Source organism: Molossus molossus, unplaced genomic scaffold (assembly GCF_014108415.1).
Source record: "Molossus molossus isolate mMolMol1 unplaced genomic scaffold, mMolMol1.p scaffold_m16_p_16, whole genome shotgun sequence".
NCBI classification, from domain to species: Eukaryota; Metazoa; Chordata; class Mammalia; order Chiroptera; family Molossidae; genus Molossus; species Molossus molossus.
The window spans coordinates 11,527,774-11,775,171 of record NW_023425351.1 but is presented as its reverse complement, the minus strand read 5'-3'; the positions used below and the strand labels follow the sequence as shown (position 1 = coordinate 11,775,171).

Below are 247,398 nucleotides of genomic sequence, written 5' to 3'. Positions count from 1 at the left end.
TTGTAGACACCATATATATGGGACATATTTTCTTATCCAGTCAGTTCCCTATGTCATTTGATTGGAGCATTTAAGCCACTTACATTTAAGATTATTACTGATTGGTACTTATTTGTTGCCATTTTTATTCTTTATGCCTGTGTCCCTCCACCCCCCTCTCTGTTATTCTTACAGCAGTCCCATTAGCATGTCTTGCAGTGCTGGTTTGGTGGTAGGAAATTTCTTTAGGCTTTTTTGTCTGTGAAGCTCTTTATTTCACCTTGAATTTTGAATGATAGCCTTGCTTGATAGAGTAGTTTTGGAATCAGACCCTTGCTCTTCATTACGCTGTATACTTTATGTCATTCCCTTCTGGCCTGCAGTGTTTCTATTGATAAATCAGTTGACAGTCTAATGAAATCTCCCTTGCAGGCAACTTTCTGTCTCTCTCTTGCTGTCTTGAAGCTTCTTTCTTTGTTTTTAATGTTTGCCATTTTAATTATGATATATCTAGGTGTGGGTCTTTTGGGGTTCATTTTGCTTGGGACTCTCTATGTGTCCTGGACTTGTGTGACTTTTTCCTTCACAAAGTGAAGGAAGTATTCTGTCAATATTTCATCAAACATGTTCTCTATTCCTTTCTCTGATTCTTCTCCTTCTGGTAACCCCTATGATATGAATGTTACTACATTTTGTGTTATCCCAAAACTTCCTTAAACTTTCTTCTTGGTTTTTAATATGTTTTTTCTGCCAGTCTGGTGTGTCTCAGTAGTGGAGCATCGTCCCATGAACCAAGAGGTTGCCGGTTTGATTCCTGGACAGGGCACATGCACAGGTTGTGGGCCCAATACCCAGTGAGGGGAATGCAGGAGGTGGCCAATTGATATTCTCTTTCATCGATGTTTCTATCTCTGCCATCCTCTTTCTCTCTCTAACATCAATAAAGAAAAAAATTAAGATCTTTAAGGGAAAAAAAAAAGCCCAGCTGGTGTGGCTCAGTGCATTGAGCCCTTACTTGGCTCTTTAGTCTTTCAGCACAGCTGGCTTTTTCTGGGCAGGGCATCTGAATTGCCAGTGCCACCAGGCTCTGTCTCTAGGGTGCCGATTTCAAGCCCAGAGCTGTTTCACAGGTGGGGGAAGAGGCACCTCCTCTTTGCTCAAGTTGGGGAAGACTGCACCTCTTTCCCCAGATATTCTGGTTAGCCCCCATCACAGTTCTTTCAGTGAATACTCAACCCCTCACATTCACTGCTGTGTAATTTGCCAGGCACCTCCACATTGTTGCCAACACTTGTCATTACATGTTTTTTATTTATTTATTTTTATTTTTGAGGGTGTTACAGATGTCTCCATTATTCTCCCCTTCTCCCCCTCCTCCCTGCTCCTTTCATACCCCAGGCCTTCACTGCACTATTGTCTGTGTTCATGGGCTATGCATATAAGTTTTTTGGTTAATCTCTTCCTGACCCCACTTTCCTGTGAATGTGTCAGTCTGTTGTATGCTTCCATGTCTCTGCACCTATTTGTCAGTTTATTTTGTTCATTAGATTCCCACATATAAGTGATATCATGTGGTGTTTGTATTTCTTGACTGGCTTATTTTGCTTAGAATAATAATATCCAGAACAATTCATGCTATCTCAAAGGATAAGAGATCCTTAATTTTTACAGTTGCATAATATTCCATTGTGTAACTGTACCACAGCTTTATTATCCAGTCATCCACTGATGGGCACTTGGGTTGTTTCCAGATCTTAGCTATTGTAAATAACACTGCTATGAACATAGAGGTGCATATGTGCTTTCTGATTGGTATTTCGAGATTCTTAGGATATATTTCCAGAATGGAATCATTGGTTTATAAGGCAATTCTATTTTCAATTTTTTGAGGTTACCCAATTCTGCTTTCTATAGTAGCCTAACCAGTCTGTATTCCCACCAACACTGCACAAGCATTTCCTTTTCCCCACATCATCGCCACCACTAGTTATTTGTTGACTTACTGACATAGGCATTCTGACAGGTGTGAGGTGATTATCTCATTGTAGTTTTAATTTGCATTTCTCTGATGAATAGCTATGTTGAGTATTTTTTTCATATGTCTATTAACCATCTGTATAACCTCTTTAGAGGTGTTTATTTAGTCCTTTGCCCATTTCTTTCATTGGATTGTTTGTCTTCCTTTTGTTGAGTTGTATGAGTTCTTTATATATTTTGGAAATTAACCCCTTTTCAGATGTATCAATGGCAAATATTCTCTCATATTCAGTGGTTTGTCTTTTCATTTTGTTGATGGTTTCCTTTGCTGTGCAAAACCTTTTCAGTTCAATGTAGTTCCATTGGTTTATTTTTCTTTTGTTTCCCATGCCTGAGGAGATATAGCAGAAAAAATATTGCTATGAGAAATGAGATGTTACTGCCTATGTTTTGTTACAGGATTTTTAGGGGTTTGTGATATATATTTAATTCTTACTTACTTTGAGTTTATACTTGTATATTCTTGTATATCAAGGTGCTCTAATTTTCTCATATTTCTTACATACATCTATCCAATATTTCCAACACCATTTATTGAAAAGACTATCTTTGCCCCATTGTACGGTTTTGTCTCCTTTGTCAAATATTCATTGACTATAAAGGCATAGGTTTATTTCTAGGTTCTCTATTCTCTTCCATTGATTTATATGTCTGTTTTTATACCAGAACTATGCTGTTTTGATTACTATGGTTTGTAGTATGGTTTGATATCAGGTAGCATGATTCCTCCAACTTTTTTCTTTTTCAAAATGGCTGTGCTTGCTTTGGCAGCACATATACTAAAATTGGAACGATACAGAGAAGATTAGCATGGCTGCTGCATAAGGATGACATGCAAATTCATGAAATATTCCATATTTTTAGACTATCTAACCTCACAACTTAAAAAACTAGAAAGCAAACAAAAAGAAAACCCCAGAGCAAGTAGAAGGAAGGAAATAGTAAAGATCAGAGCAGAAATAAATGACATGGTGACCAAAAAAAAAATAATTCAAATGAAATAAAGAGCTGGTTCTTTGAAAAGATAAACAAGATTGATGGACCCTTAGCTAGACTTACCAAGAAACAAAGAGAGAGAACCCAAATACATAAAATCAGAAATGAGAGGAAAAATAATAACTGACACCACAGAAATACAAAGGATTGTTAATAAATATTATGAACAATTATACGGCAACAAATTCGACAATCTAAGTGAAATGGACAAATTCCTAGAAACACACAGTCTCTCAAAACTGAACCAAGAAGAGATAGAAAACTTGAACAGACCAATAACAACAAAAGAAATTGAAGATGTAATCAAGACACTACCTGCAAACAAAAGCCCAGTCCCAGACAGCTTGATGGGGGAATTTTACTGGACATTCAAAGAAGAACTAATACCCATTCTCCTCAAACTATTTCAAAAAATTCAAGAAGAAGGAAGACTTCCAAACTCGTTTTATGAGGCCAGAATAATTCTAATTCCAAACCAGAAAAAGATACTACAAAGAAAGAAAACTACAGGCCAATATTCCCAATGAACATAGATGCCAAAATTCTGAACAAAATACTAGCAAATCGAACCCAGGAATACATCAAGAAAATTATTCACCACGACCAAGCGGGATTCATCCCAGGGATGCAAGGCTGATACAATATTTGCAAATCAATAAATGTGATACACCACGTAAACAAAATGAAAGATAAAAATCATACAATCAGCCCTGGCCAGTTTGTCTCAGCGGTTAGAGCGTCGGCCTGCGGTCCAGAGAGACCCGGGTTCGGTTCCCGCTAAGGGCACGTACTTCGGTTGCAGTTTGTCCCCGGCCCTGGTTGGTTGTGCGGGTGGCAGCCACTCGATGTGTCCCTTCACGTCGATGTTTCTCTCTCTCTCCCTTCCTCTCTCTCCCTCCCACTCTATCTGTACAAAAAATGGAAAAATATCCTTGGGTGAGGATTAAAAAAAAAAAAAATCATACAATCATATCAATAGATGCTGAAAAAAGCATTTGACAAAATCCAGCACCCATTTCTGATAAAAATGCTTAGCAATCTGAGAATAGAGGGATCATATCTCGACATAATAAAGGCCTATATGAAAGACCTACAGCCAACATCATACTCAATGGGCAAAAATTAAAAGCATTTCCCTTAAGAATAGGAACAAGACAAGGATGCCCACTTTTTCTCCACTCTTATTTAACATGGTACTGGAAGTCTTAGTTACAGCAATCAGATAGGAAGAAAAAATAAAAGGGATCCAAACTGGAAAGGAGGAAGTGAAATTGTCATTATTTGCAGATGACATGATACTATACATAGAAAACTCCAAACACTCCATCAAAAATTTACTAGACTTAATAAATGAATTTGGCAAAGTAGCAGGATACAAAATTAACGTCAAGAAATCGATGGCATTCTTATACACCAATGATGAACTCACAGAAAAAGAAACTAAAAAAATAATCCCATTTACCATCACAGCAAAAAAATTAAGATACCTATGAATAAACTTAACTAAAGAAATAAAGGACCTATTCGCAGAAAACTACAGGTCATTGAAAAAAGAAATAGAGGAAGATATAAAAAAGTGGAAGCACATACCCTGTTCATGGATTGAAAGAATTAACATCATTAAAATGTCCATACTACTCAAAGCAATCTATAGATTCAATGCAATCCCCATCAACATACCAAAGACATACTTCACAGAACTAGAACAAATACTTCAAAAGTTCAGATGGAACCAAGAAAGACCTCGAATAGCCACAGCAATCTTGAAAAAGAAGAACAAAGTAGGAGGGACCACATTACCAGATTTCAGGTTATACTACAAAGCTGCTATAATCAAAACAGCCTGGTACTGGCACAAGAACAGGCATATAGACCAGTGGAAATGAACAGAGAACCCAGAAATGGACCCAAGGCAATATGCTCAATTAATATTTGACAAAGGTGGCAAGAGCATACAGTGGAGTAACGACAGCCTCTTTAATAAATGCTGTTGGGAAAATTGGACAGCTACATACAAAAAAATGAAACTAGACCATCAACTCACACCATACACAAGAATAAACTCAAAATGGATAAAAGACTTAAATGTGACTCATGAATCCATAAAAATCCTAGAAGAGACTGTAGGCAACAAAACCTCAGACATCATAAGCAGCAGAATTTTTACTGACACATCACCTAAGGGAACAGAAACAAAGGAGAAAATGAGCACATGGGACTACATCAAACTCAAAAGCTTGTGCACAGCAAAAGATACAACCATCAAAATGGAAAGGCAACCCAGTGTGTGGAAGAGCATCATTGCCAATGATATATCAAATAAGGGGTTAATTTCCAATATATAGAGTGCTTATACAACTCAACAAAAGGAAGACAAAGAATCCAATAAAAAAAAAATGGGCAGAGGAACTAAATAGACACCTCTCCAAACAGGACATACAAATGGCCAAGAGACCTATAGGAAGAAATGCTCAACATCACTAATCATCAGAGAGATGCAAATTAAAACAACAATGGGGTATCACCTCATACTTTTCAGAATGGCCGCCATCAACAAATCATCAAACAAGTGTTGGCGAGGGTGTGGAGAAAAGGGGACTCTAGTACACTGCTGGTGGGAATGCAGACTGGTGCAGCCACTATGGAAAACCATACGGTGTTACCTCAAAAATTTAAAACTTGAACTTCCATTTGACCCAGTGATCCAACTTCTAGGAATATATCCTAAGAGGCCTGAAACACCAATCAGAAAGAATATATGCACTCCATGTTTGTAGCAGCACTATTTCTAACAGCTAAGATCTGGAAACAGCCCAAATGTCCATCAGTAGTAGAAAAATGGATAAAAAAGCTGTAGTAGACAGATTTTTTAAAAAGCTGTCATTGTAGACAATGGAGTACTATGCAGCTGTAAGAAAGAAAGATCTCTTATCCTTTGAGATGATATGAAGAGTATTATCCTAAGCAAAACTAGGCAAGTGGAGAAAGGCACATATCACATGATCTCACTTATTTGGGGAATATAATGAACATAACAGTCTGACGAATGGCGACGTGGAATGTAGTCCCAGAGACGTGGAAGTGGGGTACAGACTGACAATCCACAGATGAGGGGGTTGGGGGAGAGGTAAACCACAGAACTTATATGCATGTATGCATGAACAATGGACATGGACAACAAATGTGGGGACAGGGTGGGGAGGGCGTGGAGGAGGGTATCAGTGGGGGAAAAAGGAGAAACAACTGTAACAAAAATTAATTAAAAAATAAAAACAATTGCTGTGGCTCTTCTGGGTCTTTTTTAGGGGGTGGGAGTTCCATGTACATTTTTGGAATATTAGTTCTAGTTTTGCAAAATATCTCATTGGTATCTTGATAGGAATTGCAATCTATAGATTGCTTTGCATAGTATGAACATTGTAATGATGTTAATTCTTCCTATACATGAACACAATATATCCTACAACTTATTTGTGGGTTCTTCAATTTATTTTTCTTCAGTGTCTTATAATTTTATGAATACAGGTATTTTACATCCTTTATTAAATTTATTCCTAGGTATTTTATTCTCTTTGAAGCAACTGTGAATGGGATTGTTTTCTTAGCTTCCGTTTCTAATAATTTCTTACGGTGTATAAAAATGCAACTGAGTTTTGGGTATTTATTTTGTATCCAGCTGCTTTAGTAAATTAATTTATCAGTTCTAGTAGTTTTTTAGTAGAATATTTAGGGCTGTCTATATATAGTAACATGTCATCTGCAAATAATGACAGTGTTACTTCTTCCTTTCAAATTTCGATGTCTTTTATTTCTTCTTGTCTGACTGCTGTGACTAGAACTTCCAGTACTATGTTGACTAAGGGGAATGCTTGTAATTTTTGTCCGAGTATGATGTTGACTGTGGATTTGTCATATATGGCCTTTATTACATCAAGGTATATTCCCTCTATTCCCACTTTGCTGAGAGTTTTTTTTATCATAAGTGGGTTATGGTTTTTATCAGATGCCTTTTTTCCATTTGACATAATTATGAGGTTTTTATCCTTTATTTAGTTTATGTGGTATATCATATTTATTAATTTGCAGATATTATACCAATTTAGCATCTCTGGAATAAATCCCACTTGAAAATGGTGTATGATCTTTGCAACGTATTGCTAGATCCAGGTCACTAATATATGTTGAGGGTTTTAGCATTTATGTTTATCAGGGATATTGGCTTATAAGTTTCTTTCTTTGCACTGTCTTAGCCTGGTTTTGGAACTAGGATAATGCTGACCTTGTAATATAAGCTCTGAAGTCTTCCCTCTTGAATTTTTTGGAATAGTTTGACGATAGGTATTAGCTCTTCTTTGAATATTTGGTAAAATTCATCTGTGAAGCCAGGACTTTTGTTTGTTGGGAGTTTTTAAAAATTTTTTATTACTGCTTCAATTTCATTAGTTGTAATTTGTATATTCAGAGTCTCTGATTCTTCCTGATTCATTTATGGAAGACTGAATGTTCTAGGTACAGTTTCTTCCAGATTGTCCAATTTGTTAGCATATGGTTGTTCATAATATCATTTTACAATCCTTCATATTTCTTTGAGGTTAGTTGTTACTTCTCTTTCATTTCTGATTTTATTTATTTGGGTACTCTATTTTCTTGATGAGTGTGGTTAAAGGTTTGTTAATCTTGTTTATCTTTTAAAACCAGCTCTTGGTTTCATTGATTTTTTTTTTTTTTACTCTCATTTATTTCTGCTCTGATCTTTATTATTTCTGTTCTATTACTCACTTTGGGCTTAGTTTGCTGTTATTCTACATGTTCCTTCAAGTGTAACGTTGGATTGTTTATTTGAGCTTTGTCTTGTTTCTCAAGATAGGTCCATAATGCTATAATTTATGTCTTAGGTATGCTTTCACTGTGTCCCATAGATTATGGGTTGTTGTCTCTCATTTAAATTTGTTTCATGGTATCTTTTGATTTCTCCTTCATCTTTTAAAAAAATTAATTTATTTTTGTTGCAGATGTTTCTCCTTTTATTCCCCCAAGACACCCTCCTCCTGATCCTTTCTTCCTTCATCTTATTGTTAACACATTTATTGTTTAGTAACATGTTATTTATCCTCCATATCTTTGTGTGTTATTAACTTTTCTTCATGTGATTGGTTTCTAGTTTCTTACCATTAAGGCCAGAGAACTTGCTTGATATGAATTCAATCTTCTTAAATTCACTGAGACATTCTGTGTACTAACATGTGGTCTATTCTAGAACTTGTTCCCTGTGCCCTTAAAAAGAACGTATATTCTGCTGCTTTGAGTAAATGCTCTAAGGATATCAATTAAATCCATTTGGTCTAATGTGTCATTTCAGATTGTTGTTTTCTATCTGGGAGCTCTATCCACTGATGTCATTGGGGTATTAAAATCCCCTAATATGACTGTATTACTGTCAATCTCTCCCTTGACGTCCATTAAGATTTGCTTTACAGCTCTGACCAGTTTTGCTCAGTGGTTAGAGTGGCGACCTGTGGACCAGAGTTGTAGGTTCAATTCTGGTCAGGGGCCCGTACCTTGGTTGTGGTTTGTCCTCAGCCCTGGTCAGGGTCATGTAGGAAGCAACCAATTCATCTGTCTCTCTCCCATGGATGTTTCTCTCTCTCTCCCTCTCTCTACCTCCCTCCTACTCTGTCTGAAGATAAATAGAAAAATATCCACATTGAGCCTGACCAGTGTGGCTCAGTGGTTGAGTGATGACCTATGCATGCACGAAGAGGTTGCCGATTTGATTCTCGGTCAGGGCACGTGCCCAGGTTGTGGGACAAATCCCCAGTGAGGGTATGCAGGAGGTGGCCAATCAATGCCTCCTGCATGCCCCCCACTGAGGATCAGGCCCACAACCTGGGCATGTGCCCTGACTGGGAATCGAACTGGTGACCTCTTGGTTCACAGGTCAACAATCAACCACTGAACCACACCAGCTGGGCATGTTGCCTTCATTTTTAAATGATAGCCTTGTTGCTTAAAGTAATCTTGCTTCTAGGTCCTGGTTTTTCATGAATTTGAATATTTCAAACCAATCCCTTCTGGCTGAAATGTTTCTGTTGAGCTTACAGTCTTATGGGAGCTCCCATGTAGGTAACTAACTTCATCTTGCTGCTTTTAAGATTCTCTCATCTTTAAACTTTGCATTTTAAATATGATGTCTTTTGGGGTGGGCTTCTTTGGGTTTATCTTGTCTGGGAGTCTGCACTTCCTGGATTTGTGTGTCTTTTCACCAAGTTATGGCGTATTTTTAGTTATAATTTTTTTTCTTTTTTTTCCTGTCAATTTAATGTAAGACTGAAATAGACTGCTACAACAATATTTGAGATTCCAGAGAATTGCATGCTTTTGCTATTGAAGACCTTTATTGAAGCATTTGAATTTTACCTCTAAAGAAATGAATAAGGATATTTCAAGAATTTTTATTAGCATGCAGTCATGCACAACAACCTTCTAGATACTTATTTTTTTCTACCTTTGCCTAAAAATGGTAATATTCACCAGAACCAGAACCACCAAAGGATTCAAAGCTCCTGAGCTCAAAGTATTCAAAACCCACAGGTTAGTATAATTAGTAGTTCCAAGTTTGGTTTAAATGTCTGAAGAACAGCAAACACTAAATACTAAATACCAAATACATTATTGTTTCTATGAAGTTATGGCTCAGGAACAGAAACCACATTGAAATTAGCCTTCATTCTTAATGCTTTTCATGATATGACAGGTTTTAGAAATTAAATAATACATTTTCAGCATTCTACAGTAATCATCACTTTCAAAAATTATAATAAATATCTGCATGTTAGACTAACACAATTTTCTACATACATAAGTATTTAGTCATATTATCAAGTCTTAGTTTCATTAAATGATGAAATACAAAAAGCTATACAAAACAAACCACCACAGGTTGTTTTTTTTTTACTATTCCCTTTCCCCAGTTGTTAGCTGGTAGTACTTTTTTTAAAAGAGAAAGTAATGAAAAATCAGAAATTTTGCATCCAATGTTGACTTCAACTTTTTACTTTCTTATTATCTTCTGGTACCACCATACCCTGATGCTGTTCTGGAATAGCTGCCTAAACCTCCAAGAAGCGGAGAGTAAGCACAACTAGTCCCTTTGCTATAATATGAAGGATAAGATGGGTGGTACCATGAGTCTGAAAAGGGTGTTGCTGCTCCATTGCTCTCAAACAAATATTCTAATATTCCTCCAGTTCCCAAGCCAGTCCAGAAACCTGGTCCTGAATTTTCGTATCCTTGTCCTGTAAAAGCACTGCCAAAACCAGACGTTGCACCATGCACTACTGTGAATCCTGGCTTAAAGCCTGAGAGAGGGGGTCCTGTTGAGCTGGTGAATCCCTAATAATGGTGAGAATATTGAGGATACTCAGAATATGGTGGAGGAGAATCTTGACCACCACTAAGGCACAGCCTATAAACTCCAAAGGCAATAGCAAGAAACACCATGATGGTAATCAGTCCACTGATGCTACCAGAATTATTTTTATAATTTTCCAGACTCTCTCAATTTCTCCAGGCCAATTTCTGTGTAATCTAAGTTATACTCCAAGCCACAGGAACCTATTAGTACATACTGGTCTTCAGAGGGTTCATGGCCTTCACAGCTCACCACAGTTTTTCCAAATTAAAAAAAAAATTTTTTTCTTTATTGCTTTTTAGAGAGAGAGGAATGAAGAGCAAGAGATAGAAACATCCATGAGAGAGAACATGATTGGCCACCTCCTGCATGTCCCCCACTGGAGATTTGGCCCACAACCTGGGCATGTGTGCCCTGACTGGGAATTGAACTGGTGACCTCTCAATGCATGGGTCGATGCTCAGCCACTGAGGCATACCAGCCAGGCTGTAATTGAATCTTGATTACCACTGGCCTTTTCATACATTGGGTCGAACCTCAGGCTGGCTGATCATGATGATCAACCTGAACCACAACTGCTGTGCAGGTGCTGACCACTAGAAGCAGAATTTTCCTCAGTAGGGTCTGGTGCCTGCTGAGATCTCCCTTTAGATATGCATCTCGTAAGGCTAATTGGATCCTGCTCTGATGTTGTCTGAAGGTAGCTTCTAGGTGTGTTGGTTCTGAGCCTCCTGGGATGGACTCTGGTGCAGGCCAATGTCAGACACTGCCTGTGAGTGTCCCTGGGTATTCTGTTTGGCGCTACAAAGTGATCCACAGTTTTTGGCTGCCTCTCCTGGTCCTGGTGTACACAGGAAAGATCACGCTGTGCACCAAGGCTGGCTTTTACCAGCAACAGTTCTAGGAACAGGTCAGCAAAAGTCCCAAGTCACCCCGAGATTTGCCTCCACCTGCTAGGTGCCTTTTAGGCTTAGACACTGAAAGAGTCTCTGATGGTACTTGAGTTGTATAAGGTAGGTCCTCAGTGAGTCACCATGTAGGGACAAGTGGTGTTCACCAGATCAATACAGTTTTTAAACTCAGTGCCAGTGGCGGGTCTGAGGACACTTGGCAAATGTCCCAGGGAATATCAACTCTAGCTGCCACCCACAGGGTGAGGCCAGTAGAGTTTATCAGGCCCAAACAAATCAAGATTTGGCCATGTGCCGGGAGGGCTCTGCACTTGTTCAGTGTGTGAGGGAAAATGTCCCACATCTTAGAACCACACAGCTCAGTTTATCCCAGGTTCTTCCCAGAGCTCTATGAGCAGGGTAGTACCACTAGGAGTCAGGAGGGTGGAGCTAGTGGCTCTCCTGTGAGGGGAAAGGGGAGGTCTGGCTTGGAAGAAGGTGGAGGGAGTGGCCCTGTCTTCCGAGCCAAACAACTCAGTGTGTCCCCAATTCTACCCAGAACTCAGTGGACTGGAGACAACAGGAGTTGGGAGAGTGGGGCTGCTGGGGGCCTGTAGCATGGGGCTAGCTGGTCTCCTGTGATGGGGAGGCACCAGTCAGGTTCACTGGATAGTGGGAGGAATGGACCCCACCCCAAAGCCACACAACTCAGTCACTGACACCCTCAGTAGGGTGCAAGCTCCACAGGTGGGACTATTTGGAGTCCAGAGTGTGGGGCTATTGCATTCCCCCAGGCTGATGCCATATTGAGGGGAGTGCCCTACCCAAGAAAGATGGTGTCTGTAGTGTGGCAGAAGAATGTAGCTCAGGGATCCTGGAGACTGTCCCCTCAGCTCTCTCCCCAGAGCCACAAACCCCAGTCTCTCCTTACACAACTGTAGTCTGCTTTGCCCTCCATCCACTAGAGCCCAAGGTGAGTGGCAGCGAATCAGACTTTGTGCATTGACCATTTAGGAGGGTGCCTGTGTCTTTGGTAGACCTCGTCTCTCCCTGGCTGACAGAGTCCCTGCTGATTTTTACACCCAGATGTTATGTGGGCTCCTCTTGCCAGCTCTGATGCTCTGGGCTGAGAAGCCCATCTTGAGGTTGAGACCCCACACTTCTCAGGGGGAACCTATGTAGCTGTGATATCTCTCCTACCAGTTTCGATGTGGCTTCTTCTGTAAATCCTTGGATATGAGACTTCTCTTCAGTTAGCCTTTAGTTGGTTATTCAGGTTAAATGTCCTATATTTTAGTTGTGATTCCATTTCGGTCCTGGGAGGAGATGAGTATAACATCCACCTATTCCACCACCATCATAGCAGTATTATTCACAAGAGAGAAAATGTGGAAGAGTGAAAGGTAAATGGAAACAATCCACATGCCATCAATTGATGAACATATAAAGAAATTGTGGTATATCCATACAATGCAATATTATTCAGCCATAAAATGGAATGAAATATTGACATACTATAACACATAAACTTTGAAAGCATTATGTTCATTGAAAAAAGACACAAAAGGTCACATATTGTATAATTCCATTTATATGAAATGATCAAAATATTCAAGTTCATAGAAATAGAAAGCAGATTTGTGGGGGCAGGAGTTATTGCTTAAAGGTACAGGGTTTTCGAGGTGATGAAATTTTTTGAAAATCTGTCTGGAATGTTAACCCAAAAATAAAAGGCCTTTCAAAGTGAGAGGCAACAAGCATTTGAGATAAAAAGGAATAGCTAATTTGGAATCATGATTCAGGCAGAAATCCAAATAGTAATCTGGTTAAGAGACAAAGGCAGGGTTATTTATGAGAATGTGGTGGGGAATAATTACATCAATAGAAGGAAGGCACTTTTATTGGTGAAGCTAAGCTAATATGGAATGCTAATTTTAAACAATGTTTTCAATTTTCAATATGGTAGTCATCAGTCTTGTAATCATATCTTCTTTCCTGTTGACTTTGCAAACAGTTCTTTAGGGAATAAGGTTGCTTTAGGCCTAGTCCAAAGGCTACTTTAACATTCCAAAGGTTTAGGGCATAAGAAGTGAAAGGCAGCTCCTCTGGGATAGCAGCCTCAGCTCTATCTTAAAGTGACTCTTCTCATTGTCTTTTTTTTACAGGAACTAGATAGTAGTGATGGTTGTACAACATTGTGACTGTACTAGGTGCTACTTAACTGTACATTTTAAAATGATAAATTTTATGTCAATAGAGTTAATTTGTATGCCAGAGCCCACAAATTGGAGATCACTCCAGTGGTCCAACCCATCACAAATATAAACCCAACAGCCTGCGCGAATGGGAAAAACACCCGTTAAGAAACCTAACCTGCATGAATAACAATTCTTCAATTCAGCTTTAGCTAGCTCACCCTAGAAAACATGACCTGCTAGTCTTAAAATAAAACCCTTAGTCTCTGAGCCAATTCTACCCTCTTCTAGATTGCCTCTTCTAACCTCTATAAGACTTGTTCTTGCCCAAAATCCCTCAGAAGAGTGCTCTCCTACTTGTGAGGCACTGGACCTCACGATCCGTGGATTGTTTTCCTTTGGGTAAAGGACATTAAACTCATTACTTAATTGTTTTAGGTTTGTCATGTGACATGTATTTTACCACATAAGTATAATAAATTGATTCTTTGGATAAAACAAAAATGACAGTTATTAGCGTAAATGTATGTGGACATAAGACATGTCCAAACCTGTAGAGAATTTATTTATTTTTTATCCTCACCCGAGGGCACTTTTTGATATTTTGTTCAGATAGAGTGGGAGGGGGAGAGAGAGAGAGAGAAACATCGACGTGAAAGGGACACATCGAGTGGCTGCCACCCACATGACCCAACCAGGGCCAGGGACAAACTGCAACCGAGGTACGTGCCCTTAGCGGGAACCAAACCCAGGTCCCTCCAGACCGCAGGCCGACGCTCTAACTGCTGAGCCAAACCGGCCAGGGCGAGAATTTATTTTTTAATCCTTACCCGAGGACATGCTTTTTTATTAATCTTAGAAAGGGAGAGGGAGAGATAGAGAAACATCAATATGAGAGCAAAACATTGACTGGTTGCCTCCCGCACATGCCACAACCAGGGATTGAACCCACTATGTGCTCTGACCAAAAATCAAACCCGTATCAGGAATCGAACTTGTGACCTTTTCAGTGAACCAGACAACACTCCAACCAATTGAGCCACTCTGGCCAGGGCTGTAGAGAATTTTTATGAGTTTATTTGAGCCAAACTGAAAACATGCCTGGGAGCAAGATCTCAAATGCTGCAGAGAATAAGTTTTGCAATATCTTTATACATTGGAAATAAAAAGGGAATGTAAGGAAGAATTACAGGAAGGTGGGAGAAAAGCAGGGTGGGGATTACAGGACAGTTAACTAGATTATGTGCTCTTTTGAGGGTTGTTACTCCTCCCAGGGGTCTGAAAAGAGAACTACTGGGGCATTTCAAAGGTCTGTTAACCTAGATACACAGGAGCAATGAATGGATAAGGCTTGCATAAGGCAGAGGTAAACCTATTAAAGAAGTTATAGGCCCAGGGCATAACTACCCATCATGACCTGCCTACTTAGGAATTTAGGATCAGCTCACCAGGTGAGTTTACTTTGCATGGAACCTCTTTGTTACCCATAATTAGGTGCTGCATTTTGACTAATGATGGTTAAATTTGGTGTGGGAATATGTCTGCAAATAGCATGAGATGGTAGTAAAAGACTGGGCTACTGAAGGAGCCTCTCCAGTATTCATAATACAGATATTTCAGTTTTGTGCCTTAGCTTTGTTTTTTCAGTCATAACTCTTAAGGATGTCAACTCCCTCACTGATCTTCACAAACAGGAGAGATGCTTTATTTCTTTGATGAGAACGTTTTTGTCAACTATTATTCAACTATATTCCAAGTACTATGTCCAACATTCTGAGTCAGGAAACATACTATTGGGTCTCAGTCCTTTAAGGAGCTTACAAACAGTTTGCATTTTAAAAAGGAAAAGCTTGAAGGGATCAAATCCACATTACCAAAGGCTATTTAGGGAAACGGGGGAGGGGTGTTTTTCAAGGTAGCTGTCTAACAACGAGAAAATGCTTTCAAAACCGCAACGTTCCATTCTGTAAACCCACCTCGGTTCTGAGCCCCGAGGGCCTCTACAGGTTCCGACCTTCGGGCGGTCCCAGGGGACCCCGCAGCTGCACTCCGTGGCCGCGGGCCGGGGGCGAACGCGCGCCCAAAGTGGGCCCGCAGCCTGTAGGCTTTCACGACGGCCTGGCGGGAAACCCTGCGGCTGGGCCCGCCCGCTGCCCGGCTGACGGCGCCCGGGCTCGCCGCGGCCCCACGATCCTCTGTTGATTGGTAGCGCCTGCACCGAGCGCGCGGAGCTTGATTGGCGCTGCCTGCGAGGGCGGAGCCGCCGCCGCCGCCGCCGGGTTTGTGAGGAAGGGCCTAGGCCGGGGCCTGCCGCGTAGGGCTCTCCGCGCTATTGAGCTCGCGTCCGGCCGTGGTCTCTGCTCCAGGCCCCCCCCGCTTCCCGTCCAAGACGGGCTGGGCACGGGGAAGACCCGCCGGAGCCATGGAGGACGAGGTGGTCCGCATTGCCAAAAAGATGGACAAGATGGTGCAGAAGAAGAACGCGGTGAGCGCGGCGGGCGGCGCGGGCCGGGCGGGAGGCCGGCGGGAGGCCGGGCGGCGAGCGGAGGTCGCAGGGACGGGACGCAGCGGGTCCCCCGCCGGCCCGAGCAGGCCCCGGGCCCGCCTGCGACAGCCGGCCCCGTGGGAAGCCGGCGTGGACGGCGCCCGGTCCAGCCGCAGGCGTCCTGGGGGAGGTGCTGCGGTCCCGCGGCCGCAGGCGTTGGGACCGGCTCTGGGTACTTGGAGTTGTTACTGCCGCGTAATAAACCTCACCGAGGCGTTCTCGCCTTCTATTTTGAACTTTCGTGGTAGTAAGTCCTCGGTAACTTAGCTTAAGACTTGAAGAGTATAGAAAGCCCTCACTGTTGAAAAGAATTCGTTCTCTTTTCCGAGATCGGTGGCTAACAACTCAAGTAACATCAGAGTCAGAGGTTCGGGATCTGCTTTCGACATCAAGCTGATAAAGTGTAAAATTCCTGGATCTTATTGTTGACAAAGGATACACATTCACCTAATTATCTCGGGTACATACACAGTTGTTTAGCCATTAAAAAGGCCAAATATGCCAGTGTACTTGGCAAGTGGCTAAACGTTTTTTTAAAAAGTGGATCTTGGTGGTGGTGTGTGCAGAAGAGCTGCGAGGAAAGTGCACACGGTAACTACGGCGTATCGTCATTGCTAGGTATTGACTAAGTGGTTCACAGTTAACACCAGTGGCATTATCTTGTTATTTGCTACGGATAATGTGTTTATGTGATGAACATGTTCTCGTGTTCGTTTGAAGTTTGTCATCCAGTTTCTGTATTTTTGTCTACCTGTATGTGCCACTTTCAGTCCCTTGCTTCAGTCTCCTGTTTTCAGCCAGACTTCCACAGTTGTCTTTACCTGAATTTTTTCTGCCATGCTCAGCCCATTTTCAGTATCAATAAGCCTGAAATAACTTATTCTCGACTATGAAATAAATTCCATGTCAAATTTATGTGAAGGAGAGAAGAGACAGATGTACAGCGCTTTCGAGTTACCAACCAGATGTGCAAAATTCTTCTGAGACTCACAACACAACTGTGATGTATTCTTTTTACAGAATAAGAAACTGAGTCAGATATAAGTAGGTCACCTACTTAAATTAAGTACTGTGCAGTTTGGATTAAGCCAGGATCCTGGCTTTCTGCTGGACGGCATGCCAGAGAAGGAAGTAGTATTTAACATTGAATTCTTAAGACTTCATAATCTGTTCCTCTTTTCCTTTAACAGGTGCATTGCCCAGTATTTAATTTTGTACTCTGTTAATCTGTATTTGCAAATTGGCCCTTTACAGTATTTCCTGTTTGTTTTCTATTCCAGATATAACTTCTGCCATTTATTTTTCTTATTGATTTCCCTTTTATTCCCTGCTGCCAGTTGTGAGTTCTGGTTATTTGATAGGTTGAACATTTCTGTTATTTTGTTTAAACTGGAAAAATTTTCCCTTTTCTTGGAGATCATCAGGCTTCCACAGTAGAGGATCCCAGGGAAAAAGGCAGTTTGTTAGGTGATTTTTTGTCTAACTCAGGCTGTAGTGTGTAACCTTGAATCATCTAATTCATTAGGGTTTAAAAAGAGTGGAAAGAGGGAGGAAAGAAGAAGGGAGGGAAGGAGAGAAACGGAGAGAAAGAGAAGAGAAAGAAAACGAAAACAGAAACATCTATCGGTTGTTCCACTTATCCAATCTTTCACTGGTTGATTCCCATATGATTCTCTCCCTCCCCCATAGAACCCACAATCTTGGAATATCAGGACACACTCTAACCAACGGAGCTACACAGCCAGGGCTCATTATTAGGTTTTTGCTGCTGTTTGTTACCTTTACTTGTAATAGGTGTCTCCTAAAAAGGAGGAATTCCTTAGTGGGAAAGTATGGAGAAGATCAGTTTGTATTTACCTTCGGTTCTCAAGTTTTAAATGCATTTTCAGATCTTTGATAATGAGTCTGGGAGAGAATGAGGATAAACTATAGATAATTCTAAAATCTCGTTTTTCTAATAGTTCAAAACTTTACTAGTATGAAGTCTTGCCCCCCCCCAAAGGTTAAATTGACTGGCTCTTTTACATTTTTTTCTCTAATCCCTACTTTATATTTTACAGAAATCAAATAGGCAAATGAAATTAAGAGAAAGGGAAATGGTGTGAATGACCACTGCCCTTCCCTCCCAAAGCCAGTGTACAACAATTTGACAAATTGTTCTGGAGGTTGTTGGATTGTTGTGGTTATTTGTTTCTTTTCTTGTGTTTGCAGCTTTTCTCTGTGAGCTATTTTTATAAGAAAAAGTAAATTGTGCTTGAAAAATAATAGTTGTCCTCTGAACTGACAAGTGTAAGTGCTGTTACTAGATATTGTTTTAATAAAGCTATAGGTATCTCACTTAAGTAATAATGAAAACAGCTATCATATATTGAGCTATTACTCTGAGCTAGGCATTCTACTAAATAGTTATCTCTTATTTCATTTATTCCTCAGACATTTTTGCAAGATAAGTATTATCCTCATTCTAACAATGAGGAAATTAGCCCTGATAACTAGCTCAGTTGGTTAGAGCATTACCCTGATATATCATGGTTGCAGGTTCGATCCCCCATCAGGACACACAGTAATTAACCAATGAAGGCATAAATAAGTGGAACAACAAATTGATGATTTTCTCTCTCTCAATAAATAAAAACTAAAAAGAAAATAAAGACTGTTAACTAAAAAATAAAATAATAAAAATGAGGAAACTAAATATTTAGAGAGTTAAGATAGTGGCCAAATGAAGATGTGGATTTAAATCTGTTTTGCTCCAAAGCTAGTACTACTCTGTTAAGCTTCAGTGCCTCTCTAGAAGACCCTTTCATCTCTTTTTGAACCTTGCATGGTGTCAGCAAAAGGTTGATGCCACCAATTCAGTGCCAACAGAATCCGTAATTTGAGGTGCTGTGAAGGTAGAAAATTTATTCAAATGAAGCAGCTCAGTTGACACAGTTTGCAAAGCCTCGAAATGCAGTCTTCAGTAGAAATTGAAAATTCACTCCTGGGAGACAGGGGGGGCTGTCTTATATAGAGAAAAGTGCCCATTCCTTGCTCCAGATTGGTCTAATTTTATACCGCTGAAGACTCCAAAATGTCCCTGTTCTGATAGGTAATTATGGAGCTGCTCTGATTGGTTGGTGAATATGCAAACAAGGATATAGCTGTGAGCAGCTCTGATTGGATGGGGAAAGTCTCAGTCCTTTGGTTTAAATACAATACCAGGAGCTGCTTTATAAGGGTCTGCTCAGATGGCAGGAACACAGTGCAGGAGGCTTGACATGTCAGTCTATGGCTTTCCTCTGAGATGTAGCCATCATGAGAGGCCTCTCTAAACAATGGCTGCTAGACTCTCTATTAATTTGGGCCCAATTAATTACATGGAGTCCTCTGGTTTGACATTGGGTATAATTAAGTGAATATAAGACCAGGAAGTAAGGGTATTTACTCTTCTGGAGCAGACAGGTTTCCCTAAATACCTAATCAATATCCTGACTTCATACTACCCAGAATGTTGCCCCATGGGTATACTTGATCTTAAACAGTATTAGCAGTTTTACAAGTGTCCACTCCCGAGGCCATGATGAACCATATAAGTTACTGATATTTTCACAAATTAGCTGTTTTTTACTTGCTTATTTCATATCATTCTGACTTGATGCCATTAAGGAAGTCTAACTCATAATATTGGTTCAAATTCTGGCTCTTCTGAATTTTAGCTGTGTGATCTAGGTAAATTCCTTAACATCTCTAAAATGTTTTTCTTGGTGGTAATTTAGTAAAGATTGGATGAATATAAAATTCTTACCAGTGCCTAAGATACAGTAATGGCTAAAAAAACCAGATTGTCTTTGTAAGGGATTTATGACACTACACTGTAGAAGGAGGAGTGAGGTAAGAAAGAATTTTCAAGATCATTGAGAGATTTGGTGAATTGCATTGAGGTGAATTTTTAAATTTAAGCTCAAGGCTGAGTGGAATTAAATTGTAGGGAGGGAAACTGAAATTAGATGTTAGAATTTCATAGGAGTCGGGATACCTGAAATGTGTAGATTTCTAAGCCTTATCATATCTAGGTTGAAAAAAAGCTTTGATTTCCATATTGGGGTTAGATTGATTAGCATAAATCAAAATTTAGAATGACTACATGATTTTTTAAAAATCTTATTGAGACATAAAATAAAATTTACCCTTTCAGTGGATTTTAGTATATTCACAGATTTGTGCAACTGTTACCGCTATCTAATTTTAGAACATTTTTATTGCTCCAAAAAAGAAACCAATATCCATAAAGTAACCCATTAAGAAGTCACCATATCCCCCCTCTCCTCCCAGCCACTAATCTACTTCTGTCTCCATGGATACCTATTTTGGACTGGCTTCCTTCCCTTAGTGTTTTTAAGGTTCATTCATGTTAATAGTATATATCAGTACTTAATTCCTTTGTATTGTTGAATAGTACGCCAGTGTACTGGTGGTTTTACCACATTTTAGGCTCTTCATTTTGGCTATTATGAATAATGCTGTTAAGAACATTCTTGTACAAGTTTTTGTGTGGACATAAGTTTTCATTTCTGTTCCGTATATAACCCAGGAGTAGAATTGTTGGGTCATGTAACTATGTTTAACCTTTTGAGAAACTGCTAGACTATTTTCTGTAGTTGCCTGTACCATTTTACATTCTCACCAGCAGTGTATTGAGGGTTCCAATTTCACCACATCTTCAACACATGTATTATCTGTCTTTTTTGTTATAACCATTGTAGTGTCTATAAAGTGGTATCTCACTGTGGTTTTGATTTTTATTTCTCTGATCCCTGATGATGAACATTTTTTTATTGCTTGCTGGCCATCTTTGGAGAAATGTCTGTTCCTTTGCCCATCTTTTAACTGAGTATTTGTGTTACTGAGTTGTAAGAATTCTTCATGTTCTGAATATTAGACCCTTATCACAGATGGGATTTGCATATATAGTCTCCCATTCTGTGGATTTTTTCATTCTCTTGATAGCATCTTTTGAAGTTGCCTTAATTTTGAAGGCAAATTTATATATTTTTTCTTCTGTCACTTGGACTTTTGGTGTGGAGTAATTACAAATTTGAGATCACGTAGTAAAATCATAATTTCTAGTTTATAGTGATGTTGAGCTGTAAGTCAAATATTTATAATCGAGTTTTCTTTTAAAAAAATAAAGAACATCTTAATTGAAAAATTTTTGAAATCTCATAATTCTTACTAAGAAGTGTTTGAATTAATTAAGCTTAAACAATGCTCACTTAAAATGCTGGCTTAAGGCTCTTTGAGAATTATTATCATAGAAATAGATAATTGGTTCTATAATTTTGTATTCCTTATGATCCATCTCCTGTGTGTCAGGCACTCTATTTTGATACTTCATTTGTGTTACACTACTTCATATGACCATTTTAATTATTCTGTGTCAGTGTATTGTGCTCATCTACATATAAAGAAACTGAAACCTGAAAAGGACAAATAACATTCCCAAGATCTTATAATTAAAAAATGCATGCATTTGAATCTAGATCTGTCTTACATATAGCTCATGTTCTTAACTGTATAGTCTACTTGCTCCTTCTTACATCGCCCTGAGAAGGATGTTTGTATCCTATATAGTCTTGTATATACTAGATGCTCAGTACAAGTTTGAATACCATATTTTGTAAACGTACTTATTTTTATTAACAGATAGGAGTACCAATGGTGTAATAAAGTACTGTAAGAGCTGCTGTTTATTTTTCAGCCAGTACCGTGAACTAAATTTGACTCTGTAAGTTAGGGTAGAATCTTTCTTTCTCTTGCATCATTATCTCTAGACTAGGAGATGCAGCAATCTAATAGACTTGACCTTTAGAGGCAGGTGATGATTAAGAAAAGCTGTAGTGTCTTGTTTGGTAATACTATTCACCTCAAGTTCACAGGGCAGAACTACCACCGGTGGACCTATGAAATGGGAAAGAACAGTGGTATAAAGGTCGGGAGACATTCATTCTTGTCCTTTTGTATTGTCCATCAGTATGACCTTGGGCAAGTCACTTTCTTTTCTTGAGTTGTTTCTGTGTATAATTAAGGGTTTGAAGAAGATGCTCAAAGATTTGTTTGTTTTTAAATTTCCTGAAGTCATAAAGGGTTTCTGTCTTGCTCATTGTTGTATCTTCAACACAGAGCAGATCTTGGCATATTGCTAATGAGTATTTGTTGAGAGTGTAATTTGACAGAACTACATAATTTCACTTTTCCTTGTTAGTAATCATGTGACTTTATGTAAATGTCTTAATTTATCTGGGCTCAATTTCCTTATCTGAAAAATGGGGATAATAAAATTACCTACTTCTGTAGGGTTTATTGTGAAGATTAAATAGTATATGTAAAACATATATATTTTTAACTTATTGTTGAGAGTATTACATATGTGCCTCCCACCCTTTTTTTCCCCATTGCCCCCCTCCACCCTCCACCCTGCTCGTGCCCTGCCCCAGGCCTTCACCACCCTATTGTCTGTGTCCATGGGCAATGCATATATACATCTAAGTTCTCTGGTTAATTTAACACAATACTTGGCACATAGTAATGCGCAAAGAAATATTTATCACTGAATTAATATGTGATCATCTGTTTTTGTCCTTTGCTTTCATTTTGACCATACTTTCTTTTTTTTTTTAAATATGTTTTTATTGATTTTTTTTTTTTTAGAGGGAGAGAGAGAGAGAGAGAGAAGCCTCAGTGTGAGAGAGATACATCGATCAGCTGCCTTCTGCACAAACCCTACTGGGAATTGAGCCCGCAACCTGGGCATGTGCCCTGACTGGGAATCGAACTTGGACCTCTCAGTCCATGGGACAATGCTCAGTTCACTGAGCCACACCGGCTGGGCAGTCATAGTTTATTTCTTAAAAAAGCTTAATTGAAATATTCATCTTATTTTTTTAGAAACTGTGTATTTATGATAAAGATCATAGTTGTATCCCGCAAGTATTATTTAGCTTTTTCTTCCTTCCATAGCCTGTATCACTAATGCCATTATCACCAAAGAGATCTGAGCAAAAAGGGAGAGTGTGATGAAATTAATGCAAATCTAGTACTTCTACATGGAAACAGCTTAAATCGTATGCCACATTGCTGCTGTTTTGGAAGAATCAACTTTGTATGTGACAGACAGCATTTTGGAAGTCTAAGGAGGAAGATCCTGCTTTTTAAGAGATTCCTAGAAGTGTGATTTTTAAATTCTTCCTAATTGAACCTAGGTCAGAACTGGATCATAAAGTCCATGGACACATGAGTAGAAGAAAAATGTCCATGGTAAATATAGGATACAGGTCCACAATTTCTTAAAACCTTTAGAGTGTGATATATTTGAGAATTCCAAATTTTTCAGATTTTATAAAGCTAATTTGGTATATATATCATATTATTACATAATATCCTCATTGAGGTCTGGGCATTTTCAGTAATCAGACATTAGCATTTCTATAATGAAATGCAATTTAAGTGTGGTAAGTAGAACATAAACAGCTTTATATAATTGGCATTACATGTTGCTGTCAAATGAGTTTATTGAAAACTTATGAGAAATATTTTGGATTTTAAAGATTTTTGATTTGAGCATTTGCAGATATGGGATTGAAGACCCTTTCAACTAAAAAATGTCATGCCTATAGAAATGCTTGCCTGATAAATATAAATTTAAAGTCAGTGTTTACTTTCTTTAACAAATATACAGCTTCTCTCTTTAGTTGCTTCTAAATAAAAAGAATTTATGGAATTTTAAAATCAGAAGTGAATCATTAAAATTCTTAATAATAATCTATATATAGTTTCTTAAGTGATTTATGAGGTACTAGGTTGAATTAAAATGATGTTATTTGTTGATAGAAAAAGAATTAATACTGTTTCTATTCTCCACAGCTAAGTTCAATATCTGTCAGCTTTAAATGGAAAAATTATGTGACTGGAAGCCTTCATTGATTTTATATTTAAGAAATATAATGATATCATGAGATTCCATGCTTGTTTCTTTCCAGTGGGGTGCATAATGAGGGACATGCTCTGGGACTTTCTGTTTTCTTGAAGTATCTGTGTTTCATTGATCCATAGGGTACCTAGTTTTCATATTTTAACATTACAGAAAGCAAAATGAGTTACATATATCTTTGGCCAGATGGTTAGGATATACTATCACAGGTAGAACATCAAATCCAGAGTCAGCATTTGCATAATGGTGTCATCAGCTTGGAATAAAATCTGAGAGACATTAGTGGAGTGCCCTTTGAACTTCAAGGAATCAAATGGTTAAACAGCAGTGGGGTGAAAACAGCTAGGTCCTATACACTACAAAGCCAGCGAAGATCTAATAGCTTTTGATTTTTTTTATGGATTCTTTTATAAAAACTGTATTATTGGTATTATTGATACAACTTTCTGTGGGGTAAAAACATTAAATCTGATTACCATAGAGCAGAATTTATTCCCCACACCCTCCATCCCCTTGCCTTCCCCTCTCCTATTCTCCCACCCTCATGGTATAGATACTTGCTTTTCATTTGATTTTTTAATTTTTATTTTTTAAACTTATCTTTATTGTCGAATGTATTACAGATGTTCTTCCTTTTTCCCCTATTGAATCCCTCCTCCAACCCCCCTAACCCCCTTCCCTTCGAGGTTTGTCAGTCTAACAACCAATTTGTACTTCTTAATCTCTTCACCTTTTTCACCCATCCCCCCAAGCCCCCTCCCATCTGACAACCAACAAAATGTTCTGTGTAGCTATGAGAATGTTTCTGTTATGCTTGTTCATTTTGTTTGTAGATTCAATAGTTGATAGATATGTATTTATTGCTATTTTGTTTGTTCATATTTTTGATCTTCTTTTTCTTCAAGAAGACCCTTCAACATTTCATATAATAATGGTTTGGTGGTGGTGAACTCCTTTAGCATTTTCTTGTCTGGGAAACTCTTTATATGGCCATCGATCTAAATGATAGCTTTGCAGGATACAGTAATCTTGGTTGTAGGTTCTTGCTTTTCATCACTCTGAATATTTCTTGCCACTCCCTTCTGGCCTGCAAAGTTTCTTTTGAGAAATCAGCTGACAGTCTTATGGGAGCTCCCTTAGAGGTAACTAACTGCTTTTCTCTTGCTGCTTTTAAGATTCTCTCTTTGTCTTGAACCTTTTGCATTTTGATGATGATGTGTCTCGGTGTGAGCCTCTTGGGGTTCATCTTGTTTGGGACTCTCGGTGCTTCCTGGACTTGTATGTCTATTTCCTTCACCAAGTTAGGGAAGTTTTCTGTCATTATTTTTTCAAATAGGTTTTCAATTGCTAGTTCACTCTCTTCTCCTTCTGGCACCCCCATGATGCGAATGTTGGTATGCCTTAACTTGTCCCAGAGGCTCCTTACACTATTCTCATTTTTTTGGGATTCTTTTTTCTTTTTGCTGTTCTGGTTGGGTGTTTTTCGCTTCCTTATATTCCAAATTGATGGTTTGCTTCTTGGCTTTACCTACTCTACTGTTGAATCTGTGTAAATTATTCTTTATTTCAGTTAGTGCATCCTTCATTTCTGACTGTGCACCCTTCATTTCTGACTGCTCCTTTTTAGGCTCTTGAGGCCCTAAGTTCATTTAAGTTCTCACTAAGTTCATTGAGCATCCTTATAAGTAGTGTTTTCAACTCTGCATCTGTTAGATTGCTTATGTCCATTTTGTTTAGTTCTTTTCTTGGAGTTTTGTTCTGTTCTTTCATTTGGGACGTGTTTCTTTGTCTCCTCATTTTTGCTGCCTCCCTCTTTTTGTTTCTGTGTATTAGATAGAGTTGTTATGTCTCCCAGGCTTCTTAGGGTGGCCTATTGTAGTAGGTGTCCTGTAGAGTTCAGTGGCGCAGCCTCCCTGGTCTCCTAGCTGTGCCCTCGAGGTGTACCCCTTGTGTGGACTTTACACCCTTCTGTTGTAATTGAGTCTTGATTGCTGTTGGCATATCACTGAAAGGGTTTTACTCAGGTTGAACAGCTGCAAGGACTGGCTGTGCCCACTATCCACTGACCTCTGACTACCTTGGATGATCAACTGTACAAAGGCCACCACACAGAGCAAGACTTACTTCAGCAGGGCTCTGGTACCCACTGAGTCCATTTCTTGAGTGTGTCACTTGTGGAGGTGGTTGGGTGCAGGTGCTTTGCACTGTTCTGAAGCTGTCCACTGGGTGTGCTGGCTCTGGGGCAAGGTCAGCCACTGCCTTTGTTCTATCTGGGGCCACCAGCATAAGCTACAAAGTGATCTGCAGATAGTTGCTTCTTGTGCTGGGCTTGGAGGTGCCCAGGCAAAGCTAAGTTGAGAACCGAGGCTGGCTGCTTCTAGTGCCAGGTCTGCAGCCACTTAAGGAGGGAGATGGGGCTTGTTGAGACCAGATGCTGCTTGTTTGAGGGATTTAGGAAAACCTGAAGCAAGATCCAAGACAGGCCATTCCTGTGGTAAAGCAACTGGGAACAGCTTGGGTGGGCCTGAAAGTTGGGTGGGACAGGGCCTCAGGGAATCACCAGGGCGGGGCCAACAGTGTGAGCCAAGTTGCTGGAGTCCCCGATATGGTGACTGTCTGCCTCCCCAGGGAAGGGCTCACCAACGGAACAAAGGCCTCTGACAGTAAGTCTGTCCAGGAGAAAGCTGGTTCTCCAGCTCTTGCCCCAATGCCAAACAACTCAGTTCTTCCCTATATGTCTCTGGCGGCCCTCAAGCTGTCTTCCCTCCTATCTTAGAGGGAGCAAGTCTGAGTAAGTCTATGCGGGGACTCTTTAAGAGGAGCTATCTGGGACTCCAGCAGCCTCAGCCTCCCTGAGCCTCAGTTCCCACTGGTTTTACAGCCAGAAGTTATGGGGACTTCTCTTCCTGGCACTGGAACCCTGAGCTGGGCGCCTGGTATGGAATGGGCACCCCTCCTCAGGGAGGACCTTCCGAGCCTAGGTGTCCCTCCTGATTGTTATCCACCACATGTGGGTGTGGGACCAGCTGGTCTGCCTCCCGCCTCCTACCAGTCTCTGTGGCTTTTTAAATTTCGTAGTAGGACTTCCATTCAGTTTGATTTCAGGTGGTTTTGAATGATGGTTGTTCTGTAATTTAGTTGTGATTTTGATGTGGTTGTGGGAGGGGGCGATACCGCGTTTACCTACACCACCATCTTCACTGGAAGTTCAGATGCTTGTTTTTTAAAAGTCATGTTAATAAAAACATAAAAGCAAAAAAATATATTAAAATCTGAGTCAAGTGATTCATAAACATTGGACTCTGAATGCAAAGTAGTTTTAGAAACACCTAAGGCAATATGTTTTGTTTTTCTTTTTATATATGTGAAAGGTAATATATGATGAAAATTCCAAGTCTAAAATAATTCTTTTAATAAACAAAAGTAGGAAGTGGTAAGGCCCTGGCCGGTTTGGCTCAGCGGTTGGAGCGTCGGCCTGCGGACCAGAGAGTCCCAAGTTCGGTTCCCCCTAAGGGCATGTACCAAAAAAAAAAAAAAAAAGTGGTAAGAAAACACTGTCATAGTTTAAGTTTTTCCTTATTTGTATATAGAATATTGATGTGTCCAATTATAGTACATTAAGTGAATAGTATACCAAATATAATATGATTAAGTGAATGTATTAGAATAGATGAAATATGGTAGATTAAATATATCAAATTAGAATATTTGGCTACAAGCTGTTACTTCTCATCTAATTCCATTCCTCTTTTATTTTTAAAATTTTTTACTGCATTTATTGGGGTGATATTGGCTAATACCATTATTCTTTAACTTTCGGTAGTTTGGCAGTATTCTTGTAACACATCAGTGAGATACAGAAACATCATGAGAATTCTAGTAAAGAGATGCCCTTTCCCACTCTCCCTGTGTGTGAGGGATTGCAAAGGTGCTTAGCATCTTCTAACCCCCATTCCCATTTTCTCAGGGTTGGCTCCTTTATCAGGCAGGTGTTCTCCATGGAAATTTGGAGGGGTGTTATAGTACCACAGTAAATATATTTTTTATCTCTACTTGGAACACACATAAACAAATACTATTGAATATAAACTTTCACAAAATAATATTTAACAAGTGCTGGTCATAATTCATTAAGTGGATTATGTGATCCTCCACTGAGTTTCAGCCCATATTTGGACAACTCTCTTTTTATCTCATATATATGTGTGTATATATGTGAATTTACCTTTCTCATATGAATAAGTGAGTGATAATGAGTTGTGGAGAGGAAACCATACATTTAAATCTCTAGTTTTTGCTTTACTGTCTGGGAAATTCAATATGAAATTATTTTACTTTATAGGTTGGAGCATTGGATTTGCTGAAGGAGCTTAAGAATATTCCCATGACCCTGGAATTATTACAGGTATGTACTACTATGTGTCATAATTTTTCAATAGGTAATTGTCATAAAATATTGAAATGTCTGAATACTAGTGTAAGTTTTTTGTACTGTCTTGTTATATTGTAAGCCATTATTAATTTGTTTTTTCAACACAGTCACATAAATCAATCTACTTAGTTGTCATTTTAGAAAAATGTTATCTTCCTCAAGAATAAATCCCAAGTCTCCAAGGTTGGCAGTGGGAGTGAAATCTCACTGAAAGGAGGATGGACTCTTGGCCCTGATGTGATCTCCCAAGATTTTACTTTCTTGGTTTGTCTTTGATAGTTTCTGTGAGCATGAAACTAGCTAGCCCCAGATGAGGATGGCAAGGTGTCATTCTTCTCCCTTTTTGTACTGGCCAACAGTATACAATCATATGTCTGGTCTACAGTGCATAGATTCATTACTAAAATCTTATTCTAATGTTCTATGAAGACTAAAACATAAAAATAAGACATTAACAAAAGTCAATTAAAAAAGGAAAGTAGATAGTAACGTGAATCTGGCAATTTTCTTTCTTTCTTTTTTAATCCTCGCCCAAGGATATGTTTACTATTTTTAGAGGGGGGGGGGGGGGGTGGAGAGAAACGTTGATTAGTTGCCTCTTGTATGTGCTTGACAGGGAAATGAACCTGCACTTCGGTGCATGGGATGATGTTCCAACTAACCGAGCCACATTGGCCAGGGTAAATCTGGCTATTTTCTACTACATATTTCTTATTATGCACAAGTGCCACCAGTGATATTTCTATAAGAAAAAATTACGTGTTTATTTTTATTAACACATCACTGAAATTGAACATTTCTTTCACTTATGAAGGCAGTAACTCATATTTGTAGGAGTAGTACTAATGACTGTAACTGAAAGAAGTCACAGATATTTTAACTTCATGTTATAGTTGTTGTAGATGTATTGATATCCATTTTGCTCATTATTATGGTAGCTGTTATATCTTATACTATATCTTATTTCATGTTGTAAATTAAGGAGCACATATATACTATATTACACTTAAAGTATTCTGTAACTGTATAGTACATAATTGGTTTTATATATGTAATCCTATGTATTTTATTTAAAGCATTTTAAAAACATTCTGAGAAGGCAACCATAAACTTTTGATTGTCAAAGGGATCAATGGTAAATAAAGGTTAAGAACTCCTCCTCTAAATGTAGACCCAAGAAAGAGAAAGGAAACAAGTCATTAAGTCTTGTCTTCTCAGTTTAGTTATCCTACACAAGGATCAACAGCTTCTCTGGTAGATGAACAGAAAATAACCTTGCCTTTGAAATTGTATCTTACCATTTAGGTGTGGCCTTATCCTAGCAGGCCTATGTGGGGACAACCACATTGAAAAAAAACATATTAATCCCAATATTTATTTAAGAGACATGTAGCATTATAGAGGGTGTGGAGATTGAGTAGAGCTATCATTTATAACATACCTTTGATCATTTTTTTATATGCTTCATTCCTGGGAAAATGTATATATTTATATAATAAACATTTGTGTTTTTGTTAGGGTTAGGAATTGTGTTGGGATAATGAATAAGATACGGCCTTTCCCCCTCATTCTGCTTAATTAAATTCTCATAGTTGCTCAGATAGATGTTTGTATAGGATTCATTTGTCAAAGGTAGGGTAGGAAGAAGCACAATGTTTACTTTTTTTTTTTTTAATGTTTTTATTGTTTTTTCTTAGAGAGGAAGGGGGAGAGAGATAGAAACTTTGATGTGAGAGAGAAACAGCGATTGGCTGCCTCCTGCCTGTCCCCTCCTAGGGGTGGAGCCCATAACCCAGGCATGTGCTCTGACCGGGAATTGAACCGGGACCTCTCAGTTCATGGGATGATGCTCAATCCACTGAGCCACACCGGCCAGGTTTACTTCTTAATCAGATGACTTAATCTGGGAGGCTCAGAAAATCCTTCATGTCAATGATAAAGTGGAAAATGAGTTTCAAAATATGAGTAGTTTTTCCTAAGTAGATAGGACTGGGAGTATTCCAGCAGATAAAATAGAATGTGGAAATAGTGTGGCATATTAAGTTAAGATAAAGTTAGGGCAAGTCAGATACAGAATTGAATTTATAGGCCGTTGGCATATAGGGCTGCATATGCAATCCTGAGAGGAGTCCTGCAGAAAAGCCATGGTGCAGGGGAGTACATGATTAGATTTACATGGTGGAGGAAACAGGAGACTGGAAACAGGAAGACCAGTTGACTAATGCAGTTACTCCAGAGCACTGATGAGGTCTTGAACTAAGGTAGGAGCAATAGAAATTGAGAGGAGGGGAACTTGTTAATGATGAACAACCTATAAGAACTCAAAGCTGACTGGATGGGGGTGAAGGAGAAGGAGGACTTTAGGATGGCTGAAATTTTTGCTGTGGTAACTGGGTAGGTATTGAAATTTAACAGTATAGAAAAATTAAAGAAAGGTTTTGTGGTGGGATTCGGAGAAGAAAATAAATATGAGGATGATGAGGTAAAGTATAAGTTTGGATTCATTGGGTTTGAGATTCCTATGAAACAAGGATATGTAGATATCTGATAGGAGTTGAGTATATCTTCTAGAACTTTCTGGAGTGATGGAAGTGTTCTATATCTGTGTTGTCTAATATGGTAGCTGCTAACTCCATGAGGCTATTGAGCAAATAAAATGTGACTGAAGAATTGAATTTTAAATTTTATTCAGTTTTAATGAATTTTAACTTAAATTAGAATTTGATTTAAAAGTGGTGTTTAAAGGCTACAGAATATAGGAGAAAAGATACTTTTAGAAAATATTTGGGAGCTAAAAGCAAAGGGATGGTTTAGACTTCCAAGAGGATGGGAAAACAGTGTTAGGATGTAACAGACTTGTTAGATAAAATGAGAACTGAAGAGTTCATTTGCATTTACAATTAGATTATAGGAAACTTTCAGCAGAATGGTAGAGTGGAAGGCTAATTGGTATGGAATGAAAGTGAGGATGTAAACAAGAAGACAAGTACTATAATAGACTGGGCTAGTTTAAGTTTTTTGTTTGTTTGTTTGTTTGTTTGTTTGTTTTATCCTCATCCAAGGACATTTTTTGTTCAGATAGAGTGGGAGGGAGAGAGAGAGAAACATTGATGTGAAAGAGACACATCGAGTGGCTGCCACCCACACAACCCAACCAGGGCCGGGGACAGACTGCAACCGAGGTATGTGCCCTTAGTGGAAACCGAACCCAGGTCTCTCTGGACCGCAGGCGGAAGCTCTAACCGCTGAACCAAACCGGCCAGGGCTAGTTTAAGTTTTTATATACAACAAAACTGCGATACAACGGACTAATTCAGGTGACGAGGTTGCTGTTAAAGCTGAAAGTTGGTTATATAATGAAGTTAGGTTAACTATGAAAAGCTTAATTTCACAGAAAAGTTTGCTATATGTATTACTGTGATTTTATACTGAATAGGCTTAGATAATGCGTGCATTCACCAGTTGCTGCAAGTAAACAAATGCACACAGCTTAGGGCATGTCATGACATTGGAACATCATCATGCATTAAAACTATTGCAGAAAGTCATGCCATGCGACAACAGACCCAGTTACTGTGCTTGATAACAGTGTAATCATGTGCTAATCATTCCCTAAACATTCTTTATGAGTGGTGATTCTTGGATTTAAATATGTAGACTATAGTTGTAGATGTGTGATATTTATTTATGTTGGCGTAATTAGTGTTTTTTCCAACAAACGGCCTATTCACTAAAATTTGTTAAAAATAATAGTTTATTAATAATAAAAAAATAACCTGTTAATTTAATTATAACCAAATCTTGGTTTAAAGCATTTTAAAATTAACAGGGTGTTAATTTTCATATATGACATACAGAATGGAAATTTTGTCTGTTAAATCGAGGTCCATAAATATCAAGGGTTTACTGTATAGTAAAATCATTCAGTAAATTTGTAAGTGCTTGCTGTGTGCTATGTGTTATTCTACATGCTGAATGTAGCAGTGAATAAGACATGGTCCCTTCCCTCATGGAACTTAGTGAAAGGATAGTAAACATAGCTATGTATATCTTCTCTAACAGCTTTATTAAGATACAGTTCAGATATCATACAATTCACTCAAAGTTTTCAATTCACTAATTTTTAGTATAAAGAATTACACTACTATTACCACAGTCAATTCTAGAACATTTTCATCACCTCAAAAAGAAACTCCTTACCGCCCTGGCCGATGTGGCTCACTTATTGGGTGTCATCCCGTGTACCCAAAGGTTGTCGGTTTGATTCCCAGTCATGGTACATAGCTGGGTTGTGGGCTCAATTCCCTGTCGGGGCATGCAGGAGACAGCCGATTAATCTTTTGCTTTCACATTGATGTTTCTCTCTTTTCCTCTCCCTTAAAAATATTTTTTTACCTTTTAGCAGTCATTCCCCACTTCTTCACAAATTGCCCCCCTTCGTTCTGCCCAAGGCAGCCACTAATCAATCTACTTTTTGTCTCTATAGATTTTCCTGTACTGGAGATTTCAAGTATATTAAATCATGTAATATGTGACCTTTTGTGTCTCCCTCTTTTACCTAGAATAATCTTTTCAGTGTTCATCCATGTTGTAGAATGTATCAATACTTCATTTCTTTTTATGGCTCAATAATAAATATTCCATTGTATGGATATGTCACATACCACATTTTGTCAGTTGATGGACATTTGGGTTGTTTCCACTTTTTTGGCTCTTATTACTCATGCTGCTATGCACATTCATGAACAAGTTTGTGTGTGAACATGTTTTTGTTTATCTTGGGTAGATACTTAAAAGAATTGAAATGCTGAGTTATGTGGTAACGTTACCTTGAACATTTTGAAGATCTGCCAGGCTGTTTTCCCAAGTGGCTGTAACATTCCCAACAGCAAGTAAAGGAGGATTCCAGTTTATCTACATTCTTTTCAACACTTGTTATTATCTGTCTTTGAATATAGTCATCTTAGTGGGTGTGAAGTAATATCATTTTGGTGTTGATTTCCATTTGCCTAATGACTAATGATCTTGAATATCCTTTCAAGTGCTTGCTGGCCATTTGTATATCTTCTTTAGAGATATCTTTGTTGGGATACTTTGCCTATTTTTTAAGTTTGGTAATTTGTCTTTTTATTATTGAGCTGTAGTTCATAATATATTCTAGACACAAGTCCATTATCAGATACAGGATTTGCAAATATTATCTCTTATTCACTGGGTTATCTTTACTTTTTTAGTGGTGTTCTTTGAAGCACAAAAGTTAAAAAATTGTTTTTTCTTTCAAATTTTTATTACTTTATTTTTGTTATAGATGTTTCTTCTCCCCCCCCCAGACACCCTCTTTCCATCCCGCCCACCAACCCCCTAGCATTGTTGTCTATGTGCATTGTTTATGCATACATGCATATAAGTTCTTTGGTTCATCTCATCTATCGCCCCCGCCCTTTTACTCTGAGGTTTGTCGGTCTGAACCATATTCCTTTCTATGTCTCTGGGTCTATTTTGTTTATCAGCCCACCTTGTTCATTATATTCCACAAATAAGTGAGATTGTGTGATATTTGTCTTTCTCTGGTTGGCTTATTTCGCTTAGCATAATACTCTCAAGGTCCTTCCATGTCGTTTCAAGGGATAAGAGATCTTTCTTTCTTACAGCTGCATAGTATTCCATTGTGTATATGTACCACAGTTTTTTTATCCATTTGTCTATTGATGGGCACTTGGGCTGTTTCCAGATCTTAGCTATTGTAAATAGTGCTGCTACGAACATAGGGGTACATATATTCTTTCTGATTGTTGTTTCAGGCTTCTTAGGGTATATTCCTAGAAGTGGGATCACTGGGTCAAATGGCAGTTCAATTTTTAATTTTTTGAGGAAACTCCATACTGTTTTCCATAGTGGCTGCACCAGTATGCATTCCCATAAGCAGTGTACTAGAGTCCCCTTTTCTCCACTTTTCGTCAGCACTTGTTGTTTGCTGATTTTGTTGATGGCAACCATTCTGGAAGGTGTGAGGTGATACCTCATAGTTGTTTTAATTTGCATCTCTCTGATGGTTAGTGACATTGAGCATTTCTTCATATGTCTCTTGGCCATTAGTATGTCCTATTTGGAGAGGTGTCTATTCAGATCCTCTGCCCATTTTTTCATTGGGTTCTTTGTCTTCCTTTTGTTAAGTTGTATGTGCACTCTATATATTTTGGAAATGAACCTCTTATCTGATGTATCATGGGCAATTATGCTCTCCCATAGAGTGGGTTCCCTTTCCATTTTGATGGTTGTTTCTTTTGCTGTGTAGAAGCTTTTGAGTTTGACGTAGTCCCATGTGTTCATTTTTTCCTTTGTTTTTGTTGCCTTAGGTTATGTATCAGTGAAAATTCTGCTGTTTGTGATGTCTGAAATTTTGTTGCCTACACTTTCTTTTAGGATTTTTATGGATTCAGGAGTCACATTTAAGTCTTTTATCCATTTTGAGTTTATTCTTGTGTATGGTGTAAGTTGATGGTCTAGTTTCATGTTTTTGCATGTAGCTATTCAGTTTTCCCAACACCATGTTTTAAAGAAGCTGTCTTTACTCCATTGTATGCTCTTGTCACCTTTGCAAATATTAATTGAGCAAAATGTCTTGGGTCAATTTCTGGGTTCTCTATTCTGTTCCATTGATCTATCTGCCTGTTCTTGTGCCAGTACCAGGCTGTTTTGATTACAGTAGCTTTGTAGTATAACCTAATATCTGGTATTGTGATTCCACCACCTAATTTGTTCTTCTTTTTCAAGAGTGCTGTGGCTATTCAGGGTCTTTTTTTGGTTCCATATGAACTTTTGAAGTATTTGTTCTAGTTCTGTGAAATATGTCATTGGTATTTTAATGGGGATTGAATATATAAATTGCTTTGGATAGTATGGACATTTTAATGATGTTAATTCTTCCAGTCATGAACAAGGCACATGTTTCCACTTTTGTATATCTTCCTCTATTTCTTTTTTCAATATCCTGTAGTTTTCTTTAAATAGGTCCTTTACTTCTTTGGTTAAGTTTATTCCTAGATATCTTACCTTTTTTTTGCCACAATGGTAAATGGGATTGTTTTTTTAGTTCTCTTTCTGTGAGTTCATTGTTGGTGTATAAGAATGCCATTGGTTTCTTGACATTAATTTTGTATCCTGCTACCTTACCAAATTTGTTTATTAAATCGAGCAGATTTTTGATGGCGTATTTCGAGTTTTCTGTGTACAATATTATGTCATCTGCGAATGACAGTTTCACTTCCTCCTTTCCAATTTGGATCCCTTTTATTTTTTCTTCCTGTCTGATTGCTGTGGCTAAGACTTCCAGTACTATGTTAAATAAGATTGGTGAAACTGGGCATCCTTGTCTTGTTCCTGTTCTTAAGGGAAATGCTTTTAGTTTTAACCTCTTGAGTATGATGTTGGCTGTAGGTTTTTCATAGATGGCCTATATTATGTCAAGATATGATCCTTCTATTCTCAGATTGCTGAGGATTTTTATCAGAAATAGGTGTGGGATTTTGTCGAATGCTTTTTCAGCGTCTATTGATATGATCATATGGTTTTATCTTTCATTTTGTTTATGTGGTATATCACATTTATTGATTTGCGAATATTGTACCAGCCTTGCATCCCTTGCATGAATCCCACTTGGTCATGGTGAATAATTTTTTTGATGTATTGCTGGATCCGATTTGCTAGTATTTTGTTCAGGATTTTGGCATCTATATTCATCAGGGATATTGGCCTGTAGTTTTCTTTCTTTGTAGTGTCTTTGTCTGGTTTTGGAAGTAGAACTATGCTGGCCTCCTAAAATGAGTTTGGAAGTCTTCCTTACAGGTTTTTGGAATAGTTTGAGGAGAATGGGTATTAGTTCTTCTTTAATGTTTGGTAAAACTCCCCATGAAGCCGTCGGGTCTGGGCTTTTGTTTGCTGGGAGAGTCTTAATTATATCTTCAATTTCCTTATTTGTTATTGGTCTGTTCAAGTTTTCTATCTCTTCCTGGTTCAGTTTTGGGAGACTGTATTTCTAGAAATTTGTTCATTTTGCTCAGATTGTCCAATTTGTTGCTGTATAATTGTTCATAATAATTGTTAACGATGCTTAGTATTTCAATAGTGTCAGTTGTTACTTCTCCTCTTTCATTTCTGATTTTGTGTATTTGGGTTCTCTTTGTTTCTCGGTGAGTCTAGCTAAAGGTTCATCAATCTTGTTTATAGTTTTGAAGAACCAGATCTTTGTTTTATTTATCTTTTGAATTGCTTTTTTGGTCTCTATGTCTTTTATTTCTGCTCGGATCTTTACTATTTTTTTCCTACTTGCTCTGTCGTTTTCTTTTTGTTTGCTTTCTAGTTCTTTACGTTGTAAGGTTAGATAGTCAATTAGAAATATTTCTTGTTTCTTGAGATAGGCCTGTAGTGCTGTGTACTTTTTTCTCAAAACTGCTTTCACTGTATCCCATAGATTTTGTCTTGTTGTGTGTTCATTTTCATTGGAATCCAGGTAGTTTTCAATTTCTCCCTTGATCTCCCTGGTAACCCATTTGTTATTTAATAACATACCATTTAGCCTCCATGTGTTCAAATGTCTTTGCATGTTCTTGTTGCAGTTGATTTCTAGTTTATGCCATTGTCTCTGAGAAGATGCTTGATATGATTTCAGTCTTCTTGAACTTGTAGAGACTTAGTTTGTGTCCTAACATCTTTTGTCTTTGAGAAAGTCCCTTGTGCACTTGAGAAGAATATGAATTCTGTAGTTTGGGGTTGTAATTCTCTGTAGATATCCATTAAATCCATTTGATCTTGTGTATCATTTAGAGGCTCTGTGTTCTCGTTAATTTTTTGTCTAGAGGATCTATCCAGTGATGTCAGCGGGGTGTTGAAGTCCCCTGCTATGATTGTATTGCTATCGATTTCTCCTTTGAAGTCCTCCAGAAGATTTTAAATATATGTTAGTGCTCCTATATTGGGTGCATATATGTTTACCAAGGTTATACTTTATGTTGGATAGATCATTTCAATATTATGTAGTGGCCTTCTTTGTCTCTAAATATGGCCTTCATTTTGAAATTTATTTTATCAGATATAAGTATTGCTACCCCAGGTTTTTTTTCTTTTCCATTTGCTTGGAAGATTTTTTTCCATCCCTTCACTTTCAACCTATGTGTGTCTTTTGTTGTGAGGTGAGTCTCCTAAATAACATGTATATTAGTCAGTCTTTTTTTTCCAGTCAGCTACTCTGTGACTTTTGATTGGGGTGTTCAAGCCATTTATATTTAAGGTGATTTTTGATATGTACTTATTTATTGCCATTTTGGTTTATTGTGGTTTATTTTTTTTCCCTATTTCTTCTAATTACAGCAGTCCTCTTAACATTTGTTGCAGTGCTGGTTTGGTGCTAATATAGTTCTTTAGCCTTTTTTTTTTTTTTTTTTGTCCAACAGTTCACTTAAGCTGTCTTCCTGTTTTTTTAAATTGTTTTTTCCTTATGGTGTTTTGATTGGTTGATTTTTTTTCTACCCTGTCTTCTAATTCACTGATCTGGTCCTCAGCTTCCTCTGCTTTGCTGTTTATTCCTTACAATGTGTTCTTTATTTCTGCTATATAATTCTTCATTTCTTCTTTGTGGTTTTTCATATCCAGTTTGTTGATTTTCAGTGTTTCTGTATCTTTACTCATGGTGTTGATGTTCTTAATCATGCTGTTGAGCTTCCTTAAGAAGCTTTGAACTCTACCTCTGATAACTTGTTTAACTGCATTTCATTTTTCTTATCTTCAGTAGAGTTCTCTTGTTCTTTCATTTGGGATTTGTTTCTTTGTTTCACCATTTTGGCTATCTCAGTTGGTTTTGGAGCCTGCCAAATTTTTCTCTGGGTGTTGGTGTTCTCCTGTTTGTTGCTTCCTCTACTGGGTTTGTATTAGTGTGGGAGGACCCATGTTAAACACCACTGTCAAGTCTTACATTCCTGGGTATATTTGCAAAGTCCAGGAAAGGTTCATTTCTCCTCAAGCACCCTCCAAATCCTGATTTTCCTGACAGAGTTCCAGTGCAGTTCACCCTCCTTCTGCCAGAGCCCAGTGTGAGGGGCTGTAGCTAATTTAGTGCTCTGTCCTGATTCTCTGCACCGTGGAGCCGGCTTTTGATTTTAACCTCGAAGGAGCTGCTCACCGCTAAAGTAGTTGCTGTCCGTGTGTTCCCAGCCCACCCTCTTGCGCCTCCACAGACCTACCAGGCTTGATTCATTCTTTTTTTTTCATCCCTGGTTATATGGGTCCTTTCCAGCTGCTTTTCTGTTGGTTTTTCCTGATGATTTGTCTTTATCTTAGTTTGTAATTCCAGTTTGGTCCTGAGAGATGATCTGTGTAGCTTCTATTCACTCTGCTGCCATTTTGGAATCTCCCCTAAAATTTTATAGTCTCATTTATCTGTTTTGTCATTTTTGCTTATGTTTTAAGTGTCATATCTAAGAAACAATTTCCTAAATCAAAGTTATGAATTCATTCCTATGTTTTCTAAGAGTCTTAGAGTTTTAGGTCTTACACCCAGGTCTGTGATTCATTTAGAGTTCATTTTTAAATGTGGTGTAAAGAAGAGTCCCAACTTTATTCTTTTACATATGGGTTTCTAATTGTTTCATCTTTTAATGATTTGTCTTGATCCTTGTTGAAAAATCAGTTCTGAAAGACCACATATCTTTATTACTTGAGCTTTGTAGTAAGTTTTGAAATTGAGAACTGTGATTCTTTCAACTTCATTCTTTTTTTTTTTTTTTTTAAAGACAAGTAGGAGGGTGACTTAATTCAGAGACTGTTCAAAAACAGCCCGTAGAGAACAAGTATTTGTATTGACAAACTTGTTGCACCTTCTACCAGCCCCTTTCTTCTTCCTTGATTGTCCTGGAGCAATGTTGCCAGGACGCAAACTACCTCCACTCACCTCACTCCACTGAATTCCACTCTACCCACCCACCAGCCAGAAGCAAGAACCTTATGATGAGGTTTCAAGGAAAACATCCTGTTTCCTGTCCTTGTTTTCTCCATTTCAATAGGCTCTCCAAACATGCACTTGTCCTGGGACCCAGGCTTAGTAGAAACCTAGCCTGTGTTCTGTCAGGCCACTGGTCATTCTTTTATGGGAGGTGTTTGGTATTCTCATGCAGGTTAGCCAAGGTGCAGGAAAGTGGCTGATCTTTGACTTTGGAAACCTCTTGGACTGTATGCAAACCCAGGTCCATGTGGACATACTGGCAAAGGCTTTTAGGAACCTGTCAGGGCAAGAAGTAAGGGCATCAGTTTCCACAGTGATTCTCTCCAGTGGGATCTATCTCAGTTTTGGGGTTCTCGGTGGAGGAATAAGGCAGGACTGCTGTGATGACCACGGACATGTTGGGAAAGTGCTTCAACAGGCTGGACGATCAGGTGGCTGTCTATGGTTCTTGTAGTCTGAGGGCACAAGTATTTTTTATGATGCTCAGTAGATCATCAGCTTCTCAGCAGTGGATCACCAAGGGCTTCTTTAGAGACATGGCCAGCTGCAGCTGTCTCTCATATATCTTGTGCAGTTCTGGGACAGGCTTGATGCACTTATAAGATTAATCCAAGCCTGTTTCCTCAAATGCCAGTCTTTGGGTGCCTTAAGGCTTACAGAAGATTTCTTTCTCTTTTTTTAAATCTTCACCTGAGGATATTTATTCCATTGATTTTTAGAGAGTGGAAGAGAAGGAGGGAGAGGGGATGGGGGAGAGAGAGAGAGGAATACAGATGTGAGAGAGACGTATCAATTGGTTGCATCCCGCACATACCCTGACAAGGGCTGGGGAATTGAACCTGCAACCCAGGTGCATGCCCTTGACTGGGAATCAAATGTGCAACCCTGTGGTCTGCAAGCTAACACTGTACAACACTGGCTAGGACAGAAGATTTCCTTCTTGAATCTCACTGTAGTAACATGCAAAATGAGGGTGTCAAGTAAATTTCACCCTGCTCTCTTTCAACAGCTCCTCCCATAGGCAATCTTTCAGTATCCTGGGATCACAGAATTCAGTGATATAGCCCTGAAATTCCTTAGGGAAGGAACTACTATAAATTTCTGATCGTGCTAAAAGGTTCCTTTGAAAGAACTTGGTATACCACCAGCACAAGTGACAGTGGCTGTCAGTGCAGTCCTCTAAGCTTGACTCCAAGTGGCTCCTTGGCAGGAGCTAGATGTGTGTCCTTCACAATAACTGGTTGGTTGTCTCCTCCTGGAATGTTCTTCTTTTTTTTCTAAGCTGGAGAAATGAAATGAGCAATAATTCTGGGATCTGCCTTTCTCCATATCTCTGGAGGTGTTTGTGTTTGGAGTTCACTGTAGAGTTGGGGGGATAATCACTCAGGAGGCCCTGGCTGCTCCTCCCAGCTTGCAGTGTATTTTTGCTGCTGCTCCTCGTAGAAGGAGGGGTAGTTAGAGGATTGGAACTCCTGATCCAATAGCTGGCATAGTCATACCAAGGACTACTGTATAAATGAGCTGGGTACATGACATAATGGGGAAGACAGGAGGACTGGATACTGCTAAGAGTTTCAGTGAGATGGGCTCCTCCTGAGAGTCTGACTGTGGAAACCTCATCCACATTGTCCCAGTCACTTCCTGATTCCCTTTAGGCTTTTGGCTTTCTAAATGAGAGTCAGCATCATTCATCCAAAAACTCTGGGGGTGGGGAGTGCTTGTAACTGTTCTTTGGTTACCCTTGCCAAGGTTTCTCCTGAGGGTCTATCACCAGTCTCCTTTCACAGAGCTACTCATCTCCCGCACAGCCTTTTCATCGTCTACTCTGACCTCTGGGTCTGACCCTTTCTCTTTCTGAGGAGCAGACACAGTGACATTCCTGGCTGGTCCTTTCTGCGATTGGTATGCTCTTCTGTGTTCAGTTTTGCCCTAGTGGCAGTCTCTCCCTTCCTTTTTGGCATCAACTTGCCCAGAATGCCCTGCATAGCCACCAGGTAGATCATTGTGGAGCCTATCCTTCTTCCTTTTCTGAACCTCGTTTGATTCCTCAGTTGTATCATTTTGACCCACAGCTTTAGCTGCAAACTCAGAGTTTGTGAAATTATGAGAACTATCATTGGGATTAATCTTAAGGTTACTGGTTTCCTCTTCTAGAGAAGCCATTTATTCTAGAGAGGATTTGGCAGTGTGCAGAGGGGATCGCCCTGAAGAAAAGAATCCCCATGTGCTCTGATTCAGGCAGCCCCAGTCCACACCTGAGTCAGAATGGGAGGAGGAGGAGAAATTTCTGCTGCAGGATGAGTCCCAGGACAACTTCTGTGTGCAGACCACATCATCCTCCATATGGGCTTTCAGGCACTTGTGGCCGCTGGCACCCCTCAAAATACCATGCAGAGCTATAAGCTGGCCGTCTAGAAGGGTACATCACTGGGCTCACAGAGGCAGCTGCACTTGTGAGAACACCGTTCTGAAATGCTGCTCCAGTGTTACTTGCTGCTCCCATGCTGTGGGCACCTTAACCCTTCTTTCTCCACTGCCTGTCACAGTTCTCTAGGTTTGAGGGATTCCAAAGCACCGTAAGCTTTACTCAAGGCTTCATTTTGGTTTCCAAGCCCACAACGTGCTTCCACAATGATGAGTTGGGACAGTGCTACTTTGGAGTTGTCAGTTTCCTTTTGGGACTACAAGGCACTTCAGAGTGCAATACAAAGCCCTTCAGAAATGTCAAAGTGTTTCAGAAGACTACCAGTGCTTTAAGGTCTATACATGGTGCCCCACCCCCACTTCAGTTTTTGCACCTTCATCCCTGCTCAGACATTGGCCCTACCTGCCCCCAGGGCTAGGAATTCCTGCTGGCCGCACCCATCTCACCACCCACCGAAGTCCTGTCTGTTCTTTTTCAAGATTGTTTTGGCTTTTTTGGGACTCCTGTATTTCCATCTGAACTTTAAGATAAACTTCTCAATTTCTGTTCAAAGAAAGCTTGTATTCTGATAGGGATTGCTTTGAATAATATGTTCGCTTTGATTAGTATTGAAATTTTAACATTCAAGTCTCCCAGTCTGTTAATATGAGATACCTTTCTGCTTCTTTCACTGTTTTCAACAATATTTTATAGTAGCTGTGTTTTTTTACCTTAAGGTTTAATGACTATCTTCAGGTTATTTTGGCAAAAACTCATGAGTGATTATAAAGGTTTTTTTTTTTTTTATCTTAGTGCACAGCGACCTATTTATTCCCTATTATGTTGACAGCATCTCTTGATCTCACTACTCATTTCTTTCTGCTTTACCACCAGTGTGCAGCTGACACTCTTAAGTCTGCTTAATGCATTCTCCATCTTTCTGTCTGTCTGGCAGTGGTGTTCTATAGAAATCAAATGGCCATCAATGGCAAAGGTACACATTTTCTCCATCTACAATTTCATGATGTATAGTTTGTACCTAAAACTTTTATTAGTTTTGTAGTCAAGAAGCCTTTTTTTTTTTTTATCCTCACCCAAGGACTTTTTTGCATTCATCTTCAGATAGAGTGGGAGGGAGAAAGGGAGGAAGAGAGAGAGAAACATCAGTGTGAGAGAGACACATCAATTGGTTGCCACCCACATGACCCCAATTGGGGCTGGGGACAAACTGCAACTGAGGTACGTGCCCTTAGCAGGAACCGGACCTCGGTCTCTCTGGTCTGTGGGCCAACGCTCTAACTGCTGAACCAAACTGGCCAGGGCTCAAGAAGCCTTTTTAACTCAATTCCTAATGTTACTTGAACAAAATACTTCTTTATAGCCCACTTATTACATCCTGTAAATCATAGTCTACTATTTTTTAGAAAAAATCCAGTCTAGGGAATTCTTAGGCAAATCTAGACATGGCTATCCAAGTAAAATAGCTTTATAATCATTTCCTCTGTCTACTTTCTTCTAGTCTTCCCAATATACCTCTTAAAGGAGGAAAAAACACCTACCTCAAATCTTGGTTTTTCACCTGCCTCAGCAGCCTCTTTCTTACTATGCTTGACTGGACAATCTCTTCTTTAAATAAGCATGTTTATTACAGATGCTGCCTGTATTATCCATGTGGGTTTTCTTAGGTTCTAAGCAGGAAATCATTGACTCTGCAGTGATCAAAACATCCTGTGATAATTAAAAGAACAATCAACTTATAGCACATAGTTTGTTCATATTCTTATACCTTAGTTCACCTCTGACCACTTCCTAAAATTCAATTTTCTTTGCTAATCCTTCTCAATCCCAAGTTTTAGGACAATATTAGTAAGTCCAGTTTCTTCTTCTACTCATTTAAAAAGTAGATTTTCTTCTAGGCAGTGTGTGTGTGTGTATTGTTTGGGGGGAGGGGCCATGTATGAGGAAGAGCCATGAATGGGTGCTGAAGAAGAAGGAGCACTATGGTCATTGTGATACCGTTCTAATTAGCTAGTTATTAATAATAGGAAAGGAGCAAAGGGAAGGCCAGACATTATTGATATGTCATTTGGGCAGCTTCACCAGGAAGCTGCAATTTCCCATTCCCCAGGGAACCCCTAGCCTATTTCCTGCAGATCACTGGGGGAAAGGGTCTAAAAAGGGAAGATAGACACGTGCACAGTGAGTTGGGGTGACATTGGGAAGGTGCTTGTTGTTAGTCAAACCTGGGCACAGAGATCGTTGACTTGAGAATAGGTGGGACCACAAAAGCCCGTGAAAATTTGGGCATACATAATCCTGTAAACAAAGGAATTCCCTCGTTGCTCTGGTGGCTCTTGGCTGTCTTGCATTTGATCTAGTGGCCCACGGCCATGTGGACCCCACACGCAATGGACTAATGGACTGCAGCTGGGAACACAAATTAAGCTAGCCTTATGTTGGGTTGGACGATGCCCTAACATTGAGTGGAGGCTCTGGACACTGACTCAGTCTAGCCATATTGAAGCCACAGCTACACTATTTTCTTGGTGGGACTGAGGGAAATTGGATTTTTGAAACTCAAGGATTTAATTCCACACAAATAAAACTTATTCTCCTGTGCAAGTCTCAGGTAATTCTTTTTCTCGAGATATTGCAAGAAATCCACTCCCATGAGGAACAGGTGGGGATCTTAGACTCAGTGCACCAGCTGCAAGTTCCAGCCCTTCTTCTAAGCAGTTTGCTGCTGCATCCAGTGGGACAGTTTTGGGTTCATACAGTAGTGAGTTGTGCCATCCAGCCCAGGCACTTGCCTCTGGAAAGTTTTCTATATGGAAGTGCCTACTTCATCAGTTAACAAAAAATTTAAAAATAGTGTTTTAGAAAAGTTATAAAACATTCTAAAGTTCTAAAAGTATTTTCACTAAAAAAAGTTCTGAGAGCATCTTAATTTTGAAAAGTAATAAACCACACTTTCTGTAGATTAAACAAAAACCACCCTTCAAAACATTAATCCTAAATCATTTTAGGGCTTTCGATATTGGGAGCCCCTATTATCTTTTTGTTAACAGAAATTTTATTTGCTATGTTTGGTTTTCCAAGAGATATAATAACATAGGACCCTCTAAATACATATTCTAAATTCTCGAACGAAACTTTCGCCCTAAATCTTTTTGTTGAGTGAATTAAATAATTTAGAAGGAAGCCCCAAGTACCCATTTATTTCTCTGCCTTAAAGTGTATAGGAGAGGTTTCTTTTTTTCACCACTGAGAATTCTTTTTGTTATTCTTTTCTTCCATAGACCATATGTTTTGAAAGACTGTCTACTAAAAACCTGAACTTACTAAATAATTTACCATTTTTAATTGATCGTCCACAGTAGGCCTGTCAACATTGTGCTCTTTGAGTACAGTTTGAAAACCATTGATGTGCTGGAAATGTCATAGACTTTGCAGGGGATGGTGGACAGACCTGTATTAAAAGCTCATCTTTGCTGATTATTAATGGTGTAACACTGTCCAAGTTATTTATTGGTGCTTCCAATCCCTTCATCTTAAAAATAGGGATAATGAGCTTAACCTTGAAGGGTGGTCGGGAAGATTAATGAATATGAATGCTCCCAGCATAATCCTGGGCACAATAATGACATGTTAAATTATCTATATTCTATGAAGTCCATTTTAATACCTGTGATTATTTTCTGGTTTCGGGCTGAAAAAATGCTTTTAAACCTTTGTAGATAGTAGTATTTGGGTATCCTCATTATAAGTTGCATTAGGTGGTCTAGGAAGTAATCTATGTAGAGGAATATATAGAAACAAAAACTAATACCTTGGAAGGTATTAGTCATGATCATTTCAGCCTGTGTTACATATAAACACAAACATTTTATATTTTATTCTTGTTTCTATATATTATTTTCTGGTTAACCAGCCTTATTACAGTAGCAAGTTATATGATTGCAGATCTCTGTGATAAGAACCTCAAGTCCAATTTTTAATCTGAAGATGTACATATCTTAAGTCTGTAGTGTACTGTTATATTTGAAATGTTTTCCTACTCTCAAATGGAAACCAGAATCTGGGAAAGAAGAAATTGAAATACTAAATTATCTGAAATAAAATTGCTTGTACAAATTTTTTGTCTGCCTTGCAGTCCACAAGAATTGGAATGGCAGTAAATGCTATTTGCAAGCAGAGTACAGATGAAGAAGTTACATCTTTAGCAAAGTCTCCCATCAAATCCTGGAAAAAGTTATTAGGTATAATTAATCTTCTCTTATATATTTATGATCTGATTTATTCAAATATTGGTTATTGTATTTTTCTTTATGACTATACATGTACTGAAATCAGTGCCTTTATAATAAGGATAAGTGGGGTGTTTGACCTGAAAGTTTTTGCTTTTTAAGCTAGTCAAATTTAGTTTTCTTGTCTTTCAATATTTATAACTAGATTGGCTTAAAAAATTTTTTTTCCCTTTATTGATTTTAAAGAGAGAGAGAAACATTGATGAGAGAGAGCATCGATTGGCCACCTCCTGCATGCCTCCCCACTGGGGATTTGGCCCACAACAAGGGCATGTGCCCTGACTGGGAATTGAACCGGCGACCTCTTGGTGCACATGTTGATACTCAACCACTGAGCCATACTGCTGGCTGGGCTAGATTGGCTTTTTAAGTAAGAAGACAATTTCCCCCCAAGGGGAAGATTATAATGCTTAAAAAATATTTGCTGTATTTGTTTTGTCATATTCTCTTTTTCTCTCTCTCGGTATGTACAGTTGGCCCTCATTTATTGCAGTTAATCAATTCCAGATCTACCACGATACAGTACTTTCGCAGCTTCACTCTATCGTGGTTTTTTTCAAATATAGTCTAGTATTCGAAAACACCACGATAGGGTGAAGCCCTGAAAGTCAAAGCGTGAAGTGGCGAGGGACGACTGTACTCACACACAAATGATTTTCTCTGAACCATTGATGACTATGTTGCATCTGTCATGCTTTTACCCTTTAATACTTATATGTCTGTTTCCTTGGCAAGAAGTTAATTTTCTTATGTAATAATAATACAGGAAATTTAATGAGGGAATATTCCATTTTTGCCAGTTGTCCCAGCAATGTCCTTTGTGGCTTTTTGTTCCTCCTTCAGAACAAGATCAAGTCTAGGATCACATATCTAGTTTTCTAATCTGGAATAGTTCCTGAGACTTTTTAACAATAACATTGACATTATGAAGAATGCAAGGATCCTGCACCCCTTGTTTTTAATGCATGTTCCTTATTTGGGCTTTATCACCTATTTCTCATGATTAGATCAGACTGTGCATCCACAGTTAGAATACTACATAAGTGTGTTGTGTCCTTCTTGGGGTTTCAGATCCAGAAGCATTGATGATGTTAATCTTGATAACCCAGTCAAGGTGTACACTGTATCACTTATTATTTTTCCTCTTGTATCTAATAGGCATTCTGTGGGAGGTACTTTAAGATCTTGAAACTTGTTGCTCTTCATCAGACCTCCCTACCCTTCTAACCCTTCTCCCCAAACCACTTTTTACAGTAACAGTTGCAAAATACTGATTTTCTAACTCTATTACTTTAATATTTACATATCATTATTCTTCTATAAGAAAGAATCTTCCTTTTATTTCCCAGTTATCTATTATTAGTGTGGACACATGCATTCCTATACAATGGATTATAATTCATGTTTTGTATTTATTTTGATATTTACATTGTCCCAGATTAGACCAGTGTGCAGCTCTGCAAACTGGCTCCTTTGTCCCTTTGGCAAGCCCCCTTCAATTTTCAGTTTTTTTTTCTTTCTTCTCACATGCTGGTGCCACAAAATGTATTGGTCTCATCCATCTTCCTTGCCCCAGCCAACTCTGGAATTAGTCATTTCTCTAATCAGTTATTGACCTTATATGGAAGAGAAAATAGAAAAAGTGAATCTTTTAAAATTCCAAAGGCAACAATAGTAATAACAAAAAACCTATTATAAGAAATTGGTAACTAGGAACTAAAAATCATAAATCCTATAAAATTTAATTGTCTAGTCTTAAGATAACTAAATGTAGTATGTGATCCCCTATTGGATTCTGGACCAGAAAAAGACATTGCTGTAAAGATCATTATTGGAATAATTGGTAGAATTTGTATAGAGTCTGTAGGTAAATAAACAAACAATTTTTATCATTGTTAAATTTACTTATTTACTGTGGTTATATAAATGGATTTCTTTATTCTTAGGGAACATAAAGTGAAATATTTGGGAATAAAGTAGCATGATGTCTGCTACTTATTTTCAAATGGTTCAAAAGAAATATGTGTACACACCAGGGTGTGTGTGGGTCCATACAACACACACATCTGTATATATAAGGGGGATGAATAAATGAATGAAAGAGGAAGCAGGTATGCTAAAACATTAGCAATTGGGGAATAAAGTTTTTTGTACTGTTCTTACAACATTTTTGCAAATTTCAAGTTATTTAAAAATAAAAATATATTTTTTAAAGTCATCTTTAAAGACAAACTAAAACTATAGTTAATTTAAATTTTAAATCAAATTCTATATTCTAAGGTAATTAAAATTAGTTATAGAAAGTTAATTGAGAACCATATACATGCATTTATATTTCTAGAAAGATGGTTTACATTGTGAGGGAGAAGAGAATAGACATTATAGTTAGGCTCATTTAATCTTAAAGTTTCACTCTTTTATATTAATTGAAGGTATTAATTTTAGTACAAGTTCTCCTTTAAAAACTTTTAAATTTATGCCTGGCTGGTGTGGGTCAGTGGACTGAGCATTGTCCCATGGACTGAGAGGTCCCAGTTTAATTCTCATCAGGGCATATGCCTCAGTTGCGGGCTCGATCCCCACTAGAGGGTGTGCAGGAGGCAGCTGATCGATGTTTCTCTCTCACATCGATGTTTCTATCTCTTCCTCTATTTCTTAAAAAAAAAAAAAAAATCAATAAAAAACATAAAATAACTTAAATTTCTGTTAAAATATTTACTAGTTCATTAAATAAAATTTGGGGAGTTGGAGGAGGAAAAATATTATTCTAAGTTTATCTCTGAATATAAGCAGCAGTTAATACCTTGTTGCATTTCTTGTTATTTTTTTCCCTGGTGCATGGATTTTGCTTCAACTATAATTTTATTTATGCTATATATACACATTATATATTATGTATGTTTATGTTGTCTTTTTTAGTCTTCACCTGAGGACAGTTTTCCATTTATCTTCAGATAGAGTGGGAGGGAGGGGGGGAGAGAGAGAGAGAGAGAGAGAGAGAGAGAGACATCAATTGGTTGCCTCCCATACGACCCGACCCCAACCAGGGCCAGGGCCCTGAGCCTGGGCCCAAAGCGCAACTGAGGTATGTGCCCTTGACTGGAATCAAACCCACGACTCTTTGATCTGCGGGCCGAGGCTCTAACTGCTGAGCCAAACTGACCAGGGCAAAAAATTGTATTTTTTATCATAACTCATTTTTATTGTTTTCAGAATAATCAATTCATTGAGTGACCATACAACAGTTTATTCACTTTTTTACCTGTTAGATTTGTTATTTTTAACTTCATTATAAATAATGTCTTAATCAATATCTTTCTGAATAAAACTTTTCTTTTAGAATGTTGCTAGATTTCTAGAAGTTTTACTACTGCTGCTGCTTAACTAGGTAGCACAGTTTTCAATACTGATGATGTGCCAAGCATTGACCTTTATTAGTGCCTTTAATCTTCCCGACAATCTAGTGTGCTAGGTAGGTGCTGTTATAATTCCCATTTTATGTTGAGGAAATTGAGGCACAAAGATTAAGCACTTTATGCACAGTTGGATATATGGTCCAGCAGCCAGGTTGGAATCTATTCACAGAAAGTCTGAGTCCAGAGCTGGAGCAGTTCCCCGAGGATGGATGGATGGATGAATATGAATATATATATATATATATATATATATATATATATATATTTTAAATTGATTTTAGAGAGACAGGAAGAAGAAAAGAGAGATAGAAACATCGATGAGAGAGAACATTGATTGGCCGCCTCCTGCATTCCCCCCACTGGGGATCTGGCCCACACCTGGGCATGTGCCCTGACCGAGAATAGAACTGGTGACTTCTTGGTACATGGGTCGATGCTCAACCACTGAGCAACACCGGCTGGGCAGATAGTAGCATTGTTTTTAAGGCTGTTCATACTTCTTATTGCTCTGCTTTCTGAAGGGATTGTACTAATGTATACTTTGCCGGAGCAGTGTGTAGGATCAGTTTTATTGCTCTTCTGAGAGCTTTGGAATCTTGTTAGATAGTATTGCATTGCTATATTGCCTTTCAAATGCTTTCTACCCTATTACTTTAAAAATATTTCTTAGTCCTTATTATATCCTTTAATGTCATTATTGATCTGTGTTTTCTTCTTTACAGTACCGTAGCATCTTTATGTTTGGGTTTTTCCAGGTGCATTATAGAGAATAACAGGGCAGTAAAATTAGTATGTGAAAACTAAAGCACATGCTTAGCATAGGGTATTAGAATTATACTTCAGGTTTGGCAACCCTAACCATTACGAGATATGTATTAAGATTGTGATTTGGACAAAACTCTTTCAGTTACTCATCCAGATTAGCTATTAGATTCATCTGAGGAACTTAAAGTTTTGATGCTCATGCTTCACTGCCAGAGATTTGAGTTGAATGGCTTGTGATGGGAGCTTCAGCATGATGAAGATATGCTTAAAAGTTGCCTAGGTGGTCCTAATATACAGTGGAAATGTGGAGAATTGAATTATTTGTGTAGCTTTTATTATTTAGGTAGGGATAAAAATTTATGCAAACTTTTTCTGAACCCAACTTTAAGGCTGTTTGGTTGATTTAAACATGACTGTTTATTTTCGGTGCTTAAATATTGCATTGGCTCAATCTGTTTTACATACTTTATTTCCCAATATTTAATTGTTCATCTCCTTAAGTCTTAAAGCTTAAGCACTCTGTATTACTATATTTATTACTTAAGATTTGAGGAGGTGCTGCAGGCTTTACTAATCCTGAAGTACTTTCTATGAAAATGTTCTTTGTTACTACCCCTGAAACATTTATTTATATTTTGAGTACCACCTTAAATTTTTTGACTTCATGATAAATAGCCTGATGACATGCAGTAGTTTTTGTTTGTTTGTTTAACAAATGCTAACAACTTAGGAATTTCATAAATTTTTAGATGGACCATCAACTGATAAAGACCCTGAAGAAAAGAAAAAAGATACTGCAATTACATCACAGAATAGCCCTGAAGCAAGAGAAGAAAGGTATTTTTGCTCTATGGGAACTCATTTATGTTTAAAGTTGTAGTTTTACTTGGCCATCACCTCCTCCTTGGTCTTATGACCCCATTTCTGTACTCTTCTGTTTTCTAATCATTTTGAATTAGCCAAATATTCTGAGGTTTCTTAGAAAATTTCTTGGAAATTTAAGAGAGAGTTAGAAGACACTGCATAATAAGAAATGATTTACATTGTACTCAAGTTTAATTGAATGTAATTTCTGGGGTAGTACTACTAGATTTGACAGTGAAGGTACTGATTAGGGATTCAAATAGTTTCATCCTGTACCACATTTCTGTTTCAGATATTTTTATTTTTTGGCTTTAGATCTAATTTTCCTTAAAGAAAAAAATTTTTTATATTGATTTTAAGGAGAGAGGAAGGGAGAGAAAGACAGCGATAGAAACATCGATGAGAGAGAACATCAACTGGCTGCCTCCTGCATGCCCCCTACTGGAGATCAGGTCCACAACCTGAGCATGTGCCCTGACCAGAAATTGAACTGGCAACTTCTTGGTGCATCACTCAACCACTGAGCCACACCAGCTGGGCATTACTGTTTAATTTTTAAAGGGAGAATCAAGATCAAATGTTTGGTGGGTTTAAAAAAAAAAGACATGAAACATTATCTTTACTAAAATTTTAACTTTTTAATGGATACACAAATAAAATTTTTTTTTTTTATCCTCACTCAAGGACATTTTTGCATGTGTCTTCAGAGAGAGCGGGAGGGAGAGAGGGAGGAAGAGATAGAGAGAAACATCGATGTGAGAGAGACACATTGACCCACACGACCCCAACTGGGGCGGGGGAAAAACTGCAACTGAGGTATGTGCCCTGAGCGGGAACTGAACCTGGGACTCTTCGATCTGCGGGCCAACCCTCCTAACCACTGAGCCAAACCAACCAGGGCCACAAGTAATTTTTTTTAATGTTAAGAGTCACCATCGTATTTATTTAGGTCAAACAAACAATTTTGTTTCTAGAGAGTGATAGTAATGATGTTACTTTGAGTTTTCCCTGATATATATATATATTTGGTGTGTGTGTGTGTGTGTGTGTGTATTTTAGTAGCTCCAGTGGCAGTGTAAGCAGCAGAAAGGATGAAACAAATGCTCGAGATACCTACGTGTCATCTTTTCCTCGGGCACCAAACACTTCTGATTCTGTACGGTTAAAGTGTAGGGAGATGCTTGCTGCAGCTCTTCGAACTGGAGGTAAGTATCTGTATGTTATTTCAGTGCTCAGTGCCTTTGATCATCACCACTGCCAGTGCACCTCCATATTTTTGTTTTACCATCGGCATCCCACTGATAGCTGACCACCACTGCTTAGCTCAGGGAAGAGTTGTTAGTAGGAGTTACTAAAGGCAGAAAGATATAGGCATACTGAGGCCTCTGCTTATTATTTTATAGTTTCAAGAAATGGATTTCTTCTAATATATGGATGTTTCCTGATTCATAATAGTTTAAACTTTTTTTCACGAATCTTTTTTCCTCCCACATTAAGTCTGGAAAGACTTACCACCCCCACCCCAGACAGTTAATGATAGTGTATTTTGGTGCCATTGTTAAATGTTACTATGACATTTGGTTTTAAAATGTCATATACAAGAATATTTACTGACTTCTGGTCAAGATGGCGGTGTAGGTAAATGCAGTATTGCATCCTCCCACAACCACATCATAGTTACAACGAAACTACAGACCAACCATCATTCAAAACTGCCTGAAATCAAGCTGAACGGAAGTCCTACAACTACGGAATTAAAGAACCAGTCACACTGAGACTGGTAGGAGGGGCGGAGGCGTGGACTGGCTGACCCCACATTCACGTGTGACGGATAACAATCAGGAGGATACCTTGGCTGGGAAGGTTCTCCCTGAGGAGTGAGGGGTCCCCGTCCCACACCAAGCACCCTGCTCAGGGTTCCAGTGCCAGGAAGAGAATCCCCCTCACTTCTGGCTGTAAAACCAGCGGGAGCTGAGACTCAGGGAGGCTGAGGCTGCTGGAGCCCCCAGGCAGCTCCTCTTAAAGGGCCCATTCACAGACTAACTTGGACTCGCTCTCTCCAGGCTCCAGCGTGGGGGAAGCAGTTTGAAAGGCACCAGAGACATATGGGGAAGAACTGAGTTGTTTGGTATTGGAGCAAGGGCTGGAGAAGCAGTTTCTCCTGGACATATTTGCTGTCAGAGGCCTTTGTTCCTCTGGTGAGCCCTTCCCTAGGGTGGCAGGTGGCTCCCATACCTGGGACTCCAGCAACCTGGCTCACACTATTGGCCCCACCCTGGTGATTCCCTGAGGCCCTGCCCCACCCAACTTTCAAGCCCACCCAAGCTATTGCCAGTTGCTTTATCATAGGATTGACTTGTCTTGGATCCTGCTTCAGGTTTTCCTAAGTTCTTTTAAACAAGCAGCATCTTGTCTCAGCTAGCTCCATAACTGTCGTTAAGTAATACATAAAAACAAACACAGGGAGACAGCCAAAATGAGGAGACAAAAAAAAAAGGTTTCAAATGAAAGAACAGAACAAAACCCTAGGAAAAGAACTAACGAAATGGAGATAAGCAACCTAACAGATGCTGAGTTGAAACAGCTGCTTATAAGGATGCTCAATAAATTTAGTGAAATCATCAGTGAACTTAGTGAGGGCCTCAAGAGCATAAAAAAGGACCAGTCAGAAATGAAAGATGCACAGTGAGAAATGAAGGAGGCACTAACTGAAATAAAGAATAATTTACACAGCTTCAATAGTACAGTACGTAAAGCCAAGAAGTAAACCATCGATTTGGAATATAAGGAAGCAAAAAACACCCAACCAGAACAGCAAAAAGAAAAAAGAATAAAAAAAAATGAGGGTAGTGTAAGGAGCCTCTGGGACAACTTCAAGCATACCAACATTTGCAACTTGGGGGTGCCAGAAGGAGAAGAGAGAGAACAAGAAATCGAAAACCTATTTGAAAAAATAATGACAGAAAACTTCTCTAACTTCTTGAAGGAAACAGACATACAAGTCCAGGAAGGACTGAGAGTCCCAAACAAGATGGACCCCAAGAGGCCCACACCAAGACTCATCATCATCAAAATGCAAAAGGTTCAAAACAAAGAATCTTAAAAGCAGCAAGAGAAAAACAGTTAGTTACCTCCAAGGGAGCCCCCATAAGACTGTCAGCTGATTTCTCAAAAGAAACTTTGCAGGCCAGAAGGGAGTGGCAAGAAATATTCAGAGTGATGAAAAGCAAGAACGTACAACCAAGATTACTGTATCCTGCAAAGCTGTCATTTAGAATCGATGGCCATATAAAGACTTTCTCAGACAAGAAAAAGCTAAAGGAGTTCACCACCACCAAACCATTATATGAAATGTTGAAGGGTCTTCTTGAAGAAAAAGATAAAATATATGAACGAACAAAATGGCAATGAATACATATCTATCGACAATTGAATCTACAAATAAAGAGAATATTTTGTTGGTTGCCAGATGGGAGGGGGGTTGGGAAAATGGGTGGAAAAGGTGAAGGGAGTAAGAAGGAAAAATTGGTTGTTAGACTGACAAACCTCAAAGGGAAGGGGGTGGGGAGGTGGGAAGAAATTAACCAGAGAACTTATATGCATATATGCATAACCAACGGATATAGACAACAGTGTGGGGAAAGGCAGGAGCAGGGTAGAAATGGAGAGGAGAGAGTCGATACGGGAAATATATATTCAACAATAAAGATACGTTAAAAAAAATTTACTAATGTTAAAGAAAGTCATTTTTTTTTCTATTATTCTGAACTATAGTTAGTAGGACCTATTTTTCTCCTTACTCTGCCCTTTCTACTTTGATTCTCTTACTATCTTTTTATATAGTTTTTTCTTTTCACTTCTTCCTATTTTTTTTTATCGTCACCCGAGGACATTTTTTTCAATACTTTGTTTAGATAGAGTGAGAGCGAGGAAGAGAGAGAGAAACATGGACATGAAAGGGACACATCGAATGGTTGCAACCCACTCGACCCAACCAGGACCTGGGACAAACTGCAACTGAGGTACATGCCCTTAGTGGGAACAGAACCCAGGTCTCTCCGGACCGCAGGCCGATGCTCTAACCACTGAGCAAAACCGGCTAGGGCTTCCTATTCTTTTTAATATTTGCATAGGACTCTTCTGAGTGTGTTCATCTGCTTGGCAGATGAAATGAATGGTTTCTTTGCATTGAAACCTGAATCACAAGACACAAGACAGTTATTGCTATAACTTTTTCTACTCTCTGCTGGAACCAGCCAGACTGTATGGAGTTCTGAAATGGGGAATTACCTTCTAGATGACTTACTTCCCCACTCCGGAGGGATAAGGAGCACTGTGTACGTTAGGTGAATCCAGAGGATGTCTAATAGGTAGTAAAGAGACCAGATTCTAATGAAACCCAAATAAAAGGATTCTTCGTAGAAGGCAAATGAGGTTGAAGAAGTAGGAATGCAGCTTAATTTACTCTGTATGATTTTTTTTTAATGTGTTACAGTGATTTATTCTTGATAATTATTTTGTCTGTGTTTAGATGACTACATCGCTATTGGAGCTGACGAGGAAGAATTAGGATCTCAAATTGAGGAAGATATCCTTTGTGTCTATATGCATAATTGTTTTAAGTAATTTGCTTGATTAATTATAAATTTTATTTCTGTATAATATTTTTTATTTTCTTTTATTTGTATTTTTTAGTTTCCATCTTGGTTGTATTGTTTTGATGGCAAAGGAGAGGGCCATCTATGTTCTTTTTATTCTTTTTGTTTTCCTGTTATTCAAAAGTAAAGTACATAGTATTGATAGCATTTTCATTTTTCTGCCGTGTAAATGAGAATGTAGCATCTCAATTGAAGTTGAGCAAAAGGGCATGGAAAACACCTAGTAATTATGAAGTTGGATTTCACATTTGGGGACAACTCAATAAAGCAGACACAAACAATCTCCTGAGCTCATTAACCTGGTGGGGATTACCATGGAAAGGTCTCTGGGAGAGGGGCTTTACATGTAGGTACAGGGAACAGGGAACAGTGTGATAGTGGGATTTTCCTGGCTGAGGAAATACCTTATTAGAAAGGGACATCCTCTGCGGTGGCTTATGCTTTTTAAACTTTTTTTTTTCTTTATTGATTTTACAGAGAGAGGAAGGGAGAGAGAGATAGAAACATCAGTGAGAGTGAACATTGATTGGCCACTTCCTCATGCCCCCCACTGGGAATTTGGCCCATAATCTGGGCATGTGTCCTGACTGGGAATTGAACTGGTGACTTCTTGGTGCATAGATTGAGCCACACCACTGAGCCACACCATCCCGGGATGGCCTTGTTCTTTTGAGAAGAATCTGCTAACCTAGCTGTTTGCTGAGCTGGGGGAAGAAATGAACCTTCATGACCACCATGAATGGTCTTATATGGTTTGCAAGAGAACTGTAGTGCTTGCGACTTATAGGATCCTTGGTAGAATTCGGGTTTGGGCAAGTTAAAGCTTGTAAAAGTTCAGACTGTTTTTCAAAGTTTCTAATGAAGATTGAGTACCTGAGTGTCTTTTTGAAACCCTTTTAATGTGTGCACTTCTGGCATTAAACATTAAGAAGAAAGCATTGCTCACTCATAGCCTAAGAGTATAATCACTGTTATTTGCCAGTTACAAATCAAAGAATTGGGTAGAAAAACAGAGCCTTGTTGTTAATTTAATATAAATTTGAAAAAAAAAATTTTGTGAATTGCTTAGAAATTTCAGAAATTATTAATTTTTTGGGGGGGAGTCAGAATAGGAAAAATTAATTTTACCTTTTAATTTAACCTTTTTTCCTTAATGGTCTATACCTATATATCAAGAAATAAGGAATACAGACATGAAATACAGAAATAGAGTATGAAGTAGAATATCAAATCTTAAGGATGCAAAGAATCCAAGTTTAAGGAAGAAAATGTACTGTGTGGGAATATTCCTCCTGACTTATTTGCTAGAATGACAGCAGAGGTGAGTGTATCTGAATATATAACATTTCCATGATGTGATTCCATATGTCATGTGTAAAGTCTGTTTAAATCATAAAGTGATATATGAATATTACACATATAAATCATTATTAGCTATTTGGATGTATTTGTTTATACAATATATTAGATGAATATTTAAGAACATTGAATCTCTTGGCATTTAATACTTTGTCCCTTCCACAACTGTACCATGATTTTGCCTTAAATCATTGAAGACAAAGTGTTTTAACTTATGGATTCATGTAGAATTGAAGAGTTGAATTTTCAGTTGCAAACAAACTTTGAAACTTCTAAGCTCTTTCTATGATTAAACCCTACAAAATTGGTCATATCTTACTGACCTTTCCTTAAATTTATACAGAGAATAATGGGAAAAATGAAATTCATAGCTGGCTATTTATAGACATAGCTGTTCATAGATAATAGCTATAGTGTGTCAACTGGCAATTTTCTTAAGCATCTAAGATAGTGAATTCTTTTTGTATAGCTAATAAAAATTGCTATATTTTTAAATTATTTTTTTTAAAAACCTCATTAAAAGTTATTTTAAACTTTCACAAAATGGAGAATATAGTGTAATGAAATCCCATATATCGGTCACGCAGGCTTCAGGTATTCTCAAGAATTTGTACCCTTTTCATCTGTTCCTTTTTTCTTTTTTCCTCCTTTTCTCCTGAATTGTTTTCAAGCAAATCTCTGACATTATGTTCTTTTACCTCTACAGACTTGAGAGGTATCTTTAAAAATATGATATTTTTCTTACATAATGTCATCACCACTTCCAGCACAGCTATCAGTAATTCTTTGGTATTATCTCATATCTAGTTCATAGCCTTTTTTTTCTGGTTGTACATTTATTTTGTATCAGGATCCAAAATCTATACATTACCTTTAATTTATAATTGTGTGTGTGTGCCCCTACTTTTTTCTCCATGACATTGACCTGTTGAAGAAGCTAGTTTATTTTTTCTGTGTCTTACAATATAAATTGTTTGTGAATTGTCTGTTTTTCTTTATGAGGTTATTTGACTTTACCAGTTCCATTTTCTGTTAACCTGGAAGCTAGTTCTATAGGCTTAACTACATACGAGTTGAACTTTTTTTCCTGCATAAATGCTTCATAAGTGGTGCTTTTTACTTCATATTGTATCGTATCAGGAGACACATAATTTCTTGTTGCTCTACTCTTAACTTTCTGAGATTCATCAGTGAGTTTGGGTACTGACAGTCTGGTCCCTTTGTTGTCAAGTTCTCCTTTTCCTTTTGCTCTAATGTGTTATTCATCCACTGATGATCCTTGTCTGAATTGGTTGTTTTATTAGGAACTGCAAAATAGTGATTTCTAAAATTCTGTCCTTCCTTTTACATTTACTACCTAGATTTTTTTGATGAAGAAGCACTTTCCCTTATATACTCTGTTGGTTTGGGTAGCAAAGGCATGGTAAATGTGTAATATTTTCCCCTTTAGTTGACAGTTATCAGAATGAGGAGTTAGTGTTCTAGTATCTGCCAGTGGGGGCTTTTGTTGCTGTTCTTGAATGTGTTTGTGTGCTCTCATTTTTTAAATATCACAATGGACTTGTGACTATATCCATTGGGCATTGGTTCTTTATAGTAATTTATTTTGATGGCTGAAGAAATTGTCCTATCTTTGGCCAATGGGAACTCCTTCATTTTGGCTCCTTTGTCCGTTTGACTTGAAAGTCTTAAGTAGCTTCTGTGCTTTCCGGCACAAGAAGATGATCCGGCTTATCTTGTGCATTTCTTGACTCAAAACTGGAACCAGACATTTCTCCAAAGGCTCTTGTTTCCTGTTGTGGGAAGGAAATGGCGCATCCCAGTCTGGACACTAGAGGTGCTTATTATAACTACAGGATTACATTGTTTATAAGCCTTTAAGCAATAATTAAATGAAAAATTCACATTTGAAGAAATTTTAGAAGAAAACAAACTCTAATGAGTTCTTTAAGGAAAAATATAATTTTTTTCACTTTTAAGACTTTAAAAGTTTATTTGGTTCTATTATTATTAAACTAATTGAGCATTTAAAAAAAACAAAACATTCAAGATCAATTAGAAGACACCTGTAACAGAGTTATTCTACCTTCCTAATAGGAAATGGCTAGTGATGAACTCAAAGAGATGCGGAAAAATTTGACCAAAGAAGCCATCAGAGAGCATCAGATGGCCAAGACAGGAGGAACCCAGACCGACTTATTCACATGTGGCAAATGTAAAAAGAAGAATTGTACTTACACACAGGTTTGTGCTTGTTTATAGATTCTTATTTTTATATTAAGAATGCTTGTAATTTCTGTTTCAAAACAAGTAGTAATGATAATTATCAGTATACTTTGATATTTTTCAAGAGGAAATATGATCTTATAAGAATGCTTTCTTGATACTAAAAGGTTCCAATTAATTTGAAATAAGTTGATTTGTTTATTCTTTCATGGAAGTTGTTACGGTGAAAGCTGTATTAAGCAAAATTTATAAAATACAGAATTTAGTAAAATGACCATGTTCTTTAAGGTTAATAAGCAGTTGATTATTGGTTAGTATGTAAACAGGTTATCATTCTATTTATTTGGCAGACTCTTATCATTGAAAGAAAGTTCTTTGTTCTCTCTCACATAGAGTGTGGGTACTTTTAGCTTAATTGGTTTCTAGGTTTTTATTCCCTTTGTGCAACATATTGATGACTTTTATATTTATATACGATGTGATTAACCTTTTTGTTTTTGAACAGCTGAAAGAGCTGTGTTAAAGTTATTTTAGTTACATGTGCATATGTGATAATGGTGTTTTATCACTGCCATTAATTTCATTTGTCAAATAGGTTTTTGTCCTGTATCTATACTCTGCTAAATCAGAATTTTCTTCCGAAGGAATAACTTACTGTTGTGTTTCAGGTTAATAGAAATATTTAGGGAATTAAATTTTCTGCTTGACAGAACATTAAGCACTTAAAAAATAACATTACTAAACTCTGTTGTAGGAAAGAACCTTTATTTTTTTTTATATATAAAAGTACTATATTTGAAATGTTAAAAATCCAAAAATTATAAAAGATTAATCATTAGTGGCAAGTTCCAACAAGGATGACTAGTTTGTTACGTGGCTTTCTACATTTTTATGTATATTCTTGCAAAGATAAATATATATTTTGTGTGTTTCTCTAAACACATTGGTAGCATATTCTCCAAGATTCTGCCTCTTAATTTTTAAAGGTGTATAATAATTTATTTCCAGATATATTTTATTTAATCAATATAAGGTCCTTTGCCTTCTTTAAGTGTTTCATTTAGTCATCGTTATGTATCTGATATTTCAGTATTTTATTTTTTAGAAGTTTTACTACTGTTACCAAAATATATCATCATATGAAAGTGATCTCAGAAAATTATGAGTTGAAATTGCTTTATTTTCTTTTAATCAGTAGAAAAATCTCAGCAATAAAAATTCTATCCTAAAAATGCCACATAGTAGAATTAAATATAAATAGAAAGGTATTTTAAACTTAAACCTTCTTTTCAATGTAAAAACAGCTATCATAAAAAACATTGTTTCTTTTAACGGAAACAACCTAGTTTAGAGATGAAGTCTGTATGATTTTCTTAGAACAAAAAATTCTGTCGTTGGATAGAAAATTTCCAAATTTGTTAGCAAAATGACAGATTTTTATAAAAGAGTTAAGTGTGACTCTTAGTTAATGAGTCCCCACCAGGAGATCAGAGTTTTTCCCAGAGAGAAAAAGCTCCTTCATATTTGCTTTTAAGGCCCTGGGGAGCAATATTAAATATATGTAAAGTATTTCAGAAGGATTTTTTTTCTTTATTGATTTTTTAGAGAGAGAGGAAGGGAGAGGGAGAGAGACATAGAAACATCAATGAAAGAGAACATGAATTGGCCACCTCCTGCATGCCGCCCCACTGGAGATTTGGCCCATAACCTGGGCATGTGCCCTGACCAGGAATTGAACGTGTGACCTCTTGGTGCTTGCGTCGACACTCAACCACTGAGCCACACTGGCTGGGTCAGGAGGATTTTTTAAACTATTTTTATCTGAAGGCCTTGAATAGGGAGAATCCTGTTGGTTTGAGATGGCTCTTTATCTTTGAGCTTTTGAGTTAAGAGTCATGTTTATAGTTTATGGCTATCATGGAGCTTCTGATCTTTGAAGTGGTGATATATTGAGATTTTATCATCTCATTAAAATTAAATATACCTTATTCAAAATGCAGTATTGTTAGTATTTAGGTTCTTGCCTTCACCCATCTTCCCCATTACTTAATTAAACTAAAGAATAACTTTTACCTTTAATAACATTTTGTCAAATTCATTCAGGAGTGTATACTTTTAATAAATAACTAGTTTGGTCTTGAAACCTTTGGTTCCAGTAACATCAGGAGTCTATAACCTTGTGTAGATAAAATCCTTGAAAAATCATACTAGCTTATTTATTTTTGTTGAGTTCTTCATAATTTACATTTTTAATTGTAAAATATACATAATATTTACCACCTTTATCATTTTTAAGTACACATTTTAATAGTACCTTTATGATGTTGTGACAATCTCCAGAACTCTTCCTCTTGCAAAACCGAACCTCTAGACCCATTAAACAATAACAACCCCCCCCCCCCATTCTTCCTTCTCCCCAGCTTCTGGCAAACACAAGTTTTTGAATTTAACTATTTTAGGTAGTCAAATGGATAAATGGAGTTACACAGTATTTGTATTTTTCTGACTGGCTTATTTCACTTAGCATAATGTTCATAAAGGTTCATCTATATTGTGGCATGTGCCAGAATTTTCTTCCTTTTTAAGGCTGAATAATAATTTATTGTATGTATATTGTAAGGAATTGGGGGTGCCGCCGAAAAACAGAGAGGAGACTAGAGAGCCAATCAGCCGAATAAACAGGGATCAGGCTTTATTGGGTACACTCCGGGCAGGTTCACAGACTCCGGGGGTCGAGTCCTAGAAGCCGCACCCGATGCTGGGGTTTGGGCTTTTTTATATCTGCCCGTTGCAGCTGAGATTTGTCTGTTAGGGTTTGACCTTGCGGGGGCTATGCATGGGAGCCTCTGGAATGTGAGTCGATAAGAGCAGGATGGGAGTTAGTCTACAAGCTCGGGGCAGGCCGGTCCCGGAACAGGGTGGGAGGCAAGGCTGAGCAAGCGAAACAATGGTCGAGCAGTTTGCCTGGCCCCAGTTCCCAGGCTATCGGACATATATTATATTTTATGTATACATTCATCTATTTTTAGACATTAGGTTCTTCCGACTTTTGAATTATTGTGAATAACGCTATGAATTTGAGGGTACAAATCACCTCTTTGAGTTATTGCTTTCAATTCTTTTGGATATATATTCAGAAGTGGGATTGCTGAATCATGAGATCATAGCAGGCATTATGACCTATCACAAACAGGTCATCCTTCTCGACCATCCAATGCCCTCAATGGTCCACGTAGGTGACATTGGTCAGATAGATGTTCATGAAGGCATCAGTGTTGAATGTGCATCCATGGGCCATGCTCAACCCACGGGTCCATGACTGGTTACCTGGCCCAGGAGGACTACAGCAGAATGATCAGACTGTTCTCAAAGGTGGCTCACTCTTTCACTGAGTAGCTCGCCTACTTTCTTCTGTACCACCTGAATTGTTTCCAGTTTTTTTGTCATGGGCATTTAATGAAATCATAGATGGAACTAAGATGTTTCATTAGTAAATATGAATATATTCCTTCCATTAAATGTGTTAATTTGTAGTAAAACAAAAATAGAAACAATGTTTGAAAGATGAAATCCAGTTATTCTAAGATTTGGCTTTTCAGACATTTTTTTTTTTTTTTTATCCTCACCCGAGGACATTTTTCCATTTTTTTGTTCAGGTAGAGTGGGAGGGAGAGAGAGGAACAGAGGGAGAGAGAAACTTCGACGTGAAAGGGACACATCGAGTGGCTGCCACCCACACAACCGACCAGGGCCGGGGACAAACTGCAACCGAGGTATGCGCCCTTAGCGGGAACCGAACCCGGGCCTCTCCAGACCACAGGCCGACGCTCTAACCGCTGAGCCAAACCGGCCAGGGCTTCAGACATATTTTGAGCCATGTTTTCTACTCTCTGGTACAACCCTCATACATGAAATTTATATCATTTATAAAATCTACAAACATTTCCTACTTTGGAAACTATTATCACTTAATGATATTGGTATTTTATTTTAATTCATTGAATATGCTTCTTATGTAAATATTATTGCTTTAATTTCTTTAATTATGTAACTATTGATTATTTCTTATTTTCAAAATTATATTGTCTTGCTTATTGTTCAGTGCATTTATGTGAAAAACATTTCAAATTTTCTTTAAAAGAGAAACTTAAATTGTAGAATAATTGAGACTTTCAATTTTTATATTGAGCATGATTTTATCATGCTTTTCATTCTTTAGATTCTGAGAATATTTACCAAACCCTCACATATGATGTAAATTTTCCTTTCCTTTTTGCTATACTATCTCTATTGCATTATGTTTCTCTATTCTTTCAGTCTTTTATTTCACTTGAATGTTAATGTTACCACATTCCCTAAGTAAACAGATAGCAATCAGTATTTTTTAAAAAACATAAAGCAGACTTCCGGTCAAGATGGCGGGTAGGTAAACGCAGTATCGTGTCCTCCCACAACCACATCCAAGTTACAACAAAACTACAGAACAACTACCATTCAAAATCGCCTGAAATCAAGCTGAATGGAAGTCCTACAACTACGGAATTAAAGAAGCTGCATCGAGACTGGTAGGAGGGGCGGCACGACGGGCTGGTCCCACACCCACGTGTGGCGGATAAAAATCAGGAGGACACCTCGGCTGGGAAGGTCCTTCCTGAGGACTGAGGGGTCCCCGTCCCACACCAGGTGCCCTGCTCAGGGTTCCAGTGCCAGGAAGAGAAGTCCCCATAAATTCTGGCTGGAAAAACCAGCAGGAACTGAGTGAGGCTCAGGGAGGCTGACGCGGCTGGAGCCCCAGGCAACTCCTTAAAGGGCCCGCGCACGGACTTATCGGACTCTCCCTCTAAGCTTGGAGGGGAGGCAGCTCGAGGGGAACCAGAGACATACAGGGAAGAGCCGTTTGGCACTGGAGCGAGGGCTGGAGAGGGGGCTTTCTCTGGGAAAAACGTGCTGTCAGAGGCCTTTGTTCCTTTGGGGAGCCCTTCCCTGGGGGCAGCAGACAGCCGCCATATCTGGGACTCCAGCAACCTGGCTCACACTGGTAGCCCCGCCCTGCTGACTCCCTGAGGCCCCGCCCCGCCCCACCCAACTTTCAGGCCCACCCAAGCTGTTGGCACTTGCTTAACCATAGAATTGGCCTGACTTGGATCCTGCTTCAGGTTTTCCTAAATTTTTTCAAACGAGCAGCATCTGGTCTCAGCTAGCCCCATACCACTCATTAAGTAATACACAGAAACAAACACAGGGAGGCAGCCAAAATGAGGAGACAAAGAAACAGGTCCCAAATGAAAGAACAGAACAAAGCCCTAGGAAAAGAACTAACGAAATGGAGATAAGCAACCTAACAGATGCTGAATTCAAAATACTGCTTATAAGGATGCTCAATGAACTCAGTGAGGGCCTCAAGAGCATAAAAAAGTACCAGTCAGAAATGATCGATGCACAGTTAGAAACGAAGGAGGCTTTAACTGAAATAAAGAATAATTTACACAGCTTCAATAATAGAGTATGTAAATCCAAGGGGCAAACCATCGATTTGGAATATAAGGAAGCAAAAAACGCCCAATCAGAACAACCAAAAGAAAAAAGAATCCAAAAAAATGAGGACAGTGTAAGGAGCCTCTGGGACAACCTCAAGCGTGCCAACATTCGCATCTTGGGGGTGCCGGAAGGAGAAGAGAGAGAACAAGAAATCGAAAACCTGTTTGAAACAATAATGGCAGAAAACTTTCCTAACTTGATGAAGGAAACAGACATACAAGTCCAGGAAGCACAGAGAGTCCCAAACAAGATGAACCCCAGGAAGCCCACACCGAGACACATCATCATCAAAATGCAAAAGGTTCAAGACAAAGAGAGAATCTTAAAAGCAGCAAGAGAAAGGCAGCTAGTTACCTACAAGGGAGTTCCCATAAAGCTGTCAGCTGATTCCTCAAAAGAAACTTTGCAGGCCAGAAGGGAGTGGCAAGAAATATTCAGAGTGATGGAAAGCAAGAACCTACAACCAAGATTACTCTATCCTGCAAAGCTGTCATTTAGAATTGATGGCCATATAAAGACTTTCCCAGACAAGAAAAAGTTAAAGGAGTTCACCACCACCAAACCGTTATTATATGAAATGATGAAGGGTCTTTTTGAAGAAAAAGATAAAATATATGAACAAACAAAATGGCAATGAATACATATCTATCAACAATGGAATCTACAAACAAAATGAACAGATAGAACAGAAACATTCTCATAGATACAGAGAACATTTTGTTGGTTGCCAGATGGGAGGGGGTTTGGGGGAATGGGTGAAAAAGGTGAAGGGATTAAGAAGTACAAATTGGTTGCTAAACTGACAAACCTCAAAGGGAAAGGGGCTGGGGGGGTGGGAAGAAATAAACCAAAGAACTTATATGAATAACCAATAGACACAGACAATAGTGTGGGAAAAGGCGGGAGGGGGGCGGGAGTGGGGAGGAGGGAGTCAATGGGGGGAAAAATGTGGAACATCTGTAATACATTCTACATTCAACATTAAAGATTTAAAAAAAAACAAAAACATAAAGCACTAGAAAGTACCTACTTTTGGACAATATGGAAAATACAGAAAAATCTGAATAAGAAATTTAAAATTACCCATCACTTTGCCATCCAGAAAGAAGAATGATCAATATTTTGGTGCCTGCAGTATTTTGTGGTTTTTTATATAGCTAAAAACTATTAACTATTTTATATATTTCACTTAGCTACTGTAATATAAGCATTTTCTTCTTAATTTTTTTTTCTTTTAAATTTCATGGGTTTTTTTTAGCTATACTTTTTAAATTTTATTTTTGCAAGAAATCTTGTTTTTTTCATCACCATTTATCCCCTCTATGCCCTCTTCTACCTCCACCCAACCCCGCCCCCCAATACCCAACCACCACCACCAGAGCTGTCTGCCTGCTCTCTGTCTATGAGTCTGTCTCTATTTTGCTTGATAGTTCAGTTTGTTCATTAAATTCCACATATGAGTAAAATCATGTGGTAATTATCTTTCTGTGACTGGCATATTTCACTTAGTATAATGTTCTCAAAGTCCATTCATGCTCTCACAAAGGGTAAAATTTTGTTCCTTTCTACAGCCAGGTAGTATTCCATTTTGTAAATGTACCACAGCTTTTTAATCCACTCATTTATTGTGGACACTTGGGCAGCTTCCAGATCTTGGCTATTGTAAATAAAAGTTGCAATGGTCGTAAGGGCTCACATGTTCTTTCGAATTAGTGTTTCAGTTTTCTTCTGATAAATTCCCAGAAGTGGAATCTCTGGGTCATAAGGCAGTTTCATGTTAAATTTTTGAGCTAACTCCATACCGATTTCCACAGTGGTTGCACCAATCTGCATTCCCAACAGTACATTCCTCTTGCTCCACATCCTCACCAGCACTTGTTTGTTGATTTATTGATGAAAGCCATTCTGACATGTGTGACATGATATCTCATTGTGGTTTTAATTTGCATTTCTCTGATGATTAGAGACATTAAACATCTTTTCATACATCTATTGGCCATCTGTATGTCCTCTTTGGAGAAGTGTCTATTCAGGTCTTTTGCCTATATTTTAATTGGATTGGGTTTTTTTGTTTTGTTTTGTTTTTTTTAGTGTTGAATTTTATAAGTTCTTTACAAATTTTGGATAGTAACTTCTTATTAGATGTATCATTGGTGACTACGTTCTCCCATGCAGTGGATTGTCTTTTTATTTTGTTGATGGTCTCCTTTGCTTTGCAAAAACTCTTTAGTTTGATATAGTTCCAATTGTTTATTTTTCCTTTTTTGTCCCTTGCCCGAGGATATATAGCAGAGAAAATAATGCTCTGAGATACATCTGACATTTTACTGCCTATGTGTTCTTCTAGGATTTTTATGGTCACGTGTCTAACATTTAAGTTTTTAATCCATTTCGAGTTTATTCTTGTGTACGGTGTAAGGTGGTTTAGTTTCATTTTTTTGCACATATCTATCCAAATTTTCCCAACACCATTTATTGAACAGACTATTTTTAGTTCATTGTATATTTTGCCTTCTGTGTCAAATATTAATTGACTATAAAGGCGTGGTTTATTTCTGGACTCTATTCTGCTCCATTGATCTATATGTCTGTTTTTATGCCAGTACCATGCTGCTTCATAACTCTGTCCTTGTAGTATAGTTTGATGTCAGGTAGCATGATTTCTCCAACTTTGTTCTTCTTTCTCAAGATTGCTGTTGCTATTTGGGATCTTTTGTGGTTTCATATAAATTTTTTAAACATTTGTTCTAGTTCTTGAAGGACTCCATTGGTATCTTGAAAGGAATTGCATTGACTGTAGATTGCTTTGGATCATATGGACATTCAATGATACTACTTTTTCCTATCCATGAACACAATATATATTTTCATCTTCCTCAATTTCTTTCTTTTTTTTTTTTTTTTAATTTTTTTTATCCTCACCCGAGGACATTTCTTGTTCAGGTAGAGTGGGAGGGAGAGACAGGGAGAGAGAGAGAGAGAGAAACATTGATGTGAAAGGGACACATCGAGTGGCTGCCACCGCACGACCGACCAGGGCCGGGGACAAACTGCAACCAAGGTACATGCCCTTAGCAGGAACCGAACCCGGGTCTCTCAGGACCGCAGGCTGATGCTCTAACCGCTGAGCCAAACCGGCCAGGGCCTCAATTTCTTTCTTCAGTGTCTTATAATTTTCCTAGTATCAGTCTTTCGTATTTTTGGTTAAATTTATTCCTAGATATTTTATTCCTTTTGAAGCAGTTGTGAATGGGATTGTTTTTGTTTTCCTTTCTGATAGCTATTTATTGGTATATAAAAATGTAACTGATTTCTGGATATTTTGTATCCTGCTACTTTATTGAATTCATTTATCAGTTCTAATAGTTTTTTTGGTGGAATCTTTAGGGTTTTCTATATACAATATCATGTCATCTGCAAATAATAGGTTTTACTTCCTCCTTTCCAATTCAGATGCTTTTTATTTCTTCTTCTTGTCTGATTGCCGTGGCCAGGACTTCCAGTACTGTGTTGAATAAGAGTGGTGAAAGTGGGCATTCCTGTCTTGTTCCTCATCTTAAGGGGAACGCTTGTAGTTTTTGCCCATTGAGAATGATGTTGTCTGTGGGTTTTGTCATATATAGCCTTTATTACGTTGAGGTATGTTATCTATATTCCCACTTTGTTGAGAGTTTTTATCATAAGTGGGTGCTAGCTTTTATCAAATCCTTTTTCTGCATCTATTGATATGATTATGTGGTTTTTATCCTTTATTTATGTGGTGTATCATGTTTATCGTTTTGCGTATATTATACCAACCTTACATCCCCAGAGTAAATCCCATTTGATCATGGTGCATGATCTTTTTAATGTATTGCTGGATTCGGTTTGCTAATATTTTGTTCTGGATTTTAGCATCTATGTTCATCAAGGATATTGGCCTATACTTGTCTTTCTTAGTAGTGTTGTTATCTGGTTTTGAAAGTAGGATAATGCTGGCCTCAAAATGAGCTTGGGAGTCTTCCATCTTCTTGTATTTTTTGGAATAGTTTGAGAAGGATAGGTGTTAGCTTTTCTTTAAATGTTTGGTAAAATCACCTGTAAAGTCATCCAGTCCACGGTTTGGTTTGCTGGGAGTCTTTTGATGGCTGCTTCTATTTCACTGGTTTTAATATGTCTGTACAGATTGTATGATTCTTCCTGATTTAGTTTTGGAAGGTTGTAGTTTCTAGGAATTTATCCATTTCTTCCAGATTGTCCAGTTTGTTGGCATATAGTCGTTCATAATATATATATTTTTACAATTCTTTATGTTTCTTTAGTGTCAATTGTTACTTCTCTTTTATTTTATTTATTTGGTCCTCTCTCTTTTTTGCTTGATGAATCTGGTTAAAGGTTTGTAAATCTTGTTATCTTTTCAAATAACCAGCTCTTGGTTTCATTGATCTCTTTTGTACTTTTTTCTTTTATTCCATTTTATTTATTACTGTTCTGATCTTTATTATTATTTTTCCTCCTACTCACTCTGGGCTTTGTTTGTTGTTCTTGTTCCATTAAGTGTAAAATTAGATTGTTTATTTGAGCTTTTTATTATTTCTTGATAGGCCTGTAATACTGTGATTTTCCCTCTTAAGACTGTTTTCCCTGTGTCCCACAGATTTGGGGTTGTACTCTCATTTTCATTTGTTTCCAGATATCTTTTGATTTCTTCTTTGATCACTGTTTAGTAACATGTTATTCAGTGTACATGTCTTTGTGTGTTTCTCAGTTATCTTTTTGTGATTGATTTGAAGTTTCAAAGCATGATATGATTTCAGTCTTCTTGAATTTATTGAGACTTGTTTTGTGTCCTAACATGTGTTCTATCCTAGATATGTAGTTACTTCTTCCTTTCTAATGTTTACTTGAAAAGAATGTATATTATGCTTCTTTGGGGTGGACTGCTCTGAAGATATCAATTAAGTCCATTTGATCTAATGTGTCATTTAAGATGACTGGTTCCTTGCTGATTTTGTCTGGAAGATCTATCCATTGATGTCAGTATGGCTGTATTATTGTCAGTCTCTCCCTTTATGTCCGTCAAATTTTGCTTTACATATTTAGGTGCTCCTATGTTGGGTGCATACATTTTTTCAAGGGTTATATTCTCTTATTGGATTGCTTCCTTCATCATTATGTAGTCTTCTTTCTTGTCTCCTATTATAGCCTTGTTTTTAAGTCCATTTTGTCAGACATAGGTGTTGCCTTTTTCCCTTTTCTGTTGCATGAACTATCTTTTTCCATCCCTTTACTTTTAGTCTCTGTGTATCTTTTGTTCTATGATGACCTATTGAAGACAGCATATACATGTGTCTTGTTTTCTTATCTATTCAGCTACCTTTTCTCTCTTTGTTGGAGCATTTAAGCCATTTACATTTAAAGTGATTATTGATAGGTACGTATTTATTGCTATTTTATTTTAACTATGTTCTTTTTCTCTTCTTCCTCTTCCGCTTCTTAAAGCAAGCCCTTTATATCTTATAATACTGGTTTGGTGGTAACAAACTCTTTTAGCTTTTTCCTGTCTGGGAAACTATTTATTTCTCCTTCAATTTTAAATGATAGCCTTGCTGGGTAAAGGAGCCTTGGTTATAGATCCATATTTTCCCATCACTCTGGGTATTTCTTGCCAGTCTCTTCTGGCCTGAAATGTCTCCACTGAGAAATCACCCGGCAGTGTCATGGGAGTTCCCTTGTAGGTAACTGACAGCCTTTCTCTTATGACTTTTGAGATTCTCTCTTTGTCTTTAACTTTTGACATTTTAATTATGATGTGTCTTGGTGTGGGCCTCTTTGGATCCATCTTATTAGGAACTCTGCACTTCCCGGACTTGTATGTCTTTTCCTTTACCAAGTTAGGGAAATTTTCCGACATTATTTCGTCAGATAAGTTCTCTATCCCCTGCTTTCTCTCTTCTTCTGGTACCATTATGACACAGATGTTGGTACACTTCATTTTGTCCTCATTTTTTAAGGTTGTTTGTTTTTTTCTGGCTACTCTGATAGGGTGATTTTTCTACCTTGTCTTCCAAATCCCTGTTTTGATCCTCTGCTTCATTGAGCCTACTGTTTATTCCTTCCAGTATATTCTTTATTTTCTGATATGGGATTCTTCATTTCTGACTGTTGTTCTCTTTATGGTTTTTATTTTTATTTTTTCATGCTGTTGAGCATCCTTATAATTTTTACTTTGAACTCTATATCTGATAAATTGCTCACCTCCACTTCATTAATTCTGGAGAATTATCTTGTTCCTTCATTTGGGGCCTGTTTCTTTGTCTCCCCATTTTGGCTGCCTGTTGGTGTTTGTTTCTATGTATTAGGTAGATCTGATATGACTGCCAGTCTTGGTAGGGTAGCCTTATGTAGTGGGTGCCGTGTGGTACTCAGTCACTCAGTGGTCCAATCACTAGAACTTGGTGTTCTAAGAATGTTCCTTGTGTACTTTGTGTGGGCCCCTCTGTTATAATTTAATCTTGATTGCCATTGGCCCATTTGTGCATGGGCTTGACCCTCAAGCCGGCTCAATCACCAACACAGTGTGCAGGCTGCTGTTCAGGTACTGATCACACGAAGCCAAATTTGTTCCAGCAGTGGTTTGTGGCTGCCAATATCTTCCTGTGGATATACTGTTTGTGAAACTTATTAGATTCTGCTCTGTTGTTGTCTGAAACTGGCTGCTGGGTGTATTGGTTCTGGGCCTCTTTGGAGGTTCTCTGGTACAGGTCAGTGTCAGATGCTGTCTGTGATTCGCCCTGAGCAACCTTTGTGGAGCTATCAGAAGCTCCCTCTGCTGAGGCTGGGTACATGTGGAAAGGACCAAGCTATGCACCAAGGTGTCTTTTACTAGCCCTGGGCCCAGGAGCAAGTCAGGCAAATACTCAAAGCACCCAGAGATCTGCCTCTGCCTGCTGGCTGTTAGTCTCAGTTACTTAATGAGCCTCCGGCTATCATCCTCAGCAGGGCATAAGCTCCAGGGGGGGGGGGGGGGGGGGGCTGAGAGGGATTCCAATAGGTGGTGCTATTGCTTTCCCCCAGGCTAATGCTGCATTGGTGGGGGAATGCATATGTTGCCTGAGAACTATGGCTTCTGCAGTAAGGGGGAATGACTCAGCAGAGGGATCCCGGTGGCTGTCCTCTCACCTCTTTCGCCACAGCTACCAACTCTAGAGTCTCCTTACACAGCTCTATTCCACTCTGCCTGTACCCTCCCACCAGAGTCCAAGGTGATTGGCTGCAACTGATATCTAGTGTGTAGGCCCTTTAAGAGGATGCCTGCATTTCTAGATGTCTCCCTGGCAGACAGAAATACTGCTGCTTTTCAAAGCCAGATGTTAAGTGGGCACCTTTTCTGGTTCTGTTGCTCTAGGCTGGGGAGCCTAGCTTGTGGTTTAGACCCCAGACTTCTCAGGGGGAACTCACACACCTGAGCTATCCCTCCAGCACTTCAGCTGCTGCCTGTGGGAGCCTGGCTAGCCCGCACTGAGACTGCACTTCCTACCAGTATCAATGTGGGCTTCTCTTTAAGTCCTTAGTTTTAGTTTGGTACTGGGAGAAGGTTAGTGTAGCTTCCACTTAATCTGCCACCATCTTGGAATCTCCCCTAATTGTTTGTTTTTGTTCTTTTAAATTTTTGTAAACATCTTAACTATAATATTTCATCAAGTGAATGTACTCTTCATTTTTTTTAAGTGCTTGCTTCTGTAACTAAGGAGCAACTTTCTCTTATTATTATTTATTAATTTTTAGAGGGAGAGGGACAGACATATAAATACCAGTGAGAGAGAACATTGGCTGCCTCCTGCATGCCCCCCACTGTGGACCAGGCCCACAGCCTGGGCATGTACCCTGACTAGAAATCAAACTGGGGACCACTCAACCACTGAGCCACACTGGCTGGGCTTATTTCATTATTTTCTTGTTTGTTAAGTTGATTACACTGTTTGTGCCATTACAAAATCATACTCTTCAAGCATTCTTGTATGCAGATTTTTTATCCCAAATTTTATTGAGGAAAAATTAACAAATACAATTTTATATATTTAAAGTATGCAGTGTGATAATTAGATATACATTGTGGAATGATTCCAAAGATCAAGATAACTAACACATCAATTGCCTCATGTAGTTAATTTGTGTGTATATGTGTATGTTGAGACTATTTAAGATCTACTTTAACTATAGTCATGCTGTACATTAGATCCTCAGAACTTACTCTTATAACTAAAGTTTGTTCCCATTGATTTACATCTCCCCATTCCCTCCATCCGCCATCCTCCGGCAATTCTCTATTCTCTGTTTATATTAAATCAGCCCCCCCCCCCTTTTTTTTTAGATTCCTCATAAAAGTATCTGTTTGTATTTGTTTGGTGTATGTCACTTAGCATAATGCCTCCAGATTCATCCATATTGTCTCAGTTGGCAGGATTTCTTTCTTTTTTTATGGCTGATTAAAATTCCATTGTGTCATATACTACTTTTCTTGATTTATTCGTTGAAGAACATTTAGATTGTTTTCATATCCTGGCTATTATGAATAGTGCTGCAATGAATATGGGCATGCAGATATCTTTTTGATATAGTGATTTCATTTTCTTTAGATAAATACCCAGAAGTGCGATTGCTGGATCATATAGTTTAATTAAAAAACATTTTTTACACCCAAGTAGTATTCCATTGTGTAAATGAACCACAGGTTTTTTTTTTTTGGTTTTTTTTTTTATTGATTTCAGAGAGAGGAAGGGAGAGGGAGAGAGAGAAACATTGATGATGGGGGAAACATCAAGGCCACCTCCTGCACAACCCCTACTGAGGATCGAGCCCACAGCCTGGGCATGTGTCCTGACTGGGATTTGAACCGGGACCTCCTACAGCCACACCCCAGACAAAATAGCTTTTTAAAAAAATTTTTTGAGGACCATCCATACTGTTTGTCATAATGGCTTTACCAATTTACATTCTCACCAACTGTGTACAAGGGTTCCCTTTTCTTCACATTAACATTTGTTATTGCTTGTCTTTAATAACAGCCATTCTGACAGTTGTGAGGTGATATTTCATTGCGGTTTTGATTTTCCTGATTATTAGTGATGTTGAGCTGTACAAACATCTTTGTATTTCTAATTACCATCTTAGAGTAGATCAGATATTAAGTTTCTAGATCATAGAGAATATATATTTATTTGTCAGAATGAAATATGCTTAACTAATCTTTTAATGACCATTTCTTAGTGCTTCTTAATGATGATGAAATGTTTCATGTTAGTCATTTATAGAAAGTATAATGTATGATGACATTAGATGATTTCCCACTTATCTGGGATAATTTAAACATAAGGAAGGACTTAGAAAAATGAAGTTTGGAAATGCGTGTTCTTCTGACATTAGTTTATTAGAACTTGTTTCAGGCTGTTATATTTGTGGTACCATTGTGGTTATTATCAATTTTCATGTAGAATGTTCTTGTTTAGGCTGGATTTTTATAGTATTGTATAAAGCCGTATTTTTCACTTGATTTTGCTGCAGGTACAAACTCGTAGTGCTGATGAACCAATGACAACATTTGTTGTCTGCAATGAATGTGGAAATCGATGGAAGGTATGACAACTTCTTGCATTCATATTTTTCTCATTTATAATAGAATGATTTCTTCGTGTCTTTCATAAGCCTATTTAGATATTTAAATATATACATGTGTTCATGCTGTTCATTGTAACGGGAGTCTATAATGAACCGTTTGTAATGGAATACACTACTTTGTAGTCTGTTAGAAATAAACAGTGTTAACTTTTCTACCTTCCTTGTTTTGGTTGTAGGAATAACAGGATTGAATCTTATATGCTTGATTACTGTATCATAGTCCTGTATATACTATACTTGTCCAATTGCTTTGACTCTTGTACTTCCAGAAAATCTGTTCTTATTTATTACTTCTCTCCATAGATTTTGTTTCTGGAAAAATTACTTAGTTGAAATCTAGTCTAATGGCTTTAGTGTTATTTAGGAATTACCGACGGACACTGTCATTGTTTGGTGGGCTTTTTACTAAGCCTTCATATTGCCTGAGTACTCTTGAATTAGCCCTGCACAGACAAGTTTATGTTACTTAAATGATTCGTGCTTGAGTGTTTTTTATGAGCCACAGTAATATAATTTAAAATTAGGAGAATTCCATATTCATCCTAAGGTTATTTTTATTGTTATAGATATGGGGATGTTAGGGTGTGGGATTGGGGAAGCTCACATAGTAGGAATATAGTCTTTGGAGCCAAATAGGTTTTTTTACTCCTTTGCCACTTACCCCTACTGAACTGTAATTTTATCATGTATTAAATTTAAATAATACCTACATTACAGGTTGTGGTGAGGAGTAGAGGTAATATATTTAAAGTGCCTGAAATTGTTGGTGTTCCATAAGGGCTGATTTTTTTTTTTATTAGTTTTTGTGAAGTTGGTACAAGATATTTTTTTAAATATACTTACATAAATGTTTATTTTGAATTATTCACATAGGTTAAAGCATTTTCTGAAAATCAGAAGTGAATTTAAAGCCAGACAATGGGGGAATATTCTCCCCATATATGGTATGGGACTTTGACTCTAGACACTATTTTAGGGGTTAAGACCAATAAGTACCCATTTTATTATATACAAAGATTTAATTCTGAGCTGGGAAAGGTACTGGTATTGAGAGTGTCTCCATGGTTTGAAATAGTCTCCTATCCTGAGTTGACAGAAGATTTTACATTGATATAAGAGGGATGTTCACACACCCCTCCCCCATCCTGTTGAGCAAATCTGGCTTTTCCACATAGCTCTCTTAGATTTGTTTTGCATGATAGATTAGTAGTAGTAGTAGTAGTAGTAGTAGTAGTAGGTATATAACAGTTTGTTTTGAATACAGTCAGTTTGCAGCAAAAGTTCTAGCATAGTGCCTACTGGATTTAAGAAAGTTCATTTTAATGTAGAAATCTGATGCCTAGGGTGGCTTACACTAGAAGGCCAGATTAGAGAGGTTCACTCTTTCAAAAATTAAATTTATTGGTGTAACATTGGTTAGTAATACTATGTTTCAGTTTGTACAATTCTATATATACAATACATCATCTGTATATTGCATTCTGTGCTCACCACCCAAAGTCTAGGTCTCCTCTGTCATTATATATTTGACCCACTATACCCTCTTCGTTCTCCTCCAAACCCCGTTCTTCTCTGGTACCACCATACTATTTTCTGTGTCTAAAAGAGAGGTTCTTGATTTTTAAAAATTTATTAAAAATGTCTTTAGCTATATATTTCTACTAATTCTAAGTTGGAGAAGGCAAACACTTAAGGTAGGTGATTATTTATTTCTGAAATATATAGAGTCTTTTTAAAAAATGCCTCTTAGCAGTATAAAGTGTGTGTTGTGTTCTGTTGTGTTAAATGGGGGAGAGGATACACCCTATTGTCTGTATTTAAAGGTCTCACAAAATATTTCTCCTTTTTTGACAGTTCTGTTGAGCTGGAAGAATTGGCAAAGTGTCTGGACCATTGAGAAAATGGATTTTGTAACTAGCTTTAAAACTAGGCCAAGGAACTAGTTTTTCTGCAAATCAGATTTTTAAAACACGCATCCCTTGGGTTAGTCTTTGTTTTTGACATAGCATCCTTTCTTAAATGCCTTCTGTAGTTTCAGATCAGTAGAGAAACTACAATATAATTGTATGGTAACTGTTTCAATTTTTTTTATAAGTAATTAGTATTAAACTTTTATCAATTAAAGTTTAGATAATTTATTTTTACCTTTTTTTCTTCTTAAAGAAAAATTACCTTAACTTTTTTATAGTCTGAAACAAACACAATAGAAATGTTACTCTTTTCAGTTAATAAGTGAAAATTACATTTATTTTCCTTATTGGCATGTACCTGAAAATATTAAAGAAGGAGAGAGGTAATATAATATAAGTTTATTAAATGTGGTATTTGACCAGCTTATCTAAATTGTACATAATATTTGAACTAGCATATGAAATTGTTTTTAACTATTATATTCACAAGTCTGGGATAATTAGATATTATTTTGCATTTGTAACCATGATCATCATTTCTTGTAATTTCTTGTACATGTTTATTGTTCTTAATAGATTTTGCTTTTGGAAACATGACTTGGCTTTGTTGGAATCAGTTTGGTTTTGTTGTTTATTCACCTGTTTGACTTTCTAGTACTTTAGTTGCAGAACACTGTTTAGTTTAGTAGGCTTTTCATCAATCCCAGCAAAGGCAAAGAATGAAAGTGTGTAATTATTTTTCCCTCACAGGAAGACATACAGGGAAGGAAATGTTAGCATTTTAGGAAAGTGTAGTTAAGTAGTACATGACTTGAGTTTGATTGGGAAATCTGTACTGGCAAAGGATTAAGTTGAAGGACTATATAAATCTTTCCATATTGAAGTTGATAGAAAATATTTTTGTCCTGAGTCTAAGAAGCTGACTTTTTCTGTTACACAATTAATTAGGTAGTTGAACAAAGTGAATATATGGGCTGTAATGCAACCCATTTTATAGTACAGATGTTACAACTAAGTTTTACTTTTTGTTTAAGTGTACCATTTTTTCTGTTAGGAATAAGAAAATTTAATTTTCATATAGTTCCTTAGGATATGCTTGCTCTAGCACAGTTTAAAGGCTGCTGTTACAAAGTTCACAACTTATCGTGCTAAATCTGAATTCTGTCAAACTCCTACAGAAAGACCTCAGTACATGGTTTCTCTCCCCTTTGCTCCCATTTTCTCATTTCTTACTGGACGTCAATTTGATGTAATACAGAAGATAACATTTTTTAAAGTCCTTGTTAAGACCCCATATATAAGATTTGGCCCCTGATATCATTCCATCTTTACTTTGTCAGTTCACAGATTAACCTTTTGTTTTATCATTTGAAAAATAAAAGTACATTATTGAAAAAATGAGTTTTAAGAAGAATAAAATTAAAATAGTTCCATTTTTAAATTAAGTGATGCATTTTAAAATTTGTAATTCAATAAAGTTTCTTGTTATTAATTTTGTATCATATTTTGTCATTTTATTTAACATTGAAGCTTGTTCTTCCTTTTGTTTAAGAAGTTCTCTTCTCCCAACTAGTAAAGCGTTCTTAAAGTCCAGTTTTAACTAAGTGATGCGTGCTGGTTTTAAGTAAAAGCTAGTGTTGAATAGTAGTATAGGGGACGTTTCTCTTCTCTTTTTTTGTATTCCTGGTGAGGAATGCAGGGGTGGTTCAGAGCAGAGCATGTGAGCACGTTCCATGTGTGCCCTTAATGTAGTATGAGAGACCAAATAGTGAGCCTTACTATTGGAAAATACTAGCTGTTATAAAGTAATATTTGATACTTATTTCCAGGGCAAAATAACTGTTAAATAAACCTGCAGAGGAATTAAGCAAGGCAAATCTGGCAGTTAATGAAAACAGGAAATAAGCACCTTGGTTTTCTTTTAAACCCATTTTTTTTAAATCCTCACCTGAGGACATTTTTTCATTTGTCATCAGAGTGAGAGGGAGGGAGAGAGAGACACATCTACTGGTTACCACCTGAACGACCTGACCAGGGTTGGGGAAAAACCTCAACCCAGGTTCATGCCCTTGACTGTAATTGAGCCCATTTGGTCTGCAGGCCAGTGCTCTAATCGTTGGGCCAAACTGGCCAGGGCACCACCTTGGTTTTTTTACTCACCTGAAGCAGTGATGAGGATTGGTTTATAAGTTTTGTTAAATTATGGCAAAATCATGGCCAAACATTGAAATATGTATACAGTCGTCCCTCACCACTTCACACTTCAACTTTTGCAGGTTCACTCTATGCAGTTTTTTCAAATATATTCATAAAAAAATTGATTGAGACAGTGAAAATGATAGTGTGCACTCACTCGGTTGTCTGAGTCGATTATACACCCCTGTATTACAATTAAAATTACTGTATGTGTGGACTGTAGGCCTATGTATTCGAGTACCCCAGGAATCCAACACCAGGTGCAACTGCTAGAGTCTGGAACTAATTAACTGCGATAAACAAGGGATGGCTGTATATTTTACAAATTGAAGAACATTTTAAAATATTAACAAGATAGCCCTGCCGGTTTGGCTCAGCGGTTGGAGCGTCGGCCTGCGGACCAGAGAGTCCTGGGTTCGGTTCCCACTAGGGCACGTACAAAAAAAAACCCACCAAAAAAAAAATATATTAACAAGATATAAGAAATAACAGGCTGAACGTTGAATTTGTATAGGTGAACAATGATCCTTACAGGCCAAAGTGAAATTTGGGGATTTGGATTGAATTTCTTGAAATAAAAACTATAGTTATGATTTGTGATATAAAGAGTTTTAATCACTTATCTCCTCCATCCTCTGCAACACACATTTAACTGTAGCACATGAGCTATTCAAGAAGAATGTACCACTGGGAAATGTAATGTGAATAATCACTGACATAAAATCCAGGAATTTCTGTCAATTTCAAAATTAAGCAAAGTAACAGCATTGAAGATACTATTTCACAGTAAATAGAGTTACAAGTTCCAAGGTGGTAATGGAAGAATTATGTTGAAGGAAAGCTTGAGTAAATTGAAGGCAGCCAAAAGTAATAGAGAATTACCCAGAAAGAGAAACTAAAGAAACAATCCTATTTACCATTGTAGCAAAAAAATTAAGATACCTAGGAATAAACTTAACTAAAGAAATAAAGGACCTATTTGCAGAAAACTACAGGTCATTGAAAAAAGAAGTAGAGGAAGATATAAAAAAGTGGAAGCACATACCTTGTTCATGGATTGGAAGAATTAACATCATTAAAATGTCCATACTACCCAAAGCAATCTATAGATTCAGGGCAATCCCCATCAAAATACCAATGACATACATCACAGAACTAGAACAAATACTTCAAAACTTCATATGGAACCAAAAAAGACCCTGAATAGCCACAGCAATCTTGAAAAAGGAGAACAAAGTTGGAGGGATCACATTACCAGATTTAAGGTTATACTACAAAGCCACTGTAATCAAAACAGCCTGGTACTGGCCCACAAACAGGCAGATAGATCAATGGAACAGAACAGAGAACCCAGAAAGGACCCAAGACAATATGCTCGATTAATATTTGACAAAGGTGGCAAGAGCATACAGTGGAGTAAAGACAGCCTCTTTAATAAATGGTATTGGGAAAATTGGACAGTTACATGTGAAACAATGAAACTAGACCATCAACTTACACCATACACAATAAACTCAAAATGGATAAAAGACTTAAATGAGAGTCATGAATCCATAAAAATCCTAGAAGAAAATGTAGGCAACAAAATTTTAGACATACAGAGCAGAATTTTCACTGATACATCACCTAAGAACAGAAACTAAATAGACACCTCTCCAAACAGGACATACAAATGACCAAGAGACATATGAAGAAATGCTCAGCATCACTAATCATCAGAGAGATGCAAATTAAAACAACAATGAGGTATCACCTCACACCTGTCAGAATGGCCACCATCAACAAATCATCCAGCAAGTGTTGGCGAGGGTGTGGAGAAAAGGGGACTCTAGTACACTGTTGGTGGGAATCCAGACTGGTGCAGCCACTATGGAAAACACTATGGTGTTACCTAAAAAAATTAAAAATTGAACTTCCATTAGACCCAGTGATCCCACTTCTAGGAATATACCCTAAGAAGCCTGAAACACCTATCAGAAAGAATATATGTACCCCCATGTTTGTAGCAGCACTATTTACAATAGCTAAGATCTGGAAACAGCCCAAATGTCCATCAGTAGACAAATGGATAAAAAAGCAGTGGTACATCTACACAATGGAGTACTATCCAACTGTAAGAAAGAAAGATCTCTTCTCCTTCGAGACAACATGGAGGGACCTGGAAAGTATTATCCTAAGTGAAACAAGCCAAACAGAAAAAGACAAGTATCATATAATCTCACTTATTTGTGGAATATAACGAACATCACAGTCTGATAATGGGGTAGTCCCAGAGATGTGGAAGTGGGGTACAGACTGACAATCCCCAGAAAAGGGGGTGGGGGAAGAGGTAAACTACAGAACTTATATGCATGTATGCATGAACAATGGATATGGACAACAAAGGCTGGGGACAGGGTGGGGAGGGGAGAGGAGGAGGGAATCAGTGGGGAAGAAGGAGAACCATCTGTAACAAAAATAAATTAATTAAAAAAAAGAAAAGAAACTTGTAAGAATAAAAAATAAAATAAAAAGTAATAGAGAATTATATTTGAAAAATCTCATCTCATGGCTATGTTAGATAACCATAGCTGTAATTTAGTAAAGATGGAGTTGGTAAGTTTTTATAGGGAAGTTGTTCACTGTTGTATCTTTAGCATGCTTGTTACATGGTAGGCACTCATGAAACAGTTTTCCTTGGTCATGTTTCTATCAATGTATTACGTTTTTTCCTGACTTATTGGAGCTGAGATGTGAAGACAATTCTGTAGGCAGATGACCTGTGCAGGAAGGCTGGATAACTCCTGGTTGACAATATATAGACTCTAACTTTAAAGGAGGAAATGTAATGAGCTAGAGTCTTGGGGCATCTCTTGGTACCTGAAGTGATACAACAGTTTTATTATTAATTGAAAAGGTTTTTTTTCTTTTCAAATCGACTGGTATACTCTTGTACTTATTTATCCAACTGGTGGATGGAAAATGAAAGCATAGGTGACTATCTCAAATGACTTACCTTGTTCTGGTTCCTCTCCCTGGGTGCTATACAAAATTGTTATTTTGTCTTTATAGCCAAGATTGCAAAGATAAACAGCATTTCATATGTGATATGCCATACAGTCCAGTTCAATTTGCCCAAGTGTTTTCATAATGGGGTTACTGAGCTGATTTGAAATAAAGGGCTTTTTCTTTTAACCCTTAAATGTGGTTTACAATGTATAGCCAAGATATTTTTTGTAATTCATTTGAAAGTATAGCTTATACTACTTTTTAAAAAAGAAAAAACCAAAACACAGGAGCACTGGATTAGAATGGCATCTTTTTTTTTTTTTATCCTCACCCGAGGACATTTTTTGATATTTTGTTCAGATAGAGTGGGAGGGAGAGAGAGAGAAAAACATCGACGTGAAAGGGACACATCGAGTGGTTGCCACCCACATGACCCAACCAGGGCCGGGGACAAACTGCAACCAAGGTAAGTGCCCGTAGTGGGAACCAAACCCCGTCTCTCCAGACTGCAGGCCGACGCTCTAACCGCTGAGCCAAACTGTCCAGAGCTAGAATGGCACCTTTTGTCTTGGTTCCCAAACATGCTTTCTGGTTCATTTACATCATATCTTTTCACCTCCACATGTTTCTAGTGGATGTCATTCACAGTATCCCACTTCACTCTGTATTCCTTTCCTGGATTTACTATGTGAAATATGGAAGAAACTATTTTTACTGGAAAAGCTAAGCCAGCAGGAGCTGCATCGGGCTCCCTGTACTATTTTGCCTACAATATGCAGAGACGCTCTGTGTGCATGGAAGCCAATGGAAGTTGAGGTGAAGAGGGACTGATAACATTGAATGACAGGATCCAGCCGTGCAGAAGCTAGAACTACCCTGGATTTACTGGCAATGAAAGCCAGCCATTTTCTTTTGTGTTTAAGCTAGTTTGAGGTAGATTTCTATAATAGGCAACTGAAAACAATTTTTAATCCTAAATAGTTTTGGATGAATATATGAGTTAAATGTATAATGATTTTAAATAAAAATGCTGATGCCAGAACACTGAAACCCGAACGAGCAACACTAAGATTTCCAGTTAATTGCAGACGCATAGGTGATTTGGAAGGACCATTAACGTCACCGGCTGATTTATCTCAGGATTATTCCACTGATCTGTCCATCTTCCCCCAACCCTTAATTGCAATCCTAATCCTCTTTTTAAATTCATCAAAACATGTTCATAGACCAAATGCTTGTTAATCATCTTCCCATTATAAACTCTTAAAATTGATATGTAATGGACATAACATTTTATTAGAGGTACAAGATTATGATTTGATATACGTGTATATCGTGAAACGATTGCCTCAATACGTTTAGTTAACATCCATCACCACACTTTCAAATTTATAGTGCAGTATTACTATAGTCATCTTACTGTACATTTTAAAACTTTCTATATTTAAATATACAATTATTTTTTTATTTAGACTTCTCTTTCTTAGCTAGTACAATTTTAACTCCTAGTTTTCCTTTAATTAATATTTTGATTATTATTCTTTCCAGAAAGATTATAATGTCAAGACCACAACTTCACCCTCCATGAGATTAAGTTGGTATTACTCAAAAACCTGCTTGGTGACTGCTGTGCTTGAGATGATTCAAAACAGAAATTTTTGATTATGTACATGTCAGGAAAGAAAGCTGAGATGATTTACCTCCAAATCCAATAACAGGAAAAAAAATCCCCTCACTGTTTGACTTGTGTAAGACAATAGTATCTTTATACATATCTGAAGACCAATTTTATATAAATGTTTATTTTGTGGTGGTATAGTCACCTTCACAAGTTCAGAGAGCAGGGAGGATTGGTTGAAGGCTATTCTTAACAAACATTGTGAAACTGGTTTTATTGCCTTTGTCTTTTAGGTCAAAATCATGAACTAGAGAAAAGGATCTTCCTGGCTCTGTAATTTTCTCTATTTTCCATCATTGTACTTGTGTGTACATGCTCATACTGAGCAATCTAGTCCTCTAGGAAATTAGCATTGCATAGTGGTTAGGAGCATGCATGGGCTTTTGATCTGCTCAAATTCAAGTCTTTCACCACTTAGACTAGCTGTGGGACTTTGACCAAGGTACTTTGCATCTCTGCCTCATCTGTAAAGAGGAACCTATCCAACCTCTTAGGTTATGGGTAAAGACTAAACAGTAATTTGTAAAGAACTCCGTATACTACCCAACTCAGTCAGTGAGATTTTTTAAATTTGAGTGATCATTATTAACATTACAAATGGGCACATATATATATGCTACAACTTGCTGTTTTAATTTAAGTTTACCTTAGAACACTGCCTGCCAGTGAATGATTTTCATCATAGAGCATTCTGTGGGTATATAACATTCTCTTTTAAAATATTCTCTGTGGGGCCCGGCTGGTGTGGCTCAGTGGTTGAGTGTCGACCTGTGCACCAAGAGGTTACTGGTTTGATTCCCAGTCAGGACACATGCCCAGGTTGTGCCAAATCCCCAGTAGGTTGTGTGCAGGAGGCAGCTGATCAATGTTTCTCTCTCTTTGATGTTTCTGTCTATCTCTCCATCTCCCTTCCTTTCTTTAAAAATCAATAAAAACCTTTTCAAAAATGAAATATTCACTGTGGGTAGTTTTGTAGGAGAGGGTCTTAGAAGTTTAACTGCTCAGCTAGTGGATATACACATTCAGAATGATAGCTATTACCAGATTGCTTTCCAAAAAGTAATACTACTTTGTTTACCCACCAGTCAGCAGGGTAAGAATGCCCATTTCCTGACACCTTTGCTAATATTGGATATTATCAATCCTTTTGATTTTTGCAAATCTAGGGGGAAATAGTAACCACTGTCATGTCATTGTTTTAATTTGTGTTCATATATTTATCTTTCTGTCTATATTATGCTTATCTTAATTTTTAACCAGTTCTTTTTTTTTCTCTAGGGTTATTTGTCTTATTAATTTGTAGGTACTCCTAATGAATTCTGCATAGTAATCTTTAGTCTTTTATAGTCTGATATTCTATTTTTAATTATTTTTATGTTGTCTTTTTGTACAGAATTAAAATTTTTATTTTATTTTTTAAGTTATTTTAGACTGATTATTGTTAAGAAACAGAAGACACAGAAGAAGCACTGAAAACTGAGTAGAAGTTATCCTTTTTAATTTATTACTTATTTATTTTGGTGGTATGTGCCCCTAGCGGGAACCGAACCTAGGACTCTCTGGTCCACAGGCCGACGCTCAACCGCTGAGCCAAACTGGTCAGGGCCAGAATTAAAATTTTTAAACAATATAATCTAATCTATCAGTATTTTAAAGATTTTATGTTTTATTTAGGAAGATCTTTTAATCTGAGGTTATAAAAATATTGCCTAAATTTTCTTCCAATATTCTTATAATATTCTTTTTAAAAAAGGCTTTTATATCTTTAACCATTTGGCATTTATATTTATTTATATATACATTTTTCCAAATGGAGAGCTATCCATCCTAGCAAAATCAGCTTGTCAAATTTTATTTTTAAATTTTACCAAAAAAATTTGGAATTGCATTGAATTTGTAGGATACTTTGGGAGTGACCTTAGGATTTATTCATATACATAGATGGCACTACAGGTTTATCCACTGAACTGGTCCATAGTAACATTGAGTTCTGTAGTCACGTGGGCTATGATATCTTTCTAAGATGTGACACATTGTAAAACAAATTTGAAATGGAATTTTTATTTTATAGCTATAGGAAGTGCAGTTTTCATATGAAAACTCAGTTTAGTTCTACATTTATTGAATACTACTCTAAGCTAGATATAGTCATGTGGCACATAACAGCATTTCAGTCAACAAGGGATCATAATTACGATGGTTGGCCCCATGCGATTGTAGTGGGATTGAAGACTTCTTCCTGCATAGTCATGTTGTGGCCACCTTGGCACAGTGCATCGCTCACAGGCTTGTGGCTGCGCTGGCCTGAACCTGCCGTGCTGCCAGGGGTGCAAAGGCATAGCACACAGTTATGTCCGGTACCTAGAACGTGCCAGTGATAATAAGCAAATGTTATTGGTTTATGTATTCAGTATACTATACTTTTTATTTTGTATTAATTTTAGAGAGATAAACATTGATTTGTTGTTCTACTTACTTATGCATTCGTTGCTTGATTCTTGCATGTGCCCTGATCAGGGATCAAACCTGCAACCTTGGCATATTGGAACGATGCTCTAACCAACTGAGCTACCCAGTCAGGGCCTTACTGTCATTTTAGTGGGGTTTTTTTTTGTACTTATTAAAAACAACTGCCGTGAAACAGTATTCCACGTTACACCAGCAGAGCCTCGTGCATCTTGTGTTTACCGCATCTTGATTGCATCCTGTGCTTGACTCAGTCATGTGTTGTTCTAGAAATTCAGTGTAGTCTAAGTGCACAGTGTTTACAGTCTGCAGTAGTGCACAGCACTGTCCAGGCCTTCACATCCACTCCCCACTCACTTCCTGACTCATCCAGAGCACCTTCCAGTCCTGCAAGTTTCATTCACAGTACGTGCTCTAGGCAAGCAGGGCACCATTTTTTAATTTTTTGTGTTTGTTTGTTTGTTTAAATAGAGTGGGAGGAAGAGAGAGAAACATCGACGTGAAAGGAACACATCGAGTGGTTGCCACCTGCACAGCCCAACCAGGGCTGGAAACACATTGCAACCGAGATACATGCCCCTAGCGGGAACCGAACCCGGGTCTCTCTGGACTGCAGGCCGACGCTCTAACCACTGAGCCAAACCGGCCAGGGCCATTTTTTAATCTTTTATATCATATTTTTACTGTAACTTTTCTGTGTTTAGGTACACCGATACTTACCATTGTATTATAATTGTCTACAGTATTCAGCACAGTAACATGCTGTGCAGGTTTATAGCCCAGGAGCAATAGGCTAGACAACACAGCCTGGATGTACAGTCGGCTATACTCTCTGGGTCTGTGTAAGTGCACTCTGGTGATCACACAATGAAGAAATTGCCTAATGACGCATTTCTCAGAATATATTCCCATTGTTAAGTGACAAATGACTGTAATGTATATAAACTAATCAATAAGGTATATTTTCAATGCCCCTGGATCTTACAGTCTAATGGAAAAGGCATATATATAAACATATATATAATTTGTAATAACTCATTCCTGGAACGCTAAAGAATGGCATCCAACACGACGGAAATGACTTAGGAAATCAGGTGAGACTTCTTGGAGTAGGTAGTATGTGAGGTAAATTTTATTTATTTATTTTTTCTTTATTGATTTTTTTTTTTTTTTTAGAGAGGGAGAGAGAGAGAGAGTGAAGCATCGATGAGTGAGAACATTGATTGGCTGCCTCCTGCATGCCCCCACTGGGGATTTGGCCCGTAACTTGGGCATGTGCCCTGACCAGGAATCGAACCAGCGACCTCTTGGTGGATGGGTCGATGTTCAACCACTGAGCCACACCAGCCAGGCTATGTAAGGTAAATTTTAAAGGAGTGACAGAAGCTAGCTGAGGGAAGGGTGGGAGTTTAGAGCAGGGGTAAGGGATAGAGAAAGTGTGACCCAAGTTCTCATGAGCATTTACGAGTATGAAGTTGTATATGTACCTTTTTTATAAGTATTTGTTCTGGAGTACTCCAGGCAATTGGGAACTACTAAAGATTTTAAGGAGTGGAGGGATGTGACACGTGGATTTGTATGTGAGAATGATCACCTTTTGGCATTTTGAAAAATGGATTTGAATGGCTGAGATAGGTGCAGGAAGACCAGTGAGGAGGCTCTTTGGCAATGATGCTGGCAGGTGAGAGAGAATGGGGGTCAGAGAGGGAAGTAGAAGAGACACATAAGAGATATGTAGGGTATAAAGTAAGCAGGGCTTGGTGATTGTTTGGGAGGAAAAAGAGCAGGAAGAGTCAAATTTAACACCCAGATAAGAGGTTAGGTGCCTGGCTGGGTGATGGGGGCTATAGGCAGGGGCTGAGCTAGGATGGGGGTGAGACAGTTGAGTGATAAATCAAAATCAAGACATTGCCCTGGCCAGTTTGGCTTAGCGGTTGGAGCATCGGCCTGCGGTACAGAGAGACCCGGGTTCGGTTCCCGCTAAGGGCACGTACCTCGGTTGCAGTTTGTCCCCGGCCCTGGTTGGTCGTGTGGGTGGCAGTCACTTGATGTGTCCCTTCACATCGATGTTTCTCTCTCTCTCTCTCTCTCTCTCTCTCTCTCTCTCTTTCCCTCCCTCTCTCTCTCTCTTCCTCTCTCTCCCTCCCGCTCTATCTGAACAAAAAATGGAAAAAAAAAATCAAGACATGAATGTCACACATTCTTGGGATATACAAGGGGAGATGTCCAACCAGCAGCTGATTCTGGAGTTCAGGAGAAAGGCTAGACCTGATCCTATTTGGTAGCCATGAGTATATTGGTAGTTATTTAAACAACAAAAAGGGGATTTGACACCAAGGGAGAACATGTAGATTAGCCAGAAAAGTAAGACAAAGCCCCAGCCTCAGGGGCCATGACATTCAGTGGTAACGTAATAATCGCAGTAACTTCCATGTAGTAAATGCTTACTATATTTTACATGGATTACTTCTAATCCTCACAGCAATGCTAAGGATATGATACCATTATGGTCCCCATTGTTACAGGAGAGGAAACAGAGCCAGAAAGCTCCATACCCACCAGCACACAGTGAGTGGAGGAGTTAGGAGGTCTGGCTTCACAGCCCAGACCTTTAGCTGCTGTGCCTAACCGCCTGCAGATAAACGCGAGAGAATATGGGGAACGAGAGCACCTCAGAACAGGAAGTGGTGTTCCCAGTAAGGCACTGTCAGTGATGTCAGCAGCCTGGGCAGTCCACTGAGAAAACCAGGAAAACAGTGTTCGACTTGGCAGAGCGACCTCCCTGGAGCGGTACAGTGCACTGCAGTAGTTCGGGGAGTGAATGAGGAGATGAGGGTGGAGACAGCGGGAGTGGACTGCTGTGAAAGTATGGTGAGAAAGAAGAGTCAGCAGTCATGCACGTCGGGTTTGTTTTTAATTGGGGAATCCAAGGATGCTTATGGTATGGGAAAGGTCGAGGTGAAGTTGATGTTGAGTGGGGGGAGAAAGCTCTAGGTAAAAGCATGTGCTTTCCCACTGTGTGCCACTGTCTCCTTGAAGCACTCCCATTCATTTCTGCCGTACCTCCACATGTCCTGGCTTTCTTTTCTTCTGCTTTGAGAAGGTAAATCCTCCTAAATTTCCTTTGGGAATTCTTGTTTCTCCATCCATCCTTGCAAGGATTCACGCTCAGCTCTCTCTGTACTATAACTGTCCAGGCAATCTCATTTGTCTGTATTGAAAAATCCCGAATCAATACCCCAGCCGAAAATCTTAACCATGCAACTCTCTCAATCTAATTTAATCTCCCAACATTTTTTTTATTTTTTATTCCTTACCCGAGGACATTTTTCCATTGATTTTTTTTGTAGACAGAGTAGGAGGGAGGGGGGGGGGAGAGAGAGAGAGAGAGAGAAACATTGATGTGAGAGAGACACATTAATTGGCTGCCTCCCACACAATCCTGACTGGAGCTGGGGATCAAACCTGGAGCCCAAGTACGAGCCCTTGACTGGGAATCGAACCCATGGCTCTTTGGTCCATGAGCTGACGCTCTAACCACTGAGCCAAACTTGCCAGGGATTCCCAACATCTTTCATATGGTTTTCAGTTGCCTCATTCATACCCAGTGTTTAATTTGAGATTGATTTGGGATTGCTTCAATTATGAATACTTTCCCTACACCTCCGCCCCAACACACCCACACTCGTTTTGTCCTAGTGGTTTTGGCTTTGATGTCATCTCTGCTAAAACCTTTCCGCAGCTCTTCGAGACTCCCATAGCTCAGCTGTTCCCTGTCAGAGCACTCACTCCAGTTCACTGTAGCTGCCATGGCCACATTCGTCATCCTTCCCTGAGCGCAAACCCTGGAGGGCAGGGTTCATACCGTAATCACAATGGTGTCCTCTTCCTTTAATGAGAAAAGGAGACTCCTGGATATAGAGTCAAAAGCACATGTAAGGGGTTGATGCCTTGAAAAGGAGAAAAGTACACATTATTCTCTGAACAGGACTGAAAGAGGCAGGAATAGATGCTGATCTATACATAGTTATAGGTTACACGGGCAGTTGAAGAGGGTTAGGGACACAATTGTCATATTAGAGTAGAAGGTAAGATAGTGTACTAAAACTAAAGATGAGGGGCTTAGGTTTGGGATTTGAACAGTCATTCAGAAATCACTAGGCTGAAGAGCCAGGGGAGGGAGATGACCAAGAAGAGAGCATCCCATTTAGGGCTGAAGTACACTGTGGGCTCTTGCTAATTAATTTCTAACCCACTCTCAAACCACTCCAGATTGGGGTGTCTTTAACAGACACCTCATTTTAGATGTCTTTATCATTCACTGCAGTGATGTGCTTCTTCAGGATGTTTAGGTCTAAAAACCGGTGTTTTTACCAGTAAGTTACTTCATTGGCCTGTCATAAAAATAGTGGAATATAAAAACAAAATCCTCATGTGGGAACTAAAAGATATGTTGCATGTATCCCTACTTACTTAATTTTATGTTTCCCAAATCTATACATGTGAAAAAAGTATAACGCTTGTGCTTTATTTTCTTAGAGTGAAAATGCCCATACTTATTTCAATAACAAAATGGAAATATGCTTATTTGAAAGTTTGGTTATGAGCATGGCCAAGTTGTGAACTTAAAAATTCATTTCGTACGTTGGCAGATTCTGATAAAATAATGGTAAATTTTCAACATAAGAATTTTCTAAGCACTACTTTTACCAAACATTTTTTTTTTTTTTAGATGTATGCACTCAGAGCACAGTGCTTTACATCAACCATGGGGAGATGAGATACACATGCACATTTGGTTATCACATACATATATCTACGAATAAGTGGGACCCCATTTTTTTTTATAAGAGGTGGTCACATCTTTGTGAAATGGGAATTTGGGTCTGTAATGGCACTAGTAGGTAAAATATCCAAAACTGAGCTGATAGAATGAAAGAGTAGTTGAGAAACACCTGCATGTCTTTTCTTTGGGAAGAGTCATCAGGTACTAAACTCAGGTGGAACAAAAGTAGTCCTGAGTGTTCCAGTGGATGGACAAGATCCAGGCAGTTGGAGTTGTCTAGTGTATCCTTTCCCATTCAGAACATGCTCCTGTTACTGTAAATGCACTACCTTTATAAGACAGCCACACACATTTTTTCAAAGGTTATCACTAAAGATGGCTGCAATTTATATTGTGAATATATAGCCTTCTCTGGAAAGAAGCATCTGTTATTAAAACAGCCAATTATTGCCCAGCCAGTACAGCTCAGTGGATTGAGCTTTGACCCATGGACAGAGAGGTCCTGGTTCAATTCCCGGTCAGGGCATATGCCCGGGTTGCAGATTCGATCCCCAGTAGGGAATCTTTCCCTTCCTCTCTCTCTAAAAAATTAATAAAAACATATTTAAAAAAAAAAATAGCCCAGTATTACTCCAGCAGAAGACACTGACTGCTACCTCTAAATTCCTTGTACTAGACGTAGTCCATGAGTTATTTTATTAATAATAAATATAGTTTATAACATCCTATGCTTCAGCTGATTTCTCAGATAAGGACTGGAGCAAATCTTTATAGACAGCAGAATTCATGAATCGGGGATATGAGTCTCTGTGCATTAAGGTGTAAATCTGAAGTTGTGCGTCATCGAATATGTGTTGGGATGGCTCCACCATGTTCCTGTTGATGACTTCTCTTACTCGGGAGTCTAAGCTGACCTGTCAATAGAAACAAATTTAAGAGTTGTATTAGACATGTTTCTCTTTGAAAATCCATTTCAAACTCCCAGAGTTTGTTCTGGTTTTCAATAATCCCAAACCAACCAAGGTCATCCAAAAATCTAACCTGCCGAAAGAGAAACTGAATGCATAATGAACAGGGGTTCTCAAACTTCAGTGGCATAGAAGCTTCTAGAAAACTCCTTGAGCAGATTCCGGATACCACTGGAAGAGTATGTCTGGGGTAGGGCTTGATAACATATCTCTCAGATTCCAGGTCACACTGGTGGGGATCACACTGCTTTAGAAAACCACAACACTGTTTTGCTTATTTAAAATGAATGTTCTATAGGACATTCTCAAAAATAGACCACATATTAGGGCACAAACTAAGTCTTTACAACTTGAAGAAGATTGAAATCATATCAAACATCTCAGATCACAATGGCATGAAACTAGAAATCAATTGCAACGAGAACATGCAAAGACACTTGAAAACATGGAGGCTAAATAGTATGTTATTGAACAATAAATGGGTTACCATGCAGATAGAGGAAGAAATTAAAAACTTCCTGGAAACCAATGAAAATGAAGACACAACAACACAAAATCTATGGGATGCAGTGAAAGCAGTTCTGAGAAGGAAGTTCATAGCACTACAGGCCTACCTCAAGAAGCAAGAAAAATTTCTAATAGACTATCTAACCTCACAACTTAAAGAACTAGAAAGCAAACAAAAAGAAAACCCCAGAGCAAGCAGAAGGAAGGAAATAATAAAGATCAGAGCAGAAATAAATGACATGGAGTCAAAAAAAGAAAAGAAAAAACAATTCAAAGGATCAATGAAACAAAGAGCTGGTTCTTTGAAAAGATAAACAAGATTGATGGACCCTTAGCTAGACTCACCAAGAAACAAAGAGAGAGAACCCAAATACACAAAATCAGAAATGAAAGAGGAGAAGTAACAACCGACACCACAGAAATACAAAAGATCGTTAACAGCTACTATGAACAATTACACAGCAACAAATTTGACAATCTAAGCAAAATGGACCAATTCCTAAAAACACATAGTCTCCAAAAACTGGACCGGGAAGAGACAGAAAACTTGAACAGACCAATAACAACAAAAGAAATTGAAGACGTAATCAAGACTCTCCCAGCAAACAGAAGCCCTGGCCCAGACGACTTCACAAGACAATTTTACCGAACATTCAAAGAAGAACTAATACCCATTCGTCTCAAACTACTTCAAAAAATTCAAGAAGAAGGAAGACTTCCAAACTTGTTTTATGAGGCCAGAATAATTCCAATTCCAAAACCAGAAAAAGACACTACAAAGAAAGAAAACGACAGGTCAATATCCCTGGTGAACACAGACGCCAAAATTCTGAACAAAATACTAGCAAATCGAATCCAGCAATACATCAAGAAAATTATTCACCATGACTAAGTGGGATTCATCCCAGGGATGCAGGGCTGGTACAATATTCACAAATCAATAAATGTGATACACCACATAAACAAAATGAAAGATAAAAATCATACGATCATATCAATAGATGTTGAAAAAGCATTCGACAAAATCCATTTCTGATGAAAATGCTCAGCAATCTGGGAAGAGAAGGATCATATCTCAACATAATAAAGGCCACATATAAAAGACCTACAGCCAACATCATACTCAATGCGTAAAAATTAAAAGCATTTCCCTTAAGAACAAGAACAAAAAAAGGATGCCCACTTTCGCCACTCTTATTTAACAGTACTGGAAGTTTTAGCCACAGCAATCAGACAGGAAGAAAAAATGAAAGGGATCCAAATTGGAAAGGAGGAAGTGAAACTGTCATTATTCGCAGATTACATGATACTATACATAGAAAACCCCAAACACTCCATCAAAAATTTACAAGACTTAATAAATGAATTTGGAAAAGTAGCAGGATACAAAATTAATGTCAAGAAATCAAGGGCATTCTTATACACCAATGATGAACTCACAGAAAGAGAAACTAAAAAAAAACAATCCAATTTACCATCGCAGCAAAAAATTAAGATACCTAGGAATAAAGTTAACCAAAGAAATAAAGGACCTATTTGCAGAAAACGACAAGACATTGAAAAAAGAAATAGAGGAAGATATAAAAAAGTGGAACCACATATCTTGTTCATAAGTTGGAAGTATTAACATTATTAAAATGTCCATACTACCCAAAGCAATCTATATATTCAACACAATCCCCGTCAAAATAACAAAGACATACTTTTACAGAACTAGAACAAATACTTCAAAAGTTCATATGGAACCAAAAAAAGACCCCGAATAGCCACAGCAATCTTGAAAAAGAAGAACAAAGTTGGAGGGATCACATGACCAGATTTAAGGTTATACTACAAAGCCACTATAATCAAAACAGCCTGGTACTGGCACATGAACAGGCAGATGGATCAATGGAACAGAATAGAGAACCCGGGAATGGACCCAAGACAAAATGCTCAATTAATATTTGACAAAGGTGGCAAGAGCATACAGTGGAGTAAAGACAGCCTCTTTAATAAGTGGTGTTGGGAAAATTAGACAGCTACATGCAAAAAAAAAAAAAAAAAAAAAAAAATGAAACTAGACCATCAACTTACACCATACACAAGAATAAACTCAAAATGGGTATAAGACTTAAATGTGACTCATGAATCCATTAAAATCCTAGAAGAAAATGTAGGCAACAAAATTTCAGACATATGGAGCAGAATTTTCACTGAATCATCACTCAAGGCCACAGAAACAAAGGAGAACACATGGGATTACATCAAACTTAAAAGCTTCTGCACAGCAAAAGATACAACCACCAAAATGGAAAGGGAACCCACTCTATGGGAGAGCATAATTGCCAATGATACATCAGATGAGGGGTTAATTTCCGATATATATAGAGTGCTCATATAGCTCAACAAAAGGAAGACAAAGAACCCAATTAAAAAATAGGCAGAGGAACTAAATAGACACCTCTCCAAATAGGACATACAAATGGCTAAGAGACATATGAAGAAATGCTCAACATCACTAATCGTCAGAGAGATGAAATTAAAACAACAATGAGGTATCACCTCACACCTGTCAGAATGGCCACCATCAACAAAGCATCAAACAAGTGTTGACGAGGGTGTGGAGAAAAGGGGACTCTAGTACACTGCTGGTGGGAATGCAGACTGGTGCAGCCACTATGGAAAACACTATGGTGTTACCTAAAAAAATTAAAACTTGAACTGCCCGTTGATCCAGTGATCCCACTTCTAGGAATATACCCTAAGAAGCCTAAAACACCAATCAGAAAGAATATATGTACCCCCATGTTTATAGCAGCACTATTTACAATAGCTAAGATTTGGAAACAGCCCAAATGTCCATCAGTAGACAAATGGATAAAAAAAGCAGTGGTACATATACACAGTAGAGTACTATGCAGCTGTAAGAAAGAAAGATCTCTTATCCTTTGAGACAACATGGAGGGACCTAGAGAGTATTATCCTAAGCAAAACAAGCCAAGCAGAGAAAGACAAATGTTACATGATGTCACTTATTTGTGGAATATAATGAACATAACAGTGTGAGGAATGGGGTAGTCCCAGGGCCGTGGAAGTGGGGTACAGACTGACAATCCCCACAAGAGGGGGAGGGAAGATAAACCACAGAACTTATATGCATGTATGCATGAACAATGGTCATGGACAACAAAGCTGGGGACAGGGTCAAGAGGGAGGGTTATCAGTGGGGTAAAAGGAGAAACATCTGTAACAAAAATAAATTAATTAATCAAATAGAATACTAAAATAATAATAATAATAATAAAATAAAATGAATGTACTATGTCCACTAAAGAAAAAAGGTAGCATGTATAGCCTTACCACTTGCTAATTTCCTAATGGCATTAGGGCTAAAACCTGGAGGTCCCAGGCTGTAGCCACCAGAGCACAACTGCAGATTTCTGGGAACTGGTATCAGGCTGGTTGGTGAAGTGGAGGCCCACTCAGTAGCACCACAAAGGGTTAAAATAGGCAGAGGAACTAAATAGACACCTCTTCTATTATTATTTTAGTCATGGGGACTGTGTTTAAATCTCAGCACTGTCATGCTAGTTGTGAGGCCTTGTTGAAGTAAACTGTACCCTAATGAACTCCATAAACTGGGGATGATGGTGATGCTAGTTGGTGAGGATATAAGGAGAATTTATTTGAAATGCTTGGAATTCAGTCAGTCCACAGGGGATGTTGGCTCTTCTTGTGCCGATGCTGGCTCATCCTAGACAAGGCTGATGAGCTTCTGGGCTCAGACTTTCCCACAGGGCACCAGACAAACAAGAGTACAGGCCAAAGCAGCAATTATGAGCTCAAAGCCCTTCTCTTCTATGTGAAGAACCTTAGCAGATCATCTCTGCACCAGAGGGCCCTGGTGGTTCTAGTGCTATACAATGCACATTTGTTTAATATAAAACTAAAAATATGATTTGCTAAATCATTAAATATTGACTTCAGTGACCTATCTTTTCAGACGTATATATTCACCCTCCTCCTGGAAAGCCTCTTTTGCCTAGCCACAGGTAACTCACACCAGATTCAAAACAGATTCCGGCATCTCCAGATCTTGTTCTTGTGGAGCCTATGAAGGAATGAAACTATTTGTTCCCACCCAATCCTGAGTCCTGCTCACCCTTCATTTTCTTTCTGGCTCTACATTCAGTAGCAAAGTCTGGTGACCCTACCCCTTTAACAATTGAATCTGCCCACCTCCCCCTCCTCTCTGCCATGCCCCTTGTGGAGGTTCACCTGTCATTTACTGCTGGATTTTTTGTCCAGCCTCCTAACTGGCCTCCTACGATCACTCTAGTGCCTCTCCAAACCACTCCATGGTTTGGGCAGAGGGATCTTTCCAACATGCAAAGACGTTTCTGGCTTGCTGTGCTCTCAGAATCAAGTCCAAAGCTTACAAATTCCAAGGTGAAACTTATGAGCCCTTTTATAATCTGCTTTCACTAATTTCCCAGTTCACGCTTTCTCACAAGAATTTAACGAACTTGGAATTCATTTGGAATTTAAAGGAAGAAGGAGCTAGGACTAGTCTGTCTTTGTTGCTTCTGTTTAGAACACATGCACCCTTCCCCTCTTCTGCCTCGCTGAGTGTGCTTCTTACATCTCGGTTTAGATGTTGCTCCCCATCCGGGGAAGCCTTCCCAACCACCTGAACTTATCCGGACGGCAGCACACACCACTAGGCCATCTTCTCCTAGATGCTGCTTGAGTATAAGGGCCCAGTTCTTAGGAGCACAGCTCCCTCCAAGGGGGCACTCGGTACATATTGTCGGCTGAAAGGAGGAAATCTCCTGCTCTTGTCAGAGCATTAGACTGAATTCCTGCAGAAAACATGAAAGACTATTCTAGTTCACACACAGTTAATGCACAAATGGAACTGTTTTGTTCTTTGCAACCTCCGTATGATATCCCAGCGAGTGCTTGGTGGGAACAGTGTCTGGTCAGGACGTGAATGACAGAGGGTTACTGAGAGCGGCTGTCTGGGGTGTGCCCACTCTGCCAGGGGTCCCGATCCTCCCACATGGATGAGCAGTGGTGATGTCCTTTCATACATATGAGGAGACCAAGGTACAGAGGTTCAGAAATACATCCAAAGTTATGTTGCTATTAAATGAGAGAACCTAGGGTTCAAACCCAAGTAAATCTGACCCCAAAGTCTATGCTTTAAAATTATTTAAGCATTTACATTTCAAGTAATAGTTACATTTCAAGTAACCTTATATTTGGGAGGACAGGGTCATCATTTTTGCTTCATAGGGTTGCTAAGGAATTTGTACAATGTTAAGTTTTATTTGTATAATGCTTTTAAATCTTGCTTTAAAATAAAAAGGGAAATCATGACAAAGTGAAAATATGCAGAAGCCATAAATTAAAGGACAAAAAATCTCATTTTTTTATTAACCCAAAATGGAAAAACTTTTTAAACACCATATTCATACATCTGCCAACTGAGTGTCTCCAGCTTCACAGGGAAACAAACAAGTAGGCAGAATGGAGCATGATGGCCTTTTCCCCAAGCACACCCCCATCCTGTCTGCCCAGGTCCAGCGAACCTCCCCACCATATGCTCTGCCCAAACCATAGATAGAGGGGTCATTCAAGACTCCGGAATTCCCCTCAAATCAAACCCTTCCTCTCTAGTTTCTCTTCAGCTGGCCCAGTCAGACTCTCATCACATCCGTTTGGACTACTCAGTTGGTCCTCTGTCCCCTCTTCTGGTCTTCTAATATATTCTGCAGCCATATTGGTTTTGCAAAACTCCAAACTTGATGATATTACCAGTCTAAAACCCAAGGGTTTCCCACACAGAAAGCATGGCTCCCAATTCCTCGATGCTCTCAGATCACCCACTTTTCTTACTCTCCATCAGCTGTTGGCAAACAGCCCTAAACGTTTGGGAAACAAGCTACACTTCAGCCACACCAAACTATGGACAATTTCACTGTGATATGACTGAATACATTTATCCTTGCCCATCCAGTCCTATCCTCTGGGATGTCTTCATCTGTTGTGTGTCTCATAATTTCCTTTTCATTATCCGTGGTCCGTCTAAGGCCTCTCCCAGTGCCCTGTCCTACCTACCCCACTGGGGCTCACTGCCCCAGCCCCTTAGGGCCCTGAAGAGTTGGCTGGGGCTCCATGTCACTCTGCGCCCTAGTGAGTGAGTTTCCTGACAGGAGAGGCCCTGTTTTATTAACTTTATATTCTTAGCACATAGTAAGAAATAATGATTTTATAACTAGAACTACAAGGCACTGAGTTTTGAGATCAACCTAATCTCTTAGATTTTGGAATCGAAAGAACAAAAACTCAGGGATGAAAACCAGCTTGATTTCTCTCATAACTTCTCTGACATTAAAAAAGGACACCCTGGGGAAAACCTGTGAAGCATCGGTATCATGGCAGTGATGCTATCACATAAAATAAAGATACCTATAAACAGATTCTGCGCAGAATAAAAGAATGATTTCATTTAAAGGAATGCTTGTAGGGTATACTACTTTTAAACAGTATTACTAGAAAAATGCATAGACTTCCCCTGTGGAGAATCTGACGAAAGTTACGGATACTTTTTTCCAGAATAATGCACATAATCTTTCACAGATTTCAGAGTGTACTTGGAGCCCATTTGTGGGCCCATGGTCAAAGGAATTTGAATACAGTTGACTCTTGAACAACACGAGGGTTAGGGGCCTTGACCCCATATAGTCAAGAATCCACGTATAACTGTTGACTCCCCAAAACTTGATTAATAGCTTCCTGTTAACTGGAAGCTTTGCTGATAACATAAATAGTTGATTAAAATATATTTTATATGTTGTGCATTATATATTATATTCTTATAATAATGTAAGCCTGGGAAAATAAAATGTTATTAAATAACAAGGAAAATAAAATATATTTCATACTCTAATGTATTTATTGCGGGAAATATGCACAGTTAAAACAAGGGTTGTTCAAAGGTAACTGTACTATGAATAGTAGGTGAGTCATTCTGCATTTTGAAGAAACTCTGTGTCAGGTGACCAAATGCTGAAGAATTACTTTTAACCTTTGCCTCCTGGGACAAAACCTTTTGATAGGTACATACCTCTTTAGGAGAAAGAATAGAAATGTAGTCTTCATATATTATCCTTGCCTTTTCCTCAATAATGCTTTTATTGGCTTCTTTTTTCAGTTCCTCACATGCCATCCAGAAAAGCATATTTTCTTCACTGAATTCCGTTCGGAGGAATTCCCGGAAAGCATTCCTTCCCGCTGGAGTGAGCATTAATTTGTCGAAGGACTGTGCCCAGGTGCTGACCTCTTCCAGAGTAGGAGTTGGGCTTAACAGAAACCAGAAGAAAGGGAAAAAGGGAGCTATGTTAGTGGCAGTTAATTTGCATTTCATCACTAGAAACCTGTCTTTTCCCTCTCTGAGAATGAAAATGTGTACTTATGTCCTTTGAGGAAGGGCAAGAGCTGCTTGTTTCCTTAAGCCTTTCGCAAAAACATGCATTTGATACGTGCAAATTGTTTAGCTGGATTGCATGGCTACTGCCCAAATGCTTGCAAGCCAAATTCTAGAATAACTGCTGAGCCCATACTTGTTTACATCTAGGCACATCCTGGAAAAGTTTTTAAATTACAGAAGTAAAGAAGAATCCTATAATCATCTCTGTAAAAACTCCCCAGTCACATGACAGACTAAGTCAGCCCTGACCACACTGACTTCCAGAATAGCAATGGGGCCGTGTCTATTTAGGGTTTTTTTTTTTTCTTTTTTAATCCTCACCCAAGGACATTTTCACATTTATGTTCAGATAGAGCGGGAGGGAAAAAGAGAGGGAGAGAGAGAGAAACATCAATGTGAGACAGACACATCAAGTGGTTGCCACCCACATGACCCCAACTGGGGCCGGGGACAAACCGCTACGGAGATACATGCGCCTAGGGGGAAACAAACACAGGACTCTCCGGTCCGCGGGCCGATGCTCTAACCACTGGGCAAAACTGGCCAGGGCTAGTATTTTTTAAAACTCAAAAGAGAATTTTAAAGTGGAGAAAAGAATGTAAGTTATACAACTGTAGGTTATGAAGGGTGACAACAAAAACGGGTATTTATGAAATCATCATTTACCTTACGAACCAGGCCGTCATCAGCAGCTGTGTTCGTCTTGGTGCTGTACTCACACACTGCTCTCTGACCCCAGCCCTGAGGGAACCACTCTTCTGGATTTTGGGTTTTCCCTGTTCTAGCTGACTTTTCACTTACATTCCATTATATTGAGGTCCGAAAACACAGACAGATCAGTGTCTGTTTAACAATGATCTTTATTTTTTTTTTTGCCTTACCCTTTTCCCCTTAGTTTCTATGTATGTATGTATTCCTGAACAATATATTATTTTAATTCTTTTTCCTTTTTATTGATTTTAGAGAGAGACGAAGGGAGAGGGAGAGAGATAGAAACATTGATGAGAGAGAACAACGATTGGCCGCCTCCTGCGTGCCCCCCACTGGGGATTTGGCCCACAACCCTGGCATGTGTCCTGAATGGGAATTGAACCAGTAACCTCTTGGTGCATGGGTCGATACTCGACCACTGGGCCACACCGGGCGGACTTATTTGAATTGTTTTAAAAACTTTATAAAAATAGCTTCTGAAACTTGCTTTTTTCACCGTACACTGTGTCTAAGATTCACCCATGCTGCGCTATGTCTCCAGAACAGAGTTCCTGGCCAGGATTCATCTCTAATTTTCCATTCTTGTACTGTCCTTGGATTTTGGTATCACTGTTACACTGGCCTCTTAGACACTGGGGTAGTCATACAAGACTTGTTTAACCTTAGAATGATCAATTCCTGAAATGTTTTATGTAATTAATCTGTAAAACCAACTAGATCTAGTGTTATTTTGTAGGAAGGTATTATTGGGTTGAATTGTGTATCATAAAAAAGACATGCTGAAGTCCTAGCCCTCAATATTTCAGGATATGACCTTATTTGAAAATAGATCTTTATAGACTTAATCAAGGTAAAATGAGGCAACTGGAGTGAGCCCTAATCCAATATGAGCGGTTTTCTTACAAACAGACAGGCACACAGCAAGGGAAGACAATGTAAAGATACACAGGGAAAAGACAGTCATATAACTGGCAAGAAATATCTACAAGATGAGTAATGCCAAGGATTGCTGGCATCTTCCAGAGAAGCCAGTAGAAGCAACGAAGGATTCTCCTCTAGAGCCATCAGATAGTATGGCCCTGCCGACACCTTGATTTTGGACTTCTGGACTCAAGAAATGTGTGCACTTCTGGCCTCAAAAAATTAAGAAAAAAATAAAACAGAGAGATCCCATGTACCATTTGCTGCCCCATTCCCCCCATCACAGTAGCTTACAAAACCATAGTACAACTTCATAGTCCTCCCAAGTGATGCTGACAGTTGAAATCTGCTTACTTGTTTTTGTGATTCCATCTTTAATTGGTTAAAGGTTTCTGAGACAATTATTTTATATTTTATTATTAACACATAACATCTTTAGTCCTTTGGGCTCTAAATCCAAGTATTGTCTCTACTTACTGTAATTTGTGGTGAGTTGTTTCCTTTCAGTTTAATGATTATTGGTTGGTCTTAATCTTTGGCAAAGTGAGAGTTGAAACTGAGGATGTTGATAAAGACACGACAAAGAAAGAAAACTACAGGCCAATATCCCTGATGAACACAAATGCCAAAATCCTTAACAAAATAGTAGCAAATTGGATCCAGCAATACATCAAAAAAATTATTCAACATGACCAAGTGGGATTCATCCCAGGGATACAAAACTGGTACAATATTTGCAAATCAATAAATGTGATACACCACATAAACAAAATGAAAGATAAAAACCATATGATAATATTAATAGATGCTGAAAAAGCATTTGACAAAATCTAGCACCCATTTCTCATATAAACGCTCAGTAATGTGGGAATAGAGGGATCATATCTCAACATAATAAAGGCCATATATGAAAAACCTACAGCTAACATCATAATCAATGGGCAAAAACTAAAAGCATTCCCGTTAAGAACAGGAGCAAGACAGGGATGCCCACTTTCACCACTCTTATTCAACATAGTACTGGAAGTCTTAGCCACATCAATCAGACAGGAAGAAAAAATAAAAGGGATCCAAATTGGAAAGGAGGAAGTGAAATTGTCATTATTTGCAGATGACATGATATTGTACATAGAAAACCCTAAAGACTCCATAAAAAATCTACTAGTTAATAAATGAATTTGGCAAAGTAGCAGGATATAAAATTAACCAATGGCATTCTTGTACACCAATGATGATGAACTCACAGAAAGAGAAACTAAAAAAGCAATTCCAGTTACCTTTGCAGCAAAAAAATTAAGATACCTAGGAATAAACAAAGAAGTAAAGGACTTCTTCACAGAAAACTACAGTCATTGAAAAAAGAAATAGAGGAAGATATAAAAAAGTGGAAGCATATACCTTGTTCATGGATTAGAAGAGTTAACATCATTAAAATGTCCATATTACCCAAAGTAATCTTTAAATTCAATGCAATCTCCATCAAATTACCAATGAGATATTTCACAGAACTAGAACAAACACTTCAAAATATCATATGGAACCAAAAAAGACCCCAAATAGCCACAGGAATCTTGAAAAAAAAAAAAAGAACAAAGTAGGAGGGATCACATTACCAGATTTCAGATTATACTACAAAGCCTCTGTAATCAAAACAGCCTGGGCCCTGGCTGGTTTGACTCAGTGGTTAGAGCGTTGGCCTGCAGTCCGGAGAGATCCGGTGTTCACTTCCCACTAAGGGCACGTACCTCGGTTGCAGTTTGTCCCCAGCTCTGGTTGGTCGTGCGGGGTGGGCAGCCACTCAATGTGTCCCTTTCACATCGATGTTTCTCGCTCTCTCTCTTCCTCTCTCTCCCTCCCACTCTATCTGAACAAAAAAAAAAGGAAAAATGTTCTCAGATGAGGATAAAACAAAACAAAACAAAACAAAAATAAACAACCTGGTACTGGCACAAGAACAGGCAGACAGATCAATGGAACAGAACAGAGAACCCAGAAATTGGCCCAAGACAATATGCCCAATTAATATTTGACAAAGGTGGCAAGAGCATACAGTGAAGTAAAGGCAGCCTCTTTAATAAATGGTGTTGGGAAAATTGGACAGCTACATGTAAAAAAATGAAACTAGAACATCAACTTACACCATACAGAAGAATAAACTCAAAATGGGTAATAAACTTAAATGTAACTCCTGAATCCAAAAAATTAAAAAAAAAAAAAAAGTTAGACAACAAAATTTTAGACATCATATGTAGCAGAATTTTCACTGATACCACACCTAAGGCAACAGAAACAAAGGAAAAAATTAACTCATGGGACTACATCAAACTCAAAAGCTTCTGCGCAGCAAAAGAAACAATCATCAAAATGGAAAGGGAACCCACCATATGGGAGACCATAATTGCCAATGATAAATAAGAAATTAATTTCCAAAATATATAGAGTACTCATACAACTCAACAAAAGGAAGACAAAGAACCCAATTAAAAAATAGGTAGAGAACCTAAATAGACACCTCTCCAAACAGGACATACAAATGGCCAAGAGACATAGAAAAAAATGCTCAATGTCACTAATCATTGGAGAGATACAAATTAAAACAACTATGAGGTACCACTTCACACCTGTCAGAATGGCTGCCATCAACAAATCATCAAACAACAAGTGTTGGCGAGGGTGTGGATAAAATGGGACTCTAGTACAATGCTGGTGGGAATGCAGATTGGTGCAGCCACTATGAAAAACAATATGGGCCCTAGCCGGTTTGGCTCAGTGGTTAGAGCATCGGCCTGTGGTCCTGAGAGACCCGGGTTCGGTTCCCGCTAAGGGCATGTACCTCGGTTGCAGTTTGTCCCCGGCCCTGGTTGGGTTGTGCGGGTGGCAGCCACTTGATGTGTTCCTTTCACATCGATGTTTCTCTCTCTCTCTGTCTCTCTCTCTCCCTCCCACTCTACCTGAACAAAAAATGGAAAAATGTCCTCGGGTGAGGATAAAAAAAAAAAGAAAAAAGAAAAACAATATGGTATTACCTCAAAAAGTTAAAACTTGAACTGCCATTTGACCCAGTGATCCCACTTCTAGGAATATACCCTAAGAAGCCTGAAACACCAATCAGAAAGAATATGTGTACCCCCATGTTCATAGCAGCACTATTTACAATAGCTGAGATCTGCAAACAACCCAAGTGTCCATCAGAAGATGAGTGGATAAAAAACCTATGGTACATGTACACAATGGAATACTATGCAGCTGTAAGAAAGAAAGATCTCTTATCATTTCAGATGACCTGAAGGGACCTGGATAATATTATGCTAAGCAAAACAAGCCAAGCAGAGAAAGACAAATATCACATGATCTCACCTTTTGTGGAATATAATGAACTAAACAAATTGATGAACAAAACTGACCCAGAGACATAGAGGTAGGGTAGAGACTACAAACCCCAGAAGAAGGGTCTTGGGGGGGAAGAGATAAACCATAGAATTTATATGCATGTATGCATGACCAATGGATATAGACAACAAAGCTGGGGAAGGGGGGGGTGTCAATGGAGGAAAAAGAGAAATATATGTAACAAAAACAAATTAATAAAAATAATTTTTAAAAAAAGAAAGAAACTGAGGATGTTTTATTTTCTTCAAAGATGTGTGTTTGCTTCTTCTGAGATCTAGAATGAGCTACTGACACGTGACCATTTCAGACTCTTTCAGATGAGATCAAGGCTTCACCCGGACTCTGTTTCAACACTGCCCTCGCCCCACTCCCCACCTGCCCTCAGACAGAACCTTTCTTTCCTGTGTTTAGCAGTCGTGACTCAAAGTTTTGCTTTTTATTTGGTTTGGTGTTTCAGGTACTCTGTTATTTTTCTTACTTTCTGTGAGCCCAGCAATGTAAAAACTTTTAGATTTATGCAAAATCTGTTGTTCTGTATTGGGAAGTTCCTCAGATTATCTACTCTGACACAAGGCAAAAAGCTCTCTAGTTTTGAGGGCTAAAAGTTATATATCCAAGAATTTGCTGTGTAGGTGTTAGGGCCTGGGAACCCAGCTTGTTAACAGAGGCTGTGGTTCAGGACATGATCCCGGAGCTGGCTGCACAGGCGCAGACCACGTTACCATTATATAAGCATGACACAGCAAAAGCTTAGGAGGCATGTGCCACACGGTGCCTCAAGCACTGCCCTGTGCTGAGGATCCCACCACACAAGTTTATAAAAGCTGCCAGCTGTATTGAATAAGGCTGTTGCTGCCATTTTTTGACCACTCCTGATGTCGACTCTGCATGCGTTCTTTACTTTGGGTATCTCACAACCAAAACCCCCTGGAAACCCACGGTCTCTGACACTTGGTGTAGTCACCAGGATGAGAACTAGAACCTGGGACACACAGCCTTCAGGAAGCCCTGGCGGGCTGGGGGTGGGCTATCAACGAGGACAAAGTCCAAGGGCCTGGATACTCTGTCAAGTTCTTGTGTGTTGTCTGGTTGGGTAAGACGAAGGTCATGCCAGAGCCAATTACAGATAAGATACAGGCCTATCCCCGACCAGACACAGTGAAACGGTTGCAGACATGCTTGGGATTGCTAGGGTTCTGGTGAACCTTTATGCCCCATTTAGCCATGCTGATGAAAGCCCTCCACTGCATGGCCCAGAAGGGGGAGGCCCGGGACTGGTCTCCTGCGGTGGAGCAAGTGTTTCTGGCCACGAAATGGGCAGTGGTCCAGGCCCAGACACTGCGAGTGGTGGATCTGGCTTTGCTGTTCCTCCTGATGTACAGGTGGGTGACTCGGGTTTGGGGGTTTGGTTGGGGACTTTGGCAGAAACAAGAAGCTTGACAGAGTCCTACTGGGTTTTGGTCCCAATTGTGGAAGGGAGCTGAGAGTCATCACTCCCTCACTGAGAAGCAGTTGGCGGCCGTGTGCGCAGCCCTGTTAGGACAGCCTTGTCCTGTCACAGTGCAAACCACGTACTGGTAGAGGGGTGGTTACGGTCTTGGGCTACTCGACCACGCACAGGGGAGGGGGGGGCAGACTCCCACTTTGACAAAGGGGAGCTTACTTGGAACAGAGGGCTCGGTCCTCTATCATCCCCTTGACACAGGAGCTGCACTCCTTGCTGGGACCTAGACAGTTTAGGGCAGAACGGGGGGAGCCCTCTGCGGAGGTGGAGGAAAGCCGCAGCCCTTTGAGGAGGGAAAGCCTCCCCCTCCAGCAGATGCTTGGTAAACTGATGGTTCTTGCCGAGGCCAACCGCCAACGAGGGAGGTGGTGGCCCTGCAACTGGCAACAGATACCTTTTGCTATGATACAGGAGCCCGATGTTCGAGCCAGTGGGCCGAACTGAGAGCTATGTGGATAGTGTTAATAAGAGTCTGGCTGTGTGCATGTGTGCACCGATAGCTGGGCGGTGTACAGAGGCCTAACTCTATGGCCGCCTCGCTGGGCAGCCCAAGAATGGCTTGTAGTCCATCGACGCCTGTGGGAAAAGGATATGTGGCAGGACCTGTGCGAACGGGGCCTGAAAGGAGGAGAGGTAATTTACCTTGTCAGGGCATAGCGCTTGCAGGCCCCTGGAAATGATGCAGCAGACACACTGATGTGTGTGTGAGCCCTTCTCGGCTCTCCAGAACCAGCTGCAGTGGCTGCCTGGCTCCATAAGAAATTGGGTCACATTGGTGCCCGAACCATGGGCTTGGTGGCCCAACGCTGGGGCTTGCCTGTAACTAGAGCTAAGCCCATGCGTGAGTATCCATGGTGGGATACTCGAAGCGAAGATGGTTACTGCTGAAACTGGCGCAAATTCCCCGAGGAGCCCAACCCTTACAAAATTGGCAGGTCGATTCCATTGGACCACTGCCTCAGGACCGAGGGGCACGGTGTATTAACTGCCAGTGACACCACTACAGGCCTTGGATTTGCCTTCCTTGTGGCCAAGGCAGAACAGCCTCACACCCTCCAAGCTCTGGAGTGATTGGCAGCTGCCTATGGGAGGCCCCTGGTTATAGCCAGTGATAGAGGAACTCATTTTACAGGCCACTTGGTCCAAGCCTGGGCAAGGGACAATGACATCGAGTGGCAGTTACTTGTTCCTTATAGATCCAGGCCACAGGTATGATAGAAATATTCAATGGGCTCTTAAAGGAAAAGTTACTAGCCCTAACACCACATTGGAGGCGCTGAAAAAGACACCTGCCCATAGCAGCGAGGCTATTGAATGAACAGGCTTGGAAAACAGGTAAAGTCCCCCTGGACAGAGTTACCAAGGGTACGACCTGCATACTATGGGTGTCACTAACTTAAAGCCCTCCCTGAGTGGAGGTGCCATTATTTTAGCTGCTTCCACAGTGGTGGCTCCCAGATGCGCAGAACAACGGATGTGGCCTTGGCAAGTGAAAACCTGTGAGCCCTTTGGATAGCTCTGATACAACCCTGGGGTCAAGGTTTGGAAAAAGGGCTCTCACTCACAGCCTGGTTAGGATGCTAGCCTCTGACAGTATGGGCCACATTGCCTCCTGGAGGGAAAGATTCCCTCTTGCATGGTGTGCCAGCCATTCACCTATGGCCCATACCTTTATATTTAGTAAACATAGTAGAGGAACCCATGCCCCCTTCGCAAGGACTACAGGTGTGGTATCACCGGCTGGGAGGGGCCCCTATACAAGCTACCATCTTATCAGAGGATGAGCAGGTAGCATGCATCTTGCCAGAGGGTTGTGACTTGCCAATGATGATTTCATTATCTGCTTTGTCTTACTGCCCAGGCTGACCACTGGGAACAGTTTGCTGTCCTGGGTGCCTACCTTTGCCAAGGTGCACAATGTGTCACATTGCTGGGTCTGTATTGAGCTCCCATCTGACACTTTAGGCGGCCTTCCCTGGTGAGTAGCTCCAGCTACGCTCAAGAATTGGACGACCCTCTGCAATTGGAAAGCGCACAGGTGCTGAATGGAATGCCCGTTGCCAGGCTATTGAGACTCTTTTGCACCAGACTTAGCACAATGAACCCCCCTTACTTGGGGAAGCTGTATACAATGGTTGGGGGTGGATGATGGAGACCCATATGGAATTATTGCAAATATCTCCTTCCTGTATAGAGCAAGTAAATTACACTGTCCCTAACTGTAGAGTAGACTGTATCCACAAGGAATTGTGTCAGAATATCTCCCATAGAGAGAATACCAACTAGTGGTGGGATGAAAGGAAATTAGTGGGTACTAAGTCTACTGACTTTTTGCCAGGTGATGCTCTTTGGATCTGTGGACGCTATGGATGGCCCTACCTTCCCGCCTACTGGATGGGATGGTGTACATAGAGGTGTCCCTTTATACAGGGCTGCCTCACACCCACCTTAACCCAGAGACCCACTAACTGGGACCCCGTTTATCAAAGATGGCACCAAGATAAAAGAGCTGCCTGGTGGTTCTATCCCCTGGCTTTGTTTATACTTGGGGGTGGGACAATAGCTGTAGAATTGCAAGTAGAAGCTTTGGCCCAACATAGAGCCCAAGCCATGACTGTTACTCGTACATCCCTAGCTTTGCTGACAGATGAAACTACATGTATGTGTAAAGCAGTGTTACAGAACAGGATGGCCGTAGATCTCCTGACTGTGGCACAGGGAGGAGCTTGTGCCCTTTTGCATGTTGAATGCTGTGTTTATATCCCAGACCATCAGCAGCAGATACAGGAAGCCTGAAAGAAATGGATGCTGAAGTTTCAGTGATGCAGGTTCTCCACGAAGACCCTCTGACACAATGGTGGACCAAGCTGGGGAATTCCTGGAGATGGACCCTACTGCGTCTGGCAGGCCTTGCTGGAGGTCTCATAGTTCTATGCTGCAGCCTGTATTGCTCTTGTGGGCTCTGGGTACAGGGAAATGCTTTATGGGTCAAGCCCCAACACCTCAGCCTGTAGAGGGTGGAGTGTTCGAGCTCAGGAACCTGGCTTGTTAATAGAGGCCATGGTTCAGGACATGACCCTGGAACTGGCTGCGCAGGTACAGACCACATTACCATTATATACGCAGGATACAGCAAAAGCTTAGGACGCATGCACCATGACTGTCTCCTGCTGAGTGTCCTGCCACAGAGTCTATAAAAGCCCCTAGTGTATAGAATAAGGCTGCTGCCGTTTGTTGACCCCTCCTGATGTTGGCTGTTGGCTCCGTGTGCTTTTTTTTTATCCCCACCCAAGGACATTTTCCCACTTTTTGTTCAGATAGAGTGGGATGGGGAGAGAGAGAGAGAAACATCGACGTGAAAGGGACACATCGAGTGGCTGCCATCCTCACAACCCAACCAGGGCCAGGGACAAACTGCAACCAATGTACATGCCCTTAGTGGGAACTGAACCCAGGTCTCTCTGGACCGCAGGCCAATGCTCCAACCACTGAGCCAAACCGGCCAGGGCTTCGTGTACTTTCTTTACCTTGGGTATCTCACCACTGAAACCCCCCTTGAAACTCCCAGTGTTTAACAGTAGGTGACTTGTCCTATTACATGAAGGTCATAGAAAAAGCACACACATATACAAAGATTCACAAGAATATAGAATATAGAAGTAAATTCTATGTTCTTTTCTTGAAATTACATCTTGAAGAGGAATTACAACTGACCCAGTACTGCAGCATAAATACAAAGCTCAAGACCAGAGAAAGTAGTTCATAGAAAGAGCAGTCAGCAGAGAAAGTTATCATAGGTATCCAAACAATAGTTTCAAGTTTGGTTTCAAAGATAGATTCAGTTTGTAAGATGGATCCCATTTCAGCACAACTGTGAGAAAATATAGAAAAAATTCCTTTGAGGATATATAAAAACTGTTGATGGCAGTTAGTGTATCTGGAGTTTGGGATGAGTAAGGTCTGAAATAAGGAGATTTAAGTTTTTAATGTAAAATTTTGTATTATTTGATTTTTTATTTTATGGTGTGTATTTAAGTTTTCTTTTTTTTTTTTTTTTTTTTTTTATCCTCACCCGAGGACATTTTTTTTTTGTTCAGATAGAGCGGGAGGGAGAGAGAGGAAGAGAGAGAGAGAGAAACATCGATGTGAAGGGACACATCGAGTGGCTGCCACCCGCACGACCAACCAGGGCCGGGGACAAACTGCAACCGAGGTACGTGCCCTTAGCGGGAACCGAACCCGGGTCTCTCTGTACCGCAGGCCGACACTCTAACCACTGAGCCAAACTGGCCAGGGCCTATTTAAGTTTTCTTTATGAAGAAAGTATTTTGTATAAAAACATAAAATACAACATTAGACCCTGGCTGGAAGACTCAGTTGGTTGGAGCATTGTCCCATATTCCAAAAAGGTTGCAGGTTTGATTCCAGGTCAGTGCACATACCTAGGTTGAGAGTTCAATCCCCAGTTGGGGCACATACAGAAGACAACCAATCGATGTTTCTTTTTTTCTCTAACAATCAATTAAAAAAATCATCTGGTGAGGATTTAAAAAATACAGAAAATTAGTTTTCAAAGAAAACGTTTTAAAATATATTTTAAAAATAATTTAAAATATTAACTTAGCCCTGGCCGGTTTGGCTCAGCGGTTAGAGCGTTGGCCTGCAGTTCGGAGAGACCCGGGTTCGGTTCCCGCTAAGGGCACGTACCTTGGTTGCAGTTTGTCCCCGGCCCTGGTTGGGTCGTGTGGGTGGCAACCACTCGATGTGTCGCTTTCACGTCGATGTTTCTCTCTCTCTCTCTCTCCCTCTCACTCTATCTGAACAAAATATCGAAAAATGTCCTCGGGTGAGGATAAAAAAAAAAATATATATATATATATTAACTTAAAATAATCTATATAAAAATCCTAAATTCTCTTTTAAAAGGGTAATTAAATTGGTGAGACTAAAATGGTACAGTCATCCCTCGCTTCGACTTTCGCGGTTTCACTCTATTGCAGTTTTCTCAAATATTACTATACTATACTATACTATACTAGACTATACTAGACTAGACTATACTATACTATACTATACTATACTATACTATACTATATTATACTATACTATTCTATACTATAGTAGACTTGAAAAAAGTGCGACAGAGTGAAGCCACGAAAGTCGAAGCACGAAGTGGCGAGGACAACTGTGTAAATGAAGAATCCTACTTTGGAGATTCCAGACTGGTGGCAGAGTGAATGGAAGCTACACAGACCATCTCCCAGGATCAAACTGAAATTACAACAAAAATAAAGACAAATCGTAAGGAAAAAGCAACAGAAAAGCAGTTTGGAGGACCACATAACCAGGGACACTGACTCAATCCTGGTAGGCTTGCCAAGATGCGAGAGCGGGGCTGGGAACCCACAGTCAGCAGCGGCCTTAGCTATGAGCAGCGCCCTTGGGTTAAAGGCCCAAGCAGCTCAACAGCACAGAGCTGGGACAGACACTAAAATAGCCACAGCCACTCACCTTGGGCTCCAGCAGAGGGAGGGCAGATTGGACTGGAACTGTGTGGGGACACTCGGGATTTGCAGGGCACTTTTGCTGAGTTTCGGCCACGCAGGACTGAGGTCACCTTACTCCTTCCTAGGGCTCTGGGGAGAGGCAGCAGCCCCTCCCTCAAAGATTCAACCCCACCCAGGTGGCCACTGAAATGCAAATTGAGGCCCATTGACAACCAGCATCTGCCCCACCCTCAGGAAATCCCCTTATGCTGAGCACCTGAGGGAATTTTTCATAAAACTGAGAAGCTAAGGCTCTTCAGGTAACTGCAACTGATAGCCTCCAGGCAAAAAGCTAAAGGATAACTGTACCATCCCTGGACTAGCAACTCTAATCAGGAAGTAAGACTTGACAGTGATGTTTAACACGGGTCCTCCCTGTCTCATCAAAACCCAGGAGAGGGAGCCACAAAGAGCAGAATACAAACACCTACAGGAAAAATTTGGCAGGCTCCAAAGCCCACTGTGATAGCCCAAAATGATAAAACACAGAAACAAAAGCCAAATGAAAGAACAAGAGGCCTCTACCGAAGATGAGATAAATGAGGTGAAGTTAAGCAAGTTAACAGAACTAGAATTCAGAGCCATAATCTTGAGGAAACTCAACAGCATGTATAAGGACATGAGCACCATGAGTAAAGACATAGAAATGTTGAAAATCAACCAACTGGAACTTTAAAACCACCAAGAAGAAATGAAGAATGACATATCAGATCTAAGAAACACATTGGAAGGTCTAAATACCAGAGTAGAGGAAGATGAGGACTGGATGAGTGAATTAGAAGATAGGGTAGAAAACAATCAACCAGAAAACCAAAAGGAAAAAACAATTAAAAAAACAGGAAGACAGCTCAAGCGAACTGTGGGACAACTGGAAATGTAATAACATTCGCATCATAGGGGTCCCCGAAGAAGAAAATGAACAAGGGTTAGAGAACATATTTGTAGAAATAGTGACAGAAAACTTCCCTAATTTGGTGAGGTAAGAAGGCATTCAAGTTCAAGAAGCACAGAGAGGCCCAAGTAAAAAGAACCCAAACAGCCCACACAAAGACACATAGTCATTAAAATGCCAAAAATTAAAGACAAAGATGTGGGAGACTATTTGCATGGCAACCATTTTGTTATAATCTGCTCTGCCATCTCCTGCCCCAAGGCAGGATACCTCTGTATACAATGTTTCTGCATTCCTTTAAGTAACCATTTACTCAGCCAGTTATGCTCTGTTTATCTTTTGTTCCACCCGGGATATTTACTTGATATTTACCTGAAATTGCTTCGGGGTGGTTACTACAAACTTATCGCTTGGCAACAAATGTTCTTGTTTTTCTGCTTCTTGCCCTATATATAGTGTGGATCTCCCCAGAATAAAAGAGACTTGATCAGAGCCCTGTCTTGTCTCCATTTCTTGTGTCTCTTGTCCCTCCTCATCCTCAATCCCCCTCTAGAGTCCTCGTTGCTCGACCTGCAGGACGGGTCACAAAGAGAGAATCCTAAAAGCATCAAGAGATAAGCAACAGGTTAACTACAAAGGAAACCCCATAAGGCTCTCAGCTGACTTCTCAACAGAAACACTACAGGCCAGAAGGGAATGGCATGAGGTAATCAAGGTCATGAAAAACAAGAATGTGAATCCAAGACTACTCTACCCAGCAAGGCTATTATTCAAAATAGAAGGTTAAATAAAGAACTTCCCAGACAAAAAGTGGCTAAGGGAATACATTAGCACCAAACCAGCACTAAAAAGAATATTAAAAGGACTGCTGCAATTAGCAGGGGAAATAGGAAGAAAAATAGAACTACATTAAACAAAAATGGCAATGAATAAATATCAAAAATTACCTTAAAAGTAAATGGATTGAATGCTTTGATACAAAGACACAGAGTAGCTGAATGGATAAGAAAGCATGACCCATCTATATGTTGTTTACAAGAGTCCCACTTCACAACAAAAAACTCACATAGGTTGAAAGTGAAGGGATGGAAAAAAACCTTTCAAGCAAATGGAAAGGGAAAAAAAGCTGGGGTAGCAAAACTCATATCTGATAAAATAGATTTCAAAATGAAGACCATAACTAGAGACAAAGAAGGCCACTACATAATATTGAAAGGATCTATCCAACAGGAAGATATAATCTTGATAAACATATATGCACCCAACATAGGAGCACCAAAATATATTAAAAATCTTCTGGAGGAATAGCAAGGAGGATCAACAGCAATACAATCATAGCAGGGGACTTCAACACCTCGTTGACACCTCTGGATAGATCCTCTAGACAAAAAATTAGCAAGAAAACAGAGACTCTAAATGAAGCACTAGACCAAATGGATTTCATAGATATCTACAGAGAATCACATCCCCAAAACTACAGAATACACATTCTTCTCAAGTGCACATGGGACATTCTCAAAGAGAGACATCATGATAAGACACAAACTAAATCTCTACAACTTCAAGAAGATTGAAATCATATCAAGCATCTTCTCAGATCACAATAGCATGAAACTAGAAATCAAGTGCAACAACAACATGTAAAGACATTTCAACACATAGAGGCTAAATAGCATGTTATTAAACAATGAATGGGTTACCGAGGAGATCAAGGAAGAAATTAAAAACTTCCTGGAAAACAATGAAAATGAACACACAACAACACAAAATCTATGGGATGCAGCGAAAGCAGTTCTGAGAGGGAAGTTCATAGCACTACCGGCCTACCTCAAGAAACAAGAAAAATTTCTAATTGACTGTCTGACACAACTTAAAGAATTAGAGAGCAGACAAAAGAAAATCCCAGAGCAAGTAGAAGGAAGGAAATAGTAAAGATCAGAGCAGAAATAAATGACATAGAGACCAAAAAAACAATTCAAAGGATCAATGAAACAAAGAGCTGGTTTTTCAAAAAGATAAACAAGATTGATGGACCCTTAGCTAGTAAACTCATCAAGAAACAAAGAGAGAGAACCCAAATACACAAAATCAGAAATGAAAGAGGAGAAGTAACAACCGACACCACAGAAATACAAAAGATCGTTAACAGCTACTATGAACAATTATATGGCAACAAATTCGACAATCTAAGCAAAATGGACAAATTTCTAGAAACACACAGTCTCCCAAAACTGGACTGGGAAGAGATAGACAACTTTAACAGACCAATAACAACTAAGAAAATTGAAGATGTAATCAAGACTCTCCCAGCAAACAAAAGCGAGGCCCAGATGGCTTCACGGGGGAGTTTTACCGAACATTCAAAAAAGAACTATCACCCATTCTCCACAAGCTATTTCAAAAAATGTAAGAAGAAGGAAGACTTCCAAACATGTTCTATGAGGCCAGAATAATTCTAATTCCAAAACCAGAAAAAGACACTACAAAGAAAGAAAACTCCAGGCCAATATCCCTGATGAACATAGACGCCAAAATCCTGAACAAAATACTAGCAAATCGAATCCAGCAATACATCAAAAAAATTATTCACCATGACCAAGTGGGATTCATCCCAGGGATGCAAGGCTGGTACAATATTTGCAAATCAATAAATGTGATACAACACATAAACAAAATGAAGAATAAAAACCACATGATCATATCAATAGATGCTGAAAAAGCTTTCGACAAAATCCAGCATCCATTTCTGATAAAAACGCTCAGCAATGTGGGAATAGAAGGATCATATCTTGACATAATAAAGGCCATATATGAAAGACATACAGCCAACATCATACTCAATGGGCAAAAACTAAAAGCATTTCACTTAAGAACAGGAACAAGACAAGGATGCCCACTTTCGGTACTCTTATTTAACATAGTACTGGAAGGCTTAGCCACCTAAATCAGACAAGAAGAAAAAATAAAAAGGATCCAAATTGGAAAGGAGAAAGTGAAACTGTCATTATTCACAGATGACATGATACTATACATAGAAAACCCCAAAGACTCCATTAAATATCTACTAGACTTAATAAATGAATTTGGAAAAGTAGCAGGATACAAAATTAACGTCAAGAAATCGATGGCATTCTTATACACCAATTATGAACTCACAGAAAGAGAAACTAAGAAAACAACCCCATTTACCATTGCAGCAAAAAAATTAAGATACCTAGGAATAAACTTAACCAAAGAAATAAAGGACCTATTTGCAGAAAACTATAGGTCATTGAAAAAAGAAATAGAGGAAGATAAGAAAAAAGTGGAAGCACATACCTTGTTCATGGATTGGAAGAATTAACATCATTAAAATATCCATACTAACCAAAGCAATCTATAGATTCAATGCAATTCCCATCAAAATACCAATGACATATTTCACAGAACTAGAACAAATACTTCAAAAGTTTATATAGAACCAAAAAAGACCCTGAATAGCCACAGCAATCTTGAAAAAGAAGAACAAAGTTGGAGGGATCACATTACCAGATTATAGGTTACAGTACAAAGCCACTGTAATCAAAACAGCCTGGTACTGGCACAAGAACAGGCATATAGACCAGTAGAACAGAACAGAAAACCCAGAAATGGACCCAAGACAATATGCTCAATTAATATTTGACAAAGGTGGCAAGAGCATACAGTGGAGTAAAAACAGCCTCTTTAATAAATGGTATTGGGAAAATTGGACAGCTACATGCAAAAAAATGAAACTAGACCATCAACTTACACCATACACAAGAATAAATTCAAAAGGGATAAAAGACTTAAATGTGACTCATGAAACCATAAAAATCCTAGAAGAAACTGTAGGCAACAAAATTTCAGACATCATTTGCAGCCGAATTTTCACTGATACATCTCCTAAGGCAACAGAAATAAAGGAGAAAATGAACACATGGGACTACATCAAACTCAAAAGCTTCTGCACTGCAAAAGATACAATTATCAAAATGGAAAGGCAACCCACTGTATGGGAGAGGGATGCAAATTAAAACAACAGTGAGGTATCACTTCACACCTGTCAGAATAGCCGTCATCAACAAATCATCAAACAACAAGTGTTGGCAAGGTTGTGGAGAAAAGGGGACTCTAGTACACTGCTGGTGGGAATGCAGACTGGTGCAGCCACTATGAAAATAATATGGCGTTACCTCAATAAATTAAAAATTGAACTTCCATTTGACCCAGTGATCCCACTTCTAGGAATATACCCTAAGAAGCATGAAACACCAATCAGAAAAAAATATATGTACCCCCATGTTCGTAGCAGCACTATTTACAATAGCTAAGATCTGGAAACAGCCCAAATGTCCATCAGTACACGAATGGATATAAAAGCTGTGGTACATATACACAATGGAGTACTATGCAGCTGTAAGAAAGAAAGATCTCTTATCCTTTGAGATGACATGGATGGACCTGGAAAGTATCATCCTAAGTGAAACAAGCCAAACAGAGAAAGACAAGTTTCATATGATCTCACTTATTTGTGGAATATAATGAACATAATAGTCTGAGGAATGGGGTAGTCCCAGAGACGTGGAAGTGGGTACAAACTGACAATCCCCAGAAGAGGGGGTGGCGGGAGAGATAAACCACAGAACTTACATACATGTATGCATGAACAATGGACATGGACAACAAAGCTGGGGACAGGGCGGGGAGGGAGAAAAAGGGGGGAACTAATGGGGGGAAAAAGGAGAAACATCTGTAACAAAAATAAATTAATTAATTAAAAAAAAAGAATCCCACTTTGCGGAAATTGATTGATCACGGTACAGTTTGGAACTGATTAACTGCGATAAACGAGGGCTGACTGTATGCTGTGTTCCTGCAATATGAAAATTCAAAAGCTATCTATTTACTCCTATCAATTTAAGAAATATATATTAAAGAATGATTTTGAAAATCTTAAAAGTTTTCAAAAGTGGTAGCATATAATTTCCATAGTACTTAAGAACCTATAAGCAAAGAAAGTACAGTTCACATAGCAAAAAATAAAAAAATTTAAAAAATATAAAAAAATAAAAAAGAATTAAGTAGATAATTAGGTATTACAAGCAGTTTCAGAGAATATGTAAATATCAAAATAACCGACTTAACATAATTGGATTATAATTCTCTATTTATATTTTTGGAAACATACAAAATATTACCAAAAATTAAAAACAAATACACAGGCAAATATATAGGAGGCTCATGTAAATGAGAATAATATTAATAACTGAGTAGAAATGGAAGCAAAAGGAACTAAACTGGATAAAAAGTTGTTTTAGGGCTGAACTCAAGATGGCCGGTAGGTAAACGTGGTCTCACCTCCTCCCATAACCACATCAAAATTACAACTAAACTGCAACACAACCATCCTTCAGAACCACCTGACATTGAGCTGAATGGAAGTCCCACAACTACAAAATTAAAGAAGCCACATAGAGACTGGCAGGAGGGTGGAGGCGGACAGGCTGGTCCCACACCCATGTGTGGTGGATAAAAATCAGGACACCTCAGCTGGGAAGGTCCTCCCTGAGGAGTGAGGAGTCCCCATCCCACACCAGGTGCCCAGATCAGTGTTCCAGTGCCAGGAAGAGAAGTCCCTATAACTTCTGGCTATTTAACCAGCAGTAACTGAAGCCGAGGAAGGCTGAGGCTGCTGAGGACCCAGGCAGCTCCTCTTAAAGGGTCTGAGATTGAATATAGTCTGACTGGCTCCCTCCAGGCTCTACTGCAGGAGAGGCAGCTTGAAAGGCATGAGAGACACACAAGGATAAACTCGATGTTTGGCCATCGGGGTGAGAGCTGGAGAGGCAGCTTTCTCCCGGACGGACATCCTGGTGGAGGCTGTTGTTCCTTGGGTGAGCCCTACTGTAGGGCGGCAGATGGGCACCATATCTGGGACTCCAGCAACCTGGCTTCAACTGTTTGCCCTGCTTTGGTGATTCCCTGAGGCCCTGCTCCACCAAATTTTCAGGCTCACCCAACCTGTTTCCAGTGGCTTTACCACAGGAAAGGCCTGTTTGGGCTCATGCTTCTGATTTTCCTAAAATCTCTCAAACAAGCAGCATCTGGTGTTAGTGAGCCCCATACCTCTCGCTAAGTGTCCCCAGGCCTAGCACTGACAGGAGCTGGCTGTCGTTCACTGTTTGGCCTTGCCTGGGCACCTCCAAGCCCAGCACAAGAAGCAGCCCTCTGCGTATAGCTTTGTAGCTTATGCCTGTCCCCTGGGTAGAACACAGGCTGTGACTGACCTTGGCCTGCACCTGCCAGAAGGTCCCAGAGGTGGCATAGCCAGTGGACACCTTCAGACCACGTCAAAGCCCCACCTCCACAAGTGACACACTTAAGAGGTGAACTCAGTCTGTACCAGAGCCCTGCTGAAGTAAGCCTTGCTCTGTGTGGTGGGCCTCTGCACAGCTGGTCCTCCAAGGTGGTCACAGGTTGGTGGTTAGTGGGCACAGCTAATCCTTGGAGCTGATCAGTCTGACTAAATCCCTCCCATTGACAGCCAATAGCAATCAGGACTCAGTTACAATAGAAGAGTGTACAGTCCACATAGGGATGCACCTTGAGTGCTCAGCTTGGGTGATCAGGAAGGCTTTGCCACTGGACCCTAAGGTAGGCTGTCCTAATAAGTCCAGGAGATGTAGCAGCTCTACCTAATACATAGAAACGAACACAGGGAGGCTGCAAAAAAATGAGGAGACAAAGAAATATACCAACTAAAAGGACAGAACAAAACTCCAGGAAAAGAATGAAAATAAATAGAGATAAGCAATCTAACAGATGCAGAGTTCAAAATACTGGTTATAAGGATGCTCAGTGAGCTTAGCAAGGGCCTCAAGAACAGAAAAAAGGACCAGTCAGAAATGAAGGAAGCACAGCCAGAAGTAGAGGAAGCACTAACTGAAGTAAAGAATAATTTATAGGTAATCAATAGTAGAGGCAGTGAAGCAGAGAAGCAAACCATTGATTTGGAAAAAATAAAAATGAGGATAGTGTAAGGAGCCTCTGGGACAGTTTTAAGCATACCAACATTCACATCATGTGGGTGCTGAAAGGAGAAGAGAGAGAGCAAGAAATTGAAAACCTATTTGAAAACAAAAAGACAGAAAAATTTACTAACTTGGTGAAGAAAACAGACATACAAGTCCAGGAAGCACAGACAGTCCCAAACAAGATGAACCCAAAGAGGTCCACACTAAGACACATCATAATTAAAATGCAAAAGGTTAAAGACAATCTTAAAAGCAGCAAGAGAAAGGCAGTCAGTTACCTACAAGGGAGTTCCCGTAAGACTGTCAGCTGATTTCTCAAGAGAAACTTTGAAGGTCAGAAGGGAGTGGCAAGAAATATTCAGAGTGATGAAAAGCAAGGACCTACAACCAAGATTATTCTATTTTGCAAAGCTATCATGTAGAATCGAAGGACATATAAAGAGCTTCCCAGACAAGAAAAAGCTAAAGGAGTTCATCACCACCAAACCAGTATTATATAAAATGTTGAAGCATTTTCTTGAAGAAGATCAAAAAAATGAAAAATAAAATGGCAATAAATACATATCTATCAACAATTGAATCTACAAACAAAATTAACAAGCAGAACAGAAACAGAGATGTAGTTACAGAGAACTTTATGTTGGTTGCCAGATGGGAGAGGGGTTTCGGGGGATGGATGAAAAAGATGAAGGCATTAAGAAGTACAAATTAATTGTTAGACTGAAGAACCACAGAGGGGGGTGGGGTGGGAAGAGATGAAGCAAAAAAGTTATATGTATATATGCATAACCAACGAACACAATAGTGTGAGGAAGCAGGAGCAGGGTGGGAGTGGGAAGGATGAGGTCAAATGGGGAAAAAAAGAGGGGATATCTGTAATAATTTCAACAGTAAGGATAAATTTTTTAAAAGGGTCATTTTATATTATTGGATAGGATTGAGAACTAATAATTGCCAACATGGATTAAATGCTTGCCTTATGCCAGGTTCTGTTCTCTGTACTTTACTGGTCCTATTTAACACTCACAACAGCCCTTCTTTGGTTTAGCAACAACCAACTATTACCATCCCCATTTTATATATAAGGAAACTGAGGCATGATATGGCTGCTAAGTAAAGTGCCCAAGGTTCTAAGGTCCTACTGGCAGGATGGGTACAGCCAGAACTAGATTTAGGCATTGTGGTTTCAGATGTAACAACCTCAAAGCTTTGGTATAAAATACATTATACTGGAATATATAAGATGAAAGGCTGCTTTTGAGAAACTCATAAGTTGTGGAAGATTTTAATGTGCTTCCCAGACTTTGAAAAATCTGGGTAAGAATAAATAAGATAAAGAATAAAGAAAAATATTTAATCAACATTTTAGGCTACTGCCTTTTCTTCTCTCAAAAATAAACAACTTCATACAAGACCAATTTGAACAGTGCTTTTAGGATATTTGTTTTGTATTTGCAATTATATAGCCATAATACCAAGAAAAGGTATAAGAATATAAAGGTGAAAGTAAATCATTGATAATACAGGTGAGAAAAGAGACAATTTTAAAATTTGGCATTACGGAAAGTAATGTATGTGCATTTACTTAAATTTAAAAAATAGTACATTAATGGAAGTATAAGTTAATATGTAAGAAGTAAAAGGACTTTTAAAACTTTCCTAAAAACCAAATGTGTATGTTTCATTATAGTCTTTTATTTTAAAAGTATATTACATAAAAATAAAATAATACTATGTTTTGTCAAAAAGCATCAATTTATATTTGAGATTAGCAGGCATTAGATTAATGATGAAACTGATTTTTCTTCTTGTCACACAATAAATTAAAAGAAATTCTGCAGTGAAAATGTGATACTGCATTATAATTTGATATTACTAAATTGCAGTTACAGAAACTATGTTTTCACTGAAACATATAGTGCAAAAAAATTAATAAATAAGGTAGGCATTTCTGTTAACTTAGTGAGCTAAACAAATGAGATTTTACCTTTCCTCACAGGTTGGAAGGTCATCTCTTCTGAGTTCATGGGAAGCCCTCCTGGGTCTCTGTTCTTGGTTTCTAACCGTGAGACTGCACAAAACAAGACATTAACATGTCAGTTGAGATCATTCTGTATCAAAGAAAGATTTTTAACAAATATTCTAAAGAGAACTCCAGATTACTAAGCAGAACTTCCTTTTCTTCAAAAAAAGTAACCCCAACTGGTTTTCTTAAGAAAACCGAAAGTATGACAACAAAGTATTAACAAAATAAATTATATTTATAATACTGTGGTCTGCACTAATTAAGGGAGAGTTTACATTTAGAATAATATTCATTTGCATAAAGACATGTGCATTAGAAAGCAGAAAAAAACTAAGGTCATCAGGAATGTTTTGTGTTTTCACTTTATTTTTCAAATATTTTTATTTATTTCATTTCTTGCACCTTGAAAACAAGTACATATTCTCCAGACTTTGCAGTCAAAATGGAGGTTTTATGTATTTATAGGCACACATACAAAAGTATCAGAAAGAACCAGGAAAGTGTGCAATCAAAATCTGTTGTATGGTTCAAGAGACTTTGTTTCCTTATATACATTTTGTACATTGTAAATTTATTCCAGGTATTTTTGTTGTTATTATGATATTTTTACTTCCATCTTATCTAACTAGTTACTATTTGTACATATGAAGGCTATTATTTTATTAATAGCTTTATTGAACTATCATTTATATATCATAAAGTTACAGGTTTAAAGTATGCAATTACACTGTTTTTAGCATAATCAACTATCACTAATATCTAATCTCAGAACATTTCCATCACTCTAAAATGAAGCCCAGCCAGCCCTGGCTGGTGTGGCTCAGTGGGTTGGAGCAATATCTCAGGCACTGAAGAGTCGAGAGTTTGATTCCTGGTGAAGGCACATACCCAAGTTGTGGGTTCAATCCCCATTGGGGGAGTGTACCAGTGGCCAATTGATGTTTCTCTCTCACATTAATGTTTCTCTCTCTTTTTCTTCCTCCTTCTCTCTCTCAAATCAATAAAAACATATCTTTGAGTGAAGATTAAAAAACAAAAACAAGCCCTGGCCGGTTTGGCTCAGCGGTTGGAGTGTCCGCCTGAGGTCCGGAGAGACCCGGGTTCAGTTCCCACTAGGGGCATGTACTTCGGTTGCAGTTTGTCCCTGGACCTGGTTGGTCGTGCGGGTGGCAGCCACTCGATGTGTCCCTTTCACATGGATGTTCCCCTCTCTCTCTCTCTTCCTCTCTCTCCCTCCCACTCTATCTGTAGGAAAAACGGAAAAATGTCCTCGGGTGAGGATAAAACAAACAAACAAAAAACAAACAAGAAAACAAAAACAAAAACAAAAGAAGCCCAGGTCTGTTTGCAGTCATCCCTCAATACCACTTATATCCCCCTTCACCAGCCCTAGGCAAATTTACTTTCTGTCTCTACAAATTTTCCCATTCTGAATTCTGATCTTTTGTGGCTGGATTCTTTTACTTGGCATGATGTTTTCTAGGCTCGCTCATGTTGTGGCATGTGTCCGTACTCTATTCCTTTTTACTGGTTAATATGACACTATACGGATACACCTCATTTTGTTATCCATTCATCAGTTGATGCACATTTAGGTTGTTAGCATTTTTGGCTATTTATAATAAAATAATTTGTCTATGGACAGTAATGTACAAGTTTTTGTGTGGATGTCTGATTTTTTCCCTTACTTTTTATTGAACTTATTGAGGTGACATTGGTTAATAAAATTATATAGGTTTCAGGTAAACAATTCTATAACACATTATTGCATATTGTATTGTGTGTTCACCACCCCCAGTCAAGTCTCCTTTGATTACCATTTATCTCCCCTTTACCCTCTTCTACCACTCCCAACCCTCTTACCTCTGGTAATCAATGTGCGGTTACCTATCTAGGAGGGTTTTTTTTTCTTCTTAATCCTTTCACCTTCACTCATCCTGGTAACCCCCACCCCTCTGATAGCAGTCTATTCTCTATCTAAGAGTCTGTTTCCACTTTGTTAGTTTATTTTGTTCCCCAGATCCCACATATGAGTGAAATCATATTGTATTTATTTTTCTCTGACTTGCTTATTTCACTTAGCATAATGCTCTCCAGGTCCAACCAGACTGTCCCAAAGGGTAAGATTACCATCTTTTTTTTAATGTCTGAGTAGTATTCCATTATGTTAATGTACCACAGCTTTTTTATCCTGTCAACCACTGATAAACACTTGGGCTGCTGCCAAATCTTGGCTATTGTAAATAATGCAGCAATGTGTTTTGGGTTTCTTTGGAAAAATATGCAGAAGTGATATTGCTAGGACATAAGGCAGTTCCATTTTAAATTAAAAAATGTTTTTATTGTTGAGAGTATTACACATGTCTCCCCCTTTTTCCCTTCCTTAACCCCCTCCACTTGACTCTATCTTTGTTCTTCTTTCTCAAAATTGCTGTGGCTATTTGGGATCTTTTTTGTTCATATCAAATTTTGGAGTATTTGTTCTAGATCTGTGATAAATGCTGTTGGCATTTTAATAGGATTGCATTGAATCTGTAGATTTCTTTGGGTATCACAAACATTCTAATAATGCTGATTTTTCCAATCCATGAACATGGTATATGCTTCCACTTTTTTATATCTTCCTTTATTTCTTTTTTCAATGTTCCTGTATTCTGTGTCCCTGTTTTTTGCATCCTTGGTTAAGTTTATTCCTAGGTAAGTTTATTCCTAGGTATCTTACCTTTTTTTGTTGCAATGATAAATGAGATTTTTTTTTAGTTTCTCTTTCTGAGAGTTAATTATCATTTTAAATTTTTTGAGGTAACTCCATACTGATTTCCACCGTGACTGCACAAATCTGCATTTTTGCACCAACAATGCACAAGGGTTCCCTGTTCTCAACACCCTCACCAACACTTGTTGATTCTTTGAAGATAGCTATTCTGACAGCTGTGACGTGACATCTCATTGTGGTTTTCATTTGCATTTCTCTGATGATTAGTGATGTTGAGCATCTTTTTATAGTCTATTGGTCATCTGTATGCCCTCTTTGGAGAAGTGTCTGTTCAGGTGTTATGTCCTCTTTTAAATTAGATTTTTTTTTTTTTTTTGGTGTTGAGTTTCATAAGTTCTTTATAAATTTTGGATATTATCCCCTTATCTTATGAATGATTGGTGAATTTGTTCTTCCATTCAGTGGATTTTCTTTGAATTTTGTTGATGGTTTCCTTTGCTGTGTAAAATCTTTTTAGTTTGATGTGGTCCCAATAGTTTATTTTTTCTTTTCCCTTGCCCAAGGCAATATATCATAAAAAATACTGCTAAGAGAAATATCTGAGATTTTACTGCCTATGTTGTCTTCTAGGATTATTATGGCTTTGCATCTAATTTACATATTTAATCCATTTTGAGTTTATTCTTGTGTATGGTGTAAGAAGGTGGTCTACTCTCATTTTTTTGCATGTGTTTGTCTAATTTTCCAAAGCCATTTATTGAATAGACTATCTTTACCCCATTGTACATTTTTGCCTCCTTTATCAAATATTAATTGGCCCAAAAAGCCTGGTTTTTTTTTTTTTTCCTGAGCTCTCTTTTCTGTTCCATTGATATTTTGTCTGTTTTTATGCCAGTATCATGCTGTTTTGATATTAGGTAACATCATTCCTCCAACATGTTCTTCAATCTCAAGATTCCTGTAGTTATTGGGGTCTTTTGTGGTTTAACACATTTGTGGAATATTTGTCCCAGTTCTGTGAAATACTCAGTTGGTATCTTGATAGGAATTGTATTGGATCTATAAATTTCTTTGTGTAGTATGGACATTTTAATTATATTAATTCTTCCTGTCCATGAACACAGTGTGTACTTTCACTTATTTTAATCTTCTTCAATTTCTTTCTTTAGTGTCTTATAATTTTCCAAGTACTATTCTTTTACATTCTTGGTTCAATTGGTTCCTAGGCATTTTACTTTTTTTGAAGTGATTGTATTATAATTGCTGTTGTAGTTTTTATTTCTGATAGTTGATTTTTAGTGTATAAAAATGCAACTGATATTTGGATATTTATTTTGTACTTTCCAGCATTAATTTATCAGTTCTAGTAGTTTTTTTGGTGGAATCTTTAGTGTTCTCTGTATACAGTGTTATGCCATCTATAAATAATGACAGTTTTATTTCTTCCTTTTCTATTTGAATACCTTTGATTTCTTCTTGTATGATTGCTGTGGCTAGGACTTCCAGTACTATGTTGAATAAGAGTGGTGAAGATGAACATTCCTGTCTTGTTCCCAAAATTAAGAAAAATGCTTGTAGTTTTTGCCCATTGAGTATGATGTTGGCTATAGGTTTGTTTTATATAGGCTTAATTATACTGAGTTATGTATGTCTTTTCCCACTTTGTTGAGAGTTTTTATCATAAATAGATGCTGGATTTTATCAAATGTTCATCTATTGATATGATTATGTGGTTTTTATCCTTAATTTTCTTTATGTGGTGTATCACATTTATTGATTTGTAGATATAGTATCAAACATGTACCCCTGGAATAAATCCCACTTGATCCTGGTGTTGATCTTTCTAATGTATTGCTGGATCTGGTTTGCTAATATTTTGTTGAATATTTTAGCATCTGTGTTCATTAGGGATACTGGCCTATAATTTTCTTTCTTTGAAGTGTCTTTATCTAATTTTGGTATTAGGACAATGATGGCCTTGTAAAATGAGCTTGGGAGTCTCCCCTTTGCTTGAATTTTTTGGAATAGTTTGAGGACAGGCATTAGTTCTTTGAATATTTGGTAATATTCATTTGTGAAGCAATTAGGTCCAGGACTTGTGTTTGCTGGTAGTTTTTTTCACTTTTTTTATTACTACTTTAATTTCACTAGTTGTAATTGGTCTATTCAGATTCTCTGATTCTTTCTGATTTGGTTTAAAAAGATTGTATCTCTTTAGGAATTTATGCATTTCATCCAGATTGTTCAATTTGTTGCTGCATAGTTGCTCATAATATTTTCTTTTTTAAATCCTCACCGAAGAATATTTTTCCATTCATTTTTAGACAGAGAGGGAGGGAGGGAGGGAGGGAGGGAGGGAGGGAGAGAGGGAGAGAGGGAGAGAGAGAGAGAGAGAGAGAGAGAGAGAGAGACATCGATGTGAGAGAGACACATCGATTGGTTACCTCCCACATGACCCCAACCAGGGCTGGGAAATGAACTGCAACAGAGGTACGTATCCTTGACTGGAATTGAACCCGCGACTCTTTGGTCTACGGGCTGATGCTCTAACCATTGTGCCAAATAGGCCTGAACGTGTTCATAATATTTTACAATTTTTGGTATTTCTTTGGTGTCAGTTGCTACTTCTTTCTTTTCGAATTTTATTTAGTTGGGTCCTCTCTTTTTTCTTTGATGAGTCTCATTAAAATTTTTCAGTCTTGTTTATCTTTTCCAAGAACCAAGTCTTAATTTATTTCTGCTCTGATCTTCATTATTTCCTTTCTTCTACACATTCTGGGCATTGTTTGCTGTTCTCTTTCAAGTTCCCTTAAGTATAAGGTTAAATTGTTTATTTGAGCTTTTTCTTGTTTCTTTTTTTTTTTTTTTTATCCTCACCCGAGGACATTTTTGCATTTTTTTGGAGGGAGAGAGAGGAAGAGAGAGAGAGAGAAACATCGATGTGAAGGGACACATCGAGTGGCTGCCACCCGCACGACCAACCAGGGCCGGGGACAAACTGCAACCAAGGTACGTGCCCTTAGCGGGAACCGAACCCGGGTCTCTCTGGACCGCAGGCCGACGCTCTAACCGCTGAGCCAAACTGACCAGGGCTTTTTCTTGTTTCTTAAAATAGGCCTGTAATGCTTTAAGTTTTCTTCTTAGGACTGCTTTCACTGCATCCCATAGATTTTGGGTTGTTGCGTGTCGCTTTTCATTTGTTTCAAGGTATCTTTCGGTTTCTTCCTTGATCTCATTAACTCATTCATTGTTTAGTAACATGTTATTTAGCCTCCATATCTTTGTGTGTCTTTAAATCTATGTCATGTGATTGGTTTCTAGTTTCATAGCTTTATTGTCAGAGAAGATGCTTGATATTATTTCAATCTCTTAAATTTATTGAGACTTATTTTGTGTCCTAACATGTGGTCTATCCTAGAAAATGTTCCACGTGCCCTTAAAAAGAATGTATATTCTGTTGCATTAGTGTAAAATGCTCTAAGGATATCCATTAAATCCACCTGATCTAGAGTATCATTTAAGGCAATTGTTTCCTTCTTGATTTTCTGTCTGGAATATTTATCCACTGATGTCAAGGGGGTATTAAAATATCCTACTATGACTGTATTACTATCAGTCCCTCCCTTTATGTCCATCAAAATTTTCTTTATACATTTAGGTGCCCCTATGTCAGGTGCATAAATGTTTACAAAGGTTATATATATCCTCTTGTTGGATTGCTTCTTTTATTATTATGTAGTATCCTTCTTTGTTTCTTATTATAGTCTGTGTTTTAGAAATCCATTTTGTCAAATATAAATATTTCCACCCCAACTTTTTCCTTTTCTTTTGCATGAAATATTTTTTTTACATTTCTTTACTTTTAGCCTGTGTATATCTTTGTTCTGAGGTGGGTCTCGTGTAGATAATATATATAATTATTTTCTTTTTATAAAATTTGTTTTTAACCCTAAAGACCCCATCAAAAATCTACTAGAGTTAATAAATAAATTTGACAAAGTATCAGGATACAAAATTAACATCAAGAAATCAATGGCATTCTTATACACCAATGATGAACTCACAAAAAGAGAAACTAAAAAAAATAATCCCATCTACCACAATGGCAAAAAAACTAAGATACCTAGGAATAAACTTAACCAAAAAAGTAAAGAACCTCTTCACAGAAAACTACAATCATTGAAAAAAGAAACAGAGGAAGATGTTTAAAAAATAGAAGCACATACCTTGTTCATAAATTGGAAGATTTAACATCATGAAAATGTCTATACTACCCAAAGCAATCTATAGATTCAATGCAATCCCCATCAAATTACCAATGAGATATTTCACAGAACTAGAACAAACACTCCAAAAGTTTATACAGAACCAAAAAAGACCCCAAATAGCCACAACAATCTTGAGGGAAAAAAAGAACAAAGTAGGAGGGATCATATTACCAGATATCAGGTTATACTACAAAGTCTCTGTAATCAAAACAGCCTGGTAATGGCACAGGAACAAACAGATAAATCAGTGGAACAGAACAGAGAAACCAGAAATTGGCCCAAGACAATATGCTCAATTAATATTTTACAAGGTGGCAAGAGCATTCAGTGGAATCAAGATAGTCTCTTCAATAAATGGTGTTGGGAAAATTGGACAGCTACTTGCAAAAAAAAAATGAAGCTAGACCACAAACTTACACCATACACAAGAATAAACTCAAAATGGATAAAAGACTTAAATGTAACTCGTGAATCCATAAAAATTATAAAAGAAAATGTAGGCAACAAATTTAAGACATCATACACAGCAGAATTTTCACTGATACATCACCTAAGGCAACAGAAACAAAAGACAAAATGAACACATGGGACTACATCAAACTCAAAAGCTTCTGCACAGCAAAAGATACAATCATCAAAATGGAAAGTGTATGGGAGAGCATAATTGCCAATGATGCAGCAGATAAGGAATTAATTTCCAAAATATATAAAGTACTCATACAACTCAACAAAAGGAAGACAAAGAACCCAATTAAATTAAAAATGGGTAGAGGACCTAAATAGACACTTCTCCAAACAGGACATACAAATGGCCAAGAGACATATGAAGAAATGTTCAACATCACTAATCATCACAAAGATGCAAATTAAAACAACTATGAGGTATCACTTCACACCTGGCAGAATGGCCGCCATCAACAAATCATCAAACAACAAGTGTTGGCGAGGGTGTGGAGAAAAGGGAACTTTAGTACACTTCTGGTGGGAATGCAGACTGATGCAGCCACTATGAAAAACACTATGGTGTTACCTCAAAAAGTAAAAAATTGAACTGCCATTTGACCCAGTCATCCCACTTCTAGGAATACACCCTAAGAAGCTTGAAACATCAATCAGAAGGAATATATGTACCCCCATGTTCATAGCAGCACTATTTACAATAGCTAAGATCTGGAAACAGCCCAAGTGTCCATCAGTAGATGCGTGGATAAAAAAGCAGTGGTACATGTACACATGTAGGAAAGAAAGATCTCTTATCATTTCAGATGACATGAAGGGACCTGGAGAGTATTAAGCTGAACAAAACAAGCCAAGCAGAGAATGACAAATAACACATGATCTCACTTATTTGCGGAATATAATGAACTAAACAAACTGATGAACAAAATTGACCCAGAGACACAGTGGTACAGTACAGACTGACAAACCCCAGAAGAGAGGCTGTTGGGGGATAAGAGATTAACCACAGAATTTATATGCATGTATGCATGAACAATGGACATGGGCAACAAAGCTGGAGATGGGGAGGAGGGTGTCAATGGGGGGAAAAAGGAGAAATATCTGTGACAAAAACAAGTTAATAAAAATAATTTTAAAAATAAATAAATAGGTCTATATACTAAATATATATATATGTTTTTATTGATTTTTTTTAGAGAGAGAGGAAGGGAGAAGAGATAGAAATATAGGTGTGAGAGAGAAACATCGATCAACTGCCTCCTGCTTGCCCCCACAGGGGATCAAGCTAGCAACCCAGGCATGTGCCCTGACCAGAAATCAAACCAGTACCTTTCAGTCCATGGGACAATGCTCAATCCACTGAGCCACACCAGCTGGGCAGGGTCTTATTTTCTTATCCATTGGGTAAACCTATGTGTCTTGATTGGAGCATTCAAGCAATTTGCATTTAAAGTGATTATTGATAGATTAAGTGGGTGTGGTTCAGTGGTTAGAACATCAGCCTGTGCACCAAAGTGTCATGGGTTCAACTCCTGGTCAAGGGCCTGAACCTGAGTAGTAGGTTCAATCCACAGCCCTAGTTGGAGCATGTGTCAGAGGCAATAAGTTGATGTGTCTGTCTCTCTCTCATAAATTTCTCTCTCTCTCTCTCTCTCTCTTTCCTTCCCTCCTTCCCTTCCACTCTCTCTAAAAGTCAATGGAAAAAATATCTATAGGTGAGGATTAACAACAACAAAATTAAAAAAGTGATCATTGACAGGTATATATTTATTGCCATTTAATTGTTGTAACTATGTTCCTCTGTTCTTCTCTTCCTTCTTCTGAGAAAGCCCTTTTACATTTATTGTAATACTGATTTGGTGGTAACAAACTCTTAGTTTTTTTCTTGTATGGGAAGTTCTTTATTTCTCCTTCAATTTTAAATAATAACTTTACTGGGTAAAAGTAGTCTTGGTTATATGTAGGTCATTGGTTTTCATCACTTTAAATATTTCATGCCAATCCCTTCCGGCCTGAAATGTCTTTTGTTTTTAATTAATTTATTTTTGTTACAGATATTTCTTCTTTTCCCCCCATTGACACTCTCCTCCTTATGCTGCCCCCCCCCCCCCACCACAAGCATTGTTGTCTACGTCCATTGGTTATGCATACATGCATATAAGTTCTTTGGTTTAGCTCATCCCTCCCTCCTCTGAACTCTCCCTCTGATATCTTGCTCAATTCCCTTTCATTTATTTCATCTTCTGTTGAATTATCTTGTTCTGTCATTTGGGATTTGTTTCTTTGTTTTACCATTTTGACTGTCTCTGGGTTTTGGAGCCTGCCAAATTTTCCCTGTGGCTGTTGGTGTTCCGCTGTTTGTGGCTCCCTCTACTGGGTTTGGTTGAGTGTGAGAGGACCCACGTTAAACATCACTGTCAATTGCTACTTTCCTGGATAAATTTGCAAGCCCAGAAAAGGTTCAGTTATCCTCTTGCTTTTTGCCTGGAAGCTATAAATCTCAGTTACTTGATGAGCCTTGGGTTGTAGCACTCAACTGAGTGGAAAAATTCCTCAGATGTTCAGGGTAAGAGGATTTCCAGAAGGTTGGGAAGATGCTTGCTGGCTGTTAATGAGCCTCAATTTGCATTTCTCTGGCCTGGCCTGGTGGTGTTAAGTTCCTGAGAGAGGGGCTGTTGCTTCTCCGAGGGACTCTGGGAAGAAACTCTTTGAGTAAGATGTCTACTGTCCTGTGAGGGAGTGATTTAGCACAAAACTCTCATTGCTGTCCCCGCTCTCCAAACTCCCAAGTCTCTCCATGTAGTTCCAGTACAGTCTGTCCTCCCTCTGCTGGAGCCCAAGGTGAGTGGCTGTAGCTAATTTAGTGCTCTATCCCAGCCCTCTGTGCCGTGGAGCTACCTTAGTGTTTAACCCTGAGGGAACTGCTCAAACTAAAACAATTGCTGTTCGTGGGTTCTCAGCCCACCCTTTCACACCTCCGCAGTTCTACCTGACTTGATTTAATGTCCTCTTTTTGACCACGGTTATTCGGGTCCTCTCCAGCTGCTTTTCTGTGTGTTTTTTTTTTCCCAACAATTTGTCTTTATTTCAGTTGTAATTCCAGTTTCGTCCTGGGAGATGGTCTGTGTAGCTTCCATTCACTCCGCTGCCATTTTGGAATCTGTCCTGAAATGCTTTGTTGTGAAATCAGCTAACAGTCTTTTGGGAGCTCCCTTTTAGATAATTAACTGGATTTCTCTTGTTGCTTGTAGATTCTATCTTTATCTTTAACCTTTGCCATTTTAATTATGATGTGCCTTGGTGTAGGTCTCTTTGGGTTCATTTTGTTGGGGACTCTCAGCACTTCCTGGAATTGTGTGCTTGTTTTTTTTTTCTTTACCAGGTTAGGGAAGTTCTGGTCATTATTTCTTCAAATTGGTTCTTAATCCCTTGATCTCTCTCTTTTGGTACCCCTATGATGCAGATGTTGTTATGCTTCATGTTGTACCAAAGGTCCCTTATACTGTCCTCATTTTTTAAAATTCTTTTTTTCTCTTTGCTGCTCTGATTGGGTGTGTTTTTCTACCATATCTTCCCAAATGGCTGATTTGATTCTCTGCTTCATCCAAACTACTGTTTATTTCTTTTAGTGAATTCTTCATTTCAGACATTGTATTATTTAGTTCTGATTGGTTCATTTTTATGGTTTTTATGCATTTTTTCATGGTGTTGTAGTTCTCAGCAAGTACCTTGTTGTTCTTATTAAGTTCCTTGACCATCTTTGTAACTATTTTTTGAACTCTATATCTGATAATTTGCTTGTCTCCATTTTTTTTTTTTTTTTTTGGAATATAATTTTTTTATAAGAAATTTATTTTTTGTTACAGATGTTTCTCCTTTTCCCCCCACCGATTCTCCCCTCCCCCTCCTTCCCCACCCTGTCCCCACCTTTGTTGTCCATGTCCATTGTTCGTGCATACATGCATATAAGTTCTGTGGTTTATCTTTCCCCCACCACTCCCTCTTCTGGGGATTGTCAGTCTGAACTCCATTTCCACGTCTCTGGGACTACCCCATTCCTCAGACTGTTATGTTCATTATATTCCACAAATAAGTGAGATCGTGTGGTATTTCTTTTTCTGCTTGGCTTGTTTTACTTAGGATAATACTTTCCAGGTTCCTCCATGTCATCTCAAAGGATAAGAGATCTTTCTTTCTTATAGCTGCATAGTACTCCATTGTGTATATGTACCACAGCTTTTTTTATCCATTTGTCTACTGATGGACACTTGGGCTGTTTCCAGATCTTAGCTATTATAAATAGTGCTGCTATGAACATGGGGGTACATATATTTTTTCTGATTGGTGTTTTAGGCTTCTTAGGGTATATTCCTAGAAGTGGGATTACTGGGTTGCTTGCCTCCATTTTATTTAGCTTTTTTTTCTTGGAAATTTCTGCTGTTCTTTCCTTTGGGGTATGTTTCCTTTTCTCCCCATTTTGGCTGCCTCTTTGTATTTGTTTCTACGTATTAGGTAGATCTGCTATGACTGCCAGTCTTGTTAGAGTGGCCTTATGTAGTAGGTGTCCTGTGGGGTCCAGTGGCACATTCTCCTTGATCACCTGAGCTGGGTGGTTCAGGAATTTTCCTTCTGTGGGTTATGTGGACCCTCCTGTTGCAACTGAATCATTGCTATTTTCCCATTTATGCATGGGGTTGACCTTCAGCCTGGCTGACTGTGAGGCTCCACCCTTTCCAAAGCACATGATCTGCTGCACAGGTGCTCACCACAAAATTTGCCTCAGCAGGGTTTGGGGTCTGATCAGATGTCCCTTTGGATATGCCACTTGTAAAGCTCACTTGTGAAGTTCACTTGATCCTCCTCTTATATTGTCTGAAGCTGGCCATGGGGTGTGTTGGTTCTGGGCCTCTAGGAGGGACTCTGGTGTGAACCAATGTCATATACTGCCTGTGACTGGCCCTGGGCAACCTCTTTGGATCTACAATGTGAGCCACAGTTTGTGGCTGCCTCTGTTGGGTCTGAGTGTGTGCAAGAAGAACCAAGTTGTGCACCAAGGGCAGCTACTACCAGTACTGGACCTGACACAGGTCAGCAAAAGTCCCACCCTGAGATCCACCTTCACCTGTCAGCTGCCTATTAGACTCAGTCACTGAAAGAGCATCTGGTGGTATTCAAGTTGCATGAAGTAGGTTTTCAGTTGAGTCACCAGGTAGGGGCCAGTGGTGTTCACCAGAATGATACAAGTTTAAATTCAGTGCCAGTGCCAGGTCTGAGGTCACTCAGCAAAAGTTTCTGGGTATACCATGTCTAGCTACCACAAGCCCAGTGCTTGCATACTTTTGTGTTCTGGTGGGGGTCTCAGGGAGTAATCAGAGTGACATTTGCAGATTTTTTCAGGCTCAAACAGACCAAGATTTGGTCATAGGAAAGGAAAGCTCTGCATTTCTTGAGTGTGTGAGAGAAAAATGGCCTCTGTCCTAGAGAAACACAACTTAGTCTGTCCTGATTCTGCTGGGAAGAGCATGAGCTTAGCAGGGTGGGACCTCTGGAAATCAGGAGGATGGGGCTCGTTGCTCCTCCATGAGGGGGTAGGTATTGGTCAGGCTTTGAGGAAGGTGAGGGGGCATGGTCCCTACCCCAAAGCCACACAACTCAGTCTACCCTGAATTTTGCTAATCCCTTGGCAGGGTGAAACCACCAGGAGTCAATGTGGTGGTGCCACTAGGAGGCCAAGGCATGGGTCCACTGGGATCAGGCTAGTGGATCCCCTAATAGGGGGAAACACCAGTCAGGTTCATGGGAAAGTGGGGTGAATGGCCCCTCCCCAAAAGCAACACAAGTCAGTTACTGACACCTTGAGTCTGCCCAGACCTCTACAGCCTGGCCAAGGCAGCTTACTCCTCAGCAGGGCATAAACTCCACAGGATGAGCAAGAGGGAGTCCAAAGAGTGGAGCTATTGCATTCCCCGAGGCTGACAGGCATGGAGGGGAATGCTCCACCCAAGAAAGATGGTGTCTGCAGTGTGGGAGGGTGACTCAGCACAGGAATCCTGGAGACTGTCCCTTCAGCTCTCTCCTCAGAGCCACAAACCCCAGACTCTCCTCATGAAACTCTAGTCCAATCACCCCCACTCCATCGGATCCCAGGGTTAGTAGCTGCAAATGAAATTTTGCATTGGTCTTCTAAGAGGGAGCCTGTGTCTCTAGCACACTCTTATCTCTCCCTGACAGACAGAAACCCCACTGATTTTCACTGCCAGATTGTATGTGGGTACCTCTTTCCAGCTCTCATGCTCTGGGCTGGGGAGCCCAGCTTGGGGTTAAGACCCTGTGCTTCTCAGGGGGAACCTTGGCAGCTGAGATATCCCTCTGGAATCTCAGCTGCTGCCCGTGGATACAGGATCAGCCCTTTGTGTGTTTCCACCATTCCTACCAGTCTTGATGTTGCTTCTTCTGTAAACCCTTGATTATAAGACTTCTCTTCAGTTAGTTTTCACTACTAGTCTTCACTAATTGTCTCCATTTGGTTACTCAGGATGATTGTTCTATAATTTAGTTGTAACTTCAGTTTCGTCCTGGGTGGGGGTATGTCTGGATGTCTGTTTTTATTTCTTTTGGGTAAATACCTAAGAGTGGAAATGCCTTCATATGGTAACTTTATTTTTAACATTTTGAGGAAATCCCAACTATTTTCCATTTTTGAGGGATTCAATCTCCACATCCCCACTGACACTGGTTATTGCCTTTATTTATTTGTTATTGTTCTAAAAATATGTTTTTATTGATTTTTTAGATAGAAAGAAAGAGAGGTAAAAACATTGATGTGAGAGAAATATATCAATTGGCTGCCTCCTGCATGCACCCCACTGGGGATCGAGCCTGGCAATCTGGGAATATGCCCTGCCTAAGAATTGAACTGGGACCTCTAAGTCCATGGGATGATGCTCAATCCACTGAGTCACACTGGCTGGGTACATTGCTTTTTATCTTTTATTTTAGTCTTTTAAGTGGATATGAAGTCGTATCTCGTGATTTTGATTGGCATTTTACTGATGACTAATGACAGTGGACATTTTTTTCATGTATTTATTACTATTTGTACATCTTTGGAGATATGTCTAATCAGATCCTTTGCCCATTTAAAAATTGGTTTGTCTTTTTATTTTTAAATTGTAAGAGTTTTTTTTACATCCTGAGGGCTATTGTTTTATGCTAATTTTATCTTTCTTATTGAATTCTTTTTCTTTAAGGTTTTTAAAATTGGTTTTTACAGAGAGGGAAAGGGAGAAGGAGAAAGAAACATTGATGTGAGATTGAAATATCAATCAGCTACCTTCTGCATGCCCCCTACCAGGGATTGAGCCTGGAACTCGAGTATGAGCCCTGATCAGGAATGGGGGAAGTGGGAGCAAGTGCTAATGTGTACAAAGTTTCTTTCTGGAGTGATGCAATACTCTAAAATCAGTGATAGTTATACAACTATATAAATATACTAAAAACCATTGGCATTTACCATTAATTCTGAGTTGTGTGGATTATATCTCTATAAAGCTGTTTTTAAATGTGTTTAACAAAAGATATCAGAAATAAAATGAAGACAAAACATACTAGGAGAAGATGGTTATAATGCATTGAACAAAGAATGCAAATGACAAACTTCAGGAGATACATAAGAAAATAATGACTAAAACAAAAATTAGCAAATGAAAAAACTATAAACTACTTATGTTCTACTAACAAGAATCAGATATATGAAAGTTAAATATATACCCTCCTAGCCTTGGCTGGTGTGGCTCAGTTGGTTAGAGCATCGTCCTATCCACTGAAGGGTCATGGGTACAATTCTAGGTCAAGGCATATAACCAGGTTGCTGGTTTTACCCCCAGCCAGGGCAAGTACAGGTGGTGACCGATGAATGTTTCTCTCTCTCTCTCTCTCTCTCTCTCTCTCTCTCTCTCTCAAGGCAAGTACAGGTGGTGACCGATGAATGTTTCTCTCTCTCTCTCTCTCTCTCTCTCTCTCTCTCTCTCTCTCACACACACACACACACACACACACACACACACACACACACACCACTCTTCTTTTCTCTCTAGAATCATTGAAAAACAAATCCTGGGTGAGGATTAAAAAACAACAACAAAACCCTTCTAAATATAAAACACTACCCGAGAAAAAACCCTCATGCACATGTAAAAGGAGACGAGTATGAAAAGAGTCATTGCAGCATTCATCTGATTGAGAAAAATTGAAAATGTCTCTAAAGTTTATGAACAGGAGAATACACTGTGGTATAGTTATACAACACAATACCACACAGCATTTAAATTCACATGCTGGGAAGCAAATTGTAAAGCAGTGCATAAAGACAGTTTTACAAGGTTGAAAATATCTTTGTGTATTTATGTTTATATTTATATATTTATACATGTGTATAGAGAGAGACTAACATGACTATGTATAGTAATGATAAACAACAAATCAAGGATGGCATTTATTTCTGGGTTGGAACAAGGAGAAATGGGGTTTAAAAAGTACATAGCCAGAGATCTATCCATGTTGATAATACACAGTAAAGCCAATTTTTAAGAAAAGTAAACGGCAATATGTTCTCTAAGCCTTTGTATTATCTTTCTCAAAATTCTGCTTTACAACCCTCTGGCATCTCATTTTATAAATCTCTTGCTGATTGATCTCTTGACAATAAATTTATTTTCTCCTTTCTAGAAGGTTGAAGTTTTTTTTTTTTCCTTTTTATAACTCAAAATTTTACCAAAATGTATCTAACCATGGGTCTTCTTCTACTGAATGGTGAGAAACTACTTTGGCTTCCATTAACGTTTTCATGTTTTACTGTAACAATAACAATTTAACTCAAGTTTAAAAAATTATATCCTTCACTTTTTAAAGAATACATTGTCTCCTTAAATATTTCTTCTTTTAAAATAATGAGACATGAAAAAAATGTCAAAGCTAACATAAATATTGCTTTTAGTTTACAATATAACTTCCAGTTCCTTTAGGAATATTGTATCAAATTCATCGTTCTTTTTCTCTTTGCTTTTTCATACCTACTGGGTAGTAATGTTTTCTGCTTACAAAAGAAGCCTAGGAAGTCAAGCAGTATTAATGCTGCTGTAGAGAGAACACCGCCCAGATGCCTCTCAAGTTTGTCTTTGTTTTAAGAAACCATTATTTAGTGACAGTTTCAGCCCTGGCATCATGAAGGCAACAATGCAGAAGAGTTGCTGCATTTTTAATGACTTTGCATTTAAGGAAAAATAGAGCTACACACAATACAATCACTGAAAATTCATAAACAAATGTGCTAAAAATAGACGGAAAGATACAAGATGGTTTAAAGAAATTTAAAGGAAAATATAATAAAAGGAATAGAAAAGATAGTACAGTAGTGATAGAGAGATAAAGCAAACTCAAATAATCAATGATAAAAATTCATTTTGACATTAATAGGAAACAAAAAGCATTCCTGCTAAAACAAAAAACAAGGATGTCCATGATACTTCTACTCAACATTATATTATAGTCAGTGAAATTAGATAAGAGAAAATGACTTGAGGCCTAAAAATTGGAAAATAAATAGTAACTCTCCTTTTGCAGATAATATGAAAGTATTTCCAGAAACCCCAAGAGAATTATGGCTAAACTGATGCAAACACAAAATAATTTAATAAAGCCCTGGCCGCTGTGATTCTTGGTTGGGCATTGTCCCATGCACCAAAGGGTTGCCAGTTCCATTCCCAATCAGGGCTCATGCTTGAGTTCCAGGCTCATAATTGAGTTCCAGGCTCAATCCCTGGTAGGGGGCATGCATAAGGCAGTTGATTGATATTTCACTCTCACATTAATGTTTCTCTCTCCTTCTCCCCTTCTCTCTCTCTAAAAATCAATTTTAAAAATCTTAAAAAAAAAAGAATTCAGTATGATAAAGTTAGCATAAAACAATAGCTTTTAGCATGTATAAAAACCTCTTAGAATTTAAAAATAAAAAGACAAACCAATTTTTTAAAATTATATTTTATTTATTTATTTTTCAATTTTATTTTTTAGTTTTTAGTTTTATTTTTGTTACAGATGTTTCTCCTTTTTTTACCCAATGACACTCTCCTCCCCACCCCACCCCTACACCCTGTCCCCGGCTTTGTTGTCTATGTCCATTGGTCATGCATACATGCATATACATTCTGTGGTTTAACTCTTCCCACCCCCCAACCGCCCCCTCTTCTGAGGGTTGTCAGTTTGTATCCTGCTTCCATGTTTCTGGGTCTACCCTATTCCTCAGACTGTTATATTCATTATATTCCATATATAAGTGAGATCATGTGGTATTTGTCTTTTTAAGACAAACCAGTTTTTAAATGGGCAAAAGATCTGATTAGACATTTCTCCAAAGAAGATGTACAAATAGCTAATAAATACATGAAAAAAATGTCCAGTGTCATTAGTCATTAGCAAAATTACCTGTTCTGGGCATTTCATATAAATAAACTAATAAACTATGAGGTCTTTTGTTTCTTTCACTTAGTACAGTGTTTTCAAGGTTCATCAGTGTTTTTGAAGTTTCAATACTTTATGCCCTTTAAGGCTAACAAACATTCCATTTATTGATATACCATCTTTTGTTTCTCCATTCATCAGTTGATGGACATTTGGGTTGTTGCCACTTTTTTGGCTAGTATGAATCATGCTGCTCTGACTACTCATATACAAGTCTCTGTGTGGAATTTGTTTATACCTCTCATTAAATACATTTTAATATTTCAATGTAGCCAACTTTATGATTCTTTTTTTTCCAGATTTTGCTGTAATTCTTCTGAACATCAAGATCATAAAGATATTACCCTGCATTTTATTCTTGGCTGTTCATAGTCTTTGAGTTATCTGGAATTGATCTTGTTTTCTTGGTGGGGGTGGGGTGGAGATTTAGTTTTGTATATGATACAGTATTGAAATGTAAATCTATTTTTATGGATTTGATTACCAGGCAGGGTGACTAACCTTCCTGGTTTGCCTGGTACTCACAGATTTTCTGTGACACTGGACTTTTCAATGCTAAAACCGAGACAATCCCAGGCCAGCTGGGATGAGCTGGTCACCCTAATACCACGTATCTTGCTATTTATAGAGTAGTTCATTACCTCTTTTACTAACGCCACTTTTGTTACATGCTGACCAAATTTTCTTTATTTATTTTATTGTTTTCCATTGATGTGGAAACTATATTATATTTCTGACTAATCCTGAATATCATTAATTTTGAAAGAAAATATTCTTATAATTTTTTCTAAGAAAATCTTAAGTTATTGTTTGTCTACTATTAACATGAGATTACGTATTTGTTTACAGGTTTGAATTTACACTTTATAATACAAAATTAAATACCACATTTTATAACTATATTTGATCCCTCGTGTGTCCATCATTGTTACTTGTTTCCCATGACAACTCTCTGGGTTCACTTATTTTTCCTGAAGTATATATATATCCTTTCTTAATTATTTTAGGGAGAATCTAAAAGTAGTTAACTCTCTTGGTCTTTGTATGTCTGAAAATGTCTAATTTTATCCATACTCTTGAATTATAGTTTGACTCAGTTGTCAGTTACTTTTCTCCAGGACTTTGAAGATGTTCATGTATATTCATACACACACATATAACACATGGTATATAATGTTGGCTATGATGATGATGATGATGTCTAGGTACAAATTTATATTTTATTCACCTTAGTTGGTACAAGTAGAAAAAGCCTGTTCTGAGACCTGCCACCACCTGCTACCCTTATACCATCAGTCCCATACGCTGTACAGGGAAAGATCTCAGCCTCAGTGCCCTCCCAGGGCAGTTGAGAGGGAGGGAGGATGGGGTAAATGCCAGCTGGGAGTCTCACCTGCACCCAGATATTTTTGTACATCTCTCAGGTAATCTTGAATCATCTCAGTGAGACTGATAAGCAGAGTGAGAGTGAAAAGGAAGTCTAAACACAGTCCTTCACCACTGGTGGGTATCTTCCCCGCCTCAGGGGGCCCTAGACAGCGACGTGTGTAGGGTGTGCCAACAGGCGTCATTCCTCTGATTTCCTGCCTGTCCTCTAGACTCCTACTTGACGATGAAGTCTTGCCTTGGATGACAGACAGCTTAGCTCTTATCAGCCCTGTCTCCCCATATTCCCACTGGCTGTCTGGACTGTCCCGAATGAACACAGCACCCAGCATCATGATTCCATCAGTCCTTGGAGTGTCATTTGCTGGACCTCATCCACCAGATTAGACGTTCTTGTAAATTAACACTAGTCCAAGTCAAGCAGAGCAGACCAAACTTTCCTGGACACTTCATTTTCAATCCCCCCACCTCCCACCCCCCAATTCTGTCACAGTTCTTTTTTTTAATCCTCACTCGAGGACATTTTTCCATTTTTTGTTCAGATAGGGTGGGTGGAGAGAGAAACATCCATGTGAAAGGGACACATAGAGTGGCTGCCACCCGCAGGACCAACCAGGGCCCAGGACAAACTGCAACCCAGGTACGCGCCCTTAGCGGGAACCGAACCTGGGTCTCTTTGGACCGCAGGCCGGCGCTCTAACCGCTGAGCCAAACCGACCAGGTCCTATCACAATTCTTGATCAGTCCCTATATTATTTTCTCTTCTTCACTGGATAGTGAGGTCTTGGTTCAACTTGTACTCAAGCCTATATAAATTTACAATAATTGAATTGCCTAAATTCAACATTTGGTTGGCACTAAGCACATTTTATATCCAATATTTCAGAAATGCAATCTAATGTTCCTATGATTTTTAGGTATAAATCATATACATTTCTCTTGACTTTTAACTGTGTGACTCAAATGGTCAAAGGTGTTGTATATTCAAATTTTATATCTCTTTTTAAGCAATGATTGTGTTTCTTCTTCTATTAGTAAGTTAACTTATATTTTTAGTTTTTTTTCTCTTCCTGCTAAGCATATGTTTTGACATTTTTCTTTATTAAAAAACAAAAAAGATTAGTAAGGGAGAAGCAACAGAGGATAAAACCCAGGCTCTTTGTACTTAATAGCCCTGAAGACCCCCCGTAAGTTCTAACTCCTCCACAACGCCTTTAAAACCAAGTAGAGTTCCTTGAGTTCACTCCTTTCTAATCATCTAGGCATCGTTTCTGCCCAAATATTAATATTCTGTCACCAACTGCCTTAGATTTTTCTTTAGTTTTTTAACATACATCAGCCTCTTTTCAGGAATTTGAATATAGGTCCCTTCAGAGCGAGGGTGTAGCCTCTTCGTTTTTGTTGCTGATGTCCTTCACAGAACCCAAGTCAGTGTCAGACATATGGTAGTTGTTTAAAAAACACTACTGGATTAATCACAAGCTGGCACAGTTCAGAGGTACCGTTTCTCAGCCAGGAGCACATTAATTACAAAGCCCCAAACCTCACCAAGAACAGCTACAACAGCAGCACCAGCAGAAGCAACACGCATTGGATCCTCGGTTCCCCACTCTGTGCCGGCCTGGGAGGGATTCTGAAGTCTCCTGGGCGGCAGACATCTGTAGCTTCCGCATCTCCGTTCGTTCTGAGCCCATCCGCTGCAACAATGAAAGGAAAAGGGGGTGGGGTGGGCAGGCACAGTGACCACCACATAAGCCTGGAGATTCAGTCGTTTGGATCATTGAGAAGATGCAGTATGACTATATCCAGGTCATTTCCACTAATTCTGGTAAAATTTGGTTCAGAATTAATTTATCAAAAATTATTTGATGCCTAGCATCTGTTAAGCACTGTGATAAACTTTAGGAATAAAATGATGAATGGAGGGTTCTGGTCTGAAGGCACCCACTTGTTGAGTAAAGGACGCAAACACTGATATCGTATACACTGAAGACATGCAGTAAAAGCTACAATAGGGTCATTTCCCAGCTCCAGAATTCCCTTTGGGTTGGACCGATGGGGAGCAGTTGAACTATGGCTGCCCACGAGGCCAGAGCATGGATATGGGAGGAAGCCTACCAAAATGTCAGGTACACTAACACAGCAGTATGAGGAAACATTAAAAGAGGGAGGATGGCGGGGTGCTGCACTTAGTTATGGAATAAATAAGTCACAGAGGTGTAAAGTACAGCACGGGGAATATAGTCAATAAATAATATTGTAATAACTTTGTACAGTGATGACAGATGGTTACTAGACAATGTGGGGTCATGTTGTATGCTATAAAATGTCAAATTACTATGTTGCATACCTGAAACTAATATGATTTTGTATGCAGGACTATACTGTAAAAAAAAGACAATGGAGGATTGAAGTCCTGGGGAGGCCACCTGTTTCTGAAGCCCCACTGACATTAAAATCTTTACTAGCTGCGAAGCATTGAAGAAGTTACCCAACTCAGTACACGCAAAGCACGTAGAACCCGCCTGATATACAGTGATACCTCGGTTCTCGAACGCCTCGGATTTTGAACAAATCGGTATTCGACCAGGAGATTCGAGAAACTTTTGTCTTGGAATCTGAACAAATATTTGGAACTCGAACTTCCGAGATGAGCCGAGTTGAGCCGAATGGCGTTCATTCGGCCCAGCGCGCCTTGCTTGCGTCATCAGTGTGAGTGCAGAGAGAGAGTCACGCTTTGTGGAGAGAGTCACGCTTTACACTGAATTTAACCCTTAGACATACTGTACACTTTTATTTCTTGTTGAGACTTATGTTTTTCTACATATTATATACAAATTAGGCCAGTAAATAGGCATTTTCTGGGGCTTGGAACGAATTAATCCAGTTTCCATTATTTCCTTTTGGGTTTCATTGCTTCGGTTCTCGAACAATTTGGTTCTCGACCGTCCTCCTGGAACGAATTATGTTCGAGAACCGAGGTATCACTGTATAATGTTGCTGTTATTCTCAGAAAGAGAGGCAGGACTGTAGCCTGTGGCCTCCTCTGGCCTGGCCTGCCATCTGCAGGGACAGGCACACTGGCCTCCTCAGCGGAGACCAAGCCGCTGGGAACAAGGTCTGTGCCGTTCAGCCTCTCTCCTTTTTCTGAGGACTACAAGAATGATTGAAAGAGAACAGCATAAAAGTAGTATAACAAACAAGAAATTGCTGCGTCCGTTTTTACTTTTGATATTAACATTGAATTGTCGGTGAAGTAAAAGCAAAAATATATATATATATATATATATATATGAAAGCTACATCAAATAAACTCAAATAGGCCTGTGGAATTCAAATCTGGATTTGTTTTTCTAGTCCAACATTAGATTTATCTCTTCCTACTATTGCCTATTCTAATATGCTACTGGACTTTGTTTTAATCATTATAGTTTTTTAATATATTGTTATATTGAATAGGTAGAGTTCTCTTCATGAATTAGAAAAAAACAAAACTGTCCTTGTCCATTTTTTCTTCCAGTTGAATTTTGATATCAGCTTGTCAAGGTCCAAAAAAATACTATACTGGGATTTTGATTAGGACACTTTGAATTTATAGATTTATATATGAGAAATGTCATCTGTTTTAGAACCTGCCAAATCAGAGGTGCCTCCTCTGGATTCACTCTTTTAATTATACTGAGATTAAGTTCCAGGACAGCAAGGGGATCTGTCAAAGTGTTTTGCTGTCCCTTCACCCACAGACATAATTCTCACACCACCTGTCCGAAGAGCCCATCCTCTGAGCAGTCTAGGACTCAAGGTGGTGCAGCTCACTAGGCCACGGGCAGAGGTAGAGATATTTGCCCAACTCACAGCCACATTTTGTGGCAGCACTGGAGACAGGCCCCTTTATGCCCCTGGGAGAAGCTTTGGGCTCCTCTGGACATCATATTCTCATGGTATCTGCCACATTTCAGTGGGGACACAGACTGACATAGTTTCACTTCCTTCAGGACACTGAGGAGCAGGGCCAAGCTGCACAATCTCCAAAAATGCTCTGAGCAAAAGATTTCTGGGTGATTGTTCTTTTCCAGGAGATATTGATGCAACTTGCTTCATTAAAAATAAAACAAAAAAGGAGACTTCAGGTCAAGATGCCGGGGTAGGTAAACACGGTCCCACAACCACATCAAAATTACAACTAATCTATATCAAAACCATCCTTCAGAAATGCCTGACATCGAGCTGAATGGAAGTCCTACAACTACGGAATTAAAGAAACAGCCCCACTGAGACTGGTCCCACACCCACGTGTGGTGGATAATAATCAGGGGGACACCTCGGCTTGGAAGGTGCTTCTTGAGGACTGAGGGATCCCCATCCCACACCAGACACCCAGCTCAGGGTTCCAGTGCCAGGAAGAGAATTCCCATAACTACTGGCTGGAAAACCAGTGGGAACTGAGGCTGAGGGAGGCTGAGACTGTTGGAGCCCCAGGCAGCTCCTCTTAAAGGGCCCGCACACGGACTGGCTCCCTCAAAGCTCCAGCATTAGGAAAGCAGGTTGAAAGACACCACAGTCATATAGGGAAGAACTGAGCTGTTTGCCCTTGGGAGGAGGGCTGGAGAGGCAGCTTTCACTCAGACAGATGTGATGCTGGATGCTGATGTTCCTTTGGTGAGAACCATAGGAATGGCCTGTCTTGGATCCTGCTTCAGATTTTCGTAAATTCTCTCAAGCAAGCAGCATCTGGTCTCAGCGAGCCCCATACCTCTCGTTAAGGGGCCCCAGGCCTGGCACTAGAAGCAGCCAGCCTTGATTCACAACTTGGCTTTTCCGGGGCACCTCCAAGCCCAGCACAAGAAGCAGCCATCTGCAGATCACTTTGTAGCTTATGACAGGTGGCACTGGATAGAACACAGGCAGAGGCTGACCTTGCCCCAGAGCCAGCACACCCAGTGGACAGCTTCAGAACACATCGAAACACCACCACCCAACTACCTCCACAAGTAACACATTTAATGAGCAGACTCAGTGGGTACCAGAGCCCTGCTGAAGAAAGACTTGCTCTGTGTGGTGGGCCTAAGAGACATAGCAACTCTACCTAATACACAGAAACAATCACAGGGAAGCAGCCAAAATGAGGAGACAAAGAAATACATCCCAAATGAAAGAAAAGAACAAAACTCCAACAAAAGAACTAAAAAAATGGAGATAAGTAATCAATCAGCTGCAGAGTTCAAAACACTAATTATAAGGTTGATCAAGGAAAAACAGCAAGAGAAACAGCAATTCATTACCTAAAAAGGAGCTCCCATAAGACTGTCAGCTGATTTCTCAAAAGAAACTCTGCAGGCCAGAAAGGAGTGGCAAGAAATATTCAAGGTGATGAAAAGCAATGACCTACAACAAAGATTATTCTATCTTGCAAAGCTATCATTTAGAATCGATGGCCCTATCAAGAGTTTCCCAGACAAGAAAAAGCTAAGAGTTCATCACCACCAAACCAATATTATACGAAATGTGGAAGAGTCTTCTTGAAGGAGATGAACAAAAATAGGAACAATAAAATGGCAATTAATACATATCTATCAACAATTGAATCTATAAACAAAACGAACAAGCAGAACAGAAACAGAATCATAGATACAGAGAACATTTTGTTGCTTGCCAGATAGCTGGGGGCTGGGTGAAAAAGATGAAGGAATTAAGTAGTACAAATTCGTTGTTAGACTAATGAACCTCAAAGGGAAGGGGGGGGAGGGCGGCATGAGATAAGCCAAAGAACTTCTATTTATATATGCATAACCAATGGACACTGCCAATAGTGTGGGGAAGGCAGGAGGGGGCAGGATTGGGGAGGTGGGGGTCAATGGGGAAAAAAGGGGGGGACATCGGTAATACATTCAACAATAAACATGAGTTAAAAAGTGAATAAAGGATTCCAAAATGGCGGCGGAGTGAACGGAGCTACATAGACCGTCTCCGAGAACCAAACTGGAATTACAACTACAACACAGACAAATCGACGGAAAAAACCAACAGAAAAGCAGCTTGTGAGGACCATATAAGCAGGGACACTGACTCGATCTGGTAGGCTTGCGAAGGCGCGAGACGGGGCTGGGAGCCCACGGTCGGCAGCTCCGCAGCTCGGCAGCGGCCTCAGCTGGGAGCGGTGCCCTCGGGTCACACTCCCAGCGCAGAGCCGGGACAGAGGCTGAAACAGCCACAGCCACTCACCTTGGGCTCCGGCAGAGGGAGGGCGGACTGGACTGGAACTGTGTTGGGACACTCGGGGTTTGGAGGGCGCTCAGAGCTTTGGCTGAGTTGCAGCCATGCAGGACGGTGGCCATACTGCTCCTTCCCAGGGCACTGAGAGAGGCAGCAGGCCCTCCCTCGGAGATCCAACCCCACCCTGTGGGCCATTGAAGTGCTAATTGAAGCTCATTAACAACCAGAATCTGCCCCACCCTCCTGAGATCACCTTTTGCAGAGCACCTGAGGAAGTTTTTCAATCAACTGACAACCCAAAACCCATCAAGTAACCTCAACTGCTAGCCTCCAGGCAAAAAGCTAGAGGATAACAGTACCTTTCCTGGGCTAGCAACTTTAACCAGGAAAGACTTGACAGTGGGGTTCAACGTGGGTCCTCCCTTGCTCATCTAAACCCAGGAGAGGGAGCCACAAACAGCAGAACACAAACATCCAAAGGGAAAACTTGACAGGCTCCAAAGCCCACTGTGAAAGCCAAAATGGTGAAACACAGAAACAGAAGCCAAATGAAAGACCAAGAGACCTCCACTGAAGATGAGATCAATGTGGAGCAGTCAGGCATGTTAACAGAACTAGAATTCAGAGCCATGATCTTGAGAAAGCTCAACAGCATGAGTAAGGAAATAGAGATGCTGAAAATAAGCCAATTGGAAATTAAAAACCATCAAGAAGAGATAAAAAAAAAAAAAATGACATATAGAAATGAAAAACACATTGGAAGGTTTAAAAAGCAGAGTAGAGGAAGCTGAGGACCGGATTAGTGAATTAGAAGACAGGGTAGGAAAAAATCAACCAATCAGAAAACCAAAAGGAAAAAACAATTAAAAAACAGCTTCCAATATAGGAGCACTAAAATATATTAAAAATCTTCTGGAGGACTTCAAAGGAGAAATCGACAGCAATACAATCAGAGCAAGGGACTTCAACACCCCATTGACACCACTGGATAGATCCTCTAAACAAAAAATTAGCAAGGAAACGGAGACTCTAAATGAAGCACTAAATCAAATGGAATTAATAGATATCTACAGAGAACTACACCCCAAAACTACAGAATACACATTCTTCTCAAGTGTACATGGGACATTCTCAAAGATAGACCACATGATAGGACACAAACTAAATCTCTACAAGTTCAAGAAGATTGAAATCATATGAAGCATCTTCTCAGATCACAATGGCATGAAACTAGAAATCAAGTGCAACAAGAACATGCAAAGACATTTCAGCACATGGAGGCTAGGCATGTTATTAAACGATGAATGGGTTACCGAGGAGATCAAGGAAGAAATTAAAAACTTCCTGGAAACCAATGAAAATGAACACACAACAACACAAAATCTATGCGATGCAGCGAAAGCAGTTCTGAGAGGGAAGTTCATAGCTAGACTACAGGCCTACCTCAAGAAACAAGAAACATTTCTAATTGACTGTCTAACCTCACAACTTAAAATATTAGAAACCAAAAAAAAAAAAAGAAAACCCCAGAGCAAGTAGAAGAAAGGAAATAGTAAAGATCAGAGCAGAAATAAATGACATAGAGACCAAAAAACCAATTCAAACGATCAATGAAACAAAGAGCTGGTTTTTCGAAAAGATAAACAAGATTGGTGGACCCTTAGCTGGACTCACCAAGAAACATAGAGAGAGAACCCAAATACACAAAATCAGAAATGAAAGAGGACAAGTAACAACCGACACAACAAAAATACAAAAGATTGTTAACAGCTACTATGAACAAATATATGGCAACAAATTCGACAATCTAAGCGAAATGGACAAATTTCTAGAAACCCAAAACTGGACTGGGAAGAGATAGAAAACTTGAACATACCAATAATAACTAAGGAAATTGAGGAGGTAATCAAGACTCTCCCAGCAAACAAAAGCCCAGGCCCAGATGTCTTCACAGGGGAGTTTTAATGAACATTCAAAAAAGAACTAACACCCATTCTCCACAAACTATTTCAAAAAATTCAAGAAGAAGGAAGACTTCCAAACACATTCAATGAGGCCAGCATAATTCTAATTCCAAAACCAGAAAAAGACACTACAGAGAAAGAAAACTACAGGCCAATATCGCTGATGAACATAGACACCAAAATCCTGAACAAAATACTAGCAAATCGGATCCAGCAACACATCAAAAATATTATTCACCATGACCTAGTGGGATTCATTCCAGGGATGCAAGGCTGGTACAATATTCACAAATCAATAAATGTGATACACCACATAAACAAAATGAAGAATAAAAACCACATGATAATATCAATAGATGCTGAAAACGCATTCAACAAAATCCAGCATCCATTTGTGATAAAAACACTCAGAAATGTGGGAATAGAGGGATCATATCTCGACATAATAAAAGCCGTATATGAAAGACCTACAGCCAACATCATACTCAATGGGCAGAAACTAAAAACATTTCCTTTAAGAACTGGAACAAGACAGAGATGCCCACTTTCACCACTCTTATTTAACATAGTACTGGAAGTCTTAGCCACAGCAATCAGACAGGAAGAAAAAATAAAAGGGATTCCATTTGGAAAGGAGGAAATGAAACTGTCATTATTTGCAGATGACATGATATTACACATAGAAAACCCTAAAGACTCCATCAAATATCTACTAGACTTAATAAATGAATTTGGCAAAGTAGCAGGATACAAAATTAACGTCAAGAAATCAATGGCATTCTTATACACCAATGATGAACTCACAGAAAGAGAAACTGAAAGAACAATCCCATTACCATCGTGGCAAAAAAAATTAAGATACCTATGAATAAACTTAACCAAAGAAGTAAAGGACCTATTTGCAGAAAACTACAGGACATTGAAAAAAGAAATAGAGGAAGATATAAAAAAGTAGAAGCACATACCTTGTTCATGCATTATGAGAATTAACATCATTAAAATGTCCATACTACCCAAAGCAATCTATAGATTCAATGTAATTCCCATCAAAATACCAATGACATATATCACAGAACTAGAACAAATACTTCAAAAGTTCATATGGAACCAAAAAAGTCCTCGAATAGCCACAGCAATTTTGAATAAGAAGGACAAAGTAGGTGGGAAATCAATACCAGATATCAGGTTATACTACAAAGCGATTGTAATCAAACAGCCTGGTACTGGCACAAGAACAGGCATATAGACCAGTGGAACAGAACTGAAAACCCAAAAATGGACCCAAGGCAATATGCTCAATTAATATTTGACAAAGGTGGCAAGAGCATACAGTGGAGTAAAGACAGCCTCTTTAATAAATGGTGTTGGGAAAATTGGACAGCTACATGCAAAAAAATGAAACTAGACCATCAACTTACACCATACACAAAAATAAACTCAAAATGGATAAAATACTTAAATATGACCCATGAATCCATAGAAATTCTAGAAGAAAATGTACGCAACAAAATTTTGGACATCATATGGAGCATAATTTTCACTGATACATCATCACCTAAGGCAACAGAAACAAAGGAGAAATTGAACACATGGGACTACATCAAACTTAGCTTCTGCACAGCAAATGAAACAACCATCAAAATGGAAAGGCAACCCACTGTATGGCAGAACATCATTGCCAATGATATATGAGATAAGAGGTTAATTTCCAATATATATAAAGTGCTCATACAATTCAACAAAAGGAAGACAAAGAACCCAATTAAAAAATGGGCAGAGGAGCTGAATAGACACCTCTCCAAACAGGACATACAAATGACCAAGAGACATATGAAGAAATGCTCAACATCACTAATCATCAGAGAGATGCAAATTAAAACAACAATGAGGTATCACCTCACATCTGTCAGAATGGCTGCCATCAAGAAATCATCAAACAAGTGTTGGGTAGGTTGTGGAGAAAAGGGGACTCTAATACACTTCTGGTGGGAATGCTGACTGGTACAGCCACTATGGAAAACAATATGGTGTCACCTCAAAAAATTAAAAATTGAACTTCCATTTGACCTAGTGATCCCATTTCTAGGAATATACCCTAAGAAGCCTGAAACAGCAATCAGAAAGAATATATGCACCCCCATGTTCATAGCAGCAGTATTTACAATAGCTAAGATCTGGAAACAGCCCAAGTGTCCATCAGTAGACGAATGGATAAAAAAGCAGTGGTACATATACACAATGGAGTATATGCAGCTGTAAGAAAGAAAGATCTCATCCTTTGAGACGACATGGAGGGATGTGGAAAGTAATTATCCTAAGTGAAATAAGCCAAGCAGAAAAAGACAAATACCACATGATCTCACTTATATACGGAATATAATGAACATAACAGTCTGAGGAATATGGTAGACCCAGAAACATGGAAGTAGGGCACAGACTGACATCCGTCAGAAGACGAGGTGGGGGGTGTTGGGAAGCGATAAACCACAGAACTTATATGCATGTATACATAACCAATAGACACGGACAACAAAGCCAGGGACAGGTGTGGGGTGGGGAGGGGGTTGCCAATGGGGTAAAAAAGGATAAACATCTGTAACAAAAAAATTAATTAATTAATTTAAAAAAATAAATAAATAAAGATACTTAAACACACACACACACACACACACACACACACACAAAGTAAATAAAAACAAAGGACAAAAAAATTGTTTCTCAAAAGAACAAAGGATTGTGATATGGTAATGTCAACAGGTTTCAAGGGACTTCTATTTTAATATCTTTGCAATATAGGGTCTTCCCAATTAGTGTATGAAATATCTTTTCATTTAACTCTTGTCTTATATATAGTGAAAGCATTTTCTTCAAACAGACCTTGCATATTTTTGATAGCTTTATACCTAAATATTATATAGATCAGTTTTTGCTTCTGTCATAAATATTCCCTCTCTTCCCCATGTTTCTAAGCAGTATATCAGAGTACAGGAAGGCCAAGGAGGCTGCATCTGGCTTCTCTATTGAATTCTTTTTTTACTTTTAGCAGTCTTTCTGTTGCTTCTCTTGGGTTTTCTAGTTAGATTATCATATTGTCTATGAAAAGTACTCTTGTCTGTTGATTTTTTGTACCTTTCTAAGGTATAAACATCTTTCCTTTATACTGGGTGGTGTGTGTGTGTGTGTGTGTGTGTGTGTACGTGTGTGTGTGTCTGTGTGTGTGAGTGAGAGAGAGAGAGAGAGAATTAGCAATACGATTAGGCACCTTTGTGTTCTTCATTATTTTAATGCTAAAACTAATCTTTGTCCCTATGTATGATGTGTGTTGGAATTTTTTGGAAGAAGATAACTTTACTGAGTTAAACAAGCATTCTTCTCTTATTTACATAGTATAAAATATATTGTGCCAGCCTGTCTTATTAGTTAATGAATTTTATTTGCTTGTATGCACCAATTTCTTTGTAATACCAAAAAGAATCCTAATGATTCAGTAAGCAAACTCTTAGAGAACATCATAAAGTTGCTCATGACTAAATATTGCCTTCAGAAATCAAAGGCAAATTTCATCAGAGTCTGTTCATTTTTTGACAACATTTTTATTGAAGTCTAATAGATGAACAATAAACTGTGCATGTTTAAGTGATATAATTTGATAAGTGTTGACATGCACACATCTATGAAACCACCACCACAATCAAGACCACATCATCAACCTCAAAAGGTTCTTCACACCCCTCAGAAATCCTTTTCTCACCCCACCCCCTGCTCCTGCCTGCCCCAGACAATCACTGACCTGCTTTCTCCACTATACATTAATTTCCAATTTTTAGAATTTTGTACAAAATGGAATCATGCAATATATACTGTATTTTTGGTCTGGTTTCCTTCTCTCAGCATAATTATTTTACTATTGTTGAATGTAACGCCCTGGCAGGTTTGGCTCAGCGGTTAGAGCATCGGCCTGCGGTCCGGAGAGGCCCGGGTTCGGTTCCCGCTAAGGGCACGTACTTCGGTTGCAGTTTGTCCCCGGCCCTGGTTGGTCGTGTGGTGGCAGCCACTCGATGTGTCCCTTCACGTTGATGTTTCTCTCTCTCTGTCTCTTCCTCTCTCTCCCTCCCACTCTATCTGTACAAAAAATGGAAAAATGTCCTCAGGTGAGGATAAAAAAAAAAAAAAAAAAAAAAAAGAATGTATCGATCATGCATTCCTTTTTATTTCTGATTAGTATTCCACTGTATAGATATACTACAATGTACTTCTGAAAATTGTACATATATATACATACTATATATATCTACATATATGATACCATGAACATGAAAATATGAGAAATGTATGTAGCTGAGACTATATTAAAATTTATTGCACTATACAGTTATAACATGTTTCTGTAGTTGTTCTTCCGCAGTGAATAATGGTTGATTATGTTCTTTTGGCACTTCTGTTGGATTAATCAGAGGTTGTTAAAGATTTTCCTAATTTATAATTCCTCATTTATTTTCGCAATGTTCTGTCTCAATTCATCTTTGTAGAGTTTCAACTTGGTCTCATAATCTATTTAATTTTTCTCCATGTATTATTCTAATTTCCTATGTGGTTTCTTGGATTATTATACATAATTCAGCAATTTTGACATCTTAAGTCATTTTAAAAGCTTTGAATAAAGAAGTGTAAAAAAGATATGCTATTTCTATAAAATTTACTAATACACAATTACCTCTTCAGTTTCAAATAATCTAAATTAACAGGCATGGTTTTCACTCACTTATTAGATTCTGGAGTGTTTAGTGGCAGAAACGGTCATGAGTATTCATGCCCTGCTGAGCTGTGATGAAATAGGAGAGTCTGAGAGGAAGCTCCAAGTGTTAATGAACATGATTTTGGAGTGATGTCAGCATCATGGTGGAGTGAGAAGACTTCTTTGTTCCTCCCTTTAAACAAGGTGGGTGTGTTGGCACAAGCTGGGGAGGTGAGATGAGGGGAAGGACAGGGTGGTGGCTGCAGACACAGTCTGGTGCCAGCACAGCGCCAGCAAGTGCAGTTCTGTGGCTGCAGTCCTCACAGCACAGCCTGCAGTGTAAAAACAGCAGAAGCAGTCTCTCCATGAAAAACCATGTTCCCCTTCCCTTCCCCACGGTGGCAGAGCCCTGTAGAGGAATCTGGATGCCTTAAACGCACAGCCGGGTCAGAGCTGCAAAACCATAAACTTGCCTCCCTCGCCCAACTCAGCCTGGCAGAGCTGAGGGAGTGGAGGCACCTCCAACAACACAGCAGAACGAGCAGCTATTAGTAACAAGGAGGCAGTGCTGGGAGCTTGAAAACGTTCTCTCCCAACTTAGTGATGGTGCCCCCCTAAATGAAGTGAGCCAGTCACAGGGGGACACCCATCTTTCCAGGGTATGACATTTTCCCCAACCAAAGCAATGCTGCTGCATCGCAGTCCCAGAGACACAGGCAAGACAAAACAAGCTTGTGTGAGAGCACCCTGTACTGGGAAACAACAGAAAGTCCTGTAGCTATCAACGTGCTGAACTGTTGAGAGCACAGTGTTCACCACCTCAAATGCACAGGCTGAGAAACAATCCATTGAACACCATGAACAAGCAAGGTAACGTGGGACCACAGGAAGAAAATGAAGTCTCAGAAACCAAACTCAAAGTTATTGAAGACTGCAATTTAAATGATAGAGAATTTATGATTCATACTAATTTCTTTTTGGGTCTAAAAGATTATTATTCTTTTATTATACTTCTGAAGTTGATTTTGTAATATAGTATAAGAAGAGATTTTAAAAAATACCAATCTATTATTTAAAGAGAAATTATTTTTCCCCCCGAATATTTGTAGAATTTGCCTGTAAAATTACTGGAATCATTTGAGAGGCTTATCGCCTGTGTTTTAAATTTGTTTCTAGGATTTCTATACTTTTCATAGTTTTTTCCTTTCTTTGAGTCATTGTGATATTATTCATTTCCTAAAAATAACATTCATTTCATCAAATTTTCAAATTTATTAGAATTTATTATTACTAGTCATCTTAAAATTGTGAGAACTAAATGCTTTAAATTACTGCAAGCTTGTTTAAAAGACAAACATGTAGCCCTGGCCAATTTGACTCAGCAGTTAGAGCATCAGCCTGCAGATCAAAGAGTCATGGGTTCGATCCCAGTCAAGGGCACGTACCTCGGTTGTGGTTCGTCCCTGGCCCTGGTCATCCTGGGCCTTGGTCGTGTGGTGCGGGAGGCAACCAGTCCATGTGGCTCTATCACATGGATGTTTCTCTCTGTCTCCTCTCTCTCTCCCTCCCTCCTACTCTATCTTATGATAAATAGACAAATGTCCTCAGGTGGGGAATAAAAATACATAGATAAATGAAGAAATAAACGAAGAAATAAATAAATAAATAAATACATAAAAAAAAAAAAAAGCAAACGTAGTTGCTTATGGGAGAGTCGTATAATTAGTGTCACTAAATATGTGTTTAGAATTAATTTTTTAATGTAATAGTTAATTAACATATTAAGTGAAAGGTACAGACTTACAAGAGTTTAAAAATATACCGGCAGCGAGTACATGATTGGATAAGAAAGCATGAGTCATCTATATGATGACTCAAGAAACCCACCTCACAACAAAAGACTCACATAGGTTGAAAGTGAAGGGATAGGAAAAAATCTTCCAAGCAAAAAAAAAAAAGCTGGGGTAGCAATACTTATATCTGATAAAATAGATTTCAAAATGAAGGCCATAACTAGAGACAAAGAAGACCACTACATAATATTGAAAGGATCTATCCAACAGGAAGATATAACCTTGATAAACATATATACACCCAATATAGAAGCACCAAACTATACTAAAAATCTTCTGGAGGACTTCAAAGGAGAAATCTACAGCAATACAGTCATAGCAGGGGACTTCAACACCCCGCTGACACCACTGGATAGATCCTCTAGACAAAAAATTAGCAAGGAAACAGAGACTCTAAATGAAGCACTAGACCAAATGGATTTCATAGATATCTACAGAGAATTACACCCCAAAATTATAGAATTCACATTCTTCTCAAGTGCACATGGGAAATTCTCCAAGATAGACCACATGATAGGAAAGAAACTAAATCTCTACAAGTTTAAAAAGATTGAAATCATATGAAGAAGCATCTTTTCAGATTGAAATCATATGAAGAAGCATCTTCTCAGATCACAATAGCATGAAACTAGAAATCAATTGCAATAAAAACATGAAAAGACATTTGAACACATGGAGGCTAAATAGCATGTTATTAAACAATGAATAGTTTACCGAGGAGATCAAGGAAGAAATTAAAAACTTCCTGGAAACCAATGAAAATGAACCCACAACAACACAAAATCTATGGGATGCACCAAAAGCAGTTCTGAGAGGGAAGTTCATAGTACCACAGACCTACCTCAAGAAACAAGAAAAATTTCTAATTGACTGTCTAACCTCACATCTTAAAGAATTAGAAAGCAAACAAAAAGAAAACCCCAGAGCAAGTAGAAGAAAGGAAATAGTAAAGATCAGAGCAGAAATAAATGACATAGAGACCAAAAACAATATTCAAAGGATCAATGAAACAAATAGCTGGTTTTTCGAAAAGATAAACAAGATTGATGGACCCCTAGCTAGACTCACCAAGAAACAAAGAGAGAGAATCTAAATATACAAAATCAGAAATGAAAGAAAAGAAGTAACAACTGACATGACAGAAATACAAAAGATCGTTAACAGCTACTATGAACAATTATATGGCAACAAATTCGACGATCTAAGCAAAATGGACAAATTTCTAGAAACACACAGTCTCCCAAAACTGCACCAGAAAGAGATAGAAAACTTGAACAGACCAATAACAACAAAGAAATTGAAGAGGTAATCAAGACTCTCCCAGTAAACAAAAGTCCAGGCCTGGATGGATTCACCGGGGATTTTTAACAAACATTCAAAAAAGAACTAACACCCATTTTCCTTAAATTATTTGAAAAAATTCTAGAAGAAGAAAGACTTCCAAACTTGTTTTATGAGGCCAGCGTAATTCTAATTCCAAAACCAGAAAAAGACAATACAAAGAAAGAAAACTACTGGCCAATATCCCTGATGAACATAGACGCCAAAATCCTGAACAAAATACTAGTAAATTGGATCCAGCAACACATCAAAAATATTATTCACTATGACCTAGTGGGATTCATCCCAGGGATGAAAGACTGGTACAATATTCACAAATCAATAAATGTGACACACCACATAAATAAAAAGAATAAAAACCACATGATAATATCAATAGATGCTGAAAAAGCCTTTGACAAAATCCAGCATCCATTTCTGATAAAAATACTCATCAATGTGGGAATAGAGGGATCATATCTCGACATAATAAAGGCCATATATGAAAGACCTACAGCCAACATCATACTCAATGGGCAGAAACTAAAAACATTTCCTTTAAGAACTGGAACAAAACAGAGATGTCCACTTTCGCCACTCTTATTTAACATAGTACTGGAAGTCTTAGCCACAGCAATCAGACAGAAAGAAAAAATAAAAGGGATCCAAATTTGAAAGGAGGAAGTGAAACTGTCATTATTTGCAGATGACATGATATTATACATAGAAAACCCTAAAGACTCCATCAAAAATCTACTAGACTTAACAAATGAATTTGGCAAAGTAGCAGGATACAAAATTAACGTCAAGAAATCAATGGCATTCTTATACACCAATGATGAACTCACAGAAAGAGAAACTGAAAAAACAATCCCATTACCATCGTGGCAAAAAAATTAAGATACCTAGGAATAAACTTAACCAAAGAAGTAAAGGACCTATTTGTAGAAATCTATGGGACATTGAAAGAAATAGAGAAAGATATAAAAAAGTGGAAGCACATATCTTGTTCATGGATTGGAAGAATTAACATCATTAAAATGTTCATATTACCCAAAGCAATCTATAGAGTCAATAAAATCCCCGTCAAAATACCAATGACATATTTCACAGAACTAGAACAAATATTTCAAAAGTTCATGTGGAATTAGAAAAGATCCCGAATAGCCACAGCAATCTTGAAAAAGAAGGACAAAGTAGGTGGGATCACAATACCAGATATCAAGTTATACTACAAAGCTACTGTAATCAAAACAGCCTGGTACTGGCACAAGAACAAGCATATAGACCAGTGGAACAGAATAGAGAACCCAGAAATAGACCCAAGACGATATGCTCAATTAATATTTGACAAAGGTGGCAAGAGCATACAGTGGAGTAAAGACAGCCTCTTTAATAAATGGTGTTGGGAAAATTGGATAGCTACATGCAAAAAAAAATGAAACTAGACCATCAACTTACACCATACACAAGAATAAACTCAAAATGGATAAAAGACTTAAATGTGACCCATAGATCCATAAAAATTCTAGAAGAAATGTAGGCAACAAAATTTTGAACATCATATGCAGCAGAATTTTCACTGATACATCACCTAAGGCAATAGAAACTAAGGATAAAATGAACACATGGGACTACATCAAACTCAAAAGCTTCTGCACAGCCAAAGAAACAACCATCAAAATGGAAAGGCAACCCACTGTATGGCAGAACATCATTGCCAATGATACATTAGATAAGAGGTTAATTTCCAAAATATATAGAGTACTCATACAACTCAACAAAAGGAAGACAAAGAACCCAATTAAAAAATGGGCAGAGGAGCTGAATAGACGCCTCTCCAAAAAGGACATTCAAATGGCCAAGAGACATATGAAGAAATGCTCAATGTTACTAATCATCAGACAGATGCAAATTAAAGCAACTATGAGGTATCACCTCACACCTGTCAGAATGGCCGCCATCAACAAATCATCAAACAACAAGTGTTGGCGAGGGTGTGGAGAAAAGGGGACTCTAACACACTGCTGGTGGGAATGCAGACTGGTGCAGCCACTATGGAAAACAATCTGGTGTTACCTCAATAAATTAAAAATGGAACTTCCATTTGACCTGGTGATCCCACTTCTAGGAATATACCTAAGAAGCCTGAAACACCAATCAGAAAGAATACATGTACCCCCATGTTTATAGCAGCACTATTTACAATAGCTAAGATCTGGAAACAGCCCAAGTGTCCATCAGTAGACAAATGGATAAAAAAGCAGTGGTACATATACACAATGGAGTACTATGCAGCTGTAAGAAAGAAAGATCTCTTATCCTTTGAGACGACATGGAGGGACCTGGAAAGTATTATCTTAAGTGAAACAAGCGTAGCAGAAAAAGACAAATACCACCTAATCTCACTTATTTGTGGAATATAATGAACATAACAGTCTGAGGAATAGGGTAGACCCAGAAACATGGAAGTAGGGTACAGACTGACAACCCTCAGAAGAGGAGGTGGTGGGGGGAGGGAAAAAGTAATCCACAGAACTTATATGCATGTATGCATAACCAATGGACATGGACAACAAAGCTGGGTATGAGGTGGGGGGGGATGTGGAGGAGGGTGTCAATGGGGTGAAAAACAACAACATCATAACAAAAATAAAATAAAAATAAAATAAAAATTTTTTAAATAATAAAATTAATAAAAATATACCTGTGGCAAATATGTTAATTCAGTTAGTCCTTTCAGACATTAATAAATAACCTCGTTAGCTGAACCAACTTCATGACTTGTGCTTTGCCTTCATCATATCTGTGGGAGAACTCTGTACATATTTAATTTCCATTTGTATTTTCTAAACAGCATGGAATCAACACCTCTTTGATACTGCTATTCGATTCCTATTTTGGGACATGGCACAATCTGATGGGCATAATTTCAGTGTCTATTGGGATGACTCAAGCATGTCACATTCATGATCCCCCAGTAACTGGCTGTCTTTGTTTGGGGATCTTGAGGTTTAGAAGTGAGATGAATATGAAACCAATGTCAGCAACCTCAGAGGCTTTATTCTATAATTTACAGAATTTAAAAAGCAGTCTGAGGAAATGGCAATGATACAGGCCGGCAGTTTATTAAATATTCAGATCTTAACCAACACAGAATCCTATTTAAAAATGGGTTTTACGAATTCCTAGAAACCTGGCATTTAAAAGAATTCCTTCAAATGTCAAATAAAAGTCAAGGCAAACTCTCAATCCTGATTACAATCTTTTAGCAATTTGGAATCAAAAGCAGTAACCAGTTAGAAAACATTTTTAACCTAACCATAATTCGCTTGAAAAAGTTATTTATTTTTTATGGTAAACTAAAACTTGGTGGGTAGAGTCCATAAATAGCTGTTTATTTTTATTACAGTTTCCAAATCCTGAAAATAACCATTATTGAATTGCACATTGGGAATATGATGAAGCATCAAGTATTGTGTGAGAAAAAATTTATCCTTGAAGCCTAAGACCCGGGTTTCTGTTCCATAAGGTACGGAATCGTAGACAAAATCTCAGTGAAGGTGAACCAAGATCCAGAGAGGAAATAAATTTAAAACCATATTCAGCAATCCTTAGAAACAGAATCCTACCATTAAGAGACAGTTTAGGGCCACATAAGTGTTAAACCTGAATACAAGGAAATGTGAGAGGACAAATTCTCCTGGAAGCAACTCAGATACCAAATCCATTTATACATTCTCTGAGTTTTTCTTTAACAAATCTTGGCTCTTGCAATATTTTCCCTTTGGGTAGTGCTGCTAAATAGACAATGAGTGCTTCTGGAAACAAAATGTCCATCATAGCTAAGTGGTACTCAAAGTACTCTTCAAGTACTACCACTGTTACCTGTTTTAGACACTGACTGTAAACATCTTATTTAGTTTTAACTTCCTTATTTTGTTAACCTGAATAGAATGATTCATTTTCTTGCCTCATTGTGAATTCTGCCATGGGCTATACCATTACCTTATTAAAATCTAGTTCATATTTTTTTTTCTCCTGGCCCCTGTGTCCTGTTCATTCAGTTTATCCATCTCTCTAGAGAGAGACATCCAGAAAGTTACGAATATTATGGAGAAACTAAAGATTGAAGTGTTTGTATTCAGATTCTGAACTCTTGGTCAAGTTGAGGAAATGAGTTGATACTCTGATCACTCCCTCTGTTCCAAGAGAAAGCAATGACAAATAAAAAAAATCTATACAGACATGGTGAGCTGAAAAACAAGATAAGTATATCCAAAGACCAGAAAGGAAAAGGAAATGTCCATGAACCTGCATAGTGAGCCTGCTCGGCTCTAGGTCCAAGAAACAGACAAAAGCACCATTAGTGTGGAAAGTAAAGGAAACTAAAATTGCTCCAGGTAAAATGAGGGACTGGGGTGCATTCACTACTTTAAAAGCTGAGAGAAATCTTTTCTTCCTTAGGAAAAAAGCTATAAAACAAACAACTGTGGCTTATAACTTTATAAACTATAAAAGAGACAACTGCTGGGGCTTAATAAAGTGGGAGGATACAGACAGAGTAAGCCAGAACTACTGGCTCTGAGATAAAATCTGCCATAATTTCAATTTCAGATGGGGAAAAATTCTGAATTGTCATCGTAATGTACAGTTTTCAATAGGATGCCTAAATGTCCAGTGGAGGAAATCTCAGTGTTTCATGACAGAAATAGTTGAAAACTAAGAAAGACAAAAAAAGAAAGAAAGAAAAAGAAACAATTCCTTTAAAATGAACATGCAAACCAAAATTCAAAAGCAAAAAATAGAAGGTTAAGAAAATCATTAAAATTTCCCACTGGAATATGAATTTAATTTTATGGAAGAACATAAAAAATGTGAAAATGCTCAGAGAAATATTGAATAAATCATCTTTATTTAAACTAGGAAACAAAAACAGGTAAGAATAGAATAAGAACAGGTGGATAAGAGAAAGAACCAAATGGAAAATTTTAAGGAAATTAGAAAATAGTATTGAAGAATTAATTTAAAATTTCATGTAGAGACACTAAGAAATAAAGAGACAGAGAGAACTAGAACCTCCAGAATGGCTGTATAAGGGATTCAGACCCTCTCCCCAGCAAAACAATAATTTATTAATAAAATCTATGGATTTTTAATAAAAAGTTATAAAATGTGTTAGGAAATTGATCTACATACAATATAGTAAACTGACATGCAGCAAATGGAGAAACACTTATTCAAGAAAATCTACTAAGTGCCAATAAGAGTCAGTGGCATTTGAGCCATCTTCTCCATACCCAGCTCTGTGTGCTAGAAACTATACTCTAGGTTGGTGTAGCCAAGAAGAAATGGATGTGTTCCCCACCCCACCCTCCTTGACTCTCCTCCCAGTTTCCATTATAGAGCTCTGATCAGGAGGGTCAGGTTATCAGCATCTCTCATCCTTTCCTAGCTCTGTGTTGCAAAACTTTTATTCCATTTGAGTGTAGCTGAGAAGAATGGTTCTCCCTCCTCCCACCTAGTCTTCATTTGCAGGGTGAAAGCTCTAGCTTGCTGGTAAGGCCAAGGTTCTACACCGTAAGGAGTAAGCTGAGAAGACCTGGGCTGCCATCCATACCCCACCCCATGCTTGTTTATAGAACTGTAAGGAAGCAGGTTGTTTTTAGGACTAAGAGCTTCACAGGGACTAACTTTATTTGGATTGGATGATGGAGGAGTTCATGCTTATGGGCTTAGTCAAAAACATTAGAGATTTTAGTGGACAAGCATTTAAGAGGAGTTGGTAGCTCCCTGATACAATAGTAAAAAGTACAAAAGTAGGCAGCCCACATTCAACAGAATCGACAGGGAAAAAGGACACAGGTTACGACTAGAGAAATCCATATGCAGGCTTCTCTTGGCTCTCTCCCTCTCATGAGTAATCACACCAATCACACTACACACACCCCCAACAAAAAGGCATCAACATGTGTGTGATGTTTCTGCCCAAGAAACCCTTAGAAACTCAACACCCAAGATTTTTTTGAGGGGGTTGGTCCAAAAGGCATCTTTTGGCTAGCACATACCCAAACTCCAGACATCCAGGAGGAAAGCAGGTACTCAACACAAAGCAATCTGTTTGTGCAAACACTCGAGGGACAATGAACCATTGCTATCAATTACCTGTTAATTGAAAATACTTGCAGAGTCAATTTCCCAGTCAACAGCCAAGGGTCAAATTGTCAACAGGACTGGAAAGATTCTAAGAATAGCAGTGTCTGGTATACTATGTTAATACAGTCAAACCTCAGTTCTCCAGTGTCACACATCTTGACCAAGTGATTCATGGAAAAATGTCTCGTTTGTTGAACAAAATTTCAGTTCTTGACTCAACAGCCCTTTCATGCTAATACCTGTATGATCAGTCATGCATCTCTCAGGTGACAAAGGAGAGAATGTGAGAGTACGAGTCAGTTTACCGCTAAACCTCAAGTTGTTAACTCCTCTGGGAATTGTGCTGTGAATATTTTTGTGTCTTTTTGCTTTTGTTGCTGCTCATTGTTATTAAGTATGTATAGTAAGTCACCATGGGTCCTAAGAAGGTTAGTGATAGCAACAAATTGAAAAGGTGGGTTGTGAGAATAATGATAAGTTTTAAAAAAGAAATAATTGCAGGGACAGCAACTAGGTGGACATAAGTTGAAGCACTACCAGGAAGCTGGTCTCTGTAGGAAATGAGATACAGAGCAAGGCCAAATGTGAGAGGAGTAATGGGGCCCAGGGGACATTAGTTTTTATGAGCTGGCCATGTTAAATTAATGGCTGGGACACTGTTAACTTGTGGAAACTGTTGCAACTGAGAGATCATGGACATTTGCTGGCAAAGTTTTGAAGAGCCAGCCTTATGAAATTATTGGCTGGGATACTGCTAACTTCTGACACTGCTGCAGCCCAAGAGATCATGGACATCTGCTGGCAAAGCTCCTGAACAACTTCTTGCATGATGTGGCTGTAGCTGAGCCTTACAGTTAGCCAGTCTGAGAGAAGAGCCCACCCATAAACAGGACAACAATCAAGACACAATTACAATAGGAGAGCCCAAATAACCAACAAAAAGGGTCATTCCTAGAGCATCCAGCTCAGTAGTGCAAGGAGACAACACCATTGGGTCCCACAAGACATTTACAACAAAAGGCCAGCCCACAAAGAGATTCACAGCAATACTGATGTCACTGGACAGATCTTCCATAAGGAAACAGCAACCCTAAGCAACACACTAGATCAGACGAATTTAATTGACAGTTACAGAATATTTTCACCCCAAAGCTTCAGAATATACACACTTTTCAAGTGCACATGAGATATTCTGAAACACAGACCACATTTTAGGACACTAAGTAAGACTCTACAAGTTCATTAAGATTGAAATCATATCCAGCATCTTCGCAGATCATAACGGCATGAAATTAGAAATCAACTACAATAAAACACTAAAAAAATATTCTAACACATAGAGGCTATAGAGCATGTTATTAAACAATGAATGGGTTAGCAATTAGATAAAGAAATAAATCATGCCCTGGCCAGTTTGGCTCAGCAGTTGGAGCATCGGCCTGAGGACCAGAGAATCCCAGGTTAGGTTCCCGCTAGGGGCAGGTACCCCCCCAAAAAAATAAACAAAATAAAATAAAGAAAGAAATCAAAAACTTCCTGGAGAGAAACGAAAATGAACACAGAACAACCCAAAATCTATGGGATGCAGCAAAAGCAGTCCTGAGAGGGAAGTTCATAGCATTACAGGCCTACCTCAAGAAACAAGAAAAAATCTCTAATAAACTATCTAACTCCACAACAAAGAATTAGAAAAAGAACAACAAGAAAAACCCAGAGTAGGTAGAAAAAAGAAAATAATAAAGATCAGAGTGGTGATAAATGACATAGAGAAAAAAAAGATCAATAGAGTCGAGTTGGTTCCTTAAAAAGATAAAAAAGACTGATAAACCTTTAGCCAGACTCATTAAGAAACAAACAGAGAAGACCCAAATAAATAAAATCAGAAATGAAAGAGGTAAATTAATGACTGACTCTGCAGAAATATAAAGGATTATAAGAAAATACTATGAATATGCTAACAAATTGGTCAACCTGGGAGAAATGGAAAAATTCCCAGAAATATGGAATCTTCTAAAACTCAATCAGGAAGAATCAGAAAACCTGAATAAGCCAATAACAACTAATGAAATTGAAGCAGTAATCAAAAAAGTCCTAGCAAACAAAAGCCCTCGTCTAGATGGCCTCATAGGGCAGTTTTACCACACATTCAAAGAACTAGCACCTATCCTCCTCTAACTATTCTAAAAAATTGATGAGGAAGGAAAACTCCCAACTGCTTTTTGCAAGGCCAGTATTATCCTCTTTCCAAAACATGATAAAAACATTACAGAGAAAGAAAGTTATAGGTCAATGTCCCCGATGAACGTAGATGCTAAAATCCTCACTAAATATTAGCAAATAGTATTCAGCAATACAATAAAAAGATCACACACCATGACCAAGTGAGATTTATTCTAGGGAAGCAATGCTGGCATAATATTTTCAAATCAATAAATATGACATATTACCAAAATGGACAAAAAAAATCATATGATCATATCAATAAACACAGGAAAAGCATTAGGCAAAATCCAACACCCATTTTTTTATAAAAACTCAACAAAGTGGGAATAGAGGGAACATACCTTAATTAATAAAGGCTATATACAACAAACCTAAAGCCAACATCATACTCAGTTGACCTAACCTACAAGCATTTCCCCTAAACACAGGAATGAGACAGGGATGTCCGCTTTCACCACTCTTATTCAACATAGTACTGTAAGTCCAGCCACAGCAATCAGACAAGAAGAAAAAACTAAAAGACATCAAAATTGGAATGAACAAGGTAAAACAGTAAATATTCAAAGATGAAATGAGGTACATAAAAACACTACAGAATCCATCAAAAAAACTGATAAAGTTAACAAATGGATTTTGCAAAGTAGTAAGATACAAAATTAATATCCAAAAATCAGTGGCATTTTAATACACCAATAATGATCTCTTTAAAAGAGAAACTAAAAAAAAAAAAAAAATCCCTTTTACCACTGCAAAAGCAAAACAATGGTACCTAGTAATAAACTTAACCAAGGAGGTAAAAGACCTATACTCAGAAAACTATAGAACATTGAAAATAGAAATAGGGGAAGATACAAACAACTGGAAGCAATTCCATGTTCATGGGTTGAAAGAATTAACACCATTAAAATGTCTATACAACCCATAGCAATCTATAGATTCAACGTAATCCCTATTAAATGGCAATTCACAGATCTAGAACAAATAATTTAATATATATATATGGAACCAAAATAGACCCCAAATAGCTGCAACAATTTTGAGAAAGAAGAACAAAGTTGGAGGTGGCATCATAATACTGAATATCAAATTATGCTACAAATCATTTGTAATCAAAACAGCCTGGTGCTGGCACAAGAACAAGCATATAGATCAATGGAACAAAACAGAGAACCCAAAAATCGACCTAAACCATTACATTCAATTAATATTTGACAAAGGAGGCAAGAGCATACAATAGAGTAAATGGTTTTGGAAAAATTGAACAGGTACATACAAAAAAATGAAACTAGACCACCAGCTTACACCACATATGAGACTAAACTCAAAATGTATAAAAGAATGAATAGTAAGTTGTAAAACCATTAACATATTAGAAGAAAACACAGGTAGCAAAATATTAGACATCTCATGTGGTAGAATTTTCACAGATACATCTCCTAGGGCAAGAGAAGAGAAAAAAAAAAATAAACAAATGGGACTACCACAAACTAAAAAGCTTCTGTAAGCAGAAGAAACCATCCTCAAAATGCAAAGGGAACCCACTGTGTGGGAGAACTGTATGCCAATGATACATCGGATAAGGGGTTAATTTCCAAAATATAAAAAGAACTTATACAAGTCAAAAAAAGGAAGACAAACAATCCAAGTTAAAAATGGTCAAATACACATGGAAGTAGGGCACAGACTGACATCCCTCAGAAGAGGGGATGGGGGGTGGGGGGGTGGGAAGAGATAAACCACAGAACTTATATGCATGTATGCATGACCAATGGACATGAACAACTAAGCCGGGGACAGGGTGGAGGGGGGGTGGGGTGGGGGGTGCCAATGGGGTAAAAAGGTAAAATGTCTGTAACAAAAAAATAAATAAAAATTCATTAAAAAAAAAAAAAATGGTCAAATAGCCCTGGCCAGTTTGGCTCAGTGGTTAGAGCATTGGCCCAAGGACCAGAGAGTCCTGGGTTCAGTTCCCACTAAGGGCAAGTACCTCGGTTGCAGTTTGTTCCTGGCCCCGGTTGGGGTCATGTGGATGGCAACCACTCGATGCGTCTCTCTCACATGGATGTTTCTCTCTCTTTCTTCCTCCCTCTCTCCCTCCCACTCTATCTGAAGATACATGCAAAAATGAGCCAGGCAGAGAAAGACAGATATCACATTATCTCACTTATATGTGGAATCTAATGAACAAAATAAACTGATGAACAAAATAGGTCCACAGGCATGGAAGCATGGCACAGACTGAGGGATCTCAGAGGGAAGGGGAGTGGGGGTGGCAGGGGTCAGGAAACGATTAACCAAAGAACTTATGTGCATATATGCATAGCCCATGGACACAGAAATAGTGTGGTAAAGGCCTGTGGTAGGGTAGGCACTGGGTGGAGGGGGGGAATGGGGAGGATAAAAAATAAATAAACAAACAACAATGGGCAAATGACCTAAATTGACACTTCTCCAAGAGGACATACAAATTGCCAAGAGACATATGAAATAGTGCTCAAAGTCACTCATCATCAAAAAATGCAAATTAAAATGACAATCAGGTATCACCTCACACCTGTCAGAATGGCTACCAAAAATAAAGCAACAAACAAGTGCTGAAAAGGATGTAAAGAAAAGGTAACCCTAGTACACTGTTGGGGGGAATGCAGACTGGTGCAGCCACTATGGAAAACATGTGGAGTTTCCTCAAAAATTTAAAAACAGAACTGATGTTTGACCCAGTGATCCCACTTCTAGGAATATATCTTAAGAATATGAAACACCAATCAGAATGAATACATGCATCCCTGAGTTCATAGCAGTGCTATTTACAATAGCTAAGATCTGGAAACAGACCAAGTGCCCATCAATAGTGGATAAAAAGGTGTGGTACATATACACAACGGAATACTGTGCAGCTGTAAAAAAAAAAAAAATACAAGAAGAATCTCTTACCTTTTGAGACAGCATGGAAGGACTTGTAGAGTATTATGATAAGCAAAATGAGCCAGGCAGAGAAAGACAAATATCACATTATCTCACTTATATGTGGAATCTAATGAACAAAATAAACTGATGAACAAAATAGGTCCACAGGCATGGAAGCATGGCACAGGCTGAGGGATCTCAGAGGAAAGGGGGTGGCAGGGGTCAGGCCAAAGAACTTATGTGCATATATGCATAGCCCATGGACACAGAAATAGTGTGGTAAAGGCCTGTGGTAGGGTAGGCACTGGGTGGAGGGGGGAAATGGGGAAAAACGGGGGACATCTGAAGCACTATCAACAATAAAGATAAGTAAAAAACAATAAAAATAAAATAACTGCAAAGTATGATAGAAGTTTTCATCTGTCTGATCTGGCTACTGAGTATGGCATTGTATGATCGATGATTAGCACAATTTTAAAACTTAAAGAAGCCATCAAGAGTGCTGATATTGCTAAGGGTTTGAAAGTGCTCATGAAATAAGTCATAAGCAATTGAAGAGGTAGAAAATGGTTGTTGACGTAAATAAACAAAAAGCAGCTAGCCAGTGACAGCACTTCGGAGGCATGATTTGTGAAAAAGCAAAGATGCTGCATACTGACCTCCTGAAAGACACCCCTGGAATGAGTGCTGAAAGTGATTCGTTTACAGTAGTAGGAGCTGGTTCGATAAATTTAAGAAAAGAAGTGGTATCCATAGTGTAGTGGGGCATAGGGAGGCTGCTAAATTCTAACAAAGTAGCTGCTGATAATTTCATGACAGAATCTCAAGAATATGTAGAGGTCGAGGGATTTGTTCCCCAACAAGTGTTCAATTATGATGAGACAGGCTTCTTCTGGCAGAAAATGCCAAAGAGGACCCACATCACGGAGGAGGAGAAGTCATGGCCAGGACACAAGCCATGAAGGACAGGCTGACCTTGTTGTGTGAAAATGCCAGTGGGGACTTCACATTGAAGCCTCTACTCGTCTGCCATTCTGAAAACCCGTGAGTTTTCAAGAAAAACAATGTCATGAAGAACAAGATGAATGTGATGTGGAGGGCTAATAGCAAAGCTTGGGTAACCATGCAATTTGTTATTGAGTGGATCCATGAAGAATTTGCCCTACGTGTGAAGAAAGACCTCCGGGAAAAACTATTGCCATTCAGGGCACTTCTTGTCATGGACACTGCTCCTGCACACCTTCCAGGCTTGGAGGCCGAGTCGGTGGAGGAGTGCAGCTTCATCACTGTTCTAGTGAAGCAAAGACAGAAGAGAGAAAGAACCCCAGAACAGCTGCCTGACTTTCTATGAAAGGGACTCCCCTTCCAAACAAAATCATCTCTCCATCCCTCCATCCCTCCTGTCCATATTCAGTCATCAATAGCTCCCAACCTCAAAGGTAAGTTCTAGTGCGCAAGTAAATTTTCAGTTTTTACTGTACATTTTTTTCATTTCCTTTTTGTTAAATTTTTATTCACATTTCATGTCCTTTTTGTTGTTAAAGTGTTTATTTATAGACTAAAAAGTACATTAGACATGTACTATATATAAGAAAGGTTGAAACAGGGAATCATTTGGGGGTCTGGAATGGGTGAATTCAATTTACATTACTTCTAATGGAAAATAGAGTTCAGTTTTGGAGCAACTCGCTCTTGAATAGCCTTCTGGAACAAATTAAATTCAAGAACTGAGGTTCCACTGTACTTTTCTCTATACTACAGAGATAGCAAAAAAATATATCTGAAGACATATGGCTGTGAACTTCTCAAATTTGATGAAAAACACATAACATTTAACTCTAAGTAGAATAAACTCAGAGATTGACACTCAGACACATCATACAGTCAAATGTTGAAAGCCAAAGATAAAAAGAAAATCTGAGAGGAACAAGAGAAGTAAATGACAGATCATGAACAAGTAAATCACAATAAAACTACTACTTTACTTCTCTTCACAAACAATAGACATCAGGAAGCAGTGAGACAACATATTCCGTGTTAAAAGAGAAAAACTGTACAGAAGGAACCATATATCCAGTAAGGTTATCTTTTAAAATGAAGGCAAAATGAAGATATTCCTAGATCAGCAAAAATTGACAGAATTTGTTGTAAGCAGGCCTGCTCTGTAAAACACGCTAAAGGAATTTCTTCAATTTGAAAGGAAGTGGTAGCAAATAGTAATTCACCCACAGGTACACATAGACTCTCTCTCTCTCTCTCTCTCTCTCTCTCTCTCTCTCTCTCCAGGAAAAGTAGTGACAAAACACAGTATGATTACATATTTGTTTTTCTTCTTTTAACTGACTTAAAAAGCAATCACAAAAAATCTATAAAATTAGATTGCACCTACAGCATATAAAAACACATTTCACAGGAACAACAGAAAGCTGCATTTTTTTTTCTTGCAGAAAATGGCAAACTGATCCCATAATTCATGTGGAAATGAATAAGAACTAGAGTAGTCAAAACAATTTTGAAAAAGAAACATGAAGTTGTTGGATTCCACTTCCTGATTTCAAACCTTATCAAAAAGCTACAGCAATTAGGACAGTGTGGTATTCGCATAAGAACTGGTCAATTGAGAGGGCAGACATAAACTCGTATTTATGGTCACCTGACCTTTGAGAAAGAGGCTAAAACAATTCAATAGGGGAAAAGAATAGCTTTTTCAATAAATGGTGCTGACCTAAGTAGATATCCACATGCAAAAAAAAAGAAATTAGACACACCCCCACCTCTCACTACAAGTGGATCATAGATCTAAATCTAAGGGGATCATAGATCTAAATCTAAGAACTAAAATTATTAAACCTTGGAGTTAGGCAATGATTTCTTAGACATGCCACCAAAAATCTGTTAGAACTAATAAATTATTTTAGTAAAGTTGTAGAACACCATATCAACATTAAAAAAAAAATAAGCTCTATTTCTATATACTAACAATAAGTTATCCAAAAAGAAAATTAAGAAAAGAATATCATTTACTATAGCATAAAAAAAAATAGCAATAAATTTAACCATAGAGGTGAAAGACCTGTACACGAAAAACTAGAAGATATTGATGAAGGAAACTGAAGGAAATACAAATAAATAGGAAGACATTTCATGTCCATTGTTGGAAGAATTAATATTATTAAAATTATTAAAATTTGGGTAGTCCATACTACCCAAAGCAATCTACAGATATAATGCAATCCCTATCAAAATCCCAATGGTATTTTTCACAGAAATAGAACAAACAATCCTAAAATTTGTATGGTGCCATAAAAGACCCTGAAAAGTCAAAGCAATTTTGAGAAAAAAGAACAAAGCTGGAGGTATCATACTTCCTGATTTCAAACTATATTACAAAGCTATAGTAATCATCATAGCATGGTACTGGCATAAAAACAGACAAATAGATTCATGGAACAGAATAGAAAGCTCAGAAAAAAACCCACAGGTACATGATCAATTAATATATGACAAGGAAACCAAGCATATACAATGGGGAAATAATTCCTTCAATAAATTGTTTTGGGAAAACTGAACAGCCACATGCAAAAGAATGAAACTAGATCCCTATAACATACTATATACAAAAAGGAACTGAAATAGGTTAAAGACTTGAATATAAGACCAGAAACCATAAAAACTCTAGAAGAAAACATAGGAGGATAAGCTCTGTGACTTTGGTCTTGACGAGGAATTTTTGGATTTGATGCTAAAAGCAAACAAACCAAAACAAACAACAATACCCTCCCACCCCTTCTATAACCACCTCCAAAACAAAACCAATTGCAACTACATCAGTCTAAAAATTTCTGCTCAGGAAAGAAAACCATCAAACCATCAACAAAACAAAAAGGGAACTTAAGGAATGGGAGAAAATATTTGCAAACCACATATCTGATAAGGGGTTAATATTCAAAATATACAAGGAGCTCAGGGAGCTAAATTATATAATTTAGCTCCCTGAGCTCCTTGTATATATATATGTGTATATATCTCCAATGAAAACATGGGCAAAGGATCTCAAAAAACATTTTCCAAAGAAGATATACAAATGACCAAGAAGTACATGAAAATGTGTTAAACAGCACTGGAACTGTGCATTCAATAAATCTTTGCTACACAGTTATCCCTAAGTATAGGGATTTGCAGTCTTGTGTGTGTTGCTATTATGAATGGAATCTTCAATTACTTCATGAGATTTGGTGTATAATTTTCTTTTGGAGGCCAACCTTGTTCAGTTTAATTCACCTTGATCTGCTCTCTTTTAAACCTAAGCTGAAAAGATTTCTACCTGTTTTCATGCACCAGAACACTGGAATTACTGGTTTGTTTTTTGTTTTTGTTTTTGTTTTGTTAATCCTCACCCGAGGATATTTTTCCATTGATTTTCATATAGAGTGGGAGGGAGGGAAAGAGAAAACATCAATGTGAAAGAGACACATTGACATTGATTGGTTGCTTCCCACACGACCCCAACCAGGTCCAGTGATTGAAGTGCAACTGAGGTACGTGCCCTTGACCAGAATCAAACCTGCAACTCTTTCTTTGGTCCACAGGTGGATGCTCTAACCACTGAGCAAAACCAGCCAGGGTGGAATCACCTGCCTTTTAAAAAAATTTTTTTTCTTTTATTGATTTTAGAGAGAGAGGAAGAAAGAGGGAGAGAGAGAGAGAAACATCAATGACAGATGTTTCTCATTCTGCTGCCTCCCACTGGGGATTTGACCCACAACCTGGGCATGTGCCCCAACTGGGAATCAAACTGGTGACCTCTTGGTGCATGAGTCGATGCTCAACCATTGAGCCACACTGGCCAGGCGGAATCACCTGTTTTTTAAAGCTATGATAGAACCCATAAAGTCATCTTATCATATTTACCAAAATTAGTCTGTAGCTCTGTTTTCCAAAGAACTAACCAGGTTTTTATGGATCAATTTTACTTTTTGTTAACTGTAAATTTTATTAATTTCTGCTTTCATTTCCATTATTCTTTATTTATCTAGTTTATTGACAACTACTTTGTTAGTTTTCTCCTAGCCTCTGGCACTAAATCCTTAATTCACTTATATTTGTTCATTACTGTTTTCTAATGAATGCACTCAGTGCTATAATTTTTTTTCTTTATCCTCACCCAAGGACATTTTTCCATTTTTTGTTCAGATAGAGTGGGAAGGAGAGAGAGGAAGAGAGAAAGAGAAACATCGACGTGAAAGGGACACATTGAGTAGCTGCCTCCTGCATGACCCAACCAGGGCTGGGGACAAACTGCAACTGAGGTATGTGCCCTCAGCAGGAACCGAACCTGGGTCTCTCTGGACCACAGGCTGATGCTCTAACCACTGACCCAAACTGGCCAGGGCAGTGCTATAATTTTTATCTAATTACTGCTTTGATCATCTTCTGTGAGTTTTGATACGTGGCATTATTGTTTAATTCCAAATAGCTCAGATCTACTAGCTCAGCTCCATGGAGCTCAGATTTCTTTTTTTTTTTCTCAAATGCTTTTAGAAGTTTATTTTTAATTTTTTGACTAGTCTGTCATTTGCTTAAATTTTTTTGCCTTGTGATTAGAAAATGTGGCCTGTATGACTTTATTATTTTTAATATATTGGGATTTTTTGTAACCTTCTTCAAGTTAAAAAAAAATAGCATTAGTTATCTATAGTTTTCCCTTTTCCTGTGTATCATATAAATAAAAACATACAGTATGTAACCACCTCTAGAATTTTCCATTCATTTTCTGAAGTCATAATGTCATTGAATGCAAGAGCCTATTAGCCGGGCCACTTGACTCACAATAGAATCATTATCTCCCAAAACAATAGTGTCTCTCTGATTCTTTAACATTTTGGAAAGATTCTTTAAGTCTTAATAGATTTGAGAGGGCTGTCAACACATAGACAACATCCAGGATTTCACAAGAAAGGTGATTTTTCAACATGAGGAATTGTTATGTAGTTCCTTATCTAAGATACTCAAGAATAGGAATGGTTGGAATAGGTGAGAATATGACAATATGACGCTGGATACTCATTCATGCTACCAATCCATTCACTCATCACTACCAGACTTTTGTATTGTAGTTACAGAACTAGCTCAAACTGGTCCTATCCTGTTGTTTCTTCTTTCTTCTTCCTCCTCCTCCTTCTTTTTTTTTTTTTTTGGTAATCCTCACCCTAGAATATTTTCCCATTAATTTATAGATAGAGTGGAAGGGAGGGAGGGACAGAGAGAGAAACATCATTGTGAGAGAGACATGTTGATTGGTTGCCTCCTGCCTCCTGGGGGAATCGGACCTGCAACCGGGGTAGGTGCCCTTGACCACTGAACCAAACCTGCCAGGGCTGGTCCTGTCCTGTTTCTAACAAGACCCAGAAACAAAGTTTATCCCACTTATGAGTAACACTTGTGAATCCTTAACTGCTCCCCAACCCAGGGAACCAAAGGGCCAAGACATGACTAGAATCTGAATGCCAGAATCCTTTAGAAGCAAATGGTCTAGGAAGATTGGGTACTAAAACCCAGTAAATCTTGCCTCAAACTCTAGATTTGGAAGACAAATTTGAGCTTTGCTGCCTGTCTCCATCCAGGCAGAACTTCCAAATAAATGGCTCTTTCTTTTTTCAGAAGCTGGTGCCATAGTACTGGGTTCTCTGTGCATCAGGCAGTGAGCCCTTCCTTGCTTGGTAACATCGAGACAGGCCAGTGAGCCAGGCCAAGAGGAAGAGGGAAAGTGAGACAGAGCTGAACAAACTGACAGCAATTCACAGCAGATACAGAAGATCACCTTCCTAGAGATAACATCTAGGCCTCCGTTGTATTTCAGCTCCAGACCCAGAAAAGCAGCAAAACCAGGTGAGGGACACGAGGACCAGCTGCAATGACTAACGACCCCCTGCCCTGACACTGACCAGTCAGTGGAGACCATGACCCTGAAGGAGAATACCTAGAAAACTGATGAATAGCCCTGGCCGGTGCGGCTCAGTTGGTTGAGCATTGTCCCTGCACCAAAGGGTCGCTGATTTGATTCCTGGTCAGGGCACATGCCCAGGTTGTGGCTCGATCCCTTGGTCAGGCTGTGTGGTAGAGGCAAAGAATTGATGTTTCTTTCTCTCCCTCTTCCTATCCCTTCCTTTCTTACTAAAATCAACAAAAAACATATTTAAAAAAAAAAGAAAACTGATGAATATTCTGCTAAAACCCTCCCCTGACACCTCCCGTAAGGTTCCGCCTGCAAGAAGGAGATAAAAGCCTCAAGACCAAGGACCCAGCGTTGGCTCTCCCTCTGGTGAGCAGCCCCATTTACTCCCTTCCCCCTCCTTCTCCCACTTCTTCCCACACAGACATACATGTTCTAAACTCTATGGAACCCACGAAACTTGCAACCAGGGGAGCAATGAGCAGTGGCGGCTGGTGCCGGGCTAACCACTTTTCTCTGACTTCCCAGAGAGCTACGGCAGCCCAGCCTGGGCTCTCCTGTTGCTTCTTCTGTGCTAAGCCCTGTCTTAGTTTACTGTCCCCAGCTGTAATAAACATTCCCTTATATTCACCCGGACTTGTGAAGTTTTTCCTGCTCCAAGGCAAGAACCCACACACTACGGGAGGGCCCTGGGCAGACCGAGTACGGGCCAGGTCTCTTTCAGGCAACAACGTTCCCAGATGTTGCAAGAGCAACTGACTTGAGTCTTGCTCCTTTTTTATTTTCACATTGCAGTAGTTACCAATGAAGTTAAAATGGGATGGGAGGTGAAGACAGAGAACTATTTCTGGGTATTTCGTAGCTTCCTTAATTCTAAGTGTACCAACTATACTAGACTGACCACAAACAAGGAGAGTCTCACTTCGAGGCCATGAGTATAAGGCTCCCTCTAGCATTATACTAGGGCACACCAATTTTACCTGTTTCTTCAGTTGGGGCGTATAAATATCTCCCAATATTTTTTGAGCCTGTTCAAAGGACAGGTCACTGCTTCGTGTTAGGAACAAAGCCCCTTTCCTCACGAGCCACTTGGATGCATTTTTCTTTCACTGCTTCCGAGCTCCCACTGACTGTGGCGGGGGGTGCGTGAAAGGGGGAGCTTGAAGAGAATGGTGATATTCCAGGAACATTCTCTGTGCCGCACCCTCAAGAGACACCTCACTTCCTCGTTCTCTGCAGGAGTGCTTCTACGTACTTAGCACAATTTGTTCCTAATTGTGCCCTCCTTTTCGTCTTCCTGCTTTCTAAGTTTCCCCAGCCTGGAAAAGCTTTTTCTAAAATTATTTTCTCCTGGAAGCAGGATGGTTTTTCACAGATATCACATTTAGTTATGTATTCTACACCACGAATTTGCCTCCAGAACAGCATATTTAGGGTGTGCTCAGTAGAGAAGGGGTGAGTGTGAGTGTTAGTGTGAGCGGGTTCTTCAGCAAACATTTGTTCCTAAAATTGAGTGCTCGCCTAAATGTGGGTGGGCACCCAACTTTAGGATCCAAGCTATGATCCAAGTCCCTTTCAAGCCCATGCCTCTGGTTTCTGGTATAACTGGAAGAAATCAAGTGAACAGGCTGGGAAAAGGGAACTGGTAAAAGTGCTTAAGTGTGTGGAAGAGAGGTACCACTCCTGTGTGATGAGCACCAGCCTTCCAGAATCTGAAGGGAGTGGTTTCTGAGGATGTTGCTTTCAGGCTGATTAATCCACAGGAAATGTTTTGGCTGCTCACTCTCTCCTATGCAAGAATCTACACAATGAAGTTTGAAAAACAGACCAACTGAATCCAGCAGGGCTGCTTTCGCTGCTGAACTCTTCCTAGGTTTAGCTATCTACTCTGAAAACAGCAACAGGTAAATGCAGCTGTCTCTGGATCACACCGGCCAAAGATAAACACCTGAGACCTGATGCTAATGAAGTCACAAAGAGGCCCCCTGCCTGCCCAAGGTTTCCACCTGTCCTTATTAGCTGCTGGGAAATGAGTAAATAGTGATGTTTCTATCTTGTTTAGTTGGATCCTGAAATAAGCATAATTTAAGTTTGAGAGAACGCTGGCATGTTGTCATCTGGTCTAATTATCACCAGAAAAAAGTTCCGTCTAGCTCATGAAATATTAATGAAGAGCTGGAATTACTTGCACTGACTTCAGCAAAACTAGACCAAAAATCAAATCAAAGCTGTGTCTTCCACTTTATATGACACAGAAAGTATTAACAATATTTAGTAGCTAGTGGGTTTTAGTGGGCAATCTTAACTCTAAGTCTTCCTCTGTGCAAAATTATGAATTCTCACAAACTTCTGTTGTGGGGTTTTATTGTCTGAAGAATTTGGGGGTTATTTTAAGAAAAAGGTAGTTCATTGTTCTAGTAGGGGAAGTCAACTGAAAGCTTAATAATAACAATGGATTTTTAGAATTATAATTACTTCCAGATGGATGCTTAAATATGTCCTCACCCTTTAAAAACTACTTAAACATGTTACCATCTGTTTTACAGTAACTTTGAATGGAAATCTTTACTCTTTTGTTTATATAGCTGTTGCCAAATTTGTAACGTAAGCTACCAAAGGTTTTAAGATTATAATAGTAATGTCTTTCTCTTCTCTTCTGCTGTTACTAAATGAACATATCGTATAACCCAACTTTTATAATTGCCTTTGGGAAATATTAGAAGAAAAGAGTCTTATCTGAAGGAAATTAATAAATCATGCATGCTGTTTATCTTTATTGTTGAAAGTATTACAGATGTCTCCCTCCTTCTCCCCCACTGACCCTCTCCTCCCAGTTCCTACCCCCCTGCCTTCCCCACACTATTGTCTTGTCCATTGGTTATGCCTATAAAATTATGCATGTTTTAACTTGTTCTTTTTTAATAGCAGTCAACACTCATTTTGCATCTCCTGATGGAAATCTCAATCAGGCGATTTTCTAATGCCAGAAGACCAGGGGAATTTCTCAAGGTTACGCAGATGGGTGAATTCCCAAGCATAATTAGCCCAGGGGCCCCTTCAAATGTACTAAAATCTTGTCTGTGGGGCTGCTTTAGTGAATCTCCAAATCGCTAAAAAATGTGTCATGCAGTCATTAATGATATGCATGAGACTTTTTTCCATCTTTTCCGTGTTTCACAGCAAGGAATAGGCTCTCTAACAAGATGTTCTAAGCAATCATTACAAATTACAGAAGAAGAAAAAAAAAAAAGGACAAAATATTTGCAACATGGAAAAATTCATGTCTAAAATCGCACTATCATTTTCCTGAATAAACCTAGCAATTCACTGCCCTTTCCTATTTTGGAAACAGCGTCACTCTCTATGCAGCCATCTGAGAAAGCGTGACGTTCCTCCCAGTTCCTCCCACTTCCACCCAACGGCAAGCCCGAGTGAAGTCTATCTGCCCTGGTCTTTCATGGCTATTCCCTGTTCTTTCTCCATGGCCCCAGTTGACATCCCGGGCTTGGAATCATGAAGGAAGACCCTTTATCAATCATTCTGCCTTCGTTTTTGCCTCGGACCCCTAGAAAAAGGGCAACATTCTGGAGGAAACTGTGAGAGTCAGAAAAGCTCCTGCCACTTTGTGGTCTTTCTCCTTTCACTCTTCCTTCTGAAGCGGCCTTTTAGATGGTGAGATTGGTGGGGAGGGAGTTGACTTTCAGATGAATGTGCTTTTGCTTGGGAAATTCTTTTGCCTTTTGGACAGTGGAGAAGGTACAGCTGAGGGACAGAACAGGCTGACGCTGCTCTGTCTTAGGCTCTGAAGAACTGAGAGAGAAGCATGACTAGTGCTGGGTTATCAGCCTATGTCATCAGGGTCAGAGGCCCTGCAAAGAGAGTGGGCAGAAGCTGATGGTTTGGTTCCATAGCTTTTTATGTGCTATCTCAGAGACCCAAATGCTGTAGGAGGTGGCTAGCTAAAGTTCAGATGTAGCCAAGAGAAGGTTAAAATGAAGGCTGGGACTGTGTAAGTGACATCCCAGAGTAGTTAAATTTGACATATTTTCCTAAACTGATACATCTTTTCTTGTAACAATTGTTATATGTCTCATTCAGCATATTTCAAATAGTTTTAAAAGAAATCTGTATTGCCCTGGCCAGGAAGTTCAGCTGGTTATAGCATTGTCCTGTTATACCAAAGCTGCAGGTGTGATCCCTGGTCAGGGTACATACAAGAATCAACCAATGAATACATAAATAAATGGAACAACAAATCAATGTTTCTCTCTCTCTTAAAAATATAAATAATTAGCCCTGGCCGGTTTGGCTCAACGGTTAGAACATTGGCCTGTGGTCCAGAGAGTCCCAGGTTCCATTCCCACTAAGGGCATGTACCTTGGTTGCAGTTTGTCACCTGCCCTGGTTGGGTTATGTGGGTGGCAACCACCCGATGTGTCCCTTTCACGCCAATGTTTCTCTCTCTCTTCCTCCCACTGTATCTGAAAAAAAAAAAAATGTCCTTGGGTGAGGATAAAAAATATATAATTTTTAAAAAACCCACATTAAAACAATGCAGCAAATTTCTCATGATGGTAAAATAGTGCCTAGTATACACTGTAGTAGGCACTAGAAATATTATAAATAAGCATCAAACAAAACATACATTTATATATGTACACACATATATACATATCTAAATAAACATACATACATTCATACACACACATGCACCATATTAATAACATGACTGCTTAATAATACGACAATTTTTATTTAGAGGAAATACTAGACTTAACTGCCAGTGCATGAACCGATCCACTTAATCCCTCCATCAAAAATATAAAAACAAGTCATTTTGATTTTACATTTAAAAGCTTAGCTTTTTCTTCATTTTTATAGCAATACCCGTAACCTAATAGTCAGTGTAGTCAGTGTAATGATCCAGTGCAGCTTATGCAGTTATTAAAAGAATGGCGCACGCACACCCACACACACACCCCAGAATGGCTAAAATAGCGAAGGAAATGCCAAGCAATGATGATACAGAGCAACCTACTTTGCTGATGGGAGTATAAATTGGTACAACCACTTTAGAACACTCATAGAAAAGCTGACCACATGCACACACTCTGACACAGCCCTTGTAGTCCTCAGTATATATTGACCAGAAAGGTTATATTAAATGCATGCATTCTAATATTCTTGGGTATAGTATAAATAATAGCCTAAAACTACTCAAATGTTTACCAGTAGTAGAAAGGATAAATTGTAGTATATTCAAACAATAGAATATTATTTGTCAGTAAAAGTGATCCGTCAAGAACTACCTCAAATTGTGGATGAATCTCACCAACAATGTTGAATGAAAGAGCCAGACTGGAAAAAAAAAACCAAAACAACTGCACACAGTATTTAAAGAAAACACAAATCATGGCAAAACTGTTCTGTGCTGTTAGGAGTCAGAATAGTGCTTACCCTTGATGAAGAGGTTTCTGGGAGCTTGTAATGTGCTGTTACACAGTTTGGGTACTGTTCACATGAGCGTGTTCAGTTTGTAAAAGTGTATCAAACCAAATGTGCATTTTATTTGTATGGCATTATTTAAAGACCATTAAAATAAAAACAGGAAAGGCTAGAGAAGACATGAAATGGAAGAAGGGTGGAACAGATGTCTGTCACCTGTCAGAGCATTTGACTTTGTGAGCCACACAAGGAGCAGGAGACAGGTGAACAACTAGTCTGCAGGTCTTCAGTACGTCAGACTCTGTGCTTGCTTGCATCCTGCCTGCCATTGAGTGTTCTTTCATAATTTTACTCTTACCGAAATTGTTTTCCTGGACCTTTCAACTTCTGACCCTGGTGTCAGAGAGTTGGAAAGCACTACGAAGGAGAAACTTTTAGAAAAGTATGATAGTGATTGAGGTGGTATCTGTTTCATGCAGAAATCCTAGAGTTCTTTGTATAAATCTGCAGTCCAATAGACACAATTGTGGCTTTGCAAAAGACTTTTATATTCTCCAGCATCCTGGGATATTGTTAGCAAGACACTGTAAGCAATGGCACAGGGGATATGTCCTTAACATCCTTCCTGGCTGCTTTATTTCCTCTTTCTCAAATGTTAAATATATGCTGAGTCTTTGGTGACTTATCAGGATGATTGGGTAAAGAATGACCTGATTATAAATCTAGTGTAGAAAGGTTAAAACAATCACTGTTTTCCAAGGGTTTTCCTGCTGAACTGGCCGCAATTGCTTAGTGAATGCCTCCTGCGGTGTTGAGGTGTGGGCCTCAAGGAGCGAGTTAGACAGTCTCTGCCAGGGGTTATGCTCTAGTGAAAGAAACTCACAAAAACCATGAAAGTAAATAGGTAAGAGAACTTTCAGTCTGGGGAGTGCTGCAAAGACCATGATGAAGGGAGGGTGCTGCTCCTGTTAAGTAGCCAGGGAAGGTCTCAGAGGAGGGGACGCCTGAGCTGAGACCAAGGATATGGAGGCAGGCATCCAACAACGTGGGGGATGAGGCTTCTAGGAAGAAAGAGCTGCAAACACAACTGAGACCGCCCTGCTCCCAGAGCACGCTGGAAGTGTAGTGAATGAGGAAGAGACGGAGGGTGCTGAGGACACCTGCAGGTCAGGGGGAGGAGACTGGGTGGGAGGCCCAGAGACCAGAGGACTTCTGGAGGAAAAAACCAGAGTGAGTGAGCCTGAGGGAAGGACGTGCGGGTCACAGGTAGGGGGCTGGGACAGGTTTCTGGTAAAGAGGATGGCCATGTCAGTGCGGGCTGTCCTGCGGTAAATCGATTTCTGGAACTGGGAAATCAAGTAGCTGAGAAGCCAGAGTGTAGCACAGGCAATTTGCAAGGATGCTGAAATCAAGAATGATGACAGGGACCATGCTGGAGCGGAAATGATGGCCCACATGCAGGAGGCCGTCAGGGGACTGAAGGAGCAGCAGCAGGGGTTCAGTCTAAGTACATCATTCAAAAGAAGTGTTTTCTTTTTTTTTTAATTGTGGCCAGTTTACAGAACAAAAATTATCATTTTAACCATTTAAGTGTACAGTTCACTGGCATTAAGTACACTCACATTGTTTTCCAAATTCACCACCATCCATCTCCAGAAATTTTTTTATCTTCTCAAACTAAAACTCGACACCCCCTTTTTTCTTCCATGGTAAAGACTGCTTTATTGGTGGCAGTTAGTATAAGTCAATAAATATTGATCCCCAAAGAAGAATTCAGTTATTTATCAGCATGCTGGTCCACAGAGAGCGGAATGAAAGTGAACCAACCAGCTGCTGGCTGGGGGAATAACTGAAGCCAACCTGCTCCTGGGAAGGGAAGCCGTAGCCAGTTGATACAGGGCTATGCCGTTCCACCGACTGTAAGAATCCTGGAAGCTCTATACGGAAGGGCATCAGCTACCCCACCCTTTAGATGTACTGGAATTCCACTGTCCTCCTGAAAAAGCTTTTGTTTCTCTGAAACTTTATTTTCAAACTGCCTGCGTGAAGCAGTACGTATGGTCCTCTGGGCAACCGATGAAAAGACAGCAGATTACGAAGCATGTTGGCTCAGTTACTGCCCACCAACCCCGACAACTCAACACCGGGAACGAATATCGGCACACCGAACCGGGACTACCCCTTACACACTAACTCCCCATTCTCTTTTCCCTACCCCTGGCAACCTCCCTTCTACTTTCTGTCTCTACGAATTCGACTATTCCGGGTACCTCAAATACGTGGAACCGTAGATTAATTCTTTTGTGACTGGCTTATTTCACTTAGCATAACGCATCCAGGTTCATCCATGCTTTGGCCTGTGTCAGAACTTAAGTGGGTTCTGAGGGAAGGCAGGAAAGAAATGTTTGGAAGTAGCAACAGAGAGCAAAGAGACATAAAACTTACTTTAAATAGTTTTCTTGCCCTGGCTGGTTTGGCTCAGCGGTTAGAGCGTCGGCCTGCAGACCAGAGACCGAGGTTTGGTTCCTGCGAAGGGCACAACCTAGGTTGCAGTTTGTCTTCGGCCTGGCTGGGTCTTGCGGGAGGCAGCCATTCGATGTGTCCCTTTCACTTCGATGTTTCTCTCTCTCTCTTTTCCTCTCTTTCCCTCCCACTCCATCTAAACAAAAAATGGGAAAAAGGTCCTCTGGTGAGAATAAAAAAAAAAGTTTTCTTTATTGATTTAGAGAGAGAGGAAGGGAGGGGGAGAGAGAGACAGAAACATTGATGAGAGAAAACATGGATTGACCACCTCCTACATGCCCCCCAGTGGGGATTAGGCCCAAAACCTGGGCATGTGCTCTGATCAGGAATCAAACCAATGACCTCTTGGTGTATGGGTTGACGCTCAATCACTGAGTCACACCAGCCGGGCTGTTTCTCTCTCTCACTCTCCCTTCCTCTCTCTCTAAAATCAATGAAAACATATCCTCAAGTGAGGTTAAAAAAAAAAAAATAGAAGGGCATGGTGGAATTTCAGTGGAAAAATATCACCAATTACCAGGACACCGCCCCCCAAAAGTAGCCAGATTTCAGTGATAAATTAAAGGAAAAGGGACATTCAAAGAGAGTTGTGAAGAACTAGGGTAATTTGCTGATGACCGACTGAACAATAGCAAAGTGGACTGAAGTAGAGGAGCATCTGATGAAATCAGATCATGAGATGAGTATCCCTGAGGTGACCATGTGGTGGCCAGACCAGAGAGGCTGAGTGGGAATGCGAGGTTTATTTGGAAGAGTCCTGTAAGACGGGGCTGGCCTTCCAGCCACAACTGGTACTTACAGAAGCATCACTGAAAAATAATGAGCAACCAATTGGTCAAGAATTTCAAGAAGTCTGTGTGGCGGCCTGTGCCAGGAGGAAGGGATCATGGGGTTTCAAGCCACTTGTGAGGCTGGTACCAAATCACTCCACTTTCCTAAGTCTCCATCTCCTCATTTGAATATTAGCTGTCTTGAGATGTGTCAAAAGCAGTAAATGAGAGTGTTTATGAAAGGTATCTGAAAACTATTAAGTGCTATTCCAATGCCATTATTATTATTATTACACTTGGTACTTATTGATGATGTTTCATGTTAAAGATAGATGAATACTATGGAAAGTGCTTAAATTGTGTTTCAAGATCATAAACAAATCAGTCCTATACCTTTGTGTCTGTATTCAGCAGCATCAAATAGCCAGGTCCCCACTCGTCCACACAGACGCCTGGTACCATTGGCACTCACAAACCTAGAAGTAACCTAAATGCCTCACTAGAGTGTGTGAAAGAGGGTTCAGGAAGAGCTGAAGAAAGCTGAGGATATGAAGCCTAGTGGAGGGATGTCACTTTGTTAGCTTCTCGACCAGAGCAAAGGCACTTTGTCACTCTCACTGGGGAAGCACGGGGAAAACGTCCTAGTAGACGCAGCTGGAGAGGTCTTGCACCAGGCCCTACTTTCTGCTGTCGAGCTCTGGGACCTCAGCAACAGCCACCACCCTGGACCTTGGTTTTCTCATCTGCAAACTGAAGCAGCAAGATGATCTCTAAGTTTTTCTTCTTATTCTAAGACGTTGTGATTACATGGGTAAACCATACAAACACTGTTAAGTGTAAAAAGCCATATGTAAAAGTCCACAGACTATATGATTCCATTATATGAATGTCCAGAATAGGCAAACCTGTAGAAACAGAAAGTAGATCAGTGGTGGCCAAGGCTGCGGAGGAAAGGGGCTTGGTGGGCGACAGCTAAGTGGTGCTGGGTGTCTCCCTGCAGTGCTGATGAGCAAGTTCTAATGAGGATTATGGTATTAGTCACTTACTCTGAATGTACCAAAAGCCATTGAACTATATACTTTAAATGACTTAGTTGTATAATATGTGAAGTATATCTTAATGAAATGGTTTTAAAATGCTGTTAATTTACGTTAAAGGCAGCATGGTGGGCTGGAATGCTGGATGTCAGTTTACTTCTGTTCCCAACCTGGTCACTTGACATAAGTCATTTGCTGGCACTGGGCTTCTGTTGGCCAAGTCATTCCCCCTTTCTGTTTTGTAAAGGTAGTGTTCATTGGGTATGGCAAAGGTATTCCATGACTTAAAGCTGAGACATAGCAAAAAAGGAAAGAAAAATTGCCCAAAGAACAAGGTGAAGAAGAGATAAAGACAGCAGGGGCGAGCAGCTGTGCTGTACAGGTGTGGTGGCAGCAGTGACAAACACAGTGCCACCGGCACTAAGGTGGTGGGGAGGGGAGGTGCAAGAGCACCCTACAGCGTGCATGTAGTAAGTGTGGAGACTAATAACCTGACTCCTAAAGGAAATGCTATATCATAGTCCAGAACTATGTGTGGTTCCTAATATTTAGGAGGAATATTAAATTGTGTTTCTGAAAAAAATAAATAAATAAAAGTGCCATGAAGATACTTTCCCCTAAGCATCATGCTCAGTGGGAAATTCAGATAAATATGCCAGTCGTATTGCATCGCATTTCAGCACTCTCCTTTACAAACACAGTTTAGTGCCAAGATCAGGAATGACAGTCCTTTACTTGGTTAAAAGCACTTGAAGTACTCTTTGGCCCAGAGAATTATTATGTTTATAGTTTTTCCTACAGTCAACAGTGGAGAAGTGAGCTCCAAAAATGCATCCAGAGAAACAGAAAGGCATAAAAATTACATTTCAGGGTTTGATAGAGAGGACAATGAAGACGTGCGATTAATGCCACATAAGCCCCTACTGTGTTCAATCTTGTGCATATTTCAGATCTATCTCTAGTTTTGAAATCTAAATAAATCTAGAGCTTAGAGAATATTGTGAATTATGCATGCTTCAATGTAACCCCGAGAATGTGAACTGAAATTTGGTGTTAATTTAAATCCTCTACAAATCCCCACTTTTATGCAAGTGTCTGAAGTAAGGATGAAAGCAATAGAGCATTAAGAATAAAATCGGGTTCTTCTTTGATTCTGAAATCATACAAAGAACATATCCTCCCAAGAGAGAAAAGGATAAAGCCCCTTCTGTGCTCCCCTAATCACCACCCATATTTCTAGGTACATTTTGAATATGCTTCAATACTAAGACAAGGGTCTGGGAACATCTGATATCCTCAGATGCATTTTGGAGGTGAGGCAGTTTCCCAAACCTAGAACAATTATCCAAATTAACAACGCAGAGGGGAAATGCAGTATCATCATCATCATCATCATCATCATCATCATCATCACCATGATGCTGTTTTTTTCAGGTCAGTTAGGGAAGTTGCAGCTAGGGGGTCTGGGGAGGCACCTGATGGTGCAGGGGAAGGGGGGCATCAGGAGGCATTTCAGTACTAATGAGAGATGGGACTTCAAGGGATTGCCTGGAGTGGACACTGTCAGGATCTTTCAGCATGCAGAGTCTCCTGTAATAAGAAGAGCACCTGTTACCTCTGCAGCTAGTGCTCAAACATACCTCGTACCTAGCAGGCACTTTGTAAATGTTGAAGTGACTTGCTCAGAACATATCTACAAAACAATATTCTCAGCAAAAGTAAAACTGAGCTGGTCATGCAGACATGGTGTCCCTCTAATAGGACAGAGTGGGAAGTGCAAGTACCACCATGAGGTAGTCTGGTCAAGTTATTGAACCTAAGTCCATTCAAGCCTTCAAATCTAACACCTAGTTTGCAGGAATTTAGGGGAACAAGCTAGCCTCATGAGGAATAAGCAAATGAATTCAGGATGTAGGACAATCCTCAGGGCAATGGATCCAGTTTCTTTCACAAGTTAGTGCATGAACAAGAAGATGAAGGTGGAGGAAGCAGTCATATAAAGAGACTATGAAGGAAGAATGTGGTATGGTTAGTGCTATAGAGTGAATTGTGCCCCATCCAATTCATATGTTGAGTCCTACCCCACAAACTTTAGGATGTCACCATAGTTGGAGACAGGATCTTCCAAGAGATGATTAACAAGGCCATTTGGGTGCGGTCATTATTCAATCTGACTGAAAATCTGGATTCACAAAGACACCAGGGATGTACATGCACAGAAGGAAGGCCATGTGAGGACATGGTGAGAAGAAAGCTATCAGTAAGCCAAGGAGAGAGGCCTCAAAAGAAAGCAAACCTGCTAACACCTTATTTTGAACTTCTAGCTTCCAGACTGTGAGAAAATAAAATTTCTGCTGTTTAAGCCACTCAGTCTGTGGTATTTTGTTATAGTAGCCCTAGGAAACTAATATAATTAAGTATTAAATGATGCTGGGATATTGTTAATTTGGTTGGGTATCACAAAGTTATTGCAGTTATCATATGGATATTACATATGTTGACTTTTAGAGAGAGAGGAAGGAGAGGGAGAGAAACATCAATGTGAAAGCCAAACACCGATCAAGTGCCTCCTGCACTCCCCGTACCAAGCACCGAGCCTGCAATCTGGCCTCATGTCCTGACAAAGAATCCAACTGGCAACCTTTCAGTGCACCGGACGAATGCCCAACCCACTGAGCCACACCAGCCAGGGCTATGGATATTATATTTTTAAGTGTGCTTATCATAATGTTGCGTTTCTTTATTTTATTTTATTTTATTTTATTATGGATTTATTTTTCTTATAGTTTCTCCTTTTCCCCCCAAGGTTGTGTTTCTTAAATGTAATATTCACTTGTATATTAACTGTCCTTAATGAATAACATTTGTGATGACACTTCCTATCATTACCCCTAAATTATTTTCTAGAAATATGGAAACTCTGATGGACAAGGCATCTTTGTTTGATCACAAATGAAGAGAGTAGAAACTCACCCTGTGCTGAAGAAGTCTCCTTCCACTCGGGTCCAATCTATGGGATTTCCTAACCCCTTCTGTTTATGTTGGGAACAAGATATTTGCTGGTTGAAGAACTTATTTTCCACCAATTACAGCAGATGGGTTATGAAATGTTTTAATATATATGCAAATTAAAGATAATAAAAATGTACAAAAAGGTGTGTTCATAAGTAATAAACTAGCTTTCTCTACTCCTTATTGGACTATTTGGGCAAATGTTTCCTCTACGTCTCTCTCTCTCTCTTTTTTTTTTTTACAAATTCTACTCTTCTCCATAGAAAATTCTCCATGATCCCTTAGTAGATCGTAGCATTGGCTCCTCAAATTTTGCCTTATGTCCATTATTAGAATTTTTCACCCAGTGATAATGATCCTATTATAAATGATATGAACTAGCAAGCTCCTGTCCCATTTAAAGCTTTGAGGTTATAATTTGAATCCCCAAAAGCCTCTGACATCTGCTCTATCTTATATACAAAACCTTTGCATAAATTATTTCCCTCTGGCCCTTCTTCATTAGTATTTTTTGGGTATGCTGACTGTCATTAAGTTTTCCTGTTAGTATGAAAAGCTAGGTGTTGAAATGGTAGATACCAAAAGGAACCTTAAATTAGACACTTGGATTTTATCTCCCATAGGAGATTGTCTTAAATTGGATTATTGGTTAGTGTCTCAGAAAAATTTTTTTCTTGTGAGTACACTATTTCTCTGAGAAATAACACTGTTATTGGTTGAACTTCATACTTACTTTCATATAGATTGCTTCTTATAAGAAGCTAGTAAAACTCCATACTTAACATTTAGGTGATGACATATTCTGTAAAAGACTAGAGAGTAAATACTGGTACGTTGCAGGCATTTTGCTCTCTATTGCAAGCACTCAACTCTGCCTCTATTAGTGCAAAAGCAGTCACTGGCTCCATGCAAATGAGTGAGTATGGCTGTGTTCCAATAAAACTTTATGGACACTGAAATTATAATTTTGTAAAATGATCATGCATTATGAAATATTCTTTTAAAAATTTTACCCCCCACCCCCAAATTAAAAATATAAAAAGTGAGCTTCTGGATGGCATGGAAGCTCCATGCCCCTCCCCCATACCTTGCCCTATATCTCTGTGACTGTTTCTGAGTTATTGACTCCCCTTTCTCCAGGCAAGAATAAATCCTGCCAGCAGACTTGCCTTTGGATTCAAACTGCAGTTCTTCCCTGAGTCCCCAGCCTGCTTGCCTACTTCATCAAGATTTTGCACTTGCCAAGTTTCCACGATTGTGTGAGCCAATTCCTCAAAATAAATCCCTCTCTTTATATATAAAATAAATAAAAATGTTTAAAAATGTAAAAGCTATTCTTAGTGCTCAGGCCATACAAAAACAGTCAGTGGTCTGGATTTGGCACATGTGCCTTAGTTTGCTGACCTCTGTAATAAATATATAGAAAATTTCAGTAAATTATTTACAGTTTTAGTAAAGGAAGTACAGATTCTAGGGTAGTAATATACCATTGATTATACTAAAGAATTTCCCAGCATACCTCATAAATATTTAGTACACCACAGTGTAGCAAGCTATGTCATAAATAAATAGTCGAAGAGATTAACATTTCTGCCTCTAGCCCAGGCCAAGCCCTTTATTTCAAAACACATCAATCCAATTGCTTACTTGCCGCCACATTTGGAGCTGTCACGGACATCTCAAACTTTAGGGTGTAAAACAGATGCTACTGTCTCCTCTCCTCCCTCCTGTTTCTTCCCCAGTCTTCTCCAAGTCCATACACGGTGCCCACAGGTGCCCACATCCGGTGAGTCGCTTTGATTCCTCTCTCTGCATCTTACTCATTAGCAAGTTGGCCAGATCTCCAGAATAAACATTGCTGGGTCTGCTCACTTTTTCCAACTCCACTGCCCCTTCAGCTCAGTTTGGCACCTTACCTGGACTGCTACAATGAGCCCCAATCCACGCCCTTCTATTCTACCCACGCCAGATTTTCTGCTACAGAGCACAGTTGAGCAGTTGCAACAGAGGCCCGCAAACTAAAATATTGAGTGATTTAAAATAGAACACAGATTCTGTTAGACCTTCAATGAGCAAATGCAGTAGTACTCACACCTTACTCACATTTAACTTGTGGAATTATTCTGTGGAGCAGATTTCATTATCCCATTTTATCTACAGGGGAATTCATACTTAGAGAGGTTGTGTGATGTACGTACACAAAGTCTCAAAGTCTGTTCTGCAACAGACTTAAATGTAGATTATTGGCTGCAGGCTGGGATTGATCCACCACCCTGGCTCTTAGCACCGCAGCTGTGCACAGGCCAAGATTAGACAGAGTTGGGTTATTTTTGGATGCCCGTTGGAGGAATGCCTCTGGAGTCCTTTTTCCAGCAGGGTTGCTGCTAATTAAAATGGACTAATAAAAACTCCAGAGCATCACCTTGGTTCCAACACTGCCTTAGTATTCCCAAGACAGTCCTCTGGGGGCTAAGCTAATGGAAGGTTTTTGTCTGCTTGTTCCTAGGGTGTGTGTGAGAGAATGTGTGTTCCTCAAGGTTTTGGTTTTCTACAATTTGTGCCAAAATATCTTCTAAATTTTTAAGACTCCATCTCCTGGCATAAAGTATTAAATAGCTATATATATTGAATACACAGATCTAAAACTTTAAAAATTCAAAGAAGTGAAATGTTTAATGGTTTTACATTTTGAACTATCTGTAGGGAACTGTAGCTATTTGATCATTTCTCTCTCTCTCTCATTTTTTTTTTTTTTTTTGGGTGCGACAACATAATGCAGCTAGATACAGAGATTGGGAATAAAACTTCCATCCTAAGGAAAAAATAAAATGGCTCATAGAGGACTGGTTTTAATTAAAATATAATCTTATATGCAGTCTCCTGAATCTCAGGATAACCTTGATATATTTTAACAAATATATGCTCTATCCAAACTAGTATTTATAATTTTAACACCTTCATGATTATGAATATATCAAGAAAGATAACAAAAGGAATAAAGCTTTTTGTTTAATTTATGACAGTTGTTTTACATGTACAAGGTGTGTTTTTCACTTTATTCGATTTTGCATAGTTTTGTTTCGTACCCTTTCATTCACCCTCCTTTTACCCAAATTTATTTGACGTAGTCTGGTTAGGTGTTCAGATGTTTTTATTAATAAATATTTCATTTTATCAACAGAGTAGCACAGTCTAACAAGTCACTTAAAGGGCCAGAAGTGCTGGGCTGGTGTGGCTCAGAGGTTGAGCGTCAACCCATGCATCAAGAAGTCGCTGGTTCAATGCCGGTCAGGGCATATGCCCAGGTTGTGGGCCAAATCCCTGGGGGGATGCAGGAAGCAACCAATCGATGTTCTCTCGCATCAATGTTTCCATCTCTCTCTCCCTCTCCCTTCCACTCTCTCTCTAAAATCAATAAAGAATGAATAAATAAATAAAGGGCCAGAAGTGACCATTTCTTTAGCAAAATTTAACGCTTGTGAGAATTTGATAAATTCCAGCTTGTTACATAACTAGATCCCATAATTCCTGTGCCTTGACTTAAATTGGCCCACACTCTGTAAGGAGTGCAGTTCAGGATACGGAGGCTGGACCAGTGGAGCCGACTGTCAGCTGAGCTAAAGTAAAGACAGAGGCATGTCTGCAGCCCGAAACAGACAGAAGCGGCTCAGGTGTGGAGGGGCCTGTGTACTCCAAAGTGCCAAACTGCCTCATGACTACTTTCATCTTATATTAAGAGGAACTCTAACTGCTTCTATATATTAGTGTGGCCTTTATTTTTAATCCTCACCTGAGGACATTTTTGCATTTATCTTCAGAAAAAGCGGGGGGAGAGAGAGAAACATCGATGTGAGAAAGACACATTGAGTGGTTGCCACCCACACGACCCCAACCGGGCAGGGACAAACTGCAGCTGAGGACTGAGGTACATGCCCTTAGCAGGATCCAAACCTGGCACTCTCTGGTCCGCGGGCTGATGCTCTAACTGCTGAGCCAAACTGGTCAGGGCTAGTGTGGTCTTTTATAGAGAAACAAATGCAGTCAAGATGGCAGCATAGGTAAACACAGTCCTCGCCTCTCTCACAACCAAATCAAAATTACAACTAAACTACAGAACAACCATCATTCAGAAACACCTGAAATAGAACTGAATGGAAGTCCTACAACTATAAAATGAAAGCAGCAGCCACATCGAGACTGGTAGGAGGGGTGCAGGGGCAGAAGTAGATGGACTGGTGTGGAGGATAAAAATCAGGAGGACACCTCGGCTGGGAAGGTTCTCCCTGAGGACTGAGGAGTCCCCATCCCACACAAGGTCCCTCAGCCCAGGGTTCCAGTGCCAGGAAGAGAAGTCCCCATTACTTCTGGCTGTAAAAACCAGCAGGAACTAAAGCTAAGGGAGGCTGAGGCTTCTGGAGTCCCAGGCAGCTCCTTTTAAAGGGCCTGTAGGGACTAAGTCTGACTGGCTCCCTCTGGGTTCCATTGCAGGGGAGGCTGCTCAAAAGGCACAAGAGACATACAGGGAAGAACTGTATGTTGGCATCAGAGCGAGAACAGGAGAGGCAGCTTTCTCCTGGACAGACGTGCTGGTGGAGGCTGTTGTTCCTTGGGTGAACACTTCCCCCATGGGCTTCCAGATGGGCACCATATCTGGGACCCCAGCAACCTGGCTCATGCTGTTTGCCCTGCCCTGGTGATTCCCTGAGGCCCTTCCCTACCCAACTTTCAGGCCCACCCAAGCTATTTCCAGTGACATTACCATAGGAAAGACCTTTGTAGGCTAAAGAGCATCAGGCCTCAGCAAGCCCCATACTCCTTGCTAAGTGGCCCCAGGCATAGTACTAGCAGCAGCCAGCCTTGGTTCACAGCTTGGACTTGCCTGGGCACCTACAAGTCAAACACAAGAAGCAGCCACGTACAGCCTTGTAGCTTATACCTGGTGCCTCCGGGTAGAACACATGCAGTGGCTGACCTTGGCCTGCACTTCCCAGAAAGTTGCAGAGCCAGCACACCCAGTGAACACCTTCCAACCATGTCAAAGACCCACTACCCAACCACCTCCACACGTGACACACTCAAGGGGTGGACTCAGTGGGTATAACAGCCCTGCTGAAGTAAGTCTTGCTCTGTGTGGTAGGTCTCTGAACAACTGATCATCCAAGGTGGTACGGATTGGTAGTCAGTGGGCACAGCCATTCCTTGCAGCTGATCAGCCTGAGTAAATCCCTCCCATTGATGTGCCAACAGAAATCAAGACTCAATTACAGGAAATTCCAAAATGGCAGCAGAGTGAATGGAAGCTACACAGACCGTCTCCCAGTACCAAACTGGAATTACAACTAAAACACAGATAATTCGACGGGAAAAAGCAACAGAAAAGCAGCTTGTGAGGATCATATAACCAGTGACACTGACTTCATCCTGGTAGGATTGCAGAGGCGTGACAGGGGGGTTGGGAGCCCACAGACAGCAGCAGCCTTAGCTGTGAGCAGTGCCCTTGTGTTAAACTCCCAAGCGGCTCCACAGCCCAGAGCCAGGACAAATGCTAAAATAGCCACAGCCACTCACCTTGGGCTCTGGCAGAGGGAGGGCAGATTGGACTGGAACTGTGTGGGGACACTTGGGATTTGGAGGGTGCTCAGAGCTTTTACTGAGTTGCAGCTATGCAGGACAGTAGACATCTTACTCCTTCCCAGGGCTCTGGGGAGAGGTGGTGGTACCTCCCTGGGAGATTCAACCCCACACAGGTGGGCCAATGAAATGCAAATTGAGGCTAACAACAAGCATCTGCCCCACCCTCGGGAAATCCTGTCATGATAAGCACCTAAGGGAGTTTTTCAATCAACTGACAACCCAAAACTCTTCAAGTAACCTCGATGCTAGCCTCCAGGCAAAAAGCTAGAGGATAACAGTACCATTCCTGGGCTACCAACTCTAGCAAGGAAAGTAAGACCTGACAGTGGTGTTTAACATGGGTCCTCCCTCGCTCAACTAAACCCACTAGAGAGAGCCACAAAAAGCAGAACACCAACACCCACAGGGAAAACTTGGCAGGCTCCGAAGCCCACTGTGATAGCCAAAAATGGAGAAACACAGAAAGAAAAGCAAAATGAAAGAAGAAGAGACCTCCACTGAAGATGAGATCAATGTGGAACAGTTAGGCAAGTTAACAGAGCTAGAATTCAGAGCCATCATTTTGAGGAAGCTCAACAGCATGTGTAAGGACATAGAGATGCTGAAAATCAACCAATTGGAAATGAAAAACCACCAAGAAGAAATCAAGAATGACATATCAGAAATAAAGAACACATTGGAAGGTCTAAACAGCAGGGTAGAGGAAGCTGAAGACCAGATCAGTGAATTAGAAGACAGGGTAGAAAAAAATCAACCAATCAGAAAACCAAAAGGAAAAAACAATTGAAAACAGGAAGACAGCTTAGGAGAACTATGGAACAACTGGAAATGTAATAATATTCACATCATAGGAGTCCCTGAAGAAGAAGAAAATGAGCAATGGTTAAAGAATATAATCAAAGAAATAGTGACAGAAGATTTCCCTAATTTGGTGAAATAAGAAGGCATTCAAGTTCAAGAAGCACAGAGAGCCCCAAGTATGAAGAACCGAAACAGGCCTACACCATGACACATAGTAATTAAAATGCTAAAAATTAAAGACAAAGAGAGAATCCTAAAAGCAGCAAGAGATAAGCAACAGGTTACCTAAAAGGAAACCCCATAAGGCTCTCAGCTGACTTCTCACAAGAAACATGACAGGCCAGAAGGGAATGCCATGAAGTAATCAAGGTCATGAAAAACAAGAATCTGAATCCAAGACTACTCTATCCAGCAAGGCTGTCATTCAAAAGATACGGTCAAATAAAGAGCTTCCCAGATGAAAAAGGTTAAGGAAATACATTAGCACCAAACCAGCACTACAAGAAATGTTAAAAGGACTGCTGTAATTAGTGGAAGAAATAGGAAGAAAAATATAACCAAACTAAACAAAAATGGCAATAATAAGTACATATCAATAATCAACTTAAATGTAAATGGACTGAAGGTTCCAATAAAAAAGCACAGAGTAGCTGATTGGATAAGAAAGCATGACCCATCTATACATTGTTTACAAGAGACCCACCTCACAATAAGACTCACATAGGTTGAAAATGATGGGATGGAAAAAAATCTTCCAAACAAATGAAAACCAAAAAAAAAAAAAAAAGCTGGTGTAGCAATACTCATTATCTCATAAAATAGATTTCAAAATGGAGGCCATAACTAGAGACAAAGAAGGCCACTACATAATATTGAAAGGATCTATCCAACAGGAAGATATAACCTTGATCAACATATATACACCCAATATAGTAGCACCAAAATATATTAAAAATCTTCTGGAGGACTTCAAAGGAGAAATCTACAGCAATACAATCATAGCAGGGGACTTCAACACTCCATTGAAACCACTGGATAGATCCTCTAGAAAAAAATTAGCAAGGAAACAGAGACTCTAAATGAAGCACTAGACCAAATGGATTTAATAGATATCTACAGAGAATTACACCCCAAAACTACAGAATTCACATTCTTCTCAAGTGTATATGGGACATTCTCAAAGATAGACCACATAATAGGACACAAACTAAATCTCTACAGGTTCAAGAAGATTGAAATCATATCAAACATCTTCTCAGATCACAATGGCATGAAACTAGAAATCAATGGCAACAAAAACATGCAAAGACATTTGAACACATGGAGGCTAAATAGCTAAATAGCATGTTACTAAACAATGAATGGGTTACCGAGGAGATCAAGGAAGAAATTAAAAACTTCCTGGAATCCAATGAAAATGAACACACAACATCACAAAATCTATGGGATGCAGCAAAAGCAGTTCTGAGAGGGAAGTTCATAGCATTGCAGGCCTACCTCAAGAAACAAAAAAAATTTCCAATTGACTGTCTAACCACACAACTGAAAAAATAAGACAGCAAACAAACAAACAAAAAAACCAAAAAAACCAGAGCAAGCAGAATGAAGGAAATAGTAAAGATCAGAGCAGAAATAAATGACATAGAGACCAAAATAACAATTCAAATGATCAATGAAACAAAGAGCTGGTTTTTCGAAAAGATAAAAAAGATTGATCGACCCTTAGCTAGACTCACCAAGAAATAAAGAGCGAGAGAACCCAAATACATAAAATCAGAAATGAAAGAGGAGAAGTAACAAATGACACCACAGAAATACAAAAAATTGTTAACAGCAACTATGAACTATTATATGGCAACAAATTCGACAATCTAAGCAAAATGAACAAATTTCTAGAAACACACAGTCTCCCAAAACTGGACCGGGAAGAGAGAGAAAACTTGAACAGACCAACAACAACTAAAGAAATTGAAAAGGTAATGAAGACTCTCTCAGCAAATAAAAGCCCAGGTCTGGATGGCTTCATGGGGGAGTTTTACCGATCATTCAAAAAGAACTAACATCCATTCTCCTGAAACTATTTCAAAAAATTCAAGAAGAAGCCCTGGCGGGTTTGGCTCAGCGGTTGGAGCGTCGGCCTATGGTACAGAGAGACCTGGGTTTGGTTCCCGCTAAGGGCACGTACCTCGGTTGCAGTTTGTCCCCGGCCCTGGTTAGTCGTGCGGGTGGCAGCCACTCGATGTGTCCCTTCACGTTGATGTTTCTCTCTCTCTCTTCCTCTCTCTCCCTCCCGCTCTATCTGAACAAAAAATGGAAAAATGTCCTCGGGTGAGGATAAAAAAAAAAAAAAATTCAAGAAGAAGAATGACTTCCAAACTTGTTTTATGAGGTCAGCATAATTCTAATTCCAAAATCAGAAAAAGGCACTACAAAGAAGGAAAACTATAGGCCAATATCCCTGATGAACACAGACGCCAAAATCCTGAACAAAATACTAGCAAATTGGATACAGCAATACATCAAAATAATTATTCACCATGACCAACTGAGATTCATCCCAGGGATGCAAGGCTTGTACAATATTCGCAAATCAATAAATGTGATACACCACATAAACAAAATGAAGAATAAAAACCACATGCTTATATCAATAGATGCTGAAAAACATTTGACAAAATCCAGCATCCATTTCTGATAAAAACACTCAGCAATGTGGGAATAGAGGGAACATATCTCGACATAATAAAAGCCATATATGAAAGACCTATAGCCAACATCATACATACTCAATTGGCAGAAACTAAAAACATTTACTTTAAGAACAGGAACAAGACAGGGATGCCCACTTTCGCCACTCTTATTTAACATAGTACTGGAAGTATTATTAGTCACAGCAATCAGACATGAAGAAAAAATAAAAGGGATCCAAATTGGAAAGGAGGAAGTGAAACTGTCATTATTTGCAGATGACATGATATTATAGATAGAAAACCCTAAAGGCTCCATCAAAAATATACTAGACTTAATAAATGAATTTGGCAAAGCTGTAGGATACAAAATTAACGTCAAAAAAATCGATGGCATTCTTATACACCAAGGATGAACTCACAGAAAGAGAAACTAAAGAAACAATCCTATTTACCATCATGCCAAAAAAAAATTAAGACACCTAGGAAAAAACTTAACCAAAGAAGTAAAGAACCTATTTGCAGAAAACTACAGGACATTGAAAAAAGAAATAGAGGAAGATATAAAAAAGTAGAAGCACATACCTTGTTCAAGGATTGGAAGAATTAACATCATTAAAATGTCCATATTACCCAAAGCAATCTATAGATTCAATGCAATCCCCATCAAAATACCAACAACATATTTCACAGAACTAGAACAAATACTTCAAAAGTTCATATGGAACCAAAAAAGACCCCGAATAGCCACAGCAATCTTGAAAAAGAAGGACAAAGTAGGTGGGATCACAATACCAGATATCAGGTTATACTACAAAGCGACTGTAATCAAAACAGCCTGCTACTGGCACAAGAACAGGCATATAGATCAGTAAAACAGAACAGAGAACCCAGAAATGGACCCAAGGCAATATGCTCAATTAATATTTGACAAAGGTGGCAAGAGCATACAGTGAGGTAAAGACAGCCTCTTTAATAAATGGTGTTGGGAAAACTGGACAGCTACATGCAAAAAAAATGAAACTAGATCATCAACTTACACCATACACAAGAATAAACTCAAAATGAATAAATGACTTAAATGTGACCTGTGAATCCTTAAAAAGTCTAGACGACAATGTAGGCAGCAAAATTTTGAACATCATACACAGCAGAATTTTCACTGATACATCACCTAAGTCAACAGAAACAAAGGAAAAAATGAACACATGGGACTACATCAAATTAAAAAGCTTCTCCACAGCAAAAGAAACAACCATCAAAATTTGAATGGCAACCCACTGTATGGGAGAACATCATTGCTAATGATACATGAGATAAGGCGTTAATTTCCAAAATATATAGAGCACTCATACAACTCCACAAAAGGAAGACAAAGAACCCAATTAAAAAATGGGCAGAGGAGCTGAATAGGCACCTCTCCAAACAGGACATACAAATGGCCAAAAGAAATATTAAAAAATGCTCAACAACACTAATCATCAGAGAGATGCAAATTAAAACAACAATGAGGTATCACCTCACATCTGTCAGAATGGCCACCATCAACAAATCATCAAACAACAAGTGTTGGCAAGGGTGTGAAGAAAAGGGGACTCTAGTACACTGCTGGTGGGATTCAGACTGGTGCAGCCATTATGGAAAACAATATAGTGTTACCTCAAAAAATTAAAAATTGAACTTCCATTTGACCCAGTGATCCTACTTCTAGGAATATACCCTAAGAAGCCTGAAACACCAATCAGAATGAATATATGTACCCCCATGTTCATAGTAGCACTGTTTACAATAGCTAAAATCTGGAAACAGCCCAAGTGTCCATCAGTAGACGAATGGATAAAAAAGCTGTGGTACATATACACAATGGAGTACTATGCAGCTGTAAGAAAGAAAGATCTCTTATCCTTTGAGACGACACGGAGGGACCTGAAAAGTATTATCCTATGTGAAACAAGCCAAGCAGAAAAAGACAAATACCACATGATCTCACTTATCTGTGGAATATAATGAATATAACAGTCTGAGGAATAAGGTAGACCCAGAAATATGGAAGTAGGGTACAGACTTGACAACCCTCAGAAGAGGAGGTGGTGGGGAGAGGGTATAGTTAAACCACAGAACTTATATGCATGTATGCATAACCAATGGACATAGACAACAAAGCCGGGACGGGGCAGGGGGGATAGGGGGGAGGATGTCAATGGGGTAACAAAAATAAAATTAAAAAAAAAAAAAAGACTTAATTACAACAGAAGGGTGTACAGTCCACACGAGGTGTGTACCTCGAGGCCACAGCTGCGGTGATCAGGGAGTCTGTGCCACTGGACACTACAGGACACGTACTACAATAGGCCACTCTACCAAGGCTCGGAGACATAGCAGTTCTACCTAACACATAGAAAAAAACACAGGGAGGCAGCCAAAATGAGGAGACAACAAAACATGTCTGAAAAAAAATAACAGAACAACACTCCAGAGAAAATAATTAAATGGAGATAAGCAATCTAACAGATGCAGAGTTCAAAACACTGGTTATAAGGATGCTTAAGAAACTTAGTGAGGACCTCGAGAGCATAAAAAAGGACCAGTGACGAATGAAGGATGCAAAGCCAGAAATGAAGGAGGCACTAACTGAAATAAAGAATAATTTGTAAGGAATCAATAGTAGAGTAGGTGAAGCAGAGAAGCAAATCATCAATTTGGAATATAAGAATGCAAAAAACACCCAATCAGAATAGCAAAAATAAGAAAAATAAAATTTTAAAAATGAGGATAGTGTAAGGAGCTTCTGGAACAACTTCAAGTGTACCAACATTTGCATGATGGGTATGCTGTAAGGAGAAGAGAGAGAGCAAGAAACTGAAAACCTATTTGAAAAAATAATGACAGAAAATTTCCATAACTTGGTGAAGGAAACAGATGAGTCTAGGAAACATAGAGAGTCCCAAACAAGATGAACCCCAAGAGGCCCACACCAAGACAAGCAGCAAAAGAAAAGCAGTTAGTTACCTATAAGGGAACTCCACATAGGACTATCAGCTGATTTCTCAAAATAAATTTTGCAGGCCAGAAAGAAGTGGCAAAAAATATTCAAAGTGATGAAAAGCAAGGACCTACAACCAAGATTACTCTATCCTGCAAAGCTATCATTTAGAATTGATGGCCATATGAAGAGTTTCCAAGACAAGAAAAAGCTACAGTTCATCACCACCAAGCCAGTATTATATGAAATGCTGAAGGGTTTTTTTAAAGAAGATAAAAAATATGAACAATAAAATGGCAGTAAATACATATCTATCAACAATTGAATCTACAAACAAAATGAATAAGTAGAACAGAAACAGATTTATAGATACAGAGAACTTTTTGTTGGTTGCCAGATGGGAGGGGTGTTGGGGGGATGGGCAAAAAAGGTGAAGGGATTAAGAAGTACAAATTGGTTGTTAGACTGATAAACCTGAAAGGGAAAGGGCGGGTGGATAGAGATAAACCAAAGAACTTATATACATATATGCATAACCAATGGACACAGACAATAGTGTGGGGAATGCAGGAGGGGGCAGGAGCAGGGAGGAGGGTGTCAATGGGGGCAAAAGGGGTGACATCTGTAATAGTATCAACAATAAAGATAAATTTAAAATTAAAAAAGAAATGCAGAAGTCAAAATAGAAGAGCAGCACAGAAATAGGAAATTTAATGTGAAAATTAATTATATTTAAATCATTCATGGAGATAATGTTAAAATTAAAGCCCCACACAGTCTCCTCTGTAAAGCTCAACCCATTGTTCTTTCCAGAAAATACTGTTAATATTTCTTAATATTGTTTTCTTGTTGCCAACTTCTTATAATAAACCCCACTAGATATAACACCAAGTAGTTAGATGTGGATTTTACCGGGAGCAGACTACGTTAAATGTAATTATTTCTGCCACCAGTTTTCTTTATTTATTTTTGTGGTCTAGAAAAGACAAAGATTTTGGCAAAATATGAACTCCTAAACTTATTTAATAGTATTTTCATAAATAACTGTCATCGGTATAGGCCTTTTATATTGTAAAACTTTTTCAAAACTTGTTTGAATGAAAAAAATTTTAGAATTTGTACCAGATATGAATATATCAAAATATAAGTGCTTAAAATCAAGTTATCAATCTTTAGGGGCCTAAAATAATAATGATGGATCAATATTACCAGAATAATGGTAGTAAGTACCACCACTTGGTCTCTTGAACTCTCTGCTATATATTTCTTACTTTATAGTAAGTGTAGATATTTTCACCCCTGAGGGTATTTGCTGACTCTGGGCATGGGCTGAGGATATAAAGGGTCTCTATAGCCTCAAGTGGGAGAACAAGTCCGCCTTGAGTAGCAGGACTTCCTCAAATGCATGGCTGTTCTCCTCAAGGCACTAACCAGATGTAGAAGCCACCTGGGGAAGTTGGGGGCAGAAAGCAAAGCTCAAAAGTTCTGAAGGTGGGACTGAGTCTCTCACTCTTTCAAGACTGAAGAGATAGAAACTGACAAGGCTCTATATCCCAGGAGAAAATACATGAGACTTAGATTACCTAAGTCTTACTAAAACTGCAACCAGCTCCAACCCATATCAATACCTGTAAAGAGTGAAGTGATCAGCCCCTCATCCTCACAGAGAAAATCCCTCCAAGAAATATTCCTTGCTGGTGGAAGATATTATCTAAACCTACAATGTCTACATATAATAAAAATTACTAGCTACATGAAGAGATAGAAAAATAAACAATAGCTCTAGGCTCACAATCTCAATATTGGATTTAGAAGACAAGAATTAGATGGACAAAACTGATTTTTCAAAAAAATTTTTTCCTTTATTGACTTTAGAGAGAGTGGAAGTAAGAGGGCAAGAGAGATAGAACCGTCAATGAGAGAGAACATCGATTGGCTGCCTCCTGCATGCCCCCCCACTGGGGATTAGACCCACAACCTGGGCATGTGACCTGATCTGGAACTGAAATGGCGACCTCTTGGTGCATGGGTTGACGCTCAACCACTGAGCCACACCAGCCGGACAAAACTGATTTTTAGAAAGGGACTTTAATCATAGAACTTAAATGCATTAAAAAGAATCAAGTGGACAGACTGCATTTAGAACAAAACAATTTCTAATATTATAAATGCACTAGATGGTTTGACAGAGGACTGGGCACAGCAGGAGACAGGTTAAGTAAACTAAATGTAGGTCAAAAGAAAGTATTCAAATTGAAGAGGAACAAGAGGCAAAACAATGGGCAAAACAGAGCATAAAATAAAGAGACATGGGGAAGAAAAAAAAAAGTCTAATATATATATATATACACACACACACACACAAAAATTAAAACCACAATGATGTACCTTTACACAGACAAGAGAATGACTAAAATTAAATGGATTGACAATTCTAAATGCTGCTGAGGATGTGAAGTTCTAAGCAATATACGCGCATGCGCGTGCACACACACACACACATACTGAATCTGTTACTCAGCAATCTCACTTCTGGGAAGCCAATAAAAATAAGGGCTTATGTTTATCAAAAGACATGAATAAGTATTTATATTAGCATTATTCATAATAACCCATACTGGAAACAACTCAACTATCCTTCAGCAGTTCAATAGACAAATGAAATGTTGTATATTCACACAAAGAACAACATTGAAGAATCACAATACATGCAACAACAATGAGTAATCTCCAAAACATAATGCTGTGTTGAAGAACCAGATGCAAAGAATATGTACTATGTAATTCCATATGAGGTTCCCAAACCAGCCCAACTAAAAGATGGTTTGAGAGTAGTTACCGGCGGGAGGAATCAAGAGGGGGCTATCTTATGGATATGGGCTAAAAATACCCTATATCTTGTTCTAGAGCAGTGGTGAGTGATCTCCTCCCCCCCAGAAAACTGTGGCAAAGTCTGAAAACATTTTTGGTCACCACATCTAGGGATGGGTGCTACTGGCATTTGTATCTTCTGCTGTGAGTAGAAGACAGGGATGCTGCTAAACGTCCTGCAATGCACAGGACAGTACCCACAACAAGGAGATACTCAATCAAAAAATGTCAATAAATCCGAGGTTAAGAAATCCTGATCTAGATGACAGTTACATAAAGGTGTATTAAAGTTTATTTATCTGTATACTTAAGATATGTACACTTTACTATAAGTTAAAACTCAAATAAACAAAGTTAAAAGCAACCAGAATGTCACAAAAATACCTATAGCTCCTCGCTGAAATTCAGCAAACTTATGTAGAAACTTTCAGTTTCATCAACGGTCTAATTTATTAAACAGTCCCAATGATCTGAATTTTCCAGGAATTACATTAAGTCACGAAGAACAGAACACTTTATGGATAGCCTCCATTAAATGCAAAAAAGCATCTATACTTTTATATATAGCAAAAGCTGTATGAATTAGTATCTAGTTATCACTAGAAATGTATATTTGCAGAAACACAAGAAAGGTATATGGTAAAGTCCACACACTGGGGATTCTCTTTGGGCCATCAGAAGATACACAGAGAAAAATATACATGTACTTTTAAACAGTAGTCTAATTTTGGTTCCAAAGATAATGACTTCTTACCATTAAATCTCAACAAATTAAAAAATATAGTCCCTTGCCCAGCCAGTGTAGCTCAGTGGATTGCGCATCATCCCATGGACTGAGAGGTCCTGGTTCCATTCCTGATCAGGGTACATGCTAGGGTTTCAGGCTCAATTCCCAGGAGGGGGCGTGCAGGAGGCAGCCAGTGGATGCTTCTCTCTCACATTGATGTTTCTATCTCTTTCTCCCTTCCTCGCTCTCTAAAATAAAAAATATAGTTCCTTAAATCTCATTATCAACCCATCCTGAGACATAAAATCTTTCAAGGATGGGGTGAGACATAAATTGCACCGTTCTTTCCACTCTTGCATAAATGAAACAACCATATAAGCCTGTGTTGATTTAGCCATACAGCCCTAGAAGAGTTATAAGTGCTGTAGCCTTAGGACAGCACCACAAACTTGTGTTCTAGCCCTTGAGCAAATACTGTTCAGTTAGTGTCAGAGGTGACGAAGGCACAAATGGAGACAAACCAGAGCACAAGGTATTCTCTACCTCTCTGTTGTGCTAGGTAAGCACTGTCCAATCCAGGACCTCATGAAGTTGAACTACTGGGTAACTTTGCATGAGATGCCATTGTCTAACATTAAAATAGTAAAATACTTTAAAAAGCATTTTACAATTGAGAGTAAAATTAAACATTAATTAGAAATTGAGCACTCCAAAACCAGAACAGTTAACTGGCTTTAATAATCATTGAAGTAACTCAAGTAAAATATCACAGCTGGGCAATACAGCCTATTACTCATATTTCACAAATGATTTCCCATGCAAATAGCTAGAATCTCATCAACTGAATTAGAATCAAGGTAATTTATTCTATGCATGCATAATCATGTAATATTATCTTGAGCACTCAGTCATATCCAACTTTATTATAAATTGCTGCTGCAACGGCCCACTCGATCATACTATGAACTGACTCACCCCATGCAGTGTTGTCCAACCTCTGGAGCTGCTCAAGGTAAAGTTCAGGAGCCACCTCAGACAGTGCCGGGTAGTCTGTGACTCACACTTATTGTACTCAATGCTAAGCTCTGACTCACAGTGAACCCTATTAGTTGCTGACTGACACTATGTGTATTTGAATAGAAGCTCACATTGTGAGTCACCTGCTAGTGCACTGAAAACCAATCTACAATATTCCCAATTGGACAGTGATTCATCTTATAATCATTTTTGGGCCTGGGTTAACACATATGATTTCAAACTCAATTCTGCTGAACTGGCTTGGGAGCATGCTAGAAAGTCACTCCCTGGTTAATGCCCTGTATCTCTGTCTAAGAACATGTGGGAGGTATACAAAGATGCAAAGTCAAGGATAAGATATCCAGATGACACACTACCAAGGTTTCCTTCTTCAAGGACACAGGCCCAGTTCCTAGAAATGTCTTTTCTGGAAGACACCATTCTTATACATTACTTTGCAAGGCCAGATCCTCACTTGAAAGGCTCTGCCACAACAAAGAAGAAAATGAACACATGGGACTACATCAAACTCAAAAGCTTCTGCACAGTGAAAGATACAATCATCAAAACGGAAAGGCTACCCACTGTATGGGAGAGCATAATTGCCAATGATATGTCAGATAAGGGGTTAATTTCCAATACATATAGAGTGCTCATACAACTCCACAAAAGGAAGACAAAGAACCCAATTAAAAAATGGGCAGAGGAACTAAATAGACACCTCTCCGAACAGGACATACAAATGGCTAAGAAACATATGAAGAAATGCTCATCATCACTAATCATCAGAGAGATGCAAATTAAGACAACAATGAGGTATCACCTCACACCTGTCAGAATGGCCGCCATCAACAAATCATCAAACAATAAGTGCTGACGAGGGTGTGGAGAAAAGTGCACTGCTGGTGGGAATGCAGACTGGTGCAGCCACTATGGAAAACAATATGGTGTTACCTCAAAAAAATTAAAAATTGAACTTCCATTTGACCCTGTGATTCCACTTCTAGGGATATACCCTAAGAAGCCTGAAACAACAATCAGAATGAATATATGTACCCCCATGTTTATAGCAGCACTATTGACAATAGGTAAGATCTGGAAACAGCCCAAGTGTCCATCAGTAGACTAATGGATAAAAAAGCTGTGGTACATATACAAAATAGAGTACTATGCAGCTGTAAGAAAGAAAGATCTCTTATCCTTTGATCGACATGGAGGGACCTAGAAAGTATCATCCTAAGTGAAACAAGCCAAACAGAGAAAGACAAGTTTCATATGATCTCACTTATTTGTGGAATATAATGAACATAACAGTCTGAGGAATGGGGTAGTCCCAGAGACATGAGAGTGGGGTACAGACTGACAATCCCCAGAAGAGGGGGTGGTGGGGGAGAGATAAACCACAGAACTTATATGCATGTATGCATGAACAGTGGACATGGACAACAAACTGGGGAAAGGGCAGGGAGGAAGGGGGAGGGGGAGTCAGTGGGGGAAAAAGGAGAAACATCTGTAACAAAAATTAATTAATAAAAAAATAAAATAAAATCATAAATTGTTTTTGAACTTTAAAAAAAAAAAGAAAGGCTCTGCCATGTAATTAACTCCTAAACTGCTCATATGAGGGATGGACATTAACTCACTAATTACAGCATTTCTCTGTGTTAGGTGAATGTCACTGCTACTTGCAGAAATGAAATAACACTAGGATTATAGAAACTGCTATTCAAGTGCCTGAAATGAAACCAGTAGCCAAGTTATTGCTCTAAATTAAGAAAATTTTTTTCACATTCACTCTTGTCTATCCACAAAATTTGGAATAATAAAATCTGTCTGTGTAATTTTGAAGACCTTTCCTAAAAAGCTCTTTTTATAGAAGAGACCTTCAGAGCCAGCAGGAAGGTGATTTTAAAAATTGAAGAAAAGGCCCTGGCCAGTTTGGCTCAGCGGTTGGAGCGTCGGCCTGCGGTCTGGAGAGACCCGGGTTCGGTTCCTGCTAAGGGCACGTACTTCGGTTGCAGTTTGTCCCCGGCCCTGGTTGGGTTGTGCGGGTGGCAGCCACTCGATGTGTCCCTTCACGTCGATGTTTCTCTCTCTCTCCCTTCCTCACTCTCCCTCCCACTCTGTACAAAAAATGGAAAAATATCCTCGGGTGAGGATAAAAAAAAAAAAAAAATTGAAGAAAAGCTCAAAAATTTTTTTGTGTGTAAAACTACACAAGGGATTATGTACTGCACTGAGACCTTAAATTCTAATGCTGACTCTGCCTCTAGCTTGATCTGTGACCTTGCTTTTCCTTAGGCAAGTCATGCAGACATATTTTCTGCTGTGAGGGACCATGATAAAGTGTGGAACAACAGTGGCCACATTACTACCTGGTCTTACTTGTGTTGGAGATAACACATGTTTGTATATTTTTCCTTATCTAATATCTCTGGTTTCCTATTTGCTAAAAGTTCATAAATCTGTGGAAAATCATCAGTGTGGTGTTGAAGAGCCCTGGGGAGTGACTCAGAAGACCTAAATGTAATGCTATTTCAGCCCCCATTCAGCTGGAAATCTCTGGCCTGACCTTTAACCTCTCTGAATATTTCCTCGCTATAAAGTGAAGGAGGTAGAATAAGTAATCTGATTTCCATCATTCTGTATTCTTGATATCAAGGGTATCTTGACTAAAATGTTTGAAATGATCTTAGAGATGTCCATATTTCTAGCTCCAAAGGTAAGTTTCCACACTCTTAAATAAAATGGACTCAGTACAATATTTTAATGCAGACACTGCATTTTTGTATATACCATGATCTAATGTGTATTTTTATGCAAATCTGTTCTACAAAGTGAAATATTTTGAAGGTTAGAGATAATTTTCTTTAAATGATGTTTACAGCCTGGCCGGTTTGGCTCAGCGGTTAGAGCGTCCGCCTGCGGTCCAGAGAGACCCGGGTTCGGTTCCCGCTAAGGGCACGTACCTCGGTTGCAGTTTGTCCCCGGCCCTGGTTGGTTGTGCGGGTGGCAGCCACTCGATGTGTCCCTTTCACATCGATGTTTCCCTCTCTCTCTCTTCCTCTCTCTCCCTCCCACTCTGTCTGTACAAAGGATGGAAGAATGTCCCCGGGTGAGGATAAAAAAAAAATGATGTTTACAGCTTGTATGTAAACATTTTATAATTATTTAAAAGGAAAGGGTCCAGAAGATATGGAAATGCATTGTATTTAAATTTAGATACTGACAAAATATTTACTCTTTTTCTAATTTTCATGATGGGCATCTATCTCTTTATGTACACTCTTTCTAACACTCAAAATATGTATTTTCCTTATTTTTTATATTTTGAAGTGCACTTGGCTAATTTAGCATCAATATAATAGTAATAATAGCTTGATAATAGTTTGATATGTACTAGGACTCTACCATATTAATTTACTGAATTCTGGCAGCTACCCTATGAGGTAGGTACTTTTATTATCCCCAATTTTCTGAAGATAAAACTAAGGCACCTACAATACAGGTTAAGTAACTTGCCTAAGGCCACACAGCTAGGCTAGGATTGGAAACCAGACGGTTACATAGCCCAGGACTCTTACCATTAGGCAATATTGCCTCTCATATGAGTTGCTGACAAGTGATACAAAAGATGCTGCTTAATGACCAGAAGATAAACAGAATGAAGCCCGGTAGAAAATTAGGTTATGAGCAAAAAATAAGAATTTACAGATAGAGTCATTTTATCACAAGTGTTCTTACTAAGTCTGGGGAGGAAGTCAGACCATTTTGTGAATTCAGACCCTTGTTTAGTTAATTCCACAATCTCGAACCACTAAAGTGAAATGAAGGCCCTGTGTACGACCTGTGTCCCAGAGGAGGAGGGCTGACTTTAGGAGGTGACTGGAGAATGGTTTAGGAGCTTCCTACTTCCCATACTCCTGAGTGGCAAGTGACTGCTCCTGCTAGCCAGTGGGCGAGAGGAGTCCCACCCGTACCCAACGCACCGGCTGCGGTGGGGGTGGACAAAGAGCAATTGGCCTCTCCCGAGTCTGAGAAGCAAGGGATGTGAGTAGACATTTCCCCTCTAGCGCTCTTCTCCCAGGCAGAAACCGTGTTCACGGTCTCTCCTCCACCCAGTGTGCCGCAGGTGGTGCGGCTGCGGCAGCAGTGCCCTGGGATCCCAGTCTGCTCCTCCTTTCCTAGCTGCGAGCATTCTTCTCCTCGGCGTCCCATCCACCGCTGGGGTCGCTCGCGGGCGCTGGCTACTCGCCTAGGGTTTCCTTGGACGCTGGCAAGTCCACGAGTCTCGCACCCCGGAGCGCCAGTCCCAGCCGGCAGCCTCTCCGGAAGCCCTTCCCCCGCCCACTCTCCCAATCGCGCGAGGGCAGCGGGCACACAGACCTCCCCTTGCAAACTCCCACCCCTCCGGGCGCACCGCCTCTTCCCAGGCCCCTCCCAGGCACTTTTGCCTGCGAAAAGGGTAGGGAAAGTCGCGGCTCACACCGACCCCGAAAAGCCCACCTCCCTCCCTGAACGCCGCCTTTCCTTAGGTCGCTCGCTCACCCACTTTCTGCTTCTAGTTTCAGCCTAGAAGAGCAAACTCGTTCCAACTTCCTGAGAGCAACTCCGAGAGTGCGGGACAGTCAATTACCCAGGGTTGTTCATGAAAAATTCCCGCGACACCCACTCCTAAAACGCCTAGGTGTAGGTTCAAGAGCGTAAACGGCGACACCGAGTCAGACCCAACAGGGCCCGTGTGCAGGAGCCTTTTCCTGGCCTTGCTCCTCCGGTCCTTCGCCTGAGTCGTGATTCCGGTAAAGGGAGGTTCTGCGATTCAGGGAGTGTCTCTTCCTTTCCACCTGCGCTCAATCAGCCCGCCTCCGACTGCCGGCCCCTTCCTAGTCCTCGCAATCCAGTGAGATGTCCCCCGTTTCCACCCGCCTGGAGTTTCCCAAAAGTACTGCGGGTGTCAATATGAATTTTAGGCTTTACGGGCTAGGCTAGGCTCCCACATCCCTCATCCGCTCACTGATCCCAGGCCACAGAGGTTGAAACATGCTGACACCCTGGCGGACCCGATAGAAATTGATTCCCGATAGAAATTGATTCTGGTGGCTAGATTCCCACCCCCACCCTTGAGACACGGTCACATCCTAAGCTCACACACCTCCAAAATACGCACTGACTATTGTACTGGGCTGTACCCGCGGAGTAAGCGACAGACCCGCACCAGCTCCCGCCACTGTGGCGATGATGAGTGCGCCAGGTTTTGCCCAGCCCCGGCACCCGGCTTGGCCAGGTGCCACTTTCCGGCCTGAGGTCTTAGGGCGAGTGCGAGGGGGAGAAGAGAGGTTTAGGAAGCCAGTACTCACTGTTCCACGGTTCTCCTGGAGAGCCCGAGGGGAAGCTCCGGCCGGCTCGGCTCAGTCGGCCGTGCGCATGCGTCCCGCGTGTGTATTATTACTATTATTATTATTCTTGTAAAATAATACCCAGTGATGTCCTTTCTACTTTCGCGATTGCTCTCTCCAGTTTTCCTCTAAGTCTGGCTCTGGGTCTTTCCTCTCGCTCTCTTCCTTCCTCTCCCTTCCTCTGTTCTGCCTCCTCCCTCTCCTCCTTCCCCAGCGGGGCAATCCCAGGTCTCGCCACCTCCCTCTGGCGGCCGCTCGCTCCTCTGCTGTCGGTGCTAACTGGGGTCGCCCTTGGCCACATGGCGGGACCCAATCCACTCCCGGACCATTGCCTCCCTCTTTGGCCCGGGATTAGTAAGCACCGAGAGTGTGAGAGCGGAGCAAGGCGGGCGCTGAGGTTATTTGCAGAGTCCCCCTCTGTGATCCCCACGCTTCGGTGCGCAGGAACCCCGTGAGATTACAAAGTGCAGGAATTTGTGCTCCAACCTTGTGAATGAAGAGGACAGAGGGAGGTGCTTGTGTTGAGGGTGCTCAGTTCAAGGAGAGGCTGCTCAGTCACTGGAGATTCTTGACGCGGACTGCCCCTCACTGCCCCTCGTATGGAGGGCAGCCTCCTACCTTCTCCCTTTCCCAGGGTGCTTCTTGGAGCTCTGTCCCCCGCCCACCTCGGTGCAACCTCCGTCTCTGGTTGTGCCACCAGCACTAGGAAGGGGGCTCCTCACTGACTCTTGGCTAGTTGGGGAGTGGCGGGAAGGGCTAACTCCGGATTCCAGATCCTGCTGAGACCCTTGGCAGTTGCCCTCCGTTCCCAGGGGGCTCCGGAGTCCGGGATAAGAGGAAGGGCCGGAAAGTGTAGGAGGAACCTTGTCACCAGCTTTGCGAGCATGGATGGCCGACTGTCCCTACAGTCCCCAGGTTGCCCTCGTGAGCGAGATGCACTTGTACCTCCAGGGCGGTGCACCGGAGCTCAGAGGGCTAAACTGAAGCTGGAAGCTGACCTGACACAAAACTAACATCACGTCATTTCCTCTCCGGCCTCTCCAGCCGGCTGAAGTCAGGAGGGCAGGGGAGGGGGTATGCATGGAGGGGGCGGAGGCCATCTGAGGGAAGCTGGGAGGTGGGGGAGGAAAGGGACTCGTTCAGAACCCGAGTTTGAGAAGCAACCTCGGGAAAGACAAGGGTTTTCTCCTGCTTCCTTGAACGCTGGAAGGAAATAGTCTGGGAAAAAGTAGTTAGGAGGTTTCCTGAAGGGAGGGGTATCTGGTCTGTCGCTGGCGACTTTTCCTTGAACGTGGTCAGCCCCGTCTCGAACTTTCCACCTCTGCTTGCAGGCCAGAGCCCCTGTTGGCCCTGCGTAGAGTGGCTCGGTGGGGGTTAGAAAGGAGCTGGAAATGCAGGCGTCCGGGTGAGGCCAGAGTTGGGCATGGTGGAGTAAACGGTACTCACCAGCATGGACGAGAGCTGCCTGGCGCTGGCATCCTCTTGCCGGGACAGGCATCTCCCTGCGGGTCTGCCAGTCAGTGTCAGAGCTGCCCCCAACTGGACGAGAAGCAGGTAGGGCAGGCAACGGGAGAGAGAAGTCCCAGCGCCGCTGGGGAGCATCAGAAATGGGTATCCGGAGAAGGTGAGAGAAGAACCGCGCAAAGTTGGAGAGCATGCTAGAAAGGAGGCTGAGCAGCTTGGGCCGCGGGTGAATCTGGGATCTGTGCACGGCCGGAAAAGGGAAGGGCGAGAGGTGGGGGAAGGAGAGAAACAAAACCAGCATACCATTACTGGTGGGTCTAGCTACGTCCAGACTGAGGAAAACATGCACTTAATGCTATTTACTACAGCAGTACTTTGGGGATGCAAGAGAAGGTCGGCGAGAGCAAAAGGAGGGGACTTTGGTTAGATTCTGTCCCCCTTACTTTCCTTTCTCCCCTTTCTCCCCTCGTTCTCCCTCCTCCCCTCTTTCTACCTCCATGCTGGTCCTTAGAGCTGCAGCTTCGCTAACAAGCAGTTGTTCGAAATGCAGAATCACAGGCTCTATTGGACCTACTACATCAGAATCTGATGAAGTATGCACAGTAAATGTGAAGTGCAGTGTATAGAAGAGTCTGTGTGGACATATCTTGATTATTTAAAATTTGGGTGAAAATCTCCCAGTTCACTTTTGCAATTCTTGTTCTTCCTCTTCTATCTCTCATCCTATCTCTTTCTCTGTCCTTTACCACCACAGAAGGCGGACTTGGTTACACATTTTCATCGGGATAGGTGTCTGGAAGACTTGGATAGTGGGAGGTAACTGAGGGATCCAAACCCACCTCAGGCTGGAGAGAGAAAGAGCCTGGCTGAACTGACTTTGGTTGTGGTGGGTACGGTTGGTGGGATGGAAGACCAGACCTGTGTTGGCTACCCTCTGCAGGCCCCTTTCTGTACTTTCTATGCCCATCTTGTACTCTGGAACACAGGCCTTTCCACTTTCCACTTGTTCACCTAACCGGCCAGGGTGAAGGTAAAATCCTTACTTTTTTTTTGCTTAGAAAATAGAGGGAAGGACTAATTTAGAAGTTAGAAGTCCAGGATCCTGGGCTCAGATCTGCAACTAACTTGATAGCTAACCTTGGGAACGTTTCTTTACTCTTTGAGACTATATGGTTTGTTTGTAAAGTAAAGGTATTAAACTCAGCAGTTTTTTAAGTTCTCCTGCCTTGTTCAGGCTCTCATTTTTTGAGAAGTTCTCAGGGCTTCTTGGTCCACTAACATTTAGTGAAGTTTCAAACCGGAACCTAGCTCAGCCAATCTAAACATCCCCCTCAAGCAAAACAAAAAGGCACTTCAATCAGCTTGTGAAAAGCTGGAGTGGTCGGTGCCAAGAAAAATGAAGGGGGAGATGGGAGGCAGCGAATAAAAGCGACAGGAAGGCTGAGCGCGCGAGGGGGCGAGGCTCGGGGGCGTGGTGTTGCGTGGGTCTCAAGGGCACTGCAGCCGCTCTCCAGGGTCCTGAAGCCGGCTTGGCTTGGTTCCACCACTTTGCAGTTGCCAGGTCCCCAAAGTTTTCTTTTATCTGTGGAGGCCTTGTGGGAAGCGATTGTCAAGAGGGAGGGAGGAAACCTAGCAACACATTCTCATTCATGAGGCCCTTTTTGGGAAGCTGCCGAGCGTTTTGGCTGATTTGTCTTTCGTTCGTTTGTATGCTCCCGGGAGAGATTGGAGCTCAGTTTGCATTTCCGAGTAAGTTCACCCTATTTCATTTCTCATCACTACTTTTTCCTGTAGAATGAGGTCGTTCTCCTAGTATTTTCGTTTTTTCTCGTCCCTTCCCCGGCTTTCTGGCACAGCACGTTTATTTTAATTGTTGGAGCTGGGAGATCGGGAGGCTTCCGGAGAAGCGCCAACAGCTCACAAGAGCGGGGACATGAGATATTTGGAACACGCTCAGAGCCTGTCGTGGTGCCCAGCGTTTGTTTCCTTCGGGGAGGAGGACAGTAGATGCACCCCTTTGGCTAGGATTTGGGGTGGAGGCTCAGCTGATGACAAGCTAGTTCCGCCGTCTTGGGGCGGCTGGACCCGGGCGGTCTTGGCTAACCTGGTGCGCACCTGCGGGGTAAAGGGGTGGCGGGTCAACGACAGTGGCAGTGTCTGCCTCGAGCGCTTTGCGGAGCCTCAGGAACTTCAGTGACGTGGGAATTGGGCTGGACTCTATGCTATGGAAGTTGAGAGAGAATCAGCTCGGTCCCTGGCGACTCAGAGCTCTACTAAGCCTCCCGAAGACCTTCCTGACCAGCCTTCATGCAAGGGCTTGAACAAAGCGGAAAATGCTGAAAGCGAGCAGCAGGCACACTTCTGCGACACACGCCCCACTCCATGAAACCTTCGTGGGCCTTTCGTGGGTCCCAGAATTTACGTTTCTGTCTCTGTTTACAAATGGTTTTGTGAGAATGTGTGAACCTGTATTCTGTTTCCTCTTCTCTCGCCCCAGCCCTTCTTTCTAAGACATGTGCGCTCCCCCGCCCCCACCTCCGCATGCTTCATTAGGCATTTTGCTTCGGTCCTGTGCTTCAAGACAGAGACACTTGTGAGGGAATCAGGAAATGTTCAGGCAGAATTAAAGTCCCAGACTCAGTCCTGGAAACACAAGGCCGGGGCTCCTTTGCTCTTCTGAAGACATTCCCCTTCAACCCTTCCCTAGATTGGTCTTTTTCTTCCAAATCAACAGCTTCTCCCCAGTTCTGGCTCTAATTAGTGGGGATGTAAAGGATGATACATGGAGGGTGCTAAAATCCATATTCTTCTTTTGGCCCTTCTGGCAAGGGCAGAGCTACACAAAGTTCTAACTGAGCAAATATATCTGAGGAAAGAACTTTATCTGCAGTGCTGATCACTCCGGAGAGTCCTTTCTTTTAGGCCTCAAGATTCTAGATGACAGTCTGAGGGTTTCAAAGATATTAGCCACAAAATTGAATCTGTGTTCCTGAAAGCACTGCTCCTTGGGGATCAGATGACATAGGAAACACATTTTTTTCTGATGTAATCCACTTCCCTGATTAATCATATTGGCTATTGAGCCACCCAGAAGAGAAAATCACAGTGCCCTAAATTAATATAAACAAAGTCCCACCCCTTGAAAGGCAAATTAAAACTTTTTATTTATTCCTAAATAGTACTATTTCATAAAGGAAACATCCTTTATGGAGTAGGGTGGTGGTCCCCTAATCTAGTATGACTGGTATCCTTACAAAAAGGGGGAATTTAAACATAAACATGTACGCAGGAAGAATGCCATGTGAAGGAGAAGGCAGAGGTCACAGCGATACATCTATAGACCAAGGGATGCCAAAGATTGCCAGCAACAACAGAAGCTAGGAAGAAGCATCACACAGATTCTCCCTGAGAAGGTATTTGGCCACAAGACTGAAACATTTAAACCCCAACCTCCTGGCTTGCCCTACAGATTTCAGACTTGTCAGCCTCCAATATATTCTATTGGTTCTAGTTCTCTGGAGAACCTTGACTAATACACCCTAATATAGATTTTATCATCTTTAACCTGGACTATTAGAATAGCCCCATAACTGGTATTTCTTCTCCTTTGCCTCTTTATCATTTGTAAATATAGTCTCAATATTGAAGCCAGAGTTATCCTTCAAACTGTAGGCCAGATGATGTCACTCTGCAACTTCAAACTTTCTATTGGCTTCTTATTTCAGAGTAAACTCCAAAGTCCTTACACTAGCCCTCAAGGCACTACATGAATGGTCTCATCCTACCTCTCAGATCTCTTTTTCCTATACAGCTATCTCTACAATATTGGTTTTCCACAGCACTTATTGCCAATTGACATACAATATATTCACTTGTTTATTTCCATGATTTTGTTAATTGCTATATCAATAGTGCCTACAATGGTCCTTGACCCTTAACAAAATGCTCAATAAATAGTTGCTGGACAAATGTATTAACAAACAAACTTAGATATCATTCGGCCATAAAAAGGGATGGAATTCTGATGATACATGCTACAACATGAATGAAACTTGACAACTTTATACTAAGTGAAAAAAGCCAGACACAGAAGAACAAATATTGGCCTTGGTCAGTGTGGCTCAGTTGGGTGAGCATTGTCCAGTGCACTGAAAGGTTGCAGTTCCATTCCCAGTCAGGGCACGTGCCTAGGGCTCAATCCCTGGTGCATGCCAGAGGTTGCATGAGGCAGCCCTGCTGGAGGCAGCCGATTGGTGTCTCTCTCTCTCTCCTTCATTCTCTCCCTTCCTCCTCTCTCTAAAGAAAAATTTAAAAATAATAAAATCAATAAAAACATATTTTTAAAACATCAGAATAAGATAACAAATATTGTATGATTTTATATATGAGGCACCAAAATTAGGCAGATCCATACAGGTAGAAAGTGGTTAGCAGGGGCTAGAGGGGAGAGGATAATGGGGAGTCATTGTTTAATGGATGCAGAATATTTGAATTGATAAAAAAGTTTTGGGAATAGATGGTGGTGGTGGTTAAACAACCTTATGACTATATTTAATGCCAATGAATTATACAGTTAAAAAAGGTTAAAATCGTAAATTTTATGTTATATAACATGATACTCAAAACCCTTCAAGGTGTGAGCTATGAAAAGTTACTGCAATGTTACTGACTATATTCCCTATGCTGTACTTTACATCCCCATAGCTTATTTATTTTATAACTGAAAGTGTATACCTCTTATTCCCCTTCACACTTTCTACTCATTCCTCCACCCCTTCACCTCTGCCAACCATCAGTTTTTTCTCTGTATTTATTAGTCTCCTTCTGTTTTGTTTTGTTTGTTCATTTGTATTTTTTTTTTCAGATTTTATGTGTAAGTGAAATCATACAGTGTTTGTCTTTCTTTCTCTAGGTCCATCTATGTTGCTGCAAATGGCAAGATTTCACTATCTTTAAAAAAAAATTTTTTTGTATCCTCACCCAAGGACATTGTTGCATTTATCTTCAGACAGAGTGAGAGGGAGAGAGGGAGGAACAGAGAGAGAAAAACATCGATGTGAGAGATACATCGAGTGGCTGCCACCCACATGACCCCAACCCAGGCAGGGACAAACTGTAACCGAGGAACGTGCCCTTAGAGTGAACTGAACTGAACCCAGGACTCTGGTCCGCAGGCTGACGCTCTTACCACTGAGCCAAACCAGCCAGGGCAAGATTTCATTATCTTTTATTGCTGAGTACTATTCCATTATATATATGAAATATATGATGGAACTTATATATGGCATTTATATATATATTATATCTTTGTCCATTCATCTATCAATGGACATCTAGGTTGTTTCCATTTCTTGGCTATTTGCAAATAATTCTGCAGTGAATACAGTGGTGCATACATCTTTTTGAATTAGTGTTTTCTTTGTCTCTGGAAAATACCCAGAAGTAGAATTGCTGGGTCATGTGGTAGTTCTATTTTATAATTTTAAGAAACCTTTAAATCTGTGTGTGTTTTTTTTTTCTGTAACATTCTGTATCTCCAGAGATCAGGAAGGGGATTATTATAGTAGAGTAGAACTCCCAGAGAGAGCTCCAGAGACAGCCTTGCCTCCCCAAGCATTCACTTAACAGCTTCCCCATGGTGACTTCCCCAGCTCTCTTAATTAAATTACAGCGGCCTCCCTTAACAGTTCCTGCCTTGAGCCTACACGGTGCCTATGTCCACTGGAACCTGTTCCCCACCCCGCAGATGGCATGATCTTTCTGAAAGGCAAATGTGATCATGTACTTTCCTCCTTCGAACCATGAATTGGCTCCTTATTTCTCTACGGGACTTAGTATGGCATAAAGACCTTTTCCCGATTTGTTGATCTGCACTCAGTCTACTTACCCACATTTCTCACTATTCCTTTGTACTCAAAGCTCTAATCATATTAAGGTTCCTTCGGTTCCCCAAATCCTCTTGTTCATTCTCATTCTAGGCACTTTGTTTAGAACTGTTCCCTCTGTCCAAATCACACCCCTTTCCCAGTCTGCTCCTTCTCCTCTCCCAGGGCAATCCCCTGCTCAGCCCTAAGTCTCAGCTTGGATGTCATGTCCTTCGGGAAGCTTTCCCAAGTTGGGTTAGCTGCCTGCCTGCTTTCTCTTTTTATAACACTTCCTGCACTGTATTGTAGTGTCTGATTCCCCATTAGTCTCTAAGCCCTGTGAGTATCAGAACTTTGCCTTATTCATAACTGTCTCTCAAAAACCTGAAGCAGTACTGGCACACAATGTGTACTCAATTTTTGTTTTATGAATGAACTTAGAAAAGACGTGATCTGGAGTTGATAATTATTAAAGCCGGGTAATGGGTACAGAGGGTTTTATTATATGATTTTTCTCCACTTTTATGTATGTTTGACATTTTCCATAATAAAAAGATTTTTAAAAAGACATGATTTTGAACACTGTATCTTATTTCTTCTTAAATTCCAATAGATAAGAAACTGTGGGACAGAAGCTGCCATAATTCTACGTGCCGAGCCTCATGAGATCGGGGTTTGCAGATTGGGTGTTGAGAGAGGCCTGATGCAAACGGGAGCATGGGCAGGTCTTTCTCGAAGAGCCTGCGCTCCATTTGTTCCCAACAGCCCAGGCCAGATCCACCAATTTCACACTGGTGGAGCACAAAAATAAAAGAACAAAATGGCAAGAACGAGGGAGGACATTGTTCTGTCCAATGTGGACCATTTGTGATAGGGCTCAGGAAGGCTGCGTGAGCTTTGTAGCTTTTCCAGTGGTTCCTAATAAACTGGGCTTTGTGTGAGCCTCACTCAGGCCGTGTGGGCCTGCTTTCTAAAACTTTCCTTCTCTGGCCTGGCTCCTGGTGAACTTGTTAGCTAGGAGTCATTGCTTTCTTTGAGTTGAACTTGACCAAATTAAAATGCTTTGCTTGGCATTTTAAAAGGGGTGGATTTTGTTGTTGTTGTTGTTGTTTGTTTTTTTCCTTTGAGGAAGCTGGAGTTTGGTACTGCCTTGAAATTACACATTTTGGAGCCATTCAGGAATCATAACTATCATTACATTACTTCAAGGCACATGAGACATTTGTCTAAAGAAAGATTTTAACAATAACTTAAGCTTAAAGAGGTCAAAAGAAAATATCTTTAAGGTTTTACCCACATGGTGGGAATAAAGCAGGGAAATAATGCATTTCTGTCTACTAATCAACTGGCCAATAAATTACCATGTGCTCAGTAAGTATGAGGTCCTGCCTGTGGGTTGGAATTAAGTAGGGTGACAACTGTTGTGGGATAAACAGGCTACAAACCAAACACATGGGTTCCAGGGTTTCCCCTGGACCCATGGATGCAGATTGACTTTTTTAAAAAATTCAAAGTATTTGATTTAAAAAAAAATAATGAAGCTATATGTGACAGGTATTATTGTCTTGATTTTACAGATGATAAAACCCGGCTCAGGGAATTAAACCGGACTTGGACCTGAACTTAAAAACAGTACTTGCCTGGGGATGGTTTGTACCTGGGAATACCAGAAGGGTGCACATTACTGAACTTTTCCAGTTGGAAAAGGATGTTTTCAAGTAATCAAATTTCAGTTATTTACAACAGAGCTTGGAGTTTTCGTTTGAAATCCTGCAGTGCTTGAATTTCCACCAGGTGTCACCATTCACCAGTCTATCACTCCCTCAGGTTTGCTTCTAAAAAGTATTAGAAGCTCTTGGGCTCCTTGGAATGGTTATTGCATCTGGGTATGAAGGGGAGGGCTGTGCACTCTGAACCTTGGCTCAGTGAGATGGAATTTGAAAACGCAGTGAGCCGTTTGCTGCCCTGATTTCCTTCCCCTTGTGATTTCATGTATCTAACAACCAGCCAATTTCTGACGGGTGAGTCAAGTAGAGTTAAAACCTGGCCTTTGGCCAAGACTGCATGGAAAAGAGGAGGCTTTGGAGTGAAGGGAGGGCTCCGGGAATGCTGTAGCTCCTCAGTGATCAACAGTGAAGCCAGATGGGCCTGGGATTTGGACCAGACTTGAATGTGGCTTCTGAGAAGGGGCCAGAAACACCCCCAAAACCAGGCATCTCACCTGCTCAAATTTTATGTCTCAAATTACACTACTGAACATTCATTCCTTTGGGTCTAATATTAGCATTCCTCATAGATCTTGTGAGGAACAATATATTAATTCTTTCACATCTAAGTGCAAATAAATTTGAACTTTATTTTTTTTCCCCAATGGGAGAAACCAGGCCAGACTGAGAGAATGAGGTGCCTAGGATATGCCTGGGGATGTTGGGGAAGAGGATAAGGTGAGGGGTGGGAAAGAAAAGAGTGGGAGGAAGACTTCTCTTATATCCCAGTTTGGCCCTGACTAGTGGGCGTGGTGCCTCAGAGACCTTCCTTTGCTTCCTGTCCCTCTCACGCTGCACATCTTTACATTGCTATCTCAAGTGTTGTAAAGAATGCACATGGGACAATGATTGGCACCCAAAGCCTGGACTCCTCCAGGAGCCAACAAATAAAGGAAGATGCCTAGCTGTCTTTTCTAAAACTGCAGCTCTGGGAAAGAGGACGCTTACAGACCTTAATGACACTATTAAGTTATTAAAAGTAGTCAGTTTGCAGCCAATTAAAAAAAAAAAAAAAAAAAACGCAAACAAAAAAGGAAGCAGTAGGACCTGGCTTTTATTTGATGATCATGTGCTCATTTTTTAAGGCAGCAACAAAAGTGTCCAAATAATTAAGTGCATGTTCTCCTTGGAAGGTGCTGATAGTAATAAAACTCTCTCTTCAAATGAAAACTTAAAAAAATATATCCTTTCCAATATGTGACCTCCTGGACAAAAGGTCACAGATGAAAATCTTAAATAAACAAGGCTAAATTCAACTTGCAGATGTGGAGAGAGCATATTTATTACAGAATTAGGAGATGTGTAAAATTGGTAATACCAAATGCTTTGATTATTTCTTTCCAGTAATGTGTGATTCATCCCATTTGATTTTATGTTGCTCAACTATTTTTGCACAACCTCAAGCAAATCTACTGATGACTTATAGGTAAAAATATTCATGTCCCAGTGTGTCTGGGTTATCAGATGATTACTCTGGCCTAACTCAAGAGAGCAGAGAGAGTCACACAAAAACTTCACAGTCCACCTATGTCCCTTGGGTGGTTTGTGTGTCTGGTGACTATAGACTTTTGTTGCTGTGGGGCTCACCCACAGAGCTTTACTAAATAGAGAATAAACAGAGGAGATGTGTGGATTTATCTCTGAGATGTGTTTATAGCATACTTGGAGATAATGTGGGTTCAGTTCCAGACCACAGCAATAAAGTGAGTCACATGACATTTTTGGTTTCCTAGTGCATATAGAAGTTAGGTTTACATTATACTGGAGTCTATTAAGTGTGCAATAACATATATATATATATATATATATATATATATATATATATAGTACATATCATAATTAAAAATACGTTATTGCTAAAGGAACTATCATCTGAACCTGTTGGGAAAATGGTGCCAATAGACTTGCCTGACACAGTGTAGCTTTCAATTTGTAAAAAATGCACTGTCTGTGAAGTGTAATAAAGCAAAGCACAATAACACGAGGTATGCCTGTATTTGTGAGTGTTAGATATAAAAATGCCAGAACTCAAACATCTGAATCAGGGCTGCCTCTTTGAGCATTGTTGCTGCTATGGGGGACCCATATGTGAATTCAAAGTTGTAGTTGCTCAAAACATGCTGGACAACTCCTTTAAGACTGTTTCACAGTCTACAGAACAGCCAGGACTGACTGCACAAGGGGTAGATACAGACCCACGTTGGGCCAGTTCTCTCTCCTGCGAATTGAAAATGAGAACATGGAGATAAATGATGGGAATTTGTCAGTGCTGAGCTCTTTCTGGCATCTTCCACAGACTGCTGTGCTCAGGTTGCTGAGTGGCCCTGCCTTCCTGCTGTTTCTTTCTATCTTCTTGTCACATGCAGTTTGACCAGGCAGTTAGAAATCAGTGTGAAAAATATGCTCATGATGTTTTAGTTCTTTTTCACTTTTATTTCAAATAAAAGTCCTTGGAATGGTCTATCATTTGAAAATAAATCCTCACAATTTTTACTGCTTGGAATTCAAAGTCATATATACAAATTATATTCTTATGGAAAAATATATTTGATTACATCATTGATGTTAAATTAAATTACTTATGTAGTCTGCAATTTGGGTTTCATTGTCGAATATTTGAATGTATTCCAATAGTCTCTGCATGGTTTAAACTATTATTTTTCAATATATTTGCTTTATTATAAAATCCCATTTTCCCAGTTATTTAAAATGCAGTAGCTATTGAGCCATTCCACAGAAGTTTCTAAAACAAACTCCCAAATGATACAAACCTAATCTGAATGGGTTTTACACACAGAATGGAAATAAATGGTTCACACAGAACCTCTAACAAGTTTACTATCTAATATTCCCAGTAGAGTTCACTTACATTTTTTTTTTTATCCTTACCTGAGGACGTTTTTCCAGTTTTTTGTTCAGATAGAGCGGGAGGGAGAGAGAGGAAGAGAGAGAGAGGGAGAAACATCGACGTGAAAGGGACACATCAAGTGGCTGCCACCCACACGACCCAACCAGGGCCAGGGACAAACTGCAACCGAGGTACGTGCCCTTAGCGGGAACCGAACCCTGGGCTCTCTGGACCGCAAATCGACACTCTAACAGCTGAGCCAAACTGGCTAGGGCCACTTACATCTTTACCTTGCAAGAAGGCAAAGAGTTTAATATAAACCAACTAGGATATTTGCAGTGATTTTATGGGTTTGTAAAGGCTTGTTTGATTTTGGCAGGAAAGCCAATATGATTTTATAAGACCTTTCAAATGGTGAAGATGAAATTTAGATATATTTGTCCCTAATCATTAATTTAAAATCTGAGAGTTATAAAACTTATGAAAAACAAAATAGTACACTGATATCAACCAGGATTTTTACAATATGTTTTTTAGACTTGCAAACAGGAATTTTTTGGGGTCGTTTTTAAAGATTTTTCTGAGCAGTCAATAACTATTGTGCTACCCAATGAATGTCTGAAGCATGTATCAGCAGCTGCCATTCTGGTATATATATGTATAGAATATGGAAAGTTGCATTTATTTGTTGTTTAATTTTAAAGGTTACATCTTTTTATTTAATTAATTTATTTTTATCACAGATGCCCCCCCCCCTTTTTCTCCATTGACACCTTCCTCCCTGCTCCTATCCCCCTGCCCCCTCCACATTCACCATACTGTTGTCTGTGTCCATTGGTTGTGCATACATGTGTATGAGTTCTTTGTTATATCTCTTCCTGCCCCCCCCCTTCCCTCTGAGGTTTGTCAGTCTTTCTCTGCTTCCATGTCTCTGGATCTATTTTGTTCATCTGTTTATTTTGTTCATTATGTTCCACAAATAAGTGAGATCATATATTTGTCTTTCTCTGATTGGCTTACTTCGCTTAGCGTAATACTCTCCAGGTCCCTCCATATTGTCTCAAAGGATAAGAAATCTTTCTTTCTTACAGCTGCATAGTATTCCATTGTGTATATGTAGCACTGATTTTTTTATCCACTCATTTATTGATGGATACTTGGGCTGTTTCCAGATCATAGCTATTATAAATAGAGCTGCTGTGAACTTAGGGGTACATATATTCTTTCTGATTGGTGTTTCAGGCTTCTTAGGAAATATTCCTAGAATAGAAGCACTGGGTCAAATGGCAGTTTAATTTTTAACTTTTTGAGAAAACACCATATTATTTTCTACAGTGGCTGCACCAGTCCGCATTCCCACCAGCAGTGTACTAGTATCCCCCTTTCTCCACACCCTCCCCAGCACTTCTTGTTTGATGATTTGTTGATGGCGGCGATGATGGTAGGTGTGAGGTGATATCTCATAGTCGTTTTAATTTTCATCTCTCTGATGATTAAAGATGAGCATTTTTTCACATGTTTCTTGGCCATCTCTATGTCTTGTTTGGAGAAATGTCTATTCAGGTCCTTTGTCCATTTTTTTTTTTTTTTTTAATCCTTACCTGAGGACATTTTTTGTTCAGATAGAGTGTGAAGGAGAGAGAGGAAGAGAGAGAAAGAGAGAGAAACATTGACGTGAAAGGGACACATCGAGTGGCTGCCACCCACACAACCCAACCAGGGCCGGGGACAAACTGCAGCCGAGTTACATGCCCTTAGCAGGAACCAAACCCAAGTCTCTCCAGGCCACAGGTTAACGCTCTAAGCGCTGAGCCAAACCGGCCAGGGTGGTCCTTTGCCCATTTTTAATTGGATTGTTTATCTACCTTTCTTTGAGTCGTATGAGTACTCTATGTATTTTGGAAATGAATTTCTTATCTGATGTATCATGAGTAAATATGTTCTCTCATACTGCAGCATCCCTTTACATTTTTTAAAAAATTAATTTTATTTATTTATTTATTTATTTATTTATTTATTTATTTTAGTCCTCACCCGAGGATATTTTTCTATTTGTCTCCAGATAGAGTGGGAGAGAGAGAGAGAGAGAGAAAGGGAAAGAGAGAGAAACATCGACATGAGAGGGACACATTGACTGGTTGCCTCCTGCATGACCGACCAGGGCTGGGGATGAACTGCAACCGAGGTACGTGCCCTTGACTGGAATCAAACCTGTGACTGATTGGTCTGTGGGCTGACACTCTAACTGCTGAGCCAAACTGGCCAGAGCACATTTATTTATTACTTTGTTATAGATATGCCCTCTGACACCCTCCTTTGTACTTCCACTTCCTCTCTCCACCTTCAGTGTATTGTTGTCTGTGTCTATTGGTTATGCACATATGCATATAAGTTTTTTGGTGTATCTCTTCCTGTCCCTCTATCCTCCTTTCCTCTGAGGTTTGTCAGTCTATTCCCTAGTTCCATGTCTCTGGATCTATTTTGTTCATCAGCTTATTTTGTTCATTATATTGCACAAATAAGTGAGATCATGTGATATTTGTCTTTCTCTGATTGGCTTATTTAATTTAGCATAATACTCTCCAGATCCTTTGATGTTCTCTCAAAGGGCAAGAGATCTCTCTTTCCTACAGCTGCATAGTGTTCCATTGTGTAAACATATCACAGATGTGTTTTTTTTTTTTCTTGCCTGTTTTTGGCTGTTTATTGCAGAAAGTCTATACAAGAGGATTTGGAGCTGTTGATGTAATGTTGTGCTTTCTTAAAGGTATGTTTCTCTTTTCTTAATTAATTTATTTTTATTACATGTTTCTCCTTTCCCCCCTACTGATATCCTCCTCCCGATTCCCCCTCCCCAGCATTGTTGTCTATGTCCATGGTGTACCGCAGATTTTTTTATCCACTCATCTAATGATGGACACTTGGTCTGTTTCCAGATCTTAGCTATTGTAAACAGTGCTGCTATGAACATAGGAGTACATATATTCTTTCTGATTGGTGTTTCAGGCTTCTTAGGATATATTCCTAGAAGTGGGATCACTGGGTCAAATGGCAGTTCACTTTTTAATTTTCTGTGAAAACGCCATATTGTTTTCCATAGTGGCTGCACCAGTCTGCATTCCCACCAGCAGTGTACTAGAGTCCCCTTTTCCCCACACCCTGGCCAGCACTTGTTGCTTGATAATTTGTTGATGACAGACATTCTGGCAGGTATGAGGTGAAACCTCATAGTCATTTTAATTTGCATCTGTCTGATGATTAGTGATGTTGAGCATTTTTTTCATATGTCTCTTGGCCATTTGTATGTCCTGCTTGGAGAGGTGCCTGTTCAGGTCCTCTGCCCATTATTTACTTGGATTGTTTGTCTTCCTTTTGTTGAGTTGTTCCTTTCTCATGTTGATGCTGTTTTTTGTTTGTTTGTTTGTTTGTTTGTTTTTCCGTGAAGAAACTTTAGTTTGATGTCATTCCATTTTTTTTCCCTTTGTTTCTCTTGCCTTAGGCAATGTATCAGTGAAAATTCTGTTATGTGTAATGTCTGAGATTTTGCTGTCTACATTTTCTAGGATTTTTATGGTTTCATGAGTGACATTTAAGGTTTTTTTTTTTTTTTTTTATCCATTTTGAGTTTATTCTTGTGTGTGGTGTAAGTTGGTGGTCTAGTTTTATTTTTTTGCATGTAGCTTCCAATTTTCCCAAAACCATTTACCGAAGAGACTGTCTTGACTCCATTGTATGTTCTTGTCTCCTTTGTCCAATATTAATTGAGCATAATTGCTTGGGTTGACTTCTGGAATCTTTCTTGTGTTCCATTGATTTAAATGACTGTTTTTGTGACAGTACCAAGCTGTTTTGATTATAATGGCTTTGTAGTATAACCTGATATTCGAAATTGTGATCCCTCCAACTTTGTTCTGCTTTTACAAGACTTCTGTGTCTATTCGGGGTCTTTATTGGTTCCATATAAACTTTTGGAGTATTTGTCCTAGACTTGTGAAATATGCCATTGATATTTTAATTAGGATTGCATTGAATCTGTAAATTGCTTTGGGCATTATGGACATTTTAATGATGTTAATTCTTCCCATCCATGAACATGGTATATGCTTCCACTTTTTTATATCTTTTTCTACTTCTTTTTTTCAATGTCTTGTAGTTTCCCAAGAACAAATCTTTTACCTCATAGGTTAAGTTTATTTCTAGGTACCTTAATTTTTTTGTTGCAATGGTAAATGGGATTTTTTTTTTGTTTCTCTTTTTGTGTGTTCATTTGGTGTATAAAAATGCCAATGATTTCTGGATGTTGATTCTGTATCCTGCTACTTTACTGAATTCATTTATTAAATCTAGCAGTTTTTTGGTGGAGTCTTTAGGGTTTTCCATGTACAATATCATGTCATCTGTGAATAAAGACAGTTTCACTTGCTCCTTTCCAATTTGGATGCTTTTTATTCTTTTTTTTTTTTTCTTGTCCGATTGCTGTGGCTAAGACTTCCAGTACTATATTAAACAAGAGTGGCAAAAGTGGACATCCCTGTCTTGTTCCTGTTCTTAAGGGAAATGCTTTTAGTTTTTGCCCATTGAGTATGATACTAACTGTAGGTGTGTTTTATATGGCCTTTATTATGTTGAGGTATAATCCTTCTATTCCCATTTTGCTGAAAGTTTTTATCAAAAATAGGTGCTAAATATTGTCAAATGATTTTCAGCACCTATTGATATGGTCATATAATTTTTATCCTTCAATTTATTTATGTGGTGTATCACATTTATTGAATTGCATATATTGTATCAGCTTTGCATCTCTGGAATAAATCCCATTTGGTCATGGTGAGAAATTTTGTTAATATATTGCTGGGTCTGATTTGCTAAAATTTTGTTGGGAATTTTGGAGTCTATGTTCATCAGGGATATAGGTCTGTAGATTTCTTTCTTGGTAGTGTGTTTATGTGTTTTTTGGACTAGGATTATGCTGGCCTCATAAAAAGGGGTTTGAAATCTTCCTTTGTCTTGAATTTTTTTGGAATATTTTGAGGACAATAGGTGTTAGTTATTTGAATGTTTGGTAAAATTCCCCTGTGAAGCCATCTGGACAAGGGCTTTAGTGTGCTGAGAGTTAATTGAATTCTGCTTCTATTTCCTTAGTTGTTATTGGTCTGTTCAGTTTTTCGGACTCTCCCCAATTGAGTTTTGGAAGACTGTATGATTCTAGGAATTTGTTCATTTCACCTAGGTAGTTGAATTTGTTGGTATATAATTGTTCAGTGTATCCTCTTACATTCCTTGTATTTCTGTGGTGTCAGTAGTTACTTCACCTCTTTTGTTTCTGAGTTTTATTATTTTTGGTCCTCTCTCTTTTTGTTTCTTGGTGAGTCTGGCTAATGGTTGACCAATCTTGTTTATTTTTTCAAAGAACCAGCTCTTAGAGACTTTTCAAAGAATACAAAAGATCAAAGAAACCATGTCATTTATTTCCACTCTGATTTTTATTATACCTTTCTTTACTAACTCTGGGTTTTTCTTTTTGTTCTCTTTCTAGAGTCTTAAGTTGTAGGGTTAGATAGTTTATTATAATTTTTTCTTGCTTCTTGAGGTAGGCCTATATTGCTATAAACTTCCCTCTCAGAATTGCTTTCATTGTGTCCCATAGATTTCATGTTCATTTTTGTTAGTTTACAGGAAGTTTTTTATTTCTTTCTTGATCTCACTGGTATGCATTCATTGTTTAATAACATGTTAGTCTCCATGTGTTTGAATGTTTTTGAGTTCTAGTTTCATGCCATTGTGATCTGAGAAGATACTTGACATGATTTCAATCTTCCTAAACTTGTAGAGAATTAGTTTGTGTCCTAACATGTGGTTCATCATTGAGAATGTCTCATGTGTACTTGAGAAGAATGTATATTCTGCAGTTTTGTGGTGAAATGTTTTATAAATATCAACTAAATCCAGCTGATCTAGTGCCTCATTTAGGATCCCTATTTCATTGTTAAATTTTTTGTCTAGAAGATGTATCCAGTGATGTCAGTGGGGTGTTCAAATCCCCTACTATGGTTGTATTGCTGTTTATCTCTCCTTTGAAGTCCTCCAGAAATTTTAAAATATATCTTGGCGCTCTCATATTCTGTCCATATATGCTTTCCATGGTTATATCCTCTTGTTCGATTGATCCCTTTAGTATTATGCAGTAGTCTTCTTTATCTCTCATTATAGCCTTCATTTTTAAGTCTATCTTATCATATATAATTATTGCTACACCAGCTTTTTTTGTTTTCATTTCCATTTGCCTGAAAAATTTTTTGCATCCCTTCACTTTCATACTGTGTGACTCTTCTGTTCTGAGGTGGGTCTCTTATAGACAGCATATATATGGGTCATGTTTTCTTATCCAGTCTGCTACACTATGTCTTTTAATTGGAGCTTTTTTTTTTTTTTTTTATCCTCACCTGAGGACATTTTTCCATTTTTTGTTCAGAGAGAGTGGGAGGGAGAGAGAGAGAGAGAAATATCGATGTGAAGGGACACATCGAGTGGCTGCCACCTGCATGACCAACCAGGGCTGGGGACAAACTGCAACCGAGGTACATGCCCTTAGCGGGAACCGAACCTGGGCCTCTCTGTACCACAGGCCGACACTCCAACCACTGAGCCAAACCGGCCAAGGCTAATTGGAGCTTTTAAGTCATTTACATTTAAGGTTATTATTGATAGGTACTTATTTGTTGCCATTTTAATTCTTTATGCCTGTGTTCCCCCCCTCCCCCATTTCTTCTTCTTCTTCCAACAGTTCTTTTGATGTCTTGCAGTGCTGGTTTGGTGGTAATAAATTCCTTTAGCCTTTTTTTTTTTTTTTTGGTCTGCAAAGTTCTTTATTTCACCTTGAATTTTGAATGATAGCCTTGCTGAATAGAGCAGTCTTAGATTAAGATCCCTGGTTTTTATTACTTTGTATACTTCATGCCACACATCCTTCTGGCCTGCAGTGTTTCTGTTGAGAAATCAGCTGATAGTCTAATGGAAGCTTCCTTGTAGGTAATGTCCCAAATCTCTTCTGCTGCCTTTAGGATTCTTTCTTTGTCTTTAACATTTGCCATTTTAATTATGATGTATCTAGGTGTGGGTCTTTTTTGGCTCATCTTGATTGGGACTTTCTGTGTTTCCTAGACGTGTGTGACTTTTACCTTCACTAGGTTAGGGAAGTTTTCTGCCATTATTTCTTCAAACTGTTTTTGCATTTTTCCCCTCCTATTCTTCTGCTTCTGGTACCCCTCTGATGTGAATGTTGTTATAGTTTGTGTTGTCCCAAAGCTCCCTTAATTCTCCTCCTGCTTTTTAATTTTTGTTTTTCATTTGTTGCTCTAACTGGGCGTTTTTTTCTACTTTGTCTTCTAACTCACTGACTCAGTCTTCGGCATCTTCTAATCTACTACTGAATCCTTCAAAGGTACTTTTATATCAGTTATGTTATTCTTCATTTACACTTGATTTTTATTCATAGTGTCTACCTCTTTTTTTATGCTGGTGTATTCCTCATTAAGTTGCTGATAGTTTTTACTAAGTTGTTTGAGCACCCTTAACACCTTTGTTTTGAATTCTTTATCTGACAAACTATTTTCCTTCATTTCATGTAGTTCCTTTTATGGTGATTCCTCCTTTTCCTTCATTTTGGGGTTGTTTCTTTGTCTCACCATTTTAGCAGTCTGGTAGTTCAGGGCCAGGTAAGGCATATTGGGAAACATAGACGGGTTGGTGTATATCAGAGAAGACGGCTATGCCTCCTAGTCTTGGTGTGGTGACCTTCTTGTGGGACCCAGTGGAGTATTCTACTTGATCTTCTAAGCTGGGTGCTCTAGGAATGACCTTTTTGTGTGTTATTTGGCTCTCCTGTTGAATTTGGGTCTTGATTGGTATTGTCCATTTGTGGGTGGGCTCAGTCCTCAGGGATGTCGACTATGAGTCTCAACCCTAACACTATTGACCCTTATGCCAACTGTTATATAGGTGTTGACAGAACAAAACAAAGTAAAACCAGAGCAAACTAAAAAGAAACCCCCTAAAATATAAGCATGAACAATAACAAAAGCAATCACCTCAACAAAAATATTAAAGGACACACAAACAAAAAACACACTTTCACATACACACAAAGAATAATAGGGGGTGTAAGACCAAAATAACTAGAAGAGGAAGAGAAAAAAATGAAAGTAAGGAAGGCTAGGCACAACCAGATCAAATTAAAAAGAACCTGAAAAAAGTATCAGCATCAACAATGATAAAAGCCCCAGCCTCAACCAAAAGATTAAAAGACAAACTAACTGAAAACACACACACATACAGAAACACGCACACACTAAAAACTAGAATGCATGAGACCAAATGAATTAGAAAAAGGAGAGAAAAAAAAAAATATATATATATGTGAAAGTAAAGAAGGCAAGGCAATATCAAACCAAACCAAAAACACGTTTAAAAAATATGGGATCAACAATTATAATAGCACCAGCCTCAACAAAAAGCTTAAAAGACAAATAAACAGAAAACACACACACATACACACACACTCACAGAAGAAAAAAGAAATACTAGAAGGCAAGAGACCAAAAGTGTTAGGAGAGGGAAAACAAACAAACAAACAAAAATAATATAAAAGCAAAAAAGGCAGAGACCAGAAATAAGGTAAGTATACAAATTAAAAGGTAGAAAGATGGTGGTATAGGTAAATGTGGTACTTGCCTCTGCCCTAAACCACATCAAAATTATAACTAAACTACAGAACAAATATCCTTCAGAACCACCTGACATCGAGCTAAATGGAAGTCTACAAAATTAAAGAAGAAGCCACATCGAGACTGATAGGAGGGACAGAGGTGTGGACGGGCTGATCCCACACCTACATGTGGAAGATAAAAATCAGGAGGATACCTTGGCTGGGAAGGTCCTCCCTGAGGATTGAAGGGTCCCCATCCCACACCAGGTGCCTAGCTCAGGGTTCCAGTGCCAGGAAGAGATGGTCCCATAACTTCTGGCTGTAAAAACCAGTGGGAACTGAGGCTGAGGGAGGCTGAGGCTGCTGGAGCCCCAGGCAGCTTCTCTTAAAGAGCCTGTGCACGGACTTACTCAGACAAGCTCCCTCTGAGCTGAAACTTGAAGGGGAGGCAGTTTGAAAGGCATCAGAGACATACAGGGAAGAACTGAGTTGTTTGGTATTGGAGTGAGTACTGTAGAGGCAGCTTTCTCCTGGACAGATGTGCTGGAAGAGGCTGTTGTTCCTTTGGTGAGCCCTTCCCCCAGAGAGCAGGCAGATGGCCGCCATATCTGGGACTCCAGCAATGTGGTTCATCTGTTTGCCCTGCCCTAGTGATTACCTGAGGCCTGCCCCACCAAACTTTTAGGTCCACCCAAGCTGTTTCCAGGGGCTTTACCATAGGATTGGCCTGTTTTGGCTCTTGCTTCAGATTTTTCTAAATTCTCTCAAGCAAGCAGCATCTGGCCACAGCAGGCCCCATACCTGTCACTGAGTGGCCCCAGGCCTGGCACTAGAAGCAGCCAGCCTTGGTTCACAGCTTGGCTTCACCTGGGCGCCTAAAAGCTCAGCACCAAAAGCAGCCATTGGCAGATCACTTTGTAGCTTATGCCTGGTGGCGCTGGATAGAACACAGGCAGTGGCTGACCTTGTCCCAGAGCCAGAATACCCAGTGGACAGCTTCAGACCATATCAAAGCACCCAACCACCTCTACAAGTGACATACTCAAGGAATGGACTCAGTCAGTACCAGAGCCTTGCTGAAGTAAGTCTTGCTCTGTGTGGTGGGACCCTACACAGCTGATCATCCAAGGTAGTCAGAGGTCAGTGGCTAGTGGGCACAGCCAGTCCTTGCAGCTGATCAGCCTGAGTAAAACCCTCCCATTGATGTGCCAACAGCAATCAAGATTCAATTACAACAAAAGGGTGTAAAGTCCATACAAAGGGTGCACCTCAAGGGCCAAACGGGGGTGATCAGAAAGGCTGTGCCACTGGACCCTACAGGACACCTACTACAACAGGCCACCCTAGGAAGCCTAGGAGACATAGCAACTCTACCTTATACATAGAAAAAAATGCAGGGAGGCAGCCAAAATGAGAAGATAAAGAAACATGTCGCAAATGAAAGAACAGAACAAAACTCCAGGAAAAGAACAAAATGAAATGGAGATAAGCAATCTAACAGATGCAGAGTTCAAAACACTGCTTAAAAGGACACTCAGTGAACTTAGTGAGGGCCTGAAGAGCATAATAAAGGACCAGTCAAAAATGAAGGATGCACTAACTGAAATAAAGAATAATTTAAAGGGAATCAATAGTAAAGTAGGTGAAGCCAAGAAGCGAACCATCAAATTGGAATATAAGGAAGCAAAAACACCCAATCAGAACAGCAAAAAGAAAAAAGAATTTAAAAAATGGGGATAGTATAAGGGGCCCGTGGGACAACTTCAAGCGTACCAACATTTGCATCATGGGAATGCCAGAAGGAGAAGAGAGGGGCAAGAAATTGAAAACCTATTTGAACAAATAATGACAGAAAACTTTCCTAACTTGGTGAAGGAAAGAGACAGAGAAGTCCAGGTAGCACAGAGAGTCCCAAACAAGATGAACCCAAAGAAGTTCACAACAAGACACATCATCATCGAAATGCAAAAGGTTAAAGACAAAGAGAGAATCTTAAAAGCAGCAAGAGAAAAGCTGTTAGTTACCTACAAAGAAGTTCCCATAAGGCTGTCAGCTGATTTCTCAAAATAAACTTTGCAGGTAAGGAGGCAGTGGCAAGGAATATTTAATGTGATGAAAAGCAAGAACCTACAACCAATATTACTCTATCCTGCAAAGCTATCATTTAGAATCGATGGCCATATAAAGAGTTTCCAAGACAAGAAAAAGCTAAAGGAGTTCATCACCACCTAACCAGTATTATCTAAAATGTTGATGGGTCTTCTTGAAGAAGATAAAAAGAAATATGAACAATAAAATGGCAATAAATACATATCTATCAAAAATTGAATCTAAAAACTTAATGAGCAAGCAGAACAAAGATTCAGAGATACAGAGAACTTTTTTTTTTTTTTTTTTAATATAGATGTACTTTTTTCCTGTATTGACTTTAGAGAAAGAGAAAATGAGAGGGAGAGAGACATAGAAACATTGATGAGAGAGAACATTGATTGGCCGCCTCCTGCATGCCCCTCACTGGTGATTTGGCCCACAACCTGGGCATGTGCCCTCACTGGGAATTAAACTGGTGACCTCTTGGTGCGTGGGTCAACATTCAACCACTGAGCCACACCATCCTGACCAGAACTTTTGTTGATTGCCAGATGGGAGGGGACTTGGGTGAAAAAGATGAAGGGATTAGGAAGTACAAATTGGTTGTTAGACTGATGAACCTCAAAGGGAAGGGGAGTGGTGGGGCAGGGAGAGAGAAGCCAAAGAACTTACATGCATATATGCATAACCAATAGACGCAGACAATAGTGTGGGGAAAGCAGGAGGGGACATGACTGGGGAAGGGATCAAGGGGTAAAAAATAAAGACATCTGTAATATATTCAACAATAAAGATAAGTTTAACAAAAAAGGTAGACCTCTTTAATAAATGGTGTTGGGAAAATTGGACAGCTACATGCAAAAAAATGAAACTAGGCCATCAACTTACACCATACACAAAAATAAATTCAAAATGGATAAAAGATTTAAACGTGACCCATGAATCCATAAAAATTCTAGAAGAAAATGTAGGCAACACAATTTCAAACATCATACATCATACACAGCAGAATTTTCACTGATACATCACCTAAGGCAATAGAAACAAAGGAAAAAATGAACACATGGTACTAAAAAACTTCTGCACAGCAAAAGAAACAATCATCAAAATGGAAAGGCAACCCACTGTATGGGAGAACATCATGGCCAATGATACATCAGATAAGGGGTTAATTTCCAAAATATGTAGAGTACTCATACAACTCAACAAAAGGAAGACAAAAAACCCAATTGAAAAATGGGCAGAGGATCTGAATAGACACCTTTCCAAACAGGACATACAAATGGCCAAGAGACATATGAAGAAATGCTCAACATCACTAATCATCAGAGAGATGCAAATTAAAACAACAATGAGGTATCACCTCACACCTGTCAGAATGGCCGCCATCAACAAATCATCAAAGTGTTGGCGATGGTGTGGAGAATAGGGGACTCTAGTGAACTGCTGGTGGGAATGCAGACTGGTGCAGCCACTATGGAAAACTATGGTGTTACCTCAATAAATTAAAAATTGATCTTTCATTTGACCCAGTGATCCCGCTTCTAGGAATATACTCTAAGAAGCCTGAAACACCAATCAGAAAGGATATATATACCCCCATGTTCATAGCAGTGCTATTTACAATAGAAGATCTGGAAACAGCCCAAGTGTCCATCAGTAGATGAATGGATAAAAAAGCAGTGGTACATATACACAATGGAGTACTATGCAGCTGTAAGAAAGAAAGATCTTTTATCCTTTGAGACTACATGGAAGGATCTGGAAAGTATAATCCTAAGTGAAACAAGCCAAGCAGAAAAAGACAAGTACTACATGATCTCACTTATATATGGAATATAATGAATATTATATTCAGTCTGAGGAATAGGGTATACCCAGAAATATGGAAGTAGGGTACAGACTACAACCCTCAGAAGAGGGGGTGGGGGGGAGAGATAAACCACAGAACTTATATGCATGAATGAATAACCAATGGACGTGGATAACAAAGCCGGGGACGGGGCAGGGGGGATGGGGAGAAGGGTGTCAATGGGGTAAAAAAGGAGAAACATCTGTAGCAAAATTAAAATTAAAATAAAATAAAAATAATAAAAAAAACCAAAAAAGGTTGAAAATAATGACAGAAATAATAATATTTTTAGAAAGTAATAATGCTAAATTGAATAAAATATAGAATGGGAAAGTAAAAAAATGGGATAACAAGAGTACAAAATAAGTTGAGTTAAAAATAAAAATTATAAAAACATGCACACCAAAACAACCACTACAACAACTAAAACCTTGGATCTGCTGTTTATGGAGCTCACTGGATTTTGCTCCAGTGTTGTTGGATCTGTCCCCTTGGGTGTGGGTCCCTGTCCTCTTGGGCAGTTCTCTGGTACAGGCCAATGTGAATTGCTGGCCTTGTCTGGCCCTGGGCCTCCTGACTAAAGTCCTGCAGGGCTGGAACACAGGTAGTCAGCGCCTAGCCCAGAGCCTGGATAAAAATACATATCAGTTGCCTTAGGGGCTTGCCCCCTGCATATATTTGTTCTGGGCGGCTTTCCCTTCTCCTAGGGCTTTGGGCTTTGGGCTTTGGAGGGTATCAGGACCAGTCAGGGTGGTTTAAACAGATTTGTGTTGGGGGTGGTGCCTGTAGCTTATAGGAGGGGCGAGCAGTCTCTTCCTCTTTTTTCAATGCCTCAGCTCTGCCTGGGTTGCTGGCACTGCCTGGTTGCCACCAGAAGCACGGAAGAACAGGAAAAAAAAAAAAAAGGTTGGAGGAGAAGAAAAAACAAACAAAAAAACAATGCCCTGCTTGGCTCTTTAATCTTTCAGCACTGGCTGGATCTTGCTGGTGGGGCTTCTGCCCAAACTCCCTCCTGGCCAGAAGCCCAAATCCCCTCCCTGCAAGGACCTCCTGCTGGGGTGCTGATTTCCAGCGCAGAGCTATTCCATGGGTGAGGGGAGGGGTGCCTCCTCTTAGCTTGAGGTAGGGAGGAATGGGCCTCTTTGCACAGGCGCTCTGGCTAGCCTGTCAGAGTTCCTTCAGTGAACACCCACGCTCCGGAATTCACTGCTGCCCGACCTGCCCAGGCCGCCGCTCGGTGTGCTTTTCAGATTGGCCTCCAGCTCCAACAATCAGGGAGCTTTCCATGCTGGCACCGCAACCACGCACTGGCTTTTGTCCTGGGATAGTGCTGAATCCCCCCCATGGGCCGAATCACCTCCAAGTCTCACTGTTCGATGCTAGGTGGGCTCCCCTTCCCTGCTCTGTTGCTCTCGTTTGGGGGTGTCTGTGGGGGCCAGAGTCCCCATCTCCCTGGGGCAGGAGCTGCACTCCGCCTTCCCAGCCGCACCGCGCAGCTGGAGTCCGCGCACCCTCTGGGCTCTTCCTCTGTCTCCTTCCTGTGCTCCCCTCGGGCAGTATTTCCAGTCAGTGATTTTCAGTTGGTTTCTCCTTCTTTCTTTTTTTTAAATCCTCACCTGAGGATATTTTTCTATTTATCTTCAGATAGAGTGGGAAGGAGAGAGAGAAGAGAAAAAGGGAGAGAGAGAGAAACTCGATGTGAGAGGGACACATCACTGGTGTCTCCCTGGACCCTGACCAGGGCCAGGGAGGAATCGCAACTGAGGTACGTGCCCTAGACTGGAATCGAACCCGCGACTCATTGGTCTGCAGGCCTACGCTCTGCTGCTGGGCCATCCCAGCCAGGGCACCAGGTGGTTTTTTAAGTTCAACGTTCTGCGGTTTAGCCTTAAGTCCAGTCCTGTGCTTGGAACATGCGGATAAACTTCCTTAGGCTTCAGCCATCTAACCTCCTCCCCGCTAAAGGTTAAATTTTCTTTTCTTTTCTGTTCAGATAGAGTGGGAGGGAGAGAGAGAATGAGAAACATCAATGTGAAAGGGACACATCGAGTGGCTGCCTCCCGCACGACCCAACCAAGGCCGGGGACAAACTACAACCGAGGTATGTGCCCTTAGTGGGAACCAAACCCGGGTCTCTCTGGACCGCAGGCCGATGCTCTAACCGCTGAGCAAAACCGGCCAGGGCTAAAGTTTAAATTTCAATTTCTAGTCTTCAAGATTAAATGACATTTATGTTAATTAAAAAAAAAATACACCATATAGCAAATATACTTACAAACCTCATATCCATCACTCAGTTTCAACAATTATCAGCATATTGCCAATTATGCTTCATCTCTTATCTGCCCACCCCCTTCTTCTTCCCTGGATTATTTTAAAACAAGTCGAAGAGCACGTGTCATTTCTTCTGAAAACACTTCCACGTTCCTCCTTTGGGGCTTTTTGAAAAAAGTATGAGCACAGTCCCATTTAAACTGGGTACTTTTTCCACTGTCATGGAATCATTACTCATAGTTCTCGGGCCTCATCTGCCGACAGTTTAATAAAATGGGGCCACATTACCAGCAAATACTCTTTTGAGCTCCAACTGACCCTGGCAGAACTTCATCCCCTGTACGTGGAGTATATTCAGTTATTTCTGGAAGACTCCAGGGTGTCTCCTTGGGCTGATGACCAAGTCTCTCAGCTCCCGCATGCCCTCTGCCCCTTTTTTTAGTGCTGTCCCCTCTGGCACCTGCGATATTACATCGGGTGGGCCAGGAACCAGTCTGTGCACAGGACACTGTCCCTCACTGCTCCCCAAGCCTCAGTACTGCCTCCCCAGAGGCGCCCTTCCTGAAGATAAAGTGTGCCCACAACTTCCCCTGGAATGGATGACTCTGTTGGAGGAGAAGAGAACCCTTTCTGTTCCATGGACCCCTCCCATGCTACACGTATAAATAGCATGGCCGAGTCCCCTTAGTTTTAGTCTTTCCTCTCTAGGCCACAGACCTCCCCATCTCCAAGGGACCTGCTCACTCCTTCCTCAGGGCTCTGTTCATCCAGCAGTCACCCATTTCTCACTGTTTTCATAGCTATCCCGTTCAGTCTTGCTTTTGCCAACTGTTCTTTGACGTTTTCTTAGTGTTTCTATTATTATTACAATTTTCTGTATATTGTGTTTTCTCTTCAGGAATAATTTGTAAGTAAGGCATATCGCTTTTCATTTTACCAACTCCAACCTGAACCTTCTTCAAAGGCACTCTTACAACTGTATTAATTATCCTAGCCATAACAGAAAAGAAACCCCTTCCGACTTCCTTTTATTGGACATGAACAGTAGGACCCGCTGTTTCTTCTCTTTTCCCTTTCTTTGTGCCTATGAATTTAATCTGGAGTTGTAATTCTCGTGCCTCATTCCCCACACCCCCTTTTAAAATAATATAATCAAACATTTAAAGAATAGTCATGTTTTACATTCACTTTTTACTTGAATATTGCTGTTTTATCTGCTCAGACCCTCCTTTTACCTATTTCTTTTATCCCTACCTAAGGGGAATTTCCAAGATATATTCTCCATATCTATTATTTCTTCTCTCACAATTTTAACTTTTTATCTTTCTCCTCTGTGTTCTGATAGACTTTTTCCACACATATTTTTCTATTTTAATAATTTTAGTTTTTGTGGTGTCTGATTTGTTAGTAAAAGTCTTCCTCCGTTTTTTAAATTGTTAGCTGAATCAGTCTTATCTCCATGTAAAACTTCCTTTCTAGAGGTTTTTCTGGGGGAAGAGGGGATACCACACTAGTTTCAGAAATGAAACATCTGCTTGAATGTTATAATGAGTACAACACAGGTGTACATTATTAAAATGTTTTCTTTGTTTCTTATGTGAGTATGCTATAATCATATAGTCAATATTAATCTGCAGCAGAGCCCCAGTAGCAGCAGAAAGCATTCTGGCTCAGTAGGCAGAACCTCCCACCAGCAACGCTGACGTGGGGCTGCAGAGATGTTCTATATGGGTTCTCCACTGCAAGGGTAATGTCCTCCCCTTGTATAATTGGACCCAAGACCACAGCACCCTTAAAAGGATGTTGGTGTGACTAGTAATATGCATGAGGCCATAGGAAGCCATCCATTTTAGAATCACTGCCATTCATTTCTGCATTCAGAAACTCTAGGTTTACAGTCTCAAGAACTATATAATGTTACATATCCTTCAACCCATTCTAATTCAAAAAAGCCTCATAAGAACAAAGATTCACAATAAAATATTATTTATCTTTGCTAAAACAAGTCACTTTGTGGTGCCTGGTGGAGATGTTGGCTTACGGAAATATAATTCACTAGAGAAAACCCAATTTTAAATATAAAACCCTGAAAGTAAATTATTTAAATGTTAGAAAATTGGCAAATGTGACTAAAATTTGTATTTACAAGTTTTTAATCTATAACTTTAAAAGACAGAACAGATGTGGATCTATTTTATACATTGTTATTTTCAAAATTGAAGAAGCTTTACTTCTAGTGGGGAAAATGAAGATGCTCATGTTGTGTTGTAGCAAGCCAACTCTCGGCTTTTCCATGACATTCCCACTGGAGGAGTGGAAGAGTCACAGTTTCCCAGAGACTTGACTTTATGGTTATTAATGAAAAATAATTAATAACTGAAATCTTTACCTTGAGAGGATTTACTTTTTTCAACTCAAGTGTAAAGAACAGATGTACATGATACATTCTTTACGTATGTACATAACTATATTTCTATATATTTAAATATACCTTTAAAAAATATATATTCTTTTCTATGTATATAAGATGTTTCCTTTTTTGGTGTGTAGTCATCTGAGTTTTCTATTAGCAATTTGAGATTATAGCTGAGTGGATAGTGTGGTGGGGACTATACAGCATCTCAGTCAGTACCTTGGTCTTCTCTGTGTTTTCCTGCCTTCTTTGTGACTAGATTGACCATGTGCCTGGCTCTAGTCAATAAGTATGAACATGCGTGCAAGCAATGGGATTCACCTTCTGATGAGAGAGGTAAACTCCTGGTGCCCCTTTTACTACTCTCCCTTTTCTGGATATGCCTACAGAGCCACAAGATGAAAGCAGCCCTCATCCTGGGGAAAAACAGCCTGATCTACATCAAACTATGACATGAGTAAAAATATGCTTCCATTTGTTAAGCCTCTGAGATTCTAGGTGTTTTTGTGTTACTACTGCATGAACTGATGTAGGTGAGTTGTCTGAGTTGGTCTATCTACATTGAGAATCTACTATTTGGTATCTGGTGTTTTTCAAGGTAAAACATATTATTTTATTATTCATGAAAACATAATTCACTTCTTAAATTTTTTGAACATTATAGGGTGGATTTTGGCTGTTGCTTTTTGCCATTCATGTTTAAATTGATCACATTTTCATTTATTACTTTGAAAGGCATTAGCTGGTATCTTAAATGCTTCATCAAGTTAAGAGAGTCCATATTAGCCCAGGCTGGCTTGGCTCATTGGTTAGAGCATCAGCCCATGGATCAATGAGTCATGGGTTTGATTCTGGTCAAGGGCAACCTCGGTTGTGGTTCATCCCTGACCCTGATTGGGGTTGTGCGGGGGACAGCCAGTCAATGTGTTTCTGTCACGATGAATGTTTCTCTCTCTATCCTTCACTCTCACTGTGTGTGAAGATAAGTGGGAAAATATCGTGGGGTAAGGATTTAAAAAAAAAGAGAGTTCACATTAGATATATAAGCAAAACTCTGGGATAATAATACCTTTTATGACAAGTTGAAATACTATTTGACTTTATTTTCGTTTTGCTCTTAATGTCACACAGATTGTCCTGTGTTCTGTGAACTAGAAGCTGAGTAATTGAAGAACTATTTTCACTTTTCCAGTGACTACACCCATGGGCTTTTTGATGGTCCCCATCAAAGGAAGACCATGTATATATGGCTCATGGAGAACTCAAAGCCCCTGAGTCAGGTGCCTGTTGAATCGCATTCCCTTTGCCTCATCTGGAAACACCTGACAATAGGTTCTGGAGGACTGCCAATAAACATGTATTGGCTAACTAACTATGAAAGATATAATCATGACAGACTTGCAAATGAGCCTTTTCCTAAAGCAGTTTGTGAAAATTTGAAGGGTTAAACTACTACAGAAGTTTTTTTCACAGTCTTTAAAAATATAAGAACCAACTTTATCCTTCTCAGTGGAGTAACTTAATCTTTCACAAATGGAGGCAGGAAAATAATGTTGTCTTCTGAATGTGTTAATGTGAAGATATTGGATATCACATGTAAAATACCTTTCTTTCTAAGATATCTTTCCTTTCTTCTTTCCTCTATCCTTTTGGTCACACAAAGCTCCATTGTCTTTTTCATTACCCTTTGGGGCCTTGACATTTATTTTTCTCCTTTCAGTGTATAAGGTCTCAAAATAAGTGTTTCCATCAGCTGCCTAAGGGATCACATATCTGGAACAGGAAGCACTTAGAAATCTGCACTCTCGCAGTAGCACTGACGTTGGAGTGATATGAAAAATAATGTTGTTGAAACAAAGCTCAGACAACTTTTATAACTGAGAAAGAATGCGCAAATACGTAAACATATATATCTATATCTATATCCATTGATCAGTTGGTCAGTAGATAGACAGGTAGATAACTGACTTCTTGCCAGGGTGCTGTAAAGCGTTCTGTTCTCTCTTATGTGTATCACTTAGGAAGAGTGACTGGTCCAGGGTGCTTCCTGCCTCCCACTTGCACTCCCTGCCCTGAAGGAAAGGAAGCAAAAAGCCTTGTGGGGAAAAAATTCGGGTGAAGACAAGTGTGTGAGTGTGTGTGTGGTACTAATTTATTTTGTAGTAAATGAGTGGCCCATGTTAGGGTACTTTGGGCAGAATGCACAGAAAAAACACTATCGAGAAGGCTGGCTTCAAGCCTACAGAATTATAGCTTACTTTCTAAATCACTGTCAGAAGCTATTGAATTAGTAATAAAATCAATTTCAGAAAAACCTAGGTTGAAATCACTCATACTTCACACATGTAACCAACAGTATTTCCAAACTTGTTTTCTAATCTCTAAAATAGGTCTAGTGGCATCAAAACCACTGAGGATCAAAATGAAAGAACAGCCTAAAGAACCACAACAATAAATGTTGGCAATTGTTGTATTGGTATCATTAGTCTAACCTGCCTTTGGAGGTTTGTGTTATTAACTTTTTGTTGTTGTTGCTGAAGGTATTACAGATGTCCCCTTTCTTCTCCATTGGCCCTCTCCTTCCCACTCCCACCCCCTCCTGCCTTCCCCAGCCTAGCATCAGTGTCAATTGATTCATAGGAAGTTGAAAAACAAAAATGTATAGGGTGATCCCATGTACTCGTCACTCAGTTCCCCCCAATGGAAACTTCAGAAGTCTAGGGCAATATCAAAAGCAGGAAATAATTCAAAGAGCTTATTCAGATGATTTTTTTTCCCATATTTTGTTCAGATAGAGTGGGGGGGGGGAGAGAGAAACATCGATGTGAAAGGGACACATCGAGTGGTTGCCACCTGCACGACCCAACCAGGGCCAGGGACAAACCACAACTGAGTTATGTACCCCTAGTGGGAACTGAACCCGGGTCTCTCTGGACCGCAGGCCAATGCTCTAACTGCTGAGCCAAACCAGCCAGGGCCTTATTCAGATTTTATAAGTTTTACGTGCATTCATTTGTGTGTGTGTGTGTGTGTGTGTGTGTGTTTCTATGAAATTCTATCAAGTGTGCAGGTTTTTGTAACTACTGCCGAGAATAAGGTAAAGAACTGATTCATCACCACAAGACTCCCTTGTACTGCCACCTTTGTAGCTATATCCACCACCTAATCTTTGGCAACCACTAATCTGTTCTCTATACATTTATTTCAAGAATGTTATATAAATGGAATCATTCAGCATGCGACCTTTTGGGATTTGCTTCCCCTACCCCCCAGCATCATTTCTTTGAGATTTACTGAAGGGATAGACATCACTCATTATTCCTTTTAGCTGCTTCACAGTATTCCATAGCATGGATGTACCAGTTTGTTTTACCCTTCATCCCTTCAAAGGCTTTTGAGTTGTTTCTAGTTTTTGGCTATTATGAATAAAGCTGCTATGAATATTAACACAAAGACTTTGTGTGAACATAGGTTTTCATTTCTCTGGGATAAAAGCCCAATAGTGAAATTACTGGGCCAAATGATCTTTGCAGGTTTAGTTTTGTAAAAAGTGACAAATTGTTTCTCAATTGGCTGTACCATTTGTGTTCCTACCAGCAACGTATGAGTGATCTAGTTCCTCTACATTCTTGCTAGCATTTGCTTTCTCACTGTTTTTCATTCTAGATATTCTGTTAGGTATGTATTGATATTTCATTGTGCTTTTAATTTGCATTTTCCTAGTGGTTAATGATGTTGATTATCTTTTCATGTGCACTTACCTGCTCTATATGCTCTTTGAGGAAATGTCTGTTCATGTCTTTTGTTGATATTTTTAGTTGGATTGTTGTTTTTTTATTCTTGAGTTTTGAGAGTTCTTCATATATTCTAGATACAAGCCCTTTGTTAGATATGGCGTTTGTCAACATTATCTTGACGTCTGTATTGTAGGGATGGGGGTTTGGTGGATGAACAAAATGTAACCTTGTGATATGCATTCTCAAGCCTGGCCAGCCTAGGATCAAAGTGTGTGTTGACAGGTAGGTTTGCCTGGAGGGCAGGAAGACCACCCTCGTTTGGAACTGAATGTTTTGTTTGCATGAAAATAGATAAGGTTTGCATGTCAAAGGGTTGGAAGACCACCCTGAGCGAATAATGGGCAAGGAAGGCCAGGTATTGATGGGTTTGTTATTTATTTATTTTTTTATCTCTTTTGATGTTTCTTCTCACTGTAAAAAGTAAAGAGAAAGGGCTTGCCTGTATGGTCAGCAGAGATGCCATCTCAAGGAAATAATTACCTAAATCAACATGTAACCTGGGGAACCCCTTTGCAAATAAATTGGGCTGCATCCAGAGATCTGTAGCATTTGCTCTCTTGCGATGTTCCCCCTCACTCTAACTAGTTTGTGATTGAAATTCATTGCGTTGCACCGACGCCCAGCAGGCCAAGAGAGATGGCATGTATGTTGTCTTTTCATCCTCTTAGATAGGGTCATTGCAGAGTACTTTTTTATTTTTCATGATTCCAATTTATTATTTTTTTCTAATAAATTTTGCTTTTGAGCCCTGGCCGGTTTGGCTCAGCGGTTAGAGCGTCGGCCTTCGGTCCTGAGAGACCCGGGTTCGGTTCCCGCTAAGGGCGCATACCTCAGTTGCAGTTTGTCCCCGGCCCTGGTCGGTTGTGCGGGTGGCAGCCACTCGATGTGTCCCTTTCACATCGATGTTTCTCTCTCTCTCTGTTCCTCTCTCTCCCTCCCAGTCTACCTGAACAAAGGATGGAAAAATGTCCTCGGATGAGGATAAAAAAATAAAATAAAATAAAATAAAAAATTTTAAATTTTGCTTTTGATATTTAAAAACTCTGCCCAGCCTTAGGCCACAAAGATATTCTTCTTTTTTTTTTTTGTCTAAAAGTTTCATAGTTTTACATATAGTTGTACATTTAAGTTTGTGAACTATTTTGGTTTAATTTTTGTATTAGGTGTTAGGCTTAGGGCAAGGATTTCTGGAGGGTTTTATCACTGGGTTCTGGACATCTGGATACATTTTTTTTTTTCGTTTATTGATTTTAGAGAGAGAGGAAGGGAAAGGGAGAGAGAGAGAGAGAAACATCGATGAGAGAGAACATTGATTGTCGCCTCCTGCATGCCCCCCACTGGGGATCAGGCCCACTACCTGGGCATATGACCTGATCGGGAATCGAACTGGCGACCTCTTGGTGCATGGGTCAATGCTCAATCGCTGAGCCATTAGGATACATTGTAGCCCATGTTCTCCCTGTCTACTTCTCTATATTCCTAGACATTATTTCATGTCTACCTTAAATTTCACCTCTTTTACTCTTTCATTCAATCTTTTTCAGTTGTTTTACTCCAGACTGACTTTCATCTCTGATTTCTTACTGCCTTACTGATTTAAAGAATGTAATTACGATTGACATGAGTCATGCTGATAATATGATAATAGCATGATGATAATGTTAATATGTTTGTCTTTCCCCTCAGCACTGTAAGTCTGTAGAGAGGGAGGAGCATATCTTTCTCTTTCTTAAAACCTAGGCCAAGATTTTACAGATAGTAAGGACTCAATGATATTAGTAGAATCAAAATGAGCAGAATCCTGCCAAGCTTATATTTGCTAGAAGAGGAGAATGTTCACTTATATGTGCATCTGTATTTAGATGCAACATAAAAGGACTTTTTAAGGCAAAACTGAGTGGAGAGGTCAGTACCATTCAAACTGGATCACTCCTGACTGCTCACACCTGCTGTTGTACAGGTTGGAACCTGTTTACTTGGGTCAATGTGGTCAGGGTGGCAGCTTGCACTGTCCAGCACCAGTAGTATGGTTTGTTCGAGGATGTTGAGGAAAGGCATACTGCTGATTCTTAAATACTTTTTTAATCTATTTGACTGTGATTCAGCTTAAAATTTTGAAATTATATGTGTGTGCACATATTTTATACACACATACGTGCACACTCATAACATATGTATGTTGTTGCTGTTTCCTCCGAGTAGCCTACAAATTCAATCTTTTAGAAATCTCCTCTGCATGTTTTGAACACATCTAGATGCCCATTAATTAAGGACTTCTGGCCATCGTGACCCACTCCATTCTAGTTTCCTAAAGACCTTCTGCTTAGGTGACAATAGTGGGGTGTGCAAATTCATGCTATTTGTTCACATATGTCTGAAAGCTCAAAAGCACAAGTCAGTACATTTCTACAGAAAAATCTTCCTAATGATTATAAAAAAACTTCTTTCTTCTTAGGGAAATTAAAAAAACATTGAGGGAAATGGTAAGGCCAGAAAATTAAATAGTTTGCTAATAAATGATTCTTATCAGGATATGAGCCATGGTACAGGGACAGATAAATTTTTTTGTGTTAAAGTTATTTGGACAGGTTTGCTATAGGATGATTTTGCAGCATTTAATTCTGAGCTCTGCTCATTATTTGTTAGACATTAACACATGCTCATCCCCCAACACACCAAATAACCTTTTAAGAGATAATTCTATTAATAGTTAAGAGGATTTACAGACTTAAACTGTATTTTTTGCAAAGATATACACAACACTAAGCAAGAAAATTGTCTCTTTTTGAGGAAATAACGTTATCTAGTGGTAGAAATTCATGCTTAGGAAATTCACTTTAGAAAATTATGATTTTAGGGAAAACATCCCTTTTGCTCCTTAATGTTTGTATGTTCCTTCACTGGTATATTAATTTTTTTTATCTAGCAAATTTTGTAGAAAACAGTCTATAATTTTTCTTTTATTACTACTATATGGGATATAATCTTTATAACAGAGAAAAACATTCAAGGGTTAATAGCAATAGTCACAAAAATTTGTCAAAGTATTCTACTTTATAAAACATTATCTCCTGAAACAAACAAAACAGAAATGAAATCATTTGTCTTGGTAAAGGAAAGTTGTTTAGGTTGGAGAAAATTGGACAGATCAGGTAATTATAATCAAGGTTTTTGGTGTTTCTCTTGGGGTTGACTTGAAAACAACTTTGATATAATGTCAATAAGATAAAGTGAGCAATGACTTTGAAGCTTGCTTATGGTTTTATATTCTTTCTCAATAAACTATTTCCTTGTCAAGAAAAGATCATGAATTGAGGAGATTGTCTTACCTTGATGTCAGGCATAGCCTTGGTGTCCCTTTCTTTTTTCGTGGTTTGGTGAATGTCTGCATTATATGCTTCAGCCCTGGGCAGGAGCAGAAATTGCTTCCACGTGGATGGCCTGCAAAACTGTTTCTGGAGGCACTCGTGGTTGTCTTGGGAAAGCAGGGGCATGTTTTTACAGTAAAGGCTCCAAATGAGTCCTGTAGCCTGAGTTTAACAACAACAGCCCAAGGTGCACTCTATTTTTCTTTGTTTGGCTAATGCTGAGCCGGCTCAGTCCCCTAGGGATCTCCCTGGAAAGTAGCACTAATCCAAGCAAAAGGATTATCTGTTTTGTGGATCAGCAGTTTATCCACAGCTCTCCAGTGTTCTGTTTCAGGTAGTGCCTCCTATTTGTAATGTCTAGGTGTGTCACCACTGCCCTCTACAGGTAGCAGTGCATTACCAATTAAAATTTAATCCTAAATCAAAACAGAAAGAAATGATTGAAGTGAGCGTGGCTGGTGTGGCTCAGTGGTTGAGAGTGGACCTTTGCAGCAAGAGGTCGCTGGTTCTGTTTCCAGTCAAGGCACATGCCCGGGTTTTGGGCTTGATCCCTGGTAGCGGCATGCAGGAGACAGCCGATCGAGGTTGATGTTTCTATCTCTCTCTTCCTCTCTTTTCTTCTCTCTCTAAAAAACATTAAAAAAAGAGAGAAATGATTCAAGTAATATATTCTTAGTATATAATGACAAAGGAAATAGATTTCTTGGCAGAATTCTGTATTAGCAGTGTGCAGTAGGGAA

General features: G+C 39.4%; 2 protein-coding genes, 1 non-coding gene and 2 pseudogenes across 3 annotated transcripts; 2 read left to right on the top strand and 3 right to left on the bottom strand.

Annotated features, from left to right (window-relative positions):
* The first annotated feature begins 2,771 nt into the window (after nt 1-2,771).
* Nucleotides 2,772-2,878, top strand: LOC118631949. The gene has a single exon (XR_004959934.1). It is a non-coding gene; the product is annotated as a U6 spliceosomal RNA (small nuclear RNA).
* Nucleotides 2,879-10,074: 7,196 nt separating this feature from the next.
* On the bottom strand, nt 10,075-10,690 carry LOC118631860 (annotated as a pseudogene).
* Nucleotides 10,691-15,794: 5,104 nt separating this feature from the next.
* On the top strand, nt 15,795-76,691 carry TCEA1 (transcription elongation factor A1). Its single transcript, XM_036264241.1, is given in 11 exon segments — nt 15,795-15,993; nt 28,365-28,427; nt 46,005-46,110; nt 51,089-51,176; nt 52,263-52,408; nt 55,735-55,791; nt 57,026-57,126; nt 57,129-57,182; nt 59,318-59,464; nt 74,528-74,599; nt 76,496-76,691. Coding segments are annotated over 11 exon segments (906 nt in total). The 5' UTR covers nt 15,795-15,930; the 3' UTR covers nt 76,505-76,691.
* A 14,571-nt stretch (nt 76,692-91,262) lies between these two features.
* Nucleotides 91,263-246,848, bottom strand: RGS20 (regulator of G protein signaling 20). The gene is given in 8 exon segments (XM_036264117.1): nt 91,263-91,579; nt 99,255-99,489; nt 121,606-121,689; nt 142,540-142,688; nt 211,664-211,757; nt 211,759-211,902; nt 211,904-211,920; nt 246,620-246,848. Coding segments are annotated over 8 exon segments (1,077 nt in total). The 5' UTR covers nt 246,785-246,848; the 3' UTR covers nt 91,263-91,390.
* Nucleotides 182,544-182,910, bottom strand: LOC118631828 (annotated as a pseudogene).
* Nucleotides 246,849-247,398: the final 550 nt, after the last annotated feature.